At 37.1% G+C, this 276627-nt stretch overlaps 10 protein-coding genes across 18 annotated transcripts in view; 7 read left to right on the forward strand and 3 right to left on the reverse strand.

Annotated features, from left to right (window-relative positions):
• Window positions 1-23924, forward strand: part of cacna1aa (calcium channel, voltage-dependent, P/Q type, alpha 1A subunit, a) — a 120664-nt gene extending 96740 nt beyond the window's left edge. For 2 of the 7 annotated variants that reach the window (XM_051101011.1, XM_051101013.1), the window contains 10 exons: window positions 857-971; window positions 1551-1658; window positions 3228-3331; window positions 9069-9178; window positions 10172-10307; window positions 13098-13211; window positions 16549-16590; window positions 19718-19916; window positions 20006-20253; window positions 22389-23924. In XM_051101011.1, the coding sequence (XP_050956968.1) occupies window positions 857-971; window positions 1551-1658; window positions 3228-3331; window positions 9069-9178; window positions 10172-10307; window positions 13098-13211; window positions 16549-16590; window positions 19718-19916; window positions 20006-20253; window positions 22389-23009 (1797 nt within the window). In that variant the 3' untranslated portion in view covers window positions 23010-23924. The remainder of the gene's footprint in view (window positions 1-856; window positions 972-1550; window positions 1659-3227; window positions 3332-9068; window positions 9179-10171; window positions 10308-13097; window positions 13212-16548; window positions 16591-19717; window positions 19917-20005; window positions 20254-22388) is intronic. The other 5 variants (XM_051101020.1, XM_051101026.1, XM_051101012.1 and 2 more) reach the window with 4 other exon arrangements.
• An 8488-nt stretch (window positions 23925-32412) lies between these two features.
• ier2a (immediate early response 2a) lies at window positions 32413-33751 on the reverse strand. Its single transcript, XM_051101109.1, has one exon. The coding sequence runs from the start codon at window positions 33626-33628 to the stop codon at window positions 33059-33061; it is 570 nt and encodes a 189-aa protein (XP_050957066.1). The 5' UTR covers window positions 33629-33751; the 3' UTR covers window positions 32413-33058.
• A 2074-nt stretch (window positions 33752-35825) lies between these two features.
• Window positions 35826-54099, reverse strand: LOC127157873 (nucleus accumbens-associated protein 1). Its single transcript, XM_051101071.1, is given in 7 exon segments — window positions 35826-40766; window positions 43382-43479; window positions 43563-43668; window positions 46238-46356; window positions 46358-46409; window positions 48664-49704; window positions 53691-54099. Coding segments are annotated over 6 exon segments (1695 nt in total). The 5' UTR covers window positions 49676-49704; window positions 53691-54099; the 3' UTR covers window positions 35826-40458.
• An 8096-nt stretch (window positions 54100-62195) lies between these two features.
• Window positions 62196-174883, forward strand: LOC127157815 (protein phosphatase 1 regulatory subunit 29). 2 transcript variants are annotated; one of them, XM_051101030.1, is made up of 3 exons: window positions 62196-62358; window positions 98193-98400; window positions 163486-174883. In XM_051101030.1, the coding sequence occupies exon 3, from the start codon at window positions 163747-163749 to the stop codon at window positions 166447-166449; it is 2703 nt and encodes a 900-aa protein (XP_050956987.1). In that variant the 5' UTR covers window positions 62196-62358; window positions 98193-98400; window positions 163486-163746; the 3' UTR covers window positions 166450-174883. The 2 variants fall into 2 exon arrangements, with proteins under 2 accessions (XP_050956987.1, XP_050956992.1); XM_051101035.1 differs by lacking the exon at window positions 98193-98400.
• Window positions 174884-220505: 45622 nt separating this feature from the next.
• On the forward strand, window positions 220506-245843 carry sgsm3 (small G protein signaling modulator 3). The gene is made up of 21 exons (XM_051101039.1): window positions 220506-220686; window positions 228191-228279; window positions 228384-228472; window positions 228614-228677; window positions 230673-230884; window positions 231211-231318; window positions 233386-233529; window positions 233637-233832; window positions 235187-235332; window positions 235465-235698; window positions 235810-235992; window positions 236413-236568; window positions 236655-236709; window positions 236844-236893; window positions 238634-238786; window positions 238894-238964; window positions 239052-239100; window positions 239211-239296; window positions 239393-239515; window positions 240965-241025; window positions 244639-245843. The coding sequence occupies exons 2-21, from the start codon at window positions 228273-228275 to the stop codon at window positions 244720-244722; spliced, it is 2271 nt and encodes a 756-aa protein (XP_050956996.1). The 5' UTR covers window positions 220506-220686; window positions 228191-228272; the 3' UTR covers window positions 244723-245843.
• A 2920-nt stretch (window positions 245844-248763) lies between these two features.
• gtpbp1 (GTP binding protein 1) lies at window positions 248764-261862 on the reverse strand. 2 transcript variants are annotated; one of them, XM_051101046.1, is made up of 13 exons: window positions 261374-261862; window positions 259311-259422; window positions 259033-259213; window positions 257141-257489; window positions 256684-256807; window positions 256474-256588; window positions 256242-256386; window positions 255985-256167; window positions 253456-253591; window positions 253187-253365; window positions 252926-253090; window positions 252574-252612; window positions 248764-249928 (listed from the first exon to the last, which is right to left on the reverse strand). In XM_051101046.1, exons 1-13 carry the CDS (start codon window positions 261560-261562, stop codon window positions 249830-249832), a joined length of 2016 nt encoding a protein of 671 aa, XP_050957003.1. In that variant the 5' UTR covers window positions 261563-261862; the 3' UTR covers window positions 248764-249829. The 2 variants fall into 2 exon arrangements, with proteins under 2 accessions (XP_050957003.1, XP_050957009.1); XM_051101052.1 differs by lacking the exon at window positions 252574-252612 and having other exon boundaries at window positions 261374-261861.
• A 1978-nt stretch (window positions 261863-263840) lies between these two features.
• Window positions 263841-269036, forward strand: si:dkey-283b1.7 (brorin). The gene is made up of 3 exons (XM_051101096.1): window positions 263841-264396; window positions 266101-266230; window positions 267074-269036. Exons 1-3 carry the CDS (start codon window positions 264043-264045, stop codon window positions 267334-267336), a joined length of 747 nt encoding a protein of 248 aa, XP_050957053.1. The 5' UTR covers window positions 263841-264042; the 3' UTR covers window positions 267337-269036.
• A 542-nt stretch (window positions 269037-269578) lies between these two features.
• On the forward strand, window positions 269579-271796 carry rpl23 (ribosomal protein L23). Its single transcript, XM_051101121.1, has 5 exons — window positions 269579-269737; window positions 270673-270756; window positions 271052-271180; window positions 271302-271415; window positions 271670-271796. Exons 1-5 carry the CDS (start codon window positions 269725-269727, stop codon window positions 271750-271752), a joined length of 423 nt encoding a protein of 140 aa, XP_050957078.1. The 5' UTR covers window positions 269579-269724; the 3' UTR covers window positions 271753-271796.
• A 152-nt stretch (window positions 271797-271948) lies between these two features.
• On the forward strand, window positions 271949-274589 carry ccdc103 (coiled-coil domain containing 103). Its single transcript, XM_051101102.1, has 3 exons — window positions 271949-273039; window positions 273433-273562; window positions 274197-274589. Exons 1-3 carry the CDS (start codon window positions 272897-272899, stop codon window positions 274587-274589), a joined length of 666 nt encoding a protein of 221 aa, XP_050957059.1. The 5' UTR covers window positions 271949-272896.
• Window positions 274590-274678: 89 nt separating this feature from the next.
• Window positions 274679-276014, forward strand: LOC127157897 (Ig-like V-type domain-containing protein FAM187A). Its single transcript, XM_051101083.1, has one exon. It carries the CDS (start codon window positions 274679-274681, stop codon window positions 275945-275947), a length of 1269 nt encoding a protein of 422 aa, XP_050957040.1. The 3' UTR covers window positions 275948-276014.
• Window positions 276015-276627: the final 613 nt, after the last annotated feature.

Raw genomic sequence — 276627 nt, forward strand, 5'->3', positions numbered from 1 at the left:
GCACATCACTGTGTGTACACGCATTGTGCACCTTCCTATAGGCACAAAAAATTTAAAAAATAAATACTGCGACATTGAGCGCAGTTGTTTTTAGTTGCCTCGAAATAGCAATGCGCCAACAATGCGCCTGAACGCACCTTGTTTTCAGACCTGGACACCTATGGCCGAACAGATGGGCGCAAGTGCATTTGCTCTTTGAACAACGTGGTGCTGGACGAGGAATTGATAACTTTGTCGGGCTGAAACTAACAAAAAACACTTGCGTCGTGTCTGGTGTATGATAGAGCCCTAGATTTATGTACTTATTTATGTACTGTAATGTAACAGGCTACTGCTAGCAAGTGGCTAACCATGATCTTTTAGTGTCTCTGTAGAATGCATTATTCGTTTTCCGTGCTTTTCCAAATAAGGATTCACTATTCGGGCACATCCCTACCATTTATTATTGCTATATCTGACTGTAAGCAACTATGTTAGTTGTATTATATGCATTAAGCATTTTGGGTTATTTTGCTGTTCTCTGAGAAGAGACCTGCGACCCGTTTCTGGGTTGTGACCAACCAGTTGAGAGCCACTGCTCTAGACCACAGAACTATTCTTTATATATTAACTTCCAGAGCAATCTCATAAACCATTAATCAGTCTCCTCCTTTGCCATGATTACCATGAAGACCGCTCTAAATTAATTCTTGCACTGAGTATCAAAGGTCACAGAGCTAACCCTGAAAATCCCTCCTTCCTTTCCCCTCCCATTTCCTCTCACACACCAAACGCACACCCTACTCCTGGAGGTTCAAAGCACACATATATCTCAGTAGTGCTGCTCTTCTAACTGGTCCTGATTGGCTCTCCACAGAGACTGTTGCGGATGGATCTGCCGGTGGCTGATGACAACACAGTGCACTTTAATTCTACCCTTATGGCCTTAATCCGAACTGCTCTGGACATCAAGATCGCCAAGGGTGGGGAAGGTTTGGCTCTACATTCTTCCCACATTGATTGCTGTTGTTTGATGTATTTGCCTATAGCGGTTTAAGTACAGAAGGGTTCAAAAGTCTGAGATTCAAATCTAATCTAAACCTCAAAAAAGAATCCTCATAAAGTCCATTTCACACTGAGCGTGATGTGAAAAAGCAAGGCAAATTGCACATGAACGGTGCTTTCACACCGAACATGAAACGATTGATTGCCTTCTGCTAATTCACACCTGCATGCTCATATCTTGTATATGGATTCAGCCTCTTCTGCTGCTCAACAGCATTAAATTAAGATAAAGAAAGTTTGGTTCTACACCAGAAACACAAACTATCTATAATGCTTACAAGAATGCATCTTAATCAAAATATAATTGGAGGTACAAATAGCATCAAGAGGACTTTGGGATCCCACTGTATATGATGACTTGTAAAATATATAATTTGTGTGCAGAACTTCTATATAAGATTGGATACCACATTGTTCAAACCTTAACAAAAACTGTGTGTGTGTGTGTGTTTGTGGAAATATGTTTGCATATATGTGTGTACGTGTACCTGTTGCTGTGTAAATAGGAGGTGTAGATAAGCACCAGATGGATGCTGAACTAAGGAAGGAGATGATGGCGATATGGCCTAATCTCTCTCAGAAGAATCTGGACCTTCTGGTGACACCCCACAAGTGTAAGTTACCCAGGAGGTTGGTGTGTTCACAGTGTCTCTCTTTTACCACCCGAGGACAGCTTCTCTCAGCCAGCCCACTCACTGCTCTGCACCCCCTGATGGTCCAGGTCTGCACCTTTAGTTTCATTGTAGGCCTCATTTTAGATATATACCACACACATTTAGATTGCAGACTGACCACAGAATAACAAATTCACATAGAATTAATCGTTGACACTGAAAGTAACACAGAAAGTATGTATTATTAAAATCCAATAATGGTGCAAAAATTCCAACAATTTAATTGCTGATTTCAGTTTGCATAGTAATAAATGTAAGGCCTATACACGCAAGTAAATCCAAGACAGTAGTTGCGTAAAGTAAACTTGATAGTGTGCGCTAAAACAGATGCTAGGCACATACGCACTACAAAGTTTTACTCTTGTCCAGTGTCGGATGTACTGCCGTAATAATGATATTTATGTCATATGCACTATACACATACCCTAGTGTGTGCATAAAATCAAAATTACTTTGCATTTAATTTAGGGTTTTAGTGCAGTAAATAAGCATTGAAAGATATTTCACAAGCACCTGATGTGTTGCCATTAGCTTTAGCATGGTTAGCTTCTTTCCTTCCCGCTACTACGACTGGAACATTACACACAATCTATGTTCAAGCGCTACAAGAGAGATTTATAACACACATTCGTGTACGTCCAGCTCACTATGCCTGAGACCAGGGGGTGCCTTACTATAGATCAACCCTCTATAGATGTCTTTTCACTACAGGGGTATGAGATTCCTGACAAGATGTACGTAAAACAGTATTATTAAAAAAAAATGTATATATTGCACCACTAGTATGCTACCAATGAGAGGTATGTGCTAGCTCGCTGGTAAGACATGTTAAAAACATGCTTAAAGCTAACTATCTTATATAATATGCTTAAAACTAGCTAGCCTAATGCTAGCTAGATGCTAAAAAAGCATGAGATTATTAGGTGGCATTGCTGTCACGCATTAGGCAATAAAGCTTTTGGCAAAATCGTAATGCTAGTAATATGAAAGTATGTTTTAGATGAGTTTGCAGCATGTAGTAATTTAGAACTGTATTGTTTGATGCTAATTTTTATCTTCATTGTTCTATGCAGATCCTATACAGAGGTGGTGACCATGGCTTTAAACACCACTAAGCATGGCATGTAAACGTAGTCTGAAGTTACTCTTAGTAACTTCTCCTTGAGGACTCGGTTCCTTAAAGCGGCAAAGACCGTTTTTGGGAGACCGTTTTACTGTATCTAGGAATTATGCTGTAGTTTGCTGTCAGTTTTTACAGTACTTTTGCACTTTAAACAGTAAAAATTTCACATATGCGTGAAGTGCGTAAAAAGTTTTAGCCATTTTATTCAGTCTGCCTGTGAAAAGACCAATGGCTCTGTGTGTGTCGATTTGACACTATTTGTTTGTGCATGTGAGTTTGTGCGTCTGTGTTTTGTCTTGTGCACGTCCCGTCCTCACTCCCATCCCCCTCGCTCAGGGTCCATCTCACCTTGTCTAATCGTGCAGGGTAACTTGTCCTTTTCTCAGCAGCGACAGACCTGACAGTGGGAAAGATTTACGCTGCCATGATGATCATGGAGTATTATCGGCAAAGTAAAGCCAAACGGACACAGGCTCTCCACGATGAGCAGGTATGCCGTCTTCCTCTCACCCTGCAATTACAATCTCAGTCCACAATGAGCTGTGACAAACAGCTCACTAGTGTAAACACACTTGTGTCTTAGATAGTGAGCACTTTACATGCTAGTGAATGTGCTGATGTTGTTAAAAGAACATTCTTAGTGAGAAGCTACTGAGAAAGGCAAAAAAACATCGAGGAATCACTGAAAATGTGTTTGTCACAGTTTGTCATAGTTCATGTGGAATCTGAGATGATCTGTTCATCCATATCAACTTTAAAGGGGTCATGAACTGAAAAATTTAAATTCTGTTGATCTGTTGATATATAAGAAGTCGTTGTATTATACAAACATCCTGTAAGTGTCAGAACTCAAAACTTTCTTTTTGGTCTAAAAACAGCAAATCTGTCAAAACAACAGGGTGTGGAATGTTCCACTTTATGATGTAATAGTGTGTCTAAACACCGCCTCTACAGAAGAAGATAAATGCCTTCTTTGACGCCTGCTTAGTAAGAACTTGGTCTTTTGTTCACTTCATTTTATCTCGGATTCATTTACAAACAAGGCAGGATTCAATGCAGGATTTTCAGAAAGATTGAAACTAAAAGACAATGATGTGTCGACTATATTGGATCAGACAGTAATGTTGCAACACAAGTATGAGTAACTCTTTTTATTACGTGGTCACTATTGCTTGTCTGTTATTACAGATCGTTTTATGTACTGAGTATTTATGCATCCATCTATTAAGGATTTAGGCTGTCAAACATACACAACTATTAGCCAATCCGGAATCCGCCATGCCTATTCAAACAGAGCGTTCTGATGAGGGGGGCTAAAAACAGGACAGAAAATAGCCTATTACTTCTAAATGATGTTTTTTGATATAAAATCTTGATAACATTATAAGTGGGCCTTAGAGAAAAGTACAGAATAATAAAAAGTAGTAGTTCATGACCCCTTTAACAATGTACTTGCCTTTTCCTTCCCATTTTGGGATTGTGAGTGATGACCTTTTTAGTAGTCCAGTAGATTTACATAGTTCCTTTGCCCTTAATCTTTAATCATGACCATGTTGTTCCTATTGCATCAAGTGCCAGTAGTGATGACAGCTCAACATTTTACCCTTACCTAGAACAACCATTTGACATTAAAGTACTACATTCCCAAATGCATCTCTGCCGTTCACAAAATAAGATATTTATGTGGAGCTAAAGGTGAAGTGTGTAATTTCTGCACCACTAGTTTCACTAAATGGAATTGTAAGCATAATGACTGCTTCAAACTTTGCCGTCTGCCATTCTGCCGTGCAAAGGCAAAAGACCGTAACTTCGATTTTGGTCAAAAATGAGTTATATATAACACCAGTTACCGCTCTTTCAGTTTGTTTGGGACACTCAAATTTAGTTACACCATTCTGCCTTTGTTTAGCCACACGTCAATATGAAGTTACGGTGCCGACTTGGAGTTATACGGTGTTCTGCCTTTGTTTTGGTGTCCATTAAAGTCTGCCGCATTTTAATTACTGTGTAACTTGCATACTTTCATACATCTGATCTGTCACTGAAGCATTAGACAAACTAATTAGATAGATAGCGATCGGCCAAACAGCTCCATATAATAATGCACTGTGAAGATATATTTTGGCAACAATATGTAATCGTGAATAATCTTTTAAAGTTTCAAGGTTTTTTTTTTCCTTTTTATAATGCAGACTATCCAGCAGGCTGTCACTTCTAGTTGGACGTGTGTGGAATTGAATGCCGTAGCATGTAGCATGATCAATTATAAAATCAGTAGGCTAATAACAGATTGCAATTAAATCCATATCCTACCTTTTCTTGTAACCCGATAAAATCAGTCCACAAGCATTCTGACCGTTCCTGCTTGCTGGCATTCACATCATTCCAAAAGTCATTCTTTTAGGTTAGGCTATCTCATTCAAGTTAATATAAAAACAATTATGCTATGTCTAGCATTCTCTTACATTACTGAGCATAGCAAAGCATGGTACGAGTACTAGTAGTGGTACTCAGGCTCCCTCTAGTGGTACGCAGAGGAAGTTACTGCCTTTTGCCTTGGTGCGACTTCTCACTTTTTGTAGACACTGCAAAGGCAGAGTACAGTAACTTCGAAATAAGGGTAAAAATCAAGTTTGAGCTCACAATTTTTTAATGTAGATAATTTTCATTACTAAAACATCTTATTGCCAAATGTCCAGTGTCCTACCTATAATTAATTTGGCTGGACAAATAAAAAAGTTCATTCACACTCTGGCGAGTTAAGGTCTTTTGCCTTTGTAGGGCAGCATTGGTCAGACAAACAGGTAAACTCAATTTGTGTCCTTGTATCTTTATTCAAAAATATTATACTCTTTGCCCCAGGCAGGGCGGGGCAAAAATCCCTCCACTCCAGTAACCTGTGAGTCACGTGTGATCACAGCAATTCTAGATGTACAAAATCAAGTCTTGCCGTACTTTTCTTTTTCTCCCATTTGAGATGCTGTTTCGCTTGGATATACAGTAGTCAACATTTGAAGTGGATCAAAACCTTTCATTAAATTTGTCCTAAAACCAAAAAGAATACCCGTTCTTGTCTTAGGACAACTTTGATTAACTTTTTTTGATCCACTTCAAATGTTGACTACTGTACGTCATAATTGGAAGGAAAATTGCATCACAATTTTCATTTTATGCAAACTTTAAAGGGTTAGTTCACCCAAAATCAAAATTCTGTCAGTAATTACTCACCCTGATGTCCATGCAAACCCATAAGACCTTTTTTCATCTTTGGAACACAAATTAAGATATTTTTGATGGAATCCAAGAGCTTTCTGACCCTGCACAGACAGCAACACAACTACCATGTTCAAGGCACAGAAAGGTAGTAAAGAATTTTAATTTTTTCACTTTTGGGTGAACACTTTAAGCTTGGGAAAGAAAAATCTTTTTACATTGATAACATTACACACATCACCTTTAAAATCTGTCAGGATTGAAAAACCAGTCCTCCTTCTGCACTCAGTTGAATGCACAGTGTAGTTGTTATTATTTAGAACATAGATGAAATGGAGTAAAGTATGTTATTTCTTTTAAGTTTAGCCATTTTCTAACTGAATTATGAATTCAGAAACATTTCATTTAATCTTTTCGATTAGTAAAAACAACTTTAAATGCTGAAGGCATTTTGGAAAAGGAATGGCAAATCTCATCTTACAACTAATCTTTTTTAGAAACAGGACTTACAATCATAATCTAAGGATTTTGTGTTTTTTAATTCACATCGATGACATTTGTGGCATCCTTCCAAAAAGTGAAAGGAAATAGAATAAACCTGGGAAGTCTTGTAGGAGGTTGCCCCTTAAAAGGTTTTTACAATCTGTAAAGTATTGCATTGCATGATCACTCTCTTCCACATAAACCTCTAGATTAATAATTAATTGGCAAACTTATTGACTGACTGACTTAATTCCTCATTTTATGAAGTCACTTGGAGTGGGTGCTTTAATATTTCAGTATGTCTGATGGGTTGTTTTAATTATGTCCATTCATTCTTTCAGCTGAATAACAGAACAGTGTGTCCTGCTGTAATTGAATCCTAGTGGTTCAATGAATATTGATTGTTAGCAGTTACTATGTTTTTGGTTACAGAAAGAGTATACAAAATGATTGTTTCAGTTATTTTAGCAGTCAAACACAACACACCTTAATTTCCTCAGTGGTTTATATGAAGATGGTTTATACATGTGTTTTCATAGATGATGAATAGTACGAATAGTAGTGTGTAATGCAACATGGGCCTTATACTGTTTTGTTCTTGTGTGATCCACAACTATACATCCACATGAAAGTCAAACACAGTTTTGTAGAGCTGGACTGTACAATCTTAATGGTGACCATGATGTTTCAAGTGGATGTAGCAGTTTTTGCAGATGCCATTGAACTTGCTAAGCTTTTTCTCATACAGTGTCCTAACTCATCCATTAGATAGTGTTAAGTAAACAAACTCGATCTGTGCATGTTGTTCACAGATGATTCCTTTTCTTTTATCAGCTGTCATTCTTTTATCAACTATTACTTCCTCTCATGAGATTTTAGTATGAAACCTGGCTTTACATACTACATGCATTTTGTGTTTCTCACTGGATAGGTTGATTTTTTTTTTTTTCTTTCTTCCCTCATTTTCCAAATCTCAAGGTGTCATTTTTGGCTGGTGGTACCAATTGTCTGCTTTATGGGTCAGGTATACACACAAAAATTGCTCTGGAAAAAAAAAAAAAAAAAAATAGTAGTCATATGTTTGGGTGCTACATATTTTTTTTAAGTAGGTCCTTGGACCTCAAAACCAGTCATAAGGGTTGATTTTCTGAAATTGAGATTTGTACATCATCTGAAAGCTGAATAAATAAGCTTTCCATTGATGATAGGACAATATTTGGCTGACATACAATTATTTGAAAATCTGGAACCTGAGGGTGCAAAACAAATTCAAAAATTGAGAAAATCCCCTTTAAAGTTGTGCAAATTAAATTCTTAGCAATGCATATTTTAAGTTTTGTTGCATTTACGGTAGGACATTTACAAAATGTCTTTATAGAACATCATCTTTACTTAATATCCCAGTGATTTTTGATATAAAAGAAAAATGTATGACTCATACAATGTATTACTTACGCTACTTATGACTGGTTTTGTGGTCCAGGGTCACAAATAGCCTATTGGCTGTAGTTACTTCAAAATAATCATTTGTGACTTTCTACAAAATTTGGTAGTGGTATTTGAGGGAGGGACATTCTCATTTTAGAAGGCATTTGATTAGACAAAAGTTGTGTCTTACAGGATGAGACATCAATATTTTGAATCTGTTTTTGGAGTCAGTATGATTTTTTAAATGTTTTTGAAGAGGCCTCTTATGATTAACATGGCTGCTTGTATTTGACCAAAAATAAAGTAATATTGTAAAATGTTTTTTTTTTTTTTTTTTTTTTTTTTCATTTTAATACATTTTAAAATGTAATTTATTCCTGTGATGATGAAGCTGAATTTTCAGCATCATTATTCCAGTGATCGGTGTCACATGATCCTTCAGAAATCATGCTAATATGCTGATTTGCTGCTCAAGAAACATTTATTATTAACAATGTTAAAAACAATTGTGCTGATTAGTATTTTTTTTGTGGAAACCATGATTTATTTTGATTCTTTGATAAACAGAAAGTTCAAAGAACTAAAATAGAAGTCTTTCATAACATTATAAATGCCTTTACTATCACTTTTGATGAATTTAATGTGTTCCTGCTGAGTAATTTAAAAAATAAATGAAATCTTACTGACCCTAAACCTTTGAAAGATCTGCTAAAACTATCTGCTTAAAATGAATTGTCTATATATAGGGGTACACTAGCATACAGACGAGCTCATAGCTAACAATCAGCCCAATCTACTGTCTACTGAATGACACCAAGATTTATTACCACTCTTTAGCAGCCAGTTGGTTACAGAAACTCTTCATTTACTGGGACAATGAAAGTAAATGAATTCTCAGCATGGTACCATCGGCAGATTTCAGGCAGTACAACTCACAGGATACCCATTTACCCATAATGCTCCTGGAATGCCTCCTGACTGACCGCTGCTGGATTCCCTCCCCATTCGCACATGGGATGCTCTGCATCCCATATCTTTCCCCAACCCCATTTTCCCATCAGCTTGCCTGATACCAGCCGTAGGCCATGTTGTATCTTACACAGAATCGAACGCCATTAATGTTTCAGCGTCTGGAGCCGCCGTCTCCAAGCCAGGATGTGGGACAGGGACTCACTGGACTTCCCGAAACACAACAGCACCCTGCAAATCATCTGTGAGTACCCCCCTTTTCATTTCCTCTCTAGTCTCTCTCACACTGTTAAGGTTTATAGTGTAAAATTCAGTATAGAGGTTTTTCACGACATCAGTCGGCCATATTGGCAGCACTGAATGTAAACGATGCCACTGAACTGAACAAAACTCACATATTTTGCTGATTATTGCTGCTGAAAATGGTCAGTTATTGTCATGTTTTGGGTTGTGCTATTCGTTTGGACCGGGAAAAACATTTAGAGTACTAAAGACTGCCAAAAGTTATAACAAATCAAGGAGAAGAGTGCACAAAACTGTCTGAGAAACAAAAGGCGTTTGTGGTTGGCCAAACTGAACTAGGATTTCCAGGGCAAAAAACTTAACATTCGTGTTTGTTCTCATCATTTCCGGTCAGGTAGGTGAAATATTAGGCTAATATCTTAATTAATACTGCTTGTACATGTCTTTACTACCTATTAACTTTAGTTTGTCAAAATATTGCACTCTTTTCTGCTTACTAAGTTCTTCTTTGTATGCTTTAGCAGCTTCCACACATTTTTTTCTGTGGTTTAGACAGCATAAATTAACAGAACAACGTATTCAGTAGTACATTAACTGTGTAATCATTGCTGAGTATCGCCACACATCTGGGTAACTGACCAAACTCTGATGCAAGTGCAAACCCTCTATGAATGAAAATGCAAATGTAAATATAAATGTTATATAAATATATATATGGATAGTAATAAAAAAACAACTATGATTGAAAAATTAAACTCAATTCAATAATTAAAAAAAAATAGTAATAAAGTAAAAAAAAAATTAGCTAAATGAACTATATATATATATATATATATATATATATATATATATATATATATATATATTACTGACTCTAATGTACATCTAAATGAGAAAGGTCTTCTAAACCACAACGAGTGATAAACCAGAGCCTTGAGTCTTTCAAAGGTTGTAGAAAGGTTGTAATCTGTCTTAAATGTGGGTGTGTTGTCAGGCCTGTTGATGAAAGGATCCCGGAGAGCCAATCATGGGTGACGGCGCGAGCCCAAGAGATGTCTCAGAAAGCAGGAAGCTGGAGTCCTGAAGGCCAACACCCAGACGACAACACAGATAACCGCAGACAATCTCAGGTACACTTTTCAGTGAGGGTACTTATGTAAATGCCTAAATTGATTCAGATTACTTTAGAGTAGTGCATCACTGTATTCTTAACTTCAGACAATACTAGATTAGTATGATAGTACAACAATAAATGCAAGAGAGATTGTTCCCACACACTACTGTATGTGATAAAACAATATTTTTGAGATGTGAGAGCCACTGTATCATCAGTTATGAATATAACTCCCCTCACAGCATGATAATATTTGTTCGAGTTCAGAACGTTCTTGTAGCGTCGAACCATTGGACGTCTCAGTGGATCAATAATGTTTTCTCTGCCTTTATAAGACAGCAAATCAGATATTCCCAGTCTTTTGTGGAGGGTGTCCATTGGAGCGGTTTGTTTTCATAACCCTGAATGGCTGGTCTGTCTATCCCTCATCCATGTGCATCTCATTGGCAGACAGCAACAAAGCCCCTTCTCTGTTGCTGAGTGAAAACTAAATTCGGTGGACTATCTTCCACATTCTCTTATTCTCTGTCTTATATTTCCCCTCAATCTGTGTGTCCTTCTGTTACCGTTTATATTCTTTTATTACTCTCACATGTCTGCTTTGTACGGTGAAGCTCATGTCATTGAATATATGCATCCATATTCGGCTGTCTGGGAAGGATGGTTAAACCCTTCCGCAGTCTAAAGTGCCATTGTACTGTCAGGAGGTGAGACACTCCTGCCCAGCTCAACTATTCATTAAATTCATGACAGGAACAACAGCCGCTTTTATCCAAAGAACATAAAAAGTAACAAAAGCAAAGCCCCAAACGTCAGTTCTAAAACTGATTAGAAAAAGTCAAGTAAGTGAGAAACAGTAAGATAGTATTGTTCAATGATAATAGATTTTTTTGATTTCAAGAGCTTGAAGGCATATTTCAGCTAAAAAATGAAAACCTAAAAATCAAAAATGCCATCATTTAATCACCCTCATGTCAATCAACGCTCAAATGACTTTCTTTGTAGTGAATTTTAGTGCTCACTGCAACATAATGACAGAGAACTAGGGTGGTTAATCTCCAAAAAAAAGCACATGATCTATAAAAACTATAATTTGTTGAAGCCATAGATAAGTGATCGAGGTTTAATCACTATTTACTGGAAGAATTTTAACAGCTATGTTCATGAGTGAAGTAGCAATGTGTGATTCATGTTTGAATCGTTTGAGTCAGATCTTACAAATGAATGAATCAGTTGATCCAGTTTACAAAACCAGTCTGTTTGAATCAGAGTTCAGTTCACTCATTGACTCAGCATTCAACAGCTCTTTGTAAAAGAAACTAGTGACTAACGACTTATATTTTGGTCTTTTGCTTACAGTTGTTAGCATATGCCACACAGATCATTCCTGTGATTCATTGTCGTCTTTTTTGGAGCTTGAAAGCTGCAGTCCCCATTTATTGTAATTGCACAGAAAGTCCTACTTTTGTGCTCTACAGAAGAATAAAAGTCATTATGACGTGAGTGTGAACAAATGATGTCTAAACGTTTAAAGGAGAAGTTCACTTCCAGAACAAAAATTTACAGAAAATGTACTCATCCCCTTGTCATCCAAGATGTTCGTCTCTTTCTTTCTTCAGTCAATAAGAAATTATGTTTCTTGAGGAAAAATTTTCAGAAATTATCTTTTATCATATAGTGGACAATCATAATCATAATTATCATATAGTGGACTTCAATGGTGCCCCCAAGTTTGAACTTCCAAAATGCAGGTTAAAAGCAGCTTCAAAGGACTCTAAACGATCCCAGCCAAGGAAGAAGGGTCTTATCTAGCAAAAAAAAATCGTCATTTTTGAAACAAATTGACAATTTCTAGACTTTTTAACCTCAAACACTCGTCTAAGTTCAAAATTGTCCTACATCGCTGCAGAAGTACCGACCCAGTGTTTACAAAGTGAACATGCAAAGGAGATCAAACAACTTTTGCATAAAAAGGTAAAACAGCGATGTAGGACGATTTTGACGTTGAAGAAGAAACCGAGACACCAAGAGTTTTTCAATATTCCCTAACTGTATTGACCCGAATCATACAGACTGCACATGCACATCGCAGAGACGAGACAAGACAAGCATTTGAGGTTAAAAAGCATACAGATTGTCAATTTGTTTTGAAAATGACAGATGGTTTTGCTAGAGAAGATCCTTCTTCCTTGGCCGGGATCGTGAAGAACCATTTGAAGCTGCATTTAAAATGCATTTTGGAAGTTCAAACTCACGGACACCATTGAAGTCTACTATATGGAGAAAATTCCTGAAATGTTTTCCTCAAGAAACATAATTTCTTATCGACTGAAGAAAGAAAGACATTAACATCTTGGATGACAAGGGGGTGAGTAAATTATCTGTAAATGTTGTTCTGGAAGTGAACTTCTCCTTTAATAAAAGTGAATAAGCATAACTGAAATCAAGAGATGTGTGTCTATGTATTTGAAGCTGGCTCATAGTATATCCTGTTTGTGATCTGAGACATACCAGCATCTCCTAATCTTCTCTCAGTGATCCTGTAGTTAAAGCCATGCATGTATTTACCTAGCTTAACAATGTCAGATCTCCTTTTTTGCAAAAACAACAGCAGTTACATATAGAACAGAGGCTGGGGCAGGACTGTCCTGCTACTCTTGCATCTCCCCACAGGGTAAAGGGAGAGATGAAGGTGGAGATGTCCTCCTTCCATCCACTGTGCTTAGGCCTGTCTCTCAGGCCCCTGGCATTCGCTCTTGCCTGCTGTCCCTGGGCAGTCATGCATGGTCTCCCTCTGTTTCTGCAGACAGTAGAGATGAGAGAGATGGGGCGGGACGGGTACTCGGACACTGAGCACTATCTGCCGATGGAAGGCCATGGCAGGGCTGCTTCCATGCCTCGACTCCCAGCAGACAACCAAGTGAGCGCCTCATCCTGTCATTCCTTCATGTTTTCCCCCTTCCTTTTCTTCTTCCCCCTTTTCACATCTGTCTTTCCTTTCCTGACCCTCCAAACAACTCACTTTCCATTGTTGCCTTTGCATTAAACAAATGTGCCCACTGACCAGATGAAGTAAAGGGAAACGATTATAGCATCTGAAATGGACAGATGTCCTATACGAGCAAGCGTGAGGGTGAATTACACAAACAAGTCAATTATGTTAAGTCACTAAGTCATTATGCTAGATGGCTAAATGGTGCATTAAGTCAAGTATAAAGCCATGCAGTCTGAGTTGAAATGTGTAAGATGGTATAGCAGAGTGAATTACATTTTCATTAGGGACATGTGTTCAGGTGTCTATATACTTTTTCATGTAGCATATTTAAGGATTAGTTTCTTTCAGAATAAAAATTTCCTGATAATTTACTCACCCCATCTCATCCAAGATGCTCATGTTTTTCTTTCTTCAGTCGAAAAGAAATTAATGTTTTTGAGGAAAACATCCAAATTGCAGTTTCAGTGCAGCTTCAAAGGGCTCTACATGATCCCAGCCGAGAAATAAGGGTCTTATGTAGTGAAACGATCTGTCATTTTCTAAAAAACAAATTCAAATTTATATAGTTTTTAACCACAAATGCTTGTCTAGCAGTAGCTGGACTTCACGCATTATGTAATCACATTGGAAAGGTCAACGTGACGTAGGCGGAAGTACCATGTTTACAAAATGAATGTGTAAAGTCAAATGCCCTTTACAAAAAAAGGTAAAACAATGGACAATTTTGAAGTTGAAGAAGAAAATGGGAGGAGAAAATGAGTTTGGACCTTCAACCCATTTGCCACTATTGGAGTCCACTATATGGAAAGAAATCCTAGAATGTTTTCCTCAAAAACCTTCATTTCTTTTTGACTGAAGAAAGAAAGACATGAACATCTTGAATGACAGTGGGGTGAGTAAATTCTCAGGAAATTTTTATTCTGGAACAGTGAAAATTCTGAAGAAAAATATTAGTTTATATATGATATGTCTTTTAATGTTGCACATTAAAAAAAAAAAAAGTCAGGCCCAGAACAGATCCTTGAGGCACTCCGCAAGAAACAATGCTTGATTAGTCAGTATTAAATAGTTTTATCAGCATACCTGTCATAAATATGCATTTTAAGTATTTGTAATTATCAGAATACGTGTTTGAATATATGTGATGTATCCAAGAATACATTTTTTGCATTCAAACACTATCTTATTATAATTGTCTAGATATGTGATATCTAGCATATTACAACATGCACCGTCATTACTTATAATGCATATTGGATGCAGGTCTAGAACAGGGTATAATTTAAGTATTTTTGTTTTTTGTTTGTTTGTTTGTTTGTTTGTTTGTTTTAAATTTCATGTAGCCTCCTCCCCCTCATTCATACCGACCCTAATATACACACTTCCCTGTTACACATTATACAAAAAGCAGTATGTCACACAAACAGGACATCTGGATGCTCTGTATTCATAAAGCACAATTCCCAGATGACATACTGCACCGCTGGGATTCTGAAATTCATAACAAGTGCACAGTTTGCTATCCCATGATGCTGTGGGAGCTGAGGAGCTGACAGATTAGAAAAGCAGGGTTGGGTTTGCTTCCTTTTTTCTGAATAAATTCTCCTCTCATGCTGTCTCCTTGAATTTTCTGTGATTATGTATTTCCTTCTCTGCTTCTCTTTACCTTTTATTTTTCTTTAAATTCTTATTTTCATTTTGGGTATGGCTAATTCTGACTTCCTCCCTCAGTAAAGAAGTTACTCAGTGTACTTGTCTTTGCTATAAATAATTAAGTTCTGTATTTAACTGTATGTACAGCCCAGTATTGCTTCATGTGCTTCCTTTCTATTTTTGTTTTTATTCTGTTTTGTCCAAGTTTAAATTGTGTTTCATTCGGGGTCATAAAGCTCATAAAATTTAAGGCTGAAGCAAGCAATGACTTGGGAGTTGGTACTGAGATGTGGATTTGTGTGAGCATGTGTTTATGTGCGTGTTAAAATCTCCCAAGTTTATGTATGTACAGTACCATTTAAATGTTTGAGGTCAGCAAAACATTTTTTAATTGTTTAATTTTATTTGTTTTATTTAACAAGAATGCAGTAAATTAATCAAAAGTGACAGCAAGAACATTTCTAATGTCACAAAACATTTCTAGGTCAAATAAATGCTGTTCTTTTAAATATTTGGTTCATCAAAGAATCCTGAAAAAAAAATGGTTGTTTGAAATGGTTTGATTATGATAAGATCTGATGACCATTATTAATAATTGTGCACCAATAATAATTAAGCAACAAATCATCATATTATAATGATTTCTGAAGGATCATGTGACACTAAAGACTAGAGTAAAGGCTGATGAAAATTCAGGTTTGCATCACAGAAATAAATTACATTTTAAAATATAATAAAACATCATTTGTAATTGTAATAATATTTTTTGGTGCATTAAGTCAAGTATATAGCCATGCAGTCTGTTGAGTTGAAATGTATAAGATGGTATAGCAGCATGAATTACATTTTCATTAGGGACATAATATATACTTCAGGTCATGTAGTATATTAATGTTTGTAACAGAGAAATATGTTGGGCCCAGAACAGATCCTTGAGGCCCTCCACAAGAAAGCATTCAGAAACATTAAAAAATCTTTCTGACCCCAAACGTTTGAACGGTAGTGTATGTATTGTACTTACACAACACTCAACATGTACTAGTGTGAGAGTGATTTACCTAAATTTCCGAAACCAAGAACCAAGAGATTTTTGTTGGTGTGGTCTCATGCTATACGTACTGTATGTGTGCGCAGTGTTGTAGTAGTATACCTCTCTATGGCCACTGTGTCTTGTGATCACTGTACTGTTCCTCACCGTATCATTCTGTGTGGTGTACTGTGACGTGTCTCTAACACTGCCTCTAGTCCTCAGTGTGTGTGCTGCTGTGGTAAGTGTCTTTTTCCGTCCCCACTGCTTTTGTGTCTAACCAGGTTCTCTGTGTCTCTCTTCTCTTTCTTTATTTATATCTCTCTCTCCTTATTTCCTTCCCTCTTTCACTCTGTTTTTGTCCTCCCCATCCTCATTTACTCCTGCACGAAACCCCATCTCCAACTTTTTTTTTCTTTTGAGTGCAATCTTTCTTTTTCTCTCCTTCTCTTTCATGCCTGGGGTCACCCACTGTTAATGTGCTTTGTCTTGTGTAAATGCGGCCCTGTGTGCTTTCTATGTGTGTATTTGTGCGGACATATTTGTGGTGTGCCTTGTGTTTGTATGGAAATGGCTGTTCAGCAGCCACGGAGGAAAGGACGGCACCGGGGAGAGAATCTCACTGTATGTGCAACCTCTCATTCAGTATTACTTTCTTTCCATCATCACTCTCTGTTTGACTCTGGCATCTGTCTTTTTGTCTCTGGACCATTTTCAGGAAATCACAATTTGTGCTTGAATATCTCAGGAAAAAAAAAATACTGGAACATATATATTATTCAGAAGATTAACGTTATATAATTTGCAACTAAATAAAAGCAATTAAGGAAGGATCGCTTAATATTTCTGTTTATTCCTATATTTGAAAGAAAATTAAATAGTTATATAGATATTTTTACTAAAACATTTTTATACACTAAGGAACTTCTGTGAACATTTTTAATAATGACACAGACAAATCATTGAATAAGTTATGAAGAGTCATGAAGCTATTCATTAGCCCCTTTCACACCGTACAATAATACTGTAAAATTACTGGAACAATTTTACCAGTAAATACAAAAAAAGTGCTGTTCTCTCAGACGATGACATTCAGTTTTGTTTTTGTTTCTTCTTTACTGGTAAAGCACCATTCACACATCAGTTTCAAAATACCGGTAAATTCTGTGACATCATTTGTAAACATGAAGGGTATACATGGTCAGTGTTTTCATTTTTGTGTCAAACATTTATGTTCATGCAGCAGCTGCTTTTACCAGGAGACATCGTATTAGACAATTTCAAACCAAAGTGCAGGTTTTACAACAAAATCCGCCCAATTGCTAGCCCAAAACTAGCAAAACCCACATTACAGGGGGTAAAATACACAGTTTTTGGCAGGGTTCCCCTGGTAAAAATTGCATTCCAGGGGATAAATATCACATGATTGGGGTCGCGTCAACCCGCGGACATAAAAAAACAACCTGCGACAACAGTGTTAAAGTAGCCAGTATCAAAATACCGGTAAATTCTGTGATATCATTTGTAAGCATGGAAGGGTATTCGTGGTCAGTGTTTTCATTTTTGTGTCAAACATTCACATTCATGCATCAGCTGCTTTTGACAGAAGACATCATATTAGACAACTTCAAACCGAAGTACAGGATTGCAAGATTTTCACAAGAAAGTCCGCTCAATTTCTAGCCCAAAACTAGCAAAACCCGCGTTACAGGGGGTAAAATACACGTTTTTGCCGGGTTTCCCCTGGTAAAATTTTCATTCCAGGAGCTAAACATTATCACATTATTGCAGTCGCTTCAACCCGCGGACATAAAGAACAACCTCCAGAAACGGTGTTAGCCAAGTAGCCAATGCCAAACTACACAGTGCAAAGTAAATATGTCATCTGCGTCATTCACAAATGTCCTAATATTGCTGCATAAAAAAACAGTGACTCTGGCAAAATACAGTAGTATTTGCAAGATAATGTCTATATAGCAGTAGTAAATGTATGTGTATTTGCTTAATTTCTTAACCGGTCTTTTGTAATTTAGCCCCGGAGCCCATTTAATACCAGGTTTCGGTACCCATCCCCAGTCAGGATATTATGATTGTACACATTACTGAGCACATTACTGGTAATGTTACAACTTCTCATATTTTTGAAAGGTCCTGTTCACACATGATCGGTAATTAACCAGTAAAGACTGTGTAAAATAATAATAATACTGGGGCATTATTATTATCTGCGCAGTGCAGACACATTTTCATACAGATTTGTGTGCTGATCAAATCACACAAAACTCATGTCTGCCTCCTCCTGATATATTAGCTATCTGTGCTTTGCAACACTCATTGTTTGCTGTCTGTTCGTGTGCATGTTTGATGTTTTTGTGTGCATATGTGTCCACAGTGTTTAAGCGTGAGTGTGCAATTGTCTGTGCTGTGTGTGCGTACGTGTGACTGTGTTTGTGAGCAGAGACGTGCAGAGATCTTATGGTATTCAGTGGGTTGAAGGGGGAAAAAGAGGGCATGTTGTTTTTTTTGTTTTGTTTTGTTTTGTTTTGTTTTGTTTTGTTTTTTTAAGAAAGTTTGAATGTGTTACTGAATTACACTTACATCTACACTAGACTAGTATACTGGTCTATACTGTATGCAATGCTGCATCCATGCCTCTAGGTGTCAGTGTTGAAAGGTTTAAATAGTGAAGCTGCACCAAAACAGTCAACTTCACGCTTTTATGACAAGGCCAGGTTTTAATGAGATTATTCAGATCGCACAAAGTCCGATGAGTGCCAAGGGTCCAGGGTTTGAGCCACTGCAAACCACCACACACTCTGCACGTCCCTCTTCCTGGACCATTTATCTAGTGCTGCTGCCCCACACATCCTCTATGAAGCCTGGCCAGGCCTCTCTCTTCTCTCTCTGTGGTGTGCATGACTGTGAGTGATAAAGAGAGAGGTCTGCTGAAGAAATACGCTTCTTTCAAATTTTACTAGGATGTGTATTCACGGATGAGTATTTTTTTTAACTTTTCTATAGATTCTGGATGCATGTAAGGCACGACCATTTGCAACTATCTTTCAGTTTTTCTCTCTTTACATATCTTTCTCTTCTACTCGGATTTTGCATGGTGAATTTCTTTAGTTGTTCGCTGGTATCGGCTGAATGTGTCCATCAGGTCATACACAATCAAACCACACCAACTCCCAGACCTACAGAATTTAACACACCAGTTTGAAGTCATCATAAACCCCATTTACACCTGGTATTAACATATGATTAAGATGAAATTAGCACAAATTGTCAGCACTGTATACAGATGTATATATACGTATACATATATACTGTACACCAAGCAGGGATCTTGTCATGTTTTCCAGCTAAATATGTAAACATCCTTAAAACAAGATATTTTATATATAAAAATGTAATTTATTACTGTAGATAAATGCTGATTTTTTTCAGCAGCAATTATTCCAGTGTTCAGTGTCACATGATGCTTTAGAAATCATTTTAATATGCTGGTTTGCTATTATCAATGTTGGAAACAGGATGATGGGATCACTCAAGACGGATGTTAATACCAGGAGTAAATAGGGCCGTACATTCACACGACCATCTGCCTGCCCTTACGAAATACTACGGAAATGAAGTTCCCTTCTCAAATCTTCCAGACCCATTAATTTCCAATAAACAGACTCCTCTCTCTTCCTTCGCTCCCTTTTCTTTTCTCTCCCTACCTCTTTCTCTGTGCCGTCTCTCTCAGCAGACCATCACCGATAACAGTCCGATGAAGCGTTCAGCTTCGTCTTTGGGACACGGGCGTCAAGGCCGTTCACTGCGGGGCGAGGACTACGCCATGGACAGGGTAATCCCAGAAGAGGGTCATAGACATGGACATCGCCACCGAGACCGCAGTCACCGCGCATCAGAGCGCTCCTTGAGCCGCTACACTGACGCTGACACAGGTCAGAGACAAAAACATGGTATTGATAGCATTTTAAGAGAAGGACCGCTAATAGTAATGCCTTTTTTCCTCTCTCTGGCTGTGACCTAGCAGGTCTTGGCACTGACCTCAGCACCACCACACAGTCAGGAGACCTGCCATCCAAGGAGAGGGACCGAGGCCGAGCCAAAGACCGCAAGCACCACCATCATCACCATCACCACCACGGTTCTCTAGATAAGGAGCACTACGGACATGAGAGAGAACGAGGGGACTACGGCCACAGGCAGTCTAGAGAGAGAGACCGCCGCTGGTCCCGCTCACCGAGTGAAGGCAGAGAGTGCCTGACTCATAGACAGGTGGGCGATTCATTCATAATTATCATAATGCACATTACAGTTGAACATTTCTGCAGCACTGAAAAAAATCATTTCCTGTATCAGTGATTTTGCCTTCACTGTTGTCCGGTAAAATTAACCAGACATCCATTAAAAAAAGTTACATTTACTTGAGAAGCCAAATTATTTGAAATATTATTCGTAGAATTATAATTTAAGTAAGTTTATTGTTCAGAACTAATTAGCAAATTAATTTTTATTTTAAGAAAAGAAGGCAAGAAAAAAAAAACAGGTGAACCTTTTTTAAACTTTATTAAATGTGTATTAATTTAGAGTTAACCTATATTTTAATTCTGTATTTTACATATATACTACTGTTCAAGTTTGGGGTCAGTATGATTTTTTTTGTTGCTTCTCAAGTAAATCTTGTTTTAAGGATGTTTTGGTATTTTTTACTGATAAACGACTAAAATACTGATTAAGTGAAATGATTTTTGCAGACAACCCATCTGTTTCTTGTATTAAAACAGGATGTTTAACCTAAGGGATCCAATTTTTTTATATCTGTCATAGTTACTTTGTTTATTTATATTGCGACAATATTTTTTCTAACAATATATAAAAATAATGTGACCAGTCTGAATTAATTCTATTTCAGCTTAAAGGGATAGTTCACGCAAAAATGAAAATGCTGTCATTAATTACTCACTGTCATTGTCGTTCCAAACCTGTAAGACCTTCGTTCATCTTCATTTACACAAATTAAGATATTTCTGATGAAATTCAGCAGCTTTCTGACCCTGCATAGACAGCAATGTTCCCACGTTACCAAATGTTACCACGTTCAAGGCCCAAAAAGGTAGTAAGGACATCGTTAAAATGTGACATCAGAGGTTCAACCTTAATTTTATGAAGCTACGAGAATACTTTTGGAGGACTGTAGCAAAAACTTTTATAGATGTAAATGTAAAAAAGGAATGCCAGTTTCAGCAAATAAATTAGCAATAGCATAAATACAACTGAACAAATTGCAGGTACAGAAATTTAACTCAACACTGTATAGTTTTGTTTTTATAAATAAAATATAGATTAATCGCCATTAAAGTTACGAAAGATATTCAGTCAAGATCAGTGTATGATTTTTTTTTGTTCTTGAATTAACATTAACGACAGGCAGCATGTTTATTAAACTGCTGTCTCTTTAATACCAAATGTACACACATCTAAAAATACTGTTACACATGCGTTTTCTTTCTCATCTGTTTACTTTCACTTGAGACAAAAAACAGCTGCGTTTATGATGACTGACTGACGTATACTGATGTATTTGGGTGCATACTGGGTGGTAAATGTGAAAGAGAAATCAGATCCAGCCCGGAACAACTTTTTCTGCAGTGGAAATGCACGGAACAGTTCGAGAACGGACACAGGCTGGGAGCGTTGCACGCAAACAGTGTGCAAATTGTTTCCCTTTGTGCGCTTAATTTGATTTTAAATTTTAAAATCACTTTGAAATGTGAACGCAGGAATCATTAAGCGAAATCGGAATGCACGTGTCTTAACGAACACCCAATTCTTGGAAATTTGGAATCGGTTCTCGATACCCAACGCCAGTCCTTACTATCTTTGTGGGCCTTGAATGTGTCAGTTGCATTGATGTCTACGCAGGGTCAGAAATCTCTCGGAAATCATCAAAAATATCTTAATTTGTGTTCTGAAGATGAACAAAGTTCTTACAGGTTTGGAACGACATGAAGGTGAGTAATTCATGACAGAATTCATTTCTGGGTGAACTATTCCTTTAAATTGTATTAACAATACCTAGCCTAGATTTGTCAAGACCAAAATTCATCAAATTGTTTTCACAGTTGCAACAGAATTCAATTCTTTTTGTTGTTGTTTTTTCTTTCTTGTGTCCTCTCTTTTCCCTGTGATATGTTGCTTTACGTTTGGTCGTTTATTTTATGGCTGTTTGCATCGGTCGCTTTGCTCTACTGCTTTGCAATGTCTGTCATTCTTGTATTTCTCTCTTTCTCTCATGACTGCGCTCTTTCCTCTCTGACTGCGGTGTATGTGTCATCTCCTACTGTCTTTCTTCTTGTTGTGTGGTTAATTTTGTGGTTCTGTTTTATTTGCCTTGTTCCATTTTCATGTAGGGCAGTAGTTCAGTAAGCGGCAGTCCAGTCCCCTCCACCTCTGGGACCAGCACGCCCCGGCGCGGCCGGCGTCAACTACCCCAAACCCCCGCTACGCCCCGACCCCATGTCACCTACTCACCCGTGGTCCGTAAGCCCATTGGCGGCACCCCGCCTCCGGGCCAGCAGAACCGACTCCCCACCCCGACCTCCCGTCGGTTCAGTCCGCCCGGCCCCGAACCCCCGCTTCCCCCTCACCACCACCCGTCGCCTCCCCACCACGGCTCTCCTCGCTCCACCCGTCACGCGCACTGGGGCCCCGGCCCTACGGAGAGCGTGGAGGGCGACGGTTTCTACGATGACCAAGACTACGAGTTTAATCACCACGAGCCTCCGTCCTACGAGCAAAGCCCTGTGCAGGGCAACCCTCACCCACATTCCCCCAGGACTTCCCGCCACAGCACCCCCCCTCAGGGCCAGCCACATCCGCGGCGCATGCCGAACGGCTACCGTTCGTCTTCGCCCTCTCCCCACCACCACACCCCCGCCCACCCAGGAACTCATAAGCCTCCTCATCCCAGAGGGCCCAGGAAGGGCCTCCATGAACCCTACAGTGAGACTGATGAGGATGACTGGTGCTAGCCTCTGGGACGGGGAGGGGTGAGTCCTTCCGCGCTCTCTGGAACGGACTGCCGCCACGCGGAGCGCCGGCTCACGGTGAAACGATGCTCTCACTGGATTGGCCGGGGAAACACTAGGCAGTGCGCTGAATGTCCACAGGGGAAATCAAGGCATGATTCTTTTCTTTCTATTTCTCGTTTCTTTTCCAATTCCTCTGCTGCCGAGTGTTTCCCCGAAAGCGACGGACCGCTGACAGTGAATATGACCAGTACGAATATGAAATCCTCTTCTTAGCCTTTTTTCTGAAGAATACAAAAAAATGTTTTGATAAAGGAGGAGGAATGTCTGAACTTTTTTCCCCAGGACATTTCACGCAGTCCCTCCGGAAATGAGACGCTAGGAACTCTTTAGCACTCGTTTTAAAAGAAAAAAAAAAAAGAAGGTGGATCACTTTTTATTTCGCAGAACTTGACTGGAGATTCGTTTATTGCAAAAATCAGTCCAGATGCTGGGAAATATCGATGAGTTTTATCATCCGTGTTTACTGTTAATACTTATCCCAGTGAGGGGGAGGCGTTCGCCCGTGCGGGTAAGTTGTGGGTGGGAGATGGAGATGGGCGGAGGTGAACTCACCTGAACTAAAATAGAAAAGCCCACCCTGCACTTCAGACCCCCAAACGCAAGCAAGAAGAATCACTAACAAAAAAAAATAATAATAATAATAGGAGAGAGAAAAAAATGAAAAGCTCCTCACTCTTTCTTCTTCTACGGCTTCGTCTTCTGCTTCTCATTGGAAACATTGGAGTTTGAATCTTCTGTTGCACTGCCCAGCTTTGTTTGAACTCCCAGAAAATAAATCCCTTGGAAATCCTGCATGATTGAAAAAAGAAAAAGAAAAAAAAAAAACAAGTTTAAAAAAAAATACATAAAGAAACTTTGGATAAAAAGAGGGAGGGGGGATCAATTCCTTGGCTCTTTTGTCATGTCCGTGACGTTCTCTCTCTCTCCAGTCAGCACCTTCCCTCTCTCTCACGACTCTCTGAGATCCCTCTCTCCTGAAGGAGGAAAGGGGAGAAGAAGCCATTGCTGACGTTCAAACTAGTAAATGGGCGACCAGAGATGTTCGCAATGTTTTATACCAGATTTGGTGCCAAATACCACATTCAATAACGATTGCGAATCAAAAAACAAATAGATAGCACAATTCTTTTTAAGCTTGACATTTTATATCCTTTTTATTTACATTCCTCTATCAACGTATAGATGATTTGCTCGCTTGCACAAAAACGCAGATGTAGTAGCACATAAATTTCAGATTCTTTTCCCCGCCGTAAACATGCTCTTCCAGTCTTCCAGGGTAAAAGCAGAGACGAGAGAGTTGAGGGGGGAGAAAAGAGAGAGAGAGAACATCTCCATCTTTACATATGATTTCATGTTGATAATGACAATGTGTGTATAAAGATGATCGCATATTTGATGATGACGACGGTGGTGATGACGATGATGATGCTTTTGATTTGGTTTTCTACCTGTTTTTGTATTTGACTCAGCTGCTCTTTGTATTGCCATACTTGTTTTCATGTGAGTTTTGTGTAGATGGTGTGTGGAGCTCTGTGATAGTGATCCATTATTACGGGCCATGACAGAAACCCATCTGACCTTCAGCACGACGACTTCGGATGTTTCCATGGAAACACTTTCTCAGCCATATCATTGAGCGTTAATGACAGTTCGAAGCATGCATCTGATCTCGAGTCTCTGTAACTGTGAACTCTTTTTATCGAGAAGGGAAAAAAATGAAAAGGAAAAAAGAAAGTAGAGGAAGAGCTAGTTATCGACCGTAGTGATATAAACGTGTTATGTACATCTTTAAAGAGCATTTAGATATTAGCCAAGTAAACAAGAATGAATTAGGTTGGCATAAAATTCTTAGATTTATTTTCTCATTAATAATCTTCCTTTTAAAGGATTTATTTGATTTTAGAATTACCTGTTTAGAATTCTTTTTCATACAATTTAAACCAGTGGTTCTCAACCTGGGGTCCCAAATTATTAATGACATATTAACCCTTCAACTGTCACCCCCATATTTGAACACAGACATGAAAGTGCACTATCCAATTGTTATAATTCATGAACAAATACATTTTCTGATATGATATTAAAGTATCAGAAGTTTTAAACTTTTAGATGATATATAATTTACGATCATTTCTAAAACAGGATAGGGAAAAATGCAACGAAAAGAAGACTTTTGGTGACAAAGGTCAGAACCCCGTTATAATGTAGATTTTTGAGGTACAAGCTTCATAAATTATCACTGTTCCTACATAATTTGTAACAAAACAGTGGTAAAATATCTATTTAGGAGTCTTAGACATTTCCAGTGATATATAGTTTGTCATGATTAGATTAGGATTTAATTGTAATATAATGAAGTAAACTTAGGCGCCCCGAGAGGATGGTTGACAGTTAAAAGGTTAAAATATTCTAAATTATCACAAAATGGAATTACAGAATAAATCACAATTTTAAATTTCCAAAAAACTACTAAACAAGCAGCTTTGTTGAATTGCAAAGGCCTATATGTGACCCTGGACCACAAAACCAGTCATAAGGGTCATTTTTTTGAATTGAGATTTATACATAATCTGAAAGATGAATAAAGAAGCTTTCCATTGATAGAATAGGACAATATTTGGCCGTGATACAACTATTTAAACTATTTGAAAATCTGGAATCTGAGGGTGCAAAAAATGAAGTTCTTAGCCATGCATGTTACTAATCAAAAATTACGTTTTGATATATTTACGGTAGGAAATTTACAAAATATCATTTAACGATCTTTACTTAAGGATTTTGGCATGAAAGAAAAATCATTTTGACCCATACAGTGTATTTTTGGCTATTGCTACAAAATATACCCGTGCTACGTAAGACTGGTTTTGTGGTCCAGGGTCACATACGTCAAAAAACTTGACAACCACTGCTTTAAACTAACCTAAATAATCCCCAAGACATTTTAAAGTGTAGGTAAACGGTGAGAAGTTAACTGAGCTCCACTACCTCTACTAGATCAGCAGATGGCGCTGTGATCCACATTGTTCTGCAGCCAGTGGTTCTGGCTCCGTCAGTCTCACCTTTTTCTGTTCCATGTTTATGTCAATGACCTGTACACTGAGAGTAGTGCTATGTGTCTGTCACCGATGGTGCACCGTTCTGTGTTCAGGAAATGTAACACAGCCAATCAAACTGCACAGGAACATGTAACACAGCCAATCAAACTGCATGGGTGAAACAACGACCGGGCCTTTCTGCCAAAACTTGTCTCTTGTGTCCCACTAATCTTTGTGTCTTTTCGGCCCATATTTCCACCGTCATCTCAGTCTTCTTTACGAGGCAGAATCCTCTGTGGAATGACTCGACATACACAGACACGCTGCCGAACGAGTCCAACTTTGCAGCATGTGCAAATTAGACGATGTATGTAGCATTTACTAACATATCCTCACGCACAATCCCACTTGAGTGAGTCCTGTATGTAGCATAACTGTTGAAACTGGTAAGTTTGTGGCTCTCCTCTTTTAAGTGTATCCACAACTGGTGAGTATATTGTCCTTGAGGATGTAAACACCAGATACGGGATGGAAGTTTCACGTCTCCCCTTGCTAGTTGAGCATGATTAGTTTTTGCTGTCATCGTTTCTTTAAGAACTGCATTCTTAGGAGTGTATTACTGAGATTAATCAGTGCCTTATTCACCATTATTTAGACCGCACATCCCATTATTACACGGCTGAAGTGTGTCAGTTTGAATTGAAGCCGTCTCTTGATTTCTTTTTATCCACGACAGGCATTTAGCGTCACAAGGCTTTAGTTTTTATAAGGAGAGTATCTATATATGCAATACCAACCTGTTTTGAGTTGCAAGAAGCGTCAAGGAAATGATGTGTCTCTGTGTTTGTGAACGGTGTGTGTATATGTTTGTGATCAGGTCCACGAAGATGTGTTTGACAAAATTCACCATGCGAATGATTTTCAGTCATCCTCATTTGCATGCATGATGTTCTCTCGACTTCTTGCTGTGTGTGTGGCTGTGAGAGAAAAGAGAAAAGCGTTAGTCTGGATAGGACATTGACATCTCTCATTGTCTGTCATAATAATTAATCACTACTAACAACCTCAGTTCATGTTTGGCAAAACAAGTGACAATTAAAAATACAATGCCGATGTGGGAGTCACACTGTAAAAAGAAGAAACTAAAAAAGCAAGTTTTTGTCAGAAAAAAAAAAAAACATGTAGAGAAGCATTTACCTCGAGAACTGCATGTGCAATGTGCATGCCACAGCGTTTGATAAAAAGTCAACTGCAGGAATATAAAAAAAAATGAAATGTTTTGTAGAAAAACACACACGAGTACAGATAAATCTTTTTTAAAGTAATATATTCCTTTATGCTCTATTTTTTAAAACAAACAAAAAAAATAACAGCATATTCTGGGGAGGAAAATCACTTTGATGCAATTTGGAAGTTGTTTATTTCTTTCTGTTTCTAGCTGTTTTTTCTGCCAACTAGAAGGAGAGACACTTCAACACTATGTTCAGGGCACGTCAATATGACTACTGTCACAAAAAAAAGAAAGAAATAAAAGAGTCAAGAAGAAAATCCTTGCTGTTTTTGATTCAGACCTGGAGTGTGCGCAAAACTCTTTGGTTTTGAGTTTCTGAGTCTTTTACAGTTCCAAAAGAATGTGCGTTTTGCAAAACGGGGCATGATTGGGAGAGTGTTAAGTCTTGTTCTCTGTTTTGGCCTTATCTAACACAGAGGGATCAGACCACAGGAGTAGTCATATGACACTTCCAGAGCTTCAGGTCAAGTGTCTTGCTTAAATAGAGTATGGTCGGAAGAAAGTGCTCTGAGTAGGATTTAACACTTTCCATTCATGGTGCAGCTGCTATCAGTTACACACCCACGCTGTTGGCAAATATTTGAAAAGCACCAATATGTACAGTTGGCCCCAAAATTCCCAGACGTTTCTTCTGTTTTCCTCCTTTGAGCTACATGAATTTCAGAAATTTGATAGAATGATCCAAAATTAATTGTGTAAGCTTACTTGGTAACAAGGATATTAAATACAAAGAGGGAAAATATGAAATTCTGCCATTATTTATTCACACTTACACTACCAGTCAAACATTTTTGGACAGTAAGATTTTTAATGTTTTTAAAGGAGTCTCTTCTGCTTGCCAAGCCTGCATTTATTTGATCCAAAAATAAAGCAAAAGCAGTAATATTGTGAAATATTTTGACTATTCAAAATAACTGTTTTCTATTTGAATGTATTTTAAAATGTAATTTATTCCTGTGATCAAAGCTACATTTTCAGTGGTCATTACTCCAGTCTTCAGTGTCACATGACCCTTCAGAAATCATTCTAATATGCTGATTTGCTGTTCAATAAACTAGTAGTAGAAGTAGTAGTAGTATCAATATTTAGAACAGTTCAATACATTTTTTTTTTTTTACAATTCTTTGATGAATAGAAAGATCCAAAGATCAGCATTTATCTGAAAGCTAACACCATTTATACAGTATACCATTTAAAACCTTCATTTCACCTTCAAAAAGTCATTTATTTAGTAAGGATGCTTTGAATTGATCAAAAGTGATGATGAAGATATTTATAATGTTACAAAAGATTTCTATTTCAGATAAATGCTGTTCTTCTGAACTTTCTATTCATCAAAGAAACCTGAAAAAAAAAAAAAAAAAAAAAAAAAAAAAAAAAAACATTTTTGAGCAGCAAATCAGAATATTAGAATGATTTCTGAAGGATCATGTGACTGGAGTAATGATACTAAAATTCAGCTTTGAAATCACAGGAATAAATTACATTTTAAAATATATTCGAATAGAAAACATTATTTTAAATAGTACAGTTATTTTTAAATGGTACAAATTTTTCACAATTTTACTGTTTTTACGGTATTTTCTGTATTTGTTGAATCAGAAACATGCAGGCTTGGTGAGCAGAAGAGATTTCTTTAAAAAAATACAAATAAAAAGGTAATTGTGACTTTTTACCGCAGAATTCTGAGTTTACATCTCACAATTCAGGCCCTGTTTATACTAGTACGTTTTTATTTTGAAATGGCATTTTAAAATTAAACTGACCTCATCTACACTGGTGTTTTTACTGCGTTTCAGAAATTATCTCTGTCCACACTACACGACCAATTTTGGGCAGCCACGCCATTGTTTTCAAAAGTCTCCATTTTGGTCTGTTTACACTGAGGGCTCATCCACACAAAGGCAGGTCCAAATCACAGTTTCAGTGCAGGGCTCTTCACGATCCCAGCTGAGGAATAAAGGTCTTATCTAGTGAAACGATCAGTCATTTTTTTTTTAAATAAAATAAAAAAAATACAAATTTATATACTTTATAACCACAAATGCTCATCTTGCACTAGCTTAATCTCACGTATTATGTAATGACGCAATAGTGACGTAGGCGGAAGAACCGACCCAGTGTTGCAAAGAAAGTACACAGACGAAGAACTAACCACGTGAGACTTTTCCAACGTGATTATGCAATGTGTGAAGACTAGATGAGCATTAGTGGTTAAAAAGTATATATATATATATATATATATATATATATTTATTTTTAAGAAAATTGCTTATTGTTTTGCTATTTAAGACCCTTATTCCTCAACTGGGATCGTGTAGAGCCCTTTGAAGCTGCACTGAAACTGCAGTTTGGACCTTCAACCCATTAAAGGTCCACTATGAAGAAAAATCCTGGAATGTTTTTCTCAAAAAAAAAAAAAACAATTTCTTTGCAAGTGAAGAAAGAAAGAATGAACATCTTGGATGATGTGGGTGAGTAAAATATCAGGAAATTTTTATTCTGGAAGTGAACTAATCCTTTTAATGTGTCATTGCATCAGAATGTTATAATTGGCCCAAAGTAGACGTCTTACGTCAGCACGTTCTAAAATTCTCATCTCGTTCTGCTCTCACACTGAGCACATTACGGTAATTTACTGGTAATGTTACAACCCATACCGGTAAAATGCCAGAATGAATTTACTGGTATTTTATAAATGTTCTGTTCACACATGAGATCTTAACTGTAATTTACTGGTAAATTACCAGTGAAGATTTTATGTGTGAAAGGGGCTATTGTCACAAGTTAAGTAGCTCCGAATCTTAAATCTACTGAATCATCGGGTGGCATGATAAATGATTAGCTTGTCCCTTTTATTTTTACCCTTGCTCTGTCCTTTTCTGCTCCTGCTTGTCTTTGTGTATATGTAGTTCTGCTGATCCGAGTGTTGTAAAGTCGTTTGGTCAGGAGATTGCAAGAGCTAACAGTGCATTCCTGTGAGATTTCAGACACTGGAGGCTCAGGTTTCAGACTCCAAAAGGGAAGGGAGGGGGAGGCTCATTCCATTAGCAGGACAATCGATGGCCACACAGGCATTCAGCAGTTCCCCTTCCCCCTCGGCTGTCTGCTGTATGTCGGCCAGATGTGCGGATGTGTGAAGGGTGCTGTCCTTCCTCTAGTCTATTAATACCTCCTTCCGCTCACTCACACATTCCTCTCTCTCGCGCCTGCCCCACTTCCTGCTTCCTGCTCCTCTACCCCTTCCAACACGGGGCATGATTTGCTGCGTCAACAACAAATATACACATGATTAAAACGCAGATTTATGTATCTATTACCTATGACCCTGGACCACAAAACCAGTCTTAAGTAGCATGGGTATATTTGTAGCAGTAGCCAAAAATACATTGTATTGGTCAAAATTATTGTTTTTTTCTTTTATGCCAAAAATATGAAGATATTTGTAAATTTCCTACTGTAAATATATCAAAATTTAATTGGTTAGTAATATGCATTGCTAAAACTTAATTTGGACAACTTTAAAGGGGTTTATCTCCTTTTTTGTACCCTCAGATTCCAGATTTTCAAATAGTTGTATCTCGGCCAATTATTGTCCTTTCAAAACAAACCATACATCAACTGGAAGCTTATTTATTCATCTTGTTAAATCAACCTTTATGATTCACCTTTATGACTGTTTTTGTGGTCCAGGGTCAGATATTTGCTCCATCTTAATCACAGTGTTTGTCAATGTAACGTCAGCTGCAAATCAGGCCTTGGGTTTTGAACGAAATTACAAGATTTTATATATAGTAAACATTTTAATAATGATGATACGTTACAAATCTGTGGAGGTAACCACAGCAACAGTTTGTAGTTTGAGCGCTGACTCCTCTGTATCCAACAGAAAAAAATATAAATAAATAAGTAATACTGTGATCACTTCTTTATAACATATTTAATAAAACCGTTTATATATAAAATGTGACCCTGGACCACAAAACCAGTCTTAAATAGCACGGGTATATTTGTAGCACTAGCCAAAAATACATTGTATGGGTCAAAATTATCGATTTTTCTTTTATGCCAAAAATCTTGGCATAAAAGATATTAAGATCATGTTCCATGAAGATATTTTGTAAATTTCTTACCGTAAATATATCAAAACTTAATTTTTGATGAGTAATATGCATTGCTAAGAACTTAATTTGGACAACTTTAAAGGTGATTTTCTTAATATTTTTTTATTTTGTTTGTTTATTTATTTATTTTTTGCACCCTCAGATTCCAGATTGTTAAATAGTTGTATCTCAGCCAAATATAGTCACATCCTAACAAACAATACAACAATGGGATGCTTATTTATCCAGCTTTCAGATAATGTATAAATCTCAATTTTTTAAAAAACTGACCCTTATGACAGGTTTTGTGGTCCAGGGTCACAAATATAAGATAAAGGAGTTGTTAAGTGTACTACAGGCGCCAAAGAGACTATTTGGATGCGCGGGAAGAATTTCAACCGCCGAGAATTGTTTGTATTTATTTCGCTCATTGCGGTTTGGATAGTAGCATTGTAATGTAAGTTTGGTTGAGCACACAATTTCTAATTTACATATACTAGGCCAACTTAAGCGTGGAGTAGTTTAAAAGGAGTAAACAATCAGAATAAGGACAATAGCCAAATAAAAGAAGCGTTAAGTTTGGGTTAAATTACACTTGCTAATGGTCCATTAATAACCTGTAAATGGCCTAAACGTTTTACAGCTTCTATCTTTTGTTCCCCCCCATATCCTGATCCGGTTATGGGGGTTGAAAAGGAGTAGGAGTGTGAATAGAGACGACAGCGATCATCCGGCCTGATGTGCTTACCACATCCTGCCTTCCACGAACACCTCCTGCCCGCGAGCCATCCGCACCTCCGGTCACATGACCGTGAATATTTTCGCTAGAGCACATACAACTACATACAAGCCCTAGCTGACTCAGAACATTTCCCGGATAAACCGGTCTGAACAAAATGCGTCACACACAGAAATTAGATGCTTGAGAATCTTTTATTGTACAAAAAGTGAGGTAGATTCACATCATAACATCATGATGTCTGTTTGTAGTAGCTTATGTCATGTTGACCTGCTTGGAAAATCCCTGGCTGGCCAGCCTTCTGAGATGGTCTACTAGTAAAAAAACTAGCTACAATGTTTCAAAACACAGCTTAATATGGATTTTCCAGCGTGAAGACCACAAAAAATTCCCAGTCAGTGTAATGACTGGACAATTCTGACAGACGAACACAGTCTGAACCACACACAGAACAACCAGAAAACAATCTTGGCCAATAAATAAATAGATAATAGTTCATATGAATATCCGTGGAAGTTCTCAGTCACACTTCTCACAGAAGTGATAGTACCGCGTCATGTCCTGAATCAGAGAAACACGGTAGTTTGAACGAGCACCATTAGTCACAAATTTCCAAAACAACCCTCTCTGCGATGAGTAATCAGCTGTCACATTGTTCCACTGTGAGTAATCACCCACTGACTTCTCCACATCAGTCAAGTGCTCTTGATACTACACCAGGAACTCGGTAGCAGATACGCGCCACAATACGCTTCTCCACATCAGTGCGTAAAGTTCACTTTACTGTCCTTGTTTGTGGTGTGCCATTGCTGTTAGTCTTTTCAAAACGTGACAATAGTTCTTGGCATAGGCACGAGTGACAGTGAGTCCAGCGCTCTGCCGCAGTTGGCGGAATTATTCTGGCTTGCCTGAAGAATCCCTCTGACCTCCGCGAACTCCAGTTTGGCTTTTTTGCATGGTAGGAAGTCAGGTTCTGTGGCTGTTTTGCTCCGTCGCTTTCTTGAGTGACGGTCCATTCTGGCTGGGTTGCAGTTTTCCTTGTCCACTGTGAGTCCTGCGGGCTCGTGTAGATGTGAATGACCCTCGAGTCCGGACCTTTGCCCATCCTCGATAGCCTGAGTCGCTGTTGCGCGCAGAGGTGTTGTCGTGGAGCTCGTTGTGTCCATGGGCTCTTCTGCTTGTGATGTGCTCTCTGTGACACCGTGCGTGTCAGATTGCCCGGTTTTCTCGCTTGTCAGTCGGGCAGAGTGGTAGATGTCCCTTGCAGATTTCATGACGAGCGTCAGCAACAGGCTCCGGTGGAGCCGGAGACCACCACGCTGGGTGCGGGAGCTGTACATTTTACTTAACGCCTGGACCATAATCTGCTTGGCCTCTGTTGTGACATCCATTGTTCTTAGCTATTCAGTTAACTTCAAATGTCGTTTTAAAAACACAAACAGTGTTTAGGTAGTTTCCCCTGAGCTCAGTTCACTTTCACTGTCGTTTCATTCACCGAAGTAAACCTCAGCGTAAAGACGGCGGGGTTTATATAGTTTTGGTGACGTATGCGGGTGTGATTGACACTCGGGCTCCTCCCATGACTTGCGGCTCTGTTTGAGGAAATAAGTCAGAACGTGTATCATTCTGATGTAATCTATCAGAGGTTTTTTGATGATTAGTTACTAAATTAATCATCAGTTGGGTTCCCCCATCAATGACCTTTAAAAACTGGAAAAACTTAAGTCAACGTAAGTGTTATAAAATATGATTGTTAACTGTTTTATTAGTACATTCTATTTTGAATAGTTATGTTTTTAATGAAAATATATTATACTCCTACTGTAAACAATTACATTTTATGTTGAAAACTGTATATTTTTTTATATAAAATAATAATATAATATAATATAATATAATATAATATAATATAATATTACTCAAAGCAAAGAAAAATTTTTGTCTTTTTTTTTTTTGTTTGTTTTTTTTTTTTTTTTTTTAGCCTGGCTTAATGGCACTTTTATTCTCATGGCTATTGTTAGCTTCCTCATTCTCTTATGCCCATATAAGGAACATCCGCTAGTTGGTCCGCTCTGTGGAAAACCCATGATGCGTGGGCTCCTTCGGGCTACTTCCTGTTGCCTTATTTGCTTCAAAAGCTTTCGTCATAGCCAATAACCTCACACTACACGGAGCGCGTCAAGCTTCCTCTGCCCATTTACGGATTGTATCCAGCTGTTTTCGCGTAAAACGTACAGCACCATTTTATCGAACAGATTCCCAGATGTTGTTTAACTATATGTTGCTTTCCCCAAAGCGTTCATTTTAACATTCAACATTCAGTTTAGAGCTGTAAGATTACGACGCGACTGTCGAATGTGAGACGAGAGATGCTAATACATGTCTTATTCATACAACATGGTGTTGTGTCAGGCAGTGGATCTATTCAAGGCCATTTTATATAACAAATAATAACGAAAGGTCAAAATCAAAGTCAGTTTCTGGACAAAAAGGCTGCATAAGCTCCACACATTTCTCTGTGGGTAGGTCGAAATAACCACCCAAGGTTTGCATGATTATACAGAGTAGCATGATGCAAGAAAGAGTTCATCGAGTTAATTCGAGGTAAGAGTCTAGCCGTAAGAAGAAAATCTGTATATGAAAATTTCAAAGGCAAAATTGATGCCATTTGAAATTTTCTTCTAAAATGAGCAGTTTTATCAGGCTCCTGTGTGTAGGTTTAGTAATTTCACTGTAATGGCAATGAAAAAGTTAAAGTGAAATAGCAGAACTTAAACACAGGAGGCTGATAAAAATGCTCATTTTAGAAGAAAATGTCAAATGGCACTTAGAGGCTTTTAGATCTGAACTCTTCATATCCACTTGACTCCAGATCAAGAGTGTCATGTAGTGTTGGTTGGCTGCAATAAACTTTTGCATGTTCTGTGCTTTAAAAAATTAATTTGATATTCATATTCCCAAAATGTAAATTATTCACTTGAATTCTAAATATTGGATTCAGGAAAGACATTTTTAAAAATCATTATTTATTATTATTACTTTAAAATGCAATTTTATTACTTTAAAATGCTTTTTTCCCCCATTTGTTGTTCCAGTATAACTATCTAAAAATGACATTTATTATTTTTTTTTTTTTAAAAAAAAGGGTTTTGGAAAAACAAAACTTTTTTCCCCCTCAGAAAATAATGCTTACATATTAAGTTTATTTTCTTACTCTATTGGCAGATTTTTTTAAAGCAACATGTTGATGTATTTTTCAGAAAACTAGACTTTAAATCTCACACTATATTGCTCCCCAAGTAAATGTACCATGAATTAAAATGTTTAATTATTGGTTCTGGAAAACAAAAGTACTGAGTAAGGTTTTTTTCCCCAGTCTAGAATCAATATGTAAAAAATGCGAAGTGCCATCTTACGCAGTTCTGGAGTCACAGAATAAACAACAATTACTTTAAACAATTGACATTAGTAGTTTTTTAACCATCTTAAAACAAAAATATATCTTGGCCTACAAAAGGACTTGAACTGAAAAAAAAAAAAGTTGAGAATTACTTTAACACACACACACAAAGAGCCAAAGACACAATCCTTTGTTACAAACTTTTATTAAGATATTCAGCTGTATCCTTTGACTTTTCTCTTACTCATTTTTTTTACAGTAGTTAATGTGCAATTACTTTTGATAATATTGGGTCACAGTTAGGGATTCACAAAGTTATTGGCACTTTGAACACAGACAGAATGGAGTGGATGAGCACTGGCGTTACAGGGTCACTGCATGAGCACAGCTGGGTATGGGTTACAACTCATGCTGAGAGTGCACGACTAACAATCAAACTTCATTAGTGCTTCTATGTAATATACAGTATATAGATTTGTATAGGGATGTAGTCATAGAAAGTGAGACACTGCATCGTAAAAAAAGGTTCACAACCAGTTTGTTGTTTTGAGTGTTCAAGCGAGCTGATGTCATCCCCCATCCTGTCTGTATTTCTCTGTAATTCGTGATACCACGTCCGGACGTCAATTTCTCCGGCTGTCACACGTTACTTTACCAAAACATTTGCAAAGTTGGGTTATAATCATCATCATCAACATCATTATCATTTCATTTCAGGGAAAGACTGAAAGCAGAGTGTTGGGGTGTGCTGGAAGAGAACGCAACACGCAGAGAAAGAGGTGAGAGTATCTTTATATGGTACGTCGGTTGTTTTGAGTGAAATAGCAGTGCTGCATTCTGGGTAAAGAGGCTAAACGTAGCGAAAAACTGCAAGCTAAAAGGAAAAAACCTGCAAAATCCAGCCAGTCGCTCCGGAACAGACAGGCCCGGTTTCTGGCTTTGCAGAGAGACAGTCACCGTTTATAAAAGAGTTCGATTTTTAATACATCGCTCAGTACTCTCTCGGCGATCCTCCAGGTTACGAATTCACAATGATCTACAATGCACAGTACCCCAACAAACTGTGTTACTAGGAAGAATGACAAGACTTATGGGCAGTTAAACTCTCACTCTCTTTCTCCACCCACACATCCATCCGCTCTCCGCGCTCCGTGACACAGTCAGACTGAATTGCAAGGTGCCGAGGAGCACGTCTATGAACGCAAACCCCAGATAAAGGTGCTTTACTCGGGCACAGAGAGCAGACAGATAGGCAGCGTGATATGGACATCCCGGCCTTTCTTTGATCAACACTGGTCCCTTCGTTCCCACTGTATACTTGCCTTAGGAAACCTTTCATACCAGGCGAGGCTAAGTAAAAATAATAATAATTTAAAGGTGAAGTGTGTAATTTAAAACGGAATTTCAAACTTACGCCGTGGGCTGGTTGTGATGCTCAAACAAACAGAGCAACTTTTTTGATAGCGCCACAGAGCCACAGTGTTACACCTTTCGGGGGGGGAGAAATCAACCTTCGAATGGCTTACTTGTAGTATTTAACATAAAAAAAAAAAAAATTACACACGTCACCTTCAACTCCCTAGTAAGAGAAAGGCCATTTTTTTTTGTGGCCGCCAAGAGTCATCTTTCTCAGACATGACGCCCCCTGGTGTTGACTGTAAGTAGTAAATCTAAGCTGCAGTAACAACACACAGACAGCAGGTGGCGCATGGACACAGCAGTTCCTCTCCAGCGACGCATGCAGCATATGTGATCTGTGCCATCAAAATGGAGGACGCATAAACACTGGCACAGTCATAGCTGGCGAGAGGAGAGAGAGGAGCACCGCCGCTCCGCGCCCCACCCAGATACACACGCAGTTCGTCTCCTGCAGTCCTCCTGAAAAGGCACCAGTGACCCAGCAGGCCTTTAACATCTAAAGAATAGCACACATAGCACCAGTACATCCCTCACCATGGCCCCCCACTTTCCCAGCACTTTAGTCGATAAAAAGAAATGAAAAAATACTCAGTACTCTATCATCAGTCAAACAACTCTATATTGTATCCTTAAAAAACTTGGCAAGTCAACTCTTTCACCTTGAATTAGTAGTAGTTGAAAAGTAAATACAGTACATGTGGTCTGCTAAAAGAATAAAACGGAGAAGGAAGTGGATGCATGCACGTTACCAGATGTTGACTTCGCAGGCTTGTCGAATGTTATACATTTTCTACACAAGAGGCATTATTGTTTTCTGGTCCGAAAGGAAAGAAAAAGAAACGAGGTCACCGGTCAGACCTGAACCAGACTGCATTTAAGTAGTAAACTTGCCAGGAGTTCACTTTATTTGCTACGACTCTTAAGCCAGAAAACAAAACAAAACACAAAAAAAAACTACAATTTCCAGATATACAAACAGCAGGTAAGCCAGACTTGGTTATGCAAATAAAAGAAAACATGAGCTAAAACAAGAGGGGTGAAAGACCTAATGTAAGCCATCAATTAAAAAGACAAGCGACCTGTTAAAAAAACGTGGTCAAAATCTGTTCAACAGTCTCTTCGATATTTACATCAGTATTCAGCATGGCTGGCCGCGGACACAGGGGTGCATTCTGTTCCGGGCCAGATACCGACACATACACATCCATGAAATTTAGTCCAAAAACCATCGATTACACTCTACAAAAAAAAAAAAAAAAAAAAAAGAAAAAAAAAGGTGCACAATCCACCACTCTCCTCTACAAAAAAGGTGCAAAAAGCTCTAGTTCAGTCTACGAGAAGGTGCAAAGAGGTCCATTTCCTCTGTCAGAAAGGGGGCGGCTACTGTATGTGTCCCAGGAGATCGGACGCACCAAAAAACACGACTTATACAAACACGCACGGCGGCCGAATAACTCGGGCGTGAAATATTAAAATAGCCCACAGTATCGAATGTCTGTTTTCGTGAGGCATGTGTTTAAAACCCACGCCTGAGCACACATTAAGACATCGCATGCAATCCCATTCAAATCAAGATGGAAATTCGGGATATGCAAAAGTTCACAGGTTACGGCAAACCTTCAGACGGCCGAATTTCCTTAAAAGCGTCAGTATGAGACGCCTCCGCAGAAACAAACATACCCTAAATCCCCGAATCAACACATCACCCACATGCAAACACACAGTGCCAACTATGTGCAAGGAATGTATACAGATGGTGACTTGTGCGGACACAGACATGCTTGCCTAAGCGAGCACAGACAGACACACACGTACGCGCGCGCACACACACACACACACACAGCTGCCCAAACAGGGACATGGGCAACACGGAGAGACTTAATCATTCTGCTCCTCCTCTCCTGGGACACAGGCAATGTAAACCCTCCTCCGCTCCCAAACACACACAAAGTCAGGCCCAAACCTTAAGACAGTAAAGTGACTAACAATAAGAAGCACAACCTCCCTTCCCCCTGGGCTGTAAAAGCGTGTTTGTGTGTGATAATAGGGGGGGAGAAAGCTAAAAAGGTTTACAGACTAAAAACACTTTGTTTTTATGTCCTACACAATTTTTTCATTTTCTCTTAAAGGGATAGTTTATTCACTTCGGTCATAATTTACTCACCCTCAAGTCTTTTCGAACCGGTGTTGTTTTTATTTCTTCTGTGGAACATGAAAGAAGATATTTTTAAAGAATGCACTTTTATGTGCATGCAGTGAAAGTCAGGAGGTTCCAAAACAACACTGAACCCCACTGGCCTTTCACTGAACGTGTTCGCAGAGGAAGTGTGAGTAAATGATGACAGAATTTACATTTCTGGATAAACGATCCTTTAAATCGACAGGAGCCGCAAATCGTACATCACTTGTCAAAACGGGCGATCGAATTCAGCGGCGGACACGATCGTGATACGAGCCAAGCACCAGTCTTTGAAATGTAAGATAATCCTTATGCAAAAATAGTCCTTATTTTTCCTCACTATTTCCATTTAAAGCCCAACGACAAGGTGTCTCTTGAGAAACGTTTAAGAAAAAAGGTTATAAAAGAAAAACAAAACAAAAAAGAGATTTTAAAACAATCCCTCTCTCTCGAGCTCTAAAGGTGCGAGCAGATAAATATATTTTTATCCTTTACAGTCCTTAATCATCTTTCATCAACTCTGGATTCATAGAAATCACACACACAGTGGAACAAGTAGAAGGGGAAAGGAGAAAACGGCGACATAAAAAACAAAGAACGTGGCAGACTAAGATCCCACATATATTTTGGGAGGAATGGAAGGAGAGGAGGATATCGGATTCTTTCCGTTTTAGACAGAACGAGAGACAGAATATGCCACCTACTTCTCTTTCTCCTCTCCTCCCTCACTACTTTCTCCATCTGCTGTTCCTTCAGATCTTATGACGAGCATTTTTCCTGTCTCTCTCCTGGGCCAAATACAATCGGCTAGTCTGACTTAGCCAGGTGCTACAAACACTAATACATTCAAATTCAGTAGAGTGAGATCGGGGGACCTCGGACCTCCCGTCGCAATAACTTTTCCTGGTCCTAATTACGCATTCCCATAGCATCGGTGACTAGATTTACTTGCCGAGCATGGAGGCAAAGGGGATCTTCTGTGCAAAAAGAGGGTTATTCAGCAAAAAACGAAAATGATTGAAAAGAAAATGGGCGCCCCTGGCATAAACCCCTTGTGTTCCTCCCGACGCTAGACCGTGCAATCTCCTCCAATCTCCTACCCGACTCTCCCTTTCCCATCCCAGGCAGAAGCAGCAGAGCCCAGAGTCACGCAGCGGTGGTGGGAGGCGGGTAGGAGGTGGGGCGGCAGAGGGGATGGGGCAGGGCTTTCCTCGCCGGGTCGCTCACTGAAACAAAGTGCCGTTGTCTCCGCCCACACCCTGCAGAGACTCGCCCGAAGATCCTCCGGTCTCCACCGAGGCGCCGCCCTCCAGGCTCGCAGTCTCGAAGGCGGGCTCGCCGCTGAGGCCGTCCGCTTCCATCTTGATGCTGTCGGGTAGGAAGTTGGCATAGGCGTCGCCCTCCGCCATCAGTAGCTTCAGCTTGGGGATCCAGCTCTTCCTCACCACGCGCCGAGCGTTAGTGCACATGTCCGCCGCGATGGCGTTCATCTCGCTCTCCTTAAAGCTGGTGGCAAAGTTCTGGCAGTAAACTGTTGACACAAGGGAAGGAGTCATTTCTGAAGGCCCGATCACAACAACCACCAAACTATTAAGATAACCTTAGGCATCCAAATCAACGCATGATACCGCTCTGTTTATTATAAGTGTGCGCTCAGGTTTTCAGCTGGCACTTTAAAGGGGTCATCGGATGCCCATTTTCCACAGGTTGATATGATTCTTTAAGGTCTTAAAGAAAAGTCTATAACATACTTTGGTTAAATGTTTTAATGGTAGTGTAAAACAACACTCTTTTTACCTTGTCGAAATCAGCTTGTTTTGTTGCATGTCTCTTTAAATGCTAATGAGCTCTGCTCACCCCGCCCCTCTCTTCTGTGGGGTGACGAGCCATTCTGTTTACTTTAGAGGCATACAGCCATGAAACTTGCTAACTAGCACGTTATTAGGAAAAACTATTTGCAAAGGTTCATAAAAAACCCTTATACTCACTTCTTCTGTAGGTGAAGCTGGATCACAAATGATTTGTGCAAACATAAACGCATTTAGGTAGATAACGTAATCCAGTACGTCTTCAGCGGCTCAGATATCGGGAGTAAACGACGACTACTATGTCCATTATTACATCCAACAACAAAACACCTCACAGGAGACATTCTTGTCTACACCTGCTCCGGAGTTGAAACAATGGTGGTCGGACTGTTTACAGCCCATTTAGGGTAGGTCTAAGGTAAAACACCAGTGTCAGTTAACTATCGTGGGTAGGTTGTACCGGGTTCGGTACTTTCAGTACTGAAATTTTAAAAACGTCCATTTCCCGCTCACATTTGAATTAGATTTTTTAACATCGCTGATTGGCCATAGTGTTCACACGCTCAACAGAAATGACTGTGATTGGTTACAACGGGAGCATTTGAAAGCCGTGTCTGTCAGCGGATCCATCTATATGCAGATGTATTAGGGATCCACTGACACACGTGGCTTTCAAATGCTCCCGTTGTGCTTATGTGTGAGTGCTCGGTGAGGAGCGTGAAGCGCTTATCATTGTAGCCAATCACAGCCATTTCTGTTGAGCGCGTGAACACTATGGCCAATCAGCGATGTCTAAAAATCGGCTCAACAGTGCTCAAATGTGAGCAGGAAATGGACGTTTTTAAAATTTCAGTACCGAACCTGGTACCTTTTGACAACTCTAATCGTGGGAGCGGCTTGGGTTTGTGTGACGTCACACAGTCAAGCAGCAAAAAATAGCTTGATTTGAAAAAGGGGATATTATTTATAGGGATTAAAAAAATACCACTGGATGGACTTTTATCATTATAGGGTGGTTGTGTACACACACTGCCAACACACATTTATGTTCAAACAACATGTAAAAGTGAATTTTGCATCCAATGACGCCTTTTAAATACCAGGTGGATTCTGATGGGCTGTCAATGTTTTTATCATTCATAAACTGGATAAATAATTCTGAAAGTGTTTACAACAATATCATTCATCTTTGTCATTGACGTTGTTGCAGAGTGGACTTCCCACTTCTAGAATTAGTTTGGAATCACCAAAGGATCCACACGTTATTATCACAAATCAATGTTTTTGCAATTTAAAACATTTTGCGATACGCCGAGTAATGCGATAAAGTATTTTTAGCACAAGAGAGCAATATAGAGAGATGTGGCAGCACTGGTTCACTTTTCTGTTTGTAAAATTACAGCCTGAAAGAAAGACTTCATTATTGATTTGTTGTGTTTTCCCGCATTATGCATGAAGCTTGCCATAACCAGTAAAATTATGTGCAATACTCATAATTGTAACACACAAATCTAATTTAGGCCCAGATAAAAGAATCATACTTTGTGTCTGTGTCTCGATACAACATCAGCACGCAAAATATTGCAATACTATGCCGTATTGTTTAAGTGTTAGTTCAAAAATAAAAATCCTGTCATTAATTACTCACTCTCATGTTGTTTCAAACCCATAAGATCGTTCATTTTTGGACCACAAATTAAGATATTTTTGATGAAATCCGAGAGCTTTCTGACCCTGCATAGACAACACCACAACTGACACATTCAAGGCCCAGAAAGGTAGTAAGGACATTGTTAAAATAGTCCATGTGACATCAGAGGTTCGATCATAATTTCATGAAGCTACAAGAATACTTCTCGTCTACAAAGAAAACAAAAATAACGATTTACAACAATTCAACAATTCCTTCTCTTCCACGTCAACCTTCGACACGTATTCACGAGAGTATCACGGCGCATGCGTGTGGTGCTGCTGATACAGGAGCCAGCATTCTCTCTCTTAGTTCATCGTCTGTATATTCTGGTTCAAATAAGGCTATTGTAGTAAGGCTGGGCAAAAAAAATTGCAGGTCATCCTCTACAGAGATGTTCATCTTAGCTTGAACCACTAATGTCACATGGACTGTTTTTAAAGATTACTACATTTCTGGGTCTTGAACATGTGCACTGCTGTCTATGCAGGGTCAGAAAGCTCTCGGATTTCATCAAAAATACCTTTATTTGTGATCTGAAGATGAACGAAAGTCTTACGGGTTTGAAACAACATGAGGTTGAGCCTGAGTAATTAATGACAGAAGTTTTAGTTTTGGGTGAAATAATATAAAAGAGCGGGAACTCACACTTGACTGCGTGCAACACTCGGCTGTCCAGCGGCTTACGGCTGGGATCATTGGTGGAGGAACGGATGCCTGTTCCACAGCTGTTGGCTAGAGTGCTCCTGTACATAATACAGAAACAGAAAGTTAGACGTCATCCAGTTTCGCTATTATGAAAGACAACTTTAATGTTTCCCAGACTCACCTGTCAAAGAAAGCAGCCAGCAGCCTCCTCAGAAGGACTTTGTGTCTGGTCCCCGCACTGACGTGACAGTTCATCAGCTGAGCTCGTGAGATGTACACGCTGGTGCCTGTGTACAATATACGTGAATCTCACTTAAAAAGGTGTGAAACTTCATTCATATTCATGTCCTCAAGATATATAAGCAGATACATATTGAAAGTCTGACAAATGCCTTATGACTCATCGATCTGCATGAATGCATAGAAGTCCCAAAAATGAATACTAAATGAATGAATACTAATCACACAAAGCAAAAGCAAGAATTTCCTTATTAGTACTAAAGATCATTCAAGTATGTTAGTGCTAACTGTGACCTGTGAAGCTTGAGAGCCGACTGTTGTATTAACAACTTTTTTTCTATTTATGTAGCTTTTTTGCACCTACGTCTTCATTAAATATGGTTGTTGTTCTACCGCATCCGTTTGTGTGATCACTCATGCAATGCCGTGTGCTCACTTCAGATACTCATTAAATGCAGCTTTCTCCAAATAATTTTTTTTTTTTTTTGAAAGAAGTCTCTAATATTTACCTTGACTATACAAGACAATACAGTAAAAATGGTAACAGTTTACAATAAGGTTCATTAGCTAAAGGAGGAGTCCACTTCCAGAACAAAGATTTATAGATAATTTACTCAACCCCTTGTCATCCAAGATGTTCGTGTCTTTCTTTCTTCAGTCGCAAAGAAATTATGTTTTTAGAGGAAAACGTTTCAGGATTTTTCTCCGTATAATGAACTGTTGTGGTGCCCCAAGTTCGAACTTCCAAAATGCAGTTTAAATGCGGTTTCAAATGATCCCAAATGCGGAGAAGGGTCTTATCTAGCGAAACAATCGGTTCTTTTCATTTAAAAAAAAAAAGAAAAAGAAAAAAAGAAATACTTTTTAATCTCAAATGCTCATCTTGTTTTACTCTGCCTGAACTCTGTGTATTCTGGTTCAAGACAGTTAGGGTATTTTGAAAAACTCCAATCGTATTTTCTCCCTCAACTTCAAAAATCATTTCAAAATCATCCTACATCACTGCAGAAGTACCGACCCAGTCTTTGCAACGTGAACATGCAAAGAAGATCAAAACCCTTAACAAAAACGGTAAAACAATGATACTGGGCGATTTTGAAACTGAGGGAGAACATGAAATGTGAGTTTTTCGACATACACTAACTGTCATGAACCGGAAAAAAACTGTTCAGGCAGAGTAAGACAAGGCGAGCGTTTGGCAATAGAATGCATATAAATTGTATTAATTCTATTTAAAAAACTGATCGTTTCACTAGATAAGACCCTTATTCCTCGGCTGGGATTGTTTACAACCGCATTTGGGATCGTCTGAAGCCACATTTAAACCGCTTTTTGCAAGTTCAAACTCAGCGCATCATATCAGTCCATTATACGGAGAAAAATGCTGAAATGTTTTCCTCAAAAAACAATTTCTTTACGACTGAAGAAAGACATAATCATCATGGATGACAAGCGGGTGAGTACATTATCTATTAATTTTTGTTCTGGAAGTAAACTCCTCCTTTAACTACATTAGTTAACATGAACTAAGAATGAACAATACTTTATTAATCTCAATTAATGTATATTTCAACATTTACTAATGCATTATTAAAATCACAAGGCGTTTGTTAACATTAGTTAATGCACTGTGAACTAACATGAACTAACGATGCATGACTGTATTTTTAAGTAACATTAACAAAGATGAATAAATAGTGCAGTAAATTAATTGTTCATTGTGTGAAAAATCATTTAAAACAACTATTTTCTGTTGAACATATTTTAAAATGTCATTTACTCCTGTGATGGAAAATAAAAATCAAAACTGACATTGGTTATTATGATTCAAAAAACAAACCCTGCCTTCATGCGTGGGGGGAGAGACCTTTACATTTCGAAACCATTCAAAAGCTTATTTTCTTGCTGTTAATTAAACATTTTTTTGTCTCATTTCCATTTTTGCTTTTCACTCCTCCAGCGCTTTGTATTTGTTCATCTTTTTAATGACTTTCTGATGACAATTTGTTTCCAAAGCCCCTTTTATCGTTAGTCTTCTCGTCTGTTTCAATTCCTCATTTCATTTTCCACTTTATATTGCTTCATGTCTGGTCTTGTTCGAACGCTTTCTTTTATCGTATTTGCAAAGCACTTTGAGCTGCATGTTTATATATGCGACTGCTGTTTAAATAAAGTTCCAGCGATTAGCGGAATTCCTCTGTTATGTGTACTGAACAGATCCAGTCGGACGGCTCAGAGTCACTTAAGGCCACGATTTAGAGCTCACAAAAGCCTCCTTTACCTTGCAGTCACTCGACAAAACCTGTTCTACACCACAATACCAAAACACGGCTTCTCCAAACACGGTTGACCTATCAATCACCACGAGCGATCATTTGCTTTTCATGGACTATTGAACGTGACTCAGTTGTATGATGCCAGTTATCCTCCCTATTTGACTCGTCTATAGATTAACTTTGACATTGTTTTCTCAGCAGATGTTTTCCTAAAATCCACACAGGGTGATATGATGATGGCTTGAATAACAAAAGAATGATTTATTCCACTACAATACACCTTTGACTCAAGTACTTTGGTTCATCTGTTGCGTTTTGGTAACTGTGATTAGACTCAGACCTGAAACTAGCTCCAGTTTCTCCGCGGGGTCACCTTCCTCGTAAAGTTTGGGATGACAGCGGTTGCCGATCTGAGCGATGAGTTCGGCGGGGAGAGAGGCGAGATCCTGTCGGCCGCGCATTCCTGGGCCGCGTCTCCGAGTGGTCCGGCAAGGCCTCCACGCGTTCACCCGCTGAGAAAGAGAAAGGAGGACAGAACGGAAGTTTGTGAGGAGCGGACAAAAAAACGTGATCTCCGCGCACGCCGTCTAGACAGCCGTGAAGATTAAACCAGTATTCAAGTCTTTTGACTCTCAAAAACAGACAGATAATACAGAGCTCTTGGGACCAAGACTAATAAAAGACCTGTGAAATCCAAAGGCATCAGAACACATTCCGTTTTCATGCCGTCTGAGAGAAGATAAGAAGAACTTCTGATAAAATATTCATGAGCTCCAAACAGTTCAAGCATTTAACAAAAAAAAGTGTGAATTTAGCTATGATGATATTCCTACTTAAGAAGCACAAAAGAAAGTAGACAATAGTTAACTTGTTAAAACGGGAACCAAAACAGCACCAGGCCGTATACATTACAACACCTACAGGATCAATGGAAGTGCCGGTTTAAGTAGTGCTAAAAATGAAAACACATTTCTGTCATCATCAAACCTGTATGGGTTGTGTTTTCTTCAGTGAAACCAGGCGAAGATATTTTAAAAATGTTCTTGTTTATTTACCATGCAATCATGATTAGGGACTGGCTTTTTGTGTCCTTATTCACTGAAAATGACAAGCTGATGACAGTAGCCGGGATGTTTAATTTGTAAGTTATTCATTCTTTTTAAAGAATCTGTTGATCTAGTTTACAAAACTGGTTTGAATTAGTCATAAATGAAGTGTTCTGACTCACTGATCACAGCTGTTAAGGACAGATTATAACTAAATAACTCGGTTGCACAAAGTAGCAGCAGATCTTTTTTTTTTTTCTGTATGGTGACATGGTTGTTGATTGAATTTTGAGATGTGGGAGCTGTAATCAACTACAAAGTCTGTCGTTTTCCTAAAAAAAATAAGTTACGATGACAATTTGATTCAAAATAAAAAAGGTGCAAAAAAAAAAAAAAAAAAAAAAAAAAAAAAAACCACAACAACATGCATTAGAGCTGCACGATTAATCGTCAAATCTCGATTCAAACACTCACGTGATCTTATTTCTAAACGACAACAATTCATCTATGTTTACTGAACCTTTGAAAAAGTCTTACCAGAACATACCAGACATAAAAAGAGCAGTCATCATGTTGAAATCAGGTATGAAACAGCTTCACAAACTGTCTTTTATAAAACTGATAGTTCCGGTCCTTGATTCTGATTGGTTGAGACACTTTCGAAGCTGTTGTAAATTACTCTACAAACATACACCTTTGTTTATGTTTGTGTGTTGCTTGGCAACTACTTTGTTGCAGCCACAACTGTTTCTGAAGAACTACATTGTTTTTTCAAAAGAATAATGTTTTTATTAACGTCATTACACTTTATTTGCTCTGTTTTATTTTGTGAAACCTTATACATATATGGAATAACTGTAAAAAAAACAAAAAAAAACAATAAGCACTGTGAAGCTGTGGTTTACTGTGAATTTATAACAGCTAGGGGGGGTTATAGGCAACAACGCCCCCTTAACTGTTACAAATTCACTGTAAACCACAGCTTCTTGGGGCTTATTGCTTTATTCAACCATTTATAGTTAAATATAAATACTGATGTCTATGGTAGCAAACAAAATACAGCAAATCATCTTTTGAAAGTAACTGGTGCTTCAAATTGGCGCTTTAAATAATGTTTGTTGATTACATTGTTTGGTGACTTAAATGTATTTGTCATTGAATCATTCATTCAAGAGATTTGTTAAAAAAAAATGCTGATTCGTTCAGTGATGAAACACTTATGTATGAGTGAGTCATTGAATCATTCCTTCAAACTATTTTTTCAACAATTAATTCAAATTAATTAAACATTTTTGAATAGACTGCAGCAGTTAATATTTTGTCACAGCCTCTTTTAAGTTACATGTTATTGTGCTTAGTTCTGAATTGTGGGAGAATCATGATATACGTTTAAAACAAAACATAAAAAAATTGATTCTCAATATGCATCTAATATGCATGGATGAAGTGTCCAAAATAAGACAAATAACATGCATTTAAAAATAGATTAAATTTTCAAATCAACATTTTAATCGAAAATCATATGGCTTCAGAAAACTTGAATTATAGTGCGTGAGTCACATTAACAACTTTTACGGTGCATTTGCATCTTTTTTTGAAGTTTTAAAGCTCCAGTCTGCATTCGTTGCATTGCAATTGCATGGAAAATACAACAAGTTCACCAGTCATACAACAATTGATTTCAAGTACGTCACTGCATGCAGCAATGCTGTGGACTCACCTGTAGCACCCACGTTGAGCATGCTGTACATGGTGTACATGTTGCAGATCTGCCTGTATTGCTCTTCAGTGCCGTCATCCACCGTCTCCTCCTCTTCCTCATCATCATGGTAAGAGATGGGCGAATCACTGGCGTAGGCACTCAAAGTACCAGGGCTGGTGCCTTCAGGGGTGGCACTGCTCGTGCCGTTTCCATTGCCATTGGTGCTGCCGCCTCCGCCGCCGTGACCCCCTGTGCCCATTCCAAGACCCATACCAAGTCCCATGCTACCTTGCTGCTGAATGGCGCTTCCGCGTGCCATTTCTTGGGAAAAGCGAGCCGCCTTTCTCATCCCTCCTCCGCTGGCTGCGCCCGAGCCTCCGCCGCCTTCCCGATTGCCTCCTTCCCAGAGCCGCTTGGCCACAGGCGTGCAAACCACCGAGTAGGGCGAAGCCTCCGGCTGCTCTGTCTTCACCCGAGAGACGAGTGGCAACGGGGTCAAGCAGGAAGCGGGCCGGCTGGCCGCCGTAGCCACCACCCCGCCTCCTCCGTTGGCCGCGGCGCCCGCCGCCGTCTGGGTGACGGGGCTCTGAGGCTCCGACGGAGGGGTTTCTTCAGTATGGAGGCCCTGTGAGTCGCAGCTGGGCGAGCTGACCTTCAGGAAGAACTCTGTGCCCTTTTCCATAATCTGCTGGATCTGGAGAAAGCCGGCCGTGTACATGAGCAGAAACTGATCCCCGACGTTCATGCTGAGGCGGCCGGTGTAGCAGAAGGCCAGGATCTGCTGAAAGCTCTGTGGCTGTACGGCCGGGGGCAACTCCACCACCGTAGGGGTTTTGCTGCCCGCGCTGCTGTTGAAAAGGTCACGGAAGTAGGAGCTGCTTGCCGCCAGCACGGCGCGGTGGGCTTTAAAGGTGTGGCCTTTCACCACCACGGACACGTCGCAGTACAGCCCCTGCAGCCGCTGCTCGTTCAAACACTCCAGGACATTGTTGCCGAAGTTCGGGATCGCCATCTGAAGGGTCTGAGCCATGGCGCTATGGCCAGCACCACCAGAGAAATCTGAGCGGCACCGGAGGAAGAGAAGGAGGGAAAGACAGATGGAAGAGAAAGAAAGAGATCTTTGTCAGCAGCATTCTCTCAGCAGCACAGTAGTTCATCCCTGAAGACTCATTGCAACCATCATTTGCTTTTAAAGCAGTAAAATCCACTGAATCCGACACAATTTATTGCAAAGACACAAACGGCTACCGGCAACAGTCTGTTACATTAAAAGGTGAAATGTATAAGACCCCAGGGACGAGCCTGCGGGCTGCACCTTTCGCACAGCGGCCTAGAACATGCGAACTCTGAAAAATAATAGGGGTGGGTTGGCGAGCCGCCTCTAAAATCCTGCGAGCGGGATGTGACAGCTAATCTGAATGAGATGGTGATTCAGCTGAGACAGAGATAAAATGGCACTCTTTACAGTACTACAGCAGGGAGGGAGAGAGGGGGAGAGCGCCAGAGAGATACTAAACCAGTGATTGAGGTCATAGTTGAGGAAGAGGGTGGAAAACAATGGGCTTTGACTGACACTGCAGTCAGTCTTATTACTGCTAAATGTGACACCATGAGCAAAGCCATCATTACGCCTCACAGCCGCGCTGCCGGGGAAATTCATTAGAAACAGTTAACCTGCACTTTTCTACTATAAAATGGGCCGCCCAAAACTTTACTACAGTTTAAAACTGTGGAGCTCGCAATTCCCTCCTTTTTAGGCAACGAATACACTCGTATTAGTTGGGGGAGGATATTTGGCGAATCAGCAGAATGAGTACTTTTTTTGAGAAGGCACAGATTGACATTTTGCCGTCAGCGCAAAAAGCGTGGCTTTTGCAATCGTTCAGCTAAACCAGCTAAACCAACACGGCAGTATAACACTGTGATGTGATATGCTTCACACATTAAGATTAGACAGTGGTAGGCAGAACATCTGGGCGCATGTTTCCCACACAAGCAATCACATTAAAAATCACTGAATCTGATCTGATCACACAGAACTAACAGGACGTTCGTGGTAAAAGAAGTACCCTCTTTGTCTGACTTCAGGCTCGCTCCCCCTCCCTTGCATGCACACACACAAGCCATAGACATCAGACAAAACGGCTTGTTTACAGTTGGCCAGAGAGCAGTGGCACACATACACACTGAGAGGCCCAGGGTTTATTTAAGAAGCTTTCCCTCGGGGTGGGGGAGGAGAGGGACACCTTAGGTATGGTTATCGCGGTGTGCGAGGGGGGACACAAACTTTTAAAGACTTGATGAGACTTTCAAACAGCCAACATGCAATAACCAATGAGGTTGGAGCATCTATCACACGTACTAGTAAAAACAGAGAAAAAAGGGATCTCATAACTCCAATCTTAATGAATAATCTGGTATACTTTTCAGGTATTTCAAGCAGTTATTCTCAATGACAAATCATTTACCTTAAAGGGACAGTTCACCCAAAAATTAAAATTCTATCATCATTTACTCACCCTTCATTTGTTCCAAACAAGTTTGGAGTTTTTGGTCACCATTGACTTCCACAACATTTTTTACTATGCAATGGAAGTCAATGGCTATAATCATCTGTTTGGTTGGCAACATTCTTAAAAATATCTTCTTTTGTCAGAAAAAAGAAACTTGTACAGTTTTGGAACAACTTCAGAATGAGTAAATAGTGACAGACTTTTCATTTTTAAGTGAACTATCTCTTTAACTATTTTGCAAATGCAAGTCAACTGAGTCGCTTTTAGGCAGTCAACATCAAAAAGTGGCCTGTACTCACCTATAGCATTTTTGCAGTTATACTAAATGTATATGGACTACCGTTTTTCACACAAATACACAGAAACCATATTAGATTTTTACCATGGTATTGAGGTGCTATATTTGTGGTTTTAACTGTGACTATGAGGATCTAAATGTATACTACTATAGAAGACAAATGGTTAATTAAAAAAAAAAATCTGAATAGTTATATTATTATTATGAGGGAACACAAACCGGTTTCCTGATTTGAAACATTACTCAGAACATGTAGAACTAAGAAGTTTTTTTAATTATTATTTTTTATAATAGTGTAAAGAATTCAGTGTTTGAATAGTTTAAAACCACAATTAAACATATGGTTTTTGCAACTTTGACATTGGAGCAAAAAATCTGCTTTAAACTTCAAAAAAATAAAATTGACATTTATCATGATAATTATCAATATCGACTGATTATTGTGAGAATTTTGTGTCCATACCCCCCCAGCCCTAACTCACCCTGAATTCAGTGGTTCTCAACCCTTGCAACTTCAAGGTCCTCCATGGTCAAATACAAAGGTGCTTGTAACCCTTTTACTAATAGAAAAACCGTGGCTGTCGATATACATAAATAATTCATGGTACTTCATCTAAAGATTCACACATTTGGCGATTTGAGGATTACCACATTGTGCCTTGTTTAAGAAAATCTTTCTTTGGCACAACAGAACTAACATATAACTTTTATGAAGAGCGAAAAAATGCCATTACAGATGTTTTATGTTTACTTGTCATGAGTGAAAAATAAAGTCAATTTTGCTTTGTTAAGTGACAGCACAGCAGTACATGTGAAGTCCCTGATTTTTCATTGGAGTAACATGAGGCATGTTACACTATATTTACAGGTATATCGCAACATATGTTCTAAGTAAATTATCATTTCAGTTGTTAAAAAAAAAAAAAAAAACTTCAATATAACATGACTGAGGCCCCTAAGTAAGTTTACCGAGTGCCCTAACGGGCCCCAGGCCCCCAGTTGAGAACCACTGATACATATCTTAGAAAAAAAACGGCTGAGCTTTAGAATCTCGTCTAATATTGTGATACCAAAGCTGTGTGGTGGAAGTGCAGACGCAGCCATTAAACATACGCCGATACATAAACTAACACTAATCCAAGAATGCACAACAGTGAAGTAGAATATAAGAAAATGAAGAGCAAACCTTTGGCCGCCAGACCTGCCAGTACAGCAGTGTTACGAGGCTGTGTCGGCGGCAGGCTAACCGTGTGTCAGTCAATCTGGCCGTCCGTCCGGAGTTCTCCACTGGCACGGGCCGTGAAGGGGGTGAAGAACGATGGCAAAAGCGCCCACTATGAGCCACTCTGTGAGAAATGCAGCACCTACATGCGAGCGAGCACAAACGCAGCGGGGGGAAAGCGCCGCGACGCGCCGCGCCGAAGATCGCACGAAACGAGCAAGTTTGCCGCTCTTGTCCCGTCTTTGCCAATGCACCGCGCCGAGAGCGAGCGTGCCTACATCCTCAGGCCTAGACGGGTCCGTCTCGAGCGCGGCACAGCTGAAATGAGGGATCGCCCCGTTCTCCACGCCACTCAGTTACAGCGGCAACAGTCAAGAATCTCTACCGATTCAATGAGCAGCCGGTATTAGCATCCCTAAAACACCCAAGCGCATACTTTTCAGTCCGCGGGATTTCAAAGTTAATGTTCCATAGCGATTTCGCGCTAGTTCGGATACCCCACCTTATCTTATTTCACAGACATCAACAGGTCATCCCGGGACAAATGCACGAACTGGGGGCGAGCCAGACTGAACCAGCGCTGACAGTAGGGGGGGGTCAGTCAGACTCCGCCAATAAGAAAATGACTGAACTACTCCTGGCCACAATAACAACATCAATCACGCTCAAAGTGCTATCTTCAAATTAAAAGCACAAATAGAAGGCTTTTGGTTAGCGGGTCACAAAGATCCCGGAAATCGGGTTTTTAAATTAGCCAGATCTAACTCCGGAACATCTGCCAGTACGCGCGTTCAGCCATGTCAGTGAGGTCGGTGAAGTGGTTAAACTTTTTGTTGGTACCATTAGTCTGTGCCCATCCCCCACCGCACACCTTCCCCAAAACAATGCCCCCCAAACATCTCAAAGCCGTCCGATTTGAGCCAAAATGCCAGGACAGCGGCTAGCGCGCCGTCCTCGCGTGTCACGCCGCCTCACATGACCCGCTGCGGGGATTCGAAGGCGGGATACTCACCCCTTAGCTGGAGGCCGTTTCAAAGTGTTTCAATGGAGTCCGACGCGCTCGCTCTCTCCTTCACTCTCTCGCCTCGTCTGTCTCGCGGTGGAAACAGCCATTCATTGTGGGCATAGGCGCGAAGTCGATCGCAGAGCCATCGAGCGCGGACTCTTTTTCCAGCGGGATACGGAGCGCAGAGCCACTGATCATGCATAGACTAGACATGACTCCCCATCGTCACTCAATCGCATGATCATCACAGGCGCAGCCTCAATGCCAGGAGACCTATCCAGCGTCGAGATGTATTTGCGCATAGGCTGGCACAGCAACAGCGAAAAGAGCCACCGCCTCGTTTCCATACGTGCGCAAAAAGTAGGCCATGCCTCTACGTCTCGCCAGACAGATCCCCAATATAGAGCGCGCAGAGAACGCCATGAACTCATAAGTGCACACCGCGAGACGACGTTAACGGGAACATCAAATAAAGTTTGCTTATACTGAATCAACCATAATTTTACTGCGTTCCGAGAGGATTAGCGTAGTTATGTGTGGCGCATTTGCTTTTCATACTTCTCGCTTATTTCATTATAATAGTATTCATTTGAACAGCCGATATAAACATAACCCCTGAAAACGTCAGTGAGGCGCTTGATTCTTGCTTACAGTTGTTTATCAATACATTTTACGTGGGAAGCATGAGATACTCACTGTATGCTCGAATAATCCATGCAAGTTTAGCCCGCACCGTGAACAAGGCCAAAATCTGCAGGTCATGTACATCTATGTGTTTGAATCTACAGGGAAAACTATACGACCGCGTGACGTCACGTGCTGACCCTATAGATGTCCTTACATTACCCCGGTGAGCTACATTTCCAATTGCATTTTTTTGTGTCTGAAAAACGTGCGCGCCGGCTTCCGTAGTCACGAATTGGTGAAAGTGAAAACACTGGGTTGCCAGATTGGTGTATGTGTGTTATTACACTGCATTTCTTCTTCTTCTTCTTCTTTTTTTTTTTTTTTTGCTATGCCTTTTTTGTCCACTTCTACAGAAGCACCAAAATCAGACCGGCTTATATTATATAACGTTTTTATGTGCAGGGGTTTACTTTGGGTTAACGCATTAGTGGAGAACTAATGTAATTTGTCTTCTGTATTATTTTTGTTACTTTCAATGGGATTTCCCCCCGAGCACTAAAACTTATGACCCTGGTCTTTACAAATTATCCATAGTCTTTCATAACGTGTGTGGTGTTTTGCGTAATTGCTTAAAACTTTATATAAACAGGATTAATGTGTTGAACTGACATTGTAACTCATAAAATAAATAAATAAACTAATTTCATCAATAACCAACGTTTGCTCGCAAACTGACATATCAATTCAGAATAAATTCTCAGTTTACAACCACATTACTGTAAAATATAATATTTAGAAATACAGATCGTCTATTTAATCATGCTGTCCTATTTAATCAACTGCATTTAGACATGTTCAAAAACTGACTTGACCGTTTGTTTACTAAAAAAGAGCTTATTTGTGGAAAGTGACGATGTAAAATGTATACATTGGAAAATTCAAACTAAAAGTAGCACTGCCCTCTAGTGGCATTATTACAGTATGTCAGAATGCAAAATGCTTTATTTTGTCCTTTGAGACGCTCCAACCCATCCAAACCTTTATGTTAGCCTATATTTTCTTACTGCATATTTTGCATTCCAATATATGGCAAATCAAGAGGCTTCTTTTTACTTAATTCCTTAATTATAATTCCTTACATTTATATAGCGCTTTTCAGGGCACTCAAAGCGCTTTACATAAAAGGGGGAATATCCTCAACCACTACCAGTACTTATCATTTACTAGTTGATTTTGTAAAATTAAAGTCTATTACAGAGTTAGTCACATTTGAGCATCATGAGTTTTAGTGCTTTACTTAAGTTTCTATCTCAGTCATATTTCAGGACTCATCCTACTGCATCAGATACCTTCAGTCATTATATTATATCCCATGTATTACATATATTATATAACTGTGTATTGTAAGCATGCTTTAAAAATGCTGAGCAGCATGGATGTGTTATTATATGTGACCCTTGACCACAAAACCAGGCTTAAGTAGCACGGGGGTATTTGTAGCAATAGCCAGCAGTATGGGTCAAAATTATAAATTTTTTCTTTAATGCCAAAATCATCAGGATATTAAGTAAAGATAATGTTCCATAAAGGTATTTTGTAAATTTCCTACCTTAAATATATCAAACTTTTTTTTTTTTGATTAGTAATATGCATTGATAAGAACTTCATTTGGACAACTTTAAAGGTGATTTTCTCAGTATTTTTATTTATTTATTTTAATATTTATTTATTTATTTTTGGCACCCCCAAATTCCCGATTTTCAAATAGTTGTATCTAGGCCAAATATTGCCCTATCCTAACAAACCATCGATGAAAAGCGTATTAATTCAGCTTTCAGGTGATATATAAATCTCTGTTAAAAAAAAAAAAAAAATTGGCCCTCATGACTGGTTTTGTGGTCCATGGTCACATATTTGTGTAAAATGTGTTAATGCATGGAAGTACATTTCTTTTATTGACTCACTGTTTTAGTTTTGTGGAGCTTTTCATTTTACTACTTTCTTTTGTCGTTTGATCATATGACTGTGCTGTTTTTCATGTGAGAAGCAGCATCCGCTGTGTAAATGCACTTTCGCATCTGCAGAAAACACTTACGAACAGTAAATTTGTCAGCTGCCGTGTGATAGTGTTTGCCTGAAAAATGACATCCATAGTTAATTCACAGCTTGAACACAGATTGTCTGGAGAAAGGAGTCCTCAATTGACAGATGGCAGGGGTAAAGAGGGAAATCGCTTCAGTTGAGGGCAACCATATCACATAACACGAATTGATTGATTACTTCCGCTCACCACTTGATGGCAGCACTTGTACACTGAAAGTTGGTGACTCTTGAAGCTGCTTGTAGAAACACTGACGTGCAACACTGGAACGGGGCATAAATTATGGTGAGTCACATGAGTTATCATAAGCTGTAGCAATCTGTTAACTATAGATCCATTTATATTTTGATTTACACTGTTTTATACACGTTTTTTTTTTTTTTAACGGGTTTTTCATTTTTTAGATGCCATGGAACTCAAATATGATCACCCTGGTGTGTTTAAAAGGCAGCTATGTTTTCATTTATAAAGACCAAAATAACAATTTCTCAGAAAACCGTACAAAAGGTGTCACTGGAACGGTATTCAAAAGGTAAGTTCCTGAGTAACCGATGATGGATTCTAACCTCTATCTTCCCTTCTTCATAGAAATCCATGTTGAAAATACGTAAAAATTGACTTAAGTAAATTTATATGTAGTTAAATTAAATTAAATTTAACTACACATAAAAATGTTCGCATGGTTAAGATATGTAGTTACTGGCTGTCACAGCAATAATTCCTCATTATTAATAATATTAACAATTACGGGGGTTCCTGTAAAGTGCTTGTCTTGCATACCAGAAAATCTGTCCGTGTACGAAACTTCATGCCTTGTATAAACCATAAGAAAAGTTAAAAGTTAAAATACTGTGTGAGGAAACAATAAAATAATGTGCGGTCTTATCATTTTGAAAATCCCGCGAACTTCGCCCCCTGTGTTTTGAATGTTCCTAACCGTCGCTTTGTGCCATCTTCCCGCCAATTAAACTATCACAGGTGAGTTGCTGCAAAAAGATGTTCATTGTGACACTAAATGATGAAACTATGTTATATTATCGAAAATACGTTAATTTAACCAAAAACACCAGAGACCAGAAATGTAAAGCATCGTTTCAGTCGGGCGAGCGAGACACCTGCGTTGAGGAAAAAGGTGGATAACTTTAGGTAGCTTACTAATATGCACGCTTTAGGGGTAAATAAGATATAAAGGCGTACCTTTTAAAACAGTATAGCCCCAGTTACAACTTTAGTACCCTTTTTGAGAGTGTTTTGTGAAAAATGTATATGGAGCCGTGTAAAATATATTGTGGAAAATATTTAGTTGTATTTTGTTGCATTATTACTTTTGTCTACAGTACTGATAGATGTTTTATTTATTCCTTTAAGTTAATTATTTAAATCAATTCGTTTTATTGATTATTTATTTATATATTTAGTAAGTTAGTTTTAACTTTTTTATTATTCATTTATTTTATTTGTTTTTCTCTAAACTTCGTCAAGGACCCCCCTTAATGCTCCCTTGCGGTCCCCCGCTCTGCAAAACAAACACATTCAGCTTCTGTTTACTTTTTAATCTTTTTCAAAGCTTTTTAAATATGAACCAATTCTAGTTCTCCCATTCTCTGACGATAGCTAAAATATCCACACATCAGTCGTCCAAACCGTCTTGTTCACCTCACGGTCTTTTATGTCTCTGCTCAGTGCTAATTATGTCTTCCCATTCTGCAGGCAACTAACAGCCTTTTTTTCAAGAACAAACTTAGCATAGCTATTAAGTAACATGATGAAACTGGTGTGAATTTAACAGCTGGCTCAGATGGCCCAGATGGGACATGCTACTGAGCATCCTGCACTATAAAACAAGTAAATAATTCTCATTCACCTTAGCGGGCGGAAGCACAGAGGAAGATGTTCAGGTCACGGATGTGAGTTTCTTGGCTACTCATGAAGTAGTAACGTTTTGTGTACGGCAGAATTTATCCTCAATACCACGTTTCTACTTCTAAAGACTTTTATAAAGGAGAAAAACAAGCACTCTGAGCCATTCAGACAGATGGAGCGAGTGGTGTGAAATGGACTTGTTGGTTAAAATTCACAAGTGTGCCGAATCTGAGAAGGACGTGCTTGTTGAATGGATGATAACAGAATGAACAAGTGATCGGGTGAGTTTTCCACCACAGAAGAAGCCTGTAGTCTATCAACAGCCACTGCTACTCATCCCAGCATGTTCATTTATTCACGCCATCATTTATTCATCTTTCTTTCTCTACCCTGGTCTCCATTTTCAAAGTGAATTTCTAAGTTCCTCTGTGAAAGACAGGAACATGATGTTCTTTCTCCAAGAAGGTCCGCTCGTCACTCCTTGCCCAACACAAAGTAAGAGCTCCGTACGTCAGCGCGGTACGTTTTGAGTACTTTGTCGGCCCGTTTTACACATAGTTTGGTCACCAGTTTTGAAAACACTGTGTCTGAGCTTTCGCCGCTCCCACAGATGGATGTGAGAGACTGGAGAGTGACAGTAATGGAAGGATGGAATGAGAGCGTGAGATGAGAAGAAAGATCTGCCTTTTTTAAGCAGTGTCACACAGTATCTTTTTTGCTCTACCTTGGCTCATTGCTTGTCTCACTTCTGCGGCACGTTGCCATGGGAACACAGCTGCAGCACTTGAGTCGTGAGTTGGGGAGGCTGGGGGTTGCTATTTAGTAAACACGTTCGCGTTTCTTCATTGGATTTAGCAAGTTGGAAGGGAAAAGGCGGCTTACAGAACCTACAGTCATAGCTCAGCCAATAGTGTGAGCAAATGTGTTGTTTTGTGTTCACTTAGAAGCTTGAAATGTTCTCGTCTTGGAGGGGTTTACAAGTCAGCTCTCTCAAGGATCACTTCATAGTGCATCCAACTCTCTCTATCGCTTTTTCTCTTTATCTTATGTTGCACATGTTAACATTTCTTACACAGACTCAAGGTACACATTTCAAAGGGATAGTTCACCCGAAAATCATTTGCTCACCTTCATGTTGGTCCAAACCTGTGTGACTTTCTTTTGAGACAATATTTTGGAAAAATGGACAAAATCAGCTTAGTTATTCTTTAGAATATTTTCTTTTGTGCTTTTTAGAAGTTCACCCAAAAATGAAAATTCTGTCATTAATTACTCACCATCATGTCGTTCCAATCCCGATCACAAATTAAAATATTTTTAATGAAATCCGAGAGCTTTCTGTCCCTACATAGACAGCAACGCAACTACTATGTTCCACATAAACAAAGGTCTTATTGGTTTGGAAAGACGAGGGTGAGTAATTAATCACAGAATTTTAATTTTTGGTTATTTTAAGATCTATTCACTACAATGTTCTTTAGGGAACCCTAAATAGTTCTGTTAACGCTGCAAAAAAAAAAGTTTTGTGATCTTTATTTTTCATAGTGTGGGTGAACTGTCACTTTAAGATCTAACAAAGCATTTTTCATCTTCTCTCATACATCACTCTTGTTGTACTGCATCTCTGACAGCTTTAACTGTGGTGAATAAGAATGTCATCACTAATGTATACATATACAGTCATCATACTATGTTCTTCTCCACACCTTCTATGCGTTGATTAAGAGTCCAGCTCTCAGCAGGCCTGTTACACATTGCACATGGCATAATGTCGATAGTACTATTTTCAAATAGAATATGTCGTCAGCTGTTCTTGTAGCAGCTGATGGACATAGTCAATAGAGAATGCTAGAACTAAGGCTCAGCTATGCTCAAGATACGCAGTCAGCCAAGAGTGTTACTTGGTGTGGAAACTCCTGGAAGACTGTCAGTCATTCAAGGGAAAGTTCACCCAAAAATGAAAATTCTGCCATTAATTACTCACCCTTATGTTGTTACAAACCAATAAGACCTTTGTTCATCATCAGAACACATACTAAGATTTTTTTTTTTGATGAAATCCAAGAGCTTTCTGACTCTGCATAGACAGCAAATCCATGCATCATGGAATTTGTGTCGAACGTGAAGATACTGTTGAATAAAGGCATTATTTTTGTATTCTTTGCGTACAAAAAGTATTCTCATAGCTTCATAACAGTACAGTTAAACCACTGATGTCACATGGACTATTTTATCGATGTCCTTACTACCTCTCTGGGTCTTGAACATGTCAGTTGCGGTGCTGTCTATGCTGTCAGAAGGCTCTCGGATTTCATTCGAAATATCTTAATTTGTGTTCTGAAGATGAACAAAGGTCTTACAGGTTTGGAACGACATGAGGGTGAGCAATTAATGACAGAATTTTCATTTTTGGGTGAACTCTTTACAGGGGTCATGACAGGGATTTTTTTTTCCAATCTATTATTTTAATATGTTCCTTGAGATTTGTTTATATTGTTAATAAAGGTAAATAAATAAATAAATAAATATGTGGAAAAATTATTATTTTCAACCCTCAATCTCAGCCTCTGTCTAAACAACCTGTTGTAAGGGGCAGGTTCTTTAAGGCTTGTTAGGAATCAGCCACTGTTATGATTGGCTGCATAGAAAACAGTATCAACCCCCCCTCACTATTGCATGTGAGTGTTTTGACAACATGATCCAAAAACAACAACAAAACGGTCATTTACAGACAAAGCATTATTAAATAATTTACTTACAGTTTGTGATGCAGCTACAGTCAGATCTACTACTGCTTCACAACTCTCCATGAGACTGTGCCTCCATTACAAAACAACATGCTCTGAAGTCCGAACAGTCCTCGGACATGATCCGGGATGCCATTAAAAATAAACTCCTTATGTTCCTTATGCTGGGATCCTTCTGATATCTGTACCCAAACATGAAAGAGCTGTTTAAACTAAATGCATCAAAGCGAATGTACTTTCACTTCATTTGTCCTATTGACGACAGACTCACACATGTGGACTGTGTCTGCATCTGTATACTGTATCCAGTGTAGACAAGATAGTGGCAGTGATTATGTCTATTTGCTTTTGGCGCAAATGCAACACCTGCATTCAGCATATTTAAGTGATCAGCGACTCAATGCCAGTGGGCGGGGCCTATGACTATTTGTGATGCCTTGCTCTGGAGACAGTGTTACGCAGATGTTTTTGTAGGCTGGTTAAATAAATGCTTTGTTTATAATGAGAAGAACGTTTTAAGCTATGAAACTTGGAGGATTTTTTTTTATGGTACAAAGACCTTTTACATGCCAAAAAATTAAGGCAAATCTGATTTTTCATGTCATGACCCCTTTAAGCTTTGAACATGTATAGAAAATCCCAAAACTATATTTTTTGCTTATTTCAGGAGATCATTTTAAATTTCACTTCCTTCACCATGTAAAAATTCGGGATTCTTCAGGTTGCTCACAGCCAGAACCATTTGAAGAACCTCTAGGTGCTTCAGACATCCTATTATGTACTCAGTGAACTTCAGTATCTATTTCAAGTGGCTGAAAGCCTTTCCCTCGTGATTTATGACTACTGGAGAAAGCGTTCACAAGACTCAAGACATCTATTTTGCAAGTTCCTCAGAAAACCGCAGCATTTGAAATGCTACCTAAAGGTTCTTCAGAGGCTTTTACCAGTCTGGGATTTTTAAAAGTAATACATTCCACTAAACAAACTTGAATTTGAAACAGAAAACATAATTTAGAGCAGCTTCTACAACACGAAGCACATTAGGTGAGTGGGCGGATAGTTAGCGGTCTTTGATCCTTTGTAGAATAAACCAGAAATAACAGATGATCTTAAAAAAAATGATGGCATCTTCCTCTAACATAACGGGTGGCTGCATATTGCGGTTGAGATCACGCAGGAGTGGCATCATCCCAGTGTAGAGAGGTCTACCCCGATCTTCACTCTCTCACTCCCCCTCCCATTCTCTCTCTGTATCTCTCACTGATCCCACAGTGTAGTAAAGCGGATAGGCAGCTAAACAAACAGCGGAATCTTTTCAGTGAAGACGGCGACGGAGGTAAGAAACTTTTATGTATTTATACCACCTAAATGTGCAATAAACGATGCCAGGAATGCCTGGACGACATAGATGGAGCACCTCGTCACACTGTATCGGAGATCAAGCATCGTGGTTGCCCAGACTGCGCAGTGCTCTGATGAGAAGCCACCTGCACGCACCGCGATTCACGCTCTTTATCCAGAAATCACGCAGAACGCATTCTCCCATTTCTGGCACAGCGCGTTTTGTGTCAAAATTCATGTTTATGTTTTTTGAAGCTCACATGTGTAGGTTTAATGTGATTTTTCTCATGACTGTGTTACTTGTGTGGTGGTGCCATATGAAAGATCCTGCATATGCTGTAGTTCGCTGGGAGCTGGGCTTAATCTATGGGCATGTAATAATAAACATGGAGAGCCACTGCAGGAGATGCACTTAGGGCGCACCGTTAGATCGCCACTGACAGATGTGCGGAGGGGATTTGGTATTAATATACCATGGCGGGGTTTTGTTGGCGAACTGCGTGACACGGTTTCGGCTCACAGCAGCGTGCATACGACGGCAGAGGCTTGTGTCCCAGTATTTCATAACTTTGACATGACTCGTTTTATCTCATGTTTTATGCATGCGTATGTTTGTAAGAAAGAATGTCGGAAAGCACTGCGTCTCCATGAATTGTGTGGTGGAATTACATTCACAGCTCACAAGATGTGCGCGTTTGTACGGGTGAGAGAGTGAGATCTTGATTCTGAATAATGATTAGTGCTTCTTTAAATATGCATCGAGAAGTAACACTGTGACACTGACTTTGATTAGTCCCTGTGACAGTACAGTTCCAATTTACAGAATAACCTGTTGGACATTTTTACTGTTATATATTATGTTGTAAATATTCCATTAATGTATGAAATATATAAATGCACTCACACATGATATAAAATCTTTATATATATATATATTATCATGTGCGAGTGCATTTATATTTAATACATTAATGGAATATTTATTTTATATTTAATTCAGTGTGTTACTTGCCGATTTTTTATAATTGACTGTGCACTTACTAACAATTTCTGAGTTAAAATTGTTTCTATATTGTTGTTACTATATAATTATTGTTTCTATATAATTATTTAGACACAAACCATATTGAGGCAATACCACATGAGCAGGATTGCTGTTGAACTGAACATAAGTACGGAGGTAATTAGGCCATATGCACAAGGCCATTGGTAATTACAGCTGTGTTTATTTTCAGTACTAAAGCATAATTGTAAGTGTGATATTGCTTTTATATTATGTAAGTTATAATTTAATGTCAAACAACTTAGAGTTTAGATAAAACTGGACAGTTAGATTTAATTTCTGTCAAAGAAAATAGGTGCATTGTAAGTGGGTCTTGTGTAATAATTTCTATTTTGGTTGATTCATATCAGATTATCTTGACTGCAGTTTAAAGGGACAGTTCACCCAAAAATTATAATTCTGTTATTAATTAGGCCTACTCACCCTCATGTTGTTCCAAACCCCCGTAAAACCTTCTTTCATCTTTGGAAAACATATTAAGATATGTTCAATGAAATCCGAGAGCTTTCTGACCCTGCATAGACAGCAACACAACTGACATGCTCAAGGTCCAGAAACATATTAAGGACATCGATAAAATAGTCCATGTGACATCATTTTACGACTTTTTGTGTGCAAAGAAAACAAAAAAAATGACTTCATTCATCGGTTTCTTCTCTTCTGTGTCAGTCTTTGATGTGCGTTCATGTGAGTACCAGGACACATGCGTGTGTGTCTCATGGTTTTAGAACAATGTGAGGGTGAGTAATTAATGGCATAATTTTAATTTTTGGAAGAACTGTCCCTTTAACTGAATACGTTCACCTTGAAAACATCTGAATGCTGAAAAGAACTTTTGAAATTGATAATCAATGTTGATAAATGACTTAAAAGTGACAGTGAAAGTGCTCATAGCAGAGCTTAGCAGGATTACAGTCCCATTGGTTTGCACAGGTGGGTGCCACAGTGCTCGATCTCACTCTATCAGTCATTGATGCTCAGAGCAATTAGCTCAGGTCCTCAGCCACATGAGCGCTGTGTTTGCACAGACAGCCCAGGGCTCAAATGGCTATGGACACAAAGGTCAAGCCAGGAGGACATTTTGGACAATGTCTACCAGCATGACTTTGTTTTTACATCCCTCAAGCTTCATGGTTTGAGAGTGCGCAATTTGGTCTTTAAATGGCCAGATGTGGTTGATGCTGCTCGGTGGATGAGATGAAAGAAACGGGCACTATGGATGATGCTGTTCTTGTGCACTTAATGCATCTTTCTCCTCACTGCACAGAGAGGCAGTAATTATGATGCCAAGCTCAACTGTCCCTTTGCTCCAAATACATCCCTAAAGATCAAATCCCTGCAGGCTTTCAATGTGCCTTTTAATTAGAGCCTTATAATGATATAAGAGAGACAGAGACTGAGAGAGAAAAGTATGTGTGTTAAGGGGGAGGGGTGTTTTATATTCTGCTTCCCATTAATGAATAATCGCTTTGATTTAGTAATGAAGACTGTGGCTATGTTGCGTATGATGTCAAAACCATTATGCTTTTGGGGGGCTATAGTTGTTTTTAATCACGTCCAATTTATGCAGCACACTAATTCTGTGTAAAATTAAATACATAGTTTAAGTCAAGTCAGTTTTGCTTTGATTCAGTTGAAAACTGTGTTGTTAGAGTCAAAAGTACAGAAGTGCTGACTAGTGCTGTTAAGAAATCATATGACTTGCTGCCTAAGCAAGCACCATAATCTATAAAAAGCAAAAAGTGGGGGTGATTACTTATAATGGTGAAGGTATCAATGAGAGATGATATGAGTGTAACTTTGATAAATGTTTACAGTGCAGCTGCAGTACGAAAATGTTTTTGTTATATTGTAACTTCTAGGAAAGAAGGAAAATGTATTTGCTCTTGGCCAGTAACAAACCTGCTTCATTTAGCCAGGCTATCTTGCATTTAAGCAAATGTTATAATAATGAAGCTCTGGGTAATTATTTTTAGATTTTAGATTAAACTGAATGAGAGAGACCATGACTGTGATGACAAGTAACTTCCCAACATTGCATTATTTTAAAATTAAAATAAGATGATACTTTAGGTATTATTAGATCTTTATTGTAGACTTTTTTCTTCTTAAGTAATATTACTCTATATTTGCCCCATTACCATGCATGTAGGAAACATTTTTATTAAAAGCAGTAAACAATTTGGAAACTAATATACATAAATTAATCTAATGAAATAATACAGTATGTACACTACCGTTTAAAATTTTGGGGTTTGTACAAATATTTAATATTTAATGCTTTTGAATGAAGTCTCTAATGTTCATAGGCTGCATTTATTTGATTACAAATACAGAAATACTGTGAAATATTATTGCTATTTAAAATAACATCTTTCTATTTTAACATATTTAAAATGTAATGTATTCCTATGATGGCAAAGCTGAGTTTTCAGCAGGCATTACTCCAGTCTTCAGTGTCACATGATCCTTCAGAAATCATTCTAATATGCTGATTTGCTGACCAAGAAGCATTGCTCATTGTTGTGCTGCTTATGTTTTTTTTTTTTTTTTTTTTGAACAGTGAAAACATTTGTCAAGATTCATTAATGAATAGAAATTTCAAAAGAATAGCATTTATTTGCAAATGATTTTTTTTGTAACAATCAAATAGTGTTTACTGTTCCATTTGATTAATTTAATCCACCCTAATTAATTTCTTTAAGCAAACAACTTACTGACCCTAAACTTTTGAATAATACATTGTAAAAATAGATAGATAGATAAATAAATAAATAAATAAATAAATAAATAAATAAATAAATATTAGGGCTGTCAAACAATTAATCTGAATTAACCTCATAAAAATAAAAGTTTGAGTTTTGCCTAATATATGTGCATTTACAGTGTGCAAGTATTATGTATAGATAAATACACACAAATTAATGTATATATTTAAGAGAAATGTGTTATTTATGTACAATTTTTTAATTTATATATAATATAAATTATATTAAAATTATAATAAATACAAATTACACACAGTACACACACATATATTAGGCAAACTCAAACTTTTATTGTTATGCAATTAATTCAGATTAATCGTTTGACAGCCCTAATATTTATTTTGTATTTAATTAATCGTTTGACAGCTCTCTCTCTCTCTATATATATATATATACATACACACACACACACACACATATATATATATATATATATATATATATATATATATATATATACAGTACTGTGCAAAAGTTTTAGGCCACTAGTATTTTCACCAACTAAAAATGGTTTAAAGTAAGTTATTTCTATCTTTTGCTGTAGTGTGTCAGTAAAAAATATCAGTTTACATTTACAAACATTCTGTTTGCCATTAATTGTAATAATCTAGTGAGATTTTTGTTTGCACAGGCAGTCTGACAACAGCCAGTGCTCCACACAGAGATCTGATCTCACCATCATCCAGTCTGTCTCTGGAATGACATGAAGAAACAGAATAACTGAAACAGACTAAATCCAGAAGAACTGTGGCAACATCTCCAAGATGTTTCAAGTAACCTACCTGCAAAGCTACCTGAAAAACTCTGCACAAGTGCACATAGGGCAAAAGCTGCTTTAAATGCAAAGGATGGTCGCATCAAATGCTCATTTATTTTAGTTAATAGAAGTTCATTGGTAAAGAAAATCTATTTATGACATTGTTTGTGACAGAATCCTCATTTTATGTGCCTAACTGCGTAAAAATGTTAACAGTACTGTAGCTTTGTAGGTATAGGTCTCTTAAAGCATCTTGGAGATGTTGCCACAGTTCTTCTGGATTTAGTCTGTCTCCGTTTTTTCTGTTTCTTAAGACAGACTGGATTGAATGATGGAGAGATCACATCTCTGTTTGCACAAGGAGTCTGACAACAGCCTGTGCTCCATACAAAAATCTCACTGGATTATTACAATTAATGGCAAAATGAATGTTTAGAAATGTGAACTGATATTTCCTACTGACACACTACAGAAAAAGACCGACTTCAACTGACTTTAAACCATTTTTTAGCTGCTGAAAATACTAGTGGCCTAAGACTTTTGCACAGTACTGTATATAATGTATAAGCAGCGATAAGCGGGACTCAAGTGCCTTAAGGCATTTAAGCACATATAGAAGACATTACCTATTATTTAGCAAGCCTATAAAAATAAAAAATAAAATAAAAAATCTGGCAAATCTAGGTAATTTACCAAAGACATACAGTGTTTCTAAAATTCTTTTTAACTGTTATAGGGCCAGCTGTGGTCCAATCTCCCTAAAACTTTGCACACTTGTTTAAAATCACCTGTCACATGTGCTTACCAGGTTTCGTGAAGTTTTGAGTTTTCATACAGGGTTTATAGGCTTTCGGGTATATTTAGGCAGGCCCCTTTTCTAAACCACCCCGTTCTAGCTTCCCAAAGGGTACATTTCAACTTTTTTTTTTTTTTGATTATTATTGACCTAGAGAGTCCAGAGAATTGCACTGCAGTGTTTAGTTTTGTGTTTTTTTTTTCCCAGAATGAGTGGCAAACCTACAGGACTGGTTCGCAAGAGTAGGGGTTTTTTTTACATTTTCTCAATCATTTAACAAACAGTTTGACTGACAGCAGTAGTTGTAGAGGCAAAGTTGTCTGGAATGAGGAGTTCTGTCATGTGATATGAATATCATATGTGTGGAAAAACTGTGTGTGAAAAACAGAAAAAGTTTGGCAAAGATATCTCATTCTGTTCAAAAGTTATAGCTGTTTTAGTAAAAGCAGCCCTGCCCCTTTCAAGCGTTTTGGCAGCCCTTTGCTACGGAGAGTCGAAAGTTCAACTTTTTTGATAATTGTTGATATTCACTCTCCAGAAAATGTTTCTGGACTTGTTTGGTTCCAATCGGATGTAAAACCTAGGACTAGTTTGCAAAAGTAGGTTTTTCAAAAATGCTAAATACCCCAAAATGCTGTGTTGTGTTTTGTCTGGTGTGAGCCAAGGATTTCAACAACATAAGACACTTCAGCCTGAGTATGTGTTATGAGTTATGAGTAATTTCATACTTTTGTTTGCTGTAGCGCCCTCGTCAGGCCAATTGGGGTGAGCCTTGGTGACATTGTAGGTGGTGTGAGTACTACCATCCCTCCATGTTACAAGTATCTACAACTTCCGGTTGGGTCTGCATGATCAGTTTTACGTGGGGATTGTTGATCCTTGGCCAGTCTAACAATTACAATAGGGTTTCAGCGCTACATGCTTGAACCCCTAACAACCCATATGTAATGGATAGTGTGTGCTTGTCACTTTCACCTATTTTTTGATTTTTGTTCTAATCTGGTCATGATGTTGCTTATGCTTTTAGCATGCAGATGAAATGATTAAGCGGATGGTGTATGTCATTTTAACAAGAAAACCTATTGTTTCGAATAATACCAGTTATGTCATTTCACATCAAATCAACTCAAGTATATTTATAACCCTGACATGAAAATGTACATGCTTGATGTTATGTTTTTACAACTTGTACTGTCACCTCAGGACGATGGTGCTTGTACATGATTTCACCCTTGCAGTTCATTCCAAATTGGTTAAACTGATTTGTTACAACTCAAAACATGTTACAACACTCCCCTGCAGTAAATTTAGTTCAATTTAGTCATGGAAATTCTTATAGACTCATGCAGATGTCTTACAGGTATTGTCTAATATGTGTCATTCTATACACACATTACACCCACACAAATTCACACCTAATTTGCATTCATTAGTATGAATTTGCACTTGAGTGTGTGAAAGCAGATTTGTTTCTGTGGGCTGATATAGTGGACGTGTTGCCCACCTAAACATGCTCATCATCTTCACACGTTTACCAAGCGATGTCAAGACTCCTCTCTCCAGATGATCTACAACTTCCTGCCAGTCGGGCTGTCTGAGTGTGTGTTATGATGATGTGCTGATTGTAATTGTTGTGTGTGTCTCCTCATTACAGAGTCTCATGATGATGGGTTAATGAGGCTTGCCTGTTTACCTTACTGTCACTTCCTATTGGCTGGCTCAGGGGGCTAATTACACTCCCAGTACTACGGGGGGCCCTAAATTACCTTAAGCACTGCTATTACAACGCGGATCTGTTAGACTGTATACGCAGACAGTCTGCGTACATGTTTGTTGAGCCTTTGTGCATTCATATATTTTAATTAATACATTAAAAATTTAGTAGCTCCTTATTTTTTACATTTTCTGAGTAATATGTAAGTGGCATTGCCATTCAGTTGTTTGTTTGTTGTTATTTGTTTGATAAAGTGTTGTTGAATGCATGCTCGGGTGATGTGCAGGGTTGCTAGCTGGTAGTTTACAAGTCTAAGTCAAAAAAGACCACCCTTAAACTTCTATGGTGTGTTTAAGGCCCCTTTTCAGTACAAGTCTATGGGATTTGGGGGCATTTTTTGTAAGTGTAAGTCTATTTGACAAAAAGAAGTGTTTTTCCTCAGAAAAGTAATAGCACACTTCTCCTAAAGAAGTTGCATGATTTTTCATGTGCGTACCACGAACAATGTGAGTTATGCACCAGTAGTAATAGTGAATGTTTTAGCAAGCGCCACCAATAATTTGAGTTTGTGAAGCACTGAAAATAAACTGATATTTTAATTTTTATGTGAGTACATGTATATATGAAAGGCAAAGGTAGTGTCACCCTGCATGACCTTAGTGGTTCAGCATCATGTCGTCTATGTATTTTTTAGCCCTTCTCTCTTTTTTGATTGGTCTAATTTTCATCACACCTAGGCCGAGCCACTCTTAGAAGTGGATTGGGATGGAAAATAGATTGATATAGTATTGAGCAATGAATGAAAATGACAGAGTGTGGAGAAAGAAATGATTAATATTCTCTCTGCATATATGTAAACTCATTTTCTCAGAGCAGACCTCTCATTCTCTTCCTTTCCCTCTCATTTCTTCACCCACACCATTCCCACCTCTGACATTTAAAAGAGTGATGTTACGATGTCCATCTTTGCACTTTACCAACTCAGAGAAAATGACCTTTCATTCACTCAGAGCGACACTTAAAAGTATCTAACACAGCAGGAACTTTTTAGAGTTAGCCTTCTGTTCGACATTTAGAAACAATTTTACATTATTTTATAACACGGCGCTCTGGAATGATTGTCATTTCAACAGTAAAAGACTGTATAAATGCTACAGTAAAATATATGGCTATGTACAGTGAATAACTGTAATAGATCTAACCTTACATTTAATGCAATTTTACAGTAAAATACTATTAAAATTTTGATTTTTGAATGTGAAGAAGGAGTCATTTCATAATTTACGGTGAAAAAAAAAATCCAGAATTCCCTGCGTGACACTTAAAGGGGTCATCGGATGCCCATTTTCCATCACTCTTTAGGGTCTTAATGAAAAGTCTCTAATATACTTTGGTTAAAAATTCTCAGTGGTTGTGTAAAACAGGACCCTTTTTACCTTGTCAAAATGAGCTCTGCAAAAATCAGGGGAATATTATTTATTGGGATTAAAAAATGTTTATTATTACAGGGTGGTTGTGTACACACACTGCCAACACACATTTACATTCAAACAACATGTAAAAGTGAATTTTGCATCCAAAGACCCCTTTAACATCTTTGTTGAAATAACTTCTTCTTCTTTTTTCTTAGAAGAAATTAATGCTATTGTTTGTAGTGAAAATGATCTAGGTAGACTTAAGTATTAAAATTACTGTGATAAAGTGTAGGTTGTTAGCCCTGTTGCTAGTCTGATTGCTGTATTATAATGGTTATTTTTTTCTGTGCAGACATTTACAGAAAAATTATAAAAATAACTAGGCCTATGAGGACTATAAAAAATCAAATCAATATTTTATATCCACGTATCTATTTATTTGGCGAGTAGCTGTGTAATTAGAGGGATAACGTACACCCAGAGTGATCTTGTATCACCCTGAAGGGGTTTATTTTGTGATAATGACAGTCTGACGGTACATTATCCCTTACATAACACACATGGTTTGGCTAAGATCAGGTTTTTATTTTAGACAGTATTCCATTCCAAGAAAGAAAAAAAAAGAAAGATCAATCACTCTCTCAGCCTCAAATTGACGATCATTGCAGTGATAATGTCCGAAGAGCAGTGTTCTACACAGGCAGCAACATTACCACACAACCCTGATAAGAGAACTAGGAACAGAGAGAGAGAGAGAGAGAGGAAGAGGGAGAGGAAGAGATTTGGGAATTAACATAGATATTCGAATGTGTCAAATACGTAAATGTGTCAAATGCACATTCAGTTTAAGGTCAGTGCAGTTTGCCCTCTAATGAAGCATTTGATTAAAATATTTTTTTTAATGTGATGATGCTGGATATTTTTAAGCCTCTCTTATCATAACAAGCAACTTGCATTTTATGCTTTGATGACTATGAGCACTAGAAAATAATTCTGAAGAGACATTAGTGACTTGACCTGAAACTAATTGAATTGTTTTGTTTTATAAGAGCAGTATGTATCATTTCTGCTTTTGCACAGATCTGAAATAGATAATTATTTACCATTTTACCTCCAGTGATATAATGCATTTGCAGTACAGGAAAGATTTCAGTGAAAACCGATATCCCAATTAACATCTGTTGCATTTTCATCATGCGTACTGATGTTTAATCACCTAGTGATTTTTAATCACCTAGCTGAGTTTGATTGTTCTTTATATGTACATCTTGCTCTTGTTTTGCAATATGACAGATCTGTTTATCGGTGCCTGGATTGGTACAGCTGTTCAACTCCTTGACTCAGAGATCCATATATAGTTCAGGTCAAAAGTTTACATCCCCCTTTCAGAATCATTAATCATAAATAAGATATTTCACATAAAAGATGTTTACATATAGTCCACAAGAGAAAGTTGAATTTATAAAAATGACCCAGTTCAAAAGTTTACATCCCCTTGATTTTTAACACTGTGTTCTTACCTGATTGATCCACAGCTGTGTTTTTTTTATTTTTTTATTTAGTGATAGCTTAGTGATTAATCCCTTGTTTGTGATGAACAGTTAAACTGCTCGCTGTTCTAGGGTTTTCCAGCATTTTTGTGCATTTGAACCCTTTCCAACAATGACTGTATGATTTTGAGATCCATCTTTTCACACTGAGAACAACTAAGAGACTCATATGCAACTATTACAGAAGATTCAAACACTCGATGCACCAGAAGGAAAAAGCAAGCATTAAAAGACAGGGGGTGAAAACTTTTGAACAGAATTGAAATTTTTACATTTTTCTTATTTTGCCTAAATAAATATATATATATATATATATATATATATTTCATTTAGTGCTACCCTTCAGAGGCTACTGAAAATACTTACATGTTTCCCAGAAGACCAAATAAGTTAAATTTAGTCAAATTCAAAAAGTTTATCTTAATATCTTATTCAGGTCAGAACTAAATTAACATTAACATGCATTTTGTATGATCTTTCTTATTTTGGTAAAATAATGAACATTTTTAATGAATCTGAACAGGGGATGTAAACTTTTGACATCAACTGTATGTGAGAGACAGGCACACAGACAGAGTTCAGTGACAGTGTTCTCGCTATACATACAGAATCTGACTGCGTGTTCATATATGAGCAAGAGAATGCGTATGTGTTGTGAGACTTTTGTGTGTGTGTGTGTGTATGAAGGGGTACCATCTGCCATCTGCAGCTCTCTATGCCAGGCCTGTTACCCCCCTATCATCCACTAGTGAGTGTGTGAAGCATACAAACCTGGGAGACCGAGAGAAAGAGACAGAGAAGCTGAGAAATAGGAGGATTTGTAGTAATAAGTAACCAGGAATATCTTGGTGATCCTTTCTTCTCTCTTTCGTGCTTCGAGCCACTGTTCATAGAGCAGCTCCGAATCACAGATACTGGTGTTTTTTCTGCCTGTCCCAGTTCAGTGTTTTGGCAATAACATTTTTCTGAGTCTCTGCCCACATCTCAACTCCCACCCTTTCTCTCTCTCTCTTTCTCTCTTTCTATCACCAGCGCCATGTAAGAATCAGTCTCAGTATTGTGAATGCCAAGCTTTCTGTGGTTTTACTGGTTAATCTGATAAATAGCTGTTCTCTATTACATTTAATGGTGTTAGAGGAAAGAGCAGGGCCTCACAGAATCTGCAGAAACAGAATTCAGCGGGGGCTGGTTGCACCAGCTGTGAATAACTTACAACTCAGCCTAGTTGGAAATTAAATGAGTGCTAAGCTACAACTTTTGCAATCCTAAATATGCGCATTACACTATTAGACTTAGTTAAAACATAACCCTACGGAGTTTCTAAATATTCACAGAAGCCTCCAACCACGAGTAACATCTGGAACGAAATGGCAAGGTGATTGGATTACGTAAATGAGATCATGTTCTGTGTAAACAACTTAAATCCTTCAGACATATACGCTGATGTTGACATTTACACGCGTATAGCTTTTAAGAGATTGGACATTAAATGAATAAATGACTTCTTAGTGGGTCTTGAGCACAAAACCTGAACAACGCTAAACGACACACCTTCCCATGTGTCGCCTGATATTACTTGTTCATGTTGGGCTTCATTTTCAATGAAAATGAAAATAAATGTCAACTTTTCCAGTTTTTTATATTAGTATTTTTATAGCTTTTTTATATCTTAGATGTAGTTTTTAAAAATGTATCATTTCTCAAAATCTCTTCTTTTGGAACGACATAGACTATACAAAAATGAAATTAATTGAAATTTAAATGAAAATTACCCCATCACTGTAAAATGTTTCTCCAGTTTCAACTTAAAAACTTAAGTTCAGCAGCTGCCTTAAAATTTTAAGTTAAATCAACTTAAAAGGCAATTTCAAATTCACTACAGTAAAATAAGTTTAAATAACTTGTACTTTTAAGTTGATTTAACCTAAAATTTTAAGGCAGCTGCTGAAGTTTTTAAGTTGAAACTGGTAAAAACTTTTATACAGTGCATGATTTACTCACCCTCAAGCCATCCTAGATGTATATGACTTTTCTTTCAGACCAATACAATCGGAGTTATATTAAAAAATGTCCTGGCTCTTCCAAGCTTTATAATGGCAGTGAATGGCTGTTGATTTCTTGAAGTCTAATAAAGTGCATCCATCCATCATAAAAAGTGCTCCACATGGCTCCGGGGGTTAAAAAAGGCCATCTGAAATGAATTAATGTGTTTATGTAAGAAAAATATCCATATTTATAACCTTAAAAACCATACTTTCTAACGTAGGTGTAGCATAAACTCCAGTGAGAAATATGAAGAAATAGAAAAGATAAAGAAAAATGTCAGAGGATTTTGATATAAGCCAGGAGGAGACTGGTTTTCCTCTGCTCCTGTAAACAAAACTTGGTTCTCATGAGACCAGCATATCAACAGTAAGCGAAAGCTAGAGATTACAGTTTATAAAGTTTTAAATATGGATATTTTTCTTACACAAGCGCATTGAATCGCTTTAAAAGGCCTTTATAAACCTCCTGGATCCATGTGGAGTACTTTTTTATGATGGATGGATGCACTTTGTTGGACTTCAAAAAATCAACAGCCATTCTCTGCCATTATAAAGCTTGGAAGAGCCAGGACATTTTTTAATATAACTCTGATTGTATTCGTCTGAAAGACGAAAGTCATATACACTTATGATGGCTTGAGAGTGAGTAAATCATGGGATAATTTTCAGTATTGGGTGAACTATTCCTTTAAGAAGTCATTTACGTTAATTGAGAACTTTTAGTTTGTAGCCTCTAGTGTGAACTCTATGTCTCACTTTAAGTAAGGCTGTACATATGGCTTGTGCAACCCAGACAGGTCATTTATATCCACCTTCTGACAACGGACACTTTCATTGAACTGTAACTGGACATTTTCTGTCTTCAAAATTTAATGATGCTTTAATAAGGTCGAAGCAAGAAGCTGAAAAATGAGGACATACAGCTTCCTGCACAGTGGTGTTTTCATTACTTAAATCATAATGATTTTCCCAGCCCTGGATTGTTGGCCCTGAATAGTTAAGGGACCCTTTAATAAACAGAGTATTGTGAAGTGAGAATTAATTCACCACCCATTCACTGCCTGTTTGCATTTTATTTTGTTTGCAATATCACTGCGAAAAAAAAAAAAAAAAAAAAAAAAAAAAAAAAAAAAAAGGTTGAGCCTGTTTTATGCTTTCTGGTTTGGTTTGATTCTCTCCCATACATATTTATACTGCTTGTGCACTTCAAGGCGTGCTGGAGTAATGTGTTTAGTGTGTTAAATGAGAATGCAAATGGTTTATCGCTGGTTTTGTTTGAGCTTGATTGCTGCTGAAAATGGTAATGATATTCATGTGCTTCATTTTTTTAATAATATGAACAATAACTGAAAACACACCTGGGAAAGGTCTCGTTTTAGAGTAGTCCTCCAGAGAGCAACTTTAAACTCGATAACCTTCTAAAGCACATAATCCGTGAAACTGTGAGGATCCCACAATTCCCTCTGGATTTGTTGCTTCTTTTTGGTCTTTCGTTAGTGCTGCGATGCTACAAGAATGACTTTCGCTATGTGTGTACTTTTTCCATAGCAGTCCTCTGTCTGCGTTTGAAAAGTTTAGTCAAACAGGATCCTGACTCTCTTTATAGTCCTGTTCAGAGCTGAAGCCAGTGAATAGAAATTGACACAGTGCTGTAATCTCTGTTATACATTTAGCTTACTGGTTGCATCTAACTGGCTTTCCTTTAAAATTTTCTCTAAATATTCAGAGGTGACAAAAACAGCTCAAGAAGTAGGGAATGGTTTAAGCAAAGCAAAGGTCATTGGTTTGTTTTCCTGGAAATGCATGAATTGAAAAAGTGTATATTTTGAATGCAATCCAAGTTTTGAACGTGACCTACAGCACGCTGTAACACCCAGAGGTCACCAGAGTCAGCTTTACTGAAAGTCTTTACGGGGATTCATTCATTTGGCTGTTCCTTTTCTCTTGCATATGCTCATTAGATTTGTTATGCTTAGCAAATATAGTATTTTTTTTTTTTTTTTTTTTAATTAGGAGGTTGACTGGGCACAGTAATTATAATGAATGGAATATAACTGTGTTAGTTAAATTACATATTGATTTTTTTAAACAAACCTTCCTATTTTAGAAACTTCTTACGAATGTTATATTGTGTCAACATTTTTTAAACAATAACAATGTGCAAATATGTAATTCTCCTTGATGTGATCCTCAGTAATAACTTTTAAGTGCATCTTAAGTGTGGCTAATTCAGTAATATTCATTTTTTGTTGCTTTGGGAACATATTTGACATATTTGAGTTAATTTAGATCAAACAAGTACCCTGATATATCTGTAAAAGCGAAAGATCACGAGTGATTCTGTTTAAGGGAAGTACATCCTCATTTAGTGGGCAAACGCAGCGGCACACAACTCTGAGCGTGTGAACGTGTGTACAGAAGAGGTCACTTTACTGGTCTGTACTCAGGCCTTCATCAGACTGACATGTTCACTCAAGCACAACATGTTTGCAAGGTCAGCAGTCACCAATGGGACTTCTATTTCTAACTCTTTCTCCCTGTGGAGCCACACTAGTATTATACAGTTACTGAGGCACATAAACGGAGACACAGACGCTAGACTGGGGCTAAATGTGTCCGATGAGACTTATCAGGACATTTCTGTCACTTTTTAAACTCTCTCTCTCTATCTCTCTCTATATGTGACCCTGGACCACAAAACCAGTCATAAGTAGCACGGGTATATTTGTAGCAAAAGCCAACAATATGGGTCAAAATTATCGATTTTTCTTTTATGCCAAGAATCAGTAGGATATTAAGTAAAGGTCATGTTCCATGAAGATCTTTTGTAAATTTCCTACTGTAAATATATCAAAACTTAAGTTTTGATTAGTAATATGCATTACTAAGAACTTCATTTGGACCACTTTAAAGGTGATTTTCTCAATATTTAGATTTTTTTGCACCCTCAGATTCCAATAGTTGCCATTTTGGCCAAATATTGTCCTATCCTAACAAACCATACACCAATGGAAAGCTTATGTATATTATGCATATATATAATAAAGTTTCTAAAAATTGACCCTTATAACTGGTTTTGTGGTCCAGGGTCAAATACATAGCTTGGGATCAGTAAGATTTTTAATGTTGTTTTTTTTTTTTTTTTTAATTTGATCAAAAATACAGAAAAACAGTAATACTGTGAAATATTGTGTGCAGTTTATAATGATGGTTTTCTATGTTAACATACTTTAACATATAATTTATTTCTGTGATGCAAAGCTTCAGTGTCACATGAACAGTGTTGGGGAGTAAATAGTTACATGTAACTGTGTTACATAATTTAATTACAAAATGAATGTAACTGTAATTCGTAACAGTTACTGATTAAAAAAATGATTAGCTAAATTACAGTTACTTGTGAAAATGTTGGGCTACATCTTGAATATTTCTTAAATTAATATTTACTACTTGTTATGATTTTAAATCTGTATTTAACCTTAGGACGATCTATGAACACTCAATTATTTAAATTCAAGTGATTTTAAAACGTCTGACAGTGATCAATATTAAGGTTAAAACTGCCTGGTTAAAATGTTTGAAATGATTAATGGTTGAAAACATTCATTAGAAATTTAGAAAAGTTTAAATAAAATAAACTAACTGAAATGGTTACACTACTTATTACATTTTAAACAGGGTAACTTGTAATCTGTAACCTATTACACTTCCAAAATAACCTTCCCAACACTGCACATGAATGAATTCTGCCAAGTCAAGTGAATGATTCTGAAATCACTCTAATGCTGATTTATTATCAGTGGTGGAAACAGTTATGCTTCTTAATATTGTTTTGGAAAGGATTTTGGATTTAGCATATTAAAATGATTTCTGAAGGATCATGTGACACTGAAGACTGGAGTACCGATGCTGAAAATTCTTTGCATCACAGAAATAAATTATATTTTAAAGTATATTAAAATAGTAAACCATTATTTTAAACTGTAATAATGTTTAAAACAATATAATACAATAATACAGTTTTTTTTCTGTATATTTACCTTGATGGTCATAAGAGACTTTAAAAAAGCATTAAAAATCTTACTAATCCCAAACATCTGAATGGCAGTGTGTATATACAGTATATGTATGTATGTATGTGTATATACGGGTCACCTAATTGTCCCTTAGGCCAGTGGCAGCCCACATAAACTCCAAACTATATACTCATCTATTAACTCCCCAAACTATCTTACTCTCATTCTCTGTCACTAATTCGCTGTCTGTGAGTCATTACTGACTTCTATTTTCAGAACCATGGACAGCTCAGTTACTTCTGTGCTCAATCAGGAAAACATCACATGCTGCAGACATGCTCCCATCATGCAGAGATTAGCACTCATTCACACTATTTTACATGCTGAGCAGGGCATACATATAGTTCACTTGGCAGAATTCATTCATTTATTTATTCATTTGGATCTCACAAGATACATCTGTGTTAAATTACTGTTTACAGTTGCATTGGTTAACTGTCACTTTTACATCTGAATATAGAATTGTACATATTTTACTAACCACAGGATTTCCACATCTTTAATATGATACTCGTTTGCAATTCATATAGCTGACCCAAATGTTGAAAGACGTGCTGAAATTTATTGGTTGGTGCTTTGTGGTGTGCCAACCTCATTTCTGTAAGTCAAAGACTGGATAACTAGACTTTTTTTTTTCTCATTTTTTTGCAAAAAACATGAAGGTGGGCATGTAGTCTAGTGGCAAAAGAGATTACTTTACTTACTATTTTACTGCAGGATGTAACATTTGGGCTTCCCATTGAGCCAAATGTCTTACGAGGCATATAATGGATTAGTAGACTTTTATTTCCTTTTCAAACCCTAATGTTCCCTTTAAATTTTGATGAAATAATCTCGGTAATGGAGAAGGCCAGAGTTAATAGAATCCTATTGAAGATTTTAGATTCACAGTAAGGGGTGAAATAGAGGACTGACGCTGAACATTATGATTCGTTTAGCCTTCGCTTTACTCTTCACCCCATGCAAAACTGTTCACCAGGATTAGCGCAAACCTTGGGTGTTTTACTGATTTTGCACAGTTCCTCTGTCAGTGGCCAGCCCCTCAATAAGCTGCTCTTTGTGCGATCTCTAAATCTGATCTATTCCGTGATTCAGCATTAGTGGATTAGTAATGATGCGTTGCCCAATGGGCTTCCCTCTCGCATGTGATTGGGTCAGGGGATAAGGAATCAGGTCAACTCTTGTCTGGCACCACAGCATCTCAGCAGCCTTTGTATTTCAGGTTCAGTGTTTCCATGCCAAAGCAGGGGGACTTGAGCCTCGGGGGCAGTGATTTCCCCTCACAAAGGCAAATTTCATATCTCTGCCTGACGACCAATCATAATGCTTTACGCTGCTTGTTCAAGATGCATGCCTAATTTGTTCTAAGTGAGTCATATGTCACCCTGACACATCTGTTGACTTGAATTACTGTTTTTTTTTTCCATGCACACATCGAGGTTCAACTTTTGTCCTTTTGGCACTGAAAGTCAGACAAAAATGCTTCTGACTAAAGCCTGTTCTTTCTAAAGCACCAGTGTTAGTAACCAATATCACAAAGGTTTTCATTTAAATATAGTGTAGCTATTAACATTTTATATTTCTATTTTATTTTTGTCCATATAGGGAATGTATAGGACTTATCCCTGTGAAGGGTATACAAATAGATCCATTCGTTTTAAAGTGGACATCGGATGCAAAATTCACTTTTTTTTTTTTTGCATTTTTCATGATAGCACAGTTGAGATATGACAGGAAGCAAGTGGCAGAGAGAGAGAGAGGGGGACGGGATCTGGAAAGGTCCACAAGGCGGGTTTCGAACTCAGGACACTCGAAGCGCAACTGCGCCTTATGTCGGCATGCTGCCCACAAGGCTACTGGCACCGACACAAAATTCACTTTTACATGATGTTTGGATATAAATGTGTCTTAAAGTGTGTGGACACAACCACCCTACAATGATAAAAACTCATTCACACCTTTTTTAAATTCACAGTCTCAATTATCAAGCCGTTTTCAAACGATCCAACGAGCCGTTTTCAAAATCGTCAGGGTGCTTTCACACCTGTAGATCGATTGCTTTGTTCCGAAACAGGGGTTAAAATTATTACAATGTTGCCTTTTATTCATGGTGCAGTTCGCTTTCACACAGCAAAGTTTCTAAACGGACCAAATGTGTTAATACAAGTCATGCGCGAGTAAACTGTCCTCTCACTGGTCAAAGTTCCACGTTTTTTTCCGGGATTCCGCTCAGCTGTCATCTCTCAGGATGGAACAACTGCTTTGCGGGCTTATTGTTGCATTTTTTTTTTTTTAGGTATCTTTATATTACTTTATAATTTTGAGCAGGAGTCCAGGATTCCCACCTTTTCAAGGAGGTCTCGGTACGCTTCTTTGGTCTGCTTTTGGTGCGCACTCGAGTGCGATTGCTACATTCACACCTGCCCAAACAAACCGCACCAAGAGGGAAAACGAACTCTAGTGCGATTCAACCGAACTAAATGAGGCAGGTGTGAAAACACCAATATATCGCTGTTTTACCTTTTTTGTTAAGGGTGTTTGATCTTCTTTGCATGTTCACATTGCAAAGACTGGGTCAGTACAGTAATGTAGGATGATTTTGAAATGATTTTTGAAGTTGAGGGAGAAAATACGATTGGAGTTTTTCGACATACCCAAGACATAACTGTCTTGAACCAGAATACACAAAGTTCAGGGAGAGAAAGGCAAGACAAGCGTTTGAGATTAAAAAGTATTTAAATTGTATTTTTTTAATGAAAATAACCAATTGTTTCACTAGATAAGACCCTTCTTCCTCAGCTGGGATCATTTATAACTGCATTTGGGAAGCCACATTTAAACTGCCTTTTGGAAGTTCAAAATCGGGGCACCATATCAGTCCATTATATGGAGAAAAATGCAGAAATGTTTTCTTCAAAAACATAATTTCTTTACGACTGAAGAAAGACATGAACATCTTGGATGACAAGGGAGTGAGTACATTATATGTCAATCTTTGTTTTGGAAGTGGACTTCTCCTTTAATTTTACAAGTATCCGATTTCTGAACTTAAGTATCCGATTCTGGAATTGCAATTGATTTTCGATTCCCAACCCTACTTGTTGTGTTCCTAAAAGAATCAACACATTCAAACAAAACATTTAATGATTCACTCATAAAGACAGACACTTGCTGGTGTAATAATATAACTACAGAAAGAGTCTCTGATTATTCCCGACCACAGACTGAATGAAACAAACAGTGAAAATCCCAGTGCTGTTACACTGTGTCAGCGCTCTTGGGACGCCGTTCGTATTAAAAAACGTAACTAAATATTGTATAATATTAAATAACTTTGCCCAAACTAAATCCAACCAGTTTGTTTATATCTTTTTTTTATTCTGCCAAAAACATTTGCTTAAGCAATGCCAAGCATTGTACAGACTGTAACTGTAAATTTAATTTAACTCCTTTTCAAAGACTAATTTCCTATTTAATAGCTATTCACCTCACTCTCTTCACACCCCGTTCACAGTCTGGTCATCCTTCCTCACTCCCACATTACCTCCCTGCACTGCTTGATTATCACAGGCGAGTCGGCGGTGGGTGCCAGCCGTATTGAGGCTGGTCGAGAGAGATTGAGCATTGAAAGGTGTTTATAAGAGCATGCTGTCATGCTCTGCTGCTCGCAGGGGTTAGAATGGCAACAGTTGTGATGACTGTGCAAAATGGGATTATTGCAGTGTTGAGATTGTAACACACTGTGGTCCCAAACAATACAAATGCAGAAGGAGGGAGCGGGAGGAGGCAGTGCATGGGTTGATATGGTGGTCGCTGTTGTTCAACGTGCACACTAGGCTACATTGATCTGGCTTACCTTTGTTGAGGTTTATGAAGGACAAGGTTGCCTGCAAATATGGCCGCTGTTTTTAGTAATGTTTCCATATTGAAAGTATTCTGAAGGGTTTGCATAAAAAAGCTGTTGAGTCTTTTTGAAGCTTTAGCTTGAAATGTTGCTTTGTAAATGTTATAAATGGTGTACAGTAGTTTAATTAGCAAGTGTGGTCTGGTTATGTAACGCTTATTAATTCCCAGTGCTTGGTTAGAGTAAGGCTTTAAAAACAGATGGCACAAATGGACAAGGAAGGGAGAGAAAGAGATTAACTGAGATGGAGGGAGATGCAGTTTCAGAATTTAGTGAAATCATCAGGAAAGAGGGATGGAGGGCAGGAGAGAGAAAGAGAGAGAGAGGCAGCCTGTTCAGAGCAGTTCACGCCCTACTGACTCACTAACACCCCAGAGTGCCACATGACCACACGCATGGAGGCGTCAGAGCGCCTCGGGACAATGAAAGAGAAGAAAAGACGGAGTAGAGAGTTAGGACAACGGAAGAATGAAGTTCAGCTTCTTTTGAATCTATTAAAGTTAACAAATCAGTGAGAAAACCGAGAGGGAATCTAACCAATCACTGTACAAAATTGAACTGCAGCCCATATTACTTATTAAATCTCTCCATTAGCATTCTCATTCATCTCAAGAGTGACCGGCACACTGACCCCTTAAATTCAACCCACTAAATCTGAAAACTGAGGAAAAAATTACTAAATAAATAACTGTATGTTTAATTGCTGCTTTAAAATTCTAAGTACAATCAAAGTTGTACTAGTTCATTGTAAATTCAAGCACTATTTATTTATTTATTTGGTAAATCGTGTTGAAATACTTACAACTCATAGACAGAAATTATTGTGGTAAATTAAATGGGTGCTAAATGGCTAAGCAACTTCTTGTTTTTCAGTTTTATTTCATTATTTTAGCTGAAAACCAAGAAAATAACAGAATCTAGTTTTATGTGGTTTGAACCCTGGAGATCCTTTCTCAGCTGTGCAGTGAGCGGCCACTCCACAGCTGTTGATGTGAGTTTGAAAACAGCTGGATGCCAGTTTTCTCACTCTGCCCATGAGCCATGTGTCGCTCTTTATCACCTGCCCAGGGTGCAGAGGCACCAGCGCTGGGAGAACTAGAGTGATTCTGGCTAGCACTCAAAAGACTGACCCTTACCCTTTGACTGAAGGATCTGTGTTATGCAGTATATTTTTGTTACAAAACACTAGACTCATTAATAATTGTTAATACATTAATTTTAGGGTTAGGTTAGGTTAGGCCTTTAGAGAGGTCTGTTCTGTAACCACACTGAAGAAGGGTTAAAGAGTTCACTTTTTGTATATTTTTATCTTGAAAATATACAGGGAATAAACATGGAATCATTTTATTTTATTGAGTAGGCTATAACTATTATGGTATCATAAGAAGGGACATTAACTTTATTCATTTAAATATTACACTGCCATTCAAAAGTTAGTTTGTGGTCAGCATTTCTTTTTAAAGAAATTAATACATTTATTCAGGAAGACCACATAAACTGATCAAAAGTAAATACATGTATAATTTCACAAAAGTTATACTTCAGATAAATGCTGTTCTTTTGAACTTTCTTCATTAAAGAATCCTGGGGGGAAATATTGATAGTAATAAGAAATGTTTCTTAAATCAGCATATTAGAATGATTTCTGAAGGATCATGTGACACTGAAGACTGGAGTGATGATGCTACCACCAGCATTTTTGAGGATTTTCACTAAAATTTCATGGCCCCCAGAATATTTTGTTGTATGAGTATCTGAATATGCAATACATCAAAATAAAGAACAGACCCTCTACTTTTACTTTTATTCTAGCTTCAGGAATTCTTTTTTTTTTAATAAATACTTGAATGTAGGTAGGTTTTATAAAAAAGCAACTTTTTAAGCAAAAAGCTGAAAAAAACACATTTTTATCAAATACTATACCCGGATCATATTCAGTACTATTATCAAAGCAAAGATACAGTAGATGACTTCCATCAGCATTCCCAAAATTCTGTGTTTGGCTGGGAAAGAGTTAATGATGAAGCATTAAAGGGGACATTGGATGCCCATTTTCAACAAGTTGGTGTGATTCTTTAAGGTCTTCAAAAAATGTCTGGAACATACGTTTGCGGTGCATGTCTCTTTAAATGATAATGAGCTACTGCTCACTGCACCCCCTCTCTTCTTGGTGTCACATTACCATAAAAACAAAACTAATCCTTTGTGTGCTCAGTGGCTCTGATGTCGGGAGAAAATTAAGACTCTTATGTTCACTTTTATATCCAGCTACAAAACATCTGCATTGCTTACGAGACATTGTTGTTGCCACGGCTGCTTGAGGGTGGAGAAAATTGCAGACAACGTACAACTGGGTGATGGTAGAAATATACTAATACGGGACAGTCCGTCAGCAGTTATGGGCGGGGCTTGAGCAGTATGATGTCAAACTGCTCAGATAATCAGAACGGCTTGATCATTAAGTTTGTTTAGGTTTTTTGGGGATTAAACTAAAATGAGTGGAAAAGGATTTTTATCATTGTAGGGCGGTTGTGTCCACACATTTATATGCAAACACTATGTAAAAGTGAAATTAAAAGTCAAAGTTTTAAAGGCACTGAACAGAAGGAGAGACCCAGGTAATAAAACAAGTTAAGAACAGGTGACTTTCCCTCTTAAAATGTTGCATAATTGGTCTATGGAGTGACATTGAGAGAGTTTAAAAGATGACAGTTCTTGGTTGATTAAAACCACAGGATGCTCTTTGTCATTGAAAATTTAAGAACAACCAGCACTCAATCATGACTCATGAATTTGACTCATTCATTGGGTACATGGGAAGTTTGGCAATGTGTCCAACCATTTCAAGCTCTGTCTAGAAATGAGGAAATAAGGATAATTGCTAATAAACATTAGTTGTGTATAGATTTGTTCAGGAGTGTTGGAGAGTCTTAACACTGGCCCAACAATTTATTGTCCTCGTGTTTCTGGTTTAGAGCAAGTTGTTCACACATCGCTATGGTGTCATGAGTCCTCAGCAAAGTTGGGAATCTGGCTTTATCCACCATATAAACAAGTTGACATAGCTGCATCACATTTCTTCGGCAAAGATGATAGACCCTCCAAGTTTTATGTCAGGAGCGCTTCATTACACCAGCAAGAGCCAGAGAAAGAAAGCCAGAAAGCCAGAAAGCCAGAAATTGAATTCAGCACAAATAATATAAAAAGTACAGGAGAAACATTCTGTGGTCAGGATGAAACTCAGAATATTTTGAATGACCAAGCTGATCTGTTTCCTCATGGCCTACATGATGGAGTGGCAGAGAGATGATGATTATTGTTCCCAAACCTTCTTGGCAGGGAATCCTGAAAGCTGTCTGTGCCTACAGAGTAATTCGAATGGGGTCAAACTGATGGATTTCTGGGCAATTCTTTAATGCCACAGAGGATGTATGGGAGCCTGAGGTCCCCGTCTAAAGATTGAGAATATCTGAGAGACAATTTTCCGTGCCATGTGCTTCTGTTTATTCACGGTGGAGGATGTTGAGTCATCTGCACAGTGTCATACGGAGCAATGATTTGCATGCGGGACGCCCAGATTCATACCTACCTTTGTAGGTATATAAGCCAGTGAAGCCAGTGGTTTTACATCTGTTTTTGGCTTGGTAAACTAGGAGCACTGTGACCTGCAAATCCAGCAGGCTGCTTCTAATGACTTAGGATGATGTTTTCTAAATGGTGTAATCATGTATTAGTCTGAAAAGAAGTGCAAGCTTTTAAGTTACAGAATAACCTAAGAATAGGTCTTCAAAGTGAGAAATTACAACCTCTGTTGATGTTAAGAATCTTCCTAAACAGTATATTTTGAACTAAAGTATGCCATGACTCACTTTTTCTTCAATAATAAAATGTGAGATGATTTTGTGAAATTCAGTATTATGAATAAGTAAAACCCCCATGTCACAAACATGCATGAGGGAGTACATGAGGGAAATGAAAGTGAGATAAATCTATGTGCCTGTTTTATATGACATTGTATTAGCCTATTAATGCGTATTTTTAGCAACATGATGATCAAAACTGTAGCAGTAATGTTTGCAAAATGACTCCAAATTAATTAATGCACAAAACATGTGTGCTAATGATTTTCCAAATCACATTGCGCTGTATCTTTCTGTGTCTTGCAAGAGAATTGCAATTCATATTTTGCTATTAAGTACAACAGCTGAAAAAAATATCTAAACTAACATTTTTTTTTACAATAATGTTTAAGTTAATACTTGTTCAAAACAATCACTGTTTTTTGTTCAATAAAAATAGTCATTAAAATATGTAATATAAAAATATATTTTAAGATACAGAAACAAAATCATTTTATAAAGTAAACATTCTGAAGGTGCTGAAGGAGATCCCATAATAATTTTATATACAGTAGTAACAACAAATGATATTTTATTATATGATATAATTAATATCATGTTTTTTAAATATGATGGTTTCATTATAAACATGATGATTATCTCTAAGATGGACACCCAACATAATCAATTTGCTACTTAAATATACAACATTTTAAAAAACATCAAATATTTGATCAAGTTAGCACAGAATCAACTTTGCACTGCTGCCCACAATCGCATCAAGAATCAGCCAAATTTGCACAAAATGATAACGGACACAAACAGATTTGCTGGTACACAAAACAAGTACTTTACAGGAAATCCTTCAATGGCACAGCTTAACCCTGTGCACAAATTTTATATTTATCTATACTGAAAAAGTTTCAGGTTAATTAATTAAGCCAGTCTTTTTTACCCAGTGTTAACATGGATTTATATGGAGCATGAGAGCACCCAAACGGAATCGGTAACTCAGGAAAAAGGTGGATACATCAGTCCTACATGACTAATAGCTATACCTTTTGGCTTTACATTTTTCTTTCTTCCTTCTTCATTACTTTCTTTCTTCCTTTCTTTCTACTGAAGTAATGCGGGATAATATACGCCAGTGAGCCAAAATATCATGACCAGTCATAGGTGAAGTGAATATTGTTAATCATCTCTTAACAAGGTCACATGTGAAGGACTGAGTAATTTATGTGTAGGAGCAGGAGAGATGGGCAGAAATAAAGATCTGTGTGACTTTGACAAAGGTCTTGTAGAGTCCATGACTCTGTGGGTCAGTGTTGTTTTAGCAGCACAAATAGGGCCTACAGCTTATTAGACAGGTAGCCATAATGTTTTGGCTCACCGGTATATTTTATAATGAAAGGTAAAATCACCGAGCTCACACACATGTACTTCACACACTATAGGGGTCGGTGTGATGCACCTCCTTAAGGTCTAATAAGGAATGAAATTGGCTTTTTTTCTCACTCACATCTCCTCCTGCACCTCATTATGCACCAGGGCACATGCAGGGTTAATTCTGCAGGTAGTTAATGAGTCACCCTCAGAGCAGAAGGCAACAGATTGAGTCCTGGGTGCAAAACTGGATGAATAAACAATGACTATAAACATTTGGCACATCGCCCTGTGTATTGGAACAATTTCAAATGTGATATGTGTGTTTAGTGATGGTACGTATGTGTGTGTTTTTTTTTTTTTTAAGACACCTGATGACTCGGGTGCTTTACGCTCACCTAGCAGATGGAAAAATACCGCTCTTCTCTTCTCTCTGCAGGGCTCACAGTTTGACTGCTGCTAAAAACTACCCTCCTGCTTTCCCTCAGCATTTCAGCACTCTTGTTCTCTCCCGCTTTCTTTTAACTGCAGTTTGTCTTCACCTACTGCAAAGCACCCATACAGGCCCATAATGACTGTTTTCTCCACATTTAATTCAAACAAGGCACAAAAGTGTTTTATTTTCAAATTAAACTTTGTTTTATTTCATTACAGCTCTCTGAAATTACTTAATTCTTATTGGTCAGCATTGAGAGGGTCAAAAAAAGATGCTAAACTGCATATTTGACCATTGTTTATCACTTGTTTATTTAACAAATTTGAATCAGGGTTTTGAAGTTAGAGTTTATTTTTTCAACAATGATGATCCTCAACTTTTTTATGTGTACATTTTACATTAAATCCATTTTAAATATTCTTTCAATCAGTTGTTATGTACACTCTTAAAAATAAAGGTTCTTTATTGGCATCAGTGGTTCTATGAAGAACCTTGAACATCCATGGAACCTTTCAAATGCAGACAAGGTTCTTTATAGTCAAAAAAGGTTCTTTAGATTTTTAAAATGTTCTTCGAAATGGTTCTTGGGGCAGTTGTGGCCTAATGGTTAGAGAGTCGGGCTTGTAACCCAAAGGTCGCCAATACCATGACTGAGGTGCCTTTGAGCAAGGCACCGAACCCCCAGTTGCCCCCAGATGTGTGTTCACAGTGTGTGTGTGGTTAAATATCAACAAAAAAAAACTTATGCACTAAGTTAAATATTGATTAATTGATTCCTTGATTAAGTAACCTGGTCTAATACAGATGAAAGTGAAGATGCCAGTTAGGTTCTAAAAACTGTGAAATAAATACAGCTCATAATTTTATTCTTAACATCATATTTTATAAACCTTTCTCTTCCATTGGCCAATTTTGTCTTTTTTTTTGTACGAATCACCCTAAGTATTTAAATAAACCTACAATGTTTGTTTTTAATGCTTGACTCAAATGTGGAATAACCGGGCAGTCATTCATAGCTCATAGTATTTTATGATCGCTACCCCACGTGAATGTAAAAATACTTCAACATTATGTATCTGCGTTGCCGCAGCCCTGCTGTTTTTTTTTGTTTGTGAGTTAAAATAACAGCTGTGTTGTAACTCGTTTAAATATACACAGGGCACATCAATCACTTTAACTGCAGCTGCGAGCGATGCTAACAGGAGGCCGTAGTCATTAGCTGAAGTATGAACATAGTGACTTATTGCAATTTCATTTTGTTCTGCTGAGAATTTGGACAATAATAGCCAATTAGCGTTGGGTCTTCTGAGTCAGAAACTCTGTTCCTCATTTTACCAAGAAAGAGAAACTGATGAGACACCACAGAGAAGCCATTCTGTGTGATCAACAACCATTAGTCCTGCTTCACACCATTGTGGAAGCAGCGAGTATTTATTTTGCTGTTAATATTAAAAGTGTTGGTTGATATTGGATATCTAACTATGCTCATTTCCTTTATTTTTACATTTAGGTTACCATCTAAAATAGAATAAGATACTGTTTAATGCTCACTTAAACTTAATATGGTACTAATAATTCAGTAACACAGTTCAGTGTAATCATTTGCACACTGTGAATTATAATTTCATAGCATTCAGTGTGATTTATTTTATTTTTATTTAGACATAATAGTATACAATTTTAATTAGTCTTATATAGTCTTAACCCCCCCACACCCTGACTCTTAATGCATCGTATTTCCTTCTGGAGGATCAGTGAATATTTGAACCTTCTGTAATAGTTGTGTTTGAGTCCCTCAGTTGTCCTCAGTGTGAAAAGATGGATCTCAAAATCATACAGTCACTGCGGGAAAGGGTTTAAATATGCAAAAGATGCTAGAAAACTAAAAAATCTACAGGACCTGGAACAGTGCTCAGTTTGACTGTTCAGAACAAACAAAGGACTCATGAATAACTATCACAAAACAACAAAAAAAACAGTCATAGATCATCCTGGAAACCACACACAGTATTAAGAACCAAGGGTTCCCAAACTTTTGAAGGGGGTTATTTAAAAAAGTACAGCTATTTTTTGGTCTTATGGACTATATGTAAACATCTTTGATGTAAAATATCTTACTCAAGGACAGTACTAAATAAAAAAATAACATGCATTTTGTATCTCTCTTATTTTGTTAAAATTGTTCACATTTTTCACAGATTCTGCAAGGGGTTCCTAAACTTTTGCATAAAACTGTACACCAATACGGAGTATTTAGGACATATATAATAGCCCGTAACAGATCTATACAGGTGGAGCTGGGGAAGGTGGAGGGTTTCAGAGGAACTCTGAAAGCGTGCTTTGAAATGCTCTAGTAAATGCTAACCTGCCATTTAAATTTAAAACAGCAAGCTCATTGGCTGTGCATGCAACATGAACCAGTCACTTTGTGCCAAGTAGTTTATCCTACGTAATCTTATGACAAAAACGTACCTATGGGAACTTTTTCGCAAGACGCAAAATATGTACCAATAAGTACATATCGCTTCAGGTTCCAACAGAAATGAACACTAGAGGTGGTAAAACAGTGAATACTTGTAATTGTTTTTCTACACAGTTATGATTACAGTTCCATATGTTTTGCTTTCCAGACATAACAAGCTTGCTCGGTAGTTCAGCCAGCACGGAATTATGCAGGATGCTGAATCCTTTGGTACGATTTCCATGAAAAACATGACTCACGATGAAAGAGCTGAAGATGAGAGATCGACAAACAAGCTAAAACGGCATGCTTACGATTGCATTTTTTTTTTTTTTTACATCACACTGGCTTTTGTTCATACTATCGGGTAGGTTTAGGTGTAGTCCAGATGGTATGTTATTTTAAAATGTCACAGAACATTAGAGTTATAGCGCCACACAGTGGACATTTCAAGTCAGAACTGCGGTGACACATACAAAACCAATGTTGCATAAAATGTATGATATGTGTGTTCATCTGTTCGAACACTCTTTTAGCGCCACTTAGTGGACAATTCACATTGAAAATGTCACAAAACTTACATGGTGATACGTATTTCGCATCTTGCGGAGAAGTTCCCACAGGTATGTTTTCGTCATGAGATCAGGTGGACTTTAACGCTGTGAATATCATCACATTAGCCTGTGCCATCTAGAATTTGATGACAGAACTTGCCATTTGTCAGCTCACCGGTTCATAATTTGGAGTTTGGATACTGTTCTGTAAAAATGAATTACCATTGGGATGTAAATGATATTTACTTGTAAATTGTCTCATGTCTCATGTTCCTTTTGTTTGAACAGTAGAAACGTCGCCAGAAGGTTCATGTAAGATTGAACCCAAGCAGAAGCACATGAGGAACATTGAGTCTTAACAGCATTGTGTTTGAGACAGCAGAGGGAGGTGCAATGATACTAACGCCTCGGGCAGACTGAGACCTTATCGATAGCCATTGATCTGAGATGGAGAAATGAGGCTGATTAGATTAATGGCATAATTAGTATGAATAATGAGTTTCCCTTGAGGGAATTTGGACCTACTGAGTCTTTCAACATGCAGGTCATGTTTCTTCGGAGACCGTGACAAAAGGTCCACTTTTAGGTCTGTATGTATATATTCTCCCAGCTGGTCTCATCTAAGGGAGCATGTGTGAAATCACAACCTCGGGCTGACAAAGAGCACAATCTGCGTTCTCAACCTGACCATTTGTATAAAGAGCTCTTTGATCTGTTCGTCGTCCAGGCCGAAAGCGATATCTGATACACGGCCTTGCAGAAGAACTCTGTATGGTCATTTCAACAGCAAGATGCTTTAAAGCATGGCGATCTACACTTGAATCCATGCACTGTTGCTGAAAATTCAACATTTCACTCTCAAAGTACATCCTCGAGGACAGAGAGAACAAAATGGAGAACGCAACAGAAAGTGAAGGGGGCCGCAGGGTACCAGACAGAAGTCAGAAGCCAAAACAAAGTTCACACGGTTGGAAAATAACCATACCTGTGCACCGGTCCGAGATTTGATTTGTCTGGAAATCACAGTGTGACTGAAGTTATTTTGCTTGTGGCTAGCAGAGGGCCAAAATACAGATCAGGACTCTGACAGGAAGTCAAATCTCAATGATAACAGACACCTTTAACACTGCCAAGGATTCCTAGAGCTCTTTTCTGGCCTGTTATTGTCAACATTTTACCAAGTGTATTATTGTTTATCGCCGAGACCTTGGCCGAGAGGCATCTCGCACGTTTATTTACCACGTCAGCGGCGATACAGTGGGTGCGCGGGTTGAATATTCGCATGTACGTGTGAGAGAAAGCGAGCATGGTATGCTGTGCCAGTGCACATGTCTGTGCAGATAAATTCAGGGATTAGTGTGTTCGAGATGCACAGACTGACTGACAATCTCTCCTCCCTTCAGTGCCACTGTGAGACAACTGAGAACTCATTAACTCACTGCACTCACGGACCGAGCGAGAGAGTGAGAGAGTGAATTGAGACAGAAATGAACATGATGGCGTAGAAATAGAAAAAGCAAATATGGTGTATTAGCAGCAAGGCCGTGAGCGATTGAGGCAGAATGAGTGAGGGAGGTTGAGGCCAAAAACAGAAAAGGCTAACGGTGAACAGCAGAGGCTGGAGGAAGAGGAGGTGTGGAAGAGAAGGATGAAGAAAAGAGAGAGAGAGAGAGAGAGAGACAGAGAAAGTGGCTGTTGCCAGGGACAACAGCATAATAGAGAGCGATCCTCCTACACAACCTCTGCCTTATTTTACTCCTCCTCCACTGTGGCTTGATTCTATCTCTCCCTCCGTTTACCTGCCTCAAGTCATGTCTGCCGTGAACCTTGTCAGAGCCAACAGTGCTTCATTGGCATCATTGTTAAAGGGACGGCTCATCCAAAATCTACCAATCTGTCATTTCCTCATGAGTTCCTTAGTTTTCTATCTTTTGTTAAACACTAAATATGTTAAGCAGGATGATCACTCTTCTGTTTACCATACAATGACAATCAAGTTTTTTAAAGTAAAAAAAAAAAAAAAAAAAAACATTTTTAAACATTTAATTAAATGGAAATGCATTATTGTTTCTAGTTCCATAATAACAAAAAATAATTACAACAGAAGTTTTTAAACGTTTAACTGCACTGCAATTAAATGAAAATGCATTATAGTAAAATGTATGTTTTTTTTTGTTTGTTTTTTTTTTGGACACATTTAATTAGACCTTAAGTACATTTCATAATTATTTCTGTTTCCTGTGAAGTATGGTTTAAAATGTACCACTGATTGTACTTAAAAGCATTTATGGTAAATTAAATATACTTTAAATGTAATTTCTATTGAAACCTGTGTATCATGTATTTAAATATATTTGTAAACAAACATATGTATGGCCCTTTGAAATCCGTTTTATTTTTTGTTTGTTTGTTTGTTTGTTTGTTTTTTTCCCCATTAGATTTTTTCTAGACACTGTTTTAATGGTTACATTAAATGTTATTAATGAAAAAGCTAATAACTGAAAAAAAAATTTTATGGCCCTATTTTTTTTCTCATAAATTTTTGTTTTCCATTAATTTTTTAGATTCCATTTTAATAGTTTAATAATCAAAAGCATCTATAAGTAATTGGTTTTATAAAAAAAATAGTTTATAGCTTTTTTTTCCTTTCTTTTTTTCTTTTTCAGAAATACTGGAAATAAATTCTGTTAAATAATTTTTATGTTGAATGTTTTTTAAAAAATAATGTTTTAAGAATCATTTTATTATTAGTAGTAGTACCATTACATTAAGTAATATATTTCTGTCACAGTTTCTTTAAGTTAAACCAAACTTTTATTTTGATGGGTTGTTGTAAAAACCTTTACGTTTCTCAGTTTATATATAATATGACGATAGTTTAAAATGCTCATGAGATGACTCTCAGAGCAGTTCTAGAAATTATGTTTATGTGTTCATGTACTATGTATAAATATATTTATATTTTTTTATATTTATATTTATATTTAATTTCAGTATACTGTAAGTGTAGTAATCAGGTAAATCATACGGCACAATACATATGCATAATACACATGCCTTACCTGTGCTTTAGCATGTTAGTGTAAAGAATCTAAATAAGTGTACTTTTTAAAGGGGTCATCAGATGCCCATTTTCCACAAGTTGATATGATTCTTTAGGGTCTTAATGAAAAGTCTCTAATATACTTTGATTAAAAATTCTCAACGGCAGTGTAAAACAACACCCTTTTTACTTTGCCAAAATCAGCTCTGCAAAAATCATCCCATTTTGGTTGAGGCTGCTTTAAATGCAAATGAGCTCTGCTCGCCCCGCCCACTCTCTTCTGTCTGTGGATTGAGCAGCCTGTTTACTTTAGCCGCATTTAGCCGCGTTTAGGCGCTAAACTTGTTAACTAGCTCATTATTAGGAAAGGCGATCGCAAAGATTCATAAAAATCCCTTTTACTCACTTCTGCTGTAAGTGAAGCTGGATCATGAATGATTCACGCGAACACAGATGCATTTTGTAGATCGGGAGGCGCATTCTCTTCACTAACAAACATAATCCACTGCATCTTCAGCGGCTCAGATGTCGGGAGTAAATGACAACCACTATGTTCATTACATCCAGCAACACAACACCTCAATCGCTCAATTTGAGATATTCTTGTCTAATTTACATGGAAAGAAACATGGAGGGTGGACTGTTACAGCTGATCTGAGGTAAGACGCTCATGTCAATCAACTATGGTGGGAGCGGCCTCTGTCGGTTTGACGCCACATTTGAAAACAGGAGTATTATTTTTCCAGATTAATTAAAAACCACTGCATGGATTTTTACCATTACAGGGTAGATTTGTACATACACTGCCAACACACATTAATGTTCAAACAACATGTAAAAGTGAACTTAGCATCCGATGACCCCTATAAAACCCCTTTAAATAATGATTAAAAATGAAATGTAAAGTAAACATTTTAATTTGACATTATTACAAAGGGCATTTTTTAAAAATGTACTTAAGAAACAGTCATGAAAGTCATATACACAACAAATTAAATGACAGCATACTGAGTTTCCTTACATTTTTGTTGGTGTTTTGCTGGTCTGGCTGACACCCACTGTCCCTGCGGGCACTGACACATACAGAGATAGCTGATGTAAGAGGGTCGTGGTTTCCTCTTCTAGAATGATTTTTTATCATTATCAGTCAGTATGGGGAAGTCTGGAAACCATTTTTGTTGTTCACAAACTCTTTTATTCTTTCACCCAGGGCTAAAAACAGAATAAAATAGCCACTTAATGGAACATTACTTGAAAAAAGTTAATGAACCTAAGGAATACTCAAATATTCACAAATAAGTGAGTTCTGTCTTACTTTCTTTTCTCATTGCACACCCACCTCCACCTCCAGTCTCTCTCTTCTGAATCTTTACATCTCCTCTGTCTCCGCTCACGGTTGCCTGACTCATTGATTTGGGTGTGTGATTGATGGAAAGATCTGCCCCATCATTCCTGTCTCTCCCACCTTCCCTCTCCAATACCAATACCCGAACTTTTGTTTGCTAAATTACTGCATCTAGCAGGCAGGCGATGCACTGATCTCCCCAGGCTCATTCCACCACACTTATCTTTCATTCTGTCTCAACAAAATACTCCAGTGCTCCTCTGTCGTTCAGCTCTCTCGCTTTGCTGGAATGAGTCTGGAGATTTGATTTGTAACTGGTGATGTAGATTGTGTTACTTGCTTCTGTTTTGTACCACAATATATTGTACCATGTCGTTTTTAATGTGTAGTACCGAGTCTTCTTATGTTTTTATGCACCCCCTGATAGATACACAGTTTTTTATATTAAGCCCGAAATAACGTGTATAGTGCCATATTGATGTATAACTTTGTTATAGTGCTTACTTTGCAAAGCCATTGAGATATATATATAGCTCACCTAAGAAAGAAAATTTGGTGAAAACTGACTCAGGCCATCCCAGAGAGTTCAGCATGACATCACTTACTCGCCAATGTATCTTCTGCAGTGAATGGGTGCCGTAAGAATAAGAGTCCAAACAGCTGATAAAAACATCACAATAATCCAGTAAAGACTCCAGTCTGTCAATAATGTTTTGTGAAGTGAAATATCAGTCCATAATCCATAATGACGCATCTTCCACTGAAAAAGTCCTATTGTCCTCTCACAAAAAAAATCACCAAGGTGTCTTTTTCTTTAGTGCTTGATCTGTTCATATCTGATTTAAATGAGAAGACTTTTTTTCACTGGAGAAAGCAATATTGCGGATAGAGGACTCGTATTTCAGCCAGAAGTCATGGTTTGAAGTTAAAAACATCTTAATTATGGATTTGTTTATTATAAACACACAACATTTTGCTTCATAAGACATTAACTGATGGACTGGAGTTGTGCTTTTATCGGCTGTTTGGACTCTCACTGCAGAGTAGTTACATAATGCTAAATTTCTCCATATCTGTTCTGATAAGAAAACAAACTCATCTATCTTGGATTGCCTTGGGGGTAAGTTTACATTTTCATCAAATTTTAATTTTTGGGTAACCCATTCCTTTGAAGGAGAACCATGAGAGTACCACGACGCATGCATTTCAGTACAACAGGAAAAAAAAAAAACAAACAAACAAAAACAAATCTACTATGCTAGGATTCTTTTCATTTATTTTAAACAGACAGTAGTACAAACTAAATTTTTTCCACCTACATGTGAAAATACTAAATATTATATCAAGTTAATGTCATATATAAGCTATAAAATCTGCAGTACATATAAACATACAAGGAATAAATACTTGAAATATATTTTAGTTAACTTATAGACAAGAAAAAAAAAAAACGGTGCAACACGTAATGTAGCCTATATTTGCTGAGTTTCAGTTCAGTTTTGTGACAGAAACGCCCCCTTCTGGATTGAGGGTGAATTGCCTGTATTCGTTGTAAGGCCTCATGCACCGAACCGAGATGGCCGTACCGTGATGGTTCAGTACAAGTACATGTATCGTTACACCCCTACTTTCTAGGTCTTGAATGTGTCAGTTGCATTGCTGACTATGCAGGGTCAAAAAGCTTTCAGATTTCATCAGAAATAAAGGTCTTACGGGTTTGGAGCGAGTAATTAATGACAGAATTGTAATTTTTGGGTGAACATCCCTTTAATGCAACAGGGAAACATTTAATGTATTGCGTTTCCTTCTGGAGCATCAGTGAATGTTTGTGTTTGAGTCCCTCAATTGTCCTCAGTGTGAAAAGATGGATCTCAAAATCATATAGTCAGTGCTGGAAAGGGTTCAAATACACAAAAGATGCTGGAAAACCATATAATCTACAGGACCTGAAGGATTTTTCTGAAGAACAGCGCTCAGTTTAACTGTTCAGAACAAACAAGGGACTCATGAGCAACCATCACAAAACAAAACAAAAAAAAACAGTCGTAGATCATTCAGGTAACAACACACAGTATTAAGGTTTCCCAAACTTTTGAAGGGGGTTATTTGAATAATTTCAGCACTATATGTAAACTTCTCTTATGTGAAATATCTTGCCCATGACAGTACTAAATGAAAAATAACATGCATTTTGTATGATCTCTCTTATTTTGTTAAAATTGGTCACATTTTCTGTAAGGAGTTCCCAAACTTTCGCATAAAACTGTATATGAAGTACATATTAGTTTGAGATTGTATAATAATAATAGGTGGCGGTCCACTAACGCTTGTTCTACTTCAAAGTACAAAATGAAAGAGTGCTAAAACTCAAAAGTCTGTCTTTCCTCAGTTTCCCCCTGTAATTTCATACTCGCTTCACTCTTTCGTCGCTCCTACTTTGCCTGTCAGCAGTTCTGCTCCTGTCTTTCTCTCTTTTTTTCCTCTCTCTCTCTTTCCCTCTCTTTCTCTGATGTCTCTGCCTGATGCACTAAATGACAGACTATGCCAAGTCTGCCACCTTATTTAGATTCAGGCTAATTAAGAAAGCCAAGTGGGTTTTGCAGCACCGCAAACAACATTATTCAGAAGTTGCGCCAGCTCTTTAACTGTCTCTCCCTCTCCCATCATCTCTTATCTACAGCTCAGAGCTCATCGTTCCCAGCCCCTGTTCCCTGCGACAAGTGGATTTCAACCAAGACTTAAATACTGCAGCATCAGGACCACTTATACTCGACGTCTGCAGACCTGCTACAGCGATCACACCTGATCGGCTGCAAAAGAAGACAATACTGCCACTGTCTCTTCTCTTATAGACGATAAACTGCGTAGCGTCAAAGGAGGGGAAACAGGTGAGAATTGGTATAGTCACACTTTGCTTGTAGCCGTGATTCAGTTTGTGGCCCTTTCCGGTGTATTGATTGTTTAACAGCTTCTGGACAACCTTGTTAAACACTACATATGAAAAACCGTCTATGCGCAAATTCACCGCAAAAGCATTTGTTTCATCCGTTTGCAGTTTTCAACAAGCATCAGACGTGCCCCGGGCTGACAAGCACTGTGGTTTGTGTTTTTGTAAATGATGATGGACCTGTCATGTCTTTTTCTCTCTCTTATTTACACACACACACTCAGCATGTAGAGAGATATCTGCCCTCTTGTGTTTTCAAATAGTCACACAAGACAATGCATTTTCATTTATTTTGGTCTAGGAAGTGTACAGTGGTTTTTGAGAGTCCCACAGATGATTTCCGCTCTCTTTAACACTAAAAGGAAATGGTTAAATGGCCCTGCTTGCTCCCTTGAAAAAGGTCCTGCTCACTCATGCTTACCGCAGTCAGCTCAATGGCAGCGAGAGGCTTTAATGAGTCTGGACCACTGGAGCTCAGCTGTGACCCTCTTTACCCCCTCAGTCCTGTAATGAAGACCATCGTTATGGTGCAAGTTCACAAATCACACGCTGTGCTTTCTTGTTTCCTTCATAACAAATACTTGCAGAAAGAATATAGTGTGTGCATGTTTATATGTTATAGGACTACAGTCTATTACAAAAATAGCTTTATTTCTGTCATATTTATTTATTTTCTTAAGGATTTTTTGAGGAAACTTTCAATACTGATGAATGAAATTATGAAACAATTCAGAACCTTGAAATTCAGTAAGTTATGAACAAAAGCTATGAAAAAAAATAAAAGCATCAACACAATCTCTGAACCATTTTTGTTGTTGTTGGGAAGGGCTAAAAGGATTTTTTTTTAACATGATTCACTTTTTTTTTTTTTTTTTTGTGTTGATAAGGAATTTGCAATTTACCTTAATGCTGTGAACATTGTGCAAGGAAATTATACAGTTACTGAAAAGGAAACATAAAAATGGATACTCATGACACTAAGTTATATATCACACATTATTAACAGTTATATTATATTATATTATATTATATTATATTTAGGGCTGGCAATTCAATCGCAATTTAATCACATTCAATTTGCAATTAATCACATTCGTTTTAGTTTGCCTTGTATATGTGTGTAATTATTATGTATATATAAATGCACACATATTAATGTATATGTTTAAGATAAATAAGGTATTTATGTACAAAATGTATTTATTTATATATAATATAAATTATATAAAAATTCTACATATACAGCAATACATATACTTGTAAATATTTCGTAAATATATACATGAATGTGTTTGTGTGTATATATATATATATATATAATTACACACAGTACACACATTATTATATTATATTATATTATATTATAAAATTAAGTTAGAAATAAAGGTTACAAGTGTAAAAAATTGCTAAAAAATGTAATGTAGCATGGACAAATTGAAACATCTTTGGTTCAAGTTAATTCATTATTTTTTTATTATTTTAAATGTATAATTTATTTCAATTTTATCTTTTTAAATGTGTTTTTCATATTAAGGTTAAATTAAGGTTACTAATACGAATACTTTGTTTTATGTTATTCTATCTTTTTTTAAATGGTTTTATTAATATTTTTTAAATAACTTTTTTTTTAATTCATTAATCTTATGTGTTTTTTCCCTCTTTTAAATAAGTAATTATCTTTCCTTTTAAATAAGTTTGTACATTATTATTAACTTACATAATTTATGTTTTATTTAAAGGAAAGGTCTAATGCAATTTCATGCAATCTGAGTTATTTACTCTGCTAAAGAGTTGGATTCTCATGGTAAACATGACCAAAATCTCAAAAAAAAAAAAAAAACCAAGTTGGACGTATGACAGCAAATTTTTGCGGTATAAAGACACTCTGTATAAGTTTCGGAAAGTATATTTTTCAAGTATGGCCCTATATGACATCATAAAGGGCAGAATTCCTTGTAGGGGCACTTTTCCCGTAAGAGTGCGAGAGCACACATCAACCAATTCAAGATCCAATTCTGGATGCTGCATCTGATTTGTAGCCATAGTTAAAACTGTGTGCATTTTGTCCGCTTTTGGTGTTTGGTGAAAGCACAAAGCAGTTACTGAAAGAGAGACAGAGGGTGAGGGAGAGAGAAGGTTGTGTGATTTGTGTGTAGATGTGTGTGTTTGGAGGCACAGGTGACCTTCCATGTTTAGTAAGAGGCCGTGAGGGCTCATCTGCTGATCTTCCCTCTGGCTGTATCACCGCAGGGGGAAAACTCATATTGCGTGAGGTGTCTCTCCTTGCTTGGCCCAAGAGAGGTGAGTTTGTGTATGTATGTGTGAAATGGCTATTCCGTAATGACTGCTGTGGCACGCTGTTGACAGTAAAGGTCGGTCATGTAGAGCACATTAAGCCAGGACCTTTAGGGAAGGCACACAAACATGTGTGAGAATGAGTGTGTATGTGTGGTTCTTTGTGTCATGTGAGTAGCGACTGTACTGTTGAGAAGAACATAATGGCCGCCTCTCCACCCACAGCGATTAACACAGGAACTCTATTATTACTGCCTGACAACAGTGCTTAAGAGTGCTGTTTCCACCCCTGTCCTGCCCTGCCTGACTCTACTCACAACGACAAGAGCTGCAGCTCTGCCGTTACATCCATCTATCCATCCCGCCCTCCTGGAACACAGCTGGAGACGGGTTCCAGTCGGGGGAATTCACTAAGCATAATGTGTGCACTTTCTTTGCACATATATGCACTATCGTTTGGGGTTGGTAAGATGTTTTTGAAAGAAGCTGAACAAAGCTGATCAAAAGTGTAATATTGTTAATTATTATAATTTAAACGGTTTTCTATTTTAATATATTTTAAAATGTATTTTACCCCTGTGTTTGCAAGGCCAAATTTTAGGCAGACATTATTCCAGTATTCTTTGATGAATAGAAAGTAAAATGGAAAAAAACTGTATTTATTTAAAATTGAAATCTTTTGTAACATAATAAATGTCTTTACTGCTGAATACATGTATTCATTTGCAAAAACAGACAGGAAGTGGAAAGAACCATTATGGCTACAAGAAAAACACAGAAGTGGTGTTTCTTAACTGAATAAATATATATGTATATTTTAACAAATTGGTTAAATGATCCACTTGTTGTCACCTACTGGTGTAATGAACCTGCAGATTCACTGACTCACTCAAGATGAGAGTTGATTTGTTTGTAAATGAACCACTGTTTTTGAACAAATTGGAAAAATGATTTACTGACTCATAAAGAGTCACTTCTTGTCATCTATTGGTGTAATGAATCTGCAGATTCAATGACTCACTCGCAAAGACAGTTAATTTGTTTGTAAATGAACCAGTGTTTCTGAACAAATCGGTTAAATGATTCACCACCTCACTCATAAAGTGTCACTTGTTGCCACCTTCTGGTGTAATGAATCTGCATATTCATTAACTCACTCGCAAAGACAGTTGATTTGTTTGTAAATCGGTTAAATGATTCACTGACTCACTCATAAAGAGTCACTTGTTGTCACCTACTGGTGTAGTGAAACTTCAGATTCACTGATTCACTCGCGAAGACAGTTGATTTGTTTGTAAATTAATCAGTGTTTCGAACAAATTGGCTAAATGATTCACTGACTCACTCTAAAGAGTCACTCGTCATCATCTACTGGTGTAATGAAACTGCAGATTCACTGATTCACTCACAAAGACAGTTGATTTGTTTGTAAATGAATCAGTGTTTTGAACAAATTGGCTAAATGATTCACTGACTCACTCATAAAAAGTCACTTGTCGTCATCCACTGGTGTAATGAAACTGCAGATTCACTGATTCACTCACAAATACAGTTGATTTGTTTGTAAATGAATCAGTGTTTTGAACAAATTGGCTAAATGATTCACTGACTCACTCATAGAGTCACTTCTCGTCACCTACTGGTGTAATGAACCTGCAGATTCACCAATTCACTTACAAAGCCAATTGATTTGTTAGTAAATGAATCAGTGATTTTGAACAAGTTTGTTAAATTATTCACCCACTCATTCATAATAGTCACCTATGGTGTAATGAACATGCAGAAAAAGTCCCAGAGCATTTTGATTAATCTCAAGAATCCAAGCTAACTGCTGTATAAAATACAACAATAATTTATATTGAAAGGAGGCCTGTTTGTGTTGAAAAGAATAATGATTTAATATAAATACGCATAGGGCAGCATTATTTCAGCACAGGCAGCACCTTATTAAACTTGTTAATGATTGGTTAGTGAATAAAACTGGTTATTTGCACTGAACTAAGTGAGGCAGCTGTTGAAAGTAATGAATTTGACTCTCTGTGTTTCTCTTTGGTCTGTATATCTCTATAGACTATTCAAATCGGTTGCCTGAGAGCAATGGGTTTTTAAGAGGATTTTGATGTCGGACAGCAGGACTTACGTTTTATTTATCCAAGAGGCTATATGCTTGCACGTAGATGAGTCATTTAGATGTGGACATGGCATCATCTGTGATATTGTCTCTCAGTGGGGGTTAATGGGCGACACAGCGTGTGGCGAGATTGTGTCGGCTAAATCGTATCGTGCCTCTATCGTTGACCTTATTATAGGAACATTATGGTGCACTTTGACCATCTCTAATATTTTAATAGGTTTGATCCTTCTGCTCTACAGGATGTGTTCTCAGTAAAGCCTGTGTGTTTGTCTGAAAGGCCTAATTTCACAGGAAATGTTCAGTCCAACCTGCTCTCAAATAACTGAGAAGTCAGCCAACTCTATCTATTGTATTGCACCATCAGAGATACATTTTAAATGAATCTGTCTCATTCATGACTGACAGTTAATTCTTTAATTACAGTATGCTTTAGAAGCAACATTCAACGTCATTCTGATAAGTTGCTTTGGTTTGGAAGGGGCCTGACAAGAAAAGAAATGAAAATGTTCTGCAACTTGCATTGTATTGGTTTTTAGTCAAATCACTTGCTTTTTTTATAAGATGTACTTAAAGATTTCTAGAGGAAGGATGAACCAATTTGAGTCATTCTGTGCTCTCTTTTAAGAGACAAAAGACAGCAATTGAGAGTTCTAATGAAAGTATTGATCAGAGGCCCATCTCAAGCCATTGAGGTAGATGGGGTTTGTTTGGTACATAGTTGCAGCTCTTGGTTTTTTGTTTCAGACTATGTTAATGCGTCTATATTGTGTAGTCATGTTGAAAACAGGCCCATGGTTCTCTGCTGATATCAATACTGAGTCTATATCTGGCTACTTTCAATTCTCCATTTTCCTTGCCAGCTGTTAGTAAGTGGTGGGTTGAAACTAATATATATATATATATATTAGCAAATGATCTGTGCGTTGTAAAAAAATGAATTGGTGAGAAAAAAGTTGCTTAAAACTGTAATTTAATTTTAAAGATTCAAAGTAAATCACATTCTCTTACATCCGTAACTAAAGATTTTTAGGGTCACATTGCAATAGATCAGATATTTATTAGTTGTAGGGCCACATTTGAAAGTGACCCAAACTTGATTTGAAAAGATTGCATATTTATGTTCACACTGCTCAAATATAATTAGGTCTATGTCACATGCAAACAAAAAAAAATGCATTTAGGCCACCAGTTCAATGAAAGCAGTCTACGAATCCGACCTGGTAATAGAGAAGATAGAGAGCAGTTTGCTAGCTGGAGCCATTTGGATGTGAGAGAATATAACTTTCTTACAGAAGGAGAAGTGCTTTCACTTCGCTCACACAGAATCAGTCACAGTCAGACTGTCAACGTGTGGCCGTCTGTGGCTATTTGACATGTGTGTCTGAGTTAGATTGTACCCAGAGAATTTTATCCATAATGGCCAACCGGTCACTCAAAAATGAGCTGTGAGCATTGAAGGCGAGACACTGTTAAAAGTCTGCTCTCTCATAGCAGACATATACGTTTTGAACAAGTCAAATTTAGAGTTGGGAACTGTGAAACCATTCCTATTCATTAAGCTCTGTAAACAGTTCTTACACATTCATTATTTCACAGATGCGGAAAGAATATGGTACTTTGCAAAGATTCACAGAGATTGCTCTAATTATTTTTGCACTGCAATACTGAAACAGTGCGAAAAATACTTTGTGTGAAGTGTAGTTCAATTCCTGAATGAAAGAGTCTAATGAGGCAGTTCTTTTTAGTGAATCAAAAAATGTGCAGCGCAGCTACTCTATTCTGATTCCAGAACAAATTACTCGTATCTGGTCCTTTTTGGTAAATCAAATGAACTCATCAGTGTAGTTACTAACTAGTTGTTCATATAACAAAGTGTAGTTAAAGATACACATTGTGCATTAGGCTACTCTGCAAAATTGACAACTTATCAGAAACATTCAAAAAATCATTTTTTTAAAGAGTGTTGATGAAGCTATAATGTATACACATATAGTTTTGTGGGCTTACTCTCTTGTAGTCCTGTAATAGTTGTGTGTGACTGCTATTAATAAATATTTGTGATATTGTGTGAGGGAAAGTTTTATCACGTGTTTCTTAATAACCAATCACATTACAGCCTTGGCGTCACTGAATTTCAGTAAGAGTTGTGCGACACTCAGTCACGTTTACGGATCCCATAGGAATCAATGGGAAATTCCGTAAGCTGAATCCCACCTGTCGCAAAAAGTCAGTGACTTCTCTCATAAAACAGCATCTTTTTCATGGTAAACTCTAAAAATAGTTCAATCCAAAAGTGTTGTTTAGTGTAAAACGTTGAAGATTAGCAGATAGGCTGTTGAATTATTAAATGATAAGCCGTTTCCTCTATTGACATCCATTTAAAAAAAAAACGGCCTGTGGTCTCCTTTCCCTCGTACTGCCAGACCACAAGTGTTAGCTTTAGCCGTTATGCTTTTTTGGCTAATGGTTGCAGGCTTGCCTTCTTGTGGCTTTGGGCCGGTGTCCTGCAGAGTTTAGCTCCGATTGCCTCAACACACCTGCCTGGAAGTTTCTAGCATGCCTAGTAAGAGCTATTAGCTATAGTTCAGGTGGGTCTAATTGGGGTTGAAGCTAAACTCCGCAGGACACCCCTATTCTATGACATCGTTGCAAAAAACCCTTTTGGAACATTTATTAGAGTGTGCATTACATTTTAAGATATGTTCAAATGAAAAACATTTAAAATTGCAGCAAATATTATTTCATAATATTACTGGTTTTGTTGTAATTTATTAAATAAATGCAGCCTTGGTGAACATAAGAGACTTTGTTCAAAGACATTTAAACATTTGACAGCCCCCAAACCTTTGAAAGGTGGTGTATATATATTCATTAAAAGTACTTAAAAAGTAATAATAATTACTGAGATTGTTACATTCTTAATCTCTTGTCATAATCCTCTCAGATCTGGTGGATGTGTGGTACTTTGATGCGTGTGCATCTCCATCCACTGATGTGAAGTGTTGCAACATGTGCTGTCTCTCTGTGTCGACGCGTAAGATTAATCCGAGGCTTTGGTTTGAGCTACAAAGAACTGTCAGAAGAATAACATTAATTCTTTATCCTCACATGTGTACCCTTGGTCCTGTGTTATTCTGGAATCCACAAGCAGATGGCCTCGCATTTAAGAAAGGTTTTGTTGGTGGGGGAGGACGTTATTACACCGAGCACATGGCTCAGCGACAAAACGACTGGTGGAAATCTCTCCCGAGTGTTTGTACGGATCGCATATCGGTGTGACAGACAGGGTAAACAGCAGTTTGTGCCTTGATTGATGCTGTTTTGAAAGATGTTAGACACACTGATACACATGTTGTAGATTGCAGGGCCAAAAGTGACTGAACAGACGCTTATAGACACTTATTTTGTAAAATCAACAAGTCCTCAGAGACTCGACGGCAAGTAAAGTGCGCAAACGCACACATCTTCTGAGGCGCGTCTAAACCGTGCTGTTCACACTCTCAGCCGTTCCACATGGTAAGTGACAGGCTTGCAGGGAAGGAGAGTTTTGTAATTGAATCGAAATGACAGATCGCTAGAGAAGAGAAGGTCGAAAGGACCCAAAAGCCTGTGTACGGTGCTGGGGTAAATGAATGTGAGAGAAGAGGTTTGCAAGGCTGTGTCAGTGTTTGGGATTGACGGCCGTATTTACTAACAGGTGTGTCTGTGAAATTGCCCTGTACATACAATAGCAGACGGGAGCAGATCGAATGCTGTCTGTATGAATGAGTAGCCAAAGTCAATCCTCTTCTCTCGATGGCCTCGAGTAATAGCTGTAACCATAGTGACAGATAATGATAGTAAATATCAAGACTTTGAATTGCATCTTTGAGGCCTTTTTTCTAAACTGTATAGCATCTGATCCTCTTTAAGAAGCAGTGTGGTTAAAAAAACTTTTATTGTCAATGATGTAATGATAGTGTGAATGTATGAACATTGAGAGAAGCTTTTTGTGCTTGTCATGTTCATACAATTCACTCTTTAAATGCAGTTTTGACTTGAGACATTGATCACAAGGTAGTAAGTTTGGTTATACAATGTATTCACATAACTGAACTGTGTATACAGACCAAGGACCATATTGTACTGTTATGTGAGCATAGCCTAAAACAATAACTGCACTTTCTTGTAATGGAGTACATAATGAACGATGTGTACTTTATGCATGCGGTGTTATGAGAGTTGTCTGCCATTGTTGCTGATCCAGAGCCTGTGTTTTAAAAATAGCCATGTGTTTACTCAGCCCCACAGGCCAACATTCTCCATTAGCCGTGTACAGCTCATTCTACAGCGGCTGATTTACACGCGCAAACTGCTTATTCTCTCCAAACATATATTTAATGAGTACAGCACCGCTTGCCAGACGGGCAGAATAGGAGCCAGCCATTTTAACTGCTTGAGCGGTAACAATAACATTTAAGTCATAGAAAGTTGGGACAGTACATTTCTTTTTAAAGGTGCACTTTTTTTCTGAAAAAGTAGCACTTTTGAAACAAATCTCTCTGTGATCCTCTTCTCACCAGGCCCTTTTGATTGCGGAATAAATTCATTGTGTTTTGATTTTGAATAGTGTGTTTCTATCGCCATTGGCTACCCTGGTGAAAAAACCTTTGCTGGTTTAACCAGCATATGCTGTTTTTTTCACCAGGGTATGTGTGATGTTTCATCCACACCACTAGGTGTCATTCCAGTGTGGTTGCCAAATCAGCACAACATGTACAAAAATGACTAAATGCACCTTTAATGACCCGTCATCAATCAGCCATATTGGTGGCACTGAACGTAAACAATGCTACTGAAACGAACAAAACTCGGATGTTTTGCTAATTATTGCTGCTGAAAATGATTAAGTATTGTCATGTTTTGGGCTGTACTAATCAGTCGGACCAGGAAAAACATTTGGAGTACTATAGACAAAGGAACAAAAGGTGTTTGTGGTTGGCCAAACTGAACCAGGATTTCCAGTGCAAGAATCTTTACAACATTCATGTTTGTTCTCATCATTTCCAGTCAGGTAGGTGAAATATTAGGCTAATATCTTAATACTGCTCGTACATATCTTTGCCACCTATTAACGCCCTTTCCTGCTTACTAAGTCAGTCTCTATATGATTTACCAGCTTCCACATATTTTTTTTTTTTTTTTTTTTTGTAGTTTAGACAGCATAAATTAGCAGAACAACATATTCAGTAGTGTATTACCGGGGATTTCATACTGTTGTTTACATCCAGGTATCGCCAATATGCCCGCACATCCGGGTAACTGACCAAACTGTGACGTAAGTGCAAACCATCTATTGCTGTTGCTGGATAGAGACTACTCAGAATTGTATATTTTCTAGATTGAAAATGAATGTGTTAAATGCATATATCTGCTAAAAACATTAACTAACGTTCAAAGGTTTGCGGTCGGTTCGATTTTTTAATGCCTCTAATGATTGCCTGGGCAGCATTTATTTGATTAGAAATACAGTAAAAACATTAATACTGTGAAATATTAACAGAATTTAAAATAACTGATTTCTATTGTAATATATTTTGAAATGCAATGTATTAGTGTAATATCAAACCTGAATTTTCAGCATCATTACCCCAGTCTTCAGTGTCACATGATCCTTCAGAAATCATTCTAATATGCTGTTCAAAAAAAACTGTTTATTAATAGGTTAGTTGAAAAAATGAAAATTCTGTCATTAATTACTCACCCTCATGACGTTCCAAAACTGTAAGACCTGTGTTTATCTTTAGAACACAAATTAGGATATTTTTGATAAAATCTGAGAGCTTTCTGACCCAGACAGCAAGCAACTGATACATTTAAGGCCCAGAAAGGTAGTAAGGACATTGTTAAAATAGTCCATGTGACATCAGTGGTTCAACCTTAATGTTAACAAAAATAACTTTAATAACTTTATTCAACAATTTTTTCTCTTCTGTGTCAGAAGAAAAATATCTTAATTTGTGTTCTGAAGATGAACGAAGGTCTTACAGGTTTGGAATGACATGAGGGTGAGTAACTAATGACAGAATTTTCATTTTTGCATGAACTATCCTTTTATTATTTTTCTTTCATTGAGTACACTAGCTTAAAGGGACTAATTGCCAACTTGATCTTTAATGTTATGGTCTTATATGTCTATCATCATACATTACAGTACAATCAACATCATATTTCTTACAGTACATGTCAAAAGAAACTCAAGGCAAACTACTTTAAAAGTGACAAAATCTGGTCTCGATATGAGATGATCTCTCATGTTGGAGCCAAAGTGAGTCAGGTGAGTTGAGCTCTTGGTGAGCACTCTAAAATGACAGAGTTGTAGCCTCATGCTGAGACTGATCTTGAGGTGAGAGCACTTGTGAGATGTGGAAACACAGACTGTCTTTCCATAGCTGAGGTGGTAATTAATATCAGGGTCTGGGGAGTGTGTTCTGGTGTTTCATTAAGAGCTCCAAACTCTGTCGTGATTACTGGCTGCCCTCTCTGACTGAAGGTCCCTTTATGAAGTGAAGGACCAGAGAGCTTTTCTGCTTATTAATGAAGAGCATCTGAGGCCTGAAGGAGGCTGCTGACTGTATTGAGCTGTTGTTTCCGAGAGCACAGGGGAGCATTTGTGTACTCCCTATAGCTCTCACGAAACAGCCTCTTTTGCATGACCTCACTGCTCGACAAATGACTTTATTAGGCAAACCTGGGCTGACTAATGGTTTCGGTGGACCTGTGGACCTCTGAGTCAAAACACAAGTGGGCTGATGAGTCAGTGAATGTAGAACTGACTTTCTCAACTGAGCTGTGGACAAGAGAATTGACCCTTCTCAAAGACCCGCCCCCTTTGTTACTGTTGCTACGTCCGACAAGCATGGTGCTCTCACCCCACATATAATGTTGTTACACAGTGAAAAATACATTGGAAACTGACAGTTTCAGCTTTCACATTTTGTCATTTTTTAAGAAATTCAAACAATAAATACTGTTTATACTGTATAAATACTGTATAAACAATAAATACTGGCTCTTTAATGTGCCATGACAGATCATTGTAGCGCCTCAGTTCAAGCGGCACATGAACCAATTATCTCTTCCTCTTATTGCTTGAAATAAACACGAATGAACATCGGAAGGTTTATTTTTTAAGCCATGGAAAGACATCAATACACACCATTTTTTAAGTTCAAGTCACCAACCTTAATCTTCTCTCATGTCTGGTTTGTTTGTCAGAGAAGATGGCAGATTCTGCATTATGATTGGTCAGATCGCCTGTCAGTCAAACGCTTCACTGAGATTTCAGGATATTCATTCATGCATTCACTGTAATTCACATGATGTCCATGAAATATGTTTCTTTTGTTAATCATAATGTGCACCGATGACTATACGTTAAAAGATTTGTGGCTATGAATCATAATTTGACCTTTGCCCTTTTCACACTCCCTTTTTACAATGATGTATGACATCAAGCAGCATGAGTTATACAGTACAAAACTCTGCTGTAACATGACATCACACTGTGATTCAAAGCATATTATGTTTTGGAAGCACTGGATGTAGATATACTGTGTGTTATTATTTGGATAGTGGATAGTGTAATCATTATGCACAGTAATTTTTGTTTAATGAAAGGCATGAGACACATAGAAAGATATAAAGAGCCCAGTGAGATGGTCTATAAAAAATAAGTAGATGATATTTTTCGTTGCAAAGACACTTATCACCTAATGAACACTGGAAGTGCGTGGTGTGTCGTGACTATATCCATAATGAATGATGAACACCAGAAATCGGCAACAACTTGCAGAGTGAAAACACAAGAAATTAATTTGCCCTTTTTGCAAAGTCTGTTGCAAGAAATAATTGATAAACATTGATCTGAACATCAGAGATGTGCTACATTCAGAATTGATTCAAGACTGCTTTTTAAATTCCAAGTGAAATCCAAAATTTGAGTAGAGGTTGGGTTGATGTAGCGAAGAGGATGCAGAATTGCATTTCAAATTGAAATGTTAAATTTTTTTTAAATATATATTTATAATATGTGACCCTGGATTTCAAAACCAAAACCTGAAAGCTGAATAAATAAGCTTTCCATTGATGTATGGATAGGATATTGTTAGGACAGGCCAATATTTGGCAGAGATACAACTATTTGAAAATCTGGAATCTGAGGATGCAGAAAAATCAAAAATGAAAATATTGAGAAAATCGCCTTTTAAAGTTGTCCAAATGAAGTTATTAGCAATGCATATTACTAATCAAAAAATAGGTTTTGATATATTTGTGGTAGGAAATTTACAAAATATCCAGGGTCCAGGGTCACATATATGAATTTTTATACATACATTGCTTTGGTTCTATGAATTTTTTTTTATTTTTTATTTTTATTCTGATTATAGTTTTTTTTTTTTTTTTTTTTTTAAACACCAATTTTCTAAATCTTACCTAGGGCCCCACAGGCCCGTCTATGAGCAAGAGAAAGATAACCTAAAAGAACCCTGCTGAATTTATGCAATCTGAACAGGTTTGCCAAGTCATACATTTCCAACTAAGAAGATTTAAATAGGGATCTCATTACCCTGTGCATCGTCTGATTCATACAGTACATAGACACACACTCTCACACACAAGCTTTTCAGGTCATGCTACACCTCCACGTCCTCTGTCTTTCTGCGTATCCGCAAATACTCTCAGCTGTCAGCTAATTTACAATGCTTTATGCTGCAGAATTTTATACAGTCAACAAATGCAGCTTGCTCACCCAGAACATCACAGTTTTGTAATGATGCTTAAATGTTTTTGTGATGTTTTGTGGTTATGTTGTGTGAACTGAGAATGTTTAGACATTTGAATGTACATTTTTCCCCCATGCCCTCATTAAAGACGATAAAGACTGATTTCATGAGACTTGAGAGAGAGAGAGATAAAGAAAAAGTGAGCCACAAGCAGCCATAAACAGCTTGACAAAGCATGAAATATGCATCCCAGATGAACGCAGACATCCTAAGGCATGAACTTCAGTACCCTCTCATCTCAGCACATTTCCACGAGCGGGTTTGGTGATTTCACTGCTTTTTTTTTTCCTCGTTCTTTTTTGGCTGAGTGAATTCAGCATTGTTTTTCAGTTGTTTCTGGATTATTTTGTGTGCGCGCTGATCTGATTATAGCAAAGATAGGTCAGCTTGCATAATGGCACAGCTCGCTAGATAAAAAAGAAGCTCTCCTCCACGTATCACACACTCTACATACAGAATACTGTATTTACATTCTGATGCGACAAATAGAAAGTATAACATTTGATCTGAATAATACACTAAAGTATAATCTTTGAAAACTAGGCCTTTGGAAACACTTAATGCATTAGACGTCGTAAAGCTGATACTTATTCTGCGATCTCTCACTCTGATCGGTCTTCTTCTCTCTTTCCGTCATGTTATAGGCATATCTGTGCCATGTTCTTGCAGTCAGATGCATGTGAAACACCCCCTGCTGATCTCTCACACACAAGCCCTGTAGATCACTCAATTTTCATCATTCCCCAACTATTCACTCTATCTGTCTTTATAGCTTTTGAAGAAATAACTCCGTTTTTCTTTATTGCATGGAAATAAAGCTGATATTGGCTCACTTTTGGCTTTGTATTCATTCCGTCTACATCTTTTTCTTTTTTTAAATCCTTTTCAAGTTTTTGTCATCTAAAGCAGTATTTCCCAGTCTTTTTTTTGACTTGTTTACTCCTATAGCGCCATTAGTGCGGTCCATAGACTCCAATCTTGAAATGTATTGCTGCAAACAAATAACGTACTAGATATAATTTAGCATTTTCATAAGTAGTGGCTATTGTTCTGCTTTCAAGCTATCTTTTTGGTGAAAAACAGACTCGCAAAGCAGCTTTCTCTCTCTTTAATGAGACACCTGATCTTATTTGTCTGAGCATTCACAAGTTTTGACATTTCTTGGGGCAACCATGCAGAAAACATTTCTCTGAGAAAGACCTAAAGGCGAATTTATTTATACATCCAATCCAGATGGGACATTTAACAAAAGTCATTTGCAGTTTTTTTAAAATACCAATTACCATTAAAATATTAAATGTCACAGAGCAGCGATTATGCTGTCACATGTACAAAATTCTAACATAAATATAAAACTAAATGCATACTTTTGGAATAGTGGTTAAAGATTGGTCTGGTGATCAAAAAGTTTTAGATTTAAATACTGACGCCTTAAGTTGCACCACAAGAACTTTGTAGAAAACCATCCACTGTAACCTGGTGAAAAAGAAGTGTGCTGAATGTGCACTTGTAGCGTACTTCAAATCTTAAAAGTGCTTTTATTAAACTGTGATAATGTTTTTAACTTTACTGTGTAATTCAATATTCCATTTAAATGTACTACATTGCAATTCCATCATTACAAATCTGTAATCAATGTTTAATTAACATATTTAAATGCATGACATATATATGACAAGTTTCAATAGAAATCACATTAGTGTGTACTTTAGTTTACATGTGGCAGTACACTTTAACTATATTTCAAAGACAATATAAGTAATTACTGCATGAAACACATATAAAGATGTCCTACTTACAGTAAGTGGGTAAAAGCACTCTAACGCTGAGCTAATTGCATTCATTTAAATTTAAACTATAATGCATTTTCATTAAATTGCAGTTAAAATGCAATGAAATGACCAAAAACATTTCAGTTTTTACTTATACTGATTTCTATGATAAATACTCTCTTTAAAAGTCTGACGAAGTTTACTTCTTTTTCATAAGGGTAGGTTAAAAGTTTGCTTGGTCCTTACTTTTTTACTGTCCCAGGTAAGCATAAAGTATTAAAGGATACCTATTATGCCCCTTTTTACATAATGTAATATAAGTCTCGGGTGTCCCCAGAATGTGTCTGTGAAGTTTCAAATCAAAATACCACACATACGATTTTCGTCTCTTTAAATGCAAATGAGCTGATGCTCCCCGCCCCCTTTTTCCAGAATAGAGCTGTGCCTAACAACTTTTACCTCAGATACTCTGCCAAAAAAACATATATTTGGTTTTGATTATCATGTCTGTTGCGCTGAAATCATTTTAAATCATTAGTTTAAACGTATGATATAGGGTTTTCCAGAATGTGTCTGTGAAGTTTCAAATCAAAATAGCACACACAGAAAATGACTGTTTAACGGCATGTGAGTACTAAACCCCCTAAGTTTTCTTTCCTGTCTTATTGCGCTTAAACTGTCAAATACACACAGGTTTATGTTAAAAACACACAGGGGTTACAAAAACAGTCAGTTATGTTTATGAAGGTAAACAGCTGGGAAAGAAATCCCGTTTATATTAGATCTGTTTGGCAGTATACAGTAAATAAATAAACCCACTGCTCTCTTGTCTCCTCTGAGGCTGGAACTCTAAACAGTGTTCTGTGCTCGTCTATGCAGCCAAAGCCAGAAAAGTTAGCATGCTTTGCTTGAACTTACACCATGGCGTTAGAACTGGTACACCGTTGTTGCTTGTGAAAATAAAATGGAGGCATTGTGGGTGGAAATGTGCAGATTAAGGGGTGATCGTTTTTTCATATACTTGCAGTAAAAGGCTTACCAAAACAAAGTTGTCCTTTTTTCACGTTTTCTGGGTTGTTAGATGCACTGGTGACATGATTATGGCACCTAAAGACAGAAACAGTCAGATTTTCATGATATGTCACCTTTACATACAAGTAAGTACCTTTGTAGTACATTCTTATTTATTTATATTTTTTGTGCTAAATAAAATCATAAAAGTTATAATTAAAAGTATATTTTTACTTCAGTACTACCTCAGTGCACTTGCAAAAGTAATATTTAAATTGATTTTTAGTGCATTGAAAAAAGTATACTACTGCAAAAGTATACCATATTTTATTAGTGTATTTCTTAAAAGTGTGCTTTGAATGCTTTAAAAAATAGTTCAATCTTAGCAGGCTTTTATATAGCAATCCTAGAGAGAGTATGTTAAAAGCACATTTTAGTTCATATTCATGGTGTCTTAAAATAGCATAGTTGAGTACACTTAGATGTTCTTAGGATTACCTTAAGAAGTGCTAAAGAATATTTTTTAGTATATTAAGTTCAAAATTTGTGTGTTAAACAGAGCGCTTAAAGTACATTATGAAAGTGTAATAAGCGTACTGAAATAGAGTGTATTTTAGTGTACTTTTTTCATCTGGGAAAACAGTATCATCCTGATCCTGTTCAGTCCAGCTTCTTATAAAGGTGAAGGGCAAATGCAGCCGTAATAGGACAAACATGACCTCTTGACCGTCAGCTCAGTCATACAGTCAGATTAAGTTCTTTGGGAACAACAGCACAGCCGCAGGGAACTCGTGCCGTCACTGCAACAACACGAGAGATGTACCTTACGCGAGGGCCAGACACATAATACAGAGACCTGAAAACAGGAAATTCATGATGTCACTCTGACCCGTTTTTGAGCTCGCGCACACACTCTTTCTTACTCACACACACACAAAAACAACACGCTGCAGTCTAGGGACTTCTTGTTAGTTCAAGTCATACATACCTAATTAAAACAAGGAGGCAGCCAATTAGGCAAGAGACCTGATGACAGAATTAACATTTCAAAGAGCAGAGGAATGAGGGGACGAAAGTGAGGGAGACGAAGGGAGATGCGGCAATCAAAAGGTCAAAAGAAGGAAGCAAAGAAAACAAATACTGGGGGAGAGGTATAGACAGAGAAATGAATAAGGGTTTAGACAGCAGAGTAAACGTCAAATATGACTTCCTCGTTGCTCTGATCTTGTGCCTCATGCGGTGCAGAACCCAGCAGGGTCTTAGCACCATTATTTAAAGAAGAGTGCTCAACATGCTCCACTTCTGAAGGGCGGAGGACGCCCGCTTCTCCAGCCGCATACTAAAACATCAGTTCACAGAGACGCGCTTGAGAGGCTGAGGCTGGGAGGGTTTGAAATGTAGCGAGAGCTTCCCGAGATTTCTGAGGCAGAAAATTAAACAGATGGCAAAAGCACAAACAGAGTGCCTGTTTTTTTCCCAGCTGTTTTCTCTTTCTTTTTTTAAGTGTTAAGTGGAACTATGTTTTCTCTCTGAAGTCATATTATCTTTTGTTTAGTATCTGTACTATCCTTTCTTCTTCTTTATCATTGTCTCTATTTTCGTGTAGCTGCTTCTTTTGCCTTAAATGTGTTGGGGGTTTTTTTTTCACCGTGTTCACACGGAAGCAGAATACTTGTGTCAGACCCGTTTGGAGTGCTAATGTGCTCTCGCAAATGTGCAGTACTGAATTTGCAGAGCAAGTTCAAAGTCAAAGTCAACTTTATTGTCATTTTTAGCACATCATATGGCAATGGATAAAGAAAAGATCGAAACACAGATCCTTAAGGAAAACAACAGTGATACACAGGAGACTCGCAAGAACTAAGAAGACAACAGTAAATATGGACAATAAATCCAGACAATAATACAGCAAGGTACACAGAGCAAAAACAGAACTCACAGTTAATAATAGGTAATACATATATATATATATATATATTTAAAGTGTAGCAGAAGATGGATATGGTTTGTAAGTACTACATGAATAAATATATATAACTGTTAAAGGATTAGTTCACTCCAGAATTTAAATTTCCTGACCATTTACTCACCACCATGTCATCAAAGATGTTTGTGTCTTTCAATCTTCAGTTAAAAAGAAATTAAGGTTTTTGAGGAAAACATTCCAGAATTTTTCTCCATATAGTGGACTTCAATAGGAATCAACAGGTTGAAGGTCTAAATTCCAATTTCATTGCAGCTTCAAAGGGCTCTACATGATCCCAGACAAGAAATAAGGGTGTTATGTGGTGAAACTTGGCCATTTTCTTGAAAAAATACAAATGTATATACTTTTTAACCACAAATGCTCATCTTCACGCATTATGTAATCACATTGGAAAAGGTCACGTGTGACGTAGGAGGGTTTTTTTAGAAAATGATTGATTGTTTTGCTAGATAAGACCCTTAGTCCTTGGATGGGATCTTGTAGAGCCCTTTGAAGCTGCATTGAAACTGCAATTTTGACTTTCAACCCGCTGATCGCCATTGAAGTCCACTATATGGAGAAAAAATCCTGGAACGTTTTAATCCTTGAATAACATATATAATATATTAATAACTAAATATATCAAATATATACTGATATTGCTATGTCTTTGGTTGGTAGGTCGGTCTTAGGATGTGTTTTGTAGTTTGGTTCTAGTACTTTTTATCTGGTCCAAAAAAGAAAATGAGACGGTTGACCCTTCGCAGGGAGTTTGATTGACAGGTGATCTGACCAAACATAACACAGAATTTGCCATTTTGTCCAACAAATAAACAAGAAAGAAGAGTAGATGTACACTGGTAGACTTGAACTTGAAAAATGGTGTGTATTGACGTCTTTCTGTGGTTGAAACAATACCTTCTGATGTTCATTCATGTTTATTTCATGCTATAACTAGTAAAAAAGAAGAGATGGTCGGTTCACATTCTGCTTGAACTGAGGCACTACAGTGATCTGTCATGACACATTAATGAACTACAAAACAGTATTTATTGTTTGAATTTTTTAAAAATGACAACATTTGAAAGCTGAGACTGTTTCATACCTAAAGTAACCTGCTCTTGTCTATCAGCGCGTTGTCAGTTTCCTCTTTGAATGTGTGTACATATGGTGGTATTTATACCAGCTGATAACTTACGAAAAGAGGAATCGAGATCTTCTGTAAGGAGGCGGTGGTACTGATGCCTGTACTCAACTGTAATAAGCAATATAGCTCCTATGTTGAGAAGAACCTGGTATACGTGAATGTTCCGTCGTTAGGGTGACATTTTTTGGTTGGTTTAGATGTTTTGGTCTGTGTTGCACGCATATTTCAATTGAACCGCACCAGAGTTCATTTGGAAGCGGACTGAGACTGACCTTTTCAGGAGGTCTTGGACCACTTGTTTGGTGAGCAACAAAGTTCAGATGCCAGTGTTCACACTTCATGGTGCTAAAATAACAACTGCACCAGGGTTCATTTTAATTAAACCAAACCTGCAAACACGCCTTTAGTCCGTAGGAACCGTATTGGAGGGCTAGTTGTCTGTCACACCACTCTCATGTCTTATATGTATTGCATTTTTCCATGCTGGTTTCTGGGAACTTAGAGAGGAAGATATAAACTGTGTGTATGAAGGTTTTAGATCCTGTTGCTGTCTATCCTCACAAGATTTCTTATCTGAACATTCATAGCCACTCTCAGTTAATTAAGATTTGACAGATGAACTCTCAACTCGATTGGGCTCGTTTATTAAAAACTGCCGTGTGCCGAATTGTGATAAGACTTTCTGGTGTTATGGAAGTTGCCGTATTTGATATTTACTTTAGTGACTATCACTATGGTTACAGATGTTATTCATGGCTATCTCAAGAATTGGAAAGTTGGTTACTTGTTCATGCAAATCATTTGATAAGCTTGGGTCTGGAGTTATACGTCCAGGAACATTTGAGAGTCTGTAGTAACTGTTGGTAAATAAATACGGTTCTATCCCGAACATTGACTGTGAGTGTAGATTTTATTTATTTGCTCTTTTCTAACTTAAAGGGATAGTTCAACCAAAAATGAAAATTCTGTTATCATTTACTTACACTCATGTCCATTCACACACATACACACACATGCTTTTTTTTTTTTCATTGTCATTTGTCTAAATATTTTAAAATATCATCTTCTAAATATCATATCATCTTTTCTGTTTTTAGAGGAGGACGAAAGTCAAACAGCAACATGAGGGTGAACAAAATTTCCATTTTTGGGAACCATCCCTATAAATATGCAGTAAATACACATCATTTTTTTAAAATATATATGATGTTTATACATAAATTTATACAAAAATCTTTATAGTGTAAAGCATGAAAAATTCACAGCACAGTAAAACATAAGACAGTATGTGTAAGTTGAAATTAATGTTGTCAAATCAATTAATCGTGATTAATTGCATGCAAAATAAAGGTTTGTGTTTACATAACGTGTATTGTGTATATTTGTATGTATATATAAATACACACACACACACACACACACATATATATATATATATATATATACACTACCGTTCAAAAGTTTAGGGTCAGTACATTTTTATTGTTTCTTTTTTTTTTTTTTTTTTTAAGAAATTAATACTTTTATTCACCAAGGATGTATTAAGTTAATAATTAAAAGTTTATTAAAAGTTAATAATAAATAATTTGCATTGTTATAAAATATTTATATTTTGAATAAGCACTGTACTTTTTAAACTTGTTATTCATGAAAGAATCCTGAAAAAAAAAAAAAAATCACAGGTTCCAAAAAATATTTGGCAGCACAACTGTTGATATTATCCAACATTTATCATTCTAATAATAAATCTGCATATTAGAATGGTTTCTGAAGGATCACGTGACACTTAAGACTGGAGTAACAGCTGATAAAAATTCAGCTTTTCATCACAGGAATAAATTCTATTTTAAAGTATGTTAAAATAAAATACTTTATTTTATATTGTAAAAACATTTTGCAATATTACTGTTTTTTTTCTATATTTTTAATCAAATAAATGCAGCCTTGATGAGCATAAGAGACTTCTTTAAAGACTATTACAAGTCTTACTGACCCCAAACTTTTGAACGGTAGTGTGTATATATATATATATATATATATACACAGTACACATATGTGAACAAACTTTTATTTTGGATGCGATTAATTGATTTGACAGCACTAGTTGAAATACATTGTTTAAGGTGTAAGTTTACAGTTTGACAGGTGTTTTTTGTCATTTTGTATAGTATTACCTGTTATTTGTTACTAAATATGAAATCTGCACATTGTACTTTTGTACTGCACAAATGCTTTATATGTAAAACCCACTCCTTACACATGAAGTACACATGAAACTGTGCAGAAGAGGAAAGTGATGGGGGAGGAAGAACAGAGGCAAAAGAGGGAGAAAGACAGAAAGAAAGAATCTCTTGTCTTGTGATCAGAGGCAGCTTGTCAAAGACTCCCCTGCCGACACCGCGCTTTAATGATTCCTCACACGTCAGAAACAAACTCCGAAGATGATGATCATCGTTTCATCTGCTGTCTCTGGCCTCATTACTGCCACAGCGCTCTTGGTCAGCAGTTGGTATAAGGAGCAGGAAAAAGAAAGAGAGAAAGGCAGAGCCACGGAGAAGAGTAAAAAGCGAAAACATTTTGATCTGTGATCTATAATTTATTTCCAAAGCAATGCCTTTACTCGACTTCATCTTAGGAACACGGGTGGCTTATGATCATTATTTCAGCAAGTCACAACCTTTTAGTCTCCTCCCTCTCACTCTTATTCTCCTTACATGTTTATATTATGCTTATCAAACGGTCATGTTCTGTGGAAGCCTTATTAGAGATGTTTACTAAGGCAAGCGTTGCTTATTATTAGAGTTATTAAACTTTTGTACGTTTTGGACTCCAGCTGGACTATCGGACATTGGTGACTTGATCTGTGTCTACAGACTTGAGGGTGTTCTCTTTTGATTTGGCCACTAAGCAAAAATCCGTTTACTCAAATGCATGCAGAGTTCATTTGGAAGTGGACTGAACATACAGTTCTACATTCAGCTGCTTGTTAGATTTTGGATGGAGATATGCTGCTCCAGCTGACATTAGCTGCTTTTTCCTGTCAGAAGTGGTGTTAAGGAGGCTGTACTTGAGACAATCAGCACCGTCCCAGGTGAGCCTGATGGCTGCTGTGCCCTGAGGCGCCTCACTCACCCATAATGGTTTCAGCTGGGTAGTAGACAGAGAATAATCAAAGTTTATTCATCCAGGCACCCAGGTCACCTCACCATCTGGCCCCCTTGGGAAAGCAGAGAAGCCATTGTGATATAATTAATTATTCTTTAACAACTCAGCATTCATCCTCTGTTTGAGGTGGATTCTTTGGTCCCCACTTTTTCCTGTTAGGTGAAATTAGTTCAGTCCACACCAGAGAATTCAATTTAATTCTGGTACTTTTCACAAAAGAAATGCGGTGTTCTATCAGTGCATGTGTTTATTGGTTTTCCTACACTGTAGGGACGATGACCCTATAAAGACAACAACTTAAAAGGATAGTTCACCCCAAAATGAACATTCTGTCATTAATTACTCACCCTCGTGTCATTTCAAACTTGTAAGACTTTTGTTCAACTTCGGAACAAATTAGGATATTTTTGATCAAATCTGAGAGCTTTCTGACCCTGCACAGACAGAGATCCAACTGACACGTTAAAGGCCCAGAAAGGTTGTAAGAACATCAGTAAAATAGTTTCATTTCATCAGAAATATCTTAATTTGTGTTCCGAAGATGAACGAAGGTCTTACAGGTTTGGAATGACATGAGGGTAAATAATTCATTACAGAATTTTCATTTTTGGGTGAACTTAAACATACTAAATATATATTTATGAAACTGTAAAAAAGACAAAAAAGTTGCGCAAAGTTTTGGGGTTGAATTAAACGGATTGATAAAATCTGACTCATCCTTATTTTAGTATTATTTATTTAATATTATGTTTTTTTTATTAGCTTTCATTTTTATATTTTCAATTTTCATTTTGGATTTAGTTTTAGGGGCATTTTATGTGAGTTTTTATTGATATTACTTTTTCAGTATTTCTATATCGCTTCAGTTTATTTTATTTCAGTTTTAGTTTTAATAAATTTGGTACTTGAACTTGCCAGGGCAACATTTATTTTTTTTTTTTTTGTAATACAAATGTTTGTAAATTTATTTAACATTTATTTCAGTTACTGAAAACAATTGTAATAGTTTTAGTTAACAGTAACAGCACTCATGTTGTTTCAAAACTGCGGTAAAGAAAATATATCTTAATTTTTTTTTTTTTTCTCATGCTATTAAAGTCAGTGGTCTGTTTTGTTTGGTTCAGAGCCGATTCTCCGTATACGCAAAATACACAAGCTGCACAGGGCCCTCGAAACACCAGGGGGCCCCCCTTGCTCTCAAAGGTGATTTATTTTTAGTTTTGTTTTTGAAGCAGGTCAGTGTTCATTTCTTTTAATGCGGTGCCCTGACGCCCTTTCTACGTAAAAATCAGTCAAATCATGTAACGTGAATGTCGCATAGTCTTACTCGAGACTAAAAAAACGTATTGAAAGCGTACCGAGCCGCAGAAGAGACTGTTTTTGAAGTGCCTTCCGTGAGCGTGATTTGAGACGGAGTGAACCACGGACAAATCCGTTTCATTCATTAGTAATACCACATCCCCCAAGCCAACACAGTTTTGTGTAGGGCCCCCTGAATTCCACGATCAACACTGGTTTGGTTGCCAACATTCTTAAGAATATTAGTAACCAGACAAACAAGAAGTCTTGAGCAATATGAAGGTGAATCAATTATGACAGAATTGACATTTTTGGGTGAACTATCCCTTTAAGAGAACAAAAATATCATCAGCTTTATTATAAAACTATAGCCATCAATGGGAAAGCCTAAGGATGATACATGTGTACAGTATGTGTGTGCGTTGTGAGAAATCCCTGCTAAACAGAAAAGTGTGCAGTCAGAGAGAGATCAGTATGAACAAGCAGAGGGAATCTGGGGTCCTGGAGCTGAATAAAAAAGAGAGCCAGAATGGGAGAGAGAGAGAGCGTTAGAGTGAGATATGGGGAGTTATTCTCAGTGATAAATCAAATAGATGCTCTTGTGAATGTAACCAGAGGACTGAGTGCTCTTTAATATCCAAACCTGCTTTTGGAAGCCCTCCAGATAGGTGCTCTGTGCCCCCTCATGCAAACTCTCACACTGAGCAGTGCCTCATGAATACAGGCATGTACTGCACACCGCAGATGTGCACAGCATCGTCTGACTCAGCCACCGCATAAGCAAGGGTGTAGGCTTCATTAACATCAGCCAAACCGTACAGATGCACAGCTACGAATCCTGCACTCTTTGTTTATTCAAGGTTTTTCTCATCTGACTGCTGAGAAATTGAAATGTAGCTGAAAGAGACCATATCATATATAATAAGAGGTTTTGGCTTTCATCTTGATGTCAGGCTAAGATCATCTTAAATGATTGACTTCATAAATCAGTTTGATTTCAAAAAATGATTTTAAATGTGAAAGTCAGCATTCTGAAGCTCTAAAATGTCAACTGCGAAAAAGTAACTTGGAACCAAAGACACACAGCCAGCGGAGATTAAAGGAGGTCTGTAATACTTGGAAAAAGCTACAGTATCCGTAAGCATTCTCATCAATAATCTTAATGACAGTTACTTGGCTGATGCAGGACTCCCCGGTATGCAGTGTAAAATCTAGTTTGTAGAGTCTGTTTCACACTTTATATAGGGATAGGGATTTTTTTATGCACCCTCATGACTGCATGAGGAAAAGGCAGGCGGAATCACAGAATCCAGTCATAAAAACGGAATTTACTGTATATGTTACGGAATTTGCTAAATTTTGGATTAATTTATCAAAACTAGGTCAGTATACTTGAATCAAAACATGAGTCTGTAAATTTTAGGCTGCAAAAATACCATTTAAATATGAATCCTTTATGTTCTGCGTGTCTCTGTGTGAATGAATGGCACAGATGCACAGTTTCGTTTACTACGCACAAACAGAAGCACGCGTGATGCTTGCGTGTTTTCAGCCTCTGCCACCTCATTATATGAGCACATGAACACTAAACATAATCATGAAAAAAGTTATAGCTGCTCTGAAACTCATTTCATGAGCATTTTACCATTTCTTTTGAGAAAAACTACTGTCATAACATACAGAGGCAGAAATTTTAAGGTCTTCACAGCAACCCGTCAAAATAAAAAGTTTGGTTTAACTTGAAGAAACTGTGACAGAAATATCACTTAATTTAATGTACTTAATGTAGTACTACTACTAATAAAATTATTATTAAAACATTGCTTTTTAAGGAAAATGTACTAGAAAAAAAATATTTACCAGAATTTATTTACAAAAAAAAAAAAAGAAAAAGGAAAAAGTAAATACACAACACAGTATCTCTGAAAAAAAAAAGAAAATATAGTTTTTTTCCTAAAATTAATTAACTAGAAATGATTTTGATTATTACAATTTAATGAAATCATTAAAATGAAATTCAGAAAATTCATGGAACAGACAGAATTTGGTAAAAAAAAATAAAAAAAAAGAAAAAAAGAAAGAAAGAAAAAAAGAAAAAAATATAAATAGAAAAATTAAAATGTTCATGTACAAATGTAATTTTTGTGGGGGTGGAATAAAACGGATTTGATAGGGCCCTACGTTCTGTCTTCTGTGGAACATGAAAATATTTTGACAAATGTCAGAAATGTCTCAGTGTTTTGGCCTGCTGCATGTTTTATTTGTATAACATACTTTAATATATTTGTATAACATAATATATTTGCAGCATGTTATATTATGTTTTAGATAATGCTGTCATGTTTTGTTGTTTTATTAACCCTTTCACGCGTACGATCACACCAGTGACCAGTGTGATCATTCTTGGCTGGTCCCTGGAGCGTACGATCACACCGGTGTGATTCGAACGTTCAGCGCGTCACGTGATCAGCTGCTGAATTCAAATCTTCTTTGGCGCTTTGGCTGGCTCTGAGCCAGATCGGACGCGCTGAGCGCTTGTCATATTATCGCAACTATTCAGTGTTTTCAACCATATAATGCTTATTTTAGGTTCCAGACATATACATACACATACGTCCTAGTAAAACGATGCATTTATAGTTAGCAAAATACAGGCTGATGTCTATGGAAGCGGCAATAATGATCCTTACAAATGTAATCTGACGACATGTTTTATTGATATCATATATACATTGTGTAGGTAACTATAAAGTTTACTCTGCTCTTCTCCAAGCTCACCAGAGACTTACTTTAATGTTTTTCGGGAGGAGAGGATGATTTGCGTTTTGGAAATCACACAGCTCGGATTCAGCGCGAACTAACATGGCGGCGCCCATCACTCGGCATAGATCAACTAACACGCTCATTATAAAAGTGTTTAAACCTCCAAATACATTTACTTGCACATATTTCAGAATCAGAATATCAGATATTTCATAATACAGTCGGCACGTTTGTGAATATTAATAATAAAAAGGGGAAAACTATATAAAAGTGATACATGTGTCATACAGCGCTATTGTGGCTGCGGTGTGTCAGGTGACAAACACGACGCGTCGCCATGGAAACAATAAGGCTATACGTTCTAAATAACGGTCGCCTAAAAAAAAACTCACTCTGGGGGCTCAGCTAGAATATTTTAAACTCACGTGTGAAAGGGTTAACCTCCTTCTTTTCATAGTAAAATTTATGAACATTTAGAATAAATTCATGCACAGACACTTTCTAGACAGCACCCTTACTCTAATAAATATTGATCTAGTGCTGTTCACAGATGCACAGGAACACTCATTCTCTGTTTTAATTTAATGTTTTATCTTGAAATTGTCCACCATGCACCATATCGGCACTGGCATTAGAAACTATGCTTATATTGAATTTAGTAGCTACAATATATCACATTTAGTCAACGTTCTGTCAACTGCGATCGCTATTGTTCTTTCCGTCCATACCAAAATCTACATTCATGCATATGAAAGCCTGAGCACACATCTACTAGTTTGCGCTCAGAAGTGAAAATATCTCTAAAGCTTGCAGCAGTCTTTAACGTAGGCCTTTCTATTTGTGGGCGTTGCAAATCATTTCCACGCACCGCATTTAAACTTTTCAGAGCTGAATCTCACATGCTTAAATCCACAGTGTGTTCTGCTGTTGGATTGTATCCAATGGAAATAGCCAGATGGAATAAAATCACACACACACACAGACCTCCGCACGGCGATCTGAATGTGTAATAAAATGTTTAATTCATGACCACTATAAACACATATCCTTGTACAGCGATCGAAATCCACAGGGGATCGCTAACAAACGTCTTCGCTCAGTCGGTAGGCCGTTCATAATTGCATTCCGAGTGTGTGTGTTTGCGTACGCCCCAGACATCCCGTACACCTCACCTCTGCGTGTCTCTCGCCGCTCCTGTGGTTCTTAACCCTGCCAACTAGTTTGGTGAGCTATTGTATCATTTGTTATCCCTGTCTTACCTCGCTCTCACTGGCATGTTCCCCAGAGCGCTGGCACTGTGATGGAGACACTAGACTCACATTAACTCCAGCAGCTATGTGTGTTTGTGCGTGTGCGGGCCTGGCAAATCTCTACCTCGCACACTTGTCCACCGAGTCCCGCCTCCCCCCCATGCAAGGGGGCCTCAGTTAGTTTTTTCCTTCAATATAAGAGCCCAAATATCCTTGTAATCCCCGCTTCTCCTCTACCCAACCTCCCTGGCTGCACCCTCCTGTAATTGAAAAATGGCAGACGAGGAGATTAAGCGAGGCTTATCCCTCTGAGGTGTGTGTTTTATCGTGCAGCAGCAAACAGCAATCTCTCCTCCACCCTCGTCCACAGGAAACTTTCGCCTTCCTTTCTGTACTCACTCCTTCCTGCCTCCTTGCTCTCTTTGGCTCTGCAGTAATACGCCAGTTTTGAAGTGTAGAGCCTTTGTTAGCACTGATGTCTCTGAATTTAAAATGTTGTTTTTGTCTTTCATACACCCACCGCCTCATCAGTAAGGCTGAAGTAGCCCTTCATGGATACCGAATCTGAAATGTGTTCTTTTAAACTTACAGTATATTGTACTGGTCCAGAGTCAGTGCCATTCACAACTTGTGCCTTCATGGGACAGTAAAGTGTCCTTTGGATGCAAACTTCCAAATCTTGGTGGTTGTAATAGGTCATTCAGATTCTATTTGTCAACTGCTTAAAGGAAACCGCGGGTATTAAGATTGTATGGCGTAATATACTGTAAATGGTGTCTCTTACTGAAATATGTAGTAGAAAACCCATGAAAGATTTACCTTATTTAAAAAAATCCACATTGTTTTATACATATGTTGGTCCATGGGGGCGCCATTATTTAGATGAAAGTGATTTGCTGGCGCTATCTGTTGCGATTTTTACCACAGCACAATGCAAAATACAAAACTTGTAAAATACTGATACGATGACCACAGCTACTGAAAGAGCTTATAGGTGGCCATGTATATACAGTGGGTATGGAAAGTATTCAGACCCCCTTAAATTTTTCACTCTTTGTTATATTGCAGCCATTTGCTAAAATCATTTAAGTTCATTTTGTTTCCTCATTAATGTACACACAGCACCTCATATTGACAGAAAAACACAGAATTGTTGACATTTTTTGCAGATTTATTAAAAAAGAAAAACTGAAATATCACATGGTCCTAAGTATTCAGACCCTTTGCTCAGTATTTAGTAGAAGCACCCTTTTGATCTAATACAGCCATGAGTCTTTTTGGGAAAGATGCAACAAGTTTTTCACACCTGGATTTGGAGATCCTCTGCCATTCCTCCTTGCAGATCCTCTCCAGTTCTGTCAGGTTGGATGGTAAATGTTGGTGGACAGCCATTTTTAGGTCTCTCCAGAGATGCTCAATTGGGTTTAAGTCAGGGCTCTGGCTGGGCCATTCAGGAACAGTCACAGAGTTTTTGTGAAGCCACTCCTTCGTTATTTAGCTGTGTGCTTAGGGTCATTGTCTTGTTGGAAGGTAAACCTTCGGCCCAGTCTAAGATCCTGAGCACTCTGGAGAAGGTTTTCGTCCAGTATATCCTTGTACTTGGCCGCATTCATCTTTTCCTCAATTGCAACCAGTCGTCCTGTCCCTGCAGCTGAAAAACACCCCCACAGCATGATGCTGCCACCACTATGCTTCACTGTTGGGACTGTATTGGACAGGTGATGAGCAGTGCCTGGTTTTCTCCACACATACTGCTTAGAATTAAGGCCAAAAAGTTCTATCTTGGTCTCATCAGACCAGAGAATCTTATTTCTCACCATCTTGGAGTCCTTCAGGTGGGCTTTCATGTGTCTTGCACTGAGGAGAGGCTTCCGTCGGGCCACTCTGCCATAAAGCCCCGACTGGTGGAGGGCTGCAGTGATGGTTGACTTTCTACAACTTTCTCCCATCTCCTGACTGCATCTCTGGAGCTCAGCCACAGTGATCTTTGGGTTCTTCTTACATCTCTCACCAAGGCTCTTCTCCCCCAATAGCTCAGTTTGGCCGGACGGCCAGCTCTAGGAAGGGTTCTGGTCGTCCCGAACGTCTTCAATTTAAGGATTTTGGAGGCCACTGTGCTCTTAGGAACCTTGAGTGCAGCAGAAATGTTTTTGTAACCTTGGCCAGATCTGTGCCTTGCCACAATTCTGTCTCTGAGCTCTTCAGGCAGTTCCTTTGACCTCATGATTCTCATTTGCTCTGACATGCCCTGTGAGCTGTAAGGTCTTATATAGACAGGTGTGTGGCTTTCCTAATCAAGTCCAATCAGTATAATGAAACACAGCTGGACTCAAATGAAGGTGTAGAACCATCTCAAGGATGATCAGAAGAAATGGACAGCACCTGAGTTAAATATATGAGTGTCACAGCAAAGGGTCTGAATACTTAGGACCATGTGATATTTCAGTTTTTCTTTTTTAATAAATCTGCAAAAATGTCAACAATTCTGTGTTTTTCTGTCAATATGGGGTGCTGTGTGTACATTAATGAGGAAAAAAATGAACTTAAATGATTTTAGCAAATGGCTGCAATATAACGAAGAGTGAAAAATTTAAGGGGGTCTGAATACTTTCCGTACCCACTGTAAGTATAGGCTTAAACCAAATCCTGTACCACTGATTTTTCCCCCCAGTGTCTAAACGCACTCGGATATCAGGTGAAATCCAAGCTGAGAAACACAGTGTCTGCGGCATCATGACAAGCTTCAGCATGTTTATGTCGTGCCAGGATGGCATCTAGCATTTCTTGTCTCTGCCGTAGATCTTTCTGTAGCTGTAGTCGACTAAAAGGCATCAGAGCTAAAGTGGAGAGAACAAAGACGCGGATCTTTAGGAAGTTTTATTTGTCCACAGGCATCTTCCCATTCTTTTCGCCTTTTCTTATCGCAAGGAAAAGAAATGAAGACTTATATTCCTCTCTTGTTGCCAACTGACTGAAAATTGTATCCAAAGGCCACAAAATATAGCACCGTATCAGTATTTTCCAAAGTTGTGTTAAAAATAGCAACAGGTAGCGCCAACAGCTTACAGAGAGCCACCATTTCACATCGTCAAAATAATGGCGCCACCCATTGTCCAAAATATACATAATTCGATATGAACTTTTTTAAATAATATAAATCTTTAATGGGTTTTCATCAGTTTTTCAGTAAGAGACATCATGTTATATTAAGCCAAACAAGTCCTTATACCATTAATAGCGAATTTAGTGATATTTCTACTGTATTTTGCCTACTACATACAGTAGTTGGAAGGTAGACATACTCAGACACAGCAGTTAGTTTGAGTGATTTATCTGAATCACTCACTTAACCAATTTGTTTTATTCAGGAACAAAAACAATTATTTAACCAATTAATTTAGAAATGGAACACTACTACTTTGTTTTGCCATCTTTGTACAGTAAATACCAGAAGTGAAGTGGATTTAATTAGATTAATAATTTAGTAAATTATTTTTTTTCATTTTATTTTATGTTATTTTATTTTATATGTTAGGCATACTTTTTAAAAGTAAGGCATAAAATCAAATCTGCGCACTGTTTTGTAAAAGTTTAAAATGACTTAATCTCTCCTTTCATGCAGTTTTCTAGTGGAATAGTTTGTAATTGTGTTTATTATGTTTATAGGGAGTTTTTATCTCATGTCACCTTTCAATTTCTTACTTGGGCTTTAAGGGCAAAATTCAAGATTTTCTTTTTAATTGATTGATTGATTGATCCCAGAGCCTGTGCTACAGGAGCTTTTGTGCTTAAAAAGTATACACATTTTTATTTTCTGAAAAAAAAAAAGACCAATCGTTACGCTAGATAAGACCCTTCTTCCTCGGCTGGGATCGTTTAGAGCCCTTTGAAGCTGCATTAAAACTACATTTTGAAAGTTCAAAATTGGGGGCACAATTGAAGTCCATTATATAAAGAAAAATCCTGAAATGCTTTCCTCAAAAACCATAATTTCTTTACGACTGAAGACAGAAAGACATGAACATCTTGGATAACAAGAGGGCGAGTAAATTATTTGTGAATTGTTGTTCTGGAAGTGGACTTCTCCTTTAAGTGTTTTCTAAAGTGCTTGTTATTTTTACCTTATTACCTTTACGGACAATTTTTCCCTGGCACATGATAAAATGGGGGGGAAAAGTGGAGAGACCAACTGGCAAACCTGCTAAACAAGCAAAAATTGGCTTGACAGGGAGTCCTGTGAAAACCAGAAAAGACCAGCAAACTGCTTTAGGCTGTTTCTTTCTGTTATGATTTAGAAAATTCTGACTGCATCAAATTGTGTGCATTTCTTCAAGCATTTGGATGACCACAGCCTGCAGCTCTTCTCCTCAAGCAGCGTGGGAATCAGATGCCACCCCCAAGTATTTATGTTTTTACACTTCAGATGATACACCAGAAGGCAGTGGTTTTGCTACTAAGTGAGAGAGAAGAATGAAGAAGTAGTGTATTTTACATAATGATTACTTTTTTCCTTATGTAGCATCTTTTCAGCATAGCAGTATCCGTCTTTTTCCTCAGCACGGAGGTAAGCCTATGGGTGAGACTTCCGGTTCATTATTCACTATAAGAAAATAACGAGAAGAATAACAACGTGCAGTAAACAGTAAAACTGTTCTACAAAGCAGCGTGTTCATAATTAAGATAATACATTAAAATAATATGGCAAGACACACCAATTTGCAATGTCAAGCAGCAAAACAAGCTGTTTTGTACAGCTAAAAATAGCTGGACGCGGATGAGACCAGAAGCCACACACATAAAATTTACCAATCACATTCACACATTCACCACAGTCTCCTCCCTCCATTCTCTGAGATCCGCCCTCAAAACAATAACGCTCCTCCCTCTTCATTGACAGGAGCTTAGAAAACATAACCCATGTGTGTTTCCACAGCCAGATTGCTGTGCTTGTGCGACATGTACACCATAAAGACATGAAGGACTTAAAAATGGCTGTATCAGAAGATTCCCAGATGCCCATGGTCCCTAATCCAGTGACTAAAAGATTCCTGCTGTTGGTGATTATTGGCTCCAGTGGTTGTCTTCATGGTGACACTGGATGGGTTTGAGGGGCAGTTGTGTGGGAGGTGTTTGCAGGTTGGATGTTCACTGTCTGGCATCATGCTCAAGACTGTTTATTAAGCTGGTTGGTAAGAACATGCTGATCTGGCTGAGGATTTCACATTGACTGTGCTCAGTCTAATTTGCATGGTACAGCAAGGATCTTAATGCATGTTTGTTAATGCGAAGGAGAATATGGGGTTAAACAGCAGCAGTAGGAGGGGCTTTGTTAGTGAACAGTTTGTCTCTGCTGTTACTGGAGAAAGAGAGAGGAGAGAGAGAGATTATGTAGCATGTGGGTGGTATATTCCCTAGCCTCAGATACATGCACGCACATACACATTTTTCTTTATTTATATATTTATTTAGTCATAATGGCAACTTTTCATTGACTTTTTAATAATTTAATGACATTTATCATTCCCTCCCCCTCGACTAATCATTACTGAAACTTTTTTGCATTTTTACATGTTTATTAAGGCTTTATTCATTATGTTTATTACAGTTTTTTTTTTTTTTTTTTTTTGTAGGACTAGTTGGCTGATCCCCACAACGTGGGCGAAATCTGACCTACACACACAGACGGTTATAGTTATATTAGTGAGCATCTCTCATAGACGAAATGATTAGCATACATTAAATAATTTCCATATTTATGGAAATACTTTTTTCATCATGAATTACGTGTCTCCCGTTTCATCCCAAGCATGCTTCATTTATTTGTTGCCTTGGTAACCAAGTACACTAATTTTGATAAATCAAAAGGCTAAAATTGCTTATTGTAGTAAAAAATTCTATTTATTTTTTATTTATTTATTTCTTTTTGTCAGTTGATTGCTCACAAAGGTTCCATTTATTAGACCTTAAATACAGTAGCACTGTGAAAAATAAATAAATAAAATAACTGTTTTGTGTTTTAATATATTTAAATAGTAAAGTATTCTTGTGATGGCAAAGTTGGATTTTTAGTCGTCTTCAGTGTCACATGATCCTTCAGAAATCATTCTGATATGCTGATTTGATGCTCAAGAAACTTTTTCCCTCATTGCAATTATAAATGTTGAAAACATATGTGCTGCCTAATATTTTTTTTTTAATAACGTAAAACATTTTAGAGACTTCAGTAAAGTGTCTTCCAGCCTCAGAGGAGACAAGAGAGCAGTGGATTTACTGATTTATTTATTACGCTGCTGCCACACAGATCTTATATAAACATGCAATTTCTTTCCCAGCTGTTTACCTTCACAGACATAACCGACTGTTTTTGTAACTCCTGTGTGTTTTTAGCATAAACTTGTGTGTATTTGACAGTTTAAGCGCAATAAGACATGAAAGAGAACTTTTAGTACTCAAAGTTTTAGTACTCACATGCTGTGTGACAGCCACTTTCTGTGTGCGTGCTTCAGATGTGTGTGCCCATAAAACAACATGTTTCTGCTTTCACTCAAAATAGGCATTTTCAAAATGATATAATAAATGATCTGTGGGGTATTTTGAGCCTAAACTTCACAGACACTTTCTGGGGACACCTGAGACTTATATTACATAATTAGGTCTCCTTTAATAGTTCCACAGATGTAAACATACATTTGTGACCCTGGACCACGAAACCAGTCTTAAGTAACGTGGGTACATTTGTAACAATAGCCAAAAATACATTGTATGAGTCAAAATTATCAATTTTTCTTTTATGCCAAAAAGCATTAGGATATTAAATAAAGATCATGTTTCACGAAGATATTTTGTGAATTTCCTACCATAAATATATCAAAACTTCATTTTTGATTAGTAATATGCATTGCTGAGAACTTCGTTTGGACAACTTTTCTCAATATTTTGATTTTTTTGCACCCTCAGATTTCAGATTTTTTAAATATTTGTATCTCTGCCAAATATTGTCCCATATTTCAATGTATATTTCCATACATCAATGAAAAGCTTATTTATTCTGCTTAAAGATGATGCATAAATCTAAATTTTGAAAAAATGACCCTTATGGCTGGTTTTGTGGTCTATTTGAATGATTAATTATGAGCATTTCAAATAGTGAGGACCACTTAAGATGTTTTTTCTTTTGACATGTTTGACTATATTTGTGAGGATTTGCTTTGACAAGTATGTCCTCAGCGGTCAGAAAGTGATTAACTGTGCTGCGGGTTTGTCAGTGATTACCATCAGATCAATAGTCTGTGGGGTCTGTCTTATAGGAGGAATAAGAGACTATCTATTACTAGTGGAATAAGATCGAGTGAAAGTAAGTATGAGTGTTCCTGCGATATACGTGTGCATGTCTGTTTGCTTAATTTGTTTGTTTGATAGTTTATGAGTAACTGCACCCGCTGTGTCAGACCCCATAGCAAAGCAATCTCAGTGCAACACATTACCTCTAAGGCTTTATGTGTTTGGCGACGTGCTCCAAGACGGAAAGCATGGAGCCGTTCGCATGTTTTGAAAAGGTCTCGCTTTATCCCTCACCTCAATCACGACAAACTCTATGCACATGACCTGCCACGCTCTGCTCAGAAAGTCATTTAAACTCTCATGTTGGGCATTAAATCGGCTCCTGGGTACTGTAAACGTAATATCAGGTTGTAGCTGTAGCTCTGCAGGTTTTATTGCAGATATTGTTGATCATGTGGGTGCGCGGCTCATACCGCAGCTCACGATCAAGGCAGACGAGCAGATGAGTAGGGTTTGGCTGTCTCGCTGAGCTCACACTGACATCTCAACTTACGACCCTGCTGTTATTTTGCAGCTGTCTGTCTCAGCAAGTGACAAATCCTTGTTGACCTTTTCAGACATTGTGTAAAATGTCCATGAATGATAAAATTTAAAGGGGTCATGAACTGAGAAATCAAAATTCCCTTGATCTGTAATAACAGATCGTTTGATATGCACTATGTAATGAGTATTTATGCATTTTTAACCTAAATCACATCAGCGTCTATCTATGAAGAATGTAGGCTGTCAAACATACACAACTATTAGCCAATCATAGCAGGGGGTGTTTACTTCCGAGTCTACAATCCGCCACGCAGAGGGTTCTGATGAGGGGAGTCAAAACAAAACAGGAAATAGCCTATTACTTCTCAATTATGATGTTTTTTGATGCAAAAATCTTGATAACATTATAAGTGGACCTCAGAGAACAGTACAAAATAATAAAAAAGGCAGTTCATGACCCCTACAGTAGATTAAAATTTATTGAGTAAAACTAGCTACAAGACGTGCAGGTTGTAATCTGTTTTTAGTAAACAGTTTTGATCTTTGGTTTGTTATTCAAGGGCAGTCTTATAAATTATTAGTCTTATAAAACATTATTGTAGCATAGAAATGTTTTTCTGCTGATGTCAAATTTTGTGGATTTTGACATATTCTCTGCAGTCTTTGAAGTTTATTATGCTTATGTTTAACAGCAAAATGTTTATATTATAAATGTTTTTAAACTCTTTTAACTGTATGTAAATTATGTACATTTAACATAATTGACTTTAAACTTGTCTTTATGCTTCAAGAGGCAGGCTGGGGATGATTATCAGTGCATAAAGATTAAATTATAGTCTTTTTCTCATAGGGAATTCTTCTTTGACTTCTAAGGACTTGAAATATTGCACACAAATTGAATAGATCACCTTTATGAACATTTTATAGTTCTTTTCTTTTCTTTTCTTTAAATTATTTTTATTATTATTTTTTTTTTTTTGGCTGCAGCTCAAGTATTAAGAAAACTCATTTTGTCTCCCACGGCATACTAAATAAAAATGAAATGATTAGTGATTAATGATGACAGACGTTTGATTCATTTTTAACATTTTAAAGTTTAGCCTTAGGTAAAGTGATGGAATGCATTGAAACAAGTTGATTAAGGCACTAGAGTGTCATTTTTTTTTTTTTTTTTTTTTTTTTTTTTTGTGATGCAGAATTAAAGTCAGAGTGACTTTTGCTTATAAGTGTGTGTTGGAGAATCAGATTATGATTGTCATGGCTGAATGTATTTGCGACCCTGGACCAAAAAAAAGTCATAAGGGTCAGTTTTTTGAAACTGAAAGCTGAATAAATAAGTTTTCCATTGATGTTTGTTAGGATAGGACAATATTTGACCAAGATACAACAATATCTAGAAATCTGAGGGTCAAAAAAGTCAAAATATTGAGAAAATCACCTGTAAAGTTGTCCAAATGACATTCTTAGCAATGCATAATACTAATCAAAAATTACGTTTTCATATATTTATGGTAGGAAATGTACAAAATATCTTCATGGAACATGATCTTTATTTAATATCCTTATGATTTTTGGCATAAAAGAAAATCAATCATTTTGACCCATACAATGTATTGTTGGCTATTGCTACTACTATACCTGTGCGACTTATGACTGATTTTGTGGTCCAGATTGCACCAAAGCCCGTTTTGACTCTTATTTAGTGCTTAGCGAGTATTCATTTTGACCACTGGTCTTGTTGTGTTGGAGAAAAACTGTGAATGTTTCCTTCAGAGGGAACAAGAGCCACATACTGTAAGCTGATTATGATCCAGCATCTGTTGGGCTCTCACTCCACATCTGTGGTCTTTACGTCTCGTGATAAATGACTGTTTTGCACACTTTTAGTGTTTAGGCACATGTTTCTGAGTTTGTCCAGAGGTGTTTTTTGTGTGTGTAATTGTGGTCATCTACTACTAATAGCTCTCATCAGGACAACGGAAAAAACTGCTGTTTGCTTTACAGTAATCATCAAAAATGACCTCAGAGGATGAATTCTCATTTTTCTAGGCCAGTCATGGGAGTCTAGGCATGATTTTCTGTAATTCAGCTCATGACTGTGTGCGCACAATGCCAACATCCCGATAAGAGCCTGTTGTCATCGCTTGTGCCGAACGGCATCAGTCGTGTTACTCATCGCTCATCTGCTCTCTTTTCTTCTTATAGCCCTTCCTACTCTTACGTCCTCCCATCTTTTCCTTTCTATCTTCCCTTTTTACACTGTCCTCCTTTCCTGTCCTCTTCCTGACACATTCTTCTCTGGCCTACTTACATGAGAGACCGAAATTCAAACTGTTTGCACACTGTACAGTTTTTGCCGTCTGACCACTTTTGCTGTTTCAATTAACTGCCTTTGCAAAGAGTTTTAACTTCAGATGAAGTTTTTACAGCATCAGGCATTTTTGTTTACAGTCCTACACAATATTATAAAATTAGCAAAAATTTGACCTTTAGAAATACAACACCTAAAAAAAATTGTAGCTTTAGCTTGTCATTTGGGCGGTTCTAATAAAAGTACATTTTTGTATCTATCTCTTATCTGCCTTAAGGTGCTAAAATTAGTCCTTAAAGGGCTAATAAAAAACTAATAAGAGCTCAGCAATGTTTGTGTGTGTACAAGAGAGGGAGATGTTCAGTTAACATGTTTATACTGCCATGTTTATATCATTTGCAGTATAAATATGTTGTTAGTTTGCTCTCACTTCATGTTTGGATCGTGCTTGCCTTTTCCTGCCTTGCCACAGACTCCAGGCATTCAGACTTGTCATCATTAGTGCAAAGGCTTGCTTAGGTCTGTCGGTACTATTTCAGATTCACATGTCAATGAGGATTTCACACAAACGTGACACTAATGTTGATGTATAATGCCCTATTAATGCTGTCAATCATGAACAAAGTCGTGCATACCTCTTAAAAAAAAAATTACATTTTAGCATACTTTTAGAAATTAATATTTTAAAAGAATATACTTAAGTATAAAATTAATGTAATGTTTTTGGACACTTTGTGTCATTTGCAACTGAATAAAATGCATTATTGTTTACATGTATTTAAAAAGCAGTTAGTTGAACTGTCACGTCTATGGACTGTTTGTGTGTTTGTTTTCCTCCCAATGTGTTCCATGTACTAGTTTTCCCTCGTGTTCTCTAATGCCCATATTTGGTTTTGTTCCTGTTACTGTTCCTAATGTGTTCATTGATTCCAGGTGTGTCTTGTGATCCTCTCGTTTAGTTGTGCATTTAATGCGAGTTCTGCTCATGGGTTCTTCATCCAGTGTCTTACGTAATGCCCAGTGTCAGTTTTGTAGTTCCTTTGAGTTATTCATTAAAGTCTGTTTATTCCATGTCTCCTCGTTCCACACCTTGTAAATTGTGACATGAAAGTGTTTTTTTTTTTTTTTTTTTTTATGTTCCACTTAAAGGGATAGTTTGCCCAAAAATGAACATTCTGTTATTAATTACTCACCCTTGTCATTCCGAACCCATAAGACCATCGTTCATCTTCGGAACACAAATTAAGATGTTTTTGGTGAAATCCAAGAGCTTTCTTACTCTGCATAGACACCATCCATATTCAAGGCCCAGAAAGGTAGTAGGGACATCGATAAAATAGTCCATGTGGCGTCAATGGATCAACCGTAATGTTATGAAACTATAACAATTAATTTAACAAATTAATTCAATAATTTGTTCTCTTCCATGTCAGCCTTTGACACACGTTCACAAGATTACCACAACGCATGTGGTGCTGCTGACGCAGGAGCCAGAAAACACTATAGTTAAAATTAAAATCAAGTACTTTATATGCTGGATTATTATTTGCTTTATACATTAGGCAACATATTAAAATGAGCGTACGTCTTTAAAGCATAACAATTTGCAAGATTAGCAAAACAGTTATTAAAAATGTACTTGACAATGTTTTTTTACATCATAAAAGTGTGTTAAAGGTGTCAAATTAACTTACGTGTTGTTTGAACTGAAATCGCCACCTTGGAATTATAAGCTTCTATGTGACATTTTTGTCAAAATTGAGTTTTTCACATATTCTTATTCTGTGACAACTTATTTACATTATGTTACGTTTCTTTTGTAAGCTGTGTACATTTCAGGCCTTTTTTTAGAAAACAAAAAGGGTTCTATTTACAGAAGTGTATGGAACGCAAAAACTTTGAAGCTCAACATCTCAAAAGTGCTCAGAATGCAGATAATTCAAAGGTGGCGAAATGTGTTTGGCAGTGTGTGTACACATCCACCCTATAATGGTAAAAATCACCCAGTGGTTTGTTTTAAATGCTCATAAATCATAGCCACTTTCTCAGATCAAGCCATTCAGATTCTTGGCTGTGTGACCCAGGCCACTCCCTCGATTGTTGATTAACAGTCGTGTTTTACCCAACCTGAGTGAGCTGTAAACAGTCCTCCATTGTTTCGACGCCAAAGCTGGTGTAGATAAGAATGGCTCCTAAGCGTTTGAGGTGCTTTTTTGTTGGATGTAATAATAAACATAGCAATCATCATTTACTCCCGACATTTGAGCCACTGAATATGCAGTGGATTACTTTTATTTTTGAACAGAATGTGCTCCTGATCTACATAAATGCATCTATGTTTGCGCAAATCATTCTTGATTCAGCTTACCTGCAGAAGAAGTGAGTATAAGGTTTTTTATGAACCTTTTTTTGCAAGTCACCTTTCATGATAATGTGCTAGTTAGCAAGTTCCACAACTGAAGTTTATAGTCTCTCGAACCGATCGTCATCCCACGGAACAGAGGGACGGGGTGAACAGAGCTCATTAGCATTTAAAGAGACATGCACCGAAAACGAGTTGCTGTGAACAGAGCTGTTTTTGACAAGGTAAAAAGGGAGTCGTTTTACACTACCATTGAGAAATTTTAATCAAAGTATGTTATAGACTTTTCATTAAGACCCTAAAGAATCATATCAACTTATGGAAAATGGGCATCTGATGACCCCTTTAAGAAACAGCCATGAAAGCCTCAAGAATATTTAAGTGGCCTTTTATTTTATTAAAGGAGAAGTCCACTTCCAGAACTACAATTCACAAATAATTTACTCACCCCCTTGTCATCCAAGATGTTCATGGCTTCTGTCTTCAGTCGTGAAGAAATTATGGTTTTTGAAGAAAACATTTCAGGATTTTTCTCCATGTAATTGACTTAATTGGTGATCCGATTTTAAACTTCCAAAATGTAGTTTAAATGCAGCTTCAAAGGGCTCTAAACGATCCCAGCCGAGGAAGAAGGGTCTTATCTAGCGAAACGATCAGTCATTTTTTTGAGAAAATATTTTTTTTAAATACTTTTTAAGCACAAAAACCCGTGTAGCACAGGCTGTGGGATGCATGTCATTGGGCACCAATGAAGTCCATTATATGAAGAAAAATCCTGAAATGCGTTCCTCAAAAAACATAATTTCTTTACGACTGAAGACAGAAAGACATGAACATCTTGGATGACAAGGGGGTGAGTAAATTATTTGTAGATTGCTGTTCTGGAAGTGGACTTCTCCTTTAATATGATATCATCTGCAAGCACAGTTTTAAAGTTTAAAAATATACTTTTAGGATTTGAAGTACACTGAAGGGACAGTCTGACATTAGAGACTCCTGCACCATCTGCCTTAGCTTTTACTTATGTTGTACTCAAATGACTTTAGGAAACAGCTTTTTGTTTTCTGCCAAAGCCGTGTGACTTAAGACAATAGAGGATAGTTATTTGTTGTTTTGGTCACTTTGACATCTTTGTGGTTAATTAAAAATTTGTGTAGGAGCATAAGCACTGACATTTAGCAGGGAACAGTTTGAGTCCTTACGTTTGATGTCTTACTAAAGCTGTTCTTTAATAAACTGTATGTAGTTCACTTTAGTTCCATTACATTGTCATGTTTGGTTTCTGTGTTCTGTCTTCCTTTCTTCTTCCCCCCTCTCTCTCTGTTCTCTTTTCTCCGTTTTCTTCTCTATGCCTGAAGACAGTCAGTGTCCTAGTTTATTAGCAGGTTTCCTACCATGGCCCCTGAATAAAAGAGCCAAAACAATTCAGTGATACGAGACTGCAGAGCAGAAACACACGGCAAGCTGTTTCCCTGCATTCTGAATCAAGCTCAAGTTCAGCTCACTGGGTTCTCGCCTCAGATATATGCTACAGACGCATTTAGGCACACTGTACTTCTCTGTGCTGTGTTTGAAAGGGCTGTCCAATCAAACGTGAAGGTTTTCTGTTAAAAAGATGTTTTTTCTCAAAGTCTTTAAACAGTGGCTTCACGACCCTTGACGGTGTCCATCAATTGCGTCTGATTTCAAAATATTTTTTGTGAAGAAAAAAAAAATGTTTATGTGTGTTAAACAATTAATTTAATATTAAGTTAACTTTAACTAAAGCTAAAGTTAAGCTAAAATGTCCTTTTCTTGTTAATGCTAATGCAAGGTACAGTAATCTTTTGAATTATTATTATTATTTATTATTACTATTATTATTACAACTTAATGATTTTTCTATTATAATATATTTTCAAATGTAATTTATTCCTGGGAAAAGTGCTGATTTTTCAGCATAATTACTCCATTCTTCAGTGTCACATTATCCTTCAGAAATCATTCTAATATGCTGTTTTGCTGCGCAAGAAACATTTCTTATTATTATTAATGTTGAAAATGGTTGTGCTGCTTAATATTTTTTGTGGAAACTGATTTTTAAAAGAAAATTTGTTCAAAATTTTTTACTGTCACTTTTGATCACTTAAAAAGTATGTAAATGCATTTTATTAAATGAATGCATTTTATTATTTTGTTAATTTAGGCCAGACTGAAATACATACGCAATATTATACAACACAGATCAGAGCTGTGGTCCATAGGTTCCTTGGCCTGGCAAAGTTTCAACTGTTTTAAGGCTTTTCTGAGTCTGTCACAAACCTTAGTTGGGTTTATTGCTGTCTTTTACTGAAGGATGTCACCGTCATTTTCTCTCCTGTAACAGTGTTCAAGTTTCCCACCTTGCTTTGATCCAGTGAAGCTGGAAATACCTTTGACCTCGGCTGTGTCGCTCTGATTGGTGACTGTGGCCTCAGGGTAGTGAAGAGCATTTCCCTGTCTGTCATCTCCAGTCAGACAGAAAACACTGCTTACAGACTTCTCATCTCCCACCCACACACGTTGACTACAAATCTCAACCTCTCTATCTCTTCTAATCATTCTTTTCCTCTTTCTCCCTCACTCTGTCTGTTTTAATCACTCTCTCTCGTTCTCTCTCATTCTGTTCAGAGGCCAATCTGCCCTCATGGCAGTGCTGCTGTACACAGATGGCCCACAATGCACCTGATCCCATAAGTTCGTCTCTCATTCCTTAGAGAGCTTTAGAGACATTTATGAAATGTTAATTTCAACATTTGAATTTGTTTTATGGTCAAATAAAAGAAAATACACTGTTGGCATCGATGGTTCCATGAAGAACCTTGAACATCTATGGAAACTTTCAAATGCAGAAAAGGTTCTTTATAGTGGAAGAAGGTTCTTCAGATTTTTAAAATGTCCTTCAAAATGGTTCTTTTAGGAATCGTTCACTAAATGGTTCTTTGGGGAACCAAAAATGGTTCTTCTGTGGCATCACTGCAAAAACACCCCTTTGGAGCCTTTATTTTTAAGAGTGTGATTTAACATTGATTCAGATTAGACAATCACACCATTCTGTGGTCAAGTACACTAATGTTTAAACATTTGGAGCATTATTTGCAAAGACAATAATATTGTGAAATATTATTGCAGTTTAAAATAACTATTTCTATTTTATTATAATTTAACATGTAAATTATTTCTGTGACACAAAGCTAAATTTTCAGTAGCCATTATTCACATCACATGATTCTTCAGCAATTATTGTCATTTGCTGAATAGCTGCTCAAGTAACATTTCTTACAATTAACAATCTTGAAAACAGTTGTCTTTGTTGAACAGAAGTATTAATTTCTTTCAAAAACAGATCCCATACTGACCCTTAACACTGTAGGGGAAATGTACAGTCACTAAAATAAACACTGACTAATTTGATTGACCAATCAGAATCACGTATTCCAGAAAGCCGTGTAATAATTCACCTAAATTGTTTTATTTGATTGTACTCTTTGGAATAATTCATTCTGAGTCATGGCATTCAGATATCCGCGGTGGTGCTGAATTGGACCTGTGCTCTCTTCAAAGTTGGCAAAAACGGACTTCGGTATTAATATTACTGTAATGATGCTGCAGTGTTCAACTTGTTGCTAGGCGGATTGTTTTGTATATTGTGGTGGACAGAGCTAGGTAGATTTACTTTATCAGATTAATTTGTGGTCCATTACTGATTCCAAATTATGTGACAAAAATTGTAGTTAGTAATGTAATCCATTACTTTAGACATTTTAGGCAGTATAATCAGATTCACAATTTTTGATTACTTTTACATTACTTTTGACCTACACTGTAAAAAACAAAAAACATTTATTGAGTCATCTTAAAATAATTTGTTACCCTGCAGTCAACTCAAATAAGTTGTCAACTTGAAATGTTAAGTTGTACTAAGTGACATTTAGATATTTGTGTTTGTTAAACTTAAAAGCTAAGTAACCCATCTGCCTTAAAATTTTAAGTTGAATCAACTCAAATATCTAAGCTGTCACTTAGTACAACTTAACATTTCAAGTTGACAACTTATTTGAGTTGACTGCAGGGTAACAAATTATTGTTTACAAATAAACTGTTTTTAAGTTGACTGAACTTAAAATTTTAAGGCAGCCATGTAACAAATTATTTTAAGTTGACTAAACAAATAGTTTTTTTTTTTTTTTTTTTTTTTTTTGTTTTTTTTTTACAGTGTAAGTTATTTATCACATTGATTTAAATCTCTTGATAAACCATATCAATATATAAATGCAAAGAAAAAGAAAATATATTCCATTCATTGTTATTGACAACATCCCAAACTGGGGTTCATAAAAGAATTGCAGGGGGTTTCTAAGTTAAGTAATTAATTAAATCATAATCAATCATCAATCAAAATAAAACACTAATTAAAAAATATATAAATATTTTATTAGTTTATCTGCATGTCATGTGACCACTGACCAATGTCAGAGAATCGTGAACATGCAAATGTGATACTTAATTATTAAACATTTATTTTAATTCTCAGGGGTACTTCAAGTAAATATATTACCTAAAACAGTTTTGGCTGACAAAAAAAAATGTTTGGGAATAACTGCATTACATGTAAATAAGAAACAACATAAATTTGTGCGTCTTAATATTCTTGAAAGGCAAAAGCCTGAGTAATAATGTAAAAAAATGAATGTTTTCATTAGTAGTTAATGCAAACTAAAATTATGAATAATTTATTGCTATTGTGTGAATAATATGTAATCGTGTAATCAATAAAAAAGTAATTGTAGTCTGATTATGAGTATTTTAAAATGTAATTTAATATAATTACAAGTACTTCATTTTTGGAATCTGATTATGTAATCTAGATTGCATGTAATCAATTATTAGCCAGCTCTGGTGCTGGACTTTATTTTTAAGATCATATAAAGCTAAAATTCTAAAATATTTTATATTTAATATGTATTTGGTGCCTATTCTGCATTGGTAATGACTAGCTTGCTGTACATTATCTCTTACAAAATGACTGTATAATTGACCGCCGTCCAGAATAATTGATTTCCTGCATAGCTGCACTTGTTTCATGTTTTTCTTGTCTCTCGTGTCACTCCGTGATTTATTTCTTCTCACGATAAAATGTAAGACATTACAAAATAATAATTTCCACCCATGTCCATTTATTTGGAAAGTAATAAGCTTCACGTCAACCTGATCACCCCGTCGGGGGTTATTTTGCGATAATGGCCAGCTGCCTGCATATAATCTCTGAGATATTGAATTTGAAGATCCAAAATAAGCAAATAAATCAGTCAAAACGTCATTGCTCACTTGGCAAAGGTTAGTGAGTGTTTGGTTTCTGTTATGTCATGCTCTTTTCCATCAATGAATGTCATCATGCATTTTCAATACGCCATTAGTCATTGTGACTCTGCTATCAGGCTACGCACACCGCACAAATATTCACTCGAGTGAGGAGCGGGCAGCATTAGCTCAGTTGGATTGGGATGCGTGGCAGACAGATTAGTGAGGTATTCCCCCACTGTGCTTGTGTGCCGTTGGCTTGGTCCTCCGTGGCAGGTAGCGGCGTGTATGTGTGTGTGTGTATGTGTTTGTGTGTCATGGAGGCGGAAAGCATGCTGGGACCCACCCACTAATAGCCGACGATCTATCAAAGTCAAAGCACATCTCAGCTCTCCCTCTGGAACAGTGCCTTTCTGATACGCCGCGGAAAAGAGAATTAATAAGAGCCATCATTATCAGAGTATGCCGGGTGCCTCCAGGGGAAGAGAGGAGCGAAAGAATGGAAGAGGGGAAATGGATGAAGACATGGGAAGAATAGGAAGGGGGTTCTTAAGATGTCGATGCCGATGCAGAGAGAAAGAAATGAAGGGGGAGTTATAAACACATAGAGAGAGGAAACATTTTCACCCTTTCACAACCAAATTATGTTCCAGAGACAAACAAAAAATGTGACTATGCTTTATTTCTGTAGAGTAGCCATAAAAGATCAGTAAATTCAAGTTCAGTTTATTGGAGTATTATATTATATTATATTATATTATACAACAGTTCTCTCTGGTTCTCAAATTTGATTGGCTGATAGGAGTGTGATGTTCTAGTGATAACAGAACACAACCATTTTATCATTTGTATCACTCTGCTTGTGGTATTTCTCATGACGGACGTCCAAATCCACTATAATTTTATAAATAATACTGTTTTTGTGTCACGGAATGTAGTTTTAAGAGTTTTTTAGGCAAGAATGTGCTTTTTTAGACTTCAAATATGTGTTTTTTTAATAAAGATAATGTCTATTTGCAAATTTGCTTAAGTTCCAGTTCTTCTGGAATTTGCCACTGGCTCAGATGTCTCTATAGTGGTTAAATATGAGCTATAATTTGTTTTGCGTAAAATCTAACAGGCAGTCTTTGATCTTATTAATTTATTATTTGTTCCAGAGCAAATAAATAACTTTTATGATGGCTGTTGTTTTTATGAAATATTATTGTTCAATAAATAATATTTTAGATAAATAATAGTAGTATGGAAACAGTGTGTGTGTTCGTGATGGTGATGGTGTTCTGGCATTAGGTGGCCCAAATTACAGCCAAATTACATGATATTATATTGTATTATATTATGTATTCTAAATATATGCAATATCTGCTGAAATTTAATTGGTATCAGCCAACAAAGAGATTATATATGTAACTTGAGGGTTCAGTGGTGGTACTTCTTAAAAAGGATTAGTTCACTTTCAGAACTAAAATTTACAGATAATTTACTCACCCTTTGTCATCCAAGATGTTCATGTCTTTCTTTCTTGAGCTGTAGAGAAATTATGTTTCTTGAGGAAAACATTTTGGGAATTATCTCCATATAGTGGACTTCTACGGTGCCCCAAGGTTGAACTTCGAAAAAACAATTTACATGCAGCTTCGAAGGGCTCTAAACGATCCCAGCCGAGGAAGAAGAGTCATATCTAGCGAAACAATCAGTCATTTTCCAAACAAATTGATAATTTACATATACCGTAACTGTGTTGATTACACAGACGACACATGCGCATCACAGAGACAAGTCAATATGAGCATTTGAGGTTAAAAAGTAAATAAATTGTCAATTTGTTTCGAAAGTGACTGATCGTTTCGCTTCATTTAAACTGCATTTTGGAAGTTCAAACTTGGGGGCACCATTGAAGTCCACTATATGGAGATAATTCCTGAAATGTTTTCCTCAGGAAACATAATTCCTTATCGACTGAAGAAAGAAAGACATGAACATCTTGGATGACAAGGGGGTGAGTACATTATCTGTACATTTTTGTTCTGGAAGTAAACTTCTCCTTTAATCATTCACTGTAGGCTCAAACCTGCAACCTTTCTGTGAGCAATACAAGCTCAATTTCTAATCCCTGCTTTCAGAGACACCAAACAACACCAGACAAATAATTCTGTGTGACAATGTGACAATGAAGACTTTTACATTGTTGCAAAATATCATTTTCAAATAAATGCTGTTCTTCTGAACATTCTATTTATCAAAGATTGTTTTTTGAGTACTAAATGAGCATATTAGGTTGATTACTGAAGGATAATGTGACACTGCAGACTGGAGTAATGGAAAATTCAGTTTTGCATCACAGGAGTAAATTACATTTTTAAATATATGGAAATATTTTAACTTGTAATAATATCTCATAGTATTGCTGTTTTCACTGTATTTTCATAAGTTTGTAAGTGCAACCTTGGTGATTTCTTTGAAAAATCTTCCCAGCCAAAACTTTTGAACTGTATGTATATAATATTACTGAAATCACAAATCACATATGTATTTGGCCACACTGCAGTATATTGACTACAAGCTACCGAACTGACTCGAATCATGACAAATGACTGTACTTCCTCATAGCTTTCCCAATATTTCAGCAGTGTAGGGCGAACCTGTCAGCAATCGCAGCGTGTGAGTGTATTAGTGAGTGTGCGTGTTATCTCATATTTGTGTGCTTCAGTAGACGAGAGCGGTGACTCACCCCTTCATTCCTCATTAGCATTCTTGGTCAGTAATCACTTAGTGAAGCAAAGGATGATGGGAGGGGTTCTATCCTCTTTCTTCTATCATTCAGCCTGCCTCTCTCACTCTTTTTCTTTCTCTCTCACCCACAATTCAATTTGTATTGCCGAAGCTGAAACAGATTAGCTGCAGACAATGGATTGAAGAGAGTGAAGAACAGTAAATAATGAAAAAGGCAAGAAAGAACAATAATAATCGTAAAGAATGATAATGGAATCTCTCGCTCTCGCAACTTCTCAGCTTCTTTCCATTTAATTCTCGGGAACATTAAATGACTTTTAAAAAGATATTGCGTTTTAACCTGTCTGTCGAAATGGGCCTTCCTGCAGGGACTCAGTCCACTTTGAGCAGGTGCAGCGGTGCACCAGGAGAGAGCTGTTATTAAAATAATAGATTTTCACAGCACTTTTCTGTGAATTTAATCAGCTATGAGCCTTTGGGCTCTTTTAGGAACCAATCTGACCCAAATGGCTAAAGCCACACAGAAATCCTTATCATCAGTGCCTTTTTAGTACTTCTCACTCTGTAAACGGTCTCCTCAGTTCAAATAACATCATCATTTGAGCTCTGGTAACACATTTAGAATGATTTATATGCTAAATGTTCTTCTTATTGTTTAAACTAAAATAATGTTCCTGAATTGAAATAAAAAAAGTTGGATGGAAAATTTTGCCTTGGCAACTAACTGAAACAAGTTATGCAGCTAAATAGAAATATATATATATATAAAAAAAAGCATAACACAATGTCTAAAACTTAAATTAAAATGATAAATTATAAAAAATTTTATAGAAATAATAACCAAGTTATATGTAGCATTTTGTCAGTGTTAATGCATTTTGTTAAATGTGATGATTACTATCCAATACATTAATTAGATAGTGCTATATCTTTGACGTCTGAGAATGTTAAAAATAAGTTGTAGAGAAAGAATAAGGCCTCTGATTTGCGTTATAAAGTTTAATTCATGGTTCTGTTTTCAATGCAAGTGCTCATTTACGTGGACTTTTTTTCTTTACATACATCCTTCTAATTACAGGATATTCACCTACAAGACAAGCCTCCCTTAAAGACAATGCAATGTATATAATTATCCATGTAGTGCCGTATATATGGAACCATTTAAAAGCATACCATGGTGCGCTGGTGCATTGCAGTACAGTAACATCTTTCGGTCATATAAAGAGTTTTAGAATTTACTTTAAAACTAGATTGTATAATTTAGTTTAAAACTAGGTTTAGAGTGTATTTTATGAATAGGTTGGATGTTTGTTAGGCAGTGCCGCACGAAGACCAGCCAGGCTGTCCTGTTCTATGACAGTGACATATAGTCTCCTTTCCTGCTGCAGAGCCACAGACAGCAAGGCAGCTGCATGTCCTAACCCTGTCATACCCCTCCACTGCTAACAAGACAAGCCAATACGACCACGCAGGTACACACCGTTAAAGATATCAGCGCACACACCTTCAAAAATGCACGAGCAGATTTTTGAGAAAACGCCACGTACGCTCTTAGGGAACGTATGTATGCGCATAGGCAGCTGCTTTCAGCTCAAGCTGTGCTGAACGGTAGACCCGAGAGTCTTCTTGTTCGTCTCAAGGTGTCACCTTCACACATGGGTTTTCTGCTAACTACAGAAGTTAACAGTTCACCTGAAAATGAAAAATGTGTTATTATTGACTTGTTCCAAAGCCGTTTGACTTGCTATTTTCTGTGGAAAGGAAAAGGAGAAATTTAGCAAGCTGCTTTTGACCATCAAATGTACAGGCCGTGACATGCCAAACCAAACTAGCAGCCACCAAGAACTAGCGTCTGGACTAAAAACTTTGAAAACTTTCGCAGCTAACAGCCAACAAGCATGTACATTTTGTGCCTCCGTTAGAGGACGTAATTGTTTATACGTTGACATAGACTATTTTTGTCATTTAAAAAAAAGAGAGATACAGAGAGAGAGAGAGAAATAATAAAGAATTAATGCTAGGACTGTGGATGTATAAACTGTAAACAAAGCAGGGCTTGCTTACCATTTTGAATATGATTCATGTTGATCAATTTCCTCATTACAGAAATATATGTGTACTGAAATGCTCTTGACTTCGTCATTTGCTCACTTTCATCACTTGCACTTTTCTTCTTGTGCACTCGTTCATTAACACTGAATAGCCAATCAGAGATATCTCTCTCACCGACTGCCCGATGCCTATTTAACAAGCTCATTTGGCCAAAAAGCCACTGGTCTGACTAGTGCAGATTTACATTCACATGTATTCATTTAGCAGACGCTTTTATCCAAAGTGACTTATAATTGAGGAATTCAATAAGCGATTCATCATAAAGAGGCAAATAAACAGGAAGTGTTTGTAATACAAAGTTTCAGACATTAGTACAAGCTAGACAATAGGATTAAGAAAAGAGAAAAAAGGGGTTTTGCTTGTTGTTGTTGTTGTTGTTGTTAATATTAGGATGCAGTCAAATGTTGATGAAAGAGATACGTTTTCAGCTGTCGCTTCAAGAAAACAATTTAGCATTCCAGATGGCGGTGGGAAGATCATTCCACCAGCCAAGATCAGTGAACGAAAAATGTTCTGGAAAGTGATTTTGTACCTCTCTGACCAGTAGATAGGGCTGTCATAAAATATTATTTTAGTAATCGAGTAATCTGTCAATTATTCTGATGATTAATCGAGTAATTTGATAATTGTAATAATTTTATGGTGATAATAAAAATAGGCCTAAGTGAACAACAGCCTTTAAAATTATTAAAACTACATATGTAATAGAAATGAGACAATAATAATTAGTTCAGATAAAGTAGCCAAAGCAAGTAATCATATGGTTTTATTGAACAAAATTGTTAAAATACATAATAAATTATAAACAACAAAGTATGTTACGCATTATATCAAGTGCCTGCAGAGGGCACCAATGCCCTGACAACTGTTTTTACACTTTACTGGGGGATCTAATTCTTGTTTAATATTGACTAAACAACATTTATTTCAAATGTCCACTTAATATTTAATATTTTATGACAAATGCTGCAGCTACTCTAATTTCTTGAATACATGGACATCAAAATGTCTAAACTCGGAGCGAGGGTTTAAACTTTTATTTTGAATTTGCGATGAACGGTTAGCATATTAAGAAAAATACTGATGTATTCTCCTAAGTTTACATAGGTTTATAAATGATTTACCTTACGAATCTGATGAAATGGCATACGTTGCGTTCCCAGATGAACGTTATAAACCCAAACTCACAACAATATGAAGAGATGGAGTTTGAGATGCTCTGAGATGCACATATGTAACCTACACGCATGTAAATATTTAAAGCGCATATATTAAGTTTGCATTGCATATATTTATTTAATTTAATCTTAGTGTGAATTCATAATAGCATTATGCTTTATTACGATTTTAAATGGGATTAATATATCATGCAGCCATGGAAAACGGTCTAATAATGTGTGTCATGGATTCTCGTCCGTGGAATACTTCCGGTGGGTTACTCGACACAGGCAAAAGGATTTTTTAAAAATTGATCACTCAAATTGAATTGAGGAATCGTGATAGCCCTAAATCTGAATAATTTGTAGAGGTTTGTGCATGATGGAAGTCCAGCCAGAAGAGCATTGCAGTAATCAGGCCTAGGAATGACATGGAATGGACAAGAAGTTGTGCAACATGCTCCGTTAGGAAGCGCCTAATCTTTCTGATGTTGTGCGGTACAAACCTGCATGATTGAGTGGGCTTTTGCAATGTGGTCTTCAAAAACAATTGACCAAAATTGATGGGGTAATTGATGCTGAACCTAGCTGGATGGTGAAATCATGCTGTAGACTCAGACTTGGATGACGAGAATCTCATTCTTTGCCAGGTTGAGCTGCAGGTGATGTTTTTTCATCCATGCTGAGATGTTCGCCAGGCAGCCTTAGATCCGTGCAGCTACCGCTGGATCATCTGGTTGAAATGAAAGATAGAGCTGTGTGTCATCAGCATAGCAATAGTAGGCGAAACCATGTGTCTGTATGATGGGTCCCAGTGTCAAAGTGTATATGGAGAAGAGGAGGAGTCCAAGTACTGATCCCTGAGGAACGAGTGACTAGTTGATGTGCGTTAGATACCTCTCCTCCCCAGGCTACCCTGAAAGATCTACCAGTGAGAACCAGTGAAGTGGAATCCCTGTGATGTCCTGTGATGTGAGGATTGACAGAAGAATCTGATGATTCACAGCAGCAAAGGCGGCAGATAGATCCAGCAGAATGAGAACTGATGATGTGGAATCAGCTTTTCAAAAGATGGTGTGGAACACACCACAAAAACTGAGGTGATAAAATGCTTAATGACAGCCATTTTCATTGTATGGAGAAGAGCAGCTTGGACATCCTGCTAAACTTCTCCTGTTGTGTGGAGGACAGTCAGTCAGTTTTGAAACTATACCTTGCATGAACTACCTTTAACACATTAAACTGCATGGAATGGCATTTCTAAACTTACTTTAATATTTGCTGATGTTTTTTAAACTACTTTCTTTGCTGATGTATTACTGTCTGTCTCTGCTCATTGCTGTTTAAACAATTTATAAAGTGGACAGCTGCATTTCTCATATTAAGAACACCTTATCATAGTTACTGCCTAGGGAATAATCTCTTTCTTTCTCATTCTTATTTGTATAGCATTACGTTCATCTTTTCATTTATGAGTATTCAGTCAGAGCTTGGAGATATCACTGCAGTGTTGCCATAACATTGACAAAGGAAAAGCTGGAACGTAAAATTAGAGTCAGTGAGAAGATGAGTTTGCCAGCGTGAGTCGTGCCTCCATGTGCTGCTTGTTTTGTTTTTTGTTTTTTTCATACAGAAAAGGCTGCATTATGCAGCCAAAATAATCTGTTATTTTAGTTATCAGCAGGAAGAATGAGCATGGTTTGACGCAGTAGAGAGATCAGTATTGACAATGAAAACCTGGAGTCAGTACACTAAAGATGGTGTTCTCCATTAGACGTCAGCAATAGTAAAACGGTTTGTCTTATTTTTAGAAGGGTGGATGAAGTCTTGCACAAAGCATTCTACATGAACTTGAGCTCATAAACAGTCATGCCATAAGGTGATAGCAATGGCCTTCCTCGTAATAGTTTTGTATACCAAGTAAAAGCATAGTAATTGACTCAAACACAAGATAAAATAAGCCTCAAGAAAGAGAAGTAGAAGTACTCAAAGTAAAAGTACTTTAAGTAAAAGTATTAAATAACTGATATTACATGTATTGTCATAAATAATGGCATAGTTGATATTGCCTTGGCAACCTAGTTGAGTGACTGGGCACTGGAGTCTGTGTTACAATTTAGTGAACGTAACAAGTACAAATAATACATATGTAAAACAGTACAATATTAGATATTACAACAATGTGAATGAGCAATCACTGTCACTGCATTTCTGGATGACATGAGGTAGACGCTTCTCAGAAAACACAGATTCCTGTTGCGAATAATAAATTACACTTCTATTTGATTATATAATAGTAACGGTTGTTAGTAAATTTATTAACCTCATCAATAAAACCCAAGAGAAAGGCGTAACAAAATAGGTGGGTGTGGATCATAAATCCGTTCCAATACGGCTACTATATTTTGATGTACTGCATTGCTGCTAATCAAGGCTATAACCATGTCTTAAACCCTGGATAGGACTGATAGATGCTATTTAGAAATGGATTCTATTCTAGAAGTCTTTACACTAAGTGCAAGTAACGATAGATTATATTTACACCATGTAAAAATTTAAAGAAAAATATTTTCTTTGCAATAAGTGTAAATAGTAGATGCTGTTTATATTCAGTGCAAAAAAATGGCAGATGTTTGCACCTCATTATTGTAGTACATTATAAAACAGCATGCATATTAAGTGTAAACTATCATATTTCTTAAAATTACTAAATGGATGCCGTCGTATATTGGGACTATAAAGCCCTCCCTACCCCAAAACTATCCAATAAACATTTCATTATTAAATACCCGCGAGGCACTTAATTTCCATTTTTTTAAATATTTCATTTTTATCAACACATTCTCACTGCCAACTCATCACATATTGACCCCTGGGTAGGACCCGTTGTTGGGAGTTGGGAGTGAGAACATGTTTTTATTAAAAATAAATGTCTTTCCAATCTGATATGTGATGGGAAAAGAGAGAAGAAAAAGTTTGTCAAAAGGCGGATTTAAACTTGGGTAACTCATATCAAAAGATACCACCATGCACCTTACGCCCTACGTCACTGAGCCTTTTGTACAATGCGCGACTTTTGTAATGTTGTCTACACCAACCAGACATTGGTGGGCAGAGCTAGTGTAAATAGCCTCTGCCAACAAAGTGGGCTATTTGTACTTAGTGTAAATAAACACTCTGTTTTTTTTTTCTTTCTTTCTTTCTTTCTTTCTTTCTTTCTTTCTTTCTTTCTTTCTTTCTTTCTTTCTTTCTTTTTTTTGTGAGTAAGTGGATAAAAGGACAAATAGTAGTAAAATAAGCTGAATTTTTATTTTAAAGTAATACATTTGAACTATTTGCAAATAATATTTTCATTTATATAATTCATTCTCGGCTTCTCTTAACAGTAAAGCCTGCTTTCTTTGATTTGATTGGCCTTGTCAATCATTTTTAAATTGAAAAGTGCTATTAGACTGCTGAGGCAGACCACAGACACTCATCAAGGCTATCCTTTTGAATTTAATATTAGGTCTTTAGCTACTTTTATTGATAAATACAACTAAAAATTACGGGATCAACTGTATCAACCTTATGTTTCCACCTTAAGGACGTGGCGATTTGTAAATTTTATGGGTGTGGCTTCCTGCCTTCTCCGCGTCCAGCTATTTTTAGCTGTACAAAACAGCTCATTTTGCTGCTTGATATTGTAAATTGGTGTGTCTTAGCATATTATTTTAATGTATTGTCTTAATTATGAACACTGATTTGTAGTACAAACAGTTTACTGCATATTCTTCTTGTTATTTCCCAGCAGCTAATGAACCAGAAATCTCGCCCATAGGCTTACTTCCGCGTTGAAGAGTAAGGTGGATAGGAAAATAATTTGTGTTTAAGTTGAACCGTAGCACCAAGGAGACCACCTGACCCCTAGGCCACGACTCAAGACATTCAAGATTTTAAGTGGAACTGGCATTAAATGTGTGCTGTTATTCAGTAGTTGTAGATGCTGGAAAAGGGTCTGTGAATTTTAAAAATGTAAAAGAATTGCTGTCAGTCTCACCTTGTGAGATGAATTATGTAAGTCAAACTACTTCAGTATGAGTGCAGTGTTTCTGGATTATATCAGCTCACGAAAAGAGTTAAATACTGCCCTGCAGACAGGAAATGCAAAGTTTAAGAGCTGAAAGTCGCAAGTAAGTGTGTGAGCCACGAGTCACGGTGTGTTAGACATTGAAGTTCCAGGGCAGGAGCACATGCCATGTGTGTCACGAAGTGTAGGTGAAGGGCAGGAATATATGCTAAATACTCTCTGGTGTGGTTAAATGCAGGATTTGGGACATTCCTCGTCTCTCTCTGTGGGCACCTGAGATGCTGGGAACTGGGTCACACAGCTCTGTCCTTTAGCGAGGCATGATGGGACATGTAGACCTCATTTCCTTCTCGCTTGCTTCTCTCCCGTGGGGCAGTGAGTGCTGCCCCGGTCTGATCCCTGGCGTCTGGATTCCCCTGCTAGGCCAAACCTCTACACAGAAGGGGCTGTCTCAACAGAACGGGCGGCTGTCCCGTGAACAGCCCCTCGCTGCAGGAGATAGGCATGGTTTAGTGCTCAGCTGCATGAGTTCTGCCTGTGCGCACTGTTTTTGAGTGAGTGTGTGTAAGGCATTGCTCTGCTTGGTTAACCATGGATGTTGACTGCAGCCACAGATGATCAAGTGCAGAATCTGTTCATTGTTCTGTTCACTGTTCATCTGTTCATCAGTTCATTTCGGCCAGGGTCATCGTGGAATTTTTTTTTTTTTTTGAGGGGGAACTAGTGGCAGAGCAACCTCACATGGTGCCCTAGGTACTGGGGATATATCATATATTTTTGGCAAGTCATTCCCTCTTAAACAATGTCTTCCACCTTTTCTTTTTTTTTTTTTTTTTTTTTTTTTTTTTTTTTTACTTCAGATCAAAGTTTGTAATGTAGTATCTGCTGAGTTAAAGATTAAAACTTTATATTGATTTTATTTATTCTTTTTTAAATGCAAAAAAGGGAACTCGTAGCATCAAAACTGCTGGGTGGTTACTTTTGCACTTTAATTATGAAAGATACAAATACTTGATTCTGATGACACTAGAAAGGCTTCACTCAGCTAAACCCCCAAATGTACATGTATGTGGCATACACTTAAAGTATACACTTTATAATTTCATGTCCGGGAGTTAAACCCATGAACTTGATGTTGCAAACACCATGCGGTACTATTTGAGCTCCAGGAACGTTAAACGCTAGATTTAGCAGAGAGGCAGTTTCCCTTCGTCTGAGTTCAAATTAAAGAATCAGGCACAGAATGCCCTCAACTGCAGCTTAAACAGTAAAACCTTTCACGATTAGATGAACACTTGCTCGGGGCGGACAAACCACTGCGTGTGGGCCAGGATTTCAAAAAGAAACTACTCATTCTTGCACAATCACACATATATATACACACACACATGCACCCTAAAGCCTACAGGCCAAACATAAACATGGTGCAGTGGACCGTACAAAATCACAATGTACAGGGATCAATCTGCTCTAATTAGAGAAGAGAGCGTAGACCTCCCTGCTGGTGAGAGCAGCACTGTGCCTCGCCACGTTACTGCGGGGGGCCTTGTGTGTATGTTAGTGTGTGAGAGCATTTCCAGTAGTAGAGGTGCCACTGAAAAAGGATTGTGTGTGTTTATCAGAGTGTTGCCTGTTAGCACTTTGAGTCTTGAACAGAACGAACTCCCCACGGGAAGGATGAAGTTGACTTACATAGTCTGAACCTCACTCACCGATCGGAGGCTGGGCAGCTTTTCTCACTCTAGGATTCGTTTTCTTTGCTGTTTCTCAGTCTGTCCTTCACTTTGTCTCTGGGGAAGGTACAAGCATCAACTGAGAGACTCATGGTTACAGGGTGGTGGTAAACCTACTGAACTTGTCTTTCCCAGATTAGGGGAGCGTGGGTAAACTGTGCCACTTTTACTTAAAGGGATACTTCACCCAAAAATGAAAATTTGATTTAATCACCTTCAAGCCATCCTAGGTGTGTATGACTTTCTTCTTTCAGACGAATACAATCAGAGTTATATAAAAAAAAAAAATTCCCTGGCTCTTCCAAGCTTTATAATGGCAGTAAATGGCTGTTGAGATTCTGAAGTCCAATAAAGTGCATCCATCCATCATAAAAAGTGCTCCACATGGCTCCAGAGGGTTAATAAAGGCCTTCTGAAGCGAATCAATGTGTTTGGCTAAGAAAAATATCCATATTTAAAACTTTATGAACTGTAACTCTAGCTTCTTCTAACTGTTGCACACGCATTCTCAAGAGAGTGGTGTTCCAGTGGATGATGTAGGACGTAGGTGTAGCATGCTAGTTTTGCAAGAACCAAGTCTTGTTTACAGCAAAAGAAAACCAGTCTCTTCTTGGCTTATATCAAAATGTGTACACACCAACATAGCTGTGTGTACTTTTAATGATGGATGGATGCACTTTATTGGACTTAAAAATCTCAACAGCCATTCACTGCTATTATAAAACTTGGAAGTTAAAACTTTTTTTTTTTTACATAACTCTGATTGTTTTCGTCTGAAAGAAGAAAGTCATATACACCTAGGATGGCTTGAGGGTGGGTAAATCATGGGGTAATTTTCACTTTTGAGTGAACTATCACTTTATAGGCATATTTCACCCATTTCTTTTATAGAACATGAAAAAAGATATTTTGTAGAATGTTGCTTTCTAAACATTTTTGGTTCCCATTGACTTCCATTGTACAGACAAACATACAGAAAGTTAATTGGAACCAAAACTGTTTAGATACCAACATTCTTCAAAATATCTTTTTTATGATGACAAAATTTTCATTTTTGGATGGACAAGTTGTGCTAATGGCAAGAAGATGAGATAGAGGTAAAAAACATTACACCTAATTTTATTCAAGATGTCATTTTAATTTGAATTTATAGTCACCTATACCAAAGAGTCATAGAAAAATACATTCTCAAAAAAAAAAAAAAAACTCATTATTACCATTACTCTTAAAGCTTGCCCTGAAGGTACTACTATCTGGGTGGGGGAAAACTTTATTTTATTTTATTTAAATAGTTTACTTCTTAAGGCACAGCTAATTTTTGACAAATAATTTAAATTATTGTTCACAATTCTTCATGAACTGTATAGTTCTTGTAGTATCATTCCCTTATAAAAGATGTCTTGTACTTGGTATTTTTCTTGCTTTAAATGTTTTTTTTTTTAAATAATTTACATGGTTTCATACATAGGGCATATTTATAGTGTTTTTTTTTGTTTGTTTGTTTGTTTGTTTTTTTCAATTCTAGATAAGTTTTTAGGGTAACACTTAATTTTAAGGATGGGATTTTAAAGATAGTATGAAAAAAGGGAATGTGACATAAACATGCAACCTCAAGCATGCCATTTTAGCTTGTTTTTCGAGCTCTCATCTTGTGATTCATATGTTTTTCACAAGATTTATATTCAAGGATTCTGCATCCTAATTCCAATTCCGTACCGGCTGAGCTACTGAGCGAGCTTGTTACATCCAGAAAGTGAAACATACAGAGCTGTAATCATTACTGGGTACAAAAACGATTACAAGTGCTCACTGTTTTTCTGCCTCTAGTGTTAATTTCTGTTGGAAACTGCAGTAATATGTACTTATTGGTACATATTTTGCGTCTTGCGAAAAAGTTCCCACAGATACGTTTTTCGTCATTAGTTCAGGTAGGACATATTGACATATCTTACCTCACTCACAAACACACTAGCACAGACTTTTTACACACACGTTATCTTTTCGTACCTACTGTTACTCTCCCATACAGGTGCCAAAATCATAATGACTACTAATCATCCCCACTGACTAAACACAGTCTGTGCTTGTGTATAGTCAGACATCTCTAAAGCCCAACTATAAGTACAGTGATGTAGTGTGAGGCTGCAGCAGCAGGTGTGTGGTACACAAACATATGCTCCCTGTGGGTTTGTTAGAGGCTTGGCATGGCTCCTGCTGCAGATGTTAAGCAGTATTGGCTGAGCTCTAGCTCACCGCAGGCAAACAAACCTGATGAATCAAGCCACCTCACACAGTCTCAGATCACCTTACATGCCTCACATTGATTGATTCAGATTGTCTCACATCATGTTACTCTGCCTCACATTGCCTCGTATTGCTTCATACCACCTCACGCCACTTTTCTATACCCCTTGTTTTGCTTCAAACTGCTTCTTATTGGCTCATATTGCTTCAAAAAGGCTCGTATCAAACCACACTGCTTCATGTCGCTTTAAACCTCCTCATATTAGTTTCACAATGTTTATATGCACGGTCATAATAGAGATATAGAAGGTTTTTGTGTAGCTGAGAAAAAAAGGTAAAGTCACAGCAGGAGTCCGCATCTCTCTTGCCTCCCCTGAGCCCATTGAGTTTTAACAGACCCCTTAAAGTGCGAAGTGAGTTTGGTGGGGGGGTAATTGAGAATGAATGGGGAAATTTATGTGAGTGAAGGCAGTGCCTTCATCTCGATATGATTGGATATGACTGGTTATGTTCGCTTTTCTTGTGTGCGTTCCGCATTCGCAAATCAGTCTGAATGAACAATATAATGCTGTTAATAGGAAGACTAATTTAAAAAAGTATATCAACAGTTCACTTAGATATCACTTAGGTATATCTCCACGTCTGCAACCAGTGTTTACCGAGCTCTGATGACTGATGATTCAAAAATAAGTTTATTTTGAAGAAGAGCAACTGAACATCAGTTCATACATAAAATATATCATTGTTTAAATAAACTTAATGTTAAATTGTTACTGCCTTGACTTCTTATAACTCAAATATATAAATGTATAAATGGGATTTATGCTTGGTTTTAATAAATCAAATAGCCTGTTAATCAACATTGTTAATGTCGGGACAAGAATTTAGTGTAACGTATGAATTTACTTTTTTTTTAGAATAGCAAACACATATTCACTGTTTTTATGAACACACTCCTTATTTGGTACTAATAAATAATTAGTAAATTAGTTGTTAAGTTTATGTATGGGGTAGGATTAAGGGATCTAAAATATAATCATACAGAATAAGGCATAAATATATGCTTTGAAGTATTAGTAAACAGCTAATATGCCAGTAATAGCATGCTAATAAGCAACTAGTTAATAGCTAGAATTGGTCTTTAAAATAAAGTGTTACCCAATTTACATTTAATTTAATAATAATTACAAAAATAAATAAATAAAAAATGTGTCCCATAGTATATTTTAATGTTTGGGATATGAATTTTTTTAAATGTTTTTAAAAGAACTATGTTATGTTCATCAAGGTTGCAATTATTTGATCAAAAAATGTTAAAATTAATAAATACATCAATAACTGAATATATTTTAAAATGTCATATGTGACCCTGGACCAAAAAATTTAATTGTATGGTTTGTTAGAATAGGACAATATTTGGCCGAGATACAACTATTTGAATATATGGAATCTAAGGGTTCAAAAAAATCGATTTTGGGGAAATCGCCTTTAAAGTTGTCCAAAGTTCTTAGTGATTCATATTACTTATCAAAACTTAAGTTTATAAATATTTATGGTATTGTTGGCTGTTGCTACAAATAATATACCCATGCTACTTAAGACGTGTCATATTATCCTTTTGTGTGTGTGTGTGTGTGTGTGTGATACACAACTTTTTTCAGGATTCTTCAATGAATAAAAAGTAAAAAAAGAACAGCATTTATTTGAAACAGTCATATTTGATTAATTTAATGCATCCTGAATACAATTTTCTTTAAAGAACTTACTGGTCTCAAGCGTTTACATTTTGAAATATTTTTTTTTATAAGATCCATTTTGTAATATATTTTCACATGTTAAGGTTTAAATTAAACATAATTTCAATTTGAAATAGTTTGACCATGGTTTTTTGTGCACCGCAAAGCAAGTGCACAACAACAAGGCCAATTGTAGTCCTAATTAACATTTTTAAATATTAATTCTGTTTGAAACTGAGCTTCAGTTGCATTATCTAGGTCAGTCGTTCCCAACCACATTCCTGGAAGCCCCCCAACACTGCATGTTTTCCATGTTTCCTTAATTAAACACACCTGATTCAGATCATCAGCTCATTAGTGGAGACTCCAAGACCTGAAATTAAAAAGTGCATGTAAATCTACGTGCGGCTCACATTGCTTCAGTGTCAAAGTTACTCCACCTTACGTCACTTAAAACTGCCCCGTATCACCTCACATTGCTTTAGACCGCCTTGCATCTCCTCACACTGCCTGACGTCTCCTCCGAAATAGTGGTAGGGCAAAGCATGGCCGGCCTGCTCCTTTACATCAGAGTCAACACTGTCCCAGCTACCTGTCAGTGGAGACAATGAGACCATGGTGATGTGTTGTCCGTATAGCAGCTGGTCTCAGCGCTGTTCTAGTCAGCAGCAATGAGGACGAGGCTCTAACAGAGCTACGGTGTCATAACCTTTCTCCAACCCTATCTAGAGATACTCTCCCATCAACGCTACAGACCTCATGAAACATAAACCAATGCCAAATCTTTAAATACACTCTTGTGTTTTTTTGCTTCTCTCCTCCTCCTCACATTTCTCACCCTATATTTTTCATATACACATTCTTTAAAACAAGATATTTGCACTTGAGTCTTGGGAAAAGTTAAAACACATCTGAAATGTATAGCGCGACCGCCAGATTGTCTGCATACCAGTTTGTAATGCATGTTTATATAGATGTTCTCGGGGGATTTCAAATTTAGCTTTCACCACCACACAAAGCAAAACCATGGCAAGGTGTGTGTTGTTCTGCTCCTACGCAGTACATATATTATCAAAGACTCTTGTGTGTTGGTATATCTCGCAATATCACATGAAATCGTGGCACATATGGTCCCACACACACCAGTTTGAAATCAGACTTTTTACACTTGCATGTAGCAAACCTCCCACTCAGGCCCTGTTAGGATTTACTAAAAGAACAGGCTGGCAGACGGAAGGATTAAGGTGGGAAAAGAGAAACTTCATATACTTAAACACTGCCAATGTACAATTTACTTACCTGTGCTTAAATTTAGGTCCTCTCTGTGTACACAGATGTCATTTAGATTTAGAGGAATATCATCATAACTAATTAGGTAATAGTCTTGGAGAAACACCAATTAGTAATTGGCACTCCTAACGAGAGCACTTTCCAAGTTTAGACCAGGTGCCAATCTGTCTGTTGCTCTGATGACTGTACGAAATTAATGAAACCAGGAGAGCAAACACTTTATGCGCAGTCAATCAATACCTCATGGTGTAAAGATATTGAGTCGCAAAATAAACAAGCGATTTCTATCCCGCTGAGATTCTTATAATTCTTCATTTATTTTAGCTGGTCTCGCTCTCACACATACAGACTGCTCTCTCATTGGGATGCACCTCCTTGCTTTAGTCCCAGCCCTAATTAAAGCTTCCTTTGGGCCTCACTATGTGGAGCACCAAACCAGATCACATCTCTGGTGGGCTGAGGAAGAAAGTGAGAGTGAAAACGAGAGGAACAAGTGAGATAAGGTGGAGGGGCATGGAGATAGGCATGATCATGATCAGACTGCAAATGCTGCCTGCTAGCCTTTCAAAAGTTTTGCGATCACATGTTTCACTGAAACTGTCATTGTTCTTTCATTTTACAGTGTGGGATTTGGTAGTGATCTAAAAACAATAGCAGATGATCTCTAATTACTCTCAGGGCAGATTGAGCAAACATTTCCATTCAGAATTAGCAAAATAAGCTTTTGTACGACAACTGAGTGACTGAGAAATGCTGAAACAGTGGGTGCAAAAGACAAAGAGACTGGTATACAATGAGGGGAAGAAGTAGGAGAAAAAGTGAAAAACTGTGTCAAAAAAGGGTTTAACAACCTTGGCCTTCATAGTGGAGATAGCTTGGTTACTAGGACTCGCTGCAACTTTTTTACAACCTAGATTTCATATTTGAGGCCACTGTAGATTTGTTTCATAGAAACCATACATTGCTTCCAGATGATATATAATCCTAGGATTAAATCACATATTCTTGTAACTGTCAGTTAAGTGTTTACCGATGGTACTCGAGGCTAAAACATAAGAACAAAAGCTACTGTAAGACTCATCAGGATTGAGCAGCAGATTGGAGTCTGTGCAAATGTGTTCCCTTTTCCATTGCATTCAGAGGCAAAAACACAAAGCAAAAGCATTTTAATCCTCATTTCTATGCATATTTTCCTCTCTGACATACAGTGGGACTGGAATGCTGTTCAGAAATGGAAAACCCTGCATGGCTGGTTGATTAATGGTGTTTGTCATATCACGATCCCCTTGCGCTGTCTGTATGGAGATCTGACTGATAGGTGGCAGGGTGAGATAAATGAGTCCTATTCTTGAAAGCCAGCGCATGGCTCATTTACTACTGTTCTAATGATTAAGACAATGAAATCCAAGGGTATGGCACTATTTGTTCTTACAACTAATGAATGATTTGTTGGGAGATGGTCCAAATGGAAATGGGTTTCCCCTGATTTTAAATAGGGAGTTTTTCTGATTTTATACAGGAGTTTACAGCAACTACCAAGCACATGTACAAATCCATGCACTTGTGCCAGCTTGTACAGGGGCTTGTGCCATCTCATCAATAACTGTAATGAAAATATGGACCTATTAAGTATTTGAATTGAATAAGGCATGCATAGATAAGACTTGAGATACTCAAGTGACTTTCGTTGTGCAGAATCCATTAAGGGATGTGTCACGCTTTATGACTCATATGTTTGTAGTGGCTACATATTCTGTTTTATAGTGGTTGATAACCACATTAGGTGTTTTAAAATTGAAACTGTATATTTTTAAATTAGTTTGTAGAATTTGATTCAGAAAATGTTTGTTTATTTGTTTATTTGTGTTTGTATTTGAGACAGAGCTATCTCACGACCAATTTGTACATATTTTACAAGGTGGTTAATACGTATAAATTAATTTGACCTTATACAATTTTGTACAATTTATCTAGACCCCAGTGACAGGTTTAGGTGTGGGGTTAGGTGTAGGTCATTTGTACAATTTCATACGAATTGTAGAACTCGTAAAATACATATGATTTAGCAAAAATCACACAAATTCGTACGAGTGAGGTTGAACGAATTTGTACGAATTAGCCACCTCGTAAAATGTGTATGACTTGCTGTGAGATTGGGTTGAAATTTTCAGTCACACTTTATTTTAAGGTCCAATTTTCTCTATTAACAAACCAGTAACTATGACTTTTACCTCAATAAACTACTAATTTGCTGCTTATTAGTACTTAGTAAGGTAGTTGTTACAGTACGTTTAGGTATTGGGTAGGATTAGGGATGCAGAATATGGTCATGCAGAATATGTGATTTATAAGTACTAATAAATAGCCAATATGTTATGAATAGGCATGCTAATAAGCAACTAGTTAATAGTGAGAATTATTCCCTATACTAAAGTGTTACCAAATTATTGTTTGTTATGTTTTCCTGTTAAATTACGCTCATATGTACTTTCTTTTTTTTATTCGACAGATTCATCAGAGAGGACTCCAGCAGTTGTCCTTCAAGTCAAGATTGGTGTGAAAAATGCATCAGGCAGTAACTCGGTTATACTGGATATGAGCAAATATGGGGACTCTGCAAGAAACCATGACAAGCCAACAGCTTTGACAGCCCAGAAGAAAATCCATTTTTTGCATATGTGAAAGATATTGTCTGTACTCTCTATTGCCAACTTGCATAAGAACCTTGTTTCCCTTTGTTTTAAAACATCCCCTCCTTTCCACTCCCATCATGAAGAGTGTATTGACTGCCCTCACTCCTTCCTGTACCACCTTCCTCTTTCTTCCCTTTTTCATGCTCTTATGCCCACCAGCATTGGTCAGAGGTGACTGCTGGCTCATCGAGGGGGATAAAGGTTATGTGTGGTTGGCCATCTGCAGCCAGAACCAGCCACCATATGAGACAATCCCGCAGCACATCAACAACACAGTACATGACTTGCGACTTAATGAGAACAAGATCAAAGCTATTTTTTTCACCTCCTTGAGTCGCTTCACGAATCTGACCGACCTAAACCTCACCAAGAATGAGATCTCGTACATCGAAGATGGCGCTTTTGCAAGCCAAGCAAATCTACAGGTGTTACAACTTGGATATAACAAATTAACCAACCTGACTGAAGGCATGTTGCGAGGTCTGGGACGTATGCAGTGTCTTTTCTTGCAGCACAATCTCATAGAAGTCATTGCCAGTAATGCATTCTGGGAGTGCCCCAGCCTTAGCAACCTGGATTTGTCATCGAACAAGCTTGCCCGGCTAGACCCATCTACTTTTACCGTGTTGGGTAGGCTTATGGGATGCGAGCTTGCGGGAAACCCTTTTCACTGCGGCTGTGAGCTCTACAGCTTCCTCACCTGGTTAGAGGCCTTCAACAATGTCACACACACCTATGATCGACTTCAGTGCGAGACCCCACGGGAGCTGTTTGGCTATCCGTTGCTGAGTCCTGTGGCTGGGCACGGACGGAGTGCTCGGTATATCCTTTCCTCTGTGTGCCGGGATGGGGTGCTGATTCCGGGGATGACATCTCTGCCACCTGATCCTGATTTTTCAGGCACGGGCCCTGACATGTTTGAACACATTGGACCATACCATCAGCCCACAACTTCCTCCTCATCTGACAATGCATTTAGTCCCAGCATCAAACTGCAACATGTGTCACTTTCCTCTGCTTCCCTTATGATCCAGATTCCAAAGCCATACAGTAAGATGTACATTCTGGTGCAGTACAACCAGAGCTTTGTGTCGGATGTGATGAACTTGAAGAATAAAAAGGAAATGATCACCCTTAACAAGCTCAAACCGAACACTAACTACACCTTCTGTGTGGCATCTATACGCAACTCACAGCGCTACAACCATACTTGTTTGTACTTTTCTACCAGAGCTCCAAATCCAGATGACTTGATGCCTCCACCCTCCACGACCACCCACTACATCATGACCATCATTGGCTGCCTCTTTGGAATGCTCATTGTTCTTGGGTTTGTCTACTACTGCTTGCGAAGACGTCGCCGACAAGAAGAGAAAGAAAAATCCATTTGCGTGAAGAAGACCATTCTGGAAATGCGATATGGACCAGAGGTGGCTGCGGCAGTTGCAAATGACCCCACGGCTGTCCAGAAACTTCATGAGCAAAGCCACCATCAGCATCACCATGGCAAGCTACCCATGTCCTCCTCATCCAGCTCTGCCATGCTTGGCCTTGGTTCTGCCAACACTAGTTCCTCACGCCTGTCCTCCATCCCTCAAGTAGAGAAGATGGCAACTGCCTTCTCAGAGGCCATGGCCACTAAGGGCAACTACATGGATATTAGGACCTCTGTGGGAGGAGATGATAGGGGGAGAGATGGAGCTGTGGTACATGGTGTTCTAGAGGAAGACCTCAGGAGGGATGATGAAAGTGACCTGGGCGATGATTCAGATGATGATGGCCGTGGATCAGCATCTGAGATTTCAACAATTGCGATGGAGGTTGACAAGGTCAACCAGATAATTAACAACTGCATTGATGCCCTCAAGCTGGACTCTGTTGCAACCTCTACCGTTTCCACCACAGCAAGTGGTCCCACCTCACCCCCGCCAACCTCTACCTCCTCCCTGACCAGAGGACTGATTCCCATTTCTACTAGTGTCAGTGATACTTGCCAAGTCCTGCCTTCCCCGAAAATTCCTCCTCCACCCCCACTTCCCTTCACAGCTCCTCTGTCCGAGAGACCTGGGATCACTGGGGGCGGCTTTGTGTCACCGCCATACCGTCCGCCACCCCCTGCTTCTGCAGTAAGGCCCATTCAAAGACAGATGAGTGCTGATGCAGCTGTCATCGTGTCTTCTTCCAAGAGGCACTGCCGCCCTTCCAGTGGAAAAGGTCGTGTTTACAGCCTAGATGTTCCAGAACCCCACAGCCCAGATCCCTGCCAGTATCCAGACAAGGGCAGTCCTTTGGGGTGTGGTGAGCCCCTCGAGAGGCTCCCTTTAGTAGGTAGTGGTGGAGGTGGTGGCTGTAGCATTGATGGTGGTACTGTAGATGGGATGGCCCTTCAACAGCACCTGGAGGTGCACCCAGACTACCACTGTGCAGAGCATCGTCACTCAGTCCCTGCCCTTTACTATGAGGGTTCCCATGACTCCCCAGCCCAAAGGGTCTCTTTTCTCAAGCCTCTGTCACGCACCAAGAGAGACGCTACTTCCTACTCTCAGCTCTCTCCACGTCACCACAATTACTCTGGCTACTCCTCGAGTCCAGAGTACTCCTCCGAGAGCACCTTGCGCATCTGGGAGCGCTTCCGCCCACACAGAAAGGGCCCGCGCGAGGAGTCCTGTTATGTAACGGCCGGAAACGCCTTGCGCAAAAAGGTCCAGTTTGCCAAGGGGGAGGACTTGCATGACATCCTTGACTACTGGAAGGGTGTGTCGGCACAGCAAAAGCTGTAATCTATGCGACTGCGTGGAAACACAGCGCAGGTCTACTTCACTGCCTGGTAAACCTGAAGAGCGACTGTAGTGAGGAAGTCGGGTTATGGCTGCAGCGTGCAAAGCAGAGCTAAGTTTGTCAGGGTTTGAGGACAAGATGTTTTTATCTGTTTTTGTACAGTGAGCCAGAAAGAGAGCAAAAGAGCCTGAGGATACATACGTAAGATAACATTCAGAGATATAATTTGGAGCACTGACAATTGTCGTACTCTGTGAGTGAAAAAGGTCAAATGGGCTTATCATTTGTCAATAATTGAAATAATTGTATTTTACTCAGTATTCATCTGTGTATTCATCGTTCATATCAATGGTGAGACCTTTGTAACCCAAGTCCTCATTCAGCCTGAGACAGAATCTCTGTTCATACTCCCACTCAAATCATAGGCCATCGCAATCATTTGTTAGGGACGGGAATGTGTATGAGTGTGTGTTTTAGGAGGATAAAATGATGTGCTGATTTTCTACAAACCTGTCAAAAGCAGTTTCCCCCTCCATATTGCAGAGACTATGCACAGGCCAAGCACATTTACATTTCAATAGCACTCCTCATGTGAAAAATAAAGGAATGGAGGGAAGGAAAAGATAAAAAATGAAACAGAAGAATCTCCCTGGGGAGCTTTGGAACAGTCAGCCGTGTTTGGCAGCTGCTTGCTGTGCTGAGCAGGATGACATAAATAGTGCAAGGGGTGCTAGAGAAAATACTGTAGGTTTACTAGGGTCTGTGGAAAATGCGTAGATTTGTGTTTGAGATTAAACAGACATAGCTCTGTGCTTCTCTCATCACTGATGCATTATTAATAGCATTTCCTTATCAGAGGTTACCTTGTCACCTGTATCACAGCATGAGCGCAAAGTTGGCAGCACAGGTTTATGTATTCTGTTCCTCGGCCCTAAGGTCAATTTGTTTAGTCCATTAATTGGCTTTTGGAAGCCTGTTGCTGACAGCTAAGACATTCAACAGGCAAAGTGACCTAGACCCTGTTGTGGCACTTTTAAACTGATACTTTACATGACATGTTTCTCCAGGCTCTTTATTTATTCATTCATTTATTTACTGGGGAATTATTATGATGCTGACATTGAAATAGTAACAAAATAACAAAGAGCAAGAATTAATTAATTAAATTATATTAAAAAATAACAAAGAATTTATTTTAATGAATAGATATTTTACGCTCTTGTTATCACTACCGACCTTGGGTTTCAATGTTGATAATAGCTCTTCCCACTTAATCTCAAATACAGATCTCATAGGACTTTTCATTTCATAATACATTATTAATAGTATGATTTATTGTAAAAATGACAAATATTATTAACTCCAACACCTCTGTCAGCTATTATTTTATTAATGTCCAGTTAGATTAGACTAACTAATTAGCAATTAACCAAGGCTATATCCTTTAGTGTGCAAGGGTAAGCAGCCAAGACCTCCGATTTGATTAAAAGAGATCACTCTTTCTTCTTTCTCTCAGCAACCACATTCAGCCTACAGTTTCATGGGCCAATAAACCAAAAAATTAGATTAGTGGCACTGTGGGAAAATATACATCCGTTTACAATGCACTCTCATACTCTAAGTACGAAATGACAGGTGAGACATCCAACAGGCACAAGAATGAAATGAAGTATAATTATACCCCCACCCCCTCTAAACACATGGATTAAAGGGATAGTTTCACCCAAATGTTAAAATTCTGTACTCAGCCTTGTGTTGCTCAAAAACTGTATGATTTATTTTCTTCTGCAGAACACAAGAGGTGACATTTTGAACTGTTTTCCATCCCTTTTCCATACATATACAATGAACGGCGCCTGAGCTTTCAAACTTCAGAAAGGACACAAAAAGTCTGTTTGTCAAAGCTGTTGTGTGTCCTCAAAAGACTTGGAATGTAGCATACGAGTCATATAAACCACTTTCATGATACTTTTATGCTTTCGCATCCTTTTTGGAGCTTAAAAGCTGCAGTCATGCTTCATTATAATTGCATGGGAAAGAGCATGGGAAACTTTTCAGACTTCACAATCCATAATGGTTTTTCTAAGAACTTATTAACATCACTTCTGGCGAAACATGTCTGAGATGTCCACTTTGAAATTCATGAGATAAAACGGAATGCAAACAGCTCATATGGGGGTTAGCATTTGCCAGCAAACCTCTTTATTTTACCCCCTTTTTCAACATCAGGTGTTTTTGTGCCTTCAAGGGTCCATTATTTCTTCTAGCCGCTCTTAATTTTTATGCTGTGTGGTTCATTTTCTGTATTTCATTCTTCGTATATCCCTTTATTTAACAAGGGGTTTGTTGTAAATACGTGTTCATATACCGTCTTTCTTACCATTGCTCTCAATGAAGGTTTTTCATTGTAAATACGCGATAGATACCTGCCAACATTGGACATACACTCAGGCACAATGTTTCTTTGGTTCTCTCTCTTTCGGAGGCTTTTAAAAAAATCAGTCCAAGGTATATACGACGACAGGTTGTTTACAGGATGCTTAATGGTTTACACAAAGAAGAACAGCAGCAGCTATAACATGTGGACTATTAGGGCACTGTTTGTGTACTTAAAGAAGACTTTACAGACCCTGGACAAACAGTTCTCGGGCAAATGAAATGGACCCACGAAGGACTGCTACCGGAGGCTTACTGTGACATTTTCCTTACTTCACGAACTTGATTTTCAAACCACTTGGACTGGTCTTAAGGAACTAATCATGAACACTCAATCATAAATGACTGTTCATTTTTATAACAGCAAAATCTGATGCCCAGCTTTATGTTTTTAGATCTGGTTTTTATTGTGCCTACCCTCATTGACAAAGACAAAAGAAAGCAAAAAAGGAAAATGAAAAAAAAAGACTTTGCACTCCTGTACAAATGCTTGTCAGCCATTTTTTGCTATAAATTCAAAAGAAAGAAGTAATAATACAATTGGCATGGCATCTGTAAGATTTTTCTGTTATGTATTATTTGTTTAAGAAAATGTGTACTGCTTTTTCTTATCATTCTTTGCTGGGGAGTAAGACTGTGGTGTTCTCTTTTCTCTTGGTGTTCTCTTGCTCAAGGTCAATCTCCTATTCGTTCAGGACAAACAAACAAATCGGTTATTTCAAGTTCACCGAATTCCATTTTTATATCAAACCTTCATTTCATGAATTAAATTATTCATTCTTTATTTATTTATTTTTACTCAGCCTTTAACTTTTGACTTGACAAATCATGGATAATTACCCGGTTCAGCCAAACAACATTTGTTTACTACTTCCCTATTACAGAACTAACAGGCAACGGTACTCATTTTTATGGCAATGCCGCTTTCTTTGCGCTGAACTGATCGTAGTGGTCGACTGGAGGTCAGAGTTTCACCTCTTGGAATACTGCTGTTTTTTTTGCGGAGTTGAATAATGCATGTGTCTGTCTCTTCTTCTCAATCCTGTGCTCAAGTATCATTATATTCCTGCTCCATGCTAGCCTCACTGTCAACAGCTTGATTTTGTTAACAATTTGACATTCAGAAGTTCCTGAAGAACTAATTTTGGCCTGGAGTGTCACGTTGACTCTGGTTAAACAAAACAGTGATCTGTTTGCAGTCTGTTTGTTTTCTACAACCTGTAACCAGTCAGTATCACAAGACATAGGATATTTGACTTATGTTTGGTCATAGTGTCATATTTTCATAGCCTTTTTGTACTAATACATTTTTTTGAAGGCCTTTTCGCTATAGTTGTGTTAAGGAAGTTGGTTGAAAATACTTTGACATTAATCATTGTCAGCTTTCAGCAATATTACACAGAGCGTAAAGTGGATTACTCTTCCACAGCAGTTTTTACTTTTCTAAGCTCTTTAGCCTCCTCTTAGTGTTAGACACTATGGAAGGAGATTGGCTTGAAAGGAGCAAAGGAGATATGGTTTAGTGCTTTGAAATAAGATTTTCATTCCAGCCTCCTTTCTTTTCAATGGCCGTGGAATCGCAAGAAAGTGACAAAGGTAAAACTTTTGGAGCTAATTAACTAGTTCTGTCATATAAATCCCCAATATTCATTACTTCTTTTGAAACTAAGGTTGCTTTGATTTTTCTCAATTTGTAATTAACACATTTAAAAAAAATCAATTACTTCTTTTCACAAGAACAGAATCCATATTTAACTGACTTATAATTACTCAGGACTAAATATTGTTTGTCAAGCTTATTATTAAAATCCCCTCAAAATCCAATGCAAACGACTACATGCAGTCAACATGTTCTGATGTGTTTTTGAAGGTCCTCCTCGCTGGTTTTACCCGTCTTTGTTCATGCTCAAAAGAAGCATAGAGAAAAATCACTCCGAGGGTCTCTGGAGTCAGGATAATTGTGCCTCTTTTATGAAGCTTTTAAGTCGTTTTCTCCCTCTTTGCGCAGAAGAGCACCACACTGCCACATTTTCCCTCTGATATTTTCCACTTGTTTGTTCTTTTCTCTCAAATGTTCTCTGAATTCTGGTTTGACGGCAGGGTGGAAAACGAGAGACAGGCAGCAGGATGGATAACCGCAATTGTTTAGAACTAGAGGAGACAATAAAAGGCCCAGTTTCTGCTCTTCTCCAGCATGCAGCCCAAGGGCTTTGATAACCTAATTAAGGCATAAATCTTTATATTAAACTGCGATGGAGAGACAAAAGCATGCGTTGAGTGAAGAAGAAAGTGCATGAGAGAGGGGTTAACTCTGAACGAGCTCATCAAAGTGAGTCAGAGAATGTCGGTATGATGATGAAAAACACATTAAACACTCAGGATCAGGAGGAGATGGTAAATCAGGGCTGGAGATGATGCAGCAAGTGTGTAGGAGTACTTTGAGAGGAGAGAGAGAAACAGAGTACGCAAGCTGCATCAACCTGATAATGGCTGGAGCCTTGAATGAATAAACAACATGCCTATTCTGTAATGTTATAAAGGGGAAAAAGACCACCTTAGATGATTCTGAGAACTGATTTAGATCCATATGTGGTTCACTGATTAAGTTCAAAGGGATAGTTTACCCTAAAATGAAAACATTCACCCTCACGGTGTTTTGTTTTGTTTTTTGTTGTAGCATAACAGCCATAGCCACTAATAGGGCTTTCGCACTGCATACTCAGTTCTAGGAACTAGCCACCATGGTGGTTCCTAGAGAACCAATTTTCCCCCTCGGGCTGTTTTCCTGGTTGCATTTGCACCGACAGCAGGAACTCTGAAGTGGCCGACAGCGCATTTACAAACATCATCAACCGGTGAATGGTGAGCACCATGATCTGAGCTGTTTTTGTTGTATCGTGGGTCACCATTTATGCGATTGAAAAACCATGAAAATCTGACTAAATCTCTTATGACAACTTGCTTGTTTTCCATATTTGTGGAGTAAATCTTTTAAAAATGCACAGTAGCCGTATGCGTTTCGGCCAATCAGCATATGTTTCCATTACTCTTAAAACTGCGCAAACTGAAATTGCGAATTGAAAATACGCATAATGGAAACACGTCAATTTCACAAAAAACTCCCATATATAGCTAGAAAGTTTTTCGCTCGCATGACGTGGTTTTTCAGGCAGTTCGAAAGAAGGAATATTTCGCAACCCTGTAATTGAAACAGCTTTTTCACATTAGCAGGTCACCTTGCGTATGTAAAAGTCACATGATCATTCTTTAATGTACCGTAACCTCAAAAAAAAAACACCTCATATGTGGCCGCTTACACAAGCATTGACTACACAGTGCTTGAATAATGGGCCTCCCTTGCCATTAAAGCTTGGACAACCCCTTATTTACACTGCGCAATTCTGCGGCGCTGATCACAGACACTCCATACTTTATAGTCTGACCAGGCATGCTGCAGCTCGTTTCAGTTTCAGAAGCAGCCCAGAAGTGGATCTCCATGCTGGTTCTGTAAAGATGCCTACATCTCCTATGATTAAAATTAATGGCTAGTGCGCTGGCTCGACACACATAAACCTACCAATGTCCATTGCCATGACTTAACGCGAGAGGAAGCAATTGCGCTTTAGTTGTATTACTACGTTAATGGAAACGCCGTCGTTTATAAAAGCATCGCAAAAGTTTTGTGCAAATCTGTAATGAAAATGCACTTACTAGTTCCTATTGAACTGTTTTATGCTGTGCTCCAGACAACTCAAAATTAGGAAAGGCATCATTTTATGTATTTTTCTTCTGTTTTTGCTGTAGTTGAGAGAAATATGTTTGAGAAAAACGTGACGTGTGATTCGGTGTAAACTTAAAAACTAGTTCAATACAAAAGCATTGTTTAGTGTAAAACATGTCAATTCATTCATTCGTTTCCTTTAAAAAGCTGTTTATTCAGGGTAGTGTCGCCTTCCTTCATTGACATCCATTCAAAGAAAATGGCCTTTGGTCTCCTTTCCCAAACTGGAAGCATTAGCCGTTGCGCTTTTTTAGCTAAAGGTTGCAGGCTTACCTTCTGTTGGCTTTAAACTCAGATTATCCCTCTTCCGAACTTGTCTGGAATGTGGCATTATACTCTGAAGTAGGAGTAGTAACACACCAAAAAGTGGGAACTTTTTTGCCACAGTTAAAAAAAAAAAGTTATTTCAACTTAAAAAAGCAAGCGTTTAAGTTTACTCAACTCAAATATCCACATTTTCACATAGTACAACTTAACATTTCATGTTGACCTAACTTAAAATGTGAAGGCAGTACGAACACTTACTTTTTAAGTGGAAATAACTGTTTTTTTGTTGTTGTTGTTGTTGTTGTTGTTTTTACAGTGTAGTTCTAGGAACTATAAAAAAGGTTCCTCCGGTGCAAAAGCCACCTATAAGAAAAGCTGTGTGAATCTTTTAAAATATAACTTTTTTGTTGTTCCACAGAAGAAAGAATGTTATTTGAATTTTGGAATATAAATACAAAATAGCAGTTGTCATTATGATGTAGAGACCTTTGCTCTCTCCTCTCAGAAATCGTGGGAAATGTTTAAAATACAAGTGGGAATATCAAAGGAGCTAACTAGGATTTTCCCAGCGATTCACATTAGGAGATCACACCGGTTAATCCTGGCTACTGTTTCATCCCTCTCCATCACTCACTTCTCAATTAACTTTAGACTCCATCAGCCTGATGTCCTTGTAATCTTTCACTCATTCTCACTCTCCGTCTACAAGTGTCCAACAATAGGAGTTTTTTTAAATGCAAAGTCCAAAATGTTTCAGCATAGAGGGGCTTGCGAACTAATGAAGAGAATTTTCTTTTTTTTTTTTGTGGAAGCATGCACATCTCAGAGTGTTTTTTTGTGTATAAATTGCTGAGGATTCACTGAATGTGACTTACAGCCTGACTTTGGCTCTTTGTAAAGCGGGTAGAAATCAGAGAAGGAGTTTGTGGTGGTGGTGTTTGGGTCTACTCTATCGTTCATTTGATTATCAGTCAATTTCAACACACAAATAATGTGTTTTGCTGAACCTGAGGGTAAAATGTACAAAAGGGTTACAAAAGCCTTTTCATGTGTTTCATTTAGTTTTTTAATCCTCCAGTATAATAATCTCCTCACATGATGTTGGCATGCGGTTGGCGGGTCTGTCTATGTGCTCTTGAGCATCTTTGAGCCTTCACCTGTCCCAAAATATGGCTCAGGAACTTTTATGACAATTATTAGCTTGCGTTTCTTTTCTTCTCATTTGCCCTCCTTTCACAAATATGATTTCCTATTCCAAAAAAAAAAGAGAGAAAAAACAAAAAAAGGAGGTAAATAGTAGACAAATAGCTATATTTGTGAATTTCAAACTTTGTAAAAAGATCAAAGTTGTTTTTTGTCACTGAAGTTCTAGTTGTAATTGTTATTATTATGTTTCCGGGTGGGAGGTTTCGGGTAATATGTTGTATAGCTTTGGACTGGGTTAGTGCAGTGATCCACGTAATCCAGATCCGATTCAATCTGAGACAATAGAAAGTGGCAGAAAAAGAAACAGTGTTATGTTTGCATGATTTCCTGTATTTTTCAAAGAGATGAATTATATTGTTGTGTATATTGAGTGGATATATGTTGCAAACAAAGCAAAAATTAGGCATTGAAATATTGTCAGAACTTGCCATCATTTTGAGGGATGATACTGAGGTTTATTTATACCTCAGTGATACTGAACTACTTCCATTGCTGTCACTGAAACGTATTACAGTTTTAAACCAAGAAAAAAGCTGCCTGAAACAATGCCATGGGAAAGCTTTGTATTCTGCCATAAAAAAAAATGGATTTATTGGTCAGACTTGTTTAGTGCCAGAATAAGGCCTTTATCATTTATGGTTATTTCCCTGCAATGAAAAAGAAAAGCGAGATTCTAGCTGGGTCAATTCATCCTTTGCAGAACTCAGTGCCGCCCAGCAGACTCCAGATCAATAAATGAGAGTATATGGCACATCCACTACATTAACCTTGCAGGTGTCCCGCAGTAGCCCCTCGCCTCTGCCGGAGAAAAACATTCTCTCGTGCACGGCTGCTCATTGGATCAATGATAAAGTAAACATCAGCCAATGAATGTTTCAGCGTTTCTGAGAAGCCAGTGGGTGGAATAGACCACGGGCAGTGAAAGAGAGGTACTTAGAGAGGGGCTGGTCTGTTCGGGAGGCTGGAGTCTCTGGAGGCTGTAGAGGATGTCATTCTCTATTTAGCCCGAGTGAATGAAGAGGCCTGCATTGATTATTTAAGGCAGAGAGGCCACAACGGCATGTCTTGAGCCAAACCACAACACCATCTAATCGTGTCTGAACTCTTGCCAATGGTTCTTCAGTTCATTCCCCTCTTAGAGCACTATACATACACGAATAATAGACTGTATATATAGCATTTTATTGGTCGAGAGTAAGATTCTAAAAAAACGTCAGAAATGTGAGAAAAATAAACAATTGATTGCTCTTTTGAAGTGGAAACCAAAGCTTTTCCATGGCAACACACAAAACATCTCCAACTGTGAGTGAGCTTTATAACAGTTTGATATTGGACATCATAAGTAGCTGAATCTTCAGCTACAGGATTTGACAGAATTGTAAATGAATTTCAGCTATTTTAAACAGCCTCATCCACAGAGATCAGCTGTATATTTCTTTGCCTCTCTTTCTATCTAAGGAATGGATCTCAAATGTTTTACTTACATTTATTTTGCTGGTAATTATATCCTACATCTTCACCACGAATTCTGTACAAAAGATCTATTTCTATATTTGCAATAAATTTGTAATAAAAAAGCTTCAGATGCAGTAACGCAGTTTTATTTACACAAAACACTGCCTTATATCCATGCATTAGTGTTCTGTAACTCTTGTCTCTTGTCTTTTTTTGTTTGGCCAGAGTTATGAGTGTTGCTACTGAAAGCTGCTACACTCTTAAAAAATGAATGCTTCAAAAGAGTGTTTTCACAGTGATGCCGTAGAAGAACCATTTTTGGTTCTCCAAAGAACCTTACAGTGAACAGTTCTTAAATTAACCATTTTGAAGAACATTTGAAAAATCTAAAGAACCTTTTCCACTATACACTAAAAAAAAAGGTGTTTCATGATGCCATAGAAGAACCTGTTTTTTTTTTTTTTTTTAAATTTTTTTTTTTTTTAAATGGTCTAAATGGTTCCATAAAGAATCTTTAACATCTGAAGAACATTTCTGTTTCACAAAAGGTTCTTTGTGGCAAGAGAAGGTTCTTCAGATTATAAAAAGGTAAGAAAGAGATGTTCTTTTTAAATAGCCTTTAATTGAATGGTCCTTTTGGAACCAAAAATGATTCTTCTATGGCATCACTGTGAAGAACCTTTTAAAGCACCTTTATTTTTAGGTGTAAAAAAAAAACTTTTCTGAATTTGAAAGGTTCCATGGATGTTCAAGGTTCTTTATGGAACCATCAATGCCAATAAAGAACCTTTATTTTTAAGAGTGTAAGTGACTCTTTTGCTTAGTTTTAAATCTTTGATTGAATCACAGTTAAAGTGAGAAAATTAAAGTGAGAAATGTAATAGCATACATACAGAATAGGGTTGTGACGATAAATCAATGCTTCGCAAATCAAGAAATTATTCTGCATCGATTCAGAGATTTTCTGAATGCATTGCGATTCTCTCTGGAATCTATTCTGAGCTTACTTTTGAACAGCAAAATGCAAATGCATGCTTTAGAAACAGCCGTACTCTGCTTGATTCCAGTTCCTTACAGAAACACTTGTGTCTGAAAAAGGTCGAAGTGAATTACAAGGGTCGAAGTTACGTGTGGAAGTTAGAAGGACTTCGTAAGCAAGAAAGGGCACAACATTTTGACAAACTAAAGTTGACAGGTGCAAAGATACATACGAGCTGTATTAAGATATTAGTGTAATATTTCACCTACCTGACTAGAAATTATAAGAACAAACACGAATGTTGTCAAGATTCTTGCCCTGGAAATCCTGGTTCAGTGTGGCCAATCACAAATGCCTTTTTTTGCACTCTTCTCCTTGATTTGTTATAACTTTTGGCAGTTTATAGTAGTCCAAATGTTTTTCCTGGTCCGACCGATTAGTACAGGCCACCATTGAAACGCCTCTCGGGCAGGCAAGTGCTCCGTGGCGTGACTCCACCGAATGCACAAGCGCTCTTTAGCGCTTTTCTTCGTGAGCATTTTAGGAAAAACTAGATTCGAGCGCCACTTTTAAAAACTCAGAATCGATTCCAGAGAGAATTGCGATACCAGAAAGTCTTAGAATCGCTCCACAAATCGTGATGCATCGATTCATCATTGCAATTGAGTTTTGGCTAGAAGAGATACTGCTGCGGCCAGAAACTAACAATAAATTACATTTAAGTCTGCAAGATGTATGTTAAAGATCACTTGATCTGGAAAGCATCTGCTGTGTACAAACATCTGACAGACGTCTGTAAGATGTAAGTTTTAAATCATACACATGGCAATCTAATAAAAGACATCTAATAGATGTCTAGTTGTCATCTGAATGGAAATGTCCTATAGACGTGTTACAGATGAGCAAACACTATAAAATACATCTTCTAGATGTAAATGCAGATGTCAAATAGACATCTCCGTGATGTATGTGCGCTATCTAGGAATATTGATGTGTGCGTGCCCAATAGCCACATCTGTATACCATCTAGCCTTTACCTCGCAACCCTAATACAGAATATCTTACAGAATTTAACTTTTACATTTTGCTGAAAATGATGGTTCACCTTTCAGCTTATTCTGGCCAAAGCTGCCCACTTGACGAAGAAAGATTATTTGACCAACATGCACAATGTCTAACCACAGTTCATTTTGTATGTGATGTTCTAAGAGCAGCTTTATCTAAATTCATTGAGTCTGCAATAATATAGCTACTATAGCTAATACTGGTAGCTAAATCAAATAATGGTGGAACAATCTCCATATTGCAGACAACACTAAAAAAATTACTGGAAAATATGTGAACTTTGTCCATTTGGATATATGCCAGGATGGCTCCTCTCCATCATTTTATTATCATTTGCTGAATAACTGCAGAAACATCTTAATCATATTGTAGCTTGTAAATGTAACTTTGTTTCCCGGAGAACCAAAGAAATCATTTGCGCCTTGACTTACACTAAGTGTAAAAACTGAAAAAGCTCTTGCCATTTTCTATCAGACGGTTTGTGAGTTTATGTGATCAAACTGCTAAGAAATTCCAAATAAGCATAAATGGGTCCATTGTGAGTCAATGGCTTTTTACCATGATGTCCACTGGTAGTATGAACTATAAATCATGATGGGTGAAAGTTCCACAGGAATGTCTCGTCATTCTCTAACATTTCTTATGCAAGCAGTCTGTTGAATTCAAAGGGAAAAAAATATCCAAAAATGTAACATGGCCTAAAGAAGAAGCAGTGAAAAGAGCAGGAGATCAAACAACAAAAAGAAACACCACAATCCCTTTTTGGTGTTACCTTTAAACACTCAAAACCTGACTGATTTTCTGAGCTAAGAGAAAGCACATGAATCGTATTAATGGATATACTTACTTTTCTTAACAATAAATGGTGTTATTTATCTTTCCCCTCTGTCTTCTCATTGTTTTTTCCTTTGTTTTTTGTTTCCTTTCAGTATTGTTTTCTTTGTACGTTTCCTTGGGGTCTTTGATTGCATACAGTAAGCTTGTACAAATGACTCCATACATTTGCCAGGTTTTACAGAAGAAAATGCATGAGGCCATTTAAGCCTGCTTGTTAAAGTGAAGTTTTAATTCTCTTTCTTTTTAAAAAAAAAAAAAAACCTTGAGCAAAAGACAAACAGAACTTCCAAACTAGAGAAACAGAGTGGATAATGAATAAAAATGCACCTCATTTAACAACAAAAAGCTCCTGTAAGAGTCCATGCATCCTTCTCTGTTGTCTGTGCTGAGATACAGCGCTCTTATTCCTTCAAATGTACATTAAGTCATCAACACACAAAGCCCACTAAATTATGAAGCAATTAAAAATGTTCTGTGGGAGTGCATGATTGATGAGAGGGTGATACAGCAGGGTGGATATGAATGTCCTGACCAGGATAAATCATTCATGCCTGTAGGAGAGAGAGTTTCAGTCAGGCTGCTAATGAAGACTTAAGACGTGCTACAATCTCTCCTCAAAGCGGCAGAAAGAAAAAGAAAGAAGATGGAAAAAAGTCTTCAAGATGAAGTGACTCTAGAAACTATGAAGGCCCCTCTGGTTTAAAAGGACCTTTTGATTTGAAGTTATTTGAACATATAATGACATTGCAGACTTACTGTATGCAGCCAATGAGAATTTCTGAAACGTGTATGCTTATATTAAAATATATCTAAAAGATATGCACTTATATTTGAAAATAAACCCACAGATGACATAAAAAAAAAACCTGAAAAACCCACTGTGGTCAAAAAGCCATCCACGGAACGGACGAGAAAGATGCAGAATGGTTCAACTGCAATAAGCTGTTTTCCATAATTGTGCAGAAATGGATTAGTTGTAATGGATGTGCAAAGTGGGCTCATATTAACTGTTACGATCACAATGGAGATTCATTTTTGAAGAAAAACACATTATGAAATGCTACAAAGTTATTAAATAAACAGAAAATTGCTGAACCATTTGCTAAAATGGTTTAAAAAAAAGTGCTTAAAATGATCTTGTTATGACAGCATTTTCACAAAAAAAACAAAAACAAAAAAACCCTTTTGCCCCATAATCTATTAAAGCTCATCTAGCTCCTTTTTAAAAATACAATTTCTTAAATGGGCGTTCCATAAATATAAATGAAAATGATATTTATATTTTATACATATATACAACTATCATATGTTCAGGGTCAGTTTTTGTTCTTTTAAATAAAAGGATCCTATATAAAATATATCATGCTTTCCATTAAGATATTAAGCAGCACATAAAGACAGACACGCAGACAGATAGACAGATAGACAGATAGATAGATAGATAGATGCTCCAATAATGAGCATAGGAGACTTCTACTAAAAACCAACCCCAAACTTTAACGTTAGCCTGGTCACAAATAAATTCAGTGACTTCTGAGCATCTGAGCAATAAACTTTTCAAACGAACAGTTGCTGAAACTTCACAAAAAGTTGACAAACTGAATCGTAATCAGACTTGTGAGATGCTTTGAATCACAGGTGTTGTACAGTCCCAGAACATAAGCATATAGTCAGAACAGAGTTGATTCATGGTTGACTTGGTGAAGCATTAACCTTTGAAACAGATGGAAGAAATCCCTGGAGGACGGTGCGGTGAGGTGAGGTGAGGTGGATGGAGAATGCTCTCCTTAGCTGTGAATGACCGTACAAGACTTCATCGGGCCCCTCAATATTTCATACAGTAGGAAAACAGAGCACAGGTGTGAAAAATAACGGATTCCGGGAAAGACGCATGAAGTATTTATGTTTATCATTGCTTTCCTCCATTGTCGTCACATTTATGAGGAAAAAACAACTATTCTCTGTTTTGTTTTTCTCTGAACTGTAAATATTGTTGATAGTGTCTTTTGTTACAAAGAAAAATGGTTGTGAAAAAGTATTTAGACGCATCAGTCACACTTGTTATTGCACAACATGTCAAACAGCGACATTTATTTTAAAGAAATATAGCAGACTTTTAAGCAATACATTATACATAACATTTGTTAGGTTTAAAAACAATAAGTGCTGAAAAGTAAAAAATGTATTGTGATACTTTCTCACTGTCAAATGTCAGTGAAGCATATTAATGTGATGGACCTGTGGTTATTCTGCTATGCCATCTGACTTCCCTGTTGAAAAATAACAATTGACACCATCACAGAATTTGTATTGGTTTTAATGGTTATAATGGGACTTGTATTGGTTTTAATAGAGACTGTAATGGACCCTGTGGGTTTCTGCTGATGATTGGATGCCTTCTATTGGTGTCTTGTTAAAACCACTAAATCCTAATGAAATATGTCCCATAACACAGAAAACCATTTTTAATGGTTTTAATACCTAAAAGTTGATAGCTTGTAATGTTTGTAATGGTATTTGTAGTGGAAACAATTAGAATTTTTGTGATGTTCTCTATTGGGGGTTTTTTTCAGCAGGGGTTGTACTGTACATACATCAGCTCAAACCATTTTTTAACATTTATTTTTGGTGTTATTGCCAGGATAGTGAAGTAATGACAGGAAGCGGGGGGAGAGAGATCATCGAGCCTGGACTCCAACTCCAAAACGGTGCTGTTTGTCGGCGCGCTGCCCACAAGGCAATCGGCACCAGCTAGGTAAAATTAATAGCAGAATAAATAAATACATTTCTACATTTTAAGTGTCCGAATATTTTGGGGCTACTGTACATCCATACACGGAGAGCGGTTAGAGCACGGGATCTCATAGGCTAAATGCTGTACTCAGCAGCACAATAACTACATGTGGACAGGATGAGGTCAACAGATTTGCTCGTGGCAATACAGAGAACCGACTGTTTGAATAATGCAACACACACTTTAACCTTAATGTGACTACTGCCCTCACAAACATTACCGACAATTACATATTCAGCTTTTCAAATATTATTCATTCATTTATTTAATGCTCTCTTATGATTAGTGTTTTTCATAGATAAGGCAAAATAGTCCTGAGGTACAGAACCGGTGAGGAATGATCTGCATTTGTACAGCCTGCAGTGCTGCCGGCAGCTCTTTTCATTCCTGAGGGGAAAAAAACGCCTCACTGACACCATGCAATTACTCTGAATATAGTGTGTCATTGTGCAAACGGTTTTAGAGGCATGGACGGATTCTCGTGCGTACTTATGAAAAGATTATCGCTCATTTAAGTTCGTCTCCGGGATTGTTCTTTCCCTCCTTTTCAGTCCATCTCCTCCCTGTTTTCCCTCCTGTGTTTTTATACTGTTACTGTTTTTAACCAGCCCGCACGGCTTCTGACATAGACATATTTTAAATAACAACACTATTAATATAAATTACTATAACAATTTATATAGAGGATGACAGCGCAGTGTTTAAAAATTTATATTTAAAAATTTTAATAGATTCTCATTTTAATGATTATATAATGATTATGATAATAATTATTGATTCTTAAATCCCAATCAATCTTTTGGTCAATGCTGTTTTCAGTTGATGAATGAACAGTGCATACACTGTAAAAAATAAAAAACAATTTGTTGAGTCATCTTAAAATAATTTGTTACCCTGCTGCCTTAACATTTTAAGTTCAGTCAACTAAAATAAGTTTAGTCAACTTGAAATGTTAAGTTGTACTAAGTAACAACTTAGATGTTTGTGTTTGCTAAACTTAACAGATGGGTAAGTAACCCAGCTGCCTTAAAATTTTAAGTTGATTCAACTCAAATATCTAAGTTGTCACTTAGTATAATTTAACATTTCAAGCTGAATAAACTTTTTTTGAGTTGACTGAACTTAAAATTTTAAGGCAGCCATGTTACAAATTATTTTAAGTTGACTCAACAAGTAGTTTTTTACAGTGTAGTGCGTCTTCCTTCCAATAATTAGCAATAGGTTAGGTTTTGTGTTATGTCTGATATGAAACAAAGCCTCAGATTTCAAATTCTGTCCAATTCATTAGGGAATTCAAGCAATAAATACCGTTTTGGTGCTCTTTAATGTGGCGTAATAGATCGTTGTAGCTTCTATGTACTGGCCTGTGTGTAATCAAACACATAGTAAAACATTCATGATGGTTTCGTTTTTGTTCTGGATCCCGTGCTCTACTGCCACACTGGAACACACTGGACAGGGGTGGGCATCACAGCTACAAATCACCCTCAGAGTAATCTGTCAAAGTGACAGACAGCCTTCAGATTTTCCTGTCACTGATAAAAAAAAATTCTGTCAGTGACGGACAATTTTCGTTTAATTCCCAGCCCTGTCCAGTTGGTGTCCAGAGTGCTCCAGTGTGGCAGCAGAGCATGGGCATTTGATTCAATAAATATATTAAATATTATTTAGTATAATAGATAATATTTATAGTTTTATTTATTTATTTATTTATTGGCCTTATTACCACTTAAATAAAGGCATATTTGGAAAATGTTGCAAGCCAGATTCAAACTCACAGCACTAGCATGGTCTCTACAGCTTAATGTACATGGACTAACCTCTAGGCCACATATCCAATGTGACTCTCTATCTTGTATTTGATTGTTTGGCTAAATATAACTAGATGGGATGATAAAAAGTTCAAGTTAAATGTGGTCAGTTGAATACATCTGAATCATATCAATCAAAAATGTATAGCTGCTTGCCCTTTTCTATAATGTCAGACTGTATTTTCTGTTTATCTGATTGAGTGCACACACAGTACACAACATAGTAAGTGACTTCGTGGAAAATGTCATTTACGTGTCCTCAGGTTGTGCACTTGGTTGTAAGTGCGCACATAAAGTGTTTTCAAATCCAAATGCTGAAATTGATGCAAGCAACTCTCACGGCTGAGCAAATACATATAATGGACTAAACAGCTGCTTTTATCTTGAATGGATTGAATTTGTTAACTCAGTTTCGAGCCTTTCATGCCTTATTCATACTTATATATGTCTACTGAATGAAGTAAAGCAATGAAAAAGTAAGAGAAAGTAAACTTCCCTTTGGCTCTAGATGTATTTTCATGCTTCACCAATCGATTGGGTTCACAGGAAGGCTGAGCGGCTGGAAATTCAGCACATAAATCAGTGCGGCTGTGCGCATGAGTGTGAGTGTTATTAAGACCTGGGCAAACGGACCTGCTCTCTCAATGATGTCTTCACCTCAGACGCCAACCTTACTGTCGGCTACACTACATGCTATAGAGTGCATTTTCCAAACTGCTTGTCCTAGGGATGCTGGAGTCTCACAAATATATTACTTCCACAATATCTGAAATGATGGATTGTGTTTAATAGCACTCTGTGCAATATTTTTATGTCTTTGGAGTAAAATGGCTGACTCATTTGTCTTGCCCTGCACCAAACATGCCCACTTCCATGCTATATAGTAAGTGAAACCACTATGTGAGCTGACTAATATGTCCAAAGTCACAGTAGGTGAAAGGTACCAGGGTGACTTGCTACTTTCAATGAGATTCTGGACAGCACATCTGATGGACACTGTGTGTGTACCTAAGAAAGTTTTAGTGATATAAGGTAATTACATGGGGTAGGGTTAGGTTCAGGGTTAGTACCTAGTCATTACTTAGTTATTGTAATTATAATAAGTACACAGTATACATGAGGAATAGGACTGTAAAATAAAGTGGTACCCATGTTTCTGAGGCCACGGGAAAGGATTTGTGAATGGCATGAAGTAATGAGCCACATGACAATGATCGTATAGAGGATGTTGTACATCTGAATTTCATTAATACTACACACATTCATACTCACATTTTTTTTGAATAGTCTCAAAGCAAGTTTCAAGCCAAATGTAGTACCATTTTAAGTTTTTACTATGGTATTCACACATTTCACACATTTTTAGGTTGTTTTAAAGTGTTTTAAAATGTTTTAAAGATGTAATAATGAAACATTTTCTCAATTTATTACAATAGAGGTAAAATTAAAACTCTTGGTTTGGGGCAAGGGTAAAATAACATTTATACAACACATCAAAGGCATATTGAAGCAAAAATAAATGATGATGGTATGGTAAAACGTATTTTTTAAAAATCTGCTCATTTTAATAAAAATCAATCCCTGGTACTTAAAAAGGTTCCGGTCATTGAAACATTTAAAATCCATTTAATAAAACCAAAGTTTGCTTAAAATATTATGAGGACATGCAGGAAAAAGTAAATCATGTGCATGATTGCATGATGCATGATGATCTGGATGTGAACTAATCCTTTAAATAATTTGTCCTCTTTTTAAAAGTAAGTTGTGCACACTAAAAAACAAAACAAAAAAAAAAACAAAAAAACAATAGAAATCTTCACAGAATTTGTAATGGTTTTACTGGTTATAATGGAAATTGTATTGGTTTTAATGAAAACTGTAATGGTCCCTGTGGGTCTCTAGCCTACAGACAGGAAGTAGAACAAATTACACTGACAAAAATTATAAACGCAACACTCAAGGCCACTCTAAAATGTGCAGTTTTACTGTATTGGGGGGGTCTGAGGGGTCCGAAAACCAGTCAGTATCTGGTGTGACCACAATTTGCCTCACGCAGTGCAACACATCTCCTTTGCATAGAGTTGATCAGGTTGTTGATTGTGGCCTGTGGAATGTTGGTCCACTCCTCTTCAATGGCTGTGCAATTTGCTGGATATTGGCAAGAACTGGAACACGCTGTGGTATATGTCGATCCAGAGCATCGCAAACATGCTCAATGGGTGACATGTCCAATGAGTATGCTGACCATGCAAGAACTGGGATGTTTTCAGCTTCCAGGAATTGTGTACAGATCCATGCAACATGCAACATGCTAGGAGTTTAGTTCCAACCCTAATCAAACACACCTGTCTGTAATTATCAAGTGTTTTTTAGATCCTAATTAGCTGGTTCAGGTGTGTTTGGTCAGGGTAGGAGCTGAACTCCACAGGAAAGTTGATCTCCAGGACCAGGGTTGAGCACCCCTGCCTTAACCCCACCGCTTCACTCAAGTCGGTTACGACAACGAACTGTAATCAGGTCGAGACCCCGATGAGGACGACGAGCATGCAGATGTGCTTCCCTGAAATGTTTTTTGACAGTTTGTGCAGAAATTCTTTGGTTATGCAAACCAGTTGTTGCAGCAGCTGTCCGGGTGGCCTGTCTCAGATGATCTTGGAGGTGAAGATGCTGGATGTGGAGGTCTGGGGCTGGTGTGGTTACATGTGGTCTGCGGTTGTGAGGCTGGTTGGATGTACTGCCGAATTCTCTGAAGCGCCTTTGGAGATGGCTTATGGTAGAGAAATTAACATTCAATTCATGGTCAACAGCTCTGGTGGACATTCCTGCAGTCAGCATGCCAATTGCATGCTCCCTCAAAATTAGCGACATCTGTGGCATTGTGCTGTGTGATAAAACTGCACATTTTAGAGTGGCCTTTTATTGTGGCCAGCCTAAGGCACACCTGTAATAATCATGCTGTCTAATCAGTATCTCGATATGCCACACCTGTGAGGTGGAGGGATTATCTCGGCAATGGAGAAGTGCTCACTAACACAGATTTAGACAGATTTGAGAACAATATTTGAGAGAAATAGGCCTTTTCTGTACATAGAAAAAGTCTTAGATCTTTGAGTTCAGCTCATAAAAAATGAGAGCAAAAACAAAAGTGTTGCATTTATAATTTCGGTCAGTGTATTATTTTGTGCTTACAATTTATGTTTTTTTCTTGCATGTCATGTGCAGGGCTCTGTAACATAGCAGGGTGACCAGATGTGCCACTTCCCGGGGACATGTTCAGCACAGGATTTCTATATTGCTTAAATTATCCAGGTGTTGGTTGTTTGCGCTACACCGATTGATCATAGTATGACAGCAAAGTACCGCAAGAGCGATTCGAAAGCATGGAGCGTCTGCTCTGCTTTCTATGACTCTCATGGTACTTTGATGTTATACAATGATCAATTGGCACAGCGCAAACAAGCAACACCTGGTTATTTTAGGAAATTTAGAAAACATGTGCTGAATGTGTCCCTGGGAAGTGGCACGTCCGGTCAGCCTATAATATAGGCCTATTCAACCATACTGGAAATCACTATATAATTTGCACACCGCACATATTCACATCTGCAAGTCCTCGGCTAAATTCCTCATTCTACTCCTGCTCTTGATTTGATTTATATTAGTTCCACATAGTTTGAATCCCCTATGGCCGCCCAGAGCTAAGACTGCAATTACACAATTACGGAGGGAGTCTTTCTCAAAATCTTATAATGTGAGTTAAAACAGAACAGAAGCAGCCGTGAGCTCCTTCATCCTGCTAATGAGAAGTTGATTTCACAGCGCAGTTGGTGTTTGTCGTGAGAGCTGGTTTATGAGCTAGACGGCATTATAATGTCTAATTATCTATTACCATAATCACAATCCAACTCATGACGCACAGGGAAATTTGTCCAGTAGAAGGTCATCATATTAACAATGGACAACTCCCAGCTTCACACTTTCACAGTTTGGTGACTCATTCCTATAACTAGTTTAGAAACTGGAAGAAAGAAGCCAACTCTGCTTGTTCTGTAAAATGGTAAAATAAAATCTTGTTTTAGATGTTCTCATTTAATCAGGCACACAAGTGCTTTCCACTGTCACATGGTCGATTTTTGCTGTTTGAGAGGCTGTTGAAAAAACCTGCATATGCTGGTTAGGTATGTTTTGAAGCTGGTTTGTGCTGCTCCTAAGATGGTCCTAAAGCAACTAGCTCCTGCTTAGGACCAGCTCATAACCAATTAGGCCCCTGCATAAACCAGCTTCAAAACATTTCTAACCAGCGTATGGGGTTGGCGTAGGGGTCCTGCAAAGGGCAGCAGTCGATGATTTAAATAGTTTAAATATGACCCTGTGCCCCATTTTCCAGATACCCTCCATCTTTCGCTCCTCTATCTTCCCCCAGGCCCAACGTTAGGGAGACATTAATGTTTCAGTGTTAACTGTTGGAATAGCGGTGTAAATATTTCATTTTTCCAGTTCACTGCAGACTGTCGAGGAAGGAAGATAGAAAAGAAGAAGAGTGCACTCAGGTCTGACTGTAACATATGTAAAGATAATCCTGCTCTCTCTATCTCTCACTCAGTCAAACACACATGCACTCACACATCAGTTGTAAAACTGTACCACTTCATACCAGGACTGGACATAAAGGGATGGCCTTGAGCACGGTTGCCTGTTTTACTCTGAATAATAAAACAGGATCATGCAGAAAGCTGTATATTTTCCTGTACATTCTCATATCACATTCTCAGTCTGATGCTAATGGGGGCTTGAATCTGACCTGGGCCACATATCACTCCTCTCTCAATAGCTTTCCTGCCTGCACTTTATTGTCCTATAAATGAAGTTCATGTTCAAGTCTTTCTTTCTTCAGGTGAAAAGAAATTAGGGTACTGAGGAAAATATTTCAGGATTTTTCTCCATATAGTGGATTTCAGTGGGGATCAACGGGTTGAAGGTCCAAATTGCAGTTTCAGTGCAGCTTCAAGGGGCTCTACACAATCCCAGCTGATTTATATGGTTTTTAACCACAAATGCTCGTCTTTCACTAGTTCGACTTCACGCATTACGTAATCACACCGGAAAGGTCACATGCAGTTTGTTTTTCATCTGTGTACTTCGGTTCAAAAAGGTAGGGTAGGGTGAAAAACTCCATCTCATTTTCTCCTCCAACTTCACAATCATCCCACATCTGTGTGTTTTACCTTTTTTTGAGGTAAAACAAGTTAGTATGACTTTCTTTGCATATTCGCTTCGCATGTTTGCTTTGTGGTGTCACGGGGGCGGAGCAAAGCGACAGACACAGTGGGTGTGACGTCAGGCCTCGGAGAGGCTTTTATTAAACAATAAAACAGAAAGTGTCCAAAAAGGGGGAAAAAGTGTCCAAAAGAAAAAGGGGGATCTGGTGTCCTCGATGTGACGGGGTTCCGTGACGGAGGGGTAGTGTTCCGAAGGGAAGGGTCCAAGGAAGGGGCGGAGTCCGGCGGCCGCACGCGCTCCCCACTCAGGTCCGGGGTGCGAGGGGCGGCGGCTTCTCTAGCGGCATCGTCCTCCTCCACCTACGTGGCGCTTCTGGGGGATATCACGGCCCGGCATCTTGGCCCGTCAGCCGTCACGGGTGCGGTCCTCATCCGAACCCGCGGGGTCCGGCAACTCGTCCTGCGGCGCTGGTTCCCTCTTCACCCCTTCCTGGACCCACGAGGACACCAGCGTGCATGCACGGGGAAGAGACCGGTCTCCTGAGGAGAGGCGCGCTCGGCATTTTAACAGCGGCGGTGATGAGGCTTCATTCACATCAGGTGTGCCCCATCACACGCCGCCAGACCTGGATGTTTCAGCGCCCCTCCTCCTCCCACACGCCCACTCCCGTCGGGAGCCTGGTGAAGGGCGGCGATTACCGACGGGGTGCAGCTGACAATAAGGGGGGAGGCAGTCGACTCGTCACATTGGTTACGTGTGACCTTTGCAGTCGAGCAAGTGCAAGACAAGCATTTGTGGTTAAAAAGTACATCATTTTTTATTTATTTGTTTTTTTAAATGACTGATCATTTTGCTAGATAAGACTTTTACTCCTCGTTTGGGATCGTGCCGAGCCCTTTGAAGCGGCACTGAAACTGCAATTTGGACCTTCAACCCACTGCTCCCCATTGAAATTTATTACATGGAGAAAAATCCTAAAATGTTTCCCTTAAAAACAGTAATTTATTTTCAGCTGAAGAAAGAAAAACATGAACATATTGGATGACAAAGGGGTGAGTAAATTGTCATGAAATTTTAATTCAGGAGTGAGCAAATCTGTTAATTAAATTGTTCAGAAATTGCAGCAAAGACATTTATAATGTTACAAAAGATTTCTATTTCAAATAAATGCTGTTCTTTTGAACTTCTATTCATTTTAGAATCCTGCAGTAAATTGGCATATTAGAATAATTTCTGAAGGATCACTGAAGATTGGAGTAATGATGCTGAAAATTCAGGTTTGTTCACACAATTTAAAATACATTCAAATTGAAAACAGTTACTTTGAATTGTAATAATGTAATAACACAATTAAATAATATTGTAATAACACAATATTGCTGTTTTTGCTACATTTGCTACACCTAAATTGTGACTTCAAACTTAAACATTTTCAAAAAGTTATACATTTGTAAATTCAAAGTTATAATTTAATTTGAACTGATTTTAAAATACTTGTTTACGGATGCTATTTCTTAAATAATAGCTTGGGGGGAAAAAATTAAGGGACGAATACACAAAAAAAGTCCTCAAATTTAGGTTGAAATTTACCATGCTCAAACTGTACATTAACTTTACAATGGCCATCATGTCATTAGCTAAAAAAGAGTTAAAGGGGAAGTCCACTTCCAGAACAACAATTTGCAAATAATTTACTCACCCCCTTGTCATCCAAGGTGTTTATGTCTTTATGTCTTTCTGTCTTCAGTCGTGAAGAAATTATGGTTTTTGAGGAAAACATTGCAGGACTTTTTTCTCCATATAATGGACTTCATTGGTGCCCTGTTTTTTTGAACTTCCAAAATGTAGTTTAAATGCAGCTTCAAAGGGCTCTAAACGATCCCAGCCGAGGAAGAAGGGTCTTATCTAGTGAAACGATCTGTCATTTTTCTCAGAAAATTAAAATTTGTATACTTTTTAAGCACAAAAGCTAGTGTAGCACAGGCTCTGAGATGCGCATCCATGGCGCTACGTACTATTGGATCACATCGAAAGGTCATTCGGAACGTAGGCGGATCTACAGACCTACAAAGCAAACGCGCAAAGACTAAGGAAGTCAAACGCTGTTTACAAACAAAAAGGTACAAAAAAGTCGTACGATTATGAAGTTGTAGGAGAAAATAAGATGGAGTTTTTCTCCATACTCTACTTTTTTGAGCTGGAGTACACAGATGATGAACTTAGATGTCATTCATAGCGTCGTGGACGCGCATCCCAGAGCCTGTGCTACAAGAGCTTTTGTGCTTAAAAAGTATAAAAATTTTTATTTTCCAAAAAAATTACAGATACGTTTAGAGCCCTTTGAATCTGCATTTAAACTACATTTTGGAAGTTCAAAATCGGGGCACCAGTGAAGTCCATTATATGGAGAAAAATCCTGAAACGCTTTCCTCAAAAACCATAATTTCTTTACGACTGAAGACAGAAAGACATAAAAATCTTTGATGACAAGGGGGTGAGTAAATTATTTGTAAATCATTGTTCTGGAAGTGGACTTCTCCTTGAAGAGAAACGATAAGCCATAATAACTGAGATCAAGTATTAGAAAAGAGATGAAAGAAGAACAGAAATAACAGATGGAAGACAAATATGAAAATATAAAGGAAGAAACTGGAACTATAAATGTAGAAATACTGAGAAATAATACATTTTATTATGTAGATTTGAGTGGACTTTGTGCGTGGATTGTTCACGATGCCACATTTTTTAGCTTGTCTGTAAAAACAGAAAGAAACAGGCACAGAGCGATACACATACAAGGCCATAGAATTCCCAGCTACTACCTCCTCAGCTCTCTTCCTCTCTCCCGCTGACCCAAGGGGTCCCGTATGACTCTCAAAAAAAGGCATCTTTCTATCTCCCTGTCATTCTCAGTGTTCACTCAAAAGTGAATGTTCCAGCGGGAGCCCTGTTTCTTCCACAGCCAAGCTTATGTCCAGATCCCAGGAGGAAAGAGAGAATGAGGATAATGAGTTAATATCAAAACAGAATGATTTGATTTGAAGAGATCAAACAGACAACTAACAAAGCTGCTTGATTCAATTGGGATCAGGGATGAAATGGAATTTCTGTGTTCCTTGCATTAAATTGGTTGTGCACACAAAAATGCTCTTGCTGTTGGTTCTAGATGAGTCTCTTTCTGAATCTGTTTGAAGTGAAAACATGCCAAATGAATCCTTTGGTGCTGAACAAGGTTAATCTAATAAACAATCAAACAAACTGGCTGTCAGTTGTTAAATGAATCATGAAAATGGGGCCTCTGAGATCATAAGTGTCTATGTCAGTCCACCTCAAGATATGAACTTATTTAGAAAACAGACAGTGTAATTAGCTAGTTTTATTGTGAAAACATATTTCTCTCAAAGGACTTCAAAAAGAGCAAGCACTGATCATTTTAATAGTTTACAAGTTGCCAAGGTTAGAAGAGGCTCTCAGAATAACCCTAGTTTGCAATTTAAAGTAATTATATCCAACATAATTATAAGTTATAATTATAACCAAAGGGTATCATTAATTTGATGACACATCATGCCATTTTGAGCCTAACCAATTACAAACTGAGATATGAATCATTCTGAAAATCATTCACTTGAGTTTGGGGGAAAACTGAACGAAAATCCAAAAACTGACATATTATATAAAGGTCTCAAGGCAGTTCTCTGACGATGCTGTTGGTATTCGGCTCATGCCAGCGTTCATTAGGTGAGTCGTGAGGAAGAGTAGGCTCTTCCCACCTCACCTGGACGCTGAAGGCAGAGGTCATCTCTAGAGCTGTCAGTTCCTCAGAGTAAACACAGGCCAGAGTGTTCGCACAGAGCCGCTGGAGAGTAGATGAGCAAAAATAGGAGGAAGAAGATTCGCTGGACATGTTTCGAATGAGTTACAATTTAGGTGAAAAGACCTGGGCTTGAAAGAAGCCTTGTTGTGAACAGGAAGACATTAGTCTAACAACAAAAGATTGGTAGCAAAAAGGAAGAGAGGGAAGACACAGAGACTAGAGTTACTTAATTGAAGTTTTTGTGAAAAAACTTTCACCAAGGCTGTATTTATTTTAGCAAAAACAAAGCAAAAAAGCACTGCTGTGTATGTAAAAATTTATTTTAAAATTTATTTTTAATTTAACAAATTATACTATTATAATATAATAACATATTAGCATCAGAATACACAGCTACTTTTGGATAGGCGTCATTGAGGAAAGATGCTTTTTGATATTGCCATTGATATACCATGGTACTATGGTAAATGTTATGTGACTACTCACTTTGGGGATGCATGACATCTTGACAACACTGACTGACATGTCAAGATCACAGGCTCCTCCAAGTGTCAAGCCCCTCCAAAGTATTTTTACAGGGTGTAAGAGAAGAAAACACAGGCTAAAAAGACACATAAGAACCAGCCCTCAGGAACAAGCCAAGAAACAAACTAAATAATACTAAAGGTGACATCGGATACCCATCTTCCGCAAGTTGGTTTGATTCTTTAGGGTCTTCATGAAATGTCTGCAACATACTTTGGTTAAAATTCCTCAACGGTTGTGTAAAACATCCTTTTTACTTTGTCAAAAACAGCTCTGTTTACAGTGATCGGTTTCGGTGCATGTCTCTTTAAATGATAATGAGCTACTGCTTACTCCACCCTCTCTCTGCTATTTTTTTTGTGTATTTGGTAGCGTGTTACCATCAAAAACAAAACCAATTTACTGTGTTCTCAGTGGCTCTGATGTTGGGAGAAAATGAAGACTCTTATGTTCACTTTTACATCCAACTACAAAATATCTACGTTGCTTACGAGACATTGTTGTCGCTACAGCTGCTCGAGTGTGAAGAAAATATGCTAATATGGGACTGTGGGCGGGGCTTGAGCAGTATGACATCATACTGTACAGAAAATGAAACAGCTTGATAATTCAGACTGTTTAATTTTGGGTGGCATTAAAAAAACAGTAAATGCATTTTTTTATCACTGTAGGGTGGTTGTGTCCACACACTGCTAAGACACATTTATATGCAAGCACCATGTAAAAATGAATTTTGCATCCAGTGTCCCCTTTAAATTCAATTACCAACCCTCATCTACATTCAACAGCCATCTTCCAATTCACACCAGAGAGTGGGATGACGGGGTGCATATCTAGATTTCAAAATAAAGAGATAATAAGAGTTCCTTAGGGCGGTAAGGGAGAAACAGAAGACATGGTCAAAAGTGTGATGAAAGATGTGACCATGGATCATGACAGCAGAGACTCTGGAGGAGGAAGAAAGTGATGAAAGTGTTTCAGCGATGAGCTCTGCTCTCCGTGTCACCCTCTCCCAGCACCAATAACAACACTATGAACAGAATCCATTATTCATAATTACTCTTAATTACACGTTCCAGAGAGACTCACAATGTTACTTTGCCATTCCCTCTGTTTCTTTATGCACTTTCTCTGTTTTCTGCACTCACTACCAAGGACAGATGGAACAGATCTGAAAGCATCAAGACATTTTGGGCACCACTGGAACCAAATGATGAAATCTTTAATATCACTGCCTGAAAACCTTACTATATTCAGAAACACAAATGCAAGTGGATAACAGAGATGTAAAGTTTACTTCAAACTGTGGGAAAAGCTCTTAAGAGATCAGATTAATCTAACTGATTCTTGATCCCAGATGCTTGACTATTTCAATATTAATGACAAAAAAAATCATGTAGGCACTAAAATGTTATATAACAGTTCTGCTCCTACCCCTGTAGGTGGCAACATACAACTGTTTTTTACGAGTGAATCAATGAATCGTTTATTCAACCGATTCGTTCAATAACGGATTCATTCAGGAATGAATCAGTTACTGATATTTAACTGTTGCAAAGGCACTGACTGAATATTAATAATGATTATTTACTGAACATATTTTAAAATATATTCTTTAAGACGTGTTAGCTAAGCTACAGATGTGTCAATAGCATTAAAGTGTTTTCTCCAAAACTCCTCATCAATCTAACGTTATTTTTGTCACAACAATAGTACTGTTTTTGTATTATAGTAAGGGCTAAGTTTAGGGCTGGGGTAGGTGTAGACATTAATAAAACACAATCTAATAGGTAGAACAATTAATTTCATTGTTAGTTTCTGGTCTGAGCTGTATCCCCTCTAGCCACAACCCTCATCAATCGGCCATTTTGGCAGCACTGAATGTAAACAATGCCACTGAACCGAACGAAACTCACATATTTTGCTAATTATTGCTGCTGAAAATAGTTATGTTGTCTTGTTTTGGGCTGTAATAATCGTTCGGACTGGGAAAAACATATGGAGTATAGTATAGACTGTCAAAAGTTGTAACAAATTGAGGAGAAGAGTGCAAAAGATTATCTGAGGAACAGATAATTTGTGGTTGGCCAAACTGAACCAATTACAGGGCAAGAATCTTGACAACATTCGTGTTTGTTCTTATCATTTTCAGTCAGGAAGGTGAAATATTAGGCTAATATCCTAATTAATACTGCTTGTATGTATCTTTACCACCTGTTAACTTTAGTTTGTCAAAATATTTCACCCTTTCCTGCTTACTAAGTCTTCCTCTATGTGATTTAGCAGCTACTACGCGTTATTCCGTCATTTAGACAGCATAAATTAGCAAAACAACATATTCAGTAGTACATTAACCGTGCAGTCCATGGTGTTGTTTACATCGGAGTATTGCCAATATGACCACGCATCCGGGTAACTGACCAAATCATGACGTAAGTGCAAACCCTCTATAGTGATTTGATTTTTTTACGTGATTTGACATAAAGAAATTAAATCCTCTTTTGATAAGTAAAGGGCTTATAACAGTTGATCCTGAGACATTCAACAGCTGCATAAGTAAACAAATGGAAATATGTGCAGTGGAGACGTTTTTAATAAACTGATTTGTGGGCTTGAACATGATTCGTTATCTCACACTTTGCACGGAGACATTTACATAAACCCTTTATTATCCATCTGCATAGACATGTTTGAACATAGGACTAATCTGATCCCCCAAGTAGGGAGTGAATCAGTTTGTGTTTTAGATGCAATCCTAAACTAATTGTTCAAGTTCATGTCAAAAGTAAAAATGTTTTTTATGGGTTCGAATCTTCAGGTGGTTCAGTTGTTTAATAACTACACATTTGTTGCTGTGCTAGCTTGTTAGCCCTGCAAAAAGATCCTCAATTCATAATGTTTCTGAAATAGTCCTGTTTATTACTTTCCCTCTTTCATTCTTTTGTTAGAGGCTGTATAAATTGCTCCTTTTGTGTTGCCTTAGGGCAAACAGGATTGTGCTCGAACTGCTAAGTGTTCAGCTGTCAAAGCTGACAGAGAAGGGGTAGCATGAATATTCCTGCCCCACATTATTGCAGTCTACAGGATGTGTTTGTGTGTGGAGCATACTTAAATCAAGCAACAGCTACTCCCTGCAATGCTGCTCCCTGTAATGAGAATAATGATACTGTCCCAACAGTAATCATAATATTGCTTTGAATTATTTAATGATCTAATTACTGTTTCCCTGGGACAACTGAATATAAATATGTTTTTGTGTGTTTGAGAGCATTGTTGGTAAACAGACAATTAAAATGATACAGTGCTATAAATTTTTATGTTGCTATTTTGTTTGTGGTGCATGAGGAAGCACGCTTACAGTTGCTCATACATGGAGTTTGTTCAAATCTCTAACCCTGATTGATTCACTTCATTACAAACGTCAAATGGTCCAGAATTCAGCAACTCGGATCATTACACAAACACCATTGATTGAGCATATTTCTCTAGTTGTATGGCTACTTCGTTGGCTTCCATTAAGATATCGGATTCAATTTAAGATTTAGCTTTTCACTTATAAGGCTCTTCATAACCTGGCACCATCATATTTACGTATTCACCTACACAATCTCTCAGGTCCTCTGCTTCTGTGACTTTAGTTTTGCCATATGTATGTTTGACTACTATGAGATGTAGAGCTTTTAGCTGTACGGCTCCAAGTCTTTGAAACACCTTACCTCAAGACATATCTAATACTTCCAGTCTTTTATTTTTTTTTTTTTTTTTTTTTTTTGAGATTAGCTTTTTCTGATTGATATAGTTTTGCGTATTAATGTGCTTTTATGTTATTTATTGATTTTTGTATTTTATTTTTTGTTAGGTGTCCTTGAGTTTCTAGACAGGCTCCCATGAATAAAATGAATTGTTTTTATTGTTATTATTATTAATGTACATTGATTGTAAAGTGACCTTGAGTTTTTGGACACTTAGTACATAAACAAAAGACAGTAGTAGTATTAGGAATGCAGGAATCAGTGCCACATTGGCTATCAGCAAATATTAGATATTCCTTTTATTAATTTTGCATGTACATTTGCCATGTTTTCACATGCAGATTACATTTGCCATCATCTAATACTTAAATTTAACTGCTAAACAATAGTCAAAATTAATCTTTAGCTAATCTAAAAATAAACATCCATTTTATACCATACAGTTGAGGTCAAAACTTTACATACACTGTGCAGAATCTGCAAAATGTTAATTATTTGACCAAAATAAGAGGTAAAATAACAATAATATAAACAATAATATGATCACAAAAATTCCCATAGACATAACTGAAGCAGGCACACAAGCCACCGGAATATGATACTTTGATATGGCCAGTAACCCAGGGCCTAGCAGCCAGCATTGTGGCGGTGTGTTTTACACACACATTCTCTTCAGAAAATTCACAAATCTACTGTGCCAACCTTGAATCAGTTCAGCTAACAAGGCTTTTAATACTTGATATGCCAGTCTTTCAAACAGAAAGACTTTATTCTTTAACGATTTCTGAATTAAATAGAAGTCCTGGTTTAGAACTGAAGTGCTTACAGCATAACATTCACCACATGCAGCTTAAATAGGAAGGTACCCTCAGATGCATGCAGCTCATAGAGGTCTTCTTATTTGTATTCTGTGTTGTTTTTGTGTTTTCTCATACAGAGAAAGACAGACAGCAGGTGAATGTGTTCCTCTAACAGACAGATTAAGATGAATATAGATCACTTGAAATACATTCACAGTTTTACAGCAGTGTATTTATGGAAGAACTGATCCAGCATATGGTTGTTAAACGCTGCCTGGGAAGAAAGGCCCCTTAATCACTTGTGGATCAGAAAGAGTGCTCATTATGAGTATAATTCATTGCAATGTCTTGAGGAAAGAGAGGTCACCGTCCTTTATGAGTGCGCCAGGCTTCGGGATGATCATTTTAAAGATTTGAGCAAGACATCAAAAAGAGTGCCAGAGCCATTACTGTCATTCATTAGCACTTCTTATAGGCATTGACACAGAGATGACATGAGTGCAATACATTTAGAAGATATTTCAAAATAGACAAGACTTTAAGAAGGATTTTGCCTTGGAAAAACTATAAAATAGAGCCATTAATAGATTAAACTGACTAATCATGATGTAGCTGGTGTCTTTTGAGCTGAGGATTCTGTAGCCATTATATACCAACTTTAAAACAAAACCGCTGCTTTAGTATTTACATTTAAAAGGATAGTTGATCCAAAAATGAAAATTCTGTCATTAATTACTCACCCTCATGTCGTTCCAAAACCGTAAGACCTTCATTCGTCTTCAGAGCACAAATTATGATATTTTGATGAAATCCGAGAGCTTTCTGACAGCATAGACAGCAACACAACTGACACGTTCAAGACCCAGAAAGGTAGTAAGGACATCATTAAAACAGTCCATGTCACATCAGTGGTTCATTTGTAATGTTATGAAGCTACAAGAATACTTTTTGTGCACAAATAAAGCAAAAATAACAACTTCATTGAACAATTTCTTCAAAAGGTGCTAATATGTACATTTTAGGTACTAATATGTACTTTTAAAATACTAATATGATTGTAATACGTACCTTTAAGGATGTACCTTTTGGCTGTTTTATCTTACGGTACCACCCTAGTGACAGCTTAGTTTGTACCTTTTTCTGTTTGCCAAAAAATAGATGTAACAACTGAGCACTTCTATTAAAGAAACGAAATGAGTTTTATAAATTTGTGCAACAGAATATGTGCTGTGCTAAGTAACTTTAATCATTTTAATCAAGATTCAAAACATATCATTAAGGCTATTTTGATGAGGGATAATGATTGGGACGATGTTTTGGACAGTCCATTTCAACAGGGACATTGACAGTCTATTAAGTTGTACTATACAGAAATGGCATTACGCTGCTGAATAGGTAATGTGTGTGGTTTGGTTGATGCCTATTGTTCCAGACCAGATGTGTTTTATGGATATTTATATACAAATTTGGAAATTTCAAACACAGGGTAGATGTAGACTCTTTAATGTGTATATTCTTTAAAAGAATACATGTTTTGTATTACTAGAAGGTAAAAGCTACAGATGCATATAAAGTGTGAAGAACTCTCTCTGGATGCAGGAAGCATTACTTCATTAACAGCCACAGCCTTATCAATGGGTGTGCATTTATGTGAGCTGAAAGAAGAAAAAATGGGTTTTCAAAAGATACTAAATGAAAATATAACACAAGAATGTTATTTTTTTAAATAAGACATTTTTCAGAATATCTTTATGTTCCAAAGACTAAAGACATAGAGATTTAGAATGATGTAAGGGTGAGTAAATAATTGCAATTTTTATTTTTGAGTAAACTATCCGTTTAAGGACTGATGAAAAGAAAAAAATAACAGAAATGAACTGTGGGAGAAATGTAAAAACTGGTGCAAACATTTGCACAGGCTGAAGAGAAAGACAGCAGTTGACAAGTTGAGCGTTAAACTTTCTCTTAAGCGTTAAGGCCATTTAAATAGTAAATCTCTCCATCTACTAGGTTCAAAAAGAGAGGAAGGGCAGTGATATTGTGTGATTTTTATGGAGGCACTGGAAATAACTACAAGAACTGATTCAACCCCAATTCCAGAAAACTTGGGACGTTTCATGAAATGCCATATAATACCATATATAAATGTCATATAATGCCATATATAAGCTTCTCTGCTTCCCAAAAACCTTCTTCCAAAAAACTGATAGAACTGTTCAGGCTGAAAGCTTTCGCAATAGGGAAGAGATGCACACTTGTACCCCAACTCCAGAAAAGTTGGGACGTTTCGTGAAATGCCATAAAATCAAGAATATCTTATCTGTTCATTCTCTTTAACCTTTATTTAATTGACTAAAGTACAAAGAAAAAAATCCAATGTTTTCAGTGGCCAACTTTTAATTTTCTTTTATAAATATAACCAAATTTTGATTTTCATAGCAGCAACAGACTCCAAAAAAGTTAGGACAGAGGCAAAATAAAAGTGAAAAGGTTATAGAATTTCCAAATTAAACTCTTTTGAAACAGTTTACAATACTCAGGTGAAATGGAAATAGATGAGGACATCATGTTTGGATATAAAAGAAGCATTTTAGTCTTTGTAAACGACAAATATTTTCATGACAAAAGTGTCAAACAAATTAAAAATCGCATTTCTTAATAGAAAATCACAAAAAAGTTCAGGGAATCCAGAGAAATGTGAGTCTGTGTAGGGCAAGGCAAGACACCTCAGGTGAATGTGGATGAACTCTGAGCCCTCAGATAGCATTGCATAAGAAAGCGTCATGCTGCGGTGTTAAATACAGACACATGGGCTCAGAAGTACTTCAGAACTCTGCTGTCACTTAACACATTCTGCAGCTGCATCAATAAATTGAATTTATGTTACTCCAGCAGAAAGCTACACATAAATTCTATGCAGTGATGCCATGGGGTTCTCTGGGCCAGAGCTCATCTCAGATAGTCAAAGAGATGATTGAAATGTGTCCTGTGGTCAGATGTTTCAGGCACGTTTCAGCTTGTTTCTGGGAAAAATGGACGTTGAGTTCTTAGTACCAAAGACCAAAGGGACCATCCAGACTTTCATCAGCGACAGATGCAAACGCAAACAACTGTCACGGTACGGGGGTGCAGCAGAGCAATTGACATTAGTGACTGGAATATGTGTGAAGGATGTGCCATTGAAATGGAGGCATTTATTGGGATTGTACAGACACATATACTGCCATCAAGATGACATCTTTTATGGGAAGTCCAAGGTTATTAGATGAAGACAACGGCAGCTCTCATTCTACATGTGCTACAACATGTGCTAGACTGGCCTGCCTGCAGACCAGATCTGTCTCCTATTGAAAATGTATGACCAGTCATGACCAAGGAGAATCAGACAACGACAAAGTTTTTTATCAAGCCAGACTGGACAAGAATTTTGCTTGCAAAACCTGAGGTATTAGTATCCTCAATTCCCAAACAATTAAACATTGTAATTAAAAGGAAAATTGATGTGGCACAGTGTTAAACATGCCTCTGTCCCAACTTTTTTGGAGTGTGTTGCAACCATGAAAATCAAAATTTGGTTATATTTACAAAATAAAATTAAAAGTTGGCCACTGGAAACATTGGATTTTTTTCAATTAAATAAAGGTTAAAGAGAATGAACAGATAACATATTCTTGATTTTATGGCATTTCACAAAACGTCCCAATGTCTCTGGAATTGGGGTTGTACAAGTATGCAGCTCTTCCCTACTGTGAAAGTTTTTTGGTTGAAGGTTTGTGGGAAGCACAAAAGACTGGTTTGTTACTATCACATTCTGTCTTTATGGCCTTTTGGAGAATTATGATTGTATAATCAAATGCAGAATCACATCTCAGAGTTACGGCCTGGATAAAATATTGCTCATGTATTTCGCAAAGGCTCTAGCCAGGCCAGGCTGGAAGCAGAAAATACGTATATATATAAAATCTCACTTGGACCAGAATGTAGTTCATCAGTCCTCATGTATCATCAGATAAGCAAAAGAGAATTATACGAACTGCATCTATTTTTTCTTGTATGGTATGTCTTATTAATCCAATCATGTATCTCTGAAATAAAATTGAATCTGACATGATAGAAATGTGGTTTTACATAAAAATACAGCTGAGGCTGAACCATACCTCCTGGGGTAGAGCTGAATTTTCGAGTCCTAGCCGTCAACCACCTCAAACATCACGCATGCTGCAGACTGACGAAAATCCGCTTTCTTTCCGCTTCCCTTCTTTTTTGTGATATTACATAATTGAAGGGCGTAAATAATTTATAATTCCCAGATTATCTTTTGAATGGTGTCGGCTTCTGGAAGACAGAGAGGAAACTTTAATGACGTCCCAGGCTCAGCGAAGCCATCTTTCACAGTTTCACAGCCTGAAGAACTCCCTGCAGAATATCAGCCGCCAAGTCACTGGTCTTAAATAGACAACGCAGCGAGACGCGTGTGTCTGCAGGAGGGGACCGAATCTACGTGGAAAAGAGTTGTAATCATGCGAATGCGGGGTTTGTGTACCCTACGTGTTTGTTTCAGTTTTGACAGCGGCATTTGCATAAAAATGGAAAAAATGTCAAGACAAGCCTGCTTAATTAATGCCGGCTTTTAGACAATGATGTCAGTTAGACAGAGACTGACAAAGCAGCATAGTGGAGTCCTGCGGTCAATTAAATATTTATAAAAATGCAAAATACAGTGAATATCTACAGTTTTACTTTAACTTGGTTTTCTGCACACCGGATGTTCAGATCCTTTCAGCTTCAGGTGAGGAGGGACAGAAAGAGTTGATGGTTTTGCTCTTGCCCTACCTGACCTATCATAGTCTCAGTGTGCTCAGATGTGTCACTTCAAAGAGTTTTTATGAGTTCCTGTGACATCTGGTCTCGGCAGTCCTACAGTCTGCTTTACTGAGCATTTTCTGTGAAGGTTACAATATATAATAAATTCCTATCTGTCTGTCTGTCCATCTATCCATAGTTCTGTCTGTACTTCATGGTGACATTTAGTTTGTAGTCTTGTGCCTTAATTTCCTATTTCCCCCTTGTTTAGTCTGATTGTTTTCAGCCGTGTCATTGGCTGCGTCCAAAATCATACACTTCTTTTGAAGAAGTAATTACTTAGTGACCATTAAAAAAAGTATGTACTGCATAGTATAAATGTGTGTAGTATGAATGTAATCTGGATGTACTACATTATTCATGTATTCATTGTCATGTGACCTACCACAAATTTGCTCCAGTGGTCTCATGGGACAGTAAACCTTCTATCAGATGGGCACAAATAGTAGGTAATCCGGGGACTCTTTCCCTACTGTTTTATAAATACTGTGAATTCAGACATACTGCTCCATTCACATCCTGTTTATCGTCTGCTATACATCGAAGTACACTGTAAAAAACAATTTGTTGAGTCAATTTAAAATAATCTGTAACCTGGCTGCCTTTTATTCAACTTGAAATGTTAAATTATACTAAGTGACAACTTAGATATTTGAGCTGAATCAACTTAAAATTTTAAGGCAACTGGGTTACTTACCCATCTGTTAAGTTTAGCAAACACAAATATCTAAGTTGTTACTTAATACAACTTAACATTTCAAGTTGACTAAACTTACTTTAGTTGACTGAACTTAAAATTTTAAGGCAGCAGGGTAACAAATTATTTTAAGCTGACTCAACAAATTGAGTTTTTTATTTTTTTAACAGTGTATGCGATTTTGGATCTTCTTAAAGGGATAGTTCAAAAATGAACATTCTGTGATTAATTACGCACCCTCATGTTGTTCCATCGCATAGGAATTTGTTAATCTTTGTAACACAAATTCCTCATTTTCTATCTAAGATTAAATGTTATTGTATAATTCTAGTACAGAACATTAACTCACCTAAACAGTGAATACGAACATCAAATAAAATGATCCATAATGCTTTAATTTATCTCTGTTTGAGCAATTTGGCGACATTGTATACATTTCAGCAGTGCTATCTCTCCAAGCCATCCGTACCAAAGTCTATTACCTTTTCTGAAGGTCATTAGTTTAACAGCATCAGGATTAGATATCAGGTGCATAATTAGAGTCCTCTCTCTAATAACTATGAAATTCTATTAATATATATCTTCTCAATCATAATCTCTTACATGGTGGACAGGTTTTTATTATGCTGACCCTCTTTCTCTCTTTTTTATTATTCAGTGCTGAGATTTTTACTTCAATCTGGACAGGGGTGCAGGCAAGTTTAGAAAATATAGTAAGAAAATGTAAAATAATCTTCTCCTCTCTGGAGACAGAGAATTAATACTTCTCTATGATCCTAGAGATAATCGGGAGAGAGATCAGAGAAATATTTTAATATTAATCTAGCACTTTTTATTGAATTCACAAAAAATAAAGGGAATTTCATCTAAATGTATGTCTTCAATTGATAAGGAAAAGGAGAGTCAGAAAAGTATCAAGAGAGGTTTAGGTATTTCCAAAACATGGAGTCATGTGTGCTAATGTTGTGCTACGGGTCCAATATAAAAGTGGTGGTGCAGCTACAATTTAAAGAGTCATTAAAGGGTTAGTTTACCCAAAAATGAAAATTATGTCCCATAAGAGCTTTGTTCATCTTCAGAACACAAACTTATAGATATTTTGGATGAAATTCAAGAGCTTTCTATCCCTGCAGTATTTTACTATCTTATCGATATTCTTACACTCTAAAAGGAGTAGTTCACTTCCAGAACAAAACTTTACAGATGGGTCATTCTCACGTAACTATTAAAATACCACAGCACTATTTTAAATATTAAACATGCAGTTTAGTAAAAAAAAAAAACATCATAATGAAGACAATACTGTTTCTACCTTGCACAAATAGTCATTTCAACATAGAAATTAATTATTTTTGCATTTTACTGTATTTTCTGCTAAAATTCTCATTACCGAAATGCGTCCAGCTATGTCTGAACTTATGTTACGTTGTAACTAAAACTTATTAAAATGAAAATATTCTGAAAAAAGTAAATGGATATTTTTCTAGATGTTTTCACATGACAGAATAATAATGTATAATAATAATGATACAATAGTGGAAAAATTAAGTGTCCATCACTGCTTTTCTCATGCTCCGCAACATTTTTTAAGGGCCATTTAGACACACACTTTTTTTTTTTTTTTATAAATCTTGATTTTCAAATAAGCAACACATGTGGCAGAACCTTTAAAATAGCTACCAGGTAGGCAGATCCCTTCATATTTTTCCAGTTAAAAGTTCAAAATTAATTTATCAGATAATGTACTCACCCCCTTGTCATCCAAGTTGTTTATGTCTTTAAACAAGTTGTTTAGGAAAACATTTGTGACCCTGGACCACAAAACCAGTCTTAAGTCGCTTGGGTTTATTTGTAGCAATAGCCAAAAATACATTGTATGGGTCAAAATTACTGATTTTTCTTTTATGGCAAAAATCATTAGGAAATTAAGTAAAGATCGTGTTCCATGAAGATATTTTGTAAAATTGCTACTGAAAATTTATTAAAACTAAATTTTTGATTAGTCATATACTTTGTTAAGAACAGTATTTGAAGAACTTTAAAGGTGATTTTCTCAACATTTTGATTGTTTTGCACCCTCAGATTCCTGATTTTTAAATAGTTGCATCTCGGCCAAATATGGTCCTATCCTAACAAATAGGATACACTAATGAAAAGCTTATTTATTCAGCTTTCATATGATGTATAAATCTCAATTTTGAAAAAAAATTACCTTTATGATTGGTTTTGTGATCCAGGGTCACATTTCGGGAATTATCTCCATATATTGGAAATGGTGCAAGTTTGAACTTCCAAAATGTAGTTTAAATGCAGCTTCAAATGTCTCTAAGCGATCCCAGTGGAGAAAGAAGGGTCTTATCTAGCGAAAAGATGGGCCATTTTCCAAAAAAAATAAAATAAATAATAATAAAAATTACATACTTTTTAACCTCAAATGCTCATCTTGTCTAGCTCTGTGATGCGTATGCGTACTCTGTGTAATCTGGGTCAGTACAGTTAGGGTATGTCGAAACACTCCCATCTCGTTTTCTCCTCCAACTTCAAAATCATCCTACATCTCTGCAGAAGTACCGACCTGGTGTTTACAAAGTGAATGCACAAGAGGGGTCAGACACCCTTTACAAAAAAAGGTAATACATTGATGTAAGACCATTTTGAAGCTGGAAGAGAAAATCAGATGGGAGTTTATCAACATACCATAAATGTATTGACCCGCATTACACAGAGTTCACGCAAAGCTAGACAAGATGAGCATTTGAGGTTAAAAAGTATAAATTGTCTTCTTTTTTTAGAAAATAACCGATCATTTTGCTAGATAAGACCCTTCTTGCTCGGCTGGGATTGTTTAGAGGTCTTTGAAGCTGCATTTAAACTGCATTTTGAAAGCTCAAACTCACAAGCACCATAGAATATGGAGAACATTCCTGAAATTTTTACCTCAAAAAAACATACATCTTTATGCCTGAAGAGCATCTTGGATGACAAGGGGGTGAGTAAATTATCTGTAAATTTTTGTTCTGGAAGTTAACTACTCTTACTCATATTATGTGGTTATTTCATTGAAGACCTGTATAATTCACTGTCCTGTTGCAAGGTAGTTGTATTGCCTTTTTGTCCATTCATGTCTCTCTATGTGTTGGTTTAGATGAAGTATTGTGCATATAAATCCTCACTGGAGGTGACAAAGTCTTACTGGACTGTGTTGTGCGAGTGGCGCTGTAACAATGTAACGTGTTCAACACTGAATAACACTTGTCTCTCGCAAGTGTTTACTTTTTCGCTTTCTTTTCATTCTATTAGACTACTACTGTAAGTGGATTTATCTGTGCACTCAAGGTCTGTCTTCTCCCAGATAACTATAGCTACCCAGCGATCCATTCATTCAATTACTTTATATCCATATCAGTCAATCTCTACTGAGTTGGCATGAGCCCAGCAGTAACTACCTTGCAGCAGAGCAGGAAATGTCTGTCTCTTTTCTTATTATGAAGCTATTTACAGCATAATGTTTCAATATCTTTCATTCATAGAAAATACTCTACCTAGAGACATGCTCAAATGTCCAATCCATCATTCTCCATCATTCATATGAACTTTATTTGTCACTAGCTATTGATTTGCCATTCTGACATTTCCTGCTTGCTTGTCTCTGTTACATCACTCGCTTGTCTCAAACAGGTCCTGTTGTACCTAGTTTGTTTAATTCAAGTCCTCTGAAGGTTCTTGCATGTTACCAATGAGGTTCGATGTTAGTGATGTCCTTTTTGGATTTTGAAACTACCCTACTCACTTTCATTGTACGGACAAAAACAGCTGAAAGATTCTTCAAATGTTATCTTCTGTGTTCCCCAGAAGAGAAAAAGACATCCAGGTTTGGAATGACATGAGGGTGAGTAAATGATGACAGCATTTCCCTTTTTTTGGTGAAATAATCCTTCAGCAAGAGCTGCTGACTTGTAAATCACTGTCTTTTTCTTTCATGCAGAAATAGCTTCAGTTAACACATTATTCATGCTTTCTGGAATTAAAAACTCAAGGGTACATCTGCAAACACAGTGCTTCCTTCTCATTGTCAGATCTCTGCTGTCACATTTGACCCAGCAAAGAATAACCAGTTTTGTCATTCCAAGGCTGATTCATAGAGTATGAAGTGGTGACATCAGCCTCGGTGTTATTTGGATAGTACGAAGGCGGCACAGACGCTGAACTCTTGACCTGCTCCTTAAGGACTCGAAATCCAGCTTTGCCTACAGAACCCCAGCAGAAAAAAAAAAATGTTATTTGAATTCTTTGCATGTCGCAGTCAAACAGATGGAGTAGGGACGAACGTAATCTGTTGAAGGATGGCGGATTAAGGCTTGTCAAAGCTTGTCATATTTCTTCATGTGATGGTCAAGTACAAAGAACGCCCACAGCCTATGGGATTTTATATACTGTGATGTAATCACCCACACTGTAAACCTAGAGAGTATGACCAGCGCCTAGTTCTCACATGTTTAAATACACAAATAAACAAGCACGCAAAGACAGCGGGGGTAGATTTGTGAAGTCTGTAATGTAATGCAATCAACATGTTTCAGAGTATTAATCGCTCACTCAAGCACGTACATGCATGGACACAAAGATGGTTATTTTCATAAAGGAGTTCACGGCATGAAATGTGAGTGCTGTAGAATCTGGCTTTTTTTCTTTCAAGCCTTTTAAATGCCTGAGCCTGACTGTCAGAGTGAATAGCAATGATTAGCATATGTGCAGAGATGTACATACAGATCACTGAGCGCATCAGTGCAGCTCTTTTACTAGCATCCTTGTGATCTGACCTGTACAACAATTAGGAGTATATGAAGAGACAGAGACAGCCTCAAAATCTTTAAAAATGGCTTTGTTGTTCATACCCTACACTGTAAAAAATAAAAACACAATTTGTTGAGTCATCTTAAAATAATTTGTTACGCTGCTGCCTTAACATTTTAAGTTCAGTCTACTAAAATAAGTTTAGTCAACTTGAAAAGTTGTACTAAGTAACAACTTAGATATTTGTGTTTGCTAAACTTAACAGATGGGTAAGTAACCCAGCTGCCTTAAAATTTTAAGTTGATTCAACTCAAATATCTAAGTTGTCACTTAGTATAATTTAACATTTCAAGTTGAATAAACTTTTTTTGAGTTGACTGAACTTAAAATTTTAAGACAGCCAGGTTACAAATTATTTTAAGTTGACTCAACAAATTGTTATTAGTGAAAAATACTAAAATGCTAAAATTTCATGCTAAGCACACTACAAATATATTTACATATATACGTACTTAATAAAAATACCCTGCAGTTGTACTTTTGGTATAACAAACTGGTATACTCAAAGTCCGCTAAATTGGAACAACTAATTTTGTACTTAATGTATTTTAATTGTGCGAAGTAGTGCTGAAGTCCAACTAAAGATATTTTTAAGTATATTTGATTGTGCTAAAGTGGAACTATTGCAAGTATACTTTAAGTACAATTTTTTTAAATTTTGCATTTAAAGACTGATAAATCGATCAAATGCGAACTTTCTAGTCATCAAAGAAAATAAGTATGGTTTCCACAAAACTATAATAGTTTTGTGGAAACCATACTTATTTTTCAGTTTTCAACACGATAAGAAAAATTTCTTAAGCAGCAAATCAGCATATTAGAATGATTATTAGAACATATTAGAAGGATCATATGACACTGAAGACTGGAGTAATGACAAATACAAAAAAAAAAAAAAAAAATCAGCTTTGCTATTTATTTATTATTATTTTGAAAATTTTAATTACATTTTTGCCACATTTTAAAATAGTCAAATTCAGTTCTTTTAAATTTTAACAATATTTATATTTATATTAATATATAAATATTTATTTACTTTATATTTGATTACATGTTTACTGTATTTTTTTAATTAAACTCAGTTGAAGACAAAAGTTTACATACACCTAGCAGAATCTGCAAAATGTTAATTATTTTATTCAGGTAACAACATGGAATTAAAACTCACATGTATGTAAACTTTTGAACGGGGTCATTTTTATAAATTCAACTATTATTTTCTCTTGTGGACTATGTAAATGTATTTTATGTGAAATGTGTTATTCAGGTCAATACTAAATTAAAAAAAAAAAAAAGAACATGAATTTTGTATGATCCCTCTTAGTTTAGTTAAATAATTAACATTTTGCAGATTCTGCAAGGTGTATGTAAACTTTTGAACTCAACTGTAAAAGCAGCCTTGGTAAGTACAAGACACATGAAAAATCTGGAAAATAAATCTTAGTAATAATTATATTTTAAATATTATTTTTAAAACATATTTGAAATTGTATATAACATTGCTTGCTGTTTTTTCATCTGTGCTGTTGGTCATGAAAGTTTAGAGCACTGTGAGGCACAATATTGCATGCAGTAGGTTCTGGCTGTGCATTTTGACTAATTTAGCAGGTCGTCCGTAAAGCTGAATTATGAACCGGGCCAGTGCTTCGGGCTTCGGACTGCAGTGTCCTCCAAAGTCCCCAGGGCCCTTGACACATACACTTTGAGGTGATGACTATGGCCTCCGGATTCCTTCGAACATGCAGAATGAGCTGACCGCTAGTGTCCCTGGGGCCCTCGGGACATACAGTTCACGCTGATCACTAAGGCCACTAGGTCCGGCAGCATATACACCATGAGCACATGGGCCCCCAGGCCCATCGGCACACACAGCTCAAGACCACGGTCACTGGCCCCGTCAGTGTGTACAGCTGAGCCCCGATAGTTTGCAAGTTACAACAATGACTCTCTTTCTCATATGCGATGTTTCTGGAACAATGGATTTTCAAATATTAGCATGCAAAAAGATCAATGTACGGTTTAGCCAGCAGTGGTTATTTTATTCAAAAATACATGAAGCACGGAATATAAAGCCTGCTTTTGTAGATTCTGGTAGTGTTTGCAGCACATTCGTTTGTTTTCACACTGTGTAACTGGCTAATCATTATCAAACATTTAGTGATGACATTGTATACCCTAGTAAAAAAGTAATAGATTTAAAATGCATTTATGTTATACTAAGTATAGTTTAAGTCTATTAACATATTTACTTACTCGAAATTTACTGATACAAAAAAGTAATTAAACTATTTTTAATGTATTTAAACAAATTTATTTGGAGTACTACTTGTGCACAATGCACATTTTTTTAATATCAAGCATAAAATATGTTTTAATGTCACTATTAATGAGAATTGTATGATCTTTAAATAGTATCAGTATTTAAATGCAAAATATTTAAAGTGTACCTGAAGTATACTTGCAATAGTTCCACTTTAGTACGATTAAATATACTTAAGTATATCTTTAGTTGGAATTCAGCACTACTTCTGCACAATTAAATACAAAAAAAGTTGTTCCAATTTAGCAGGCTTTAAATATACTGGTTTAGTACACTAAAAGTACAAATGCAGGGTATTTTATTAAGTACATAATATGTAAATGTATTGGTAGTACACTTAACATTAAATAAATGTAATTTAATTACATTTTAGTATATTTTTCACTAGGGTAGCCTTCATAACATATATTATTAGACAAAAAATATGATTTTATTAAGGTTAAAAACTTTTTTCTTTGGAATAATGCATGAAAAAATAGTACAACATTTTTGCACATTACTACACCCTCACATTATGTTAATCACATTTGCTCACTGTACTTTGAAACTTTCGTCCGTCATAAAAATTTGTATCTGAAAATACAACAATTTTGGACTTGTGCGAAAAACACAGAAAATTGAGTCCAATCCATTTTTTTTGTAAATGACGGACGAAAGTTTGTGAGGCAGTGTAAACAAAATTGACACAATGAGGTATTTATTATTTATTTTTTAATGTGCAAAAATTTTAGATGAGGACCTTAAGACTAGTAGTAAATAGGGTCAACTTTGATTTTAGGTTCACTTTAATATACACTTCATAGAGCATAACAAAACAAGGAACACAATACTAAACAAATAGATTAATAATAATACGATCGTTCTGTCTGATCAAAGCATATTTAAGGCATTTGATATAGGTGTCTTATTTAAAAAGTCAAATGGCTAAAATGTACAATTCAATTTATTCTAAATACAATTTATTCCTGTGTTGGCAAAGCTGAATTTTCAACTGTCATTACTCCAGCTGTCATTGCCATGATCCTTCAGAAATCATTCTAAAATCATAATTTACTGCTCAAGAAACATTATTTTTGAATTTATTGTTATTATTATTAATGTTAGAAATAGTTGAATACCTCAAGAGTTAAATAAAAGTTTAAAAGAACAGCATTCATTTGAAATGTAAATATTTTATGACATTATCAGTGTCTTTGCTGTCACTTTTGATTTCATGCATTCCTGCTTTATTAAAGTGATAGTTCACCCAAAATGAAAATCGTCATTAATTACTCACCCTCATGTCATTCTAAACTAATACCAAACCTTTGTTCATCTTCAGAACAGAAATTAAGATATTTCTGATGAAATCCAAGAGCTTTGTGACGCTGCATGCAACTACCACGTTCAAGACCAGGAAGTAGTAAGGACATTGATAAAACATCAGTGGTTCAACCGTAATATAATGAAGTTATGAGAATACTTTTTGTGTGTGAAGAAAACAAAAATAATGACTTTATTCAACAATTTCTTTATATCCATGTCAGTCTTTGATGCACGTTCACAAGAGCACCACAACAACTCTCATGAATGAGCATCGAAGACTGACAGTGAAGAAACCTTAAACCTTAACACAAAATTAAGGTTAAACCACTGATGTCACATGGACAACGTTTCCAGATTTTGAATGTGTCTGTTGCATTGCTGTCTATGCAGGGTCAGAAAGCACTGAGAGTTCATCAAAAATATCTTAATTTGTGTTCTGAAGATGAACAAAGGTCTTATGGGTTTGGAACGACATGAAGGTGAGTAATTAATGACAGAATTTTCATTTTTGGGTGAACTATTCCTTTAATTCAAAAAAAAAAAAAAAGTTTTACTGTCCTGGTTTGGTTATTATTTAGTATTTATTATTTACTTCATAGATGAGATAACAGTGCATCTAATTACGATTGTACTTTCTTAAATTAGATTTTGATGAATTAGTGGATTTCTGAAGGAAGGCAAGCAATTAAAAAACAAAAACTAGGGCAGATCAGTTTTCAGCTTTTACTGGTTTAATGAGACTTCACTGTTTCTGTCAAAACACTGTCTTTAAACGTGTGCCCAAGAAGCCTCATTGTGTTATAATCTGACTCTGGTACTCCATGTATTTAGTACTGCATACTGCAGACGCTATATGAGTAGTATGGGTTGCCACTCTGAAAATATCCATAGACAAAAGAGAATCACACATGTGAGCCAATCAACGTGACAGAAACCCATGTGAGAGCCTAGCAGTGCATCTGTGAATCTGCTGAAAGACTCACATTCAGCTCAAGAGACTGCAAACTCACAAGCCAGATGATGCAATATAGCAGCAGTCACATATCATAGGTAATAACTTAGCTCCTGACACGCTCAGGTTGACTAGTTTATGATGTTTAAGAGTCTCAAGAGCATAAATCTCTTAAGCCAAAAAGAGAAGCTATTGACAGCAATGTCTGGAATGAACATTCGCTCACACATCAGTAAAACTTCCACACAAAAGTGGAATATTTCCTTTAGGTACTTTACAGTTAGCCTACATACCAATCTTAGCATGTAATTTGTAATTCACAGTATGCGCACAGAATATACAAGTGTATGAATTATGAATATGCGAGTTGGCAAGTACACGCACTATGCATTAAATTTGCATACTGCTAGAGTGTAGACATACATGTCGTATGCAGACGCATTGTGGAATGCAACAGCGCCATCTGTTGATCCGCACGAGTAGCTGCAGTACTGCAGTGCACAGGGTGGGCAAATGAGGACCAGGATTTATTGAGGATCAAAAAAATCCCTCTCTTTCTCCACCGGCCCATTCTTCCTCTTCTCGGTCTCCCTGTTTGAGACCTGCTGAATCACACCCCATAAATATTAACACTGCAGGCTGGGTCAATATCGCATGCTGATCCTGTAGCCGCCTCACGTCCGCATGGCCTAATACCATCGATTCAACAGGCATATGGAAGAAAGAAAAATGTGTGGAGTCTCTCTTTAAATCACCTGCCATCTCTTTCTCTCGCTAACTCTTCCACTGACGTCACGGGGACTGCAGCTGTCTCAGCCACTAGTGCATATCCGACACACTGATGAGCCAGGAGCAGTGGGGATCAGGCGGAGATAAGAAAAACAGAATTTAAGACTGACGGAGAGAATGAAAAGAGAAGGACAGAGACAGATTGAGAGGGAGGGCAGCAGAGGATAAGCTAGCAAAACTGTTGAAGCAACAGGGCAAATGGAGGAACATGAGAAGGATAAGAATGGAAGGGGCACAAAGGGCACACAGATGGATTGGGCTTTGTCCATTAAGCAGAGCAACAAAAATATACCCAGTTTAAGCAGACTAAAAAACAAGACTAAATAATGAGTTAACTGTCTGTAATCCTACAAAATTAGATTCCATCTTTGAATATGATTTGTCAGATGTGTTCCAAGAGTGCTTATATAACAGTCAAACAGCACTAAGACTTGCTAAATTCGGAACCATGTACTACTCTTATTGCTTTTAGTATTTCTATTTCTGTGGTATAAATAGTAAGAGTAGTATGCTGGTATGCGGTTCTATATTGAGCGGCTGTTTTAGTGACTCTTCATTTCGGCAGTAGGAAACAAGTGAGTGTCTTCATGATTGTTTCACTGAATCATTCACTTAATTGATACATTCAAAACACTTCTTCATTAGCCCATTTCACAACGTAACAGCAGTAAATTGCCGCAAAATTACCGGAATCACTTTACTGGTAAATACAAAAATGCGCTGTTCACACAGGCTATGACATTCTGTCTTTTTACTGGTAAAGCGCCATTCACACATCAGTTTCAATATACCGGTAAATTCTGTGATGTCGTTAACTAGAAATGATCTCTAAACCTCTGCGCCTCCTGGTGTTGTGTATGTAAACATGGAGGGGTCATCTTTGTATCAAACATTCACATCATACTAGACGACTTCAAGCTGAACAACACAGCGTGGAATAAATGCGTCATCTGTGTCAGCATGTTATGACTGGCCCATAGCCAATGAATTTTACATTTTTGGCTCTGGTTTGGCCCAGAGTAAACGTTTTACATCAGCGCGTTCTGAACTTGTACATTCTCATACCAGCGTTCACACAGAGGAGATTACCGGTAATTTACTGGTAATGTTACAACTTCTCATACTGGTAAATTGCTGGAATGAATTTACCAGTATTTTCTGAAAAGCTCCTGTTCACACATGATCTCTTAATGGAAATTTACTAGTAAAGTCTGTATGTGTAAAAGGAGCTATTAACTAAACACAAAGTACTTTAAAGAAATTCTGGATGTTTCAGGCCGATAGATTCTAAGGCTACGCTCACACTGTCATTTTTTGGGATTGACAACTGCATTTACTTAGAGGTGTGAGTCCCGTTCACACAGTAGCTTACAGAAGCATATTGAATACTGTCTGTATGAACGTGCAACAGGAGTCAAGCCGTATTCCTTACTAGTAACCATAGCAAGAGTGACTAAAGTAATATACATTGGCGAGGCCCATAAAACTAAAAGTCTTATCACTTTCTGACGCAATCAAACCTTCATTAACCGACAGCAGCTTTTAGATTTGGATGAAGAGTGGAGCATTTGAGGCTCATGCAGAACACAAAACCGACAGGAACGGTTCTGGTGGAGACTGGATATAAAACTGTCAGATGACATGCAGTTCATTTCTCCATCACTGTAAGTTACCGAAACCACACATGAAAGCATGCAACACACGGAAGACGCGCGTTTGTGCGGCAGAGTGGCTCTCTCCCTGAATGACGTGAGGGACAACTAGTTGTCCTGTCCTGTTCCATTCACACAGCGCGTGTGTTCCGAGAATGCGGTTGTGAGTCCTGAAAATGTACGAGTTCAGTTATAGAATGTGGTTTTCACACCCCTAAATAACCGTACTGTTTGTGAATGTAACCGTATTAAGGACTCGAGATGCTACAATCACCTTTTTCGGAACACAGAAGTCTTGTCCGACTGGAGTGGTGCTTTACATTTCCAATCCCTGTTGTTTCTAGTCAAATAAACATATTTTCTGAGATGATAATACAATGTTAAACCTGTGCACATTTTTATATTTAGTTATGTTGAAAAAGTTTCAGTTCAGTCTTTCTTTTTTTTTTCCTGGTTTTGGTTTTAACATGAATTACTATGGAGACCAGAACACGAAAGCACCCAAATGGAAGTTAAAAACCTTCATGGCGCCACTCATCGATTACTCAGGAAAAAGGTGGATAAGCTGCTGTGTGACTATTTTGAGGCTGCACCTGTAAGTAAATGTGGTTGTCAGTCCCAAAAACTGACAGTGTGAACATAGCCATAATGAGATCATCATTCACATGGCGCAGCTGATCGGTTTCTTTCACAACAAATGAAACAAATGGTGCTATATAGCACTAAAAGTGGTTCTTTGGCTCGTAATCATAGGGGAACCACTTTTAGTGCTATATAGCACCTATTTTAAAAGGTGCTATATGGCACCTTTGTCAAATGGTTCTATGTAGAACCATCAGATGTACCATACACAGTTAATGAGATAATTAGGTGATTAACAAAGTGATGATTGATCATTATTGAAGACACCTGATGTTAATAAGCAGAATCACCAAAGGAGGAAACCAAAATTTTTAAGCAACCATTATAGTGGTCAGTGTTTGCATTAGTTGGGCTCTTGACCCTTTGAGTTAAAGCTCAAGTCACCAGGTGATTATGTTTTAATGTATTCATTGTTTGACGTAAATCACCTACAGTCTAATCTCTAAGTTAGGTTTTTTTTTTGCTTATTGTAATAGCCTTGACAATCCACAGAAGATCCAGCACTTCCTACACACTTTGGAAAGATTTTTTTTACAACCTGTTAAAAAAAAAAGTATTTCACCTAGGCACACATAGACATCAAGAACCAGCCCATGAATCTCAACAATGGTGACAAACGGCATATTCAGATAAACAGATCAACTCTGAACTCTCATAATTTATTCATGCCGCAATGCATGATGGGAGTCATGGATGAGTTCTGATTGGCTACAACACGCTTTTTGATGGTCACCGTTGTTGTGATTCTCACACTGATTCTTCATGTCTGTGTGTCTAAATTAAGATAAACTTTTTTTTTTCATCATTTGTCTGATTATAGCAAAACTGATCTTTTGTTCACAATTTTTTTTTTGTAATCTGTAAGGAAATTCTATGTCAAATACTCAAGTCACTATATGATGATTAAGTCAAGCACAGTCAATGCCATCTTATTGACTTTTGCTCTTTGCTTGTCTGGCTGTTATAACTCAATAATTGCAGCCAAACAAGACCTAATATTGATGATTGAAGGGTCAAGAGCCCAACTAATGCAAACACTGACCACTGTAATGGTTGCTTAAAAATTTTGGTTTTCTCCTTTGGTGATTCTGCTTATTAACATCAGGTGTCTTCAATAATGATCAATCATCACTTCGTTAATCACCTAATTATCTCGTTAACTTCAACACTGCTTCAGTGTTTATATGTGTCCACACTCAGAGTGTTAAATTAACACTGGGGATTTTGCTGTGTATAGCATTTTATTACTTCAACAAAAATGGTGCTCAATAGAAACAATCATAGGGGCTTGTATTACTACAATAGTAGTAAATATATTTACTACAATGGCAAAATGTCTTGAATCACTTTTATGCTTTTCTAAGGTCAAAAGGAAATATTTGGGAAATATTTCCTTATGGGGGCCTTAGGGGCAAAAAGATCTTCAGGAAATACACTGTATGTTAATGTTGTTTTTAATCCTTTCCCCAACTGAAGAGTTTAAGACAGAGAGTTAGAGATCCTTATTCAGAGGCTTAACAGGTTCTTTGTATGGCAGTGGTGCTATATAGCACCTTAACGACCCCAAAGAACCACTGAAGAACCGCTGAAGAACCAGACAGGGGCTTGACCGGTTCTTTATACACTAACGGTGCTATATAGCACCACAATCGCACCAAAGAACCGCTGAAGCACCATTTTTTTTCTGTGTGTAGCCAATGAGCTTGCTGCTCAACATTCAAATACTTGGCTAGTATTTGCTGTAGTAGATGCAGCACGATTCAAAAAACCCTCCACCTTCCCCAGCTCCACCTGTATAGATCTGCTACAGGATAATTTCATGATATGCTATATAGGGGGGTTATTTCATATATGCTATGTCAGCACGTAGAGGTGTGCCTGAAGCGTGAATCTGTATTCGGAAAGGCACGGAAAATTAATAACACAGCAACATACACAGAGTATGTGTGATCGCGAATCTCAAAAGTGAAAGTAGAAAGCGAGCAGCTCCCTGATGCCCGCAATTTGTATAATTGCCCAACGATATAGTTGTGAGAGAAAGTAGCCTATTGAAATATATTTTTTCCTCCCATCTTGTATTTATTCCCTTTAGGGTTTCCAAGACCAAACACATTAGCATTAGCATGCTAAGTTGTCATGACAGAACTGTTTTTATGAGTGAATGATTGAGGCATTTGCTCAATACATTTGTTTAAGACGCTACAGTAACTCGTTCAGGAATGCAACAAGTAACTTTTTTTTTGAGTCAATCGTTAAATCATTAACCTAAATGATTTGTTCGAGAACAATGATTCATTCAGGAAGTAAACAACACTGCTGTGTGTTGTTCTGCAACACAGCAGATAATTTTACTTTGGTTTTGGTTAGAACTATTTTCGGCGGCAGAGCAGTCACATTTACCTTTGTATGCATTAAAAAAAACATATATTGTGAGGGACAAGAATTACAGCACACTTTTATAGAATCCTGATCAACATTTGTCTGGATTGTTTTTACGTCTGTATTATACATCATACCAATAGGCATCTGTATCAATATCACACACGCTGTGCTGTTGTTCTGAATGTCAGCTGATAATCAAAACAACAGCACTCTTGTTTGTGTGACATTGCTTAATACAGATATTGGATTAATGTATAATACAGATACAAACAGTGCAGACAAATGCTAAGTTGATCAGGATTCTGTGAAGTGCTACTGCTGCTGACTCAGGGGTCTGAGTAATACAGCTGCCCTCTTGATGAATAGCTACATTGAAAAGAGTTTTATCTTGGGAATACATGAAGGAACAATATACACAACACACATGCACATTACACAAAATATTCCACTAACAAAGAGTTGTTACCATGCCTACCAGTCTCTGACCTGCAACTCGGACACACTATAAATTGAAAATGAATGTTGATGAAAAGCTTCTTTGACGTCTTTTCACACTGCACATATGTGTACCGAGCACAATGCTGACTGGAGAGAACAATGTTCTAGAAGTAATAATGTCTGGAAATGATATTTCATAGAAGTTTCAAAAAAAATTAGAGTCTGACCTTCTTCCATGTAGCTCAGTTCAGTTCACACAGTAGTATTTTTTGACAGCCTACATGGCTGTAATTTTAGACTTACAGTAAAATCAGAATGAAGCATTATGCAAAACATGTCAATTCCTATTGCTATTGTAGAAATGCACTAATAACTGAGCCATCTCATGAATGAAAGTATCTAGTGATGGAGTGAGTGTTGAGCTGGTTATGTGATCTTAACACATATCTTAACAATAAATCTGTAAAACTTTACAGTAAGGTTCCTTTTCTTGACATCACTTAACTACGTACAGTAGTTCAGTACTTCTAAAGCATCTTAATACTGATACATTATTTATTCTTATTTAATAGATGTCGGCTAATGTGAGCAAATTTGAACAGTTGTATTTTTATTAACTAACATTAATAATTAGTAGTAGTAGTAGTAACTAACGCTAGCAAAAATTAATAAACACTGTAACAAATGTATTGATCATTGTTAGTTTTGCATTAATGTTAACTGGAAAGAGCCTAATTATCTCAATAGTTTACAAATATTTTTCAAAATACTAATCATTTATACCATACAGTACCTTTAGTAAAAAACTTTCAAGTTTTTCCAGCACCTTGGTTGATTGATGATGGTGTTACCTGAGTGTTGAACTGGATTTGGCTTCACTTTCAGGAAGAAAAGCTCAACTTTCGTCTCATCAGACTTCAATTTTCCTCCACAACTTTTCAGGTCATCACATGGCTTCTAGCAAACTCCAGGAATGACTTATTTTGGCTTTTCTCATAAGTGGTTTCCTTCTAGCCATTCTCCCAAAGAGGCTGAATCTATGAAGTGCTAAACAGATTGGTTATGTCTGAGCAGTTTCTCAGATTTCAGGCAAAGCTCTTAGCAGTGTTGCAGCTTTCCCTTTGGTTACATCTCTGCTCTTTCATTTTAGTTTGGTCCTCGCTGCTCTTCTGGTTCCACAGATTGTCTAATATGCATAAACATACAGTATAACTTTACTCCCCGAACATCTTTCAGCGTTTGTTATATTTATTGCAAACAAATAAATAAAAATAAAGAAGTTGGTTGTTGATTTTACTCACTATTAAAATCCTAACACCTCATGGGACAGAGCTCTTTTTCTTTGAGAAATGTAGTTAAGCAACATTGTCTGCCAAAAACAGTACAGGTTGAATTACACGACCAGTTCCTCAGCATGTACACCTAACTTTACTCCTATCATAAATAAAATAAATAAAAAACATAAATAAAATAGGCCTACTTTCAGTAATGAAAAGTCAGAGCAGTGGGCTTGTTTGCCCTCCACAAAAATTGCAATATCATGACATCATGTGGTGAAGACTGGTACTGGCTTTTCATGTTATTTATATTCCAGCTGATGGGAAATGACGACTTATATTTGTAGATTTAAATATAACATCATTTTTAAAATCATGATTTAAAATATAACAATTTATACTTACAAATAATATTTGTACTGACTGCCTTTTAAAACTGTCCATATTTGTTATTTAATATAAATAACATACCTATGCGTGATATACTAGCTCTTTCTTTTTAGTAAAAACGTATTTTAACCCTATTTTCCTCTTCATGACGTGTTTAAACATTAGGGCATAAAATATGCGAACATTACGCAAAAATAAGCAACTGTGAACCAAAACTAAACGTTTTCTTGTTTGTCAGCCCCTTATAAGCAGATGGAAACGCTAGAATACTTGCACTTTAAACCTTTTAAACACATAAGAATGGGAGATAAAGAGAGACCTTAGAAATGAATGAACTGATTAATCAACGTTGTAAGGCTACGTCATGAAGTTTGATCAAGACGGCGGATGGATATGATGTTGTGTTGGCAGTCTGCTCTAGTTCCTGCCAAGCTTCATGATTTCTGTGCATTGAGAGGGACGCCACTGTTACAGAATTGATTTTACTATAATCGGCTACACAGCGCGGCTAATATTAGCAGTTCGTTGCAAAAAGAGACTCTCTTTCACGCATAACACGTTATGCTTCACTATGAAGCGCAGTTAGGTAAAATATGGAGGAAAAATGCAGAGATTGTCACAATACTCTTGACATGCCTTCAATATACATAACAGTTAGTGCTACAAAAAGTGTTTTGTTTTCAAGCGACAAATCTGTTAGCAGGATGGGAACTATTTCTTCAGGAAATCTCTTTACGCGGAAGGATACAATTCCTCGGTGCGAAACACGAACAGGTGTATGACGCAAAACAGTCGGTCTGGGCAACCGTTCACCATCATTACAAAACCCGAGTTACAAGTACACATCCTGTACTTACAGCTTATCTGCAAAATATATGTGGGATTGTACCACGAAGTACAGCTGTTTAGAAAGGAGATTCAACATGACGTAAGGTAAGAAGGCATAATATTTATTGGTTGGTTAGCTCGGTGGCTAATCGTAGCGGTAAGTGCATTGATTACTGATGCTTGGATGGCTGTTATGTATTTTAGTATGCTGTTTATGTCAGATGTGTTTTAGTCACTAACGGTATCGACTATGAATGTGGCACACAGATTTGAATGTCCCCTCAGCGGTAACGTTAGTTTTGATAGTGTTGTTTGTTATTGAGAACAATATGTTCGTATGTAGAGAGCTTCGATGCCATAATTTGCCCTTTAGGGGTAATAAAATAGTTTTCGCACAAAATAAGGAACAGACATAAGCATTTCTTCTTGTTCTGATGTGTTTAAGTCGTGCATCGAAGTTTGCTTGACTGACAGCGGCGGTAACAGTTATTTAACGTTACTTGAAACGCACTCTTGTACGTCTAGTTGCCTGTCTTATTATGCCGCAGTGATGATTAATTTACAGTTTTATTAGGTTCGGTATCTCTTTGGTACCGCTCCGCTCCGTTATTCTGATTCATTGTGAACTCCGTTAGTTCGCAAACTCATTTCAGGTGCCATATGGTAGATGTTTTGCCCTGCTATTGATATATTGTTTATTTAAACGTCTCTGTCCACTAAATAAAGAAGGCTGTCATGTTCATTTTTTTTCTGTAAGACACAAAATGTAATGTTAGGCAGGATATTATGGACTGCCGTCTTCAGTCACCATTCACTTTCATTGCGTTTTTTTCTGTACAATGGAAGTGAATGGTGACCAAGTTTGTCCTTCTGCCTAGCATCTATTTTGTTACACAAAAGAAAGAACGTCATACAGATGAGAGAGTGATGACTTAGTTTTCACTTTTGGTGAACTGTCCCTTCTTTAAATACATTTTAGATAACATTTTTAGCTTGTATACTTTAATTCTTAGTCATGACTGCTTAATCTTATTGAATACTAAAACTAAAGGTTATCTGTAAGCAGCATTTATTGGCTCAAACAACATTTGAACAGCTTGAATGAGTTTGTTTCACATAGTTTCAAGTGTTTTTTCCTCACATCCTAGGAATGGAGTGCAACAGTTGGGTTCTCGAAATAAAAATAAATAGGGCTGTAAGCTATGAGGTTGTTAAACAATGATGAAGCCACCAGACTGCATTATTTCAACTCATTTAGGTTGTTTAACAACAGAATTTCTTGTGGAAAAACTACATTACCTAATATTCTGCAAAGAAAGCTTCACCAATAGAGCCCAAACTGTACAGTTCTGGAAGTTCAAGCAGAAATCAGAAATTGATTTTTAATTATATCGATAATTATCACGATAAATGTCAAATCTTTATTTCTTTCAAGTTTAAAGTCAGATTTTTTAAAGTGAAAGTTGTAGAAACCAGACCATTAATTTTCCTTAACAAAATAAATATCTGAATAGAAAAAAATAAATTCTGCATGTTCTAATGAGTTATATTGTTTCAAATCAAGAAACAGGTTTGGGTTATCTGATAATGATGATGATAATAATAATAATAATAATTTCTCACAGTTTTTTTATCACAGTTAAAACCACACATAATAGTACCTCAATACCGTGGTAAAAATATAACTACATGGTTTTATAGGTAGCCTATTTGTATGAAAAACGGTAGTCTAAAAACATTCAGTATAAATGCACACATACTATAGCTTAATCACAAATACATACATACTATAATTAAATACCGTTACTCCTGTAATAAAATTCAGTGTGGATATCCTACATTGTTGCCACAATACCATGCTGCAGTGGGTGTTACTACAGTAAATCCATGGTAAATGATGGCGATGTGTAGATTGAAAAGCCTTTTGACTGTCTCATTGCACACAGCTTTAATCTAGTTTAAATCACAGAGTCATTTGTGTTCATCGCTGAATTCAAGTGTTTCACACTGGATCTCACAGCGCTGTTTAGCTATCGTGTTATGGAGTAAATGCATCTTCTCTAGTGAGCTCGCGCAGCACGGCAGTTTGAACTTTGGTCCGGGCGGGTAAATGGTCCGCTGTTTTGTTCTGCTTTTGGCACATCAAAATTATATCAAACATTTATCAAACTCGAAAAAAACTCGAAAAATTATATCGCGATAATTATCGTTATCAAATTATCACCCAGCCCTAATTGTGTGATGTCATTATGATTATTGAACTGTTCCCAATCGAGACGGAGCGTCCCCAAACTCAAATCATAATTATCAAACAGTTTTTGATATTTTGAACTCTTGATCAGGCTGCCTCTGATGTGACTTTTGATAGCCAATGAGAGCGAACTTCACCTACCGGATGTTGTGTGCTTCTATAGCTGAAACTTGGCAGCCACAAACATGCCACGAAAATAGAGTACTGAGAAAGAACATCAGCCATATTCCTTTTTTCTGTTTTGTTTTCACTGTAAAACAGAATGTACAGCAGGAAAGCCAGCTGACACTGTCGATTGTACTCTGTGTTTTTCTTCTCTAGTCATGTTTGATCTCCTAAGTCTTACTGAGATCTTGTAAATGTGAAATTGTTAGTACAATTAACAAGAACGTGGTCACACGGTCTGGTAGAATCACCTAATGTGCACGTTCAGAGTCTCCCATGTTTTTAAAATCAGGCCCTATGATTCCCACGATGTGGAAAATGCAGACGAAATCGTGGAATCCAGTCATAAAAATGGAATTTACTGTATAAAGCAGAATATCATGTAATTTGCTCAATTTGGGATGAATAAAACAAAAGTAGGTCTGTACACTTAAATCAAAATGCGACATAATAATTCTTTATAAAATCAATTAATTATACATGCTTTTGATTATTAAAATGTGATGAAACCATCAAAACGTAAGCCAGGAAGTTCATGGAAAACACAGAATTTTGAAAACTGAATATGAGAAAAAAAAAAAAAAAAAAAATTCATAGGACCTTAAACATGTAATTTTTGTTAAACTTTTAATAAATTTTAGTTTTAATATATTACAAATTGTAGTTCTTTCTCTTATGAAAGACCTTGTGGTTCACCTTGTAGCTAGTTTGTTTGGTTCATGGCTTGTAACTCTTAAAATAAGACACTTTTAAATATTTATTGGAAAAATGAATGGGAAAATACTTCCAGAACCAGTTGTACTCTAAGGTTTGAATAACCAAATGTCCTTCCAATCTAGTTGACAATCTAGTTGACAATCTAGTTGACAATCTAGTTGACAAAGATTCCTTCGTCTGTTTAAAGTTGTGGATTGGTCTTTAAATTGGGCACTCCCTTGACATGTGCATAGTGTGGCTGTAAGGTTCGTCTCTGTTTATTTAGAGTGGTTCACGCCTTCCTTAAGCACAGGGCAGGTCAGGAGATCCTGCAAAGAGCAGATTACGACAGCCAGTCCCGTGACTTCAGATTGTCCTCTGAGTGCATTATGTGTCCAGCTGGGACGGAAAACAAAAGTAGCCCAAAATGGGCACTGCCAACCCATAACGAGAAAGCTACCCCCGTCTCTCATCAGCCCCACCTCCATCTTTCCTTCCTCCAGCTTTTTCTAGTCACAACATGTAGTGAGTCATGTAGCACGCTGCCCCCATCCCTCCGTCTGTTCTACCCATCGTGCTGTCGTCAGAGAGCTGCCACGTGCCCCCTCGCTCAGTTCATGGCGTAAATGGCCTTCGGTTGACAGACATCTCTCTCAATCACAGTCTCACACACACTAATGTTATTTTAGTATTGTTGAGCAGCCAGCTTAGAATAAGTGATTTTTATTTCAGTTTTTTTTATATTGTGTTGTATATTTAGTTTTTATGTTTCACAGATTATTCTGCCTTCTTTGACATGATCCAGTCTACAGCCACAGTCCAGACTCTGTTTCCTGAGAGTATTGGGATTTGTAACCTACTGTTAGAGGATATTATGAGATTTCAGTGTCTTCAGGGAGCATTGACCGCTCTCACTCACTGATTGCTAACGTTGTGCCTTCGGCTGTTCGCCTCTGTCTTTTTGGTTGCTGTGGGGTCTGTTGCCATAGGAATGATGCTAGCAGTGGTGTTCGCAGCTTGATGAGGGGTGTCATTGTTAGTAAGTGTTTGTTTATGATGGAGACTCCTACAGAGAGCCAGCAGCTGATGGACGGCAGTCTGCACTGTTGTCATGACTGTCCTCTAATGAGGCCCAAACACACTGAAATGTCTGTTGTGCATGGATCTGTATTCATTTGGGTTTGTAATTGGATAAAGTGATAAGTACTGCTTTCAAGGGCTTTAGGTTGCTGTATGTTTATAATGTTTTTACAAGTATTATTTTTATTAACTAAATTATAAATGTTTTTCATTGAATGTTGTTTTCTTTGCAAAATATAAAAAGAAAATAGTTTAAAAAAATTATTAAAGACAATTTGCTGACGATGCAAAACTTTTTGCAGAAAAATGATTTTACATTCTTACTGACGATTTTAAGATTGTCACAAGTCATATTTTGACAAATCCTGCACGATCATGACAAAAATCATAATTGTCGATTATTCCCTTGATATTGTAATTGGGAATATTAATTCCGATTATCACAATTAACTTTGAATGATGTTTTGAATAACTTCATACCATTGTTTGAAGCAACTGCATGCCACATTTTTATATCTTCTTCTTTAAATATATAAAAATAAAAATGTAAAAATTAAAACAATGGAAAAAAAAAAAAACCTTAAGATAACCTAAGATAATTTTTACATTTTATTAATCAAAAAGCAAGTCTGAATTATTAAATTTATGAAACTCATACCATTTAACATCAATTTGATGAAAGTTTAACAAAAATTACATGTTTAGGGCCCTATAAAATATTTTGTTTTATTGTTTTATTGTTACCAAATTCTGTTTAAGCATGTCTAATTATTGGAATGCAAAAAAAACAACTTAATTTATTTAAGTTGAAAATATTAATTTAATTTATCTTTTAACCAAATGAAAATTAAACAAATTTTATTTTTGGCAAACAAAGTTACTATTAAAATTAAAACATGAAAGAAATATTGTGTGATACGTTTTAACAATTTTTGTAATAATACCGCTCCTCTGCACCATTCACACACGTTTCAGGGCAAAAAAATGGATGTACATGATCAATGTGTGTTACATTTTTGATGGCAGGTCTTTCTTACTGTTGAGCTCTATTAAAGGCTAGATTTTTCACCATTCATCCAGGCCCACATAAATCAATACACAGCCACAGGATGTTGGTGTGCAGCTCTTTTTCCTTTAGTGTGACTATAAGGCACAGTTATTGTCATTCATGCCAAGTAATAATACCTTGCAGTGAAATCAGTGAAATGGAGCTTCCAGGAGGTCCTGTGCTTGCATTATGCATGTCCAGATAACATCTAAGTTTTTCCATCGCTCTCTTTCTTACATGACGTTGAACACACACACTCACTCACACACAGGCAGAGCAGGAAGATAAGCACTGGTGCATTTATAGAGCAGTGCTACACTCCATTCCCAAAGAGACTTTGGCTTTCATTCAACAAGGAAGTGATTTATTTTAAACAAATGAGGAAATTGAATGGTGCATTAGCATACGCTCTAAAAAGCCTCTGGCTGGTTCAGCAGCCATAAACTTGAGTTTCTTAAAGGGATAGTTCACCCAAAAATGAAAATTAACCCATGATTCACTCACTCTTAAGCTATCCTAGGTGTATATGACTTTCAGACAAATACATTCAGAATTATATTACAAAATGTCCTGCCTTTTCCAAGCTTTAAAATGGCAGAGAATGGGTGCTGTGAGTTTGAAGTCCAATAAAGTGCATCCATCCATCATAAAATGTAGTCCACACAGCTCTGGGGGGTTAATAAAGGCCTTCTAAAGCAAATCAGTGTATTTGTGTAAGAAAAATGTTCATATTTATAACTTTCAGCAATCTCTAGCATACGCTAACTGTTGTACACGTTCACGAGAGTGATGTTCCACTAGATGATGTAGGATTTGGTGTAGCATAAGCTCCGGTGAGAAGATGCTAGTCTCGCAAGAACCAAGTTTTGTTTAAAGCAAAGGAAGATCAGTCTCCTCTTGGCTTATATCACAATCTTTTGACATTTTTTTTCTGCAAATCCTTGTTTTGTACTTTGTACTTTGTTTTGCTCTCTCAGTGTTTGTCACTTACGCATTCATCACCGTGTTCTCCTGCGTCCTAAGTCATCCGCTGGAACACCAAACTTTCGAGAACGCATACAACAGTTAGCTACAGACTACAGTATACAAAGTTTAAATGTGGATATTTTCTTACAAAAATGCATTGATTTGCTTCAGAAGGCCCCTGGAGCCATGTGGAATCATGATGGGAAAAACTAACCTGTTCGAAGCTTTGAATCAGTTGAACCAATTGCTTCGCAAAATGATTTTGTTGCGCTCAAAACACCACACTTTAGTGACGCCCGCTAGTCGAAAGTGTGTAAATGCAACAAAAACTCAGGCTACAACATGCATAAAAATAGCTTTTAAAACCCCATTGCAAATGTTTTATTGAAAGTATAATACATTAAATGCTATAAAAATAAAAAATACAATTAAATATGAAGTGTCTATATAATACAAGTAACAGTTCTGACGTAACTAAGCCTCATTTACTGAAATCATGTGACTTTGGCAGTTTGATACTCGCTTCGAACCACTCTTTCGAAGTGATTCACAAAGGTTTTGAAGCTTCACAAAGCAGTGCTTCGAAAGCACCCATCACTAGTGTGCAGCATTTTTAATGATGATTGAATGCACTTTATTGGAAAAAGTCAACACCCATTCACTCCCATTATAAAGCTTGGTAGAGCCAGGACATTTTTAAACGTAACTCCAATTGTATTCTTCTAAAAGAAGAAAGTCATATACATCATAGGGTAATTTTCAGTTTTGGGTGAACTATCCCTTTAAAACACTGGGAGCACAGACTAAAAGACATGTAGTAGAGCTTATAGGTGAGAATCGTTGCATTAGTTTTGCTTTCCATCCTTTTGATGTGGGTGGGTCTATAATCACGTATCCCCCTCACTCTTGCATCCCTAATGGGTTTGTCATGAGTTTGGTGGAGAAACAAAGGCTGCCTTATGCAGGGCTGTAAAAACAGCTGATGTCAGTGCCATGAAGGGAGTAGTTGTGTAGGGTAGTGTGTTGTCTATGGGCCCACTAGCATGATTAATTCATCCGAACATGCTGTGCTGCGGAAGATTTAGCTTGCCGTTGTGTGTGTCTGCGTTGATTTGGAGAACTGGAGCATGAAGGAGGACAGTATTAAGGTGCCTGCAGCTCAAGTTCTGCTTTAAAAAGCTTTCAGACTCTTCACTTCCTCATAGCAGAGTTCTTTTTTTTCTTATCTAACTGCACTCAAGTAATGTTGTTATATGATATTCCGCCTTGTTCACTCATTTATTTTGACGTGATTATTTTCGGAGGCTGTGAATTGCATTGATCACTTGAGTAATTACACTCTCTGTGTGACTTTATATTGTCTTAGGGGAATGTTTTTGCCTTGTTTTGGTCTCCTTATCTAGGGTCTGTGAACCTTGACCTGACCTTCTCCAGTCGGACTTCTCTCTTTAGACACTAAAGAAGCACTCTTCAAACTCCAGGACCATGTCAAGTAAGCTTACTGCATGAATACACAAAGTAAATTTGGAAGCGTAGTTGTATTTGTGTATTGTCAAACACATTTAATCCCCTCATAAGGTTTTCTGATCTGTTTAGCAGGTAATTACACTCCAGCCCCAGGGGGCCCTTTTTCGGCCCTCACACCCAGCATGTGGCCCCAGGACATTCTGGCAAAGTATTTTCAGGTAGTTTACTCGTATTTTTTTTCTTTTTGTTCTGGTTTTATAAAGCTCTAGGTGCCAGATAAATGTTATACTGTTATTGCAACAACCGTATTGTCATGGGAAGTGGTTTATTTCTCAAACTCGTTGTTTTGACTGTTGCAGAAAGACCCCAATATGGAAGCAGAACTGCAGTATGATGAATTCGGGTTCCGGATCGATAGTGAAGGTTGGTGTGGGAGCATCAGCTCTTATAAAAGATTGAATAGGACGCAACCTCAACACTTATCTGGGGCAAACACAGGAAAAAAACAGCTGAAGAACTAAATCTGTCTTTACATTGCAATGAATTTATGATTTATGTCTCAGGCTTAGTTTTTAATAATGCTGTAAATACCGTACCGTTCAAAACTTTGGGGTCAGTTTATTTTGTTTGCTTACAAACACAGTTTGTTTGTATTAAATCAAAAGCAACAATGATTTTCAAATAAATGCTGTTCTTTTGAGCTTTTTATTCACTAAAGAGCCCTGGAAAAAAATGTGTTATGGTCACCACAACTGATTTCAGTAGATTGAAAATAAGAAGTATTTCTTTAACACAAAATTAGCATATTAGAATGATTTCAGAAGAATTGTGTGACACTTAAGACTGAAGTAATGGCTGCTCTTTATTTATATAGAAAATAATTATTTTACATCGTAATAATATTTCACAATATTACTGTTTTTACTGTATTTTTGATCAAATAAATGCAGCCTTGGTGAGAAATAATTTTCTTTTCTTACAGATCCCAAACTTTCAAATGGTAGAGTTTTTAATAACTATTTAATAATACTTGTGTGTTAAATTATTGCCAATAATTTATTATATTGAAGCTTTGTTGTAGAGATTTAGTGACTTTTGAAAAAGCAATCAGGTTTAAAAAGAGGGGTATTCCCCTAGAATGCTTAAAGGAAACGTTCACCCAAAAATTAAAATAACCTCATGAATTACTCACCCTCAAGCCATCCTAGGTGTTCCTTGACTTTCAGACAAATACAATCAGAGTTATATTAAAAAAAGTGTCCTGGCTCCTCTGAGGTTTATAATGACAGTGAATGGCTGTTAATTTTTTTTTTAATACTAGATGAGCCTTTTTTTTTTTTTTTTTTTTTTTTAACAGGGCTTGATATTAAAGGGCTAGTTCACCCAAAAATGAAAACTACCCTATGATTTATTCACCCTCAAGCCACCCTAGGCGTATATAACTTTCCTCCTTCAGACGAATACAGTTGGATTCATATTAAAAAATGCCCTGACTCTTCCAAGCTTTATAATGGCAGTAAATGGCTGTTAAGATTTTGAAATCCAATAAAGTGCATCCATCCATCATAAAAAGAGCTCCACATGGCTCCAGGGGCTTAATAAAGGGCTTCTGAAGCAATTCAATGCATTTGACTAAAATATCCATATTTAAAATTTCATAGACTAATCTCTAGCTTCTGCTTACTGTTGTATGAGTGTTCATGAGAGAGTGGCGTTCCAGCAGATGATATAGGACGTAAGCATAGGTGTAGCATGAGCTTCAGTGAGAAGTGACAAACACGAAAGCACAGTGGAGGGAGCAAAACAAAACACCGGTTATGGATTAGTACAAAAATGAGGATTTTTAAAGAAAAATGTCACAGTATTTCAATATAAGCCAAGAGGTGTTTTTTTTGTTTTGTTTTGTTTTGTTTTTTTTGCTGTAAACAACTTGGTTCTCATGAGACTAATATATTCTCACCGGAGCTTACATTACGCCTATATGCTCATTCAATGAAAAACGCCACTCTCTCGTGAGAGAGTTAGTGGAAGCTAGAGATTATAGTCTATGAAGTTTTAAATATGAATACTTTTCCTACACAAACACATCGATTTGCTTCAGAAGGCCTTTATTAACCCTCAGAGCCATGTGGAGTACTTTCTATGATGGATGGAAGCACTTTATTGGACTTCAAAGTCTCAACAGCCATTCACTGCCATTATAAAGCTTGGAAGAACCAAGACATTTATTAATATGAATCCAATTGTTTTTGTCTGAAAGACGAAAGTTATATCCACCTAGGATGGCTTGAGGGTGAGTAATTTTCTTTTTTGGGTGAACTATTCCTTTAATGTCAAGCCCTGTTAAAAATAAGTCTCATCTAGTACTATCTTTCCCCGTATTTGACAAATGTAAAGACAGATTATTTTCTGTTTCAGACGGGAATGAGACAAGAAAATGGCAGCGTGGGGAGGGAGCCCCTCAGAGAGAGGACCCTCAGCAAAGACTTCGCTGGCAAGCCCATTTGGAGTTCACGCACAATCACACCGTAGGAGACCTGACGTGGGACAAGATTTCCCCCACACTGGCTCGCTCTGACCGCCTTCGGACCCTGGTGTTGGGTGGCATACCGCACAGCATGAGACCACAGGTCTGCACTGAGAACCTCTTTATCAATGTGCTGTTGTTTGTGTTTTTACCGCACAACATATTTGAGGCTGTCCTTGTATTGTTACACACCATCAGGCGGCTAATCTGCTGATGTAATGTTCCCATGGCAACCATGTTAATGCTTGAGGGATTCTTGGTGTCGCTGAAATAGGACATGATGTCTTGGTAATATCTTGTTTATGCTGTATTGCTATTTCCAGAGATTCCCATGAGAACAGCGGTACCTTTCAAGTCTAAGATCTTCCAACCGTATCTCTGTTGGATCTCTGTCTTGTTCCTCATTGTCTCTTTCATGCATTCCCTCAGTTGTGGATGCGTTTGTCAGGGGCCCTGCAGAAGAAGAGAACATCAGAAATTTCCTACAGGGAAATCGTCAAAAACAGCTCTAATGATGACACCACAGCAGCCAAACAGGTACATGTCGTCTCTGCCACAGATCTGATGCTGTTCTGTTGCTTGTTCAGGCAGCACAACTGCTTTAAACAATGATAGCAATAAGAAATGTTTCTTGAACAGCAAATCAGTGTATTAAAATGATTTCTGAATCTGATATCTGACACTGTGACTAAAGTAATGGCTGCTGGAAATTTGGCTTTGCTAATACAGAAATAAATGACTTTTTAAAATGTATTAAGATAGAAAATAGTTACTTAAAATGTAGTGTATCACAATATTACTGTTTTTGCTTAAATGAATGCAGCCCCTTCTCTTTTCCACTTTACTTCCTGTTTACTCACCATTCTGTTGTAATAAAGGCAAAAACACACACACAAAACAAAAATCTTTAGCAAAATAATTAATAAAAAGCTTATTAAAAAATAAGTATGCAAAAATAAAATCTATATATTAATTCAGATTGATCATTAATGAAAATGTTTTGTTTTTAAAAATCAGTAGGGTTACATTCAGTGTTACAACATACATAAAACTAAATTTAAATGGTTATTACAGTGTCTTAAAATAAATGAACACAAGAAAGGGACACAAGATATGTTTAAAAACCAAACTACTTTTAATTTGACACATCAATTTGACATTAATTTGAGGTAGGGCTGGGCGATATTGCAAAAAAGTAAAATCTCAGGTTTTTTTTTTTTTTTTTTTTTTTTTTTTTTTAACCATTTTTAACTAGTCAACTTGAAAGTGTAATTACAACATGGTTCAAGTAACTTTTTCTTTATTAACCCTCTAGTTAAAGAAAGTTTTATTTCAAGTACACCATACATGAAGATGTCAACATGATGTAAATGTTAAACAAGTCACTTGTTAAATATCTTTCCAGAAAAGATGCTTGAACTGCAACTACATTTTGTGCAAACTTCTCTTATACATATTATATGTGACCCTGGACCACAAAACCAGTCTTAAGTCGCTGGGGTATATTTGTAGCAATAGCCAAAAATACATTGTATGGGTCAAAATTATTGATTTTTCTTTTATGGCAAAAATCATTAGGAAATTAAGTAAAGATCATGTTCCATGAAGATATTTTGTAAATTTCCTACTGTAAATATATCAAAACTTAATTTTTGATTAGTAATATACATTGTTAAGAACTTTATTTGGACAACTTTAAAGGCAATTTTCTCAGTATTTTTTTATTTTTTATTTTTTATTTTTTGCACCCTCAGATTCCATATATTCAAATAGTTTTATCTCGACCAAATATTGTCCTATCCTAACAAACCATACATCAATGGAAAGCTTATTTATTCAGCTTATTTATTCGGACTTTATGGACTGGTTTTGTGATCCAGGGTCACAGGGGTTTAAAAAATAATCTCAAAAGTAATTCAAACTCAAGGTATAACACCAGTAGACTATTATTAACTACAAATGCTATGTAAAATGAACAGCAGCTTTCAGCCTGTCACCATGATGCAAACATGAAATATACAGTAGTAGTTCTTCACAGTCTTCATTAGATTGTGCTACTTTTTAATAGTTTTTTTCTATGTAAACATGGACACGTTTGACTGTTGCACTCACGTCTCTTGCAGCGTCTCATGCATGTAATGGCATTCTAAAAACGTGGCGCTCAAGTTAACAGAACTACACTCCCGTCTTCTTGCATGTTTTTCCTATTCTACTGCCTGCGTTGCATCTTTGTCAACACAAAAGCACATTCTGTGTGAATGGCGCCTAGCAGTATCAGCGCGTATATTGTCAAACTGTCTAATTCTAACGTTTGGTAATATTTCTATTCAAAATCATGATTTCTCGATTTTTAAACAGTAAAATCAAAGCAAAGCATTAAATTTGAATTTATCGATAAAATAAGAAAAATTGCCCAGCCTAATTTTAGGATTGTTGCAACATTCATATGCGTTTTCTTTCTGATTCATTTGGTTACTTCATTAGAAGTTTTTATTTTGAACTGAAAGCTCAAATTCATTCATGCTTAGACACTTAACCTCAGACTTTTCATAGCCTCCTTCCAGTGTTGTTTTTATTATGGTTGTCTCTGTGTCTGTGCTGCAGATAGAAAAGGATCTTTTGCGGACCATGCCCACCAATGCATGCTTCAGCACCTTGACGAGTGTGGGGGTGCCCAAGCTCAGGCGGGTCCTGAGAGGGCTGGCGTGGCTGTATCCAGACATCGGCTACTGTCAGGGCACAGGCATGGTGGGAAGCAACCTTATCGCGCACTCTTTGTGTCTCTGTTATCTAACATTTGGGTCATCGGGTGTCAGACTCTGAGGTTTCTGTTTGTGTGTTTGTCTTTGATGCAGGTGGTATCCTGTCTGCTGCTGTTTCTGGAGGAAGAGGATGCTCTGTGGATGATGTGTGCTCTGATAGAAGACCTACTGCCTCCCTCATACTTCTCCTCCACACTGCTGGGAGTTCAAACCGACCAGCGTGTGCTCAGACAGCTCATAGTGCAGTATCTACCTAGTCTAGACCAGCTGCTACAGGAGCACGATATTGGTGAGACAGCCTCAAAAATATTTTAAAGGGATAGTTCACCTAAAAATGAACATTTTTTCATTCATTGCTCACCCTCATGTCGTTCCAAACTCGTAAGATCTTCGTTCATCTTCAGATCACAAATGAAGGTATTTTTAATGAAATCCAAGAGCTTTCTGACCCTGCATAGACAGCAAGGTAACTGACACGTTTAAGGCCCAGAAAGGTAGTAAGGACTTTTTTTAAAACAGTCCATGTGACATCAGTGGTTCAGCCGTAATGTTATGAAGAATCGAGAATACTTTTTGTGCACAAAGAAAACAAAAACAACTACTTCTTTCAACAGTTTCTTCTATTCCATGTTAGTTTCTGCCGCACATTCACAAGAGTACACGATGCACACGCGTGGAGTCTGCATTTGGTGTAGAACCTGGAAGTGCTTGTCTTGTTTACAAGCAGATGAAGATGCATAAAACAGTCGTCATATTGGACTAAATTAACTCATGGACATTTATTAATTGGTGAAGAAGCACCAAAATGTCAATATTGTGGGATTCACTTGACAGCAAAGCATGTGCTTTTGGTCTGCCCAATATTTGATGTCATGACAAAGATTATTATCAGGACAAACATCTTAAGGACTTGTTTAATAATATGGACCCAGAAAAGCTTTTACAGTTTCTTTCAAAAGTAAATCTAAAGAATCTTTTGTAGTATTTTATGTATACTTTGTTTTATAATTGATTTATTTAAAATGTTGTATTGTGTACTACTGTTTTTTTTTTTGTTTGTTTGTTTTTTTTTGCATGTATAATCTTTGTTTGCCATGAAATAGCTTATGAAGCTGTGGCAATAAATTTAAAATCAAATCAAATACAGAAAACAGTCTTTGTAATTGTCTGAAGATTTCAACAGGTTTTTTTTTTTTGCCCACCCATACTTATTTATTATAGAATATACAGACGATGAACAAAGAGATATGAATGAAGTCGTTATTTTTGCACACATCATAACTTCTGCCAGTAGCACACATCTAACTTCATAAAATTACGGTCGAACTACTGATGTCACATGGACTATTTTATTAATGCCCTTACAACCTTTCTGGGCATTGAGCATGTCAGTTGTGTTGCTGTCTGAGCAGGGTCAGAAAGCTCTCAGATTTCATCAAAAATATCTTAATTTGTGTCCTGAAGATGAACGAAGGTTTTACGGGTTTGGATCGATATGAGGGTGAGTAATTAATGACAGAATTTTTATTTTTGGGTGAACCTTAATGCAGATTACTTTTTTTAATTGCTTCAAAGTGTTATTCCTCCAAAATATGTGCTGAAAACTTAAAAAGGCATTCTAATGTTTATGTTTTCCCTTTCAGAGCTTTCTTTAATCACACTGCACTGGTTCCTCACTGCCTTTGCCAGTGTGGTAGACATCCGCATCCTGCTGCGAATCTGGGACCTGCTCTTTTATGAGGGCTCAGTGGTGCTCTTCCAGGTTACACTGGGCATGCTGAAGATCAAGGTTGTTTAACTTTTATTTAATGACTGTAATTCTAAGTCATTCTATTAACTAAGCCTTTATATGTTAAACAAGGTAATGATGAGTGTTTGATTGGACAAACAGTCCATAATAATTTCTTCTTGTGTTGTAAAGGAGGAAGAGCTGGTATCATCTGAGAACTCGGCATCCATCTTCAACACTCTCTCAGATCTGCCCAGTCAACTAGAGGACGGGGCGGAAGTGCTTGGAGAGGCTGTACGTCTGGCAGGATCTCTGTCTCAGGAAAACCTGGATGCACACAGACACAAGCATCTTGCCTACATCCTGGCAGAGCAGGCCCAGCTCAACTCTGGCAACTCCCATTCTCTCCACACCAACCTCAACAAGGTTGAGAACCTCAGCAGCATCTTGAACCCATAAGCTTACTTCCACGTTGAAGAAAAAGATGGATTTGAAAAGTAAATTCAGGCTCACTCATACATTTGTATTATTGTACAGGTGGTCCGCAGACAGAGCCTGCGTAGGAAATCCACCCTGAGCTCGCTTCTCTGGGGGGAGGACGAGGTGGAGGCACTGAAGGCCAAAAACATTAAACAGACAGAGCTGGTGGCAGCACTGAGAGAAGCCATCAACCGGACCGCAGAGCACTTTCACTGCCTGGACCCCCGCAACTGCAGCACTGTAAGAGCCGCTCGATCACATGAATCACACTGATGAATCTGTCAGGAATAATTCAATTAGAAACAGAACATTGCACAGAAACAGCAACACTGACTCATGTACCTGATGACTCACTGAGATGTTTTGTTGAATTGCATAAATTAGGCCTATGCAACAACAAATGAGCTGCACATTTGCATTTCCAGTAAACAGACCACCGTGAGTCATGGAGAGTCTCGAGTTATTAATCAATTATAATCATTAAGCAGGCAGACGTCAAGCTAGATATCTCATTTGATATTACTGAATTCCTCTTTGTATTTGCTATATTAAAGCAGTCATGAGATCATTGTACTATAAAAACATCCTGTATGCCTATACAGTTTTTATATTTTTGTTAACATTGGTTTGTCCATCGTCTCTCTCTCGCTCTCTCTCTAGGATTTGACTCCGGACTATTCTATGGAGAGCCATCAAAGGGATCATGAGAACTTCCTGGTTGTGTCTCGGAATCGTCGGAGACGAGCCAAAGCCTTGCTGGACTTTGAAAGGCACGATGATGATGAACTGGGATTTCGGAAGAATGACATCATCACAGTGAGCACCTGCTGTTTCAGTCGTTTAAACGTGAACTGATGCCTTGACTTCGTTCCTTAACTGTATATTTTTCGGTTTATTCTTAGATCGTCTCACAGAAAGATGAACACTGCTGGGTTGGAGAGCTGAACGGCCTGAGAGGTGAGTTGAAATGTGTTTACAATAACCTTTGAACCTGTCTTTGATTTTCAGTAATGGTTCCAACTACACTTTTAACCTACATACAGCTCATTACACCAATCAATATTTTTCTCACAAACCTTTTGTCCCGTTAGGCTGGTTTCCTGCAAAATTTGTGGAAGTCTTGGATGAACGAAGTAAAGAGGTAATAGCTCTGCTTTTGGAGTTGCATTGTGCCTAAATTCTTGTTAAAAGATTTCACTCTAGAATTAAAATTTCCTGATAATTTACTCACCCCAATGTCATCCAAGATGTTTTTTTTTTTCCTTCTTCAGTCGAAAAGACATTAAGTTTAAAAAAAAAAAAAATGTCAGGATTTTTCTCCATATAGTGGACTTCAGTGGGGATCAATGGGTTGAAAGTCCAAATTGCAGTTTCAATGCAGCTTCAAAAAGCTCTACACGATTCCAGCCAAGGAATAAGGGTCTCTTCTAGCAAAACAATTAGCCATTTTCCAAAAAAAAAAAAAAAAGTGTATGTGATGCGATCTAGAAAAATCCAACACATGGTGACATTTTACGATTTTTAGGTTTTGATACCATATGAAAGCTGGGTTCAAACTCTTTCCAAAACTGGGTATCTTATCTTATGGCTTATGGCTATCTTAAGTTAGCTGATAGTGATGATTTTCAGGAATGGATTTTTAAGAAAAACGAAAGTGATACAGGTTTTACTTCCATTTTAAAGGTTTAAAAAGAGCTGTCTGTCAAGTCAGGAGTGCTATGCTGCATTATTACACAAACAGACTAACGTCTGTTTTCTGTTGTTTGTCATAGGCATAGTCTACAAACTTTTGATCAGCCTTTTATGTTTAGATAGCACGAATAATGCAGCCTACCTTGTAGTAAAAGCGAGCACAGCGCAACTATTGGCACACTGTGCATAAAACAGACGGTCATCGGACTCCTCCTCTTTAGTAACGTCATCATCTGATCCTTCATCTCTGGATGTCAAATCGTCCATTATAACATTGTTTAGGGCACTGACATCACCAAGATTGAGCAGATTGAGACGAGTAAGTTCAGTTAAGTGAGCAGCTGCCGTACTTCAGACGTTGTTGAGCTCCACCATCTCACGATTTTAAATAAATAAATAAAAAGCTTTACGTGCCATAGTTTACACAGGATTGGCAGAGAATGTGAACGATACACCTTTATTAAATATGTTACGTGATTTATTTTGAAAAGTTAACTGTTTTTGTGCTGTTAATAAAAAGCAGCTCAGCTGAGATATTTTCAGAGATGATAGACAAGATGTTATAGAATAATTTAATTAAAACCTAATTTTTAACAAAAAATTGACATTCAACCTATTTTTAGAATTTCTTGAAAACGTCCCAGCGTGACATCCGACGGGTTTTCCCAGAATGCATCATATACTTTTTAACCACAAATGCTCATCTTGCACTAGCTTGACTTTGCGCATTACGTAATCACATTGGAAAGTTCATGTGTGATGTAGGCAGATGTACTGACCTAGTGTTTACGAAGTGAATGTGCAAAGAAAGTCAAACAGCCTTTACAAAAAAAGGTAAAACAACAATGTCCAGCGATTTTGAGTTTTTTGCCCCACCCTACCTTTTTCATTCGAACTACACAGAAAAAACAGTAACCGTGCATGAACTTTCCAACGTGATTACGTAATGAGTTCAGAGTCGAGCTAGAGCAAGATGGGCATTTGTGGTTAAAAAGTATATAGTTGGGTTTTTTTTGGCCTATCGTTTCACTAGACAAGACCCTTATTGCTCGGCTGGGATCATGTAGAGCCATTTGAAGCTGCACTGAAACTGCAGTTTGGACCTTCAACCCGTTGATCCCCATTGAAGTCCACTATATGGAGAAAAATCCTGTAAGTTGCCTCATGCATATGTGTTCTTGTGGTTCAGTACTCTCTGGCTGGAGATGACACCGTAACTGAGGCAGTGAATGACTTGGTCAGAGGCACGCTTTGTCCTGCTCTCAAGGCCATCTTTCAGCACGGCTTGAAGAAGCCGTCCATACTGGGAGGACCCTGTCACCCATGGCTCTTCATCGAGGAGGTAAGAGCAGGTTGTATTTTCTATAAAGTAATATAGATATAAATACATATATGTCAGTTGAGTGAAAGAGTTGTGCTTGTGTGTGTGTGTGTGTGTTTGGATCACAGGCAGCTAGCAGAGAAGTGGAGAGAGACTTCAACTCTGTTTACTCCAGACTAGTGCTCTGTAAGACCTACAGGTGAGACATGTTGTTACATAAGATCTTACCTTGTCTAAATCTTCGTAACAGTGCTTTGCTGATGTGATGGCTGTTCTGTCTCTTTAGGTTAGATGAAGATGGGAAGGTGCTCACACCTGAAGAGCTTCTGTACAGGGTGAGTTTTACAAAAGAAACCTGAAAAATATTTTATCAGCAATTAGGGCATTAGCTGTTGTGCACTAGCTTTACGTTTGTACATTGAGCGCTCTTTGTCTGTCATCTTAGGCAGTGCAGTCTGTCAACATGAGCCACGACGCTGCACACGTTCAGATGGACGTCAAGTTCCGCTCGCTCATCTGTGTGGGCTTAAAGTAAATCAGCCTTCTGTTATACCATTTTTTTGTTTGTTTTCGTTTCCCACAATGCATACATGCGTCATGCTCTTTTTATCTGTGTGTGTATGTTAGTGAGCAGGTGCTGCACCTGTGGCTGGAGGTATTGTGTTCAAGTATGAGTGCCGTGGAGAAATGGTACCATCCCTGGTCTTTCCTCCGCAGTCCTGGCTGGGTTCAGATAAAGTGTGAACTCAGGTAAGGCTGAGCTTCTGTTGATGGGCTGAAATTGAGCTCATAAATTGTTCAGACAGAAGTGGAAACTGAAACTTTGTACAATTTAAGTTAGAAAATTTCTAATTTGAAATTAGAAATTTTTCATTTCTAATTTTTAATTTTAATGGGAAAATTGTTGTTAATCTATATTTTTATTTTATTATTTAAAAAATGTAAACGTTATATAACGTTAAGCCATAATTATTATTTTTTTTAGCAAATTTAGATCACAAATTGTTCAAAACGATTCCTTTAGTTCGATTTTTTTTTTTTTCCCATTGCTCCATTTTAATCAACTAAATAAAAGGTAAATGTAAGAATTTCTTTGTTTTTTGAAAAAAATCTCTGACCAAGGCTGCATTTATTTGGTGAAAAATACAGTAACATTTTAAAATTGTGAAATATGCAATATTACATATTACAATTTAAAATGACTCTTTTAATTATCTTTTTAATATATTTTTAGTTTTAAATGATGTAAACATTTTATCATAAGCTATTATTACATATTTAATTTGAATTGAAAATGTTTTTATTTTTTTTATTTTATTATTTTAAAAAATGTAAACGTTATAAGTTCTGATAAACCATATTTTGTTTATCTGTTTTTTTTTTTTTTTTTTTTTTTTTTTTAAATTTAGTTCACTAATTGTTCGAAATGATTCCTTTAGTTTAATTTCTTCCCAGTGCTCCCTTTTTAATCATCTGCCTAAGAGGTAAATTTAAGAATTGTTTTAGTCTTTTAGTTTTTGATAGAAATCTCTGACTAAAGCTGCATTTTATTTGATGAAAAATACAGTAAAATTCTAAAATTGTGAAATATGCAATATTAATATATACAGTTTAAAATGACTATTTTAATTTTCTTTTTAATATATTTGCAGTTTTGAATGATGTAAACACTTTATCGTAAGCCATTATTTCATTATTACATTTTTAATTTTTATGGAAAAATTGCGTTGTTAATCTACATTTTTATTTTATTATTAAAAACAATTAAACGTTATATGTTCTGATAATGATTCCTTTAGTTTCATTTCTTCCCAGTGCTCCCTTTTAATCATCTAAACAAAAGATAAATTTATCACAATTATGACGATTATGTAAATTTTTATCACAATTATATACATTTCAATTGTGAAATATTCCATATAACATATATTACGACTTTAATTTTCTTTTTAATATATTTTCAGTTTTAAATGATGTAAACATTTTATCTTAAGCCATAGTGGGTTTTTTTTTTTTTTTTTTTTTCTAGGAACTTCAGTTCACAAGTTGATCTAAATGATTCATTCTCAAATAATTTGTAATATAAATGTTTATATAAGTGTTTAAAGCCCATCTGTGTGCTAGAAATGATGTCATAAATGTTTTTCTGGTTTATCGTAAGTGCATTACTGATGTGGGTGTGTATGTGCTGCTTTTTAGAGTTCTCTCAAAGTTTGCCTTCAGTCTCTCCCAAGACTGTGAGCTGCCTACCAAAAAAGAGGTGAGAGATTGACACTTCCTCCACTCACATTCACTCAACGTCTCACATGTCCTCCCACACACGCACAGACATACACACATCCTCAGGCTAACATGCGTCTGCGTGTTTGTCTGCCATTCCAGAAGTCTCCTGTACTCAAATCAGAAGTGGTGGATGTCTTGGTCCAACATCACCTCTTTAGTTGGGACCTCTAGGTAATGCTGGCGCCTAGTTTACTAGCACGCTGCTTAATAATTAGCTTTGGAAGCAGTAAGTAGTAGTAGTAGTGCTTGGTGTGTCCTGCTTTTCTGTTCACTGCTGTGTACTTTGTGGCTCACATTATGTGAACTAAATCTCTAAAAACCAGTTCAGCAGCTTTTGTGTGGAATGCTAATGAAACTCTAAAGCAAATACTACTCTCCACCATGTTTAGTTCAGACAGACGCTTGTATCCTTGTGTGCTGGAAAAAAGAAAAAGGCCTGATCACACCAAGTCCTGTGCAACTAAATGGCAAAAATTAATTTCGCACTAGAACTGATCACACTAAAACTAATACTGTTTTGTTTTTAGAATCACTTTTTTACCATTTTAATCATCTAAATAAAAGAATTAAATAATTTATGTTTTTGAAAGAAGTTTCTTAGCAAGTTTGCACTATTTGATCAAATACAGTAAAAGCAGTACTAATGTGAAATAATGTTATTACAGTTTTTAAGAGCTTTCATTTTTAAGAATATTTTCTATTTTAATATATTTTACAATATATTAATTCCTGTGATGGTTAAGCTGAATTTTCAGCAGTCATTACTCCAGAAATCTTCAGAAATCATTTTAATATGCTGATTAAGTGCTCAGGAAACATTTATTATAATCACTGCTGAAAACATGTGTTGCTTAGTATTATTTATTGGAAACGGTAATGTTTTTTTTTTTTCAGGATTTTGATAATAGAAAGTTCAAAAGAACAACATTTATTTCTAAATGTCTTTACTGTTACTTTTGATCAATTTAATGCATTCTTGCTGAATAAAAGTATTTGTTTCTTCAAAAAATCTTTCTGATTTCAAACTTCTGAATGGTAGTGTTAAAAAATATATAATATTTTGATGCAAACTCAGTGGAAGATTTCAATCTCAATTTTATTTTTTTTTTATAGGGCTGTCACTAATGATTATTTTGGTAATTGAGTAATTGGTCAATTATTCTGAGTAAACAGATAATTGTTTTTGGGTTTTTTTGGTAGTAAAAATAGACCTAAGTGAACAATAACCTTTAAAATGACTTAGAATGCACATATAATAGCAATGAGGCAATAATAATTAGTTCAAATAAAGTATCAAAAGCAAGTTACTGTATTTTTATTGAACAATTCAATTTTATTGAACAGAACTGTTAAAATACATTATGTATCATAAACAGTAGAGCTAATGTACATTACTTGACTGCAGAGGGCACCAACAGCCTGATGATTATTTTTTTTTTTTACATTGTATGGCGTGATCTAATTCTTGTAATATTGACTAAACAGCATTTAATTAAAATGTCCACTTAATCTTTAATATTTCTATTAAGTCTTTATGACAGAAATGCTGCAGCCGCTCTAATTTCTTGAATATGTTGACATGAAAATGTCTTAAAATCTTATCTGATTAAACTCAGAATGAGGGTTTGGGCTTTTATTTTGAAATCATGATGAACAGTTAGCATATTTAGAAAGATATAGAGGGTTTGCACTTATGTCACGATTTGGTCAGTTACCCAGATGTGCGGCCATACTCGCGATACTCGAATGTATCGCGAGTATGGCCGCATACCCGGTCCAATCGTTTAGTACGGCCCAGAACATGACAATAATTGACCATGTTTAGCAGCAATGATCAGCAAAATATGTGAGTTTCTTTTGGTTCAGTGGCGTTGTTTACATTCAGTGCCGCCAATATGGCCGATTGATGACGCATCGTGAAAACCCTCTATTGATGTATTCTCCTTTGTTTGTGTAGGTTGATAAATAATTTACTTACAAAAATGGTAATAACGCGTATGGATTCCTGTCCATGGAATGCGCCACTTCTGGTATTTTGCTGGTTACTCGGCATGGGCAAAATGCAATCGAGGAATTTTTTTTTTTTTTTTTTTTTTTTTTTAAAAACCCTTAAATGTATATTAAGGGTTTAAAAAATATTCGGGTCTTTAGGGACCCGGACCTATATATCCAGCACGGATTGATCTCTAACTGCTGCAATAGCAAAAAACTCTTGATATTTTACGAACAATTACAGAAGAATAAAATAAAGCATATTTTGTTATCTTTTGAAAAGGTTCAATTGAAAGGGTTCAGTTTGAGCAGATGATTTTACAATTGCCGTTAACGTCAGAGCACACCTCCACAGTACATTCAGCATCTGGCTCATATTCGCAAAACTTTCGTTTTCAATTACCTCAAAATCATTATTTTGATCGCTGGCAGCTTATTCACCACATCCACCATCAAATAACAGTGGCGTTTATATTTTATTGCATACAGTAATTCCTCTGCAGTAAAGCCATTCGAACCAGTTCAATTTGTGCTGATGATATTATTTATTTCATGCCTGCGACAATGACGAGTGAAACATCACGTCATTATTGTATATTAAACAGTCCCACCTTGAGTACAAAAGGTGAATTGCATGTATTTAGTCATCAGATATTTACATATTTTTGCGCACGAAAAATATACCTACACTATTACACACCTCGGGTCTCTAGCGACCCTATACACTTTTTACAAAAAAATACTCAGAAAACAGACATTCTTTTACGTTTTATTATTTTTTTATTGTTTTATTGTTCATAATGAATAGATTGAGGAATACTAAGAAAGCTGATGTCCAACTTAAAAAAAAAAAAAAAAAAAAAAAAAAAAAAGGAAGGAAGGAAGGAAGGAGGAAGAGGGTAGTAAATGACGTCCCGGGTCACTAAAGACCCGAGGTATGCATTTAAAGGTTAAATCAAGTGCTCGAATTGAATCAAGGAATTGTGACAGTCCTATTTATTTACTGGAATCTTAGCATTGGAAAAGTCCTTTGGGATAGGACTTTATCATTTAATTGAAAATCTTGTCATGCATGACTTTGTGTGAAAAGGTTTTAGGGCTGAATATTCTGGGTGCTTGGTTTTGACATACTTTCTGTGATAAGTCGCTGTCACCTTCAGTGTGGGGATTGCCAGGTATTGAAGATATTGCGATTTATAAATTATACATTCTCTCTTCACTATGGATTTAGGCTTGATGCTGATGGAAGTCTTTACTGTTGTCTGTAAGTAGCACTGGGAGCTATTCTCACTTGAGACATGAGACCATTAGTGCTAATGTTAGCTTGTAGTGAAACTTCCACTCTGACTTTTAGCTGTGTTTTTAATGCACCGTGGTTCTCCCGTCACCCGTGACCTTCTTGACTTGACTCGAGCTTTCAAGCACTGATAGAGTGCCATGTTTAATTACAGTAAGATAGTTGTGAAAATCAGCAGGAATGCTGAGCACAGCCGTTGGGTTTAATTAGTTCAACCATTCGAGGCAACAGAGCGACGTTTAATCAGTGCAGTGAAGATTTAAAGACACATGGCTCACTATATCCCACTCTTTTTTTCCAGGAGAAGGAGCAGAGGCCTCTAAAGGAAGGAGTTCAGGACATGCTGGTGAAACATCACCTCTTCAGCTGGGACATTGATGGCTAAACCATCACACACTTCCTGTGAGCTGCACACATAGACCAAATCACTCTCCATCTGCAGAAAAACAGGGATCACACGTCAAATTCATGTTCATTCGTTGTACAGCTTTATGTCACATGGCTGGTGAGTGTTTGTGCGTCTTGGCACAGTAGTTTCACTTTTTGTGACTCTTGTAAGAGTCTGTCTGTACAAAGGAGTCGTCGTTCGCCAAGATTTCACACAGAATCAGACTACAGATCGCCTGCTAACACTTCCTCTCCTCCGAAGCTAAATAAATGTTGCACCATTTGGGGCACGACTGCAGTGGTCATGAATGAATGTAGGATTTGCATCCTTTTGTCCATTTACTGTTAACACGGACAGTGATTTCTGGATAGTAGGGAAGATGTCAGTCAGCTCTTATGCTCATAAAGAGCTAAATGAATGTCTGAATGAGCACGTTTGTGTATATCAGGCATGTACAATCCGAGATTAGACACATTTTCATAATCTTCAGAGGAGTATGATGGCTTCCCAAATAGCTGAATTGGATCTCTTACAAATGTTCTGTGATTTGCACCCCATATCTGTCACTTCTAATTACATCTGCAGCAAACTAATGATGGCAGGTGATGGAGAAACCCTCTTTCACCATAGTCAGGTCTCTTTCTCTCGTGTAGTTCAGAGTGCAGCATTAAAACACTATTGAATCTGCCTCAGTATGAAGGACATCACTGATTCATTGCTTTTGGTGTGCAATGAATCGACTTTGTGTTACTTATTTTGCTATTTCTTATCAACTGTGTAAAGTATAAAGAAGAGAAACTGGTATTAAGTTTTTTGAGATGTGAAACAGATAAAGATCCAGTGCTGCATTACAGTCTACATGGAGTCATAATGGACCAAGTCTGTCAGAGCGACACAAAGAGCTTTGTGTGATTTCTCTGAAAGAGCCTGCAGCGGCACAATTTCGATGTTTCAGAGAGTGAAAGGAAAGGGTCCATTTTATAGTTCTTGTAATTGGTAGACATGGTTGTTTTGAACCAAAAATTAGCCTGTAAAGGTTGAGCATGACCAGACTCGCAGGGCTTTAGATCATATCCACGATCACTGATAATGTGTACGTAAATAAAAATCTATATCTGTACAAATTTGTGTGCTTTTGTCTTTTTTGTGTGTGATATCTGTAATAAAACAGACTGTGGATGTGTCACTGAGGATCGTCTCTGACTCAACCACAGGTGTATTTTTATGAAAAAAAAAATGTATGTATTGAAGTCACAATGAAACAAAAGCCGTTATCTTTAATTCCACAAAGGGCATTTGGTCTGATAAAGGTTGAAGACACCTGGAGCCTGTATATCAATAAACACAGTCCTGTCACTTGTCTACAGTCCACAGTGGCCCAGTCCGTGGAAGTTTTATGTGTTTTTGTATTCTATCTACTATATTTTCAAATGCACACTGCCCTCCAAAAGTTTGGAAACACCCTAGAAAAGGGGGGTTTTGGACAATATTGGCATGAATCCTATTTAATTTGTGATAATTTTGCACTGATAAGAGACAACACAAACTACGAAAACATATTTTATTACATGAACAGTTTATACATAGAAAAATGTTTCGATTCATCAAAATATCCAGCATTAGCAGCTCTTACAGCTCTGCATAATCTGGGCTTAAATTCACTGTATTCTAAACTTAATTGTCAATCAATTGTTAAAGCTATTAAGGTGTGCTGACCCAAAAATCTTTTAAAACCTGGGTCAAGTTTAAGCCAGTAACCAGGCATGACAGCTGCCAAAGGGGCATGTCTGACTTTAACATGTATGTATTGCCATTTTTATGTAATCAAAATGAAACTTATTATTGCTGCTCTTCAATGATAATGTGAAGTTACTTTAATGTATTTGCACCAAAAAATGATAAGGATTTATGCTGATATCCAAAACCACACTTTGCCAGGGGTGTTTCCAAACTTTTGGAGGGCAGTGTATATAAAGATGCACTGAAGTCTTTGGATGCTGCATCACATCTTGCTGGACTTGAATCGAGTTTCACGTGTTCAAATCAAGACAGCAACAACATATGCAGTTTCAGCTCTGAGTTTATTGCATTTTATTGCATATCATTTCATGTTTTGAACTTTTTGGTCATTTATTTTCCTCTTTACGTTAATATGTATTTGATTTCTATTTACTCATCAATATGGTTTATAGCAGGTGTTAACAGTGATTAATAACCATTACTTGCGAAGGGCGGGGTCGGGTGGGGTTGCTACAAACCATTAAACATTATTTGGTAGGAGTGAATAACCACCCCGTCCTCCGGCTGTCAATCACTGTGTCACACCCCCCACCACACACAACACACTACACCACACCGGTCATTTACGACTCTACACGGCCCCCCTGCACACCTACAGCAGGGGGGAAACTAAACCGACTTCACGTGCTTTTACATACCACAACACCGGTCAGCAAGTAAAGTACCTGGAGGGGGTTACTAGAGAGAAACGTGTCAGTAATTTCGCGAGGAGAACAGGCACATCATCCACTGAACCTCAACTCTGAACTTACCAAGAGTCATTTAGAACGTTTCTGTACAGATCGCTTATGACGTCATATAAAGTCGTCCATCTCGAAAGGCCTTTTTTAAAAAAAATAAATAAATACGTAATGGCGCTAATTTAATGGACTTATAAATGTACCTTTTTTGTTAGTCACATTTTTTTTCTAATGTTTTCCGATAAACATTTTACCACATCTTTTACCACGTTTTGTAACTTTTCGAATGCCATTTATGCATGTAGTTTTTATTCTTTTACTCTTCAAACTTTCAGTTAACTACAGAATGTTTAATGATCTAAAGAAACAATAAAATAAACCATTTCTGTATTTATTATTTGAATAATTTATATCAGTTGTTCGACAATGACCTTAAGATGCGGTGTTACTGCCCCACAGCTATTTAAAGTTAAAAAAAACAAAACAACAACAAAAAAAAGGTTGGTAGCTAGCTGGTTGAAAAGACTTTGTCATAACTGTATCACATCTAATTTTAGCAGCTGTTTTAATTTTCTTTTTTATTTTAAATCTCTTTTATCAAAAGACTATCGAAAGTAGTCGTGAAGCGCTAAAAAGTTCACTTCCAGAACAAAAATGTACAGCTAATGTACTCACCCCCTTGTCATACAAGACGTTCATGTCTTTCTTTCTTTCTTCTGTCGTGAAGAAATTGTTTTTTGAGGAAAACATTCTCCATATAGTGGACTTCAATAATGCCTGAGTTTGAACTTACAAAATGCAGTTTTTGTCCAAATGCTCGTCTTCTAGTTCTGCGTGTTCTCTGTGTATTCCGGTTCAAGACGGTTAAAGTATGTCAATCTCATTTTCTCCTCCAACTTAAAAATCGTCCTACATCGCTGTCTTACCTTTTTTGTAAAGGGTATTTGATCTTCTTTGCACGTTCACTCTGTAAACACCGGGTCGGTACTTCTGCAGCGATGTAGGATGATTTTGAAGTTGGAGGAGAAAATGAGATTGACATACTTTAACTGTCTTGAACCGGAATACACAGAGAACACGCAGAACTAGACAAGATGAGCATTTGAGGTTAAAAATTATATATATAGGCTATGTTTTTTAGAAAATAACTGATCGTTTTAGTAGATAAGACCCTTCTTCTTCAGCTAGGATTGTTTGGAGCCCTTTAAAGCTGCACTGAAACTGCAGTTTGGACCTTCAACCCACTGACCACCACTGAAGTCCACTATACAGAGAAAAATCCTATAATGTTCTCCTCAAAAACCTTAATTTCTTATCAAATGAAGATTAAAAAGATATGAACATCTTGGATGACACGGGGGTGAGTAAATTGTCAAGAAAATTTTCATTCTGGAAGTGAGAGTTGATGATTAGAGTCGTGGTACCGACAAAGCCTGATTAGACTGGTTTGGTTTTGTCAACTCAAAACCAATCCTGTAATCCTGAGTTTGTTAAGCATGCATCATACACTGGACTAGATGGCCAAACTCTGACCAGCAAAAAGAGAATCACACACTGCTGAAATTGTCTACATCAGTTTATTTGTATATTGGTTGTGGAAAATGAATTTCACATGTAAACGCAGAGAATGGTCCAGATATCATATGAATGCTAAAGCTGAGTGAAACCAAATGAAAGAATTTACAGCAAGTGTTCTAAAGACCTGTCGATCACAAATAAAAAAACTGGTTAATCAAACTTTTTTTTCTTAAGAACAACTGGCACTGGTTTGTAAATTTTCCCAATGAGGAACTATTATACACACATTTTATAAACTTAAGATCTACATTCGGTTCTTCGTCCCTTACTCGGTTTACATTTCATTGGGTAGTCTGATATGTCATATTTAATCATTTGAGGATGTTTCCAGAACCTGAGCCAAGTCTGTCAGGCCTGATAACGCTGATTTGCTCAGCGTGACCAAGGATTTGGGGAAGTGTAAATAGACTGTAACATGAGGTAATTAACAATGAGTGCAATTAGATTTTAAAGCATGTTTAATTGCCAATTTGCATTTCACACTAAACTAGCTGCCAGCAAACTTTGCAGTCACAACATCTTCAGCCCCCAGGTTCATGACACCTACCGAAAACATCTGGAATCCATCCAGTTCTTATCGTCATGGTCCACATTATTAATGCTAATTCAAATTAAACGCAATTGTGTGACGAGTCTTGTTAATAGTCTCTTAAAAACAGTTAGCTACATAATGAAGAGTTCAGCCAGAGCTTTACATCATTTCCAATTGGATTATCCTAAAAATGTGATAAAATTGACAGTCATAGAGCGAGTACATGCTGTCATGTTCGGCAAGAAGAAACAGACTTCAAGTTTATCCTTCTTAAGTTGACATTTACAGCCAAAACAGAACCACCATGCAGTATGTGTCCTATAGTCTCAATATCTACGGTATATACAGTCTACGAACACACGCACGTCTTATAATAAATTAAAATTCACAAAACAATGTGCATGTTGGTTCTGTGAACTCTTAAACCTCGTCATCAAAGTGGTCTGGTCCATGTGGGCACGTAAAAGGCGGGAGTAAAACATGGAGGGTGAACTGGACTCTTGAAAGCGCGAGTTTAGCAGCCCCCGACCGCACCGGCGAGGGTCACTGTGGTGTTGCTTTGAGGTTTGCCTTTGTGCCGCTGACCTCCTCGTCTTCTGCCTCCAGACTTTGGCTTTGAGAAGAAAGGAGAAAGGAAGTTAGAAGATAATTGTTGACTTTGAAACATTACACTTGATTCAAAACATATAATATTATCAAAAATATAATAGCAATAATAAGCAGCACCACAGAATAATTACACAGTAAGTACATGTAGTTTACAGGGTTAACATAGTTAATGAAAGCAAAAGCTAAGACCATTACCTGAAATGAAATATTAAAAACCTTTAACTTATTTTATTTCTATTAGCTGCCAAGGTTACAATTTTTTTGCATTTTTCTTTTCCATTTCAGTTTGACGTGACGTACTAAAAGTAAACCTGAAATAAAAATTATTAAAAATAGATTTAAATATAAATAAAATATAAATAAATATAAATACAATTTAAATGTAACTTATAAATATTAAATATAGCTGCAAGCAACGATTACGGGGGTTCAAGCACTTTAAGGCATTTAAGCACATGAAAACCTATATAAAAAAAAAAAAAAAAAAGCGTTTTTGGCAAATCCAGGTAATTTAGCATAGAATATGAGTTTTTTTAACGGGTCTGATCCCTTAAAACTTTGCATGCTTGTTTAGAATCATATGTGCTCAGCCGGTTTTTGAGTTTTCCTTTAGGCTTTATAGGATTTTAGATACATTTGGGCAGGCCCCTTTTCTAAACCTTGTTATAGCCTCCCAAAGGGTAGGTTTTAACATTTTTTGATAATTATTGGCCTAGACAGTCCAGACAATTGTACTGCAGTGTTTTTTCCCAGAGGACTAGTTCGCAAAAGTACTTTTTTTTTTTTTTTTTTACATCTTTGCAATCATTTAACAAACAATTTGATTGACAGCAGTAGTTCTAGAGGCAAAGTTGTCCGACATGAGGAGCTCTATCATATGATATGAATATTACGCTTATGTGCGAAAAACCGTGCAAAGTACAATCCTGTATGCCCTTGAAAAAAATGCGACATCACTTCCCCAGTGACCAATTTCTTTCAAATTTCTCACAGACCTCTGGGGCCAAGAGTCGAGCAGGCCCACCAGTTTCGTTCCGATCAGCCACAGTTAACCTTGTCTACCAGGTGCTCATATTCATCGGCACCTTAAATGTTTTTTGAGATATGCAAATGACACTTCGGACCAAGACCGTGCACACTGATTTTCATGTTGATGGGACAAATGGTTGCGCACAGTGTTGGGGAAAGTTACTTTTAAAAGTAATGCATTACAATATTAAGTTACTCCCTAAAAAAGCAACTAATTACATTAGTTATTTTTTATGGAAAGTAATGCGTTACTTTACTTTTGCGTTACTTTTTAAATCTGGGCAGGGCTTGCTTGTTTTTTTTAATATAAAAAGTTCTATTTTTGGCAAATGTAAAAGCCTTTTCACACCAAAAGCCTCAGGTTTTCAGAAAAGTCAATTAGTCTGTACAGTAGAAAAAAAGGAAACCAAATGTTAGATTATCTTGAGTAATTTTTGCTTGTTAGTATGGTTGAATTGGATCATCAAAGGTCGGCAGCAAAGACATCGGTTAATAAAATGGGATTAAATGCATAAAGGATATTTGTATTATTTAACATATTTAATTATTGCAGGTTTGCGTCATATTCTGAGTTTAATTTCGTTTTTATTCATTTTAAGGAATACTGAATCTGTTTTTTGTAAATGCATTATGCATGTTCACAGTTATTCTAGAACTAACATCTTACAATCTTACAATCTCTTAACATGGGGACAGGAGAGCTTTTAATCGGTAAATGGGGGGGAGTAACTGGCATTACTTATTTGAAAAAAATAACAGATATTTTCTTGTCAATTAAAAAGTAATGCGTTACTTTACTAGTTACTTGAAAAAAGTACTTTGATCACTGCAGCACCCCCGTCAGGCTGATTGGGGTGAGCCTTGGTCACGATGTCAGCGGTGTGAGTGCTGCCATCCCTCCAAGTTTTAAGTATCTGCGACTTACGGTTTGGTCTGCACAATCAGTTTTATGTGGAGATCGCTGATCCGTGACCATTCTAACAATTACAATAGGGTTTTAGTGCTGCATGCTTGAATCCCTAATAAACACTGTAACAGTATTTTAGTACTAAAATAACAGTAGAAGTTCATCAGTATTCATAAATATTTGATTTACAAATGTAGCTGTGTATCTATTATATAAGAATCTTTTTAAGAATCTTTCAAATACACCACAAAAAATAAAATGTAACATGCAGAATTTAAATTCAAAAATATAAAATAAACCAAAAAAAACAACACTATTTTGGTAAATGTCTAAAATTCAAATTTCAACAAAATTCCAAATTTTCCAAATATTCATCCATCTGTCATTGTCAGCCAAACAGATCTCTGTAATATTGCCTAAGGGAATTATAACCATCATATAAAAAACTAGTAATTTGTACCTAAATGCACAGTAACAGGAACTCTACAGTGTTCATTATCTTGTGTACTGAGACAACTCCCAAACTAGCAAGTAATAAACACGACACCCTCTCGGTCACAAGCCTCACTCATTTCCATGCCACAGTATAATTTGGGTAAAAGATGCACCATGCATTGTGGATGCTGAGACTCTATAAACAGCACAGTTCCTGTGAGGGGATAATTAGCAGTCTTTGGAATGAGTGAGTCACTTCCTGTCCCTTTTTTTTTTACCTTGTTCTCTTTGTTTTGAGGGTCTTCCTCCATTTCTGTCTGAAGCAGTAAGAAGTGTGAAACAAAAAGGTAAACGAAAGCAAAACGGAGCAATTTATGGGAAATAAGGAAGGATGAAATGAAAGCAACAGGTGAAGAAAACCAACATGGTGTAGGTGAAGAAAAATAAATATTTGATGCAAGTATCAAAAGGAAAATAAAAACAGTGAAGGGCGAAGGGGAAAAAGTGATAGAAAGTTATTAGACCAGACAGACCAGACAAAACACAGCAAGAAGACAAACTGCCAGTACTTATAAATCTGAGCATAACACATCTTATATTTAGTATTCTTTCCTCATCTGTTGTTTTTACCTGTTGTGGTACAGTTTGCTGAGCGGCTGGTGATCCTGTGCTAGCGATTTCCTCATTCAATGGAGCCACTCCATCCTCTCTTCTAGCCGGGGCTTTTTTTGTTGACTGCATCTTGATTTGCGGAGGTTTAGAGTTTGACGGCTGATTGTTTGTTGACAAGAGCAACTACAAGCCAAAAGAACATAAGTGATCAACTGCTGGCCAAAAAAACTGAAACACCTCCATGCATTTTCTCAAAGTCTTACGCCCCATGAAGCTGACCTTCGTGATGGTGCCTACAGCTTTAGTTCTTCCCTCTCTGAACACAAGCCTCTGGTCTATATGCAGGTACTCTGGGGTTTTAATGAAGCGGAAGTGTACGGTAGCTTTGTCTCCTGTGCGTAAGCAGTCTCTGGTCATAGAGAGGATAGTGGCTGTTTGCCTGATGCTGCCGCAGTGCACTGTGGAAAGGAAGAGATGTGAGAAAAATAGTAACGGACACAAATCTCAAATATTTGCATTTTAAGAGCGTGCAAGTATATGCGTCTCACCCATTGCTTGATATCTAGGCGAGATGGTCGTCGGGTGATGTAAAACTAGTATCTCGGCCTCAAACTCCCAGTATGCCTGTGGATTTAATCGCGGTGACACCATGACCATGCCCTTTCTTATTGATGAGCGTTTAATCTGAAAAAGAGAGAAATGACAAGGAATGTTGTGATGAACAATCCATGAGATCCAATTCCTAAACAAATAACTCTGAATTTTTTTTTTAAAGGGGTAGTTGACCCAAAAATGACACTTCTGTCATTAATTATTCACCTTCATGTCATTCTAAGCCAGTAAGACCTTTGTTCATCCTCAGAACACAAATGAAGATATTTTTGATGAAATCCGAGAGCTTTCTGACCCTGCACAGACAGCAACACAACTGACACATTCAAGGCCCAGAAAGGTAGTAAGGGCATTGTTAAAATAGTCCATGTGACATCAGTGGTTCAATCATTTTTATAAAGCTACAATACTTTTTGTGCGCAAAGGAAACAATAGTGACCTTATTCAACAATTTATTCTGCGTCAGCAGCACCACACACTTGAGTCGTGGAACTCTTGGGATACGCGTTGAAAAGTGACACAAAAGAAGAAATTGTTGAATAAAGTTATTTTTGTTCCCTCTGCAAAAAGGATTCTCGTAGCTTCATAACATTTCATAACAGATGAACCACATGGCATACTGCAGTCTATGCATGGTCAGAAAGCTCTCTGATTTTATCAAAAATCATCATGTCTTACTTTGTGTTCTGAAGATGACTGAAGGTCTTACAGGTTTGGAACGACATGAGGGTTAGCAATTAATGACAGAAATTTCATTTTTGGTTTAACTATCCCTTTAATGAGTCAGTCAAAAAGATTCATAAAGCAATCTCAAACAGATTCACTGACTGAGCAAATCTGATTCAGAGTAGATCATCTGCAACTGATTCTTTTACTGAAGTGAGCAATTCTGTAATTTGCAAACTAGGGGTGGGCGATATGGCAAAAATATATCATGATTTTTTTCATAAAAAAATCACGATTCACAATTTTATCACGATTCTTTGTCTTGTTGGTTTTACTATTTTGCCAGTTTTCTGAGCAGTACAGCCAAACTAATTTCCTATTTTAAAAATAAAGCATAAAATAAAAAAAAAAGAACTGCAGATGTTTAGGCCAAAGTGAGCGAAAATAAAAATCTTTGTCATTATTTTATCTTCGTTAATAAAAAATAAGAACACAGATACACATTACAAATAAACATAATACAAATAAAACTACCAGTGCTTTATTTTTCAGGTACAGTAGGTGAATTTAGTGGCATTCAAGACACTGAATTAACTAATAACTGAAACACTATATAAATCAATTGTGCATTGATTCTTATTAAAGCAACTGTATTAAAGTTCTTCAGTCAAGAGCAGTGAGTGATTTTTCTCTGTGGTTTGTTGTTTTATTAAAGGAACACTCCACTTTTTTTGAAAATAGGCTCATTTTCCAACTCCCCTAGAGTTAAGCAGTTGTGTTTTACCGTTTTCGAATCCATTCAGCCAATCTCCGGGTCTGGCGGTAGTACTTTTAGCATAGCTTAGCATAGATCATTGAATCTGATTAGACTGTTAGCATCTCGCTCTAAAATGACCAAAGAGTTTCAATATTTTTCCTATTTAAAACTTGACTCTTCTGTAGTTACATTCTGTACAAAGATGGATGAAAAATTAAAAGCTGCGATTTTCAAGACTGATATGGCTAGGAACTATACTCTCATTTCGGCGTAATAATCAAGGAACTTTGCTGCCGTACCATGGGTGCAGCAGGTGCAATGATATTACGCAGCCATCAACTCTGCCGGCTGCAACTCTGCATCTACACAAACATTACATGTATTAATAGAAAGACATTAATACAGGTTTGGGACAACGTGTGAGTTAATAATGAGAGAATTATCATGTTTGGGTGAACTATCCCTTCAATGAAAAGCGGAAGCATGTTTAGTGCTGTCCCTTTAAGAGCTGCTCTTTAATATATACAGACGTGCATCCGTTTTTCTCTCAATTGTTTACTTTCACTTTAGACATAAGCAACTGTGTTTATATGTAAACCTTGTGTGTTTTGACAGTACTAGCGCAATCAGACGCGATACATAACTTAGTTCAGTAATTAGGCGCTATTTGACAGGCTTTTAGAGTGCGTGCGTTTCAGGTATACATGCACTGGAAAAGCGCATGTCAGAACAGCATGCATAACCGGCAAGACTTTAAAGCAAATAATGTACTTTTGTGATTGTGAATAAGTGCAGTGTCCTGTGAGTGTAACTCTACCGCTGAGTTAACACTGACGTGAATTTATGTTGCGCTGTACAGTATGGAGACGAAGGCGCCAGAACTACAACTATGAACTTCTGGCGCCTACTAACTTACTGATACTACAATATTTCTTCACAAGCAGATCGTAGAGACATATTTATCACACACCCCTATTGCAAACTAACATATTTTGACTCCTAAATATTTAATTCCACTTAGTTTGGAATCCACACCACATACCTTTTTCAGAGCAAAAGATGCCGTCTGTCCACCACGGACCTCTTTCACAGGCATCCTCTTGCGGTGAATGGATTTGACAGTGATGGGGAGGAAAGCGCCCAAGGGGTCTGGCCCAAGCAGCAAAGTGTCATTGAGTCGAATCAGCCCTCGTAACGTGGTTCCAGACACTACTGTTCCTACACCCTGGTAAAAAATAATTGGGAATGTTGAGAGAGGGAACACATACAAAAATATAAACAGAAAGACAGTGCACTTACTGGTACTGAATAGGTGTCGTCTATCTGGAACTCGGCAGGCTCGTGGTCTTTGAATGAGCTTCGGGAGGAGAGCAGGTTCAGGAACATCTTCAGCAGGTCCATGTTCTCCCCTGTGACGTTAGAGATCTGGAAGATGGGACATATTCTACAAAACAAACAAATATATGTGAGTCTGGAGAATAATTGGGTTAAAAGTCTGATAAGCAAAGACTTGTGTATTGCAGGGCATCACCTCTCAGAACTGAAGTTGGATGCTGTGACAATGACATCATCTTTGTTTTGGACTAGGACTGGGATCTTTCTGCATCCTGGAGACTTTAATATCTTCTGCAGGAGCTTCAAGGTCTCTGAAAGACAGTGTAACGTTAGTAACTACGTTCGGCAGTACCTAAAACTTTACATAATTTAGTGTCTATTAAGTTATTGCATTATTATGGTTTACCTTGAAGAATATTAGCTGGACACATGTCGATCTTAGTAACCACCACGAAGACGGGAACATTGAGAGCTAATGCCAAACCCAGGTGCTCTTTGGTCATGCCAACAATTCCTGCATTACTTCCAATCTGTGCAAGAGAGAGAAATAGAGTTATATTAAAGATGTCAACAATCATTAACACATTCTGTTCTAAACCCCTAATACAGGGGTGTCCAAACTTGTCCCTGGTGTCCTGCAGAGTTTAGCTTCAACCTCAGTTAAACATGCCTGAAGCTAATCAAGCTCTTATTAAGCATACTAGAAACTTCCAGACCGGTGTGTTGAGGCAAGTCGGAGCTAAACTCTGCAGGACACCTGTCCTCAAAGACTGAGTTTGGACACCCCTGCCCTAATAAGGTGTCCACTTTGATAGAACTTTTAGGTTTCGTAAATGTACTCCCAACATGAAGTTCCTCCTTACCATCAGCATGCAGAAATCAGGCAGATGGCCTGTCATTCCAAACACAGTTGTCTTCAGGTACTTCTCATGGCCAGCAAGATCAATAAAGGTAATGACTTTAGAAGACTTCTCGCAGATCTTGGTCCAGTCCAGGCTGCCTCCGTGACTGTCGGGTTTGTTGACTACCTGTCCTTCTTGATCAAATCCCAGGATGTCATTGCCCACGCTGCTGGTGCGGCCGCTCTCCATTTCATGCTTGTGCCTGAAGAGCTTCTGCCGTGCAAAGCCACGTCCATTATCCAACTCTCCATGAGTCAGCACACCCAGCAGAGTGCTCTTACCGGCGTCCACATTCCCCACCACAGCCACCCTGAGGAAAACACCGTCATGACTTTGAGTTAGCAATGCAAAATGGCTACAGTCAATAAGGTAAAAGCTTTTTGGAACTTGGAAGACATATTAAAGATCCCCTGTAATGTATTAGAGCATGAAGCATATGAATCATTGATATACCAGCATTTAAAAGTTTGGGGTTGGCAAGTTTTTTAAAAATGCTTTTGAAAGACATTTCTCAAAACTGTAAAACTGTGAAATATATATCCTATTTAAATATATCTTAAAATGTAATTTATTCCTGTCAAGGCAAAGCAGCCATTACTCCAATCTTCAGTATCACGATCCTTCAGAAATCATTGTAATATGCTGATTTGCTGCCCAAGAACATTTTTTATTATTAATAATGTTGAAAGTAGTTGTGCTGCTTAATAATGTAAAAACCATGATAAAATTCATTGGTGAATATAAAGTTCAAAATAACTAAGATTTTTAATGTTTCTTAAAGAAGTCTATTTATTTATTTGATTCAAAACACAGCATAAGGAGCAGTTTTATTGTGAAATATTTTTACTTTTTAATATGTAATTTATTCCTGTGATCAAAGCTGAATTTTTAGCATCATTACTCCAGTCTTCAGTGTCACATGATCCTTCAGAAATCATTCTAATATGATTATTCTAATATGATAATAATATTAATAATATTATTATATTATCATTCTAATATGATAATAATTTTAATAATAGTATTATCAATATTTAAAAAAAAAAACTAAATTCTTTGATGAACAGAAAGATCCCAAGATCAGCATTTATCTGAAATATAAAAATGTTTTGTAACATTATACACTATACCATTCAAAAGCTTGGAGTCAGTATCATTTTTTAATTTAGCAAGGATGCTTTAAATTGATCAAAAGTGATGATAAAAACATTTATAATGTTACAAAAGATTTTGAACGTTCTATGCATCAAAGAAACCTGAAGAAATTCTACTCAGCAGTTTTCAACATAATAGTAATAACAATAATAATAAATGTTTTTGAGCAGCACATCAGAATATAAGAATGATTTCTGAAGGATCATGTGACTGTAAAAATTCAGCTTCGAAATCACAGGAATTAATTACATTTTAAGCAATTATTTTAAAGAAAATATTTCAAAATTGTACTGTTTTTGCTGTACTTTGGATTAAATAAATGCAGGCTTATTGAGCAGAAGAGACTTCTAAAAAAAACATTAAAAACTTTTGACTGGTAGTGTACATTTACTTGAAATGTAAATCTTTAGTAATATTATAAGTTGTAACATTCTATCAATTTAGTAAACTGTCTCCTTTGTAAATACAAGGTTGTTTACATTCTTGTTCTTTTGGATTAACTTTTCTTTCTCTTTTGCACTGTCAACATTCGATGTATGAAAACAGCAGCTTAGACATTCTCCTAAACATCTCATTTTATTTTTCACAAAAAAGTATATGATGTTTGAGCAACCATGAGTACATGAGACCAAGTGTGATTTTTGTTAGACTAAACTGTAACTTTAATTGCAGGAAAAGCCCAATTTCTCATCACTCACCTAACCTCCAGGAAGTCAGCTTCTCCTACCCGGCGGCGAATAAGGTAATCTCTGACCTGGCCGCCAGCTTCTGTACGCTCTCTTAACAGGATGAGGTCAGCCTCGATCTGCTCACACATGGACCTTACTGTGGCCACAGATGCCTGCATATCACTCTCATTCAAACCATAGTCTCCTCCATCTGAAAAAGTGAGAGAAACAAGCTGGTGGGTATTTGAAAAAAAAAAAAAACAACAACAACAACGAAACTGAGTTTCTCAGTGGGTTCAGTTTCTCACCTGAACCCACTCCTAAGACGTAGATGGTCTCCCCACATCCCTCGTCCATCCTCTCACGCAGCTGCCGTAGTAATAAGTCATATTGTTCTCCATTGGGACTGACCAGCGCTAGCTATTATACATAGCAGAAAGCAATCTTATTAAACGCAGTATGGCTGTGGAACAACATTCCTTCTGTTTGTTTAGTTAGCGTCATAAACACAGTACAAAGGCTCAGTCTGACTCAACGCCACTGTAGAAAAAAAAACAAAGTCATCAATGGACTTGCAGAACAGAGTTGCCTGACTTTACAGCAAGTTACATCAGTTGTTATGAGGAGTTATGTTACACAAGCCTTAGTGACGAAGCTTCATGCAAAACACTCTTCAACAAAAACAGATCTTCCCCTCAGTTTGAAACTGTCTGACAGATGATAAGGCAGCTGCCACAGCAGAAAACATGAACAGTCATCTGTCCTGGTTCACACATCCATCAAGGTTAAGCACTGGTGACTATGTAGACCTAAACTGGTTTATGAATAGCTGACGTGTCAAGCCGGGTCGTGCGGTGACATGCTATACATCTTATAAAACTATTTAAGTCAACATTTTTTAAATTCTTGTTTAAATGTAATGCATGCACTTACAGTACCTTTTAATAACTGAAAGAGTACATGGCATATTTGTAATTCTGTACTAACTATTAGGCATTAGGTACTAGTACTTATTTGTTAGATATTACACACAAACACACAAATACAATTACATTGTATGGTAACATTTTTAATCTCATGTCTCACAATGTGTCATGATTAGTCAAAAGAGTTCAGGCTGAAACTATTAAAAATATTACAAGAAAGATTAAAATTGCTTCTAGTATCAACTTGAACGCACACTAGTGCCTAAAACAAGGGAAACTGTAAAATATACTTTTTAACAGTTGCTAGTAACTAAGAAATAAAGACCAGAATTAAGTAGTTATTAATAGAACTGACATAGGTGTCAAAAACAATGAAATTCTTTGGAAAAAGTTTGAATATTTAATAATAAAGAAAATATTTGGAAAAAAATGGCAGACATGTGAAATACATAACTGAATGCTAGTTACTACTTGATTACTTACTAGTATTTAAAAAAGTAATACAAACATTAAAATAGATACTAGCTTAGTTTTAAGCTCACAGCCTTCATATTCAGAGATAATTTTGACAGGTTGATTATTTAGTAACAAAGCAATACTACAATCATTTTTTGGTTTAATTTTAGTTACATTTTTAGTAATTATGTTGTATGTTTTTGTCATTTGTACTAGTCTTTTTTTAAAGTGTATTTATTTCTTTGGTTTTAGATATTTTAATAATATATATGAAAAATAAATACACACACACATACATGCATACATACATATACATATACATATACATATACATATACATATATATACACACACATATATATACACACACATATATTAATATATTATATATGAATTTTGTTTCAGTTAACATTGTATTTTAAGCAAGAAAATGTTATTTATTGCTTTAGTTTACATGGTGTTAAAACTTGGGTACCATAAACAAAAAAAAAAAAAAAAAGTTACCAGTTCATAAAATGGACTTCCTGATGTAAAGGGAAATCCCTCTGTTGCTCTGATATTTCATCAGATGTTGTGTTGTGAGGTTGTCATATCTTCACTAACCGAGAATATCCGTATTTCATTCATTTGAATTAATGCAGATTTGCAGTCTATAATCATCTTGCTTTGCAGCTAAACCCCCACACAGATTAATATATCAGAAAGACATATTTTAATACTGCGCTGCGACAGGTGCATATGATACAGACGATAAGAAATTTGTTGAAATTATCGCCGAACATAGCCGGGTTAGCTTAGGTTAGGTTTACAGTTGCAAACACTCAGTGGTCAGCTCGTAAAACAGTGAAAATCTCAAACAGTGATATAAATTAGATACCATGAATAAAACCATCTGTTCAAAATTACAATATGTGGTCATGTAACTAACAATATCATTTTCGTAAACGTATTAATTCAATGCAACTAGGCTGACTCTGTTTGAGGCCTACCTTGCTGGAGAAGTCTATGCCGAGATCCACGGTCTCGCCGTTGAACATCTCCCCGTCTTCGAAGCACTCTGTGCCGTCATCCTCGCCGCATCCCCGGGCTGGAGCAAACATGTTAGCGGGGACTACAGACTCTGGTAACCCTATGGCTCCGGGGTTAAAACCCGGATCCGTCGTCGTTCCTGATGCCATCTCTAGGGCAGCAGTTTTTAAAATCAAGCTAAAACAACTTTAAACGATGCGGATTTTGGGGGAACAATTGTAAGCTGATACAGCACAAACACATTCAGACTGTAACGCCGCTCACCACTAGGCTAAAACCTGCTGCGTCGAGATAAACAAGTATCTCTACATATTACCGGTCTCACAACAACATGCTAAGCTGATAACAGAGCACACTAAAATCTGACAATCTGTCACTGTGCACGTTTAAGTGTTAGTTTAAAAAATGTTAAGAAAACGAGTCGTGTGTTTTTCTTTTGCTCATTAATTATTGATTAGCGGTCCCGGCCAATAATTTTCTCCAGAATCCTAATCACGTGTGCTATTATCCAATGAAAGTTCAAGGGCGGTGCATGTCTTTACCAGTAAAATATAATTACATTGCAAATGATGCAACATTTAGTTGTCAAGTCGCAAGGTTTGTTTCGATACACACTTAGGTTGACAGGAAAAAAATGCAAAAATAATTGTCAGACTCTAATAGTAAGTATGTTATTTGAAAACAAGTAAAACAACAGTTAGCTGACCGTCTTCATAACATAAGTGTTCAACTCTGAAATCACCACGTGATACAACAAAACGTGTAACGAGAATATTATTATTCATAAAGAGTCCGCTGATTATCTTGCTTGTGTAGTCTAATTGAACTAAATTACTAAACGCATCAGCAAGAATCTGAGTCATGTGAAGTTAGACTAACAGATCGGGTAACTATATGTTATTTCAGTTATTTAATTCTCATTTGTTCATCTGATATATAGTAATGTAAGTATTACATAAGTAAATATAAGTATTATATTGTATAATGTTGTATTTGTGATGAAATACTGGCAGGATCATTGAAATCAGTGTAGATAAAGCTGACAGCATTTACATAACATCAAGATTTCTAGACCTATAAAGGCAGTGTGTTAAATGATTGGATCTTGGCCACATTGTAGGGCAGACATGTGACAGTCAATAAAGTCAATAAAACAAGCAAAAAGCCTGAATTTAAAGTCAAGAAGTAGTAGCAATTGGACTGTAACCGAGAGGGTTCAGCGAAACCATTTTAACCTAAAATATCTACTTTAAATACCAAGATTTAAAGTCAATATTTTAAAAATGTAACATCATATTCATGTTCACGGTTCTCTTATATCACTGTCACGTAACATGCAGGTAAACATAAGTTTAGTAAGTGTTTTTATTGTTTTTATTTTAATAAACTATTTATTTATTGTAATTTTACTTTATTATAATTTCATTAGCTTTTCATCAACTCACAAACCACCCAGAGCAGATGTAGAAAGTCCAGTGTCTTGAGTTTTCCAGGTCTTAGTGAGCCAAGAAGCAAAGTAACACACTTTGGCACAGGCAGAATTTACGGGCTGGTGAGATGCTCTAGTGGTCCTCCAAAAAAACAAAAAGTAAGCAACCCAACCACAACAATGGACAGAACAATATCATGTCTGACACAAAGAGCAAAAAGTGCTCTGTCAGCAAAGTTGTCAGCCGTTAGAGTGTGACTTTTTAATGGAGCCCTGAACTTTTCCTTACAATCTAATCAAGAAATGTTAGTTTTTAAACTGAATTTAAAAAAATGTTAAAAAAAAAAAAACCACACACACTCTAAAAACAACCCAGCACTGGGTGAAATATGGACAATTGATCATCAACTATCAACTATTGTTGAACTATATATATATATATATATATTGACATATAACCCAACCGCTGGGTTTTTCCATATTTCCCCAAACACTGGGTTGTTTTTAACCAAGCATTTTTTTTTTATTTTTTTTAGTGTAGATTAATTTTTAGAAGTCAATAGCACTCAAAATCAATGTAATTTAAGGTACAGATCATTAAACTGTGTGGTTGCAGGTCTGGACAGTTTGTTCATTTAATAAGCATGCCAAAGTTACATAAAATGTACATATCAAGGAGAGCGAACCATTATCCTTAAACTGTGCTGCCAGTCATTTGACCAGCAGATGGCGAAAAAGGAATAAAAGTAGTCTAATTTGATTATGAAAGCAGTCTAGTGTTTGCACATACATGTAACACCACCGTTTCTGTGAAGCTCTTCACCTGAGATACATATGTATCCAAGGCCAGGTGTGCATCCATGCATCCGCTCCGCATATTTTTAAGGGTCAAGTTTTTAGGAATAGGTTTAATAACGTTAAAACATATTAATATATCTAAATATATATAAAATATAATTATTTTAAACGTGTAGAACAAGCATTAGCAAGCACTATTGTAAAAAGTAAATATAAAGAAAAGTTTTCTTATTGAAGTCACACTTAACATCAAAATACAGTTGCCTGCAAGCGTGTTTGTACAGTACTGATGGTGACATTCAGAGGAGGGTCATTTTCTCTTGTGTATGTCATTGGGCATATGTTTGTACACTGCCCCACACGTATGATGACAATCCAGACCACAACATACTGCCAGTAAGGATGCGATCTCTCGTCCTTTGCATCTCGTTTGCACTCCAGTGCTTCGTTCTCCAGAGCGCCTCAGAGTATTCTTCAAAATCCGAGCTGGAATACGAATTCGGTGACTATCGCGGCAAGTTCTGTATCGACGATCAAGGCTTCGTTTATGGCATCGGAGAGGTGTATTACCCGAGCTCCACAGCGTGTCCTTGCACCTGCACAGAGGATGGACCCGTGTGTGTCAGACCGAAGTGCCCGCGGATACACCCCCGATGTACGCGCATCAAATACAAGTCCTGCTGTCCCGTGTGTGAAGCCGTCAGTAAAGTTTGTGTGTACGGGGGCAAAACTTACAGAATGCTGGAGGAATTTAGGGTGAGTCGGCGGAAGTTTTTAGATTGTAAAAATGTATTTCACTATATTGGTCTGCATGGATACCGTGCTGGAAAAAAAGAAAACAATAGACACCATCACAGAATTTGTAATGGTTTACTGGGAATTGTATTGGTTTTAATGGAAACTGTAATGGATCCTGTGGGTTTCAACTGGTAATTAGTCGCCTTGTATTGATGGCTTGTTAAAACCACAAAATCTAATGAAATATGTCCCAAAACAAACTACACAAAACCTTTTTTTTAAATCGTTTTAATGGTTAAAAGTTGATGGTTTAGACATTAGAATTTCTGTGATGGTTTCTATTGTTTTTAAGCAGGGTATTATAATGATGATTATAATATTTCGTTTTGATTTGTTTTTTCACTAACGTTCTTAGGTTTCTTACAACAATGTAGAAAATGTATTATGTAATGGTGACCTTTTTTTCAGGAAATGAAAAAATTCAGATTGGCACATCATAAAAATTGCATGATAATTATCTAATATCTGCGTTTTGTGTAAAACCATAACGTTTGTTAGACACTATTACAAAAGTATGGAACAAAACAGGCTAAACTTTAAAAGGTACGTCTTGTTTAACCCTAAATTGTACATATTAGTACTTCAAATGTAAATAGAGTTGAGGTCAAAAGTTTACATTTAGAATCTGCAAAATGTTTTTACCAAAATAAGAGGGATCACACAAAATGCTTGTTATTATTTAGTAGTGACCTGAATAAGATATTTCACATAAAATATGTTTACATATAGTCCACAAGAGAAAATAATAGTTCAAAAAATATAGAAAATATAGCATTCAAAAGTTTACATCCCCTTGATGCTTAATAGTGTGTTGTTACCTGAATGATCCACTTTTTGTGATAGTTGTTCATGAGTCCCTTGTTTGTCCTGAACAGTTAAACTGTCCTTCAGGTTCCACAAATTCTTTGGTTTTTCAGCATTTTGTGTATTTAAACCCTTTCCAACAATGACTGTATGATTTTCAGATCCATCTTTTGACACTGAGGACAACTGAGAGACTCATATGCAACTATTACAGAAGGTTCAAACGCTCACTGATGCTCTAGAAGGAAAAACGATGCATTAAGAGCTTGGGGATGAAAACGTTTTGAATTTGAAAATGCTGGAAAACCAAAGAATTTGTGTGATTTTAAATATTTTTCTGAAGAACAGCAGACAGTTTAACTGTTCAGGACAAACAAGGGACTCATGAACAACTATCACTAAACAAAAAAACACAGCTGTGGATCATTCAGGTAAGAACACACTATTAAGCATCAAGGGGATGTAAACGTTTGCACACGGTCAACTATTATTTTCTCTTGTGGACTATATGTAAACGTCTTTTATGTGAAATATTTTATTCAGGTCAGTACTAAATAAAAAATATCACTAATTTTGAATGATACCTCTTATTTTGGTAAAATAACATTTTGCAGATTGTGAACGGGGGATGTAAACCTTTGACCTCAACTGTTTTAGTACCTTTCGAAAGGATACTGCCCCAGTAAAAGTGTTGTACCTTTTTTCCTGAGAAAAAAATGTTTATGTATAAAGGAATAATTTTAGGTTAATCCTAAAATTTGCAATCGCCTGTTTCTGTTTCTGACAATATGTTTTCCCTGGCCTGTCAATCAGTATGTCCTCAGTGAATTTAAATTTCTTTGTTCCTGTATTAAACAGTTGTCACCCTGTGAGCGTTGCCGTTGTGAAGTCAACAGAGAAGTTTACTGCAGCATATCCGGCTGTCCTGCTTTACATTGTGTGAATCCTGTATATGAACCCAACCATTGCTGTCCTGTGTGCAAAAATGGTGAGAGTTTTTACACACACACACCTCACATGCATGTACGTCCCATTCAACATTATTACCACTGTAGCGTAATGTTTTAACAAACATCTGCATCACTTACAGCATGTGTTTTGAGAGGCATGTAAGGTTGTGCTTTGAGGATCAATGAGGAGGTTACATTGTTGATGTGGAGCCCTCACCTCTTGCTTTAGATTGATTTCTTCTTGATTACTGCATAGTTCACAGTGATGTCATGGAAAAATAATGATGCAATGGAATTGTTCGATGGATTGCTTACTACCATGCCGTCTATAAATAGGAACTAGTTCATGGCGTGCTGGGATGGCACAGGCACTATGGGGCATTAGGCCATCCCTGACAACAGAAGGCTTGAAGTGGACAGATTGCGTGTGATAGTTTGTGTATGTAATGTTTTTAAAGAATTTCTTAAGTAACGTATACTGATTTCAAAACAAAAGATTTGGTATATACGAAAGACAAATGCCTGCCAATTTCTATTTGAGATCAATCATTCAATAGTCAATAGTGGTTAAAGGGATAGTTTACCCAAAAATGAAAATTCGGTGATCATTTACTCACCCTCATGTTGTTCAAACCTGCATGACTTCATTTATTCTGGAGAAGATATTTGGAAAAATTAATTTTGAAAAACAATGTTGTTTTGGACCCCACTGACAGAATCTTATATTGGGTTCCATACAGAAACCACACACTCATACAGGTTTGTAATGACATTAAGGTGAGTAAATAATGAGAGAAAACTTTCATTTTTGGGTGATCTATTCCTTTAAGATAAGCTATAAGCAAATACTAAGCTTCATGCTCTTGTCTCTTTTTTTATAGGGCCAAACTGCTTTGCTGGAAATCGCGTGATCTCGGCTGGAGAGCGTGTTGAGATTGACGATCAGACAGTGTGTTTCTGCACCTACCGGGACGGAACGTGGCAGACGCATCCTCACGCTACCTGTGAGGAGCGCCAACGAGCAGACAATGAAGCCACTGACTCCGACAACACATCCAAACAGATGGAGGAACAAGACACGGAGACGGAGGAAGAGAAAGAGAAAAAGAGAGTGTTCTTGCCCAGGCTGGATGCCATCCCATGAAGGGAAGTGTGCCTGGCTCCAGCTCGTCTGACAGGCAGGAGGGGATGCAGAGCACCATGCAGGTGTCTGTGCCCAGGGTAAACACAACCTGCGCTGGGATAACTGCCAATGCTGACCTCTTTAGCCAACCTCACCACCCCCTCCCATCCTGGCCCAGATCGGCACTCCGCTGAAAAGCAACATGCACTAATAAAATGTTCCATTATTATACACGGTACACTTGTTGTTCGGAAATCAAGGGGTCAGCAAGACTTAAAAGGCTGCATTAAATTGATCAAAAGTAATATTAATGACATTTACAATGTTACAAAAATATTTCAATAGCTGTCCTGTTTATTCATCAAAGATTCCTGAAAATGTATCAGTTTCTTGAGCACTAAATCGGCATATTAGAATGATTTCTGAAGGATCATGTGACACTGAAGACTGAAGTTATAATTCTGAAAATTCAGCTTTGCCATCACCGGAATAAATTACATGTTAAAATATGTTAAAATAAAAAGCAGTCATTTTAAATGGCAATAATATTTGACAATATTACTATATTTGAGATCAAATAAATGCAGCGTTTGTGAGCATAAGAGACTTTTTTTCAAAAACACTTTAAAAATCTTACTGACCCCACACATTTGAATGGTAGTGTAAACGTGTGTATATTATTGTATATCATTTTGTCTACTTCTTACTAAGATGCAGTTATGCAGCATTATTTTAAAAATGGAGTATTGTACAAAATCCCATCCCATTTTCCATCTCATTCTTGTAGCATGTTCTGTTAATGGGCATATTACATACCTTGGAAGTCTTGAATATTGTTTGACGTTGAAATGATTTATTCCATGTCCAATATGACGTGTTAATTAACTTCAATATTCATTCCAACAGGTAAATTTACAAAATGTCATATTGTGTTAGATATAATCTGTAAAATGTTGTTCTCCAAAAAGACGATTAATGTATTTGTTTGTTTAGATAGGAAGTGGAGCATGCAATAAAAAAAAAACACAATTTTTCAAAGGGCTGGTCAAATGGAAATACATACTTTAAGTATTAAAATCATCTCAGGTTTGAGTATTTTCTCCTTGTCTCGTTATTTAAAAATCTGAATCATTGCATATTTGATGTTTTCAACAGACATTTTCTACAACACAGCTAATTTACAAAATGCATGTAGCCTAATATACTGACAACGCAGTCTTTATGAATTACAAACATATGAATAATTTATTATATTCAAATTGTGATAATATACACTACCAGTCAAGTTTTTGAACATTTAATGTTTTTTGAAGAAGTCTTTTCTGCTTATTTGATCCAAAGTACAGCAAAAACAATTAAAATGTTAAATAATTGTACCATTTACAATAACTGTTTTCTACGTGAATAGATTTTAAAATTTCAAAGCTGAATTTTTAGCATCGTTACTTCAGTCACACGATCCTTCAGAAATCATTATAATATTCTGATTTGCTGCTCAAAAAACATTTATTATTATTATGCTGAAAACAGCTGAGTAGAATTTTTTCAGGTTTCTTTGATGAATAGAAAGTTCAGAAGAACAGCATTTATCTGAAATAGAAATCTTTTGTAACATTATAAATGTCTTTATCATCACTTTTGATCAATTTAAAGCATCCTTGCTAAATAAATTTTTATTAAAAAATAAAATGTACTCACCTGTTTTAAATATTTATAATAATAATAAATATTTCTTGAACAGCAAATCAGAATGATTTCTGAAGAATCATGTGACACTGAAGACTGATGATACTGAAAATTAAGCTTTGAGCACAGGAATAAATTACATTTTAAAATATATTCAAATAGAAAGTAGTTATTTTAAATAGTACAAATAATTCACAATATTACTGCTTTTGCTATATTTTGGATAAATGCAGGCTTGGTGAGCAGAAGAGACTTCTTTAAAAAACATTACAAATCTTACTGTTCGAAAACTTTTGACTGGTAGTGTATTCTAAAGCATTCTTTTCAATCCCAAATATTTCATAAGGCCTATCTTATATACAGTGAAGGTTATTTAATTTCAGTATTTTGTAATTTAATACTCATTTTATTAAAAAGATTATATTATTTATGCATGTCTTAGTGTTTGGTCTGTGTCCCACTCGAGTCTAATGAGTCAATGAGTCAGACTCACGCGTCACTGTATATCTGCAATGTATTTTCTTCATTATAATTCTATTATAAGCGGCTTTAATTCACCACGCGTTTCTGAAATGTATTATCAAGGCATACATACGCCTCACTAGGTGGCGATGCAGGGATGACGGCGCTGAAGTGCTCGCCGGATGCTGTGAGAGCAGTGGTACGCGTACGATTATATCCCAGCATTCCTTTCTCGCTCTTCCTCTTTCCCTTTCGGCGACAATGTCTAAGAGAGGTAAGAAACACATATGAAAATCCACAATCATCTTTAAAACGAGATACACTGGAGCCCAATAAAAGAAGAAATGCGTTTAAATGATTATAGACAACTTATGTTTTTGATATATTGACAGCAGATGTCAAGTATAACTTAGATAAAAATACTTTTGTGCATTTGCCGCTAGCGAGAGAAGCCATGTTTGCTAAGTCCGCGGTCTCAGTCTCGTGGAGCCAGTAGTGTGATGATTAAACACTTCATACACAAACTTTGTGCGAAAGCAAGATTTAAAACACGTTTTGACGTTTACTGGTATGTTAAAGAAGCAGTGTGACTTTTAAAACAACTAACTTAGAGGTGCGAGTAGCGGACTGACAACATGCAACGAAGCAGGTAGCGTTAGACGCTGGATGGAAGTGAGTTGACTTGCTAAGAAATGCATATATTTGAGATTTTCAGCCAGTGTAGACCAGCACTGAACTCGGACTGAGGAGTTAATAGATTCTGAAGCATTTTTGTCCTCGTAAGTAATGTAATAACTGTGTCGAGTGGAATCAGTCAGACAGCAAATGTCAGTTCACCAACGTTACTGTAAAACAAGCGTGTCGATAGCAATTAGAAATCTGCAGATCAAAGGAGCAGTTCAAATCTGTAGCACTTTATTATCATTTTTCTTTTTTTATGGAAAACACTGCCTTTTATGCAGAATGACAACCTAAGCCACCATTCACTTTCATGGGTCTTAATAGTGACTGATGCACAAAATCTTCACTTTTTAATGAGTTTAAAATAGTTTTGAAGTGAATGATTTGAGGCTTTGCAGTGTTTTTGATAAAACAATTGTTAGATATTTAAAAATGTCAATTGTAAATGAAGCTACTGGCTAGCTAAGCAAACATTGTGACTGGCATCTTGGTTGCTTGAATTCTAAATGCATTTATTCTCCTGTTTAGGACGTGGTGGGTCATCGGGAGCCAAGTTCCGTATTTCACTGGGTCTCCCAGTGGGAGCGGTCATCAACTGCGCTGACAACACAGGTATGAGGTTTACCGATATTTGGGCTTGTCATCCTTCTTTAAAGCACTTGCTTTGTCTGCTCAGTGGCTGGGTGAGTCGTCAATGAAGGAATAGTAAATCCCATTGCTTTTGGGTGAGATGGCAGCTGCCATGTGCTGTTAAATCTCAATCCGTGATGGAACAAATCTTAGCTTGTTTTTGATGACCCAGCTGAGGTTTAGCACACCTGTATGTCAATAGAACATATTTTGGAATATACTGATGAGTTGCAATGTTATTGAACTCCACTTATTGGGCGATTTTTCTCTCACTTAGGTGCCAAGAACCTGTACATCATATCCGTCAAAGGCATCAAGGGTCGTCTGAACAGGCTCCCCGCTGCTGGTGTGGGCGACATGGTCATGGCCACAGTGAAGAAAGGCAAGCCAGAGCTCAGGAAAAAGGGTGAGTGTTTGCAGAGACTGAATTTCTTTCTTGCTTTTTTCATCTGGAACCTGAGCTTTATGCTGGTCGTGAATGCAGATGTAAAGATGTATGCTTATACAACTTAACTCTTGTAATTTAGTGCATCCTGCGGTGGTGATACGACAGCGGAAGTCGTATCGGCGAAAAGACGGCGTGTTTCTATACTTTGAAGACAATGCAGGGGTCATAGTGAATAACAAAGGAGAAATGAAAGGTGAGTTATGAATATAAGATGTTGTTTGTTACCCTTCTTAAAGCACTTGCTTTGTCTGCTTAGTGACTGGGTGAGTCGTCAATGAAGGAATAGTAAATCCCATTGCTTATGGGTGAGATGGCAGTCGCCATGTGCTGTTAAATCTCAATCGGTGATGGAACATTTTTCTTCTCTTATTGAGAACTGCTATTTTAACTTAATGATCTAGAATTTGCTCAGGTGTAGTGCTAAATTGTTTTGGTTGTCTTTTGTAGGCTCAGCTATCACGGGACCCGTAGCCAAGGAATGCGCAGACCTGTGGCCCAGGATTGCTTCCAATGCTGGTAGCATTGCCTGAGTGCAAATGTGGCTTGTCGTTTTCAATAAAATACTGAAAGTTTACATGCGTCACTGTCTATTGATTCTGGGGAATTTTGTCTTAACATTTAAGTTAAAACTGCAATACTTTGAATGTGTTGTTCATATTTTATAAGCTATTTAAAGCCAAAATCAGTAAAGGTTTTACATTCTAAGCTTAAGTTTAAATATTGCATCTTGAGGCTTCATATTTGACATGCATACATGAAATCTACATTTATTTATTAATGCTTTAAGAACATTAATGAAATATTAGTTCTTAACAGAAAATTACCATGAAATCTTAATAGATTTCCTGGCTGAAAATGTGTATACATGGAAGAAATTGAGTTAAAAATGTAAATGATACACATTTAAATCTCAAATGTGACCCTAGACCACAAAACCAGTCATACTTGTTGTGTTGTTTTTTTTTTTTTTTTTTCATTTACATAAGCTTTCCATTGATGTATAGTTTGTTAGGATGTAAGAAAATATGGCTTTCAATTATTTGAAAATATGGAATCTGAGGGTGCTAAAAAATTAAATACTAAGAAAATTGCCATTGAAGTTCTTAGCGATGCATATTACTAATTAAAATGATTTTGAGATAATTGCGGTAGGAAATTGACAAAATCTCTTAATAGAACACGATTTTTACTTAATATCCTAATGATTTTTGGCATAAAGGAAAAATAGATCCCATACAATTTATTGTTGGGCATTGCTACAAATATACCAGTGCTACTTATGACTGGTTTTGTGGTCCAGGGTCATATGATGGTAATGCATAAACAAATACAAAAGACAAAATTCGTTTTTCAACTGCAAAGAACAACGAGCTGTACGTCTATAAAGTAGCTAAATGATACATTTTATGTTTTGGTAATGTTACATAGCATATCCTACAAAATGTATATAAATTACATGTTTTAAATACGTTTCGCTGATCTGAAAAGCACTCTTTCCTGCTAGCGTCACAGCGTAAATGCGATGCGTGGTTGTTATGGAGACCAGTTTGTTATGGAGGCGTGAGGAATTTAACTGTTAGCTGTGCTCGTTTCTGTCTTTTGAGGTAAATAACATTATTAGTTCTCCTCATAAAAGTAAATTGGGTGACTTTTCACGTAGCAGTAAGTGCAGGCATGGAGAAATCTGATATGATAAATTTCAGTTCTCTTGAAAAAGAGCTACAAGCGGCGCTGGAAGCGGACAGGAAGTATCAGAGGGAAAATGATGCCAAATTTCGCGCTTTGAACCAAAACGTAGCCAGTTATGAAGAATTCAGGTACGTTTTTGATTTATTATAATGTATAATTTACATTTACTAGCTTTAAACTTCAGCTCTCCATTTACCGGTAGCGACTCCATATGTCTGTCAGTTAAAATGAACGTTAAGTGAAATGAATTGCCAGGGCAAAAGTTCTCACTTCCTTTTAGTTTAACTTAATACTAAAACAACTAAAATAGTGAAATAGCCTAATCATTAATTAAAAAAAAAAAAACTATATAGACGTTCAAAAAAGAATAATAAATTGACTAAAAACTTTTTTCTTTCTAAAAATAGCTAAAATTATCATGAAAAAATATAAAAACATTGTTTTATAACTATTGTTTTATCGCAGTGATGCTACCATAACACTGGTGTCTTTTGTAACCATTTTATATGTTATGATTTCAGGGATATAGTACTTGCATCTCATTTAAAGCCCCTTGACAGAAAGGACATTTCTGGTGCGCCTCGAAAGCAGCCGTGGAATCCAATTGCTTTTGACTCAAAACGTGAAAGTCCTTTATCTGAGGAGGTCCAGGTGAGACATTTTATGAGGTGAATGGCCTACAGTTGAGGTCAAAAGTTTACATACACCTTGCAAAAGCTGCAAAATGTTAATTATTTTCCTTCTGAAGCATCAGTAAGCGCTTCAACCTTCTGTAATAGTTGCATATGAGTCCCTCAGTTGTCCTTATTGTGAAAATATGGATCTCAGAATCATACAGTCATTGTTGGAAAGGTGTAAAGTACACAAATATGCTGAAAAACCAAAGAATTTTTCTGAAGAAAAGCCGGCACTTTAACTGTTCGGGACAAACAAGGATGAACAATAACAGCTGTGGATCATTCAGGTAACAACAAAGTATTAAGAATCAAGTATAAACTTTTGAACAGGGTCATTTTTATAAATTTAAATATTATTCTCTTTCGTGGACTATATGTAAATGTGTTTTATGTGAAATATCTTATTTAGGTCAGTACTAAATAAAAAATAACGTGCAGTTTGTATGAGCTCTCTTATTATGGTAAAATAATTAACATTTTGCAGATTCTCCAAGGGGTATGTAAACTTTTGACTTTAACTGTATGTTGTCCCAATGCTAGATCTCACAATACATCATCTCACTTTCGAATGAAGTGCATAACTAACTTAATTCGGAATTTACTTTCAGCCACAGTTATCTGAGATCAAACCAAGAAGTGCATCAGAATTCATCCGTGACTGGCGCAGGTTTGCAGGAAGCTCATTGGAAAAGTACAGTCTCCTTGTGAGTCTGGGAGGCAAGGCTCTGCAGGAAATCTTCAGAACTGAAGTTGGCCTTGGTCTCCTAGGCGACTTCCTTCTGATTCTGTCACAATGTCTTAAATCAGGGGATGAGGAAATAGTGATTGGCGTGCTGGACGGTTTTTCCAGAACTGGACGTTTTGGCCTTAATCTGTCCCTACTTAGTCAGACGGAACAAAAAGCCTGTGAGGAGCTTTTCCACAAGCTGCAAGTTGCAGTTGGTGATTCTTCTGACATAAAACTGAAAGCATTAATGGGAAAATATGGGATCCAAAAATAGTTCATATTGAAATTCCATTGTTGTTTTCCATTGTACCTTATAGAGTTTTTTGTTATATTATTTTTTTCGTATTTTATGCTGACAGAAATATGCTAAGAGAAGTGCTGGCCATTTGTTTTTGGGCCATCTGCCCACAGTTACTTTCAGCCTATGAGGCTCCTGAAGATAAGGAGGACATCTTTGCCAGCAGGGCCTGTCCTGCATTTCTTGTCTTTGACACTGCTGCCTTCCTAGCTGATATGACCATTGAACTTCCTTGTCACTGTAAACCAGAGGAGACTCATTCAGTAGTGTGGTACTATCAAAAACAAATTGGCTCCATGAACACCAAAGTCCTCACAGACTTTGAGGGCACCAAGGTGGTGGAATCATCCAAAGTTGGCAGAGGGTCAGATCTGCGCAGTCGCTTTTCCATCCGTTTGTTTAGTCTTGTCATCTTCAGGGTGCAGAAAGCTGACTCAGGGCACTATATCTGTGGCACGGCCTCTGGTGAATTCTTCTACGGCTATGATGTTGATGTCCAGGAGGTCTGTCAAGTTTTATTTCCTTGGAACGTCAAATCGAGGACTCAAGTACAAGCAGAGCCCACTGGTATAAAAACAGAAAAGTTTGAAGTGTTCACCAGCTACGGGTCATGGTCTAAATGTGACCGATGCGACGTCCAGGGTGAGCAGATGCGCGTTGGACTTTGTTACGTCAAAAGCATTTACCTGCATGTACGTTATCAGCGTGAATCAGACACAGTTGCTTCCTGTGGTTCCTCAGCCGTTCCCCAACAGTTTGGACTTTCCAGCAGTAGCTACGGAGCCAAGCTTGAGGTGAGGAACTGTCACACCCCCTGTCCTACGAAACCTACAACATCTCCAGAGAGACAAGCTCTGCTGAAGTTCCTTGAGTTTGATGATCGAGGTCCTTCAGGTGTCACCATTCACTTTCACAACCACCCCTCAGACTCTGATCTGGTCTTGACCTGTCCTGGCACCAAACCACAGTACGCTGTGGCCTGGGATAAAGGTTCAACACCGCTTTATCGTTCTCAGTATATGGAGGGGATGAACAAGACGTCTCGTGTCTTTATTGACACCGGTCACCACCTAAACTTCAGACCTGTGCAGCTCGAGGACAAAGGCTCTTATTTCTGCTGGCTCCAAGGAGAACTGGCTGCAGAGATTAGACTGGGGGTGTATCTGCGCTTGGGACGTTTGCGTCAAATCTCAGACCCAGAGTCTGTCTATGCGCTACAAGTTATACTTGTTTGCTATGCTGGCATTTCTGCTGTGTTTCTCCTCACTGTGGGAGTCAGATTTATTTGGCACATAAGCAGGGAAGAAACTTCCGCAGATATTGACAGAACTTGAACTTGCTGTAGTTAAATGCACATTTAGTGTGAAGTGCAAGGTGAAATTGAATAAATGTGCTGCTTAATGAAGTTTCTGAATTTTTTGAATCTTTAAAACATGTTTTTGTTCTTTAACAGACTGAGAGTGAGAATGGAAACTAAATCACTATGTATTCTTCTTTTATAGTGAAAACATTTAAATAATCATCATTACAAAAATGTAGAAAAAACAGAAACTACATACTGTACAGTGAAGATCAAAAAGTGATTTTTGTTCTATTATACACACACACACACACACACACACAATAGAACATAAAATATAAACACTAATCACTCATAATTTCTGTTTATTTAATTTTAGAATTTAGGAAGACTTAAGAGCTGAATATTGTATTTTTAACCAGTGAATTTATGTGAGTTTTCCAGTCATTTGTGATTCGTAGTATATTTTTTTATTTTAATATATCAAATAAAATATTTTTGAATATTGTAAAATATTTTATAGAGCTTGGCATAACTAGAAATGTACACTGCCATTCAAAAGTTTGGGATCAGTACGATTTTTAATTTTTTTTAAAAAGTCTCATGTTCATAAAAGTTCAATTTATTTAATCAAAAATACAACAACAAAACAATATTATTGCAGTTTAAAATAACAGTTTTCTATTTTAATATATTTTAAACTTACATTTATTT

This window comes from Labeo rohita, chromosome 3 (genome assembly GCF_022985175.1).
Source record: "Labeo rohita strain BAU-BD-2019 chromosome 3, IGBB_LRoh.1.0, whole genome shotgun sequence".
Taxonomy (NCBI): domain Eukaryota; kingdom Metazoa; phylum Chordata; class Actinopteri; order Cypriniformes; family Cyprinidae; genus Labeo; species Labeo rohita.

Excerpts from the sequence above, each read along its gene's own strand:
- ier2a (XM_051101109.1), bottom strand. The coding sequence starts at position 33,628 with ATGGATGTCACAACAGAGGCCAAGCAGATTATGGTCCAGGCGTTAAGT.
- LOC127157815 (XM_051101030.1), top strand. The coding sequence starts at position 163,747 with ATGAAGAGTGTATTGACTGCCCTCACTCCTTCCTGTACCACCTTCCTC.
- sgsm3 (XM_051101039.1), top strand. Across the intron at positions 236,894-238,633 it reads TGGATGAACGAAGTAAAGAG|TACTCTCTGGCTGGAGATGA; the intron begins GTAATAGCTCTG and ends CTTGTGGTTCAG. Across the intron at positions 238,965-239,051 it reads GTGCTCTGTAAGACCTACAG|GTTAGATGAAGATGGGAAGG; the intron begins GTGAGACATGTT and ends CTGTCTCTTTAG.
- gtpbp1 (XM_051101046.1), bottom strand. The coding sequence starts at position 261,562 with ATGGCATCAGGAACGACGACGGATCCGGGTTTTAACCCCGGAGCCATA. Across the intron at positions 256,808-257,140 it reads CTGATTTCTGCATGCTGATG|ATTGGAAGTAATGCAGGAAT; the intron begins GTAAGGAGGAAC and ends TCTCTTGCACAG. Across the intron at positions 256,387-256,473 it reads TCCAACTTCAGTTCTGAGAG|AATATGTCCCATCTTCCAGA; the intron begins GTGATGCCCTGC and ends TTTGTTTTGTAG.
- si:dkey-283b1.7 (XM_051101096.1), top strand. The coding sequence starts at position 264,043 with ATGCGATCTCTCGTCCTTTGCATCTCGTTTGCACTCCAGTGCTTCGTT. Across the intron at positions 264,397-266,100 it reads GAATGCTGGAGGAATTTAGG|TTGTCACCCTGTGAGCGTTG; the intron begins GTGAGTCGGCGG and ends TGTATTAAACAG. Across the intron at positions 266,231-267,073 it reads CTGTCCTGTGTGCAAAAATG|GGCCAAACTGCTTTGCTGGA; the intron begins GTGAGAGTTTTT and ends CTTTTTTTATAG.
- rpl23 (XM_051101121.1), top strand. Across the intron at positions 271,181-271,301 it reads GCCAGAGCTCAGGAAAAAGG|TGCATCCTGCGGTGGTGATA; the intron begins GTGAGTGTTTGC and ends CTTGTAATTTAG. Across the intron at positions 271,416-271,669 it reads TAACAAAGGAGAAATGAAAG|GCTCAGCTATCACGGGACCC; the intron begins GTGAGTTATGAA and ends TGTCTTTTGTAG.
- ccdc103 (XM_051101102.1), top strand. The coding sequence starts at position 272,897 with ATGGAGAAATCTGATATGATAAATTTCAGTTCTCTTGAAAAAGAGCTA. Across the intron at positions 273,040-273,432 it reads GCCAGTTATGAAGAATTCAG|GGATATAGTACTTGCATCTC; the intron begins GTACGTTTTTGA and ends TTATGATTTCAG. Across the intron at positions 273,563-274,196 it reads CTTTATCTGAGGAGGTCCAG|CCACAGTTATCTGAGATCAA; the intron begins GTGAGACATTTT and ends ATTTACTTTCAG.
- LOC127157897 (XM_051101083.1), top strand. The coding sequence starts at position 274,679 with ATGCTAAGAGAAGTGCTGGCCATTTGTTTTTGGGCCATCTGCCCACAG.